The 288358-nt window shown below is 40.4% G+C and overlaps 3 protein-coding genes, 2 non-coding genes and 1 pseudogene across 19 annotated transcripts in view; 1 reads left to right on the top strand and 5 right to left on the bottom strand.

Annotated features, from left to right (window-relative positions):
- BIRC3 (baculoviral IAP repeat containing 3) overlaps positions 1 to 9349 on the bottom strand; it is a 19973-nt gene extending 10624 nt beyond the window's left edge. Inside the window, exons 1-3 of one of the 2 annotated variants that reach the window (XM_030917247.1) lie at positions 9176 to 9349; positions 1204 to 4742; positions 1002 to 1101 (exon numbers count right to left, since the gene is read on the bottom strand). In XM_030917247.1, coding sequence (XP_030773107.1) covers positions 1002 to 1101; positions 1204 to 2056 — 953 coding nt within the window. In that variant the 5' untranslated portion in view covers positions 2057 to 4742; positions 9176 to 9349. Of the gene's footprint in view, positions 1 to 1001; positions 1102 to 1203; positions 4743 to 6655; positions 6716 to 9175 lie in introns of those variants that run through there. The other variant, XM_010379051.2, reaches the window with a different exon arrangement.
- Positions 9350 to 12900: 3551 nt separating this feature from the next.
- Positions 12901 to 13008, bottom strand: LOC115893709. Its single transcript, XR_004053771.1, has one exon. It is a non-coding gene; the product is annotated as a U6 spliceosomal RNA (small nuclear RNA).
- A 20863-nt stretch (positions 13009 to 33871) lies between these two features.
- On the bottom strand, positions 33872 to 34629 carry LOC115893650 (annotated as a pseudogene).
- A 58018-nt stretch (positions 34630 to 92647) lies between these two features.
- YAP1 (Yes associated protein 1) lies at positions 92648 to 219296 on the bottom strand. Of its 12 annotated transcripts, none has more exons than XM_010379037.2 (9): positions 218479 to 219296; positions 214970 to 215220; positions 164000 to 164115; positions 140715 to 140834; positions 120592 to 120785; positions 117129 to 117176; positions 102332 to 102462; positions 98486 to 98598; positions 92648 to 96367 (listed from the first exon to the last, which is right to left on the bottom strand). In XM_010379037.2, exons 1-9 carry the CDS (start codon positions 218797 to 218799, stop codon positions 96129 to 96131), a joined length of 1533 nt encoding a protein of 510 aa, XP_010377339.1. In that variant the 5' UTR covers positions 218800 to 219296; the 3' UTR covers positions 92648 to 96128. The 12 variants fall into 12 exon arrangements, with proteins under 12 accessions (XP_010377339.1, XP_010377342.1, XP_010377340.1 ...); XM_010379040.2 differs by having other exon boundaries at positions 95609 to 96367; positions 120604 to 120785; positions 140721 to 140834; positions 218479 to 219113; XM_010379038.2 differs by having other exon boundaries at positions 95628 to 96367; positions 140721 to 140834; positions 218479 to 218799.
- A 25293-nt stretch (positions 219297 to 244589) lies between these two features.
- CFAP300 (cilia and flagella associated protein 300) lies at positions 244590 to 281606 on the bottom strand. Of its 3 annotated transcripts, XM_010379034.2 has the most exons (7): positions 281469 to 281606; positions 281152 to 281233; positions 270045 to 270120; positions 262279 to 262445; positions 252922 to 253094; positions 246765 to 246831; positions 244590 to 246088 (listed from the first exon to the last, which is right to left on the bottom strand). In XM_010379034.2, the coding sequence occupies exons 1-7, from the start codon at positions 281576 to 281578 to the stop codon at positions 245960 to 245962; spliced, it is 804 nt and encodes a 267-aa protein (XP_010377336.1). In that variant the 5' UTR covers positions 281579 to 281606; the 3' UTR covers positions 244590 to 245959. The 3 variants fall into 3 exon arrangements, with proteins under 3 accessions (XP_010377336.1, XP_030774113.1, XP_010377337.1); XM_030918253.1 differs by lacking the exon at positions 246765 to 246831 and having other exon boundaries at positions 252927 to 253094; positions 281469 to 281605; XM_010379035.2 differs by lacking the exons at positions 244590 to 246088; positions 246765 to 246831; positions 262279 to 262445 and having other exon boundaries at positions 252856 to 253094.
- On the top strand, positions 270589 to 270692 carry LOC115893788. The gene has a single exon (XR_004053841.1). It is a non-coding gene; the product is annotated as a small nucleolar RNA U13 (small nucleolar RNA).
- Positions 281607 to 288358: the final 6752 nt, after the last annotated feature.

The following is a 288358-nucleotide window of genomic DNA, read 5'->3' as shown; positions in this document are numbered from 1 at the left end:
TATTGATTGTACTTATTTTCCAACATGCTCTATAACTTATTCAAGTTTTTATTAATTATCTGTTCTCTCCTGCTATAATACAAACTTAGGCGACCAAGGGTCTTTGTTTTGTTCAACTGATTTTATGCACCCAGAACAATGCCTGGCAATAGGTGATCAATTGTTATTGAATACTGAATGAATGGAAATATATCCAAGACATATGTTGACTGAAAAAACTTCAAAACTAAATAGAATATTTATGTAAAATTGTGTACATTTATTTCTATATGTATATTTATTTATTTCTATATGTATATGTATTGTATACATTTATTTCTATATGTCTGGAGCGATGTTCACTAAAATGGTAACCATGTTCATCCTTAGGTGGTAAGATTTCTGGACATTTTAATTTTCTTTCTCTGTACTTTTCTACAATGTGTGACTTTGTTTTTATAATGAGCATGTATTATTTAAATATATATATTCTTTAAAAGTTAAACAAAAATCCCCAAATATATTTCTTCATTAAGTCCATCAAAACTTTTTTTTTTTTTTTTTTTTTTTTTTGAGGCGGAGTCTCGCTCTGTCGCCCGGACTGGAGTGCAGTGGCCAGATCTCAGCTCACTGCAAGCTCCGCCTCCCGGGTTTACGCCATTCTCCTGCCTCAGCCTCCCGAGTAGCTGGGACTACAGGCGCCCGCCACCTCGCCCGGCTAGTTTTTGTATTTTTAGTAGAGACGGGGTTTCACCGTGTTAGCCAGGATGGTCTCGATCTCCTGACCTCGTGATCCGCCCGTCTCGGCCTCCCAAAGTGCTGGGATTACAGGCTTGAGCCACCGCGCCCGGCCAAGTCCATCAAAACTTTTTAAGTAAGTATTTTGCTAAGTAATCCATCCTAAAGTTATTCACAAATATATATTTGGGACGGAGTAAAGTAACAGCTGATTTAAGGTAAACACATATAAGCAATCTCATGATAATCACAAGAATTTGCAAAGAGAATTTCAAAACAATTACCTTGGAAACCACTTGGCATGTTCCACCCATGGATCATCTCCAGATTCCCAACACCTGAGTCCACCATCACAGCAAAAGCATTTGACATCATCACTGTTACCTAAAATTAATTTTGGACCAAAACATGAATACACATAATTTGCCCACTGAAATGTATAAAATGAAATGTATTTTTTTTTAATTAGCAGATTCAGTTTCTTACCCACATAATAAAAACCTGCACTTGCAAGCTGCTCAGTATTAACTAGAACACTAGAGGGCCAGTTAAAGAATGTTTTAAAGCGGGCTGCATGTGTCTGCATGCTCAGATTAGAAACTGTGTATCTCGAAGTGTCTTGAAGCTGATTTTCGATAAATGGGCATTTGGGAAAATGTCTCAGGTGTTCTGACATTGCATTATCCTTCGGTTCCCAATTGCTCAGTTTTCCACCACAGGCAAAGCAAGCCACTCTGTCTCCAGGTCCAACGTAGTAAAAGCCTGCTTTTGCCAGATCTGTTGGCGACAGAAAAGTCAATGGCCACGTCTGAAAAGTAAGTAATCTGGCTTTTTCATTATTCATTGCACAGTGGTAGGAACTTCTCATCAAGGCAGAAAAATCTTGATTTGCTCTGGAGTTTACAGGATTTGATGGAAAGCTTGAATAAGAGCCACTGAAATATCCACTGTTTTCTGTACCCGGAAGTAATGAATGTGTGGAACTTGTTACTGAAGAAGGAAAAGTAGGCTGAGAGGTAGCTTCTGAGTTGTTAACTGAATTTAGACTCTGAACGAATCTGCAGCTAGGATACAACTTTTTATGCTTTTCAACAGGACTGTCTCCTCTTTTCCAGTTATCTAGCATCAGGCCGCAACAGAAGCATTTGACCTTGTCATTCACACCAGTGTAATAGAAACCAGCGCGAGCAAGACTCCTTTCTGAGACAGGAACCCCAGCAGGAAAAGTGGAATACGTAGACATTCGGTACAGTTCACATGACAAGTCGTATTTCAGTTCAAACGTGTTGGCACTTTTCATCAAATTTGATAAGAATATGCTATTTTCTACTATGTTCATAATGAAATGAATGGTGAAGAAAAGGGACTAGCCTTTCTCTGGGGAGGTAGTTTTGTGCATGGCTTTGCTTTTATTAGTTTTAATACTAGGTTGAAAAGCCAAAATGAAAAATTTTTTTATTATTTTTATTTCTATGCATTTAGAGTTTCAACATGGAAAGATTCTAAATCCTATACTGATACATTTTAAGGAAGAAATACACAATTGCACCTTTGTATAATCTTTATACATACAATGTAAACATGATGCTACAGAGTAAGCTGTGCTGAAGATTAAAACCCTTCACAGAAGAGTAAAGTGTATTAGGCCATCAGGATGCCAGTTAATGGCAGTCATCTCCACAGACAGGTCAACTTCTCCAGGCTACTAGAATGTTTCAGTGGCATTCAATCAACCCGAAGATGTAATGTGTGACTCATGAAGCTTCTTTACATGATGGAAAGCTCTGCTCTCAAGTGTTTCACAGTAAAAATATTCAGAATATGTTTATTTTGCTTTTTGGAAATTGTGAAATTTAGTAGCCAGGAAAAAAAGCATAACACCTATCTCAAAGGAAGAAAAGAATACATTACCATATTTCACTGATTCTAAGATGGCTATTTTAAAACTTCTGTTATCAAGAAGTGCATTATAATTAATGGCATATCATATTTTAATTAGCAGCACTTTTATTTCTTAGAGGTACATACAATAATGGTATGATTTACAATTGAAGACATTTTGAATTCAATGAAATATGGTATATCCCAAATTTTTCTCCAATTAGTCATATTTTTCTTTCTACAGTCCTTCTAATAAGGAGAACAAAACAATCTAAAATTTCTCTCCAAATAAAGAGCTTTACTAATAACAAGACTGGCTAACACATCTGAAAATCTGGTTTCAATATTTATTAAATAATAGTTATTTCCCATAGATCATCAGGAATATAATTGCTTAAGCATAATGATACTATTAGATCTTATGCAATTAAATATTCTATTTAAAATAAATCATCAGAGATTAATGTGTTTGTTCATTTGGTCTTTTGGACTCAGCTTCATGCTGTTGAAGTAACTTAATGTTAACATTTTTTTATTCTCAGAGTATACTTGGCTAGAACACCAAAATGTCCTCTGTAATTATGGTAGACAACAGGTGCTGCAAAAAGAGACTCTACCGAAACTACCAATAACAAAACTGAACTTCATTGCTCTATTCAGGTTACTTTTGGAAAAACAGAATCATGATATATATTTCATTCCCTTGGTTAAAAAATTTCTTAAGATAATTTAGATATGGCTGTAAAATAAGACCTTTCAAAGATTTTTTAAAAAAAATTTTGTCTCCCTCCAAGAACTAACACTGTAGAGTTATTCAACTTATCACCTACTGAAAACATTTTTGAACTTTTGTTTTTCTCTATGTTTCTGAAGCCAACATCAAATCTACTCTGATAATAGTGGATTTATTTTTTAAAACAGTCAAAAGTTACCAAATGCCATCTATAGGCTAAGATGGATAAACAAATGGCATCAATGTAGTTTTGGTCAGAAATTATTTCATGGATAGCATACCTTGAACCAGAATTTATTGTGACAAAAAATAAATAAATAAATTTACCATTTCAACAGCGAGACCTTGTCAAAATTCAGAATTTCTCAATTATGACTTACTAGCCATTAGTAAAGAGGTTCTGAGTCAATAATACTAGCAATGACCAATAAGAAAGTCATTGTGGCTTTTTTTTTTTTTTTCCACCAGTGATTTGCAAGCATGGTTTCCTGGATCTCAGAGATGTTGGACTTTTTGACTGCAGACTTCAATGCTTTGTTTCCAGGTGGCAGGAGAACCATCACATCTCATTACTGATAATTATTTCCCTCAAAGGTAAGTAATTATATCTAACTTCAATATTCCTTTCCCTGGCCAAAAATTTTACACATTGTCATAAAAATCTTCTTTGTATTCATCACTGTCTTTATATCATTTTTCTTTCTAAATTTCTTCATTTCCTAAGATGTAGCCTTCAACCATCACTCTCATCCTCATCATTCTCAGAGATAACAGCCCACTTAAACACACTTTTGGACTTTTAAAATATCAATGGCCTTGTAAATAACTGGATAATTTCTTGACCAATCATCACATTTATCTTTTTACTTCCCCTAAATTTGTTGCACCTGTCAAAAAGCTTTGTTCTTGATTTTTCTTTGTCACTGTAGAAGTATTTTAATGTGTCAAAGCTTTCATCTGCATATTTCTTTGGTTTGCAGAGGATTTATTATTAGCTTTTTGTTCAACGTAACTGTCACTCATTTTAAAATCTTTCCCAAACACAAGTACTATTTCTATTCTCCATAATGGGAGAATATGCCAGTAGGAGATTGCCTGCCCAACTCTGAAAATAATGCTTTAACAATATGCCCCAGCTAGAATCACTTCTCCTTTACTTCCACAAATCAAATTCAAAACCAAACTCATTATAGTTATACCTTATATAACTTGATCATGTTTATAAAATTAGCATTCTTTGTATAGGAAAACACCAGTTAACTACTTAATTCGTTTACCCATGCACAAAACTACCTCCCGAGATTAGACTAAGTCCCTTTAAGGATTTTAGGTCTCCATTTTGAGATGTTTTGATTTATAGAAGAAACTGAAAAAAAAAATCTAGAAGAAGTTGTTTTCCTCCTTTGTAAACCTGTTCAGAAACAAACAAACAAAAAGACAGTTTTAAAAGTCAAACAATTCATAGATGGAACACAATGACTTTTTAAAAAAACATTTTCTCCAAAATAGAGCACTCGTAATTACTGATCGTTTACCATGTATCAGGTGCTTTACTAGTCACTGTAGAGGCCAAAAAGAGATAAAAAAAACAGAGGTCTCTGCCTGGTGCAGTGGCTCACGCCTGTAATCCCAGCACTTTGGGAGGCCAAGGCAGGTGGATCACTTGTGGTCAGGAGTTCGAAACCAGCCTAGCCAACATGGTGAAACCCCATCTCTACTAAAAATACAAAAATTAGCTGGGTGTGGTGGTGCATGCCTGTAATCCCAGCTACTCAGGAGGTTGAGGCAGGAGAATCGTTTGAGCCTGGAAGGTGGAGGTGGCAGTGGGCCGAAATAGCACCACTGCACTCCAGCCTGGGTGACACAGCAAGACTCTGTCTCAAAAATAAAATAAAATAAAATAAAATAAAATAAAATAAAATAAAATAAAATAAAATAAAATAAAATAAAACCCAGAGGTTTCAAACTGGAAGACATACTATGTTTGGCTTACATAGAATTGCATTGTAGTACTTTACTAATTTTTTATTTTTATTTTGAAATTTATTTATACTTAGAGAAAACTTACCAAAATGACACAGTTTCTGCATACTCTGCACTTAGCTTCCCCAAAGCTAACATCTTACCTAATTACAGTGCAATTAAAGAAACCAGAAAATTCACATTGTACCATGCTGTGGATTAATCTGCATGCCTCATTTGAATTTAATCCAGTTTCCAAATCCATTTTCTTCTTGGACCACAGTATTTTTAAATCTTACCGTTAATTGCTAACATTTTTAAATGTAAGAGACTTCCCATCACATTCTAGATTCCAAGATTCTCTTGGAAAATCAAAAGATCTAGCAACACTGGGTCTATAGTCCTGCAGGGCAGCAATCAGCTAGAGCTGAGCAGCAGCTGTGCCCTTTAGAGAGGGAACGTGTTCTCTTTGATTCCCTGATACTGGGACTGACTGTTCTGGTAGTCTCTGCTAACAATAACAGTCTAGCAATAACAGACTGTTGCCATTTGTCATTGAACGCACACTATTGTTTTTCTTACAGCAGAATTATGAGGAAAGTGAAATCAGTGTAACACGTGTCTATCAAAAGTAACAAAAATGAAAAGTAGAAGAAGGACATATGTTTTCAGGAAAATAGGAGAACTTTTGTCTTTGTGGAAAGGAAGGATATTCCTTCATATCAAATATGCAAACAGAGTATGCTTTCATTTAAAAGAAACATCCCACAAATTCTCATGCCATGGCTCACACGGGCAATTCCAGCACTTTGGGAGGCCGAGGTAGACGGATTGCTTGAGCCCAGGAGTTTGAGACCAGCCTTAAACTGGGTGACTTGGCAAAACCCCATCTCTACAAAAATACCTCAAAAATTAGCCAGACATGGTGGCACATGCCTGTGGTCCCAGCTACTTGGGAGGCTGAGACTGGAGGTTCACTTGAGCCCATGAGGCAGGGGTTGCAGTGTGAGACTGCATCACTGCACTCCAGCCTGGGTGACAGAGCAAAACCCTGTCTCAAAAAATAAAAATAAAAATAAAGGAAAGAAAGAAAGAAAAAAGAAAAGAAAAAGAGAGAGAGGGACTCAGAGTTTTTCTCATTTATATCACCTCCATTTGAGTTTGCAAACCCCTTACACAAATCTTATAGTAAAGAAGCTTTAGGTCAGGCATGGTGGCTCACGCCTGTAATCCCAGCACTTTGGGAGGCCAGGGCAAGCAGATGACTTGAGATCAGGAGTTCGAGACCAGGCTGGCCAACATGGTGAAACCCTGTCTCTACTAAAAATACAAAAAAAATTCATCAGGCCTGGTGGCACGCACCTGTAGTTCCAGCTACTCAGGAGACTGAGGTAGGAGAATCACTTGAACCCAGAAGGTGGAAGCTGCAGTGAGCCAAGATCACGCCACTGCACTCCAGCAAGGTATATATTTCTGGAAATTTAGGCAACAAATATACAATAAATATACAAAAATACACCAAGATGTCAACCCCAGATCACTTCAGCCTCTGTCCTAACCATTTCCAACACCTAGATGCAACCCTGCAGACTGGGACCAGCATCACTTAAGACTCCTTTGCCACCCCTTAGCAATTCCTTTTCGCCCCGCTTAGCCCCCTAGCCCACTGCCCTTTGCACCCTTCTAAACCCTCAACACCTTCCTCAGATTTCTCCACTGCACTCCATCTCATTTTCAGTCCATTGCTTTGCCTTCTATTTCTCAAAGAAAAGAAATATCATTGAGCAGGAACCCTCTCACATTCTCATATCCAAGCCTTTTTGGCTCACAACCTACTTGCTGCCTCAGTTAAAGACTTGCCCCCTTATGGGATCCTAAACTCTCCTAGTGCCTTAGAAACCTTATTCTTAATCCCATTTCCCTCATTGCTTCAACTCTCATTCCTCTCACTCTCAACTGGCCCTTTTCCTTCCACATAACAACCATGCTTAAATCTATCGCAACTTTCAAATGAAAGAAATTTTTAAAATTCTCTTTCGGCCAGGTGCAGTGGCTCATGCCTGTAATCCCAGCACTTCAGGAGGCTGAGGCGGATGGATCACAAGGTCAGGAGATCTCAAGGCCATCCTGGCTAACATGGTGAAACCCCATCTCTACTAAAAAGAAATACAAAAAATTAACCAGGCGTGGTGGCATGCACCTTTAGTACCAGCTACTTGGGAGGCTGAGGAAGGAGAATCGCTTGAACCCAGGAGGCAGAGGTTGCAGTGAGCTGAGACTGCGCAACTGTACTCCAGCCTGGGTGACACAGTGAGACTCTGTCTAAAAAACAAAAAAAATCCCCTTTCCCACTTTCCACTCTAGCAACTACCCTATATCGCCCCTTCCCTTCATAGCCAAGCAAACTGGACATGTGTGTACAGTTAATGTCTCCATTTTCCCTCTCCCATTTACTCATTAAGTCAGCATCACTTAAAACTGCTCTCAGTATTAATAACACCAATGTTTTTTTTGCCAAAACAAATGGAAATGTTTGCATCTGACATTGGGGCACACTTCCTCTTAGAAATGTCCCATTCCCTGGGCTTCTCTGATGCCAAGCTCTTGGGATTCTTCTTTCATTTCTAGTGGTTCCTTCTCAGATTGGCTTAGTCCCGAACCTCTCCTCTTCTGACTCTTTCATTTAACCTACCAAGAAGGCAACCTCCCCAATCCCAGGGCTGTTGGGCATCCCTACCCTTTGGGCACGCAGCACATCCATTTCTATGACACTGGAGGGCAAGTGTGCCTTTTCTTTCTGCCTCCCCCTAGACAGTAAGCTATTTTAGAACCGCAGCTATTAATATGTTTCATCTCTGTACCTGCCCTCCCACTCATAGCATCTGCAGAGCTTGGCATATAGGGTAGACACGAAGACTTCCCGTTGAAGAAATAAATGTTAGCAAATGTGACTGAGCCCCGAGTGACCACAGTACTTCTATCAATTTTATATTAATGACCACAGAGTCTGCTCAGTGATTGATTAGGATCAGGCTTTTGGAGTCAGACATCTGGGGTGCTCAGTACCAAGCAGCTCGGTAACCAGAAGCATGACCTTGCGCAAGTAAATCTCCAAGAGCCTCAGTTTCCACATTGTCAAATGGAGACAATTATGGTAACTGTTCCTTAAGATTATGATAATTAAACTTGAAAAATACATGTAAATTCGTCAGAGAGAAACCTAGCATATAGCAGGTAGCAGTACTTAGTGTTAGCAATAAATAATAGCAAATAAAGTCAATAGTTAATATTATTGTTATGTTAGCATCAGGTACATGCCTTCGACAATGTATTGATCAGAGTAAGAGCACTACTGGGTTTCCATGCTGATCACCAGGAAGACAACCAAGAACTGCTGTCTTCCTACCACTGCTTGGAAACATGCCTCCATTTGCTCATTAAACATTTTACTTCTTTCCTGTGCCAGAGCTCTGTGTTAGGCTCTGTCCTGAAATTTATTTGGCACCTGCAAAGGCCCAGTGATAACTCTTGGCAACTGAATCAAAATGACACAGCTGCACAATTCCACTGGCTCACTCCAAACGGAAACTAGAAATTGAGCACCTGAAACCTATCTAGAGCCTGCCTTTGGGCCCTGGTGTTTGATAACTGCGCCCCACCCACTGACTCTCAACCTTTGCAGCGCCCCGGGCTCTAGCCCTGAGCGCCCCTCGGCCACCCGCTGGTACACCTCTTACCCCAGGGGAGGCGCGCGCGCGCACACACACACACACACACAAACACACACGCACACACACACACACGCACACTGCAGCCTTCCTCGCCCACCTGCTGCCCGCACACACACACACACACACGCACACACCAGCCTTCCTCGCCCACCTGCTGCCCAGAGGCCGACGACGCATGCACCAGCAAGGACAAGCCCAGTCTTTTCAAGCGACACCTGTTGCCCGGCCTGTTCCGTGCGGAGGGCGCGAGTCTCACGCTGTCTTTTAAATGCGTCACCCAAATCCCCACCCCTACCCGTAGCGGGCGTTCCGCACTCCTCCCAGTGGTTTGCATGTGCACTGGTGCTTTCCTTTTAGGACTTAGGGGAACTCCAGGGGTAATAACCACACACACTTCCTCTTAATCAGTGGCCTGGCAAACCCGCTCGGGGATTTCCATAACCCAAAAGCATGACTCTTAACCGTGGCCTATCTGCGCGGCATTTACTGAAAGACATTTGCTTCATTGCTCGTGGGCCAGAGGAAATCTTGATAACCTATACAGAGAGGACGGTCATTGCTCAGCCTGCCTGGAAAAGGTCAATATGCCCTGTTCACCCCCCATCCGCCATACACTTTACACGTAAAAAGGTTCGGTTTTTCAATCTTTTACTGTAGCTGCAGAAGTCCAGCATTTAAAAAAAAATCGAAACTTTGTGAAATCTTTGTTTATTTTTACTTTTTGTTCTGATCAAGAAAGTAAGAGGTGAAAGGAAATGTAGGGGTATGTGAAAAAAACATGCAGTTCTCCTTTGCAGTTTATTTTTACCATTTTAAAGATTAAAATTGCTTTATTAATTTTCTGTATTGAAATACTTTTTGTTTGGTTTGGTGAGTTTTGGGTTTTTTTTTTTTTTTTTTTTAATAAGTAGGGTGGAGTTGGCTACTTAAAAAAATCCCTCCTTTATAGCCTTTGATTTCACAGGGCAGGTTTCTGAGTTGCAGTGCCATTCTCAGGCAAACCTGACATCTTTGAGTCTAACTGCACTGCCATATTTTCCTGAACGTTCTCTAAGTAGTAACTTTAAGCAACTTTATCTGAGAGCCATCCGTACCAGGGTAAGAGATGGATTTGGGAGAGCTCATCTGATTTTCTATCTTCCAGTAGATCAAAGACAATTACCAACCAGAGGCAGAGCCCATAAAGATTATTCATCATTCTGTGGAAACAGCATCCAGTGCATTCTGCACACAATGGACTGAGCTGAGGCATCTTCTGGTTTAGGTGGACTTGGCTGTCCATAGCAGCTGAAGTTCCAGTTGGAATTACTTCAGAAAGACTAAGTGTATTTATCATATGGAGACTTTAATCCACATTTGAGTCTGCTTCCATCAAGACTTTCTAAGCCATTTTCAACTCACTCCTGAGATTATGGAAAATAATTTGTGGCCTTACACGTTTTTGATTATGTACTCACGAGAAGAATTTCGAAAAGCTCTGCATTCCCTTGCCCATTTTTAACTTAACGTTAAAACATAAAGCTCTTGTACATGTCAATAATCTACAAAATGTAAACATAGATATTTTTGGAAAAAATTGATAGAGCACTCTTTTAAATGTATTTGATGGATCCTAATACCATAGTAATTTGACATACATGATCATCCATGAAGCAATTATCAAGTCATCTTTAATAATTGAAAATATTTTATCATTGCCTTTTGTCATTGAACATTCCAACTCCCCTACAGAATGTTAATACATGTTTATACTGAACATCTTTTATGATCTGTCTGTCACATATCTCTGAAACAAATACATATTATAAATTGAAATACATTTTTTTCTCTGGGATCATAAGGATCTAAGTGTTAAAAAAAAAAAAATTCCTCTTTGGCCAGGCATGGTGGCTTACGCCTGTAATACCAGCACTTTGGGAGGCAAAGGTGGGTGGATCATCTAAGGTCAGGAGTTCAAGACCAGCCTGGCCAACATGGTGAAACCCGTCTCTCCCAAAAATACAAAAATGAGCCAGGTGTAGTGGTGCACACCTGTAGTCCCAGCTACTTGAGAGGGTGAGGCATAAGAATCACTTGAACAGGGGAGGCAGTGGTTGCAGTGAGTCAAGATAGTGCCACTGCACTCCAGCCTGAGACAGAGTGAGACTTCATCTCAGAAAAAAAAAAAGACAAATCCTCTTTGATTACATTATCATTGATATTGTTTTCATTACTTTTAAAACATAATTGGTCAAGACAACATAAAAATATTGTAAATGTTAATAACTATTACAAATACAATTTAAGGGGGTTGCAGCTTGTATTTTAAGCAAGTTTTTCAAGTGTGCAGTCATGAATATTACCTATAGCTATAATATGTTAGGGTTCAGCATAGATTCTGTTCCTTTTTTTCATTTCTACAGATTATAAACGTTGTAAACCCTATTTCACAGAAATAAGTAGATAAGTAGATAGGTCCAGAAGAAACATTATTATGGCAATTTTTTCACAATTTAAAAAATATGTTTTATATTTCAAACGTCATTTAGTGATCTCTAATCGAAATATGTAATTACTTATCAGTAGACAACTCAATTTTGTTGAAATTGGTGGTTTAGAAACCACTGAACTTTTGGTACCCAGGTAGGGTTGACAGAGTTAGCAAATTAAAACAGAGAACACCTAGTTAAATTTTGATTTAATATAAATAATGAATGCATTTCTAGTATATGAATGTATTGTGCAATATTTGGTACCTATCTATACTAATAAATTATTCATTAGTTATCTGAAATTTAGATTCAATTTGGTGTTCTGTATTTTACCTGGCAACCCTATACCCAGATATTAGAGTCGTTCATTTTCTCAACACTCATGCCGATCAATTATTTCAAATCATCCAGGAGGCTTCGACACCCAGAGAAATATACCATTTTAAAACTCATGGTAGGTGAGAGGTAAGCCTGTCTTTTAAGGGAAGACAGAGAACCATTGTGAAAGGGGAGATGAGAAGACAAAACAACCGTGGCAACCTTCACAGTTCTTGTTTTCAAGCAGATCAGTTTTAGGAGAAACTACATATGAAAGTTGAGAGTCAGGCTATTAATTCCTTAAAACTATTTGAGCTCCCACCTCCCTGTTGGTAAGTCTTTGTAAAAACCCAGGGGCACACTTACCCCAATTTAAAGACTGTGGCTGGCCAGGCACATTGGCTCACACCTGTAATCCCAGCACTGTAGGAGGCCAAGGTGTGTGGATCACCGGAGGTCAGGAGTTCAAGACCAGCCTGGTCAACATGGCGAAAACTCGTCTCTACTAAAAGTACAAAGATTAGCGGGGCATGGTGGCGGGTGCCTATAATCCCAGCTACTTGAGAGGCTGAGGTAGGAGAATTGCTTGAACCCGGGAAGCAGAGATTACAGTGAGCTGAGATCTCACTGCTGCATTCCAGCCTGGGAGACAGAGCAAGACTCCATTGCCAAAAAAGTAAATAAATAAAAACAAATAAAGACCATGGCTTAAGAAATCCTTGAATTGACTGAGTGCCACGTTTTTCAAACTGATCATGAGAGCTAGGGTCAGGCCTACTAGGTTGGAAGCAAATTAACATGTCTCCTTTGCAACATTTTGCACAATTAAAAAAAATAGTTTCTCTAGATAAATGTGTCTGGGCAAGCACTGTACGTATCTGTTCACTGCGTTATTCTAGTACTAGTAGAGTGTCTTCTCAAAGGTGCTCAGTAAACCTTTGTTTACTGACTAACAAAAATGGAGCCAATCTAACCAAACTATCCACTTAGGCTTTCTCTATTCTAAACCTGCATCCGTATCTTTAATGGTGTAACATACCTTGCATTTTCTTTCTAACTCTTTGTATATCTCACATACTTTATAACAAAAGCTCCTCTTTTCCTTTCAGCATCTAGCTGTTATCCTTGCGCAGGGGCCATGCTAATCTTCTCCATGTGGTTCCAATTTTAGTATATGTGCTGCCAAAGCAAGCACAGCCTAAATATATTTTCTCTCCAAATACTCTTTTATTTTCTTCTAAGCCAGTGAATTCCAAGCTCCAAATACTCTTTTCATGACAGAAATACACAAGGAAACCTTTGAGGAAAGCGACAAGTTAGACACATACTGGATAGCCATTACTATCTTCAGTTTTCTAGGTTTGTTTGTTTGTGGTTTTGTTTTTTGTTTTGTTTTTTCATTTTTATTTTTTTGAGACAGAGCCTTGTTCTGTCACCCAGGCTGAAATGCAGTGGCACAATCTCAGCTCACTATAACCTCAACCTACTGGGCTCAATCCATCCTCTCACCTCAGCCTCCTGAATAGCTGTGACTACAGTCATGGGCTACCATGCTTGGCTAATTTTTGTATATTTTATAGAGACAGAGCCTTGCCGTGTTGCTCCAGCTGGTCTTAAACTCCTGGGCTCAAGTGATCTATCTGCGTTGACCTCCCAAAGTACTGGGATTACAGACATGAGCCACCACACTTGGCCTCTCAGTTTTCTAGTTTTTTTCCTACTGTCAGTGTATGAGCAAGGTGTGAATGACAGAGTTTTTCACCCCATTCCTGGCTTGGAACTCTGACAATCCCTGAGAGTGATGTGCTTTCAGTATCCTATTATTAAATAATTAATTTAAAAGTATGTTTCCCGGCCGGGCGCGGTGGCTCAAGCCTGTAATCCCAGCACTTTGGGAGGCCGAGACGGGCGGATCACAAGGTCAGGAGATCGAGACCATCCTGGCTAATACGGTGAAACCCCGTCTCTACTAAAAAATACAAAAAACTAGCCGGGCGACGAGGCGGGCGCCTGTAGTCCCAGCTACTGGGGAGGCTGAGACAGGAGAATGGCGTGAACCCGGGAGGCGGAGCTTGCAGTGAGCTGAGAGCTGGCCACTGCACTCCAGCCTGGGCGGCAGAGCAAGACTCCGTCTCAAAAAAAAAAAAAAAAGTATGTTTCCCTTGAGGGGAATTATTATTAAAAATATTTCTTCTCTGAAGGGAATTTCACATAATGTTGTAACAACTTTAGTTGTAGCCTAATGCTTTTTCACTGTAAGTTTTTAGATTTTTATGTATAAAGAAACCCAGGAATCTAGAACTGAAAGTGAAAGTGAAATCTAACAGGGAACATGCTGTTCTGATTCCAAAGTAAATCTGAGAGTCCTTGTAAATGTTGAGAATTTCCTGGTCTGTTGATAACTTTATAACATCTTGCAAATAAAATACAATTAGACCAGCCTTGAATGAGTGCTAAAGACCAAATTTACAAAGAAACCTCCTCTAATGTAAAGCTGTAGTCAAGATGATGCAGTTTACCCCTCACAAATGGTGGCTTACTTTATTTTATACTGATAGTACTCTAATAAAATATAATTGATATCATGTAAAGTACACAGATATTAAAAGTGTGTAGCTTTATGATTTTGACAAATGAATGTACTCAGTTAATAACCATCAACCAGATCAAGATCAAGAACACCTTCCATTACCTCAGAAAATACTTTCATGCCCTTTTCCAGTCAGTACCAAGCTATAATGCCCCCACCACCCCTCCCTCTCCCACAATCACTATTATGATTTATCACCCTAGATCTCATTTGTCTGTCCTTGAACTTCATACAAATGAAATCATATGATGTGTACTCATACTGGCTTCGTTTACTCAACATGTTTCTTAGTTTCATCAATATTGTAATGTATATCAGTGATTCATTCTTTTTATTGCATAGTAGTATTCCACTGTATAAATATATCATAGTTTCTTTTTTTTTTTTTTTTTTTGAGATGGAATTTTGCTCTTGTTGCCCAGGTTGGGGTGCAGTGGCACGATCTCAGCTCACTGCAACCTCTGCCTCCCGGGTTCAAGCGATTCTCCTGCCTCAGCCTCTTGAGTAGCTGGGATTACAGGTGTGCACCACCACGCCCAGCTAATTTTTTGTATTTTTAATAGAAACGTGGTTTCATCATGTTGGCCAAGCTAGTCTCGAAGTCATGACCCCAGGTGATCCACCAGCCTTGGCCTCCCAAAGTGCAGGGATTACAGGTATGAGCCACTGCGCCTGGCCTACTATAGTTTATTTTTCCATTTTCCTGCTAAGGTACATTTGTGTTGTTACCTGACTCAATCCCTTGTGAAAAGAACCTATAAACTTTTTTTTTTTTTTTTTTTTGAGACAGAGTCTCACTTTTTTGCGCAGGATGGAGTGCAGTGTTGCCATCTCAGCTCACTGCAACCTCCACCTCCCAGGTTCAAGTGATTCTCATGCCTCAGCCTCCTGTGTAGCTGGGACTACAGACACTTGCCACCACACCCAGCTAATTTTTTGTACTTTTAGTAGAGATGGTGTTTCACCATGTTGCCCAGGCTGGTCTTAAAGTCCTGAGCTCAGGTAACCCACCCGCCTTGGCCTCCCAAAGTGCTAGGATTACAGGCATAAGCCACTGTGCCCAGCCCAGAACCTAGAAACATTTTAGATTTTTTGTTTGTTTGTTTTTCTTTAATAATATAGATGAGGTCTCACTATGTTGTCCAGGCTGGTCTCAAACTTCTGAGCTCAAGCTCAAGGGATCTGCCAACCTCAGCCTCCCAAAGTGCTGGGATTACGGGTGTGAGCCATTGTGCCTGGCCCATGTTAGTTTTTCTTTTGGTGAACCTATGAATTCTTCCTGTTGGCTAAATACCTGGATACGGAATTGCCATTGGGTAGATGTATATTTTATTTTTATTAGAAATGGCCGAAAGTTTTACAAAGTCTTTGCACCATTTTACACTCCCACCAGCAGTGTATAAGAGTTCTAGTTGCTACACATCTTTCCCAAGACTTAGTATTGTGAGCCTTTTTAAGTTTAGCTCTTCTTTTGGGTATGTGGTGGCATCCAATTATGCTTTTAGTTTTTCTATCCCTGTTAATTAATGATGCTGACTATATTTTCATGTGCTTCTCAACACTTTAGATATCATCTTTTGTGAGGTACCTATTCAAATCTTCCTCCAATTTTTAAATTGAATTGATTGACTTAAGGGAATTCCTTATCTTCCCTGGGTTGAGTCCTGTCATTGACATGTGCATTGTGAACAGTTTCTCCCCATTTGTGGCTTGTCTCTACCCTTTATTAATACTTTCTTTTGATAAGTAGAATATTTTAATTCTGTGAAGTCCAACTTACAATATTTTTATATTTGGTGTGTTTTATATCCTGTTTAAGAAAATTTGGCCTATCCCAAGATTATGAAGACTTTCTTTTAGAAGCTTTGTGATACTCACTTTTATGTTTAGGACTATTGAAATGTAAAAAGGGCCGGGTGTGGAGGTTCATGCTTGTAATCCCAGCACTTTGGGAGGCCAAGGCGGGTGGATCACGAGGTTAGGAATTCGAGACCAGCCTGGCCAATATGGTGAAACCCCATCTCTACTAAAAATACAGAAATTAGCCAGACGTGGTCGCGCGCACCTGTAGTCCCAGCTACTCCGTGGGCTGAGGCAGAAGAATCGTTTGAACCTGGGAAGTGGAGGTTGCAGTGAGCCAAGATCGCCCCACTGCACTCCATCCTGGGTGACAGAGCAAGATTCTGTCTCAAAAAAGAAAAAAAGTGGAAAAAGTTCCCTTGTCCCCCTCTCAGGGCTTGAAACAGGGACAATGGCTCACTTCTTCAGTGCCCCGCTGCTCAAACCTCTAGGGGGAGCATGCAGACGGGCAGGCTATGGGGCCCTGACCCGACGGCAGTGTCTAGGGGTGAATGTTTATAGCTGAAGACCTAGTGGGCATGTGTTACAGGGTGCTCTTTTAGTTTAGCCATCCGTAGGCAGCTTATGTTAGCTCAATTAGACCCTTGCCTTATCGCAAAGACAGCTTTCTGTATCTCAGGGTTCTTTCTTTGCTGTTCTAGAAGAATAGGATCACACATGGGGTTGGAGAATGAGTGCAAGCGTTTATTGAGTGGAAGTAGTTCTCAGCAGATAGGGGAGCCAGGAGCCAGAAGAGAAATGGTTTTCCCCTGGAGTCAGGCAGCTCAGCGGACTTGGGCTCTCCTCTGACTGTCCCAGACGAACTTTGTGTGGTTCAGCGGTCAATGGCCTGCCAGCCTGCTGGTGTGCTCCTATACCAGTGCTTTCCTCTTGACGTCCAGCCGCCTGTGTGTCTGCCTGCTCGGGTCTTGGACAAACATTGGAAAACAACACAAGATCATTCAAGTCAGTGTCTTCTACTTCTTTCCACAATTCCGATCTAAAGTATTTGCATATATGTATTGCACACCTTTCATAACTGTATCCGCTATGCTTTCCATGAGCCTGATTCAGAACACTGAGCACAAATGTTTTCAGTATGTATTTATGATGGATGGATAAGGAAGGAAGGAAGGAAGGAAGGAAGGAAGGAAGGAAGGAAGGAAGGAAGGAAGGAAGGATGGAAAGAAGGAAGGAAGGAAGACATCAATCTCTTGTTTTAAAATTTCATAAATTCATAACTAGCTGAAATTCTTCTTTGACAATATTAAATATTAAAGTTTCAAATATTTCTATACCATGAGTTTGACCTTTTAGTTTACTAGTTGGCAACATTTCATAAATTTGGAAGTTCTTTGAGATGAAATATACCCAAAGTATTAATTGGGCATGACTTATCTAAAGGTAAAGGAAAACACTTGTAGTTTTTCAAAATTTTAATCAATTAACTTGATATTCTTAAAAGGGGCTTGTAGGCTATGGGCAATTGTTTAGTAGCATAATTTAAAATATCTTACTTTTTGTGAAATATCATTTTTACTCTTTTCCTAATAATTTTCTAACAATTTCCATGACTATAATAATAATGTATTTTACCATGTCCCCATGGTTTTCTTTTGTATGCCAGAATCCAAGCCATTTAATCACCGCCTAAAGTTACAAGCCCAGATCCTGTTAAGCATAATTTTTAAAAAAAATCTGGGGGAGTTGGGCACAGTGGCTCATGCTTGTAATCCCAGCACTTTGGGAGGCCAAGGCAGATGGATCACCTGAGGTCAGGAGATGACGACCATCCTGGCCAACGTGGTGAAACCCCATCTCTACTAAAAATACAAAAATTAGTCAGGCATGGTGGTGCGTGCCTGTAATCCCAGCTACTCAGGAGGCTGAGGCAGAATTACTTAAACCCAGGAGGTGGAGGTTGCAGTGAGCGGAGATCGCCCCACTGCACTCAAGCCTGGGTGATGGAGTGAGACTCTGTCTCAGGAGGAAAAAAAAAAATTGAAACAAGGGTATGTGAAGTTAAGTTGCACCAGACCAGCAACTACAGTTGCCGCTGTTCTAGCTTCAGTTTTGCGATGTTTCTCTTGGCCAAAAACGCACTAAATCATTTTTGAGTTTGAAGCATTTAGCAAATAACAACAAAGCACAGCCACCAGAAACACACACCTGATTGCTATGCCAAATATGGTAATGCTGTGTTAGCTAGTGGAGCTAATTTCTGTATCACTGTGTGGACATAACAGCAACATAAATTGGAAGATAGTGGACCCTGCCCCCCTGTTGGTAGAATCTTACTCCAAATGAATGGAAAGAAAAGTAATCATCCCAGCTGGTATAATACTGAATTGTTTCAAAACCAACCCATAATTGATGCCAAGTAAAAGTACTGTGAACCCATTAAAATATGGCAGTATTGAAAAAATAAAGTACATTTAAAACCTTCAAAAATATATTTTGTTAGAGATTTATTTCAGATTTCAGGTGACTAACTTAATCTATTCTTTTCAATTATTTTTGACTGTTGAGAGGAAACATCAAACTTGTTATATAGTGTCTGAAAATATCTCCAATATTGTTTAATATCTTGTAAAAGTTTGTACACAACAAGCAAACAGCTTTTTTGTTTTGCTCTGCCACAACAAATTGCAATTCCCATTCATTGCAAACTTCAAGACATACTTTCTTCCAGTCTTTTACTTTCTTTACTGTTCTGGTTGTAGTACTGGTAGGCTCTGCATTGCCATTTGATTCTACATCACTAGTATGTCTTAGCTTTAAACTTAAATGTTTTCCCACACTTGCTTTTAAAATTAGAACAAAATATAATTCTGTTATAATAATAAGCATTTTTATTTAATTACCAATTACAATTTATATAGGTATCAATTTAACTTGTGCAACCTGTATAAAACACTCAAATAATCATGTTACAATGTTACATGGGTGCATAGGAAAAATCACTTAAATGATTTTGTGGACACCAACTAGACTGGTGTTTATATGACATGACACACATGTGCACAGTGCACAGAACAATGTCACAATGACATTTTACATGATGCAACAGTAAAAGTGAAATGTAGCCCTATGAAACCAATGGAGTTGTATTAATGCACAAATATCTTACATTGGTTCAATTTTAATTTAAATATAAATAAAAATTAAACTGAAATTTAAAAATTTATTTTCTCAGTGGTGCTAGCCCCATTTCAAGTGCTCAAACAGCCATGTGGCTAGTAGCATCATTTTTAACACAACTGCTTTGTGCCATACATGATTGGTCCTGGCTTGCTTTTGAATCCTGACTTTGATCTTCTCATTGTTTGCTGTGCGTTGGACTCTCGACCCTTCTGGTGGATGTTAGCTCAGACTCATTGCCCCTCACTGTTCTCAATTAAATCAGACCATCGTGTTCTAGTTTCAGCTTTTCTGGTCCCTTCCTCTAGCAGCAGCTACTTGGTTAGTGCTTCTCCTAGACCAGCGTGACTTCTCTGCAAGGTTGGTGGAGTAGGATGGGGCAAACATTAGTAAGCAGGAAACAGAGGTCAGGATTAAGGAGGAGGCTATTACAAAGCAAATGGAAGTTCTAAATAATTCTTTCTTGTCTTGGACAAAGACTTTCAAAAACATTGCAGAAGGTATTACTTAAGCACAGACGTAATTATTTTTGAAAATCGCACAAAATAGTGGAAGAACTGAAAATGAGCCAATATTCTAATTTTCAAAAAGGAGAAGAAAGAAGATTCTGCAGACAATTTAGACTGAAGGCATTTAATAACCATCTTAAGCAAGATCCTAGTATGAATTTGTCAAAGAGTGCCATGTGAACTTTTAGATAGCGAAGTAGTGATTGCCAGGTGATAACTTGCATTCATATGAAACAATTTGGGCCCAACACACCCACTTCCTGTTTTGATAAGCTGATGAGACTGGTGGTAAGGCTGCAGATGTTTGGATTTCATTAAAACACTTGGCAAGTCTCTCACAATATTTTTGCGGTAAAATAGACACAAACAGGTTGAATGATAGTATCACATTGCATCTGATGTTCAATCCAACTTGATATTTGTTAAACTGGCTCTTTTCTCCCTGTAGAAGATTTGGGCAATGTCTCTGGACAGGGTCTGATATCAAATCTCTCCTTAATATTTAGTGAATATGATTAAGAGTAGATTGGCTGAGGACACTGGGCATCCTTTTTATAGGTAGCAGAAATCTCTGGCTTGATAGCCAGTACATTGGATAATAGTCTCAGAATTCAAGCAGATCCCAATAGTTCAGATTTGTGGTTTAAATGTATCTCATCAGGGCATCAAATAGGCTCAAGAAGGGAATTGCAGAGATGTGATTCGTAGTATAATTTGTGTTTACCTGAAGTCATACCAGCTCGGGGTGGGGCAGGGTACGGGGAGTATGTGCAGTTCCATTACTGGCCATCTACCTCTTCCCCTCCCTCCCTCCATTCCCCCTCCCCCCTGCCCCCACAGCACACTGAGTGGCTCTCAGTGAACAGTTTGAGTTGGTTTTGAAACAATTGTTTCAGCATTCAAACAATTCAGTATTATACCAGCTGGGATGATTACTAATCTCACCATTCATTTGGGGTGGGACTCAGCCAACACGGGGCAGGTTCCATCCTCTTTCAACTTCTGTTGCTGTTTATGTTCACACAGTCATACAGAAATTAGCTCCAGCAGCTAATACAGCATTACAATATTTGTCACGGCAATCAGGTGTATGTTTCTGGTCTCATCTGCTGCTAGCACTGACCTGGCATTGCTGCCTTGTAGCCTCTGCCCTGCCAGTGGATGCAGGTTGTTGCTGTTGCTACCACTTCTACCTGGGCAAGCTCCAGCAGATCCTTGGTCCCACTGCCACTTTATCACACTTAAGTTGTAAGAAAGAAGTGCTTAACTGATCCCACCACAGTTAAGAAGGGCTCAATTTCCACTATGCAATGCGGAATGATGATCTTCAAAGGTAAAAACTGATTTTTTGCTGAAGAAGCATTTCTATTCTAGAGGACAGAAATGGAAGTTGGAATTTGCAGCTGTCTGGCTGCTTTTCTAGTCCCCCCACATTGCCCCGAATATTGATAGTGGAGTGCCTTGGGGCTTTTCTCATCGCCATTTATGCTCATCATCTGAAGAAAATTATAAGCTGTACGCTTATAAATTTATATCTATAGTCCATATTTCTACACTGAGATTTATTTATTTTCCTTTTAATTATTTGCTGGTATAGTATACCTAAGTGTGTTTCAGTGTAACCATCTGGCATCATAGTCATCTTTTTTTTTTTTTTTTTTTTCTGTTTTTTGGGGTTTTTTTTGAGAGGCAGTCTCGCTCTGTGGCCCAGGTTGGAGTGCAGTGGCCGGATCTCAGCTCACTGCAAGCTCCGCCTCCCGGGTTTACACCATTCTCCTGCCTCAGCCTCCCGAGTAGCTGGGACTACAGGCGCCCGCCACCTCGCCCGGCTAGTTTTTTGTATTTTTTAGTAGAGACGGGGTTTCACCGGGTTAGCCAGGATGGTCTCGATCTCCTGACCTCGTGATCTGCCTGTCTCGGCCTCCCAAAGTGCTGGGATTACAGGCTTGAGCCACCGCGCCTGGCCCACAGTTATCTTTTATTCATCTAGAATTTGTACCCACTAGAAGATAAGTCTGATGAGAGCAAGGACTTTGTATCCTCAGAACATAAAGTAGTGCCTGCCACTTAGTAGACACTTAATACATATTTAATGAAAAGTTTAGTTCAATATTAAGAACTTCTTAACCACAGAAGTGTTCACAAATGGAAAGGACTTTCCCCCAATGGCATTGAGTTTCCTATGACTGCATGTTACTTGCCAGGGATATTGAGCAATACATGCAACTACTAACCAGAAACAGGGAGGAAACTAAAAGAGATTCTATATTTTATTTGCATGAAATGTGACTATTATAGGATTAAAGGTACAAATTTAGTTGAATTTTTCATAAGCATAACCAGTTTCTCTCTCCATCCTCCAATTCTTTTTCTTCCCCATATATGTTCTCTCTTACACACACACACACATACACACCACACACATTTTTACATAACCTGGATGCTGCTACTTGGAAACCATCCTGCCCCTTGAGATCTTGGTTGCCTTGAGCTCAAGTTGCATGACGTGGCATGCCAAGATTTCTATGAATTACTGAAAATTTCTGTGGTCCATAATCCCCTGAGCCTCAAGAATCTTCATCTATGCTATCACTGACCAACCAGCACCAACATAGATGTGAAACCCAGCCTTTGCATAATTTTCCACCAGCCAAAGTATGTAGATTCTACAGAATCAGTGGGGTCGATCATATCACTTACTGCCCACAATGACTTGCACATTTCTAGGAAGTCCTTTGTAGACTCTTTTCCTCCAGTGTTCCATCCAACTTCTTTCTTCTTCCTCTTCCCCCTCTCCCTTCTCACCTCCTCCACTGTCCCCTTTTGTCCCCCCTCCTCCTCTTTTATCCTCTTATCTTTTCCTCCCCTTCCCTTACTTCAACTCTCTCCTTTTCTCATCTTTAAATCACACTGAAGAACACTAATTTTTTTTAATTTTAATTTTACCAGCATTGCTAAAAAAAAGATACCTGAAAATGTGAAATTGGCTTTGCAACTGAGTAAGAAACAGAGGCTGAAAGAGTTTGGAGGAGTCAGAAGAAGACAGGAAGATGAGGGAAAGTTTGAATGGTTGTGACCAAAATGCTGATAGAAATATGGAAAGTGAGAGCAAGGCTGACAAGGTCTCAGATGGAAATGAGGAAGTTATTGGGAACTGGAGCAAAGGCCACCCTTGTGACACCCTAGCAAAAAAGCTTGGCTGTATTGTGTCCCTGCTCTAGGAAATTGCAGACATTTGAACTTAAGAATGATGACTTAAGGTATCTGGCAGAAGAAATTTCGAAGCAGCAAATTATTCAAGATGTAGTATGCCTGCTTCTAACAGCCTATTTCAGATGCAGGAACAAAGAAATGACTTAAATATAAGTTGGAACTTATATTTAAAAGGGAAGCAGAGCATAAAAATTTGGAAAATGTTCACCCTAGCTCTGTGGTAGAGAAATAATCCAAGCAGGCTGTGGACCAACCACTTGCTAAAGAGACTGGCATAACTAAGAGAGCCAGGTGCTAATATCCATGACAATGGGAAGAAGGCCTTAAAGACATTTCAGAAATCTTTGAGGCAGCCCCTCTCATTACAGGCCAGAGACCTAGGAGGAAAGAATTATTTCAGGGGCCAGGCACAGGGCATTGCTGCCCTGCTCAGCCTTAGGACACTGCTCTCTGCATCCTAGTGACTTCAGCTCCACCCATGGCTCACAGGGCCATAGATACAGCTCAAGCTGCCACTTTGGAAAGTGCAAACCACTGTAAGCCTTGGCAGCTTCCACATAGTGTTAAGTTTGCAGGTGTAGAAAATGCAAGAGTAAAGGAGGCTTGGCAACTCCCACCTAGATTCCAGAGGATATATGGGAAAGCCTCAGTGCCCAGGCAGAAGCCTGCAGTAGGGACAGAGTCCCTACAGGGCAGTGATGAGAGGAAATGTGGGTTTTCAGACCCTACAGAGTCCCCAGCAGGACACTGCCTAGTGGAGCTGTAGGAAGAGGGCTACTACCCTCCAGACCTGAGAATGGTAAAGCCACCAGCAACTTGCAAGCTGAGCATGAAAAAGCCACAGGAACTTAACTCCAGCCCATTAGAGCAGCCACGAATTGCATTCTGTAAAGCCATAAGGGCAAAGAGGCCCAAGGCTTTGGGAACCCACATCTTGTACCAGTATGCCCAGGATACAGGACTTGGAGGCAAGGGAAATTATTTTGGAATTTAAAGTTTAATGCCTACCCTGCTGGATTTCAGACTTGCATGGGGCCAACTGCCTCTTTCTTTTGGCTGATTTCTCACTTTTGGAATAGAATGTCTACCCAATGCCCGTACCACCATTGTATCTTGGGTATAAATAACTTGTTTTGATATCATAGGCTTGTAGGTAAAAGGAACTCAACTTGAGTCTCAGATGTGACTTTGGACTTTTGATTGAATTATTGCTGGAATGAGGTAAGGCTTTGGGGGACTGTTGGAAGGGATTATTGTATTTTACAATGTGAGAAGGACATGAGATTTGAGGGGCCAGAAGGAGAAGAATATGGTTTGGGTGTTAGACTCCTCCTAATCTCATGTTGAAATGTAATTCTCAATCTTGGAGGTGGGGCCGAGTGGGATATATTGGATCATGGGGGCAGATCTTTCATGAATGGCTCAGCACCATCACCTTCATGATGAGTCGGTTCTCACTCTGTTAGTTCACCTGAGATCTGGTTATTTTTAAAAGGGCATGGCATTTCCTCCCTCTCTCTCTTGCTCCTGTTCTTTCCATGTGAAATGCTAGATCCCAATTGCCTTCCAACATGATTTTAACCTTCCTGAGGCCTCACCAGAAGCAGATGCCAGCACTACGCTTCCTTAAAGCCTGCCGAACCATGAGACAATTAAATCTCTTTTCTTTATAAATCACTCAGCCTCGGGTGTTTCTTTATAGCAACACAAGAATAGACTACTGCATATGTTAAGTGAATTCTTATTTAGAATAGTTATAAAAAATTAGACATTAAAACCATCTGACTGAGACTTGTTTTCCAAGACAGCCGAATAGGAACAGCTCCGGTCTGCAGCTCCCAGTGTGATCAATGCAGAAGACAGGTGATTTTTGCATTTCCAACTGAGGTACTTGGTTCAACTCATTGGGACTGGTTGGACAGTGGGTGCAACCCATGGAGGGTGAACCAAAGCAGGGTGGGGCATTGCCTCACTGGGGAAGCACAAGGGGTCAGGGGATTTCCCTTTCCTAGCTAAGGGAAGCCAGGACAGACTGTGCCTGGAAAAACGGGACACTCTCACCCAAATACTGCACTGTTCCCAAGGTCTTAGCAACCGGCAGACAAGAAGATTCTCTCCTGTGCCTGGCTCAGTGGGTCTCACACCCACAGAGCCTTGCTCACTGCTAGCGCAGCAGACTGAGATCAAACTGCGAGGTGGCAGCCTGGCTGGGGGAGGGGCATCTACCATTGATGAGGCTTGAGTAGGTAAAAAAAAGTGCCTGGGAAGCTCCAACTGGGCGGAGCCCACCACAACTCAGCAAGGCCTACTGCCTCAATGAACTCCACCTCTGTGGGCAGGACATAGCTGAACACATCTTCTGCAGACTTAAACATCCCTGTCTGACAGTTCTGGTGAGAGCAGTGGTTCTCCCAGGATGGCGTTTGAGCTCTGAGAACGGACAGATTGCCACCTTAAGTGGGTCACTGAACCCTATGTAGCCTAACTGGGGGACACCTCCTAGTAGGGCCCAATAGACACCTCATATAGGCAGGTGCTCCTCTGGGACGAAGCTTACAGAGGAAGGATCAGGCAGCAATATTTGCTGTTCTGCAATATTTGCTGTTCTGCAACTTCCACTGCTGATACCCAGGCAAACGGGGTATGGAGTGGACCTCCAGCAAACTCCAACAGACCTGCAGCTGAGGGACCTGACTGTTACAAGGAAAACTAACAAACAGAAAGGAATTGCACCAACATCAACAAAAAGGACATCTACACCAAAACCCCATCTGTTGGTGACCAAAATCAAAGACAAAAGGTAAAGGGATGGAAGAAGATCTACTAGGCAATAGGGAAAAAAAAAAAAAAAATCAGGGGTTGCAATCCTAGTCTCTGACAAAACAGACTTTAAACCAACAAAGATCAAAAAGAGACAAAGAAGGCCATTACATAATGGTAAAGGGATCAATTCAACAAGAAGAGCTAACAATCCTAAATATATATGCACCCAACACAGGAGCACCTAGATTCATAAAGCAAGTCCTCAGAGACCTACAAAGAGACTTAGACTCCCCCACAATAATAATGGGAGACATTAACAACCCACTGTCAACATTAGACAGATTAACGAGACAGAAGGTTAACAAGGATATTCAGGACTTGAACTCAGCTCTGCACCAAGCAGACTTAATTGACATCTACAGAACTCTCCACCCCAAATCAACAGAATACACATTGTTCTCAGCATCACATTGCACTTCTTCCAAAACTGACCACATAGTTGGAAGTAAGGCACTCCTCAGCAAATGTAAAGGAACAGAAATTATAATAAACTGTCTCTCAGACCACAGTGCAATCAAACTAGAACTCAGGATTAAGAAACTCAAAACCACTCAACTATATGGAAACTGAACAACCTGCTTTTAAATGACTACTGGGTACATAATGAAATGAAGGCAGAAATAAAGATGTTCTTTGAAACCAATGAGAACAAAAACACAACATACAGAATCTCTGGGACACATTTAAAGCAGTGTGTAGAGGGAAATTTGTAGCACTAAATACCCACAAGAGAAAGCAGAAAAGATCTAAAAATTGACACCCTAACATCACAATTAAAAGAACTAGATAAGCAAGAGCAAACACATTCAAAAACTAGCAGAAGGCAAGAAATAACTAAGATCAGAGCAGAACTGAAGGAGATAAAGACACAAAAATCCCTTCAAAAAATCAATGAATCCAGGAGCTGGTTTTTTGAAAAGATCAACAAAAATGATAGACCGCTAGCAAGACTAAGAAAGAAGAAAAGAGAAAACAATCAAATAGACACCATAAAAAATGATAAAGGGGATATCACCACCGACCCCACAGAAATACAAACTACCATCAGAGAATACTAAAAACACCTCTACGCAAATAAACCAGAAAATCTAGAAGAAGTGGATAAATTTCCTCCCTGGTTTAGTCTTGGGAGAGACATACACCCTCCCAAGACTAAACTAGGGAGAAGTTGAATCCCCAAATAGGCCAATATCAGGCTCTGAAATTGAGGCAATAATTAATAGCCTACCAACCAAAAAATGTCCAGGACCAGACAGATTCACAGCCGAATTCTACAAGAGGTACAAAGAGGAGCTGTTACCACTCCTTCTGAAACTATTCCAATCAATAGAAGAAGAGGGAATGCTCCTCACTCATTTTATCAGGCCAAAATCATCCTGATACCAAAGCCTGGCAGAGACACGACAAAAAAAAAAAAAGAATTTTAGACCAATATCCCTGATGAACATCGCTGCAAAAATCCTGAATAAAATGCTGGCAAACTGAATCCAGCATCACATCAAAAAGCTTATCCACCACGATTGAGTTGGCTTCATTCCTGGGATGCAAGACTGATTCAACATATGCAAATCAATAAACGTAATCCATCATATAAACAGAACCAAAGACAAAAACCACATGATTATCTGAATAGATGCAGAAAAGGCCTTTGACAAAATTCAACAGCCCTTCGTGCTAAAAACTATCAATAAACTAGGTATTGATGGGACATATCTCAAAATAATAAAAGCTATTTATGACAAACCCACAGCCAATATCTAACTGAATGGCCAAAAACTGGAAGCATTCCTTTGAAAACTGGCACAAGACAAGGATGCCCTCTCTCACCACTCCTATTCAACATAGTGTTGGAAGTTCTGGCCAGGGCAATCAGGCAGGAGAAAGAAATAAAGGGTATTCAATTAGGAAAAGAGGAAGTCAAATTGTCCCTGTTTGCAGATGACATGATTGTATATTTAGAAAACCCCATTGTCGACCGGGCGCAGTGGCTCACACCTGTAATCCCAGCACTTTGGGAGGCCGAGATGGGTGGATCACAAGGTCAGGAGATCGAGACCACCCTGGCTAACACGGTGAAACCCCGTCTCTACTAAAAATACAAAAATTAGCCAGGCACAGTGGCGGGCACCTGTAGTCCCAGCTACACGGGAGGCTGAGGCAGGAGAATGGCGTGAACCCGGGAGGTGGAGCTTGCAGTGAGTGGAGATCACACCACTGCACTCCAGCCTGGGCAACAGAGCAAGACTCTGTCTCAAAAAAAAAAAAAAAAAAAAACAAAAAACAAAAACAAAAAAAAAACAGAAAACCCCATTGTCTCAGCCCAGCATCTCCTTAAGATGTTAAGCAACTTCAGCAAAGTCTCAGGATACAACATCAATGTGCAAAAATCACAGGCATTCCTATACACCAATAAAAGACAAACAGAGAGCCAAATCATGACTGAACTCCCATTCACAATTGCTTCAATGAGAATAAAATACCTAGGAATCCAACTTACAAGGGATGTGAAGGACCTCTTCAAGGAGAACTACAAACCACTGCTCAACGAAATAAAAGAGGACACAAACAAATGGAAGAACATTCCATGTTCATGGACAGGAAAAACAAATATCATGAAAATGGCCATACTGCCCAAGGTAATTTATAGATTCAAAGCCATCACCATCAAGCTACTAATGACTTTCTTTACAGAATTGGAAAAAACTACTTTCAAGTTCATATGGAATCAAAAAAGAGCCTGCATTGCCAAGTCAATCCTAAGCCAAAAGAACAAAGCTGGAGGCATCACGCTACCTGACTTCAAACTGTATTACAAGGCTACAGTAACCAAAACAGCATGGTACTAGTACCAAAACAGAGATATAGGCCAATGGAACAGAACAGAGCCCTCAGAAATAATACCACACATCTACAACCATCTGATCTTTGACAAACTTGACAAAAACAAGAAATGGGGAAAGGATTCCCTATTTAAAAAATGGTGCTGGGAAAACTGGCTAGCCATATGTAGAAAGCTGAAACTGGATCCCTTCCTTACACCTTATACAAAAATTAATTTAAGGTGGATTAAAGACTTAAATGTTAGACCTAAAACCGTAAAAACCCTAGAAGAAAACCTAGGCAATACCCTTCGGGACATAGGCATGGGCAAGGACTTCATGACTAAAACAGCAAAAGCAATGGCAACAGAAGCCAAAATTGACAAATGGTATCTAATTAAACTAAAGAACTTCTGCACAGCATAAGAAACTACCATCAGAGTGAACAGGCAACCTATGGAAGGGGAGAAAATTTTTACAATCTACCCATCTAGCAAAGGGCTAATATCCAGAATCTACAAAGAACTTAAACAAATTTACAAGAAAAAATCAAACAAACCCATCAAAAAGTAGGCAAAGGATATGAACAGACACTTCTCAAAAGAAGACATTTATGCGACCAACAGACACATGAAAAAATGCTCATCATCACTGGCCATCAGAGAAATGCAAATCAAAACCCCAATGAGATACCATCTCACACCAGTTAGAATGGCAATCATTAAAAAGTCAGGAAACAACAGGTGCTGGAGAGGATGTGGAGAAATAGGAATGCTTTTATACTGTTGGTGGGACTGTAAACTAGTTCAACCATTGTGGAAGGTAGTGTGGCAATTCCTAAAGGATCTAGAACTAGAAATACCATTTGACCCAGCCATCCCATTACTGGATATATACCCAAAGGATTACAAATCATGCTGCTATAAAGACACATGCACATGTATGTTTATTGCAGCACTATTCACAATAGCAAAGACTTGGAACCAACCCAAATGTCCATCAATGATGGACTGGATTAAGAAAATGTGGCACATATATACCATGGAATACTGTGTAGCCATATAAAAGGATGAGTTAATGTCCTTTGTAGGGACATGGATAAAGCTGGAAACCATCATTCTCAGCAAACTATCGCAAGGACAGAAAACCAAACACTGCATGTTCTCACTCATAGGTGGGAATTGAACAATGAGAACACTTAGACATAGGGTGAGGGACATCACACACAGGGGCCTGTCATGGGGTGGGGGGATGGGGGAGGGATAGCATTAGGAGATACACCTAATGTAAATGATGAGTTAACGGGTGCAGCACACTAACATGGCACATGTATCCATATGTAACAAACCTGCAAGTTGTGCACATGTACCCTAGAACTCAAAGTATGATAGTAAAAGAAAAAGACCAAAGGTAAATAAAACCACAAAGATGGGAAGAAACCAGAGCAGAAAAGCTGAAAATTCTAAAAACCAGAGCACCTCTTCTCCCCCAAAGGATTACAGCTCCCTGTCAGCAATGGAAGAAAGCTGGACGGGAATGACTTTGACAAACTGATAGAAGTAGGCTTCAGAAGGTCGGTAATAAACTTCTCTGAGCTAAAGCAGCATGTTCAAACCCATCACAAGGAAGCTAAAAACCTTGAAAAAAGATTAGATGAATGGTCAACTAGAATAAATAGTGTAGAGAAGACCTTAAATGACCTGATGGAGCTGAAAACCATGGCACGAGAACTTCGTGACGCATGCACAAGCTTCAATAGCCAATTTGATCAAGTGGAAGAAAGGATATCAGGGATTGAAGATCAAATTAATGAAATAAAGTGAGAAGACAAGTTTAAAGAAAAAGAGTAAAAAGAAACAAACAAAGCCTGCAAGAAATATGGGACTATGTGAAAAGACCAAATCTATGTTTGATTGGTGTACCCGAAAGTGATGGGGAAATGGAATCAAGTTGGAACACACACTTCAGGATATTAACCAGGAGAACTTCCCCAACCTAGCAAGGCAGGCCAGCATTCAAATTCAGGAAATACAGAGAACACCACAAAAATACTCCTCGAGAAGAGCAACCCCAAGACACATAATTGTCAGATTCACCAAAGTTGAAATGCAGGAAAAAATGTTAAGGGCAGCCAGAGAGAAAGGTCGGGTTACCCACAAAGGGAAGCCCATCAGACTAACAGTGGATCTCTTGGCAGAAATCCTACAAGCCAGAAGAGAGTGGGGTCTATTATTCAACATTCTTAAAGAAAAGAATTTTCAACCCAGAATTTCATATCCAGCCAATTTCATAACCAGAAGTGAAGGAGAAATAAAATCCTTTACAGACAAGCAAATGCTGAGAGATTTTGTCACCACCAGACCTGCCCTACAAGAGCTCCTGAAGGAAGCACTAAACATGGAAAGAAACAACCACTACCAGCTACTCCAAAAATATGCCAAACTGTAAAGACCATCGATGCTAGGAAGAAACTGCATCAACTAACGGGCAAAATAACCAGCTAACATCATAATGGCAGAATCAAATTCACATATAACAATGTTAACTTTAAATGTAAATGGGTTAAATGCCCCAGTTAAAAGACACAGGTTGGCAAACTGGATAAAGAGTCAAGACCATCAGGGTGCTGTATTCAGCAGACCCATCTCATGTGCAGATACGCACGTAGACTCAAAGGGATGGAGGAAGATCTACCAAGCAAACGGAAAGAAAAAAAAAGCAGGGGCTGCAATTCTAGTCTCTGATAAAACAGACTTTAAACCATCAAAGATCAAAAGAGGCAAAGAAAGCCATTACATAATGGTAAAGGGATCAATTCAACAAGAAGAGCTAACTATCCTAAATATATATCCACCCAATATGTGAGCACGCAGATTCATAAAGCAAGTCCTTAGAGACTTACAAAGAGACTTAGACTCCCACACAATAATAATGGGAGACTTCAACACTCCACTGTCAACATTAGACAGATCAACGAGACAAAAGGTTAACAAGGATATCTAGGACTTGAACTCAGTTCTGCACCAAGCAGACCTGATAGACATCTACAGAACTCTCCACCCCAAATCAACAGAATATACATTCTTCTCAGCACCACATCACACTTATTCTAAAATTGACCACATAATTGGAAGTAAAGCACTCCTCAGCATTAAAATAACAGAAATCACAAGAAACAGTCTCTCAGACCACAGGGCAATCAAATTAGAACTCACATGAAAAAATGCTTACCATCATTAATCATCAGAGAAATGCAAATCGAAACCACAGTCAGATACCATCTCATGCCAATTAGAATGGCGATCATTAAAAAGTCAGGAAATGACAGATACTGGAAAGGATGTGGACAAATAGGAATGCTTTTATACTGTTGGTGGGAGTGTAAATTAGTTCAACCACTGTGGAAGACAGTGTGGCAATTCCTCAAGGATCTAGAACTAGAAATACCATTTGACCCAGTGATCCCATTAGTAGGTATATACCGAAAGGACTGTAAATCGTGCTACTATAAAGACACATGCACACGTATGTTTATTGTGACACTATTCACAATAGCAAAGACTTGGAACCATCCCAAATGTCCATCAATGATAGACTGGATTAAGAAAATGTGGCACATATACACCATGGAATACTATGCAGCCATAGAAAAGGATGAGTTAATGTCCTTTGTAGGGACATGGATGAAGCTAGAAACCATCATTCTCAGCAAACTACCACAAAGACAGAAAACCAAACACCACATGTTCTCATTCATAGATGGGAATTGAATGAGATCACTTGGACACAGGGTGGGGAACATCACACACAGGGGCCTGTCAGGGGGTTGGGGGCTGGGGGAGGGATAGCATTAGGAGAAATACCTAATGTAAATGATGAGTTGATGGGTGCAGCAAACCAACATGGCATACGTATACCTATAATAAAGTATAATAAAAAGTATAATAATAATTTTTTTTTTTTTTTTTTGAGACGGAGTCTCGCTCTGTCACCCAGGCTGGAGTGCGGTGGCGCTATCTCGGCTCACTGCAAGCTCCGCCTCCCGGGTTTACGCCATTCTCCTGCCTCAGCCTCCCGAGTAGCTGGGACTACAGGCGCCCGCCACCTCGCCCGGCTAGTTTTTTGTATTTTTTTAGTAGAGACGGGGTTTCACCGTGTTCGCCAGGATGGTCTCGATCTCCTGACCCTGTGATCCGCCCGTCTCGGCCTCCCAAAGTGCTGGGATTACAGGCTTGAGCCACCGCGCCCGGCCAATAATAATTTTTTAAAAAAGCGTCTGACCATTTTAACTTTTGGGGTAAATGGAAATTAAGTGACTTACTTTTTTTTTTTTTTTTTTTTTTAGGCAGAGTCTTGCTCTGTCACCAGACTGGAGTGCAGTGGCATGATCTCGCTCACTGCAACCTCTGCCTCCTGGGTTCAAGCAATTTTCCTGCCTCAGCCTCGCATGTAGCTGGGATTACAGTTGTCCGCCACCACGCCTGGCTACTTTTTGTATTTTTAGTAGAGACAGGGTTTCTCCATGTTGGCCAGGCTGGTCTTGAACTCCTGACCTCAGGTGATCCGCCCACCTTGGCCTCCCAAAGTGCTGGGATTACAGGCGTGAGCCACCACGCCCGGCCACTATTCGTATGGATAGGAATGAATTTAATTCCCTCCTCCTCTGTGAGAGCTATCTTTTAGAAAAAAGTAGTTTATTGTCTTTACTGGTTATAAAATTAACACATACACAATCATAAGATTAGAAAATATGGACAATTAGGATAATGAGTATGATAGCTAATAGTTTTTTAGTATGCATGATGTGTTCAGCACTCTTTTAAATGCTTTACATATATAAATATGTTGAATTCCTCATGTTACCCATGAGGTAGGAAATATTATTGCCACCATTTTGCTGATGATGAAACTGAGAGGTATGGAAGGGCTAAGTATTTTTCTCAAGGTTACACAACCAGATAATAAGGATCACAAATAATCACATTATCTAGAGACAATCATCATTTCAGTGAATATCTTCCATGCTTTTCTGCATCATATCTTTATTTAAATGAAATATTAAACGACAATTTTGTAACCTGCATTTTTTTTAGTCTGTCTTATTCATTTGTTACTCAAAAAATCTTATTTTTGACTAGATTCAGACTTGGAAGTAGAAGCTTGCAGAGAGGACAGTCTGCGTCTCTTGTCAATCTGTTCTTCATGCTTCCTTCTCTTTAGCCTCCTTCATTCTCCTGGCCAAAAGTTTAGCATATTCTGCAGCCACTTCCTTATTTTTCTTAATTCTCTGTTTCTTCAGAGCAATATGCCACCGTTTGTGCTGCAGTACACGTGGGGTAAGTAACAAGATACTGAATCTTGGGTGCTTTAGTCCTAGATTTCTTACCTTCTTTGTTTAAGGGCTATCTTACAACACACTGGTGGACATCATCACATTTAGAGAGACTGAAAAGTTTGCAGATTCTGCTAGCTCTTTTGGGCCCAAGGCGACAAGGCACCATAGTATCAGTCAGTCGGGGAATATCCTTCTCTCCTTTTTTCACAATAACCAAGTTGAGAATGCTCAGATTGGCATCCACAATGCAACCACAAGCAGATTTTCACTTCCTTTTTCCAGTTCTCCTTGGTCTGTAACAGGAATGCCTTTTATTCAGTAGCAGGTGGACATGGCCATTGGTCAAGACACCCTGATTCATAGGGAAACCTTGTTTGTTGTTCCCACCGCTGATTCAGACCCCATAACCCTTCCAGTCTTTACCCAGAGCATCAGCAGCAACTTCTGTTGCCACACGCTTCTCATAAAAAGTATGAAGTTTGTGTTCATTGTCCACTTCAATGAGTTTCTGGCAGCCAGTGGCCGGGAAGGAGATGTTCAGCTTCATCTTGAAGCAGCTGATCGCTTTCAGGACACCATGAAAAAGAGCTGTAGCCTGCATTTTTAACTTAATAATATTACATCAGCCGGACATGGTAGCACATGCCTATAGTCTCAGCTACTCAGGAGGCTGAGGCGGGAGGATTGCTTGAGCCTAGGAGTTTGAGACCAGACTGGGCAATATAGTGAGACCCTGTCACTGAACAGTTTTTGTAATTATCAGGGCATGGTGGAGGATGCCTGTAGTCCCAGCTACTCGGGAGGCTGAGGTGGGGGGATTGCTTGAGCCCAGGAGTTAAAGGTTGTAGTGAGCTGTGATCACACCACTGTGCTCCAGCCTGGGCAACAGAGCAATATCGCATCTCTATTTAAAATAATAACAACAATAATATTGCATGGATAGCTTTCCATGGCAATAAACGCAATCTTCACCACCATGTTTATGGCCACAGTGTTCCACTATATGAAGTTATGTAACGTAGCCATGATATAGTACTTTAAACAATGTTGAGATGAACATCTTATCCATTCATTTTTTGTTCACCTGTCTGATATTTTATCTTGGTACAAATTTCGAGAAGCATTGTCACTAAATCCAAGAGAATACATCAGTTTATTTTATATACTTGAGTCTAGAGATAATTGTATTTTTTGTGTATTATTTTCATCACTTTTCTAGATTGAATATTAACAATAAAATGGATAATTAGGTGCCTTCCCATTAGAGAGGAAACAGATTGTTGTATGTTATTTTTTCACGTCAAACTACTATCAGTAAATTTGGCAAAAATAAACAGATGAATATATTTCCTCATGAGCTCACTGGGCTTCTTCTCATAGTCTGTCACACTGAAAACATTTAATGGAGTTGTTAGCACCTTCTAGTGGTAAGAAAGCAAAATCTGACCATGATGGCTCAGGTTTGTATGGGTTGTTTTAAAGTAAAAAATCCAAACAGGAACAGAAAACCAAACACCACATGTTCTCACTCATAAGTGGGAGTTGAAAAATGAGAACACATGGACGCAGGGAGGGGAACGTCATATACTGGGGCCTGTCAGGGGCTGGGGGACAAGGGGAGGGAGAGCGTTAGGACAAATACCTAATGCATGCAGGGCTTAAAACCTAGATGATCGGTGCAACAAACCACCATGGCACATGTATACCTATGTAACAAACCTGCACATTCTGCATATGTATCCCGGAACTTGAAGTAAAATTTTAAAAAATAAAATTAAAAGAAGAATGCAAAAAATAAAAATAAAAAAATAATCTATAGCTTCATGGTATTTTTACTTTTTACTTTTCTTTCGTTTTGTTAATATGACTGCAAAGACTAGGAAAGTCCAAAAAATAAATCAGATATTTTGATGTTAATGAGCATAATTTCATCTTAAGTATGAAACCATGTATTGTAGTTCAGCTCTAAAGGTCAAGATATTTCAGGGAATGTTAGGTGTTTTTTTTTAAAAAGGTCAGCTTTTCCCACTATCTCAGACTTGTAAACACCTACTTAAACTGTAATTGTCTTTGTGGTTAATTACTTTTTTTTTTTTTTGGAGACGGAGTTTCACTCTGTCACCCAGACTGGAGTGCAGTGGCCTGATCTCGGCTCACTGCAACATCCACCTCCCAGCAACCTCCACCTCCCAGTTTCAAGCAATTCTCCTGCCTCAGCCTCCCAAGTAGCTGGGATTGCAGGTGCCCACCACGCCCAGCTAATGTTTGTGGTTTTAGTAGATATGGGGTTTCACCATGTTGGCCACTGGTCTCAAACTCCTGAACTCAGATGATCCACCCACCTTGGCCTCCTAAAGTGCTGGGATTACAGGTATGAGACACTGTGTCCTCCCAAAGTGCTGAGATTACAGGCGTGAGTCACCACACCTGGCCTGTGGTCAATTACTTTCTATTTAACCTCCAGCTCAGCATAATACCACTGACTCATATTGACCTAGAAATGCTAACAGGATAGTATTGTGCTAAATCACATTCATCTGGCAACAAGAATAGATGTGACATTGTACATTTAGTAACAAAAGAAAGAAAATGCGGCCCTATTCAGACGAGAAAGTACTGAAGAAGAATTATCCTCCTGTTTTTTCCAATTGCATTCCCTGCACTGGACGGTACAGCAGATCTCTGTCCTCGTCTTATGGTGAGAAAATTTAAAACGCCACTATGAAGATTATCTATTTGACATGATTCAGAACTGTGAACATCATTAATTTGGCTCTTCCCTTATATGACAAGTCTTCCTAAGGTTTTCTTAGTTTCTTAGGACATTAAGAATGTCCTAAGAGTGTTTCATAGTTCTGAGACTTAGACCTCAGACTATAATAGGGTTATGACCAAGAGGGGATTTGAGTATAAGATCAGTTGTAACTCCTAGTTGTGTCCTTCTGTTTCCAGAATATTCCTCCCCACCAGAAGCTCAGGTAGCCTGAGCTTCTGTTGGCACCACAGAAGCTGCTGTTGGCACCACACCTTCTGTAAAAATAACAAGGTGGCATGCTGAGGAGGCAGTGAGATACCACAGGACACATGAGAAATTCATCCAAGTTGGGCTCAAAATAAGCCCTTCCTGGCCGGGCGCGGTGGCTCACACCTGTAATCTCAGCATTTTGGAAGGCTGAGGCGGGGTGGATCACCTAAGGTCAGGAGTTTAAGACCAGCCTGGTCAACATGACGAAACCCCGTCTCTACTAAAAAATACAAAAATTAGCCAGGTGTGGTAGGTGCCTGTAATCCCAGCCACTCATGAGGCTGAGGCAGGAGAATCGCTTGAGCCCAGGAGACGGAGGTTACAGTGAGCTGAGATCATGCCACTGCGCTCCAGCCTGGGTGACAGAGCGAGGCTCTATCTCAAATAAAATAAAATTTAAATTTAAATTTAAATAATAAAAAAAAAGCCCTTCCTAGCAGAGAAGATGGTAGCAGCATTTACTGGAGAAAACTGGACAATCTAACCCTTCCTTTCTGAAAGCAGCTTTTTAGAGGGTGGACAGTTGTTGCTGCACAGAGGTTGCTCATCCTTATTACTGCTGCTGTGTACCTTTCTCTGTGTTCTGGAACTCTTCACTCAACAGTCTTTACCAGAGGCCCTATTCTTGGGGCTGGGGATGCCATGAATAAGACAGGCAAAGTCCTGCCCTCAGTAAGCAGACATTGTAGCTGGGGAGACAGTGCACAAGTGAATAGTGGCTATGATCCAAAAGAAAAGACAGTGGGATAGGAAGGAGACAGCAGTGATGATTCTAGAGAGATGCTCAGAAAAGCCCATCTGGGGAGATTTCATATTTGAGCTGAGATCTGAAATAAGTGAGCCATGTGGGAAGGTCTAGGGGTAGAGAGAACAGCAAGTGTGGAGCCCTGAAGGGGACTGAGCCTAGTGCTTGTGAGGAACAAGAGGACTGCCAGGGTAGCCAGGGGGAGTACAGGAGGTGGGTGGGCAGGCAAGCAAGAAAGGCCATCGAAATAATGAAGTGTTCTCCACGGCAAGGAAATGTTATAAGACAGTCTCTGAAAAAAATGCTGATGGCAAAAAATTTGGACAATCGGTAATAAAATTAATGACAAGTGCCACACTGTAACTAAACTGCAATGAAATTTACCTCTAAATGCATCTGGGATTTAGCTTCCCCAAACCAAGGCATAATAACATATGGAAAATGTTATTAATTCACTCAAGTATGTTTTCAGCACATAGAATATGCTTAGCACCTACTAGTGGATGAAGATACAGTGTGACGTTCATAGCATAGCAAGAAAGAAGCACAACAAAGTTCAAATAAATCTGGATTTGTGGATCATGGTGAGTGTCATGGAGAAAGACATCAGGGGGATGGGAGCGAAGAGAACAGGAGAGGTTGGGAGGAACATGCCTTGAACATGTTGTCAACCTCCTGTCTGGGGAAGTTGCATCTGAGCTGAGACCTGAGTGAGCATGAGAGGACCGGTGGGAAGACAAGCTTGTAGAGAGTGGGAACATGTGTCGAGGCCTGCGCTGAGCAAGCGCGGCTGGAGAGGAGTGAATGAGGAGAGAGAAGCAGTTTGAGAGGAGGGAGCCGGGTTTCTCAGCCTTAGCACTGCTGATATTTTGGGCTGGACAATTCTTTTTTGAGGGCTGTCCTGTGCATTGCAGGATGTTAAGCAGCATCCCTGGTCTGTACCGCTAGATGCCAGTAACACTTTCCTCTGCTCCACCCCAAGCTGAGACTACCAAAAGAGGCCCCAAACATTGCCAAGTGTCCCCTGGGGGGCAAGAGAAGCACTGGGCTAGAGGCTCAGGCAAGGCCAGGTCAAGCGGAGCTTTGAAGGCCATGATAAGGCACTTTATTCTGAGTCCGATGGTGTTAGAGGAATGTTATGCTCCCCAAAATTCATATGTTGAAGGCCTAACCACCACTGTGATGGTATTAGGAGGTGGGCCTTTGGGATGTGATTAGGTCTTGAGGGTAGACCCCTCATGAATGGGAATTAGTGGCCTTACAGGAAAAGACAGGAGAGAGCTTGCTTCCTCTCTTTCTGCTTTCTGCCATGTGAGGATATAGTCAGATAGACATCTGTAAACCAGGAAGCTGGCCCTCACCAAGTTCCAGACCTGCCAGCGCCTCCATCTTGGACTTCCCAGCCTGCAAAGCTGTGAGAAACAGGTGTTTGTTGTTTAAGCCACCAAGTCTATGACAATTTGTTAGAGCAGCCTGACATGACTAAGACAAATGGAAAGTCATGGAAAATTCCAAGTAAGGGAAATACGTGATCCCAATTACACCATAGGTAATTGAACCATGTATTATTATCTTTGAAAGTTCTCTTTCAAGAGTATTGAACCATCGTAGTCACTACTATTTTGACTAGAACCTGCCAGTTCCAGTTTACCCTCAGCTTGTATCTGCCTGCATCCAAATCTTGTGTTAGGTTCACTCCCTGGAGTAACTTCTGCTGGTTCAGACAACCACCACGCTGTTTTAAGCAGGCAACTGGGGAAGAGTATGGACTGAAACACACTTTGCCTATCTGAAACATGGGGATCTTATACATCTCAAAGAGCTGTTGCAAGAATAAATGAAAAAAGTGCCTGGCACAGCATCTGGACATACTGACACTCTATAAGTCTTAGAAGGAAGTAGAACAAAATACTGTGGCAGACACAGAGGTGTGCCCCTCAGATCTCCTTTCAAGAAAAATTTTGCTGCTCAACTGCCAAGAATGCAGTGAGCTGACAGCCTCCACTGTTACCACCTCCAGAATCTGCCACTTTTTAGCTAAGGTCATCTTCTTCCTGGAGGGGCACCAGGGCCTGGATATTTCTGCAAAGTGCAGGACTCCTCTAACAGGCAACATGGCTCCAGAGCTCTCTGTTGGGTGGGTGGAGGCTCAGATCTGCAACGTTGTCTGAGCTTTTCCACCCAATACCGCTTCTCCAGTCTCTTTCATTTTTCATAGGCATTACTTCCCACTAAGCCTCTTGCACTAACTCTGTCTCAGATCTGCTTCCCAGAGGACCCAGCTGATGCATCTGTCTATTTACTTTGACTCCTGCCTGCAACTTTCTTCTTTTTCTGTGCTTCCAGATTGCAGTTTTCGGGAAACTCTTACAAGCTTCCTCCTCTGTGTTTCCACAAACTTTTGTTTATATCTTTATTATAGAGGAGGAAAAGGGAATAGTACTTATTGAACACCTGTTGTAGGCCAAGAGCTGTACTGAGGAAATTTTATGTTTGTGTATCCACATTCACTCCGAGTTTTCATACTAGCCTGGTAGGTAGAGCTTAGCATTCTTATATTGTAGACAAAAACTCAGAGTTGCAGTGGTCTGTATTCCTGAATAGTATTTCATTTCAGTCTGCTATTTATTTTCATTATACTACTAAGCATTTAATGTACTTGATTGTACTTTATCTGATTGCATGTCTACTTTGGGGGAGTGGAAATGCTTATTTGTTTTTATAAACAATGACAGAACCCGGTTCTATGTAATATGCATGTAGTAAATGCTTACTGAATGAGTGAATGAATTATGGCTAGATTGGACTTGGACTTACTCTTGTTCTATGTGAAAAGGTGCATTTTGAATAATTGCTAAAATGCATGATAATGAGACTACCACAGGCCTGGATATAGCAGAGCTGCCCAGTTGCTGTTAAATGCTGGGATTAGATAAAATTAAAACCACCGGATTCTATGGAGGCAATAATGGGATTTGCAGCTAGGATGTTTCAGATTTTAAAAACCTGTCACTTATGATGAGGAAAACAAGGCCAGGTCAGCTGGGCCTGAGGCCAAATGGAGAACGAGGCCAGGTTTAAGGATGAAAATGGCAGACCTAGTCGATTTGCAGAAAGCAAGGGATCCTTACAGCTTCTCGGGAAGACAAACGTAAATATTAGATGTAAGTCTAGGGAAGGACCTTCTGGGTCTGCTACAACAGATGGAGGTCGGGGGAGGTTGGGGGGTGGGGGCATGGTAACTGCAGGAGCTGGGTCATGGTGGGCACAGGATGCAGGTGTTAAGTCTGCTGCAGGAAATTCTTGTTTTTTGGTTTTTATTTTTTTCTGAATGAACAAATAGCTCAGCATATTATCGTTATTTTTGGCTCCTAAGTTTGAGACATCTGAAAAATCAATTGCTGACAGCTACACTCCCACTGCAGTGCTTCACGGCCTGCCCCCCATTTTGTTGACCTGAAAATTTGGAGAGTTGCAATAGAATAGATAATATCTGAGATTATTTCCAAGGAGAAAATTTCATGATTCTCAGCTCCCTAGAGGGCTGGCGGGGGATGAAGGAACAGCCATAAAGGGGCAGGATCAGGGGAGTTCAGACATAACATGACTCACTTGATCCCGACGAATAGCCACCACCTTCCCCCGGACTTGTGAAAATTTGCAACACAGATCCAGATAAACAGTGCCATCTAGTGGCAACTCTCTTGAACTCATCCATCCATTTATCCACCAGCCATCCATTTAATATTTGTAACATGTCTACTATGTGCCCGCTACTATTTAACAGTAACAAGAAAGATTCTGAAGGCTCCTCTCTAGTGAAACATTCTAACCAGGGACAGACAAGTCCCAAGTCCCATAGTGGTAGTGTAGACCTCATTAATTGACAGTTCAGATGTTTCCAACTTGGAGGTCAAAATTAAATATAATACACTAAGCTACTTGTTCCCTTTTATAAGTGAAAATTATCTTTTAATGTAGAAAAGATGAATCCAGGAGTTCCAAAATTAGCCTGGGCAACATAGTGAGACTCCATTTCAAAGAAAGAGAAAAAAAGTAAACAGGAGGTTTTTAAACTCTTTTATTATCATAGTCTGACTCCATTTTTGATGTTTGCTGACAGTTTTCAAGCCCCCCGCCCCCCAACTTCCTTGTCCTTGCCCCACCTCTGGGCAAGGTGGTGAGAAAGTGCTTACCTGAGTGCTTCCTCCTTTGGCACTGAAAGTGTGTTAAAACCATGCAAGCCTTGGCCAAATAAGAACCCTACCCTCTAATCACAGTAAAAGCACAGTCTGTCTCCTTTCCCTGCTCTCTCAAGCCATGCTTGGACCTGCTTGGGAGCCACCCTGTTCTCCCCAGAAAGCCTCCATCCATCATGTGATTAATAAAATTAATAATTTTTTTTTTTTTTTGAGACAGAGTCTCACTCTGTCACCCAGACAGGAGTGCAATGGCACGATCTTGGCTCACTGTAACTTCTGCCTCCCGGGTTCAAGCAATTCTCCTGCCTCAGCCTCCCAAGTAGCTGGGATTACAGGTGCCCACCACCATCTCAGCTAATTTTTTATATTTTTAGTAGAGATGGGGTTTCACTATGTTGGCCAGGCTAGTCTCCAACTCCTGATCTCAGGTGATCCACCGGTCTTGGCCTCCCAAAGTGGTGGGATTACAGGCGTAAGCCATCATGCCCAGCCCATAATTCCTATTCTTATATATGATAATGGAGGTAGTCCTATCTGTTCGTATGTCATTTCCAAGTTCTTTGTCTCACCCATCATAAGGGTCATGGCCAAAACTCCTATAACAAAAGACAGATTAGTAAGAGAAAAGCATAACAAATATATTTAATCAAAGTATTTTGTGATGACACAGGAGCCTTCAGAAATGAAGACCCAAAGTCCCAGAAAAAACGTTCTATTTTTATTCTTAGGTTTGATAAAGAATGGACAGCCATGTAGAAATGTGATTGGACAGAAGTCAGAGACTAGGGAGGGAAACCCAGCAAGGCCTGTCCGTTCAGATTCTTCTTGGCCTCTCTGTGTAGCATTCTTTCCTCCCTGGTATGAGGCAGGACCCCTCAGGAATGAAGGTCTTCAAGGGAGAAGGGAGAGAGTAACCTTTCTAGATATTATGGCTCGCTTTGCAGGGAGAGGGATTCTAATTTGTATGACCCAAAGTGGGGAAGAGGAATTATGGTTTCTATGACTCACTTCAGGGAAGAAAGGTGGGTGGGAAACAGGCAGGTGGGAGAAGGTCAGAGAAAGACTTTGCTTCTTTGTTTTGGGGGGTTTTTTGTTTGTTTTTGAGACAGGGTCTTGCTCTGTCTCCCAGGCTGGAGCTCAGTGGTGAGATGAGGGCTTACTGCAGCCTCAACCTCCCGGACTCAAGTGATCCTTGTGTCTCAGCCTCCCAAGTAGCTGGGACTACAGGTATGTGCCACCCCATTCAGCTATTTTCAAAATTTTTTGTAGAGATGTGGTCTCTCTATGTTGTTCAGTCTGGTCTTGAACTCCTAGGCTCAAGCGATCCTTCTGCCTCGGCCTCCCAAAGTGCTGGGATTACAGGCGTGAGCCACTGCCTGAGACTTTGCTTCTTAAACTGCCTCTGAGGCTTTCTAATCTCCTTTAGTTCAAAGTACTCAGAATATAAAAATTAGCCGGGCGTAGTGGTGGGCACCTGTAATGCCAGCTACTCGGGAGGCCAAGGCAGGAGAATCACTTGAACCTGGGAGGTGGAGGTTACAGTGAGCTGAGATCACACCACTGCACTTCAGCCTGGTCGACAGAGTGAGACTCCATCTCAAAAAACAAACAAGCAAAAAAAAAATCAAAGTACTCAGCAGGCCAAAGTGCCATATTTGGGGTATTGTTTCCTGAGCCCCAAGAGATGCATTCTCAAGAACACTAGAAGGTGAAAGAGAACTCCCATTCCTCATCTCTCCCCATGCCAGAATTTTCTCAGATCATCTTTCCCTCATTCCACTCTTTGAGATACCAGAACAACAAGTTGCCAAAATACAAACTGCCTTTAATTCTATTTTACTAAAAATACACCAACAAATATCATATTCAACAATTTGAATAAGTCAAAATGCAGTGACAAATATTTTAAATACATATGTTCAGAAAAAAATACCTTGTGTGGCTTTTTCTTCTTTAATTTACTTTTCTCTATTTCCAAATAGAGAAAGTGTCAACCCATCCCCTTGGAATAGATTTTTTACTATAAAAACTGGCCATCTTAGCTTCCATTCTGTTTTGTTTTTCTTATAGTCTGGGCCCTAGATTTTTCAAGCCAAATAATAGTAAAGGAAAATGTAGAACTGAATAGAAATCCTAACAGCTGTGCCAGCTTCATTGGCACCTTTCTGGCTATTTAGCTCCATATTCCTGGAGTTCAGAACAACCAAAGTTTTGCTATTTAAAGGTCCGTTGACCCTCTTAGGAAGATTTGGTCCCATTGGCACTTTATTTGTTTATTTATTTATGTTTTGAGACAGAGTCTGGCTGTGTCACTCAATCTGGAGTAGTGATACAATCTCAGCTCATTGCAACCTCCACCTCCTGGGTTTAAGTGATTCTCCTGCCTCAGCCTCCCGAGTAGCTGGGACTATAGGCCTGCACCACCATGCCTGGCTAATTTTTGTATTTTTAGTAGAGATGGGATTTCACCATGTTGGCCAGGCTGGTCTCGGACTCCTGACCTCAAATGATCCGCCTGCCTCAGCCTCCCAAAGTGCTGGGATTACAAGAGTGAGCCACCACATCCAGTCTCCTACTGGCACATTTTAATGTGCTAATGTTTATCCATAAAATGAAAGCTTGCTTTAAAATCAGGTTTGTGCCATTAGTCAACAATTTCAAGATCAAAAAAATTAAATAGCTTATTTAAATAGAAAACATATGAAAGTAGATATCTCTGTTTACTATTCTTTGCATGTTGGGTTTACTATCCTGTAACTTCGGTATTTTACTAATTAAGGCTCTCTGAGTTGCAAAAAATGACCTGTGCCAGCTTCAGCAAACCCCAAAGCACAAATTAATCAGAATGATGTAGGTTTCCCTTAGAGTAAGCAGGAAGCAGAAACAGGAGGCTGCATCAAATAGCCTCAGGCCCTGTAACCCCCTATTTACATCTGTAGTTCAAAATTCCAGGCTCTTTTAAAAAAATGATCTGTAGGCCAGGATCAGGATTCATCCATAGACCAATCACCCATAGCCTCTGGGCAGTCTGCTAGGAATGTCCCAGCTGTTGGCAGTTCCTGGAAAGGGAGGAATGATTCTGAGCAGGGTGTGCAACCCAAGATGCACCTGCCGCATGCACTTCGACTCATTTTCATAACATTCCTCCTCACAGTACAGACGAATGATGTTGCTCAAGTCCAACACCTACTTTTCTGCAAATGTAATCCTCAGGCTTAACTCAGTTAATGGAACTAAATGCCTAAAGATCTATTTTCCTGATATGAGAGACTATGCCGTACTTTATACCCAGAATATTTGATTATCATAATAACTCTGTGTAGTACACTGAATAGTATCCCAGAAAAAGTCACATCTACCTGGAATCACAGGATATGACTGTGTTTGGAAATAGGGTTATTGCAGATGCGATTAAAGTAAGAATGGAGAGAACATACTGGAGGGGGTGGGCCTCAACTCCAGGGAAATCGTCACTATAAGAGACAGAAGAACACACACAGACACAGAGAAGATGAGGCAGATTGGAACGAAGGGCCTACAAGCTAAGGAAGGCCAAGGACTGCCAGAAACCGCTACAGACCCAGAGAGGCCTGGAGTGATTTCTGTCTCAGAGCCTCTGGCAAGGAAGCAACGATGCTGATTCCTTGATTTTGGATTTCTGGCCTCCTGAACTGTGAGAGAATACATTTCTATTATTTTAAACTACCCAATTTGTAGTAATTTGCTATGGCAGCCCTGGAAATCCAATACAACCCACAAGGTACATATCATTAAGTAATTTGCCCAGGTTAGGCAGCTACTATGTCAGTGACTACTAGTCGTCTACCAATTACTACCCTTTCCTGTTTTCTTACCAACAGAGAAAAGTTTTCTTTGGGTTGGCAATATGCCCATCCTAATTACTACTTTTTCCAGCCTACTCATAGTCACTGAGAGAGAAGCAGAAGTCATTGGGAAGACTAAATAGAGGAAACTGAGTTTTTTCTCTCAACCCAACACAGACATCATGACTGAGCTCCCATAGCCAGGAAAAAACTTGAGAATGGAAATCATATTCTATTTTTTTCATACAGGGTCTCACTGTCATCCAGGCTGGAGTGCAGTGGCATGATCACAGCTCACTGCAGCTTTGACCTCCTGAACTCAAGCAATCCCCGACCTGAGCCTTCCGAGCTCCGAATACCTAGGACTGGAGGCTTGCGTCATCACTCCTGGCTAATTTTTTTATTTTTTCAGACGGAGTTTCATTCTTGCTGCCCAAGAGTTTCACTCTTGAGCAATGGCACGATCTTGGCTTACTGCAATCTCTGCCTCCCAGGTTCAAACGATTATCCTGCCTCAGCCTCCCAAGTAGCTGGGATTACAGGTGCCCATCACCAAGCCCAGCTAATTTTTTGTATTTTTGGTAGAGACAGGTTTTCACCATGTTGACCACGCTGGTCTTGAACTCCTGACCTCAGGTGATCCACCCACCTCGGCCTCCCAAAGTGTTGGGATTACAGGTGTGAGCCACTGTACCTGGCCTAATTTTTTTTTTTTTTTTTAATTTTTGATACGGAGTCTCGCTCTGTTGCCCAGGCTGGAGTGCAATGGTGTGATCTCGGCTACCACAGTCTCCGCCTCCCGGGTTCAAGCTATTCTCCTGCCTCAACCTCCCGAGTAGCTGGGACTACAGCCATGTGCCACCATGCCTGGCTAATTTTTGTATTTTTATCAGAGATATAGTTTCAATATGTTGGCCAGGCTGGTCTCAAACTTCTGACATTGTGATTCACCCTCCTCAGCCTCTCAAAGTGCTGGGATTACAGGCATGAGCCACTGCACACTGCTTTGCTAATTTTTTGTATTTTTAGTAGAGACAGGATTTTGCCATGTTGGCCAAGCTGGTCTTGAACTTCTGACCTCAGGTGATCCACCCGCCTCGGCCTCCCGAAGTAGTGGGATTACAGGTGTGAACCACCACACCCAGCCCCTGAAATTTGAATTTAAGACAATTTTTATAATGTCATAAAATGTTATTCTTTTGATTTTTTTTTCAGCCATTTAAAAATGTATCAACATTCTAGTCAAAACAAAACAAAACAAAACAAAACAAACAAACAAAAAAATAGGCAGTAGACTGGATTTGACCTGCAGGCTGTATTCTGCTAACCCCTGCTTTAGACAGATGTACATTTATTCTATTTTTTTCTTAACTTGGTACATTTTTTTAAATGCATACTAATGACGAACTTCTTAAAGTCACAGTGCTGGTTGGCATCTCGACCCACCAAAAAAAAGTGATTGCAAATCATAGATCCAAAATGTATTTGAGGTAGAAGATTGTTCAGAATAAAAATCACTGAAAAGATACATTTTTAGACATAACTCCTTTACAATTACTTCTTGATACACAATGGAATTTAACTCTGCACTTATATTCTAATTCTACTTTGACAACGGAACTATTGGAAAAATTTTGGCATATATTTCTCTAGTTTTGGTTTTATATTTTCTCTATAACTTAAAAAATCTAATTATCATTCTTTTTCAAGAAGGCACTCAATAAATGCTTTTAGAATGAATGATCCAGTCTATTAAAACTGAAACATTTGCATTCACCCTGCCTTAGGCAAAATTGTAATGAAAGTTATCTTGAACAGCCACAGCCCGTATTTTTCTCTCTACATGGTATGTCTTCTGTTAATATTGTTTTTAAACCAACCTTTTCCCTTTCCTTCTCTTGCTGAGATCTCAATACCCTTGTGATCCCTTCCACTTTTTATTAAAACCTGTGCTCAGGGTGAATAAGAGCGTTACTCTTGCTATATTGTAAATAACTTCTAGCAGCAAACTGTTTTACTACTCTGTTGGGGTCATTTGCATTTTAACAGAATGAATGAAGCTTTGTATCTGGCATGTTAATACTCAGGGAACCAACAGGTGGGAAAAGCATTTCTTCCAGGAACCTCAGGTAAACTTCTGCTTCAGAAATCATGTCCCATAGGAAGTCACCTCCTTCGCCTATGAGGAAAGACGACCACGCTGTCACTGGGCGGAATGGTCACAGCTGGCCTGTGGTGGAATCATGCATTGTAACAGGCAAAGGTTCCAATCAAGCCTGTCCTCTACCCTAGATCTGGGGCTGATAGCATTCTGCGAGAAGAGCCATAAAATAAGAACAGGAATCATCTGCATTTTGGAAACACCAACGCAGAGACCTATTTTGGAAAAAAACAGTGTCTGAAACGGAAAGCTTAGGGGAGACACTTCAAAGAACTCCCTGCTGAAATTTTAAAGCCCCACCACATAAAGAAAAAAGCTTGAAGTGTTTGACTAGCAACTGACAATTTATGTAGAATATCAACTTTCATATCACTAATATTTATATTGCCTAACTTTTATAAGGAACATAAAATATACACATGACTATTCAACCTGCCAAAAAATGATAGCTCGGTACACTGTCATTGGCCTTGGATCATCGCTTGCATTGAGCAACATAATAATTCAGAGCACAGAGTCTCAGACTCACGGGGAATATAAAATTCTTATCCAAGGACAGTGTAACCCGCTTGCAAATATAACAGTGCACGTGCAATTTGTCGCGTCTCTCCGCTTTTGTTCATTTGCTCTCCACTAGGGGATGTGATCTCTGAAACTTTGCTCTTTATGCAGATGGTTTGCAGGGGACTGAGTGAGAGCGGGAGCTGAAAGAGAAACAAGACCTTCGAGTTCTCACATTACATTATACTTTCCAACCGTTTGAAGTTAGTGTAACCCTTTGCTAAGTACTTGGCAAACTTTAAACTATACATCTGTGAAGCTGGGTTATTTTTTTTTTTCCTTCACATTACCTTTCACCTACTTTAAAATAAACCACTCATTGTTTAAGAGGGGAAAATCAAATTCGTTTTTCCAAAGCAATCTATAATGGAGTAAAACATTGTTAGAAGGTTTGCAATTAACTAATTTACTGTGCAATAAATCTCAGAGGGAATATAAGTTAATGAGGAAATCATTTTTGACCTTCGATATTTAGGCTTCTTTTATTATTAACAAAACACAAACTTTTTTAAATTGGAAAAGTATATGAACTTGATTTTTAAAATGTTTGCACCATGGAGAAACATAAAATTAAAGTGAAAAATTAATAGTTTGTTTTCTTGTATATGTGGGTTGGTGTGGGTATTAAAATAATGAAAGCAAACATATGGAAATAAGAAATTTGTTTGCAAATTTATTAGTTTAACTTTAGTTTTAACTCTATTTTCCCAAATTTTATCACTTAGAGATGACAAAAACCATTTTAAATCAGTTTAGAAGGTGTAAAGCGAAGGCCTACTGTGTTCCAGGCATGATGTTAGATACCAGAGGTGATATGAAGATGGAATGACCTGGAATCCTTAACTCTATAATAGACATTTGTATAAAATAAAATGGAAACTTCATACCTTGGCTGGTAAGGCCTTTAATGATCTGCTTTACCTGGTTTCCACTGCTTTTATCATACACACCTTGTCCTGCAAATACAGTTGTCTCTTGGTATCCGTCGGGGTTTCAGGACACTCCGCAGATACCAAAATCCAAGGATGCTCAAATCCCTGATATAAAATGGTGTAATATTTGCATATAACTTACATACATCCTCTTGTACACTTTCGTTTGTTTTTTTCTGAGACAGGGTCTCACACTGTCATGCAGGCATGATCTCGGCTCACTGCAACCTCTGCTCCTGGGTTCAAGTGATTCTTGTGCCTCAGCCTTCCAAGTAGCTGTGACTACAGATGTGCATCACCATGACTGCTTGCCTCAGCCTCCCAAAGTGCTGAGATTACAGGTGTGAGCCACCATGCCTGGTCTCTCTTGTATACTTTAAACCATTTCTAGATTACTTATAATACATACTACAATCTAAATACTATATAAGTTGCTGCTATACTATTGTTTAAAAAATAATAAAAAGAAAGTCCAGGCACAGTGGTTTACGCCAGTAAACCCAACACTTTGGGAGGCTGAGGCGGGTGGATGACCTGAGGTCAAGAGTTCAAGACCAGCCTGGCCAACATGGTGAAACCCCGTCTCTACTAAAAATATAAAAATTAGGCTGGGCGTGGTGGCTCACGCTTGTAATCCCAGCACTTTGGGAGGCCGAGATGGGCGGATCATGAGGTCAGGAGATCGAGACCATCCTGGCTAACATGGTAAAACCCCGTCTCTACTAAAAAAATACAAAAAAACTAGCCAGGCAAGGTGGCGGGTGCCTGTAGTCCCAGCTACTCGGGAGGCTGAGGCAGGAGAATGGCGTGAACCCGGGAGGCAGAGGTTGCAGTGAGCAGGGATCATGCCACTGCACTCCACCCTGGGTGACAGAGCAAGACTCCGCCTCAGAAAAAAAGAAAAAAAAAAATACAAAAATTAGCCAGGCGTGGTAGCACATGCCTATAATCCCAACTACTCAGGAGGCTGAGGCAAGAGAATCGCTTGAACCCAGGAGGCGAACTGCACTCCAGCCTGGGCAACAGAGCAAGGCTCTGTCAAAAAAAAAAAAAAAAAAAAAAAAAAAAGGAAGAAAGAAGGAAAGAAAGAAAGAGAGAGAGAGAGAGAAAGAGAGAGAGAGAGAGAAAGGGAGAGAGAGAGAGAGAAGAAAGAAAGAAAGAAAGAAAGAAAGAAAGAAAGAAAGAAAGAAAGAAAGAAAGAAAGAAAGAAAGAAAGGAAGGAAAGAAAGAAAAGAAAGAAAGAGAAAAAAGTCTGTACATGTTCAGTACAGATACGATTTTTCTCCCCAAATATTTTCCATATGCAGGTGGTTGAATTCACAGACGCAGAACCCATGGATGTGGAGAGCTGACTACTCATCTCTCTACTTATAAGGCCCTTTCCCTTGGAATTCTCCATGAAGCTCTAGCCATCTTTCACATATCAACTCAAATCACCACTACCTCTTTAATGACTGCCAGGTCCCTTAGGTAAGTAAAAGTCCTTGGGTCTGCCACACTCAAGACATGCCTATGTAACATATTTCTCACAATGGTTTCTTTTCCTTTTTCTTTTCTTTTCTTTTCTTTTTTTTTTTTTTTAGACAGAGGCTCACTCTGTCACCCAGGCTGGAGTGCAGTGGCGCGATCTTGGCTCACTGCAACCTCCGCCTCCCAGTGCTTCAAGCGCTTCTCCTGCCTCAGCCTCCAGAGTAGCTGAGATTACAGGCACCCACCACCATGCCCTGCTAACTTTTTATATTTTTAGTAGACACAGGGTTTCGCCATGTTGGCCAGGCTGGTCTTGAACTCTTGACCTCAAGTGATCTGCCTGCCTCAACCTCCCAAAGTGCCAGGATTACAGGTGTGAGCCACCTCGCCCAGCCCTCACAGTGGTTTCTAATTAGTGATTTCTTTTTCTGTCTATGGTGAGCTCCTTAAGAGCAGGGGGTGGGAATTTGTCACCTTGATATTCCCATTGATTATCCATCGCACCTAGCACATGGTGGGCAATATTGAGAGTGCCGTGGAAGCAGCCAGGAATGAGTGACTTCCTCTTTCTGGCTGTAGGGAAAGACTTCCCAGAGAAGCTGACACGTGGCTTTGATCAGGAATTTCTCAAGAAATACCAAGTAAAGAAAATACAATCTGCCAAAGTATGTGAGTTGGTGTAGAAGCAAATGAGGCTCTAAAGTGGGTTGTGACTGGACTGAGAGGTCATTCCTGAGAAGTTCCAGAGTTTGGCAGCAGCATGATGGACACATTGGAAGATGATGTGATTAGACATAGGGAGAACTGTTAGGAGACTATTCTCATAGTCTAGGTAAGAATAGATCATGGCCTATGTTAAGATGACAGCAAGGAGAATGGAGAAAAGCAGTAAGATTAGAGAAGTGTTTAGGGCATAGAATTGAGAATTGATTTGATGTAGGGTTCTGGGATACGTTTTAAGCACTGAGTCATATGATGAGGCTTATACTTTAGAAAGATCACTGGCGGCGTCTGCGTGGAGGGCAGATGGGATTAGAGGTGCAGGCAGAGGAGGAGGCCATGTAGAATACTACTCCCACCAGCTCAATTTCAGCCATGTTGTGTGCTAAATAGACTTTGGGGAACCAGCCAGTTGACTGGACTTTTACTTATTACATTGTTTCCATGGAAAAAGTGATTTGAGTCTTAAACTGATTTTCAACCCCGTTTTTGGAACGTAGCCCATTTGTAGTTTGAAACTGGCTGTACTGAGGGATGTGGTATGGTGAGTCAGGGCTTAAAGCAATGTGGGTGCCAGTCTCAGTTAACGTCACAATAAGGACAAACAAGTGATGTTGTATATGTGAAGAAATTACCACTTTTCTGCATCAAATACAATTTGTACTTTTCCACTCCTATTAAGTGATTACTACCAAATTGCTAGTTAGTAGCAACAGAGATCAACTTTCACAATGTTTTCCTTGCCTGCCAGTAAGTCCACAAGCTATCCATTTCTCGTAAATAATAAAAAGTATATGATGACAGGAAACATTCATACATGCAACATTCGTATTGTGAGAACAAATGCATGATGATATGGGAAATGAAAATCAGGTAGAAACAGGTAAAAGCAGAGGTAACCACTTGAAAGAAAAGTCTTCCATTGCCTTTAGGTTTACAACAGGAAAAAAATGTCATCAGTGCACAAAACAGTCTCAGGACAGGGAACTTTAATTATATACACTGTTTATAGTTTAAAACTTCAGTTTTCTCTGCAAGATAGATCTTGGCTCAATCATATGGAAATTAATAGTTAGGGATTTTTACATACTGCAAAATACCCTGTCCCACCACAAGATACGTCCCCACAGAACCTGCTGGCCCCAAGGCTAATAACTAGGTTAAGTCACAATATAACCCAGATGGGGTCATGCTGGGTCTGATAAGGAAGGAAAGGAACTGGTACAAAGAGGCTGCAGGTCCCAGCCAGCAAGTACTGGCAGCAGCCAGGAGACTATGCGTGGAATTAGACTAAGAAGAGTGAAACATGAAAGGATAAGGGAAAGGATAGTGGATAAGGGAAAGTGAGAGTTTATCAACTCAGAGCAGAATATAGCATTTAACACCTGGAAAAGACCCCCAGAAGTGTCACAGATAGGCTACTAGGATGACCCCTAGAAGCAGGGAAAAGTGAAGCCCACACTAAGTGAGGTGGACATGCTGGAAAGCAGAAGGTATTAAACGGCTAAGAGAGGCCTGGTGCAGTGGCTCATACCTGTAATTCCAGCACTTTGGGAGGCAGAGGAAGGCAGATCACTGGAGGCTAGGAGTTTGAGACCAGCCTGGCCAAGATGGTGAAACCCTGTCTGTACCAAAAATACAAAAATTAGCCAGGTATGGTGGTGCGCACCTGTAGTTCCAGCTACTCAGGAGGCTGAGGCACGAGAATCACTTGAACCCAGGAGGCAGAGGCTGCAGTGAGCTGAGATTGCACCACTGTGCTTCTGCCTGGGTGACACAGCAAGACTCTGTCTCAAAAAAACAAACAAACAAAAAAAAAAAAAAAAAAAAAACACACATACACACACAAAACACCATCAGAGGACTATGTTCCATGGCAGGGCCATTTACCCAATAGATATATCAATTTCCAAAGCAACAGAGAAGGTGCTGATGAGAGTGGCACCAGTATCACTGCCATGGTTTGAATGTGTCCCCTCCAGAATTCTAGTGTTGCCAATGTGATAGTGTTAAGCAGCGAGGCCTTTAAGAGGTGATGAGGCCATGAGGGCTCCTCCCTCGTGAATGGGATTAAGTCTTTTATGAAAGAGGCTTCACACAGCATTATCTTAGGTTGCTCTTCGGTTCTGCCATGTGAGGTCACAGTGTTCTGCCCCTCTAGAGGATGCAGCCTCACCAGACACCAAATCTGTTGGCACCTTGATCTTGGACTTCCCAGCCTCCAGAACTGTGAGAAATAAATGTCTGTTTTTTATAAATTATCCAGTCTCAGATATTTTTTTGTAGCAGCAAAAATGGACTAAGACAATCACCAATAAGTTCAGTAGGGGCTTTTCTCTCTAGGCCAGGGCTGCTATCAGGAGGCATCATTACAGAATAGGGGTCATTAACAGCCACAGGGTTTTAGGACCCTAAAGCAGAGGCCAGGTGGAAGAGCTTAGCTATTAAAAGGTGGGTATATGCAATTATCATAATAAATGGCATGATCAGAGGGGCAGCCAGGGATGACTGACCTAAAGAGTTATAGAGATGGTTAACAGAACTCAGCCTCCACACAGGCAGCCAGCAAGGGGGAACTCAAGCTATACAATCCAAAGAAATCAAAGATGGATAAACAGGAGGCTGAGAGCAGTTAGTTCAATTAAAAAGTCATAATGCTTTTCCAAGTTTCTGAACCTTTTTTTTTTTTCTTCCTGAGATGGAGTCTCGCTCTGTTTCCCAGGCTGGAGTGCAGTGGTATGATCTCAATTCACTGCAACCTCCACCTCCCAGGTTCAAGTGATTCTCCTGCCTCAGCCCCCTGAGTAGCTGGGATTACAGGTGCGTGCCACCATGCCTGGCTAATTTTTGTATTTTTAGGAGAGACAGGGTTTCACCATGTTGGCCAGGCTGGTCTTGAACTCCTGACCTCAGGTCATCCACCTGCCTCAGCCTCCCAAAGTGCTGGGATTACAGACGTGAGCCACCATGCCCGGCCCCATTTCTGAACCTTGAGCCAGTTTTTCAACTTTGGAACCCACTAACTAAAAGAGAGGGTATGTCTCCAAGAGGAAGGACCCTGCAACACCATGGCAAGTTTATATGGTAAAGATTCTCCCAGCCCAAGAGACCAGTGGCCATGTGCTCAAATAGTTGCACACTGGAGAAGGGGCATTTCAAGAACCACTGGATGCCAATCTGATTTGAAATTGATACTCAGAGACTCAAAGCAATATCATGAGTCTCCTTGTAGAGTGAAGCATATGACAATAAAATAATAAATGGAGTTTAACTTAATTCATAAATGGAATGGCTGTGCATTCCAGTGGACATTCCAATGTCCATTTCCCTACTCCTTAAATGTGTTACTAGAATAGACGTATTCAGCAGAAACCCACGCTGAATCCTTAGCCAGTGAGGTAAGAACTATCCACTAACGTGGTAGCCTAAGGGAAGTTCCTGAAACTACCCTTCCCTCCTCCCTAGCCAAGATACTAAATCAAAAATAGTATCTCATCCACAGAGAAATGGCATACATTCATGACACTCTTTATGGAAGATGGAAAGGAATGCTATGGAGAAGAATAAATCGGGGAAGGGTGACAGACAGTGCTTGTAGGAAGAGAGTTGCCATTTAAAATACAGCAAACAGGGCTGGGCTTGGTGGCTCACACCTGTAATCCCAGAACTTTGGGAGGCCGAAGTGGGCAGATCATATGAGGTCAGGAGTTCGAGACCAGCCTGGCCAACATGGTGAAACCCCATCTCTATTAAAAATACAAAAATTAGCCAGGTGTAGTGGCATGTGCCTGTAGTCCCAGCTACTCAGGAAGCTGAGGCAGGAGAATCGCTTGAACCTGGGAGGCAGAGGTCACAGTAAGCCAAGATCACACCACTGCCCTCCAGCTTCAGCGACACAGCGAGACTCCATGTCAAAAAAATAAAAAAAATAAAATAAATTTAAAAAGTACAGCAGACAGGAGGGACTCACTGAGAAGATGACATTTGAGCAAATACTTGAATGTGAGGGCTGGACGTAAAATGAAGAACTTCAAGATCAACTCCAAGGTTTTTGGCTTCAGAATCTAGGAAAGATGGCGTTATCATTACTGAGATGTAAAGAAGAGAAGACAAGGCTTTGTTGAGCAGCTAGATACACAAGTCTGTAGTTCAAGGGGGAGTTTTAGGCTGAAGATGAAAAAGGAGATATTAGTATATACTGGCAAGCAGGGTTTAGAGCCATGAGAGTGGGCGATATCAGGAAGAGACTAAGTGTACAAGAGACAAGAGGACTGAAAGTTGAGCCTTGGCAATAAGGGAAATCAGGCTGTAACCAAGGGAGAAGAGGATCAACAAGGAATTTTACAATGCTAGAAATAAGATGTTTGCGATGGAAATGTTCCTGTAAAGAAAGGAAATTTGATCATGCAGAAGAGAAAGTGGAAACTGATAGAGTGACATCCTTAGGCATTTGAAGGGATGGGATCTAGAATACAAGTGGGGGTGTTGATTTTAGGAGTGTAAACAGTGCATGCCTAAAAGCACAAGGAAAAGCAGAGCATATGGGCAAAAAATGCAGGAAGGTGGGTACTTGTGGTATCAGGAGGATATGCACATTCTCTTCTGATTGCTTCTATTCATTCAGTGAAATAGGAAGAAATGTTACCAGCCAAGAGGGCAAAGATGTTTAGGCTTTATACTCTGTGGGATAGAGAACCACTGAAGTATTTTGAGCAGGGCTATAATGTGATCAGATATGGGTCTAATGATCTAGGACTCAAGGTAGTGAAGGGCGTGAGATAGTTAGAGCCATTCAGACAGAGGATGATGAAGTGCCTTACTAATGTCAGTGGAATGGGAAGACGTGGTATGGAGGCTTTTAGGAGATTAAATTAACAGATATGGTCAGGTTTCCTAAAATAGCCCCCCACACTTCATCTCTTTATCTTTATTTATTTTCTGTATAGCACTTACCAATATCGGACAATACAATCTACACTTGTTTGTAGGTTGACTGTGTCCCTCACTAGAATGAGGGAGAATGTGAGTTGTGTTAGGGCGAAGACTTTGTCTGGTTCACCCTTCTATCCTTCCACATACAGAAACAGTGATTGGCACTTACTGGAGCCTTAATAAATACATACAGAAACAATGATTGGATGGAAGGGACAAGGTAGAGGTAAGAGTCAAGGATAACTTGAGAGTTCTGGCTGGGGTCATTGGGAAAATGTTGGTTAGAAAACACCCAAGTAGCTGCGATTACAGGCACTGGCCACCATACCAGGCCTAAATATGCTAGTTTCATCATTACTGTGAAAGATACATCTGTGAGTCACTGATAAAGGAAAATAGGAAATATATCTAGACGAAAAAAGATAGATGAAAGAAAAACATTTGCTGGTGGCCAGGCGTGGTGGATCACGCCTGTAATCCCAGCACTTTGGGAGGCCAAGGAGGGTGGATCACCTGAGGTCAGGAGTTTGAGACCAGCCTGGCCAACATGGCGAAACCATGTCTCTACTAAAAATACAAAAGTTAGCCAGGCATGGTGGCAGGTGCCTGTAATCCCAGCTACTCAGGAGGCTGAAGGAGGAGAATCGTTTGAACTCAGGAGACGGAGCCAAGATCACACCATTGCACTACAGCCTGGGTGACAAGAGCAAAACTCCACCTCCAAAGAAGAAGAAAAAAAAATGCCAATTAATAAGCAAAATATATTTTTAAAATTAGAACCATGAGAGGTATTAAAAAATGGCTTTCTTTGGCAACAGAGTTTAGAATATACTGGTATTCAACACAGAATGTTGGACCTCTTAAATCCCTTTTGAAACAAGATTGAAGATTAATAAATGCAGGAAATAGTGATATCCCAAAAAGCCATTTAAAATGGACACTAAAGGGAAACCAAAATTTCATAGAAAAAAGTTTGGATTTCATTTTGAAAAAGAATGAAATTATGAAACAAGTATATATTTATAATTCCAATAAATCCAGTATTTACTATTTTATTGACATCCCTTTTCAGGTATTTTTCACTATGTTTGACGTATCATTTTTATAAAAATGTAAATAGGCTTTGTCAATTTTGTTCCAAATGTCTCTATTAATCCTTTGCTAATCTAATCATTCTCTTTGGAAGTACTTACCTTGTCATCATTCTTGTTGATTTTTTTTCTTCAGCTTTTAGGTAATTTCCCTAGCAAGATTCCTGTTTGTGCAAAGAACTTGCTATCTCCATTATTACTTTCATCAGCTTAATGTAATCCTGTATATTTGACAAGATTTGCAATTTCATTTAGAAATCAATTTGCAATGACAAAGAGACTGCTTGCCAGGCAAAGATGTAGACCCAGAGGAGTGTTTGAGGATAATTCTTTATAGTTTCATGCTATGCCTCTAAATGTAGGGATTTGATATTAACTACTCTGATGGCCAGGAGCCTCCCAGAGCTGGAAGGAAACTTCCAGCATTTTATCAAACTCTTGTTTTATAACTAAGCCTCAAAGAATGGAAAGAGCAATTCCAGATCACTGAAAAAATTAGGAGCAACTCAGGGCAAAATTTCAGACCTACATTCTGCCTCATATAACCACACAAAAGAAAGGATTTGGTGCTGACAAGATTCACTCTTTTCAACTTGCCCACCTGGAGGAACTCTGAGGAGGAGCCAATTAACTCATCCCCACACCAGCTCAGTCACCCATCCCATGCAATGATAGGGCTAGACAGAGAGAACCTGAAGCCTGCGCTGAGCACATCTGAGATTAAATCACTGTTCACTGGGTTTAAATAGGGATGACAGCACGGTTATTCGCTAATCCTGCAAACTGCTGTTTCAAAAGCAATGTTTAGGGGTGAATCATTAAAATAAAAACATAACCAGCTTACATATCACCTAACAGGAAATGATGGGAGAGGAACAACCCAACTAACTTGTTTAGGCTTTTAATCCCCCAAACCAGCCTGCAAGCCTGAGCCTGAAGCCTCAGCCCTGCCCAGCTCCACCTGATTAAGCTCTGCCTCCAGAACATCTTCAAGGAGGGGCTGGTCTTAATGCAAGTCTGATAACACTTTTAACTGCCTCCTGGCTTCTTGATCCCAGAAGCTAGGCACGTGGAGGCGAGTGAGAAAGCAAGTTTACAAAGCGGCAGTTGATTAATGTAGGTATAAACGTTTTATTTTTCCAACTGAATAATAAAATTTGGTTTGAAATCAAGCCTGGTTTACAGGAGGGATATTAAAACCCAACTCAATTTCAGTTATAAAGAACTAACCGATCCTTCTAGTCATTTTTGAGAATTCAGAATTACATGGCCTGACCTGAAAAATTCCAAATACTTTAGACTCTAGGGGAATTCTTTGTGTGACTCTCAAATGAAGCTGCTAATAATGAGCTTAGGAGCTAAACTGTGCCTTGCATCGATGTGATCTCTACCCAGAGGAATCTTTCTAAAATCCAAATCACATCATATTCTCTTGCTTAAGATACTTCCATGTTTCCTCTCTGCTTCAAGATAAAAATCTATGGCCACTAGAATTTATAATTTAGGAATTCTTTCATGATCTGGCCCCATGATCCAGCTTCACCTTTCCAGAGGTGAAGCTTTCCAGAGGTGAAACTTTCAGCTTCTCCCTGTCCTTCCTCTCATCCTACCTCTCTAACTAGCTGTAACGTGCTCTTCCTCCACAGCCCCCTCTACCTGTCCAACACCCAGCAATTCCACCCTCACAGCACTTCCCACTGCCCGTTTACCTGTTGGTCTTCTCCAGTAGACAATAAGCTTCTTGAGGGTTATTTTGCCATTAAATCCCCAGTGTCTGGAAACAGGAAGACCCCCGGTAGCTATTTGCTGAATCAGACTGAATTTGGAAAGAAAAAGGAAAGAAACGAGCACTAATGAATACCTGTCAGAGCTTGGCACATAAACAATACAGATACATCATACTTTTAATCCTCAAACAACTGTGAAATGTAACGATCATCAACCCCGTTTTCTGAATAAGGAAACTGAATCTCGAGAGTCCAGTCACTTGAGCAAGGTATATACAGGAGGTAGTACAAAATTGTCGCTAAGTCGGGCAATGCCCTCTGCAGCAGCCGAGCGGCGCTGCCTCCTGACTACCGGAGATGCCTGGGGCTGCCAGAGCTCGCTGAGCAGAGATCCAAGCTCCGGGCCCAAGTACAGGCAGGTGTTGGTGCAGAGGCCCCACCCACCCTGGCTGGAGCCCCGCCCCACCCGCATGCCCCGCCTACTCCGAGCGCTGCCCCGGTGGAGAAAGCAGCGAGGCCGCGGGGCGTGCAGGATTGACAGGGCATGCCCTGGCATTCCGGAAATGCCGTGGAAAACAGCGAAACTTCAGCTCCAGGTGGCCTAGAGGCGTAGCAAACGAGAATGTGGAGGAGGTGTTCACTGCAGAAGGGTCGTCCCAAATTTGGGACCCAGGGTTCCCCGCAGCCCCGCAGAAGCCAGTCAGGCCGTGGTGCTGGAAGCTTCTCAGACTTGCCTCTCATTAAAGTCCTAGGGTGGTTATAAACTCCAACTGTCACGGCAAGTTGTGTTTTTGGAGACTCTTCCAACTCCGCCAGGCTGTAAACAACGACTTTGCCTTAGAAGTTGCAGTTGAATAGGAAGAGCTTGGAAGAGCCCTTTGAGTTGTATTGCCAAGTCGGAGCTTTTGAAGCTTCTCCGAAGTTTACTTGAATTGCAGCCCGAACTACATCTTTTCCACAAGGGCTGGACATATTTCAGGAATCTAGTGTTTCCTTGGGGAATGTTTTCCTCCCCCTGCGCTGGAAGCTGCTCTCCATGTTTTCCCCCTCTTTCATTCCCATGGGCTGAAAACTGACCCGCCCTGTGTGGAGCAAGTCCTCTGTAGGACTCTGGAGATCCCACCAGGACATCCACCAGGGCATTTTGGACCCCAACACCTTGCTTCTGTGTCTGATCTGCATTTGCCTTTCTGGACACCCTCTTCTGTGCTCCAAGACACCCTATACTTTTCTATCTTTACAGGGAACTTGACATCTTTAAACTTACCTATTTATTTGTCCGTCTCCTCCATGAGATTATGAATTCCTTAGGTGAGAGACATTCTATCCTTATGTCAGTACCTGACACATTTGAACCATGGTTGTGGAGAGAATAAGTTCCCTTAGCCATTATGAAGGGAAACCTCCCCAGCTTGTAAACTGTCTCCTTGACTTATAGAGGACTGTTCCAAAATGAGTCAGAGGGGAAGATCCATCCAGATAAGTCGGAAGCACTGGAAACAAGCAGGTAAAACTTTCTTCATTTGATCTTTTATACGTTGGAGCTACTCACGCAGATAGATTTTTGAAGCAAATAACTGCATTTTGCATCTACCATCCCTTTTCCCCCACATTTAACCCACACATATGTAGATAAAATTTACTTGGGGAATTCTGGAACTGTTAAATTGTTTATATTCAATTAAGAGATTGTTATCTTTATTAATCTCCTCCTCCTCCGCATATTTTCATGCAAAATAATTATTGGGTAGTATAAGGGCCTTTGGGATCGTTTTAATGATCAAAATGCCTGAGTATGATTTTTCATTTTTTGAAGGAAGGAATTTGTGCTTAACTCTGATGTTCATTTGGTTACTGATGGTTTTTAAATTTTAACTTGTATATTCAAGTGAGTATTGTCTTTTCTTGTTATGTTTATTTAACAATGCCATCATTTCTCAAAGCATTTTATTTTACTTACTTTAGGCCATAAGAAAAGCAAGGTGGGCATGGTGACTCACAACTGTAATCCCAGCACTTTGGGAGGCTGAGGTGGGTGGATTGCTTGAGCCCAGGAGTTTGGGACCAGCCTGGGCAACAAAGTGAGATCTCCAGTCTGTCTCTCTCTCTTTTTTTTTTTCTTAAATAAGAAGTTGAAAGAAAGAAAAGAAAAGCATACCTGTGGTAGGACGCAGTGGCTCACACCTGTAGTCCCAGCATTTTGGGAGGCTAAGGTGGGAGGATCTCTTGAGCCCAGGAGTTCGAGACCAGTTGGGGCAACACAGGGAACCCCTATCTTTTTTTTTTTTTTTTTTTTGAGATGGAGTCTCACTCTGTTGCCCAGGCTGGAGTACAGTGGCGCGATCTCGTCTCACTGCAAGCTCCGCCTTCCGGGTTCACGCCATTCTCCTGCCTCAGCCTCCCGAGTAGCTGGGACTACAGGCAGCCACCACCATGCCCGGCTAATTTTTTGTATTTTTTAGTAGAGACGGGGTTTCACCGTGTTAGCCAGGATGGTCTCAATCTCCTGACCTTGTGATCCACCCGACTCGGCCTCCCAAAGTGCTGGGATTACAGGCGTGAGCCACCGTGCCCGGCGGAGCCCCTATCTCTAAAAAATAAAATAAAATAAGATGTATATATTTTTAAAGCAGACTTGTATCTTTATATAATACCTCATATACCCCAGAATTCTGAAGATAAGACGGTCAGGCCAAGTGCAGACTTAGGGCCGCACTCCCCCTCCACGTTTTTTAGGGCCACATAACCCCTTCATGTTTTTTAAATTCACAGTGTTCTTTCAACATGAATAGACTAAAATATCTCAGTTTTCTGAAACAAAAAGGAACATGATTTATTGACCTTATTTAACCAGAGGAAACATATGGTGTCATTTAACACTAAGTCTAGATTTGGATCAAATTTTTAGAATGAGCAATGCCTCTGATTTAACTAAGCATCTCCTGCAGGAAAGGAGTGATGCAAAGCTTCATCTGCTCAACTGAGAACAGAACAAGCCAAAGTTTAACTTTATATTCCCTGGGATTCTTCAGGTTATTAAAATATTTGGCTAAATGATTGAATACACTTTACGAAAGTCACAATATTTTCATATACAACATTTGGAAATGAGCTAATTGCTGCTCATGTGCTTCTCAAATGACAGACAGTACAACCGCCTCAGAGATTCCCATAGCAATGGCCTATAGACTTTGCAAAATCATAGACTAACAGGGATGCAGTTTTTTTGGAGGATCAATTTTGCTGAATGGTGATTAGCCTAAAATATTTTATATTAAAAACCAAACAGAATGCAACATTTGTATGAATTTTTAAGATCAAACAGGAAATTCTAAAGAAGTTTTTGTTTGCAGTGTCAGCATCATCTCTCCAACAGCCCTCTCACCCTCAGGATATATATTCATTTTCTTTTATTCAGGATTGTTTGGCAGAAGTTTAAGATATTCTGTAACCAAATATGTTGACATTAGTCAGAGCTCACTGACCTTGAGGAAAACTAACTAACCTGACTTGTGTTGTGGTCTTTATCATTCTGGTTCTTCCCTCCACCCACCATCTGTCTCCTAGGTAGGCTAACTCTAAAACAGGCACAACCAAGGCTTACTTACCTTCACTTTTTTTTTTTTTTCTGAGACAGAGTCTCACTCTGTCACCCAGGCTGGAGTGCAGTGGTGCCCTCTCAGCTCACTGCAACTTCCACCTCCCAGGTTCAAGCTATTCTCGTGCCTCAGCCTCCCGAGTAGCAGGGACTACAGGTGCACACCACCACACCTGGCTAATTGTTGTATTTTCAGTAGAGATGGGGTTTCGCCGTGTTGGCCAGGCTGGTCTCGAACTCCTAAAGTGATTTGCCCACCTCGGCCTCTCAAAGTGCTGGGAGGACAGGCGTGAGCCACTGCGCCCGGCCTACATTCCCTTTTAAAGGTTGCCTTTCTTCCTAGGCTGCACTTCGGTACTGCAAGAAGAGGGCTAAACCCTTATGAACTTTTTCTTTCTTTTAAAAAAAAGTTTGTCGGCCGGGCGCGGTGGCTCAAGCCTGTAATCCCAGCACTTTGGGAGGCCGAGACGGGTGGATCATGAGGTCAGGAGATCGAGACCATCCTGGCTAACACGGTGAAACCCCGTCTCTACTAAAAAATACAAAAAACTAGCCGGGCAAGGTGGCGGGCGCCTGTAGTCCCAGCTACTCGGGAGGCTGAGGCAGGAGAATGGCTTGAACCCGGAAGGCGGAGCTTGCAGTGAGCTGAGATCCGGCCACTGCACTGCAGCCCGGGCGACAGAGCGAGACTCCGTCTAAAAAAAAAAAAAAAAAGTTTGTCTAGACATACCTAAGTATTGTTCACAAGGCCCATGGTTTTAGACCATGCTGGTTTTCTCATATTGCATGTCCCTTTTCTGAGGTTGCTAATCCATGGACACACATGCACACTGGTCTCTCCCATCCTGCACCCGTACCCCTGACTCACCTGTTCACATGGCTCCATTTCCTCTCTAGCACCTGCAGTTACTTCTTCCAGTTTCTTTCCATGAATACAGACCTACTTCTCCTGCTGTACTGTAAAGACAAGAGGCAAAGGCAGGAGCCATTTTCTGTTAAAATCTGCTAATGCTGATATGGCATTTCCCACATTGGCTAAAGTTAAACATAGTTGATGATGCTATTTTAAATACTTTTTTTTTTTTTTTTTTTTTTTTTTTTTTTTTTTTAGACAGAGTCTCGCTCTGTTGCCCAGGCTGGAATACAGTGGTATGATCTTGACTCACTGCAACCTCCACCTCCCGGGTTCAAGTGATTCTCCTGCCTCAGCCTCCGGAGTAGCTGGGACTACAGGCACACACCACCACACCTAGATAATTTTTGTGTTTTTAGTAGAGACAGGGTTTTGCCATGTTGGCTAGGCTGGTCTCGAACTCCTGACCTCAAGTGATCCACCTGCCTCAGCCTCCCCAAGGGCTGGGATTACAGGCGTGAGCCACTGCACCCAGCTTATTTTATATAATTGTAAAGCTTTGTGTCTTCTTTACTTTTTTCCCCATTATTTCAGCTCCTCCAGTTTTTACACAACACTTGATAAAATCTCTAAAATAAAACATTCTATAATCAAAAAACAGGACCGTGCTCTAAAAAGCCTGGAATATGAATAGAAATGATATTCTAAATGATGGTTGTATGTTAGAGATATTGTCAAAAACCTAACAACCTCCACTCTCTTCCATAACACAGAATAAGGCAGGACAGAAATGACTATAGGCCACTGAGAGAGAAGATACTTACTTTCCAACGTCTCATTATCCTCTAGGGAATTAAAAGGCAGTGTCCAGGAAGAGACCAGAACAGGGTGTCCCACCTCTGGACAGATTTACAGTCCCCTCATCCACTGAAAATGTTATTTATGAGGAGCATGCAGTCAGGCTGGTGGAGAGAATAGAGAATGTATGACTATGGACTTGACTCTAAACCCCATCATTAACTACCACACAAATCATGTTTCCCATTCAAGCACACAGTAACTTAATGCTGGTTCTTGAGAGGTGTGCAATTAACTCATACCAGCACTGGGCAGAAGTTTTAAATTAAACAGATGTGATGTATATTAATGGCCTAATGGGACATCAAAGGAGTAGTTTGGAATTATTTTCTTTTTTTCTCTAAATGGGCTTTGATCTGGCTCTCTTGCTCTCATATAGCCAGGATTAGTGTGATGGCTGGAGGCTCTGAGTTAGAAATGGACTGCCACTTAAGGACTGTGTGTGGCTGCAGCGGCCCCTCACTGAACCCAGTTTCCTGCGAAGAGATGGGACCATCATTAGTTCTATTTAAAGCAAAACAAAACAAACCCAGGAGGGTTTAGTATATTGTACCAACAAATATTAAGAATCAAACTTTTTTTAAGAGGCTGTTTTTATTATTCTCTTTGATGACTCTACTATTTTTCAAACATTTTTAATATTAAGACATATACTTTTGGATTTAATATGTATAAAATCTAATACTTGAAAATACAATAGGTTTAGCATATCAGTAGAGTACAAGGACAAAACAAGATATTATAATTCTCATTTTTTTTTTTTTCTCCTTTTTTTTTTTGGAGACAGTAGTCTTGCTCTGTCACCCAGGCTACAGTGCAATGGTATGATCTTGGCTCACTGCAACCTCCACCTCCTGGATTCAAGTGATTTCTTGTGTCTCAGCCTCCCAAGCACCTGGGACTACAGGCATGCACCATCACCCCCAGCTAATTTTTGTATTTTTAGTAGAGACGGGGTTTCGCCATGTTGTCCGGGCTGGTCTTGAACTCCTGGCCTCCAGTGATCTGCCCACCTCAGTCTCCCAAAGGTGTTGGGATTATAGGCATGAGCCTATATCTTTTTTTCATTGTTGTTTTGAGGAGTCTCACCCTGTCCCCTAGGCTGGAGCGCAGTGGCCTAATCTCGGTTCACTGCAACCTCCGCATCGTGGGTTCAAGCAATTCTCCTGCCTCAGCCTCCTGAGTAACTGGTATTACAGGTTCGTGCCACCACGCCCAACTAATTTTTGTTTTTTTAGTACAGACGGGTTTTCACCATGTTGGTCAGGCTAGTCTCAAACTCCTGACCTCAAGTGATCCATCTATCTCACCTCCCAAAGAGATGGGGTTTCACCATGTTGGCCAGGCTGGTCTCAATCTCCTGACCTCAAGTGATCCACCTTCCTTGGCCTCCCAAAGTGCTGGGATTACAGGTATGAGCCACCATTCCCAGCCCAATATAAAGATCTTGAATGTCCCCTTTTTAATGATGAGGAGTTTGAGAGATAAATATACTCTTTTGGTGAGTGTCAAGTTATATGACCCTAAGAGGCCATTTGTCATTCTTTTTGGTTTCTCAGCTTTTAAACATTGTTTCCTGTATTTGGAGAGACCCACACCTCCACTACAGAAGCTGAAAATGCTGGGTATTTGCTTTCCCAAACTACTTTGCAATCTGGAATGAAGACATTGACATGAAGTTTCCATTCATCAGATGAACCTCTAATTGAACTGGAAGCAAGTGATTCAAACAAGCAGAAACCATACTGACTCTGTTTTGGCACAGGCAGCCTCGCTCCTACAGCCACTTCCCAGAGGAAGCAGGAACAGACAGTTCATGTCCCTGTCCAAGACTGATGATGTTAGAGGTGCAAGTGGCTGTGTGTGTCTGCCCAGCGGACTCACTCTGTAGCGTGAGTTTGGGCACGTGTGATGGATAATGTTGGGTGTCAGCTGAACTAGATTGAGGAGAGCCTAGATGGGACTAATGAGGCAATTACAAAGTCAGACTAAGGGGAGAGTTTTTGCTACTTTATATTAGGAGAAAAAAATAGACTACCTAAGAATTATTCTGAGGGTGCCAGATTAAGTAGGAAAGATGAAAACTTTAGGCTGAAATCATCAATGTGAATGAAATTATCAGAGAGGCCGGGCGCGGTGGCTCAAGCCTGTAATCCCAGCACTTTGGGAGGCCGAGACGGGCGGATCACGAGGTCAGGAGATCGAGACCATCTTGGCTAACACAGTGAAACCCCGTCTCTACTAAAAATACAAAAACTAGCCGGGCGAGGTGGCGGGCGCCTGTAGTCCCAGCTACTCGGGAGGCTGAGTCGGGAGAATGGCGCAAACCCGGGAGGCGGAGCTTGCAGTGAGCTGAGATCCGGCCACTGCACTCCAGTCCGCGCGACAGAGCGAGACTCCGCCTCAAAAAAAAAAAAAAAAAAAAAAAAAAGCTGGCCTATTGGCCAGGCGTGGTGATTCACATCTGCAATCCCAGCACCAGCACTTTGGGAGGCTGAGGTGGGTGGACCACTTGAGGTCAGGAGTTCGAGACCAGCCTGGCCAACATGGTAAAAACCTGTCTCTACTAAAAATACAAAAATTAGCCAGGCATGGTGGCACAGACCTGGAATCTCAGCTATTTTGGAGGCTAAGACACGAGAATTATTTGAACCTGAGAGCTGGAGGCTGCAGTGAGCCCAGGTGGCGCCACCGCACTCCAGCCTGGGCGACAGAGTGAGACTGTGTCTCAAAACAACCACCACAACAACAAAACAGCTGGCCCACTGTGGCAAGCTATTGCCCAGACCTGCAACGACAAAGCCTCAAGCAGGTCTGAGGATGCAGAAAGGCATAAAAACAGCAGGAACCAGATTATGTCCCTGCAGTGAGACAAGAAGTTTTCTTTTTTATTTTCTGGAAATAGGTGGGACCCTTGAATAATGGACAGCCTAAAGTGGTGTCAAAGGCAGTCATGTTTCTCAACTCCATTTACCTGATGAATTCATCACTCCGGGAGGGCTGTTGAGACCACCACCTGAGGGTACACCTCTGTAATTAACGATGGGGATCCTGCCGGGCAGGATGGCTCAAGTCTGTAATCCCAGATACTCCAGAGGCTGAGGCAGGAGTACCGCTTGAACCCAGGAGGGCAGAGGTTGCAGTGAGCCAAGATCATGCCACTGCATTCCAGCCTGGGTGACAGAGCGAGACTCTTATCTCCAAAAAAATAAAGTGGGGGATCCCAGCCGGGCACAGTGGTTCACGTGTATAATCCCAGCACTTTGGGACACTAAGGTGGGTGGATCATTTGAGGTCGGAAGTTGGAGACCAGCCTGGCCAACATGGTGAGACCCCATCTCTACTTAAAAAAATATGGGCCAGGCACGGTGGCTCAAGCCTGTAATCCCAGCACTTTGGGAGGCCGAGACGGGTGGATCACGAGGTCAGGAGATCGAGACCATCCTGGCTAACACGGTGAAACCCCGTCTCTACTAAAAAATACAAAAAACTAGCCGGGCGAGGTGGCGGGCGCCTGTAGTCCCAGCTACTCGGGAGGCTGAGGCAGGAGAATGGCCTAAACCCAGGAGGCGGAGCTTGCAGTGAGCTGAGATCTGGCCACTGCAGTTCAGCCTGGGAGACAGAGCGAGACTCCGTCTCAAAAAAAAAAAATGAAAATTATCCGGGCATGGTGGCGGGTGCCTGTAATCCCAGCTACTCGAGAGGCTGAGGCAGGAGAATCGCTTGAACCCAGGGGTCAGAGGTTGCAGTGAGCCGAGAATGTGCCACTGTACTCCAGCCTGGGCAACAGAGTGAGACTTCATCTCAAAAAATAATAATAATAAATAAATAATTTAAAAAAGGAGATCCTGAGACCCTCGTTTGCTCACACCAACATGTATTCTTAATCACGCGTGAAGGTTTTGAAGCAATTGTAAAGTCAAGTGAGAGAAGCCTTAGCTAAGTCTGAGCTGTCATTCTCACCAATGCACAAACCTTGGTTGCCTTTGTGGTCTGCCCTAGCTTACCCATGCTAACTGAAGTTGAGGTGCCAGAAATTCCTTAGTATAATACAAAGGAAGTAATTCAAAGGCTTAGGAAAACAGGAATGCTGGAGTGGATTTTTAATGGATGAACTGCTCACTCCTCACCTAAATATGTCCCTTAAAGAACTCGAAGACAGTGTTACCAATACTTCTTTTTTTTTTTTTTTTTTTTAAGATGGAGTCTTGCTCTTGTCACCCAGTCTGGGGTGCAATGGTGCGATCTCGGCTCACGGCAACCTCCACCTCCCGGGTTCAAACAATTCTCCTGCCTCAGCCTCCCGAGTAGCTGGGATTACAGGCGCCTGCCACCACTCCTGGCTAATTTTTTTTCGTATTTTTAATAGAGACGGGGTTTCAACATGTTGGCCAGGCTGGTCTTGAACTCGTGACCTCAGGTGATCCACCTGCCTCAGCCTCCCAAAGTGTTGGGATTACAGGTGTGAACCACCATGCCCGGCCAGTGTGCACCAAGACTTTGAGAAACATTGGAAAGGGAAGCACCAGCATCTTTGAATATTGCTATCCTGGCCATCAGAAAATGTCTACATTGAAATGAGCTTCCTGATTTCTATGGGGAGAAAAACCATGATCCAGGGTGGCGGAGGTTAGGCAAAGGCATGGTGGATGTTCTTAGAAAAACAGGCAGCATGGTCGGGGGAGTTTTCAGAATGGTCTGATCTCATTACCTGGCAGTAGCTAATTGATTATGGGTCCCCTATGAACAGATTATAGGGCAGCTGATGCAGGTTCTGCCTGATCTGTATAATAATTAAAAAACAAGAAAGTCTCTAGCATACGGTGAACAGAAGCCTGACTTGAACCACCCTGCTGGTGATTTAAAGATTCACAACTGCAGGACATAGCGGATGACCAAGATGGCTTAGTAAGACACTCACCTGCATTCCAGGAGGGAAGATAAATCCCACAAAAACACAAGATCCCAACACCACATCATGTTTCTTAGGGTCTAGAGGTCTGGAGCAGATTGAGAGATTTTCTCCTAAGTAAAGGTTAAAAGGACTCATAAGCGCAACCATTAAAAAGATTTCCATCAACATAACATCCCAAGCAAAGTCAAAACATTAGTGACAAGCTGGCAAACTTTTCTACAACTTCTAATCTCTTATAAAGAACTCCTTTAAATTCGAGAAAAATCTAACAACCCAACAGTAAAATGAGAAAAAGACCTGAAGGGACAATTCTGAGTAAAAGAAATACAGACTGGTGTCCGGGCGTGGTGGCTCACACCTGTAACCCCAGCACTTTGGGAGGCTGAGGCAGGTGGATCACTGAGGTCAGAAGTTCGAGACCAGCCTGGCCAACATGGTGAAACCCCATCTCTACTAAAAATAAAAAAATTAGCCAGGCACGGTGGCACGTGCCTGTAAATCCAGCTACTCGGAAGGCTGAAGCTGGAAAATTGCCTGGACCCGTGAGGTGAAGGTTGCAGTGAGTGAGACTCCATCTCAAAAAATAAAAAATATAAATAAATAAATAAATACAGAGTGGCCTTAAATATATGAAAGATGCTCAACTTGATTCATCATAAGTTACATACAAATTAAAACTTCAGAGATACTGGCTGGGTACGGTGGCTCACGCCTGTAATCCCAGCACTTTGGGAGGCCGAGGCAGGCGGATTACCTGAGGTCAGGAGTTCAAGACCAGCCTGGGCAGCATGGCGAAACCACGTCTCTACTAAAAATACAAAAAAATTAGCTGGGCGTGAAGGCGGGCACCTGTAGCCCCAGCGACTCAGGAGGCTGAGGCAGGAGAATAGCATGAACCCACGAGGTGGAGTTTGCAGTGAGCCGAGATCACGCCACTGCACTGTTGCCTGGGCAACAGAGCGAGACTCCGTATCAAGCAAAACAAAGCAAAACAAAACAAAACGGAAAACTACTGAGATACCATTTGTTACCAATCAAATTGGCAACATTCCAAAAGTAAGATGTCACACTCTATCGGTAAGATTGTAGGGAAACTGAGACTCTCATAAATTCCTGACAGGAATACAAAAATAGAACAAACTATATGTTCTAACATTTATCTGTATGCATCAGATTATAAATGCACACATCCTTTAATTCAGTTCTTGCCTCTGGGACTGTATCCTACAAATATAGGTATTCTTGCACATGTACAAAATGATATGTGTGCCATGGTTGCAGCATTGTTTGAAATGGCAGAAGACTGGAAATAATACATGTTTCTCAATAAGCTATCAAATAACATACGGTACAGCTGCACAACACTGTGCAGTTGTGAACTTTTTTTATGTACTGATATAGAAAATACATATTGTGAAGTGAAAAAGTAAGGTACTGAAAAGTGCATATATGTTATGTGTTTAAGAAAGATAAAAAGGAGGACTGGGCATGGTGGCCCCAGCACTTCGGAAGGCCAAGGGGAGGTGGATCACTTGAGGTCAGGAGTTTAAGACCAGCCTGACCAACATGGTGCAGCCCTGTCTCTACTACAAATATAAAAATTAGCTGAGCGTGGTGGCATGTCTGTAATCCCGTCTACTTGGGAGGCTGAGGCAGGAGAATTGCAAGAACGCAGGAGGCAGAGGTTGTAGTAAGCCGAGATCATGCCACTGCACTCCAGCCTGGGTGACAGAGCAAGACTCTGACTCAAAAGGAAAAAAAAAGGATAAAAAGGATATTTTTTTATATTTGATCGTATTTCTATAAAGGAACTTCAGAAAGATGCTGAAGATGCCTATATGTGGAGAAGGAACTGTATTAGAGGAGGACATAAAAAAGACAAAGAATGAGAGTTATGGGAAGTGGGGACAAAGCTTAGTGGCCCTTTAGCTATTGGAGGTAACACATATTAAATGTGTGATTTGTTCTCCAGTCCATTTGTATTGAATGTTTAGTTATTGGTTTGGCTGCAAAACAGATGACACTGAAATTGTCAATGCCTTAAACAAGACAGAAATGTATTTGCCTCTCACAAGACAGTCTTGAGGTAAGTGGCCCAAGCCTGGTAGAACAGCTGTGCTCCATAGAACATCCAGGGACCCGAAGTCCTTCAGTTATGTGGCTCTGCTGTGCCTGGGGGGTGTTGTACTTTTTCACATGCTTCATTTAGCATGATAGACTGGGCAGTCATCGCCCAGCTAAAATTCTATTTTAAATTTTAACTTCAGATTTAAAACATAATGGGAAAAAGGGAGAATGGACATTTTGGGTCAACCCACATCAATATCTGACACGCTGAGTGACCTGAAAAGGCTGTCAACTCTAACGCAGCCCAGAGCATCAGAAGAATCTCCAGGTGGTTCGGGTTGGAGTACAAGATAGCTCTGCCACTTGGCCCTTGTGAGCCGGTGGATTTGATGGTGTGCAAAGTGTCTGTGGTCCTTCAGGAAGCTGTGATGTCTTTATTGGAGAATCACAGTGAAGATCCCTAACAAAGACATACTTTTTAAAGCAAATTACTATTCTTTCTTTTTTCTTTTTCTTTTTCTTTTTTTCTTTTTTTTTTTTTTTTTTTTTTTTGAGATGGAGTCTTGCTTTGTTGCCTAGGCTGGAGTGCGGTGGTGCATTTTCAGCTCACTGCAACCTCCACCTCCCAGGTTCAAGCAATTCTCCTGCCTCAGCCTCCTGAGTAGCTGGGATTACAGACACCTGCCACCACACCCAACTAATTTTTGTATTTTTAGTAGAGGCAAGGTTTCACCATGTTGGCCAGACTGGACTCAAACTCCTGACTTCAGGTGATCTGCCCACCTCGGCCTTCCAAAGTGCTGGGATTACAGGTGTGAGCCACTGCGCCCAGCCCAAAGTACTATTCTTTTGAGAAACAGACCTTGTTTTATTACTGGGTGCTTGTAGCAAATAAATGCCTTATCACAGGACACTAGGAGCATAAGCAATCTGAGCTGTCTTTCATCAAGTTGATGCTCTCTGACCCTCTAAGCTATATGATCAGGCATGTCCAGGAAGATTCTATCATTAAGATGAAGTAGTCTGTACAAGATCAGACATGAGCAGGTCCTGAAGGCACGAGCAAGTTATGTGGGCAGGTGAGTCACACTCCCACCATTCCCGCCCCTGCACAGTTCCTCCCTCAACACGCAGTAGAAGACAGACTAGACAGACACAAAATGAACAAATAGATCTGAAAGGCTGGGAAAGGTGCCTGTAAAAGGGAAATTCACATGCTTTCCTTTCTAAACTGCTGTTAAAGAGAACATCAGGCTGAGCACAGTGGCTCAGTCCGTGGTATTCTGCTATAGCAACACAAAATGGACTAAGACAGGCCCCCTGAAAACTGCAAACTATTTCTTTTTCATTCCAGGGTGGCTGGGTACCAGGCAGATTGAGGCTGCATAACATTTGTTGATCTTGCTTGAATTCAAAGAAAATGACCAAAAAAGGAGGCAATATACATTGTTTTTGCATAAATGAATAAAAATGGCATTTATATTTTAAATCTCTATTTCCCTGGAAATTAGGAAAGACCCTTTTGAAGTTAGCAGGAGCCACCAAGAACTTCCAGACAACTTCCGCTTAACAGCTCATCTTATTTCTGACATCCCCGGATGATGGTCAGGAGTCAGAAGTAAACAATTCAGTGGCATTCAGTAGAGAAGTAAGAAGGCTGGAAGGTGAAAACAACAGCTGAGTCAGGGTACAAAAGTAAAAACCATTTCCTCCCCCTCCTGTATACAGAGGCAGACAGTGGTTGTGTTTTATTCCTCAGATTTCTCGCTTTCCATTCACTATTCAACCCACTGCAATCTGGCACCCACCCACACTGAAACTGCTTTTGACAACATTTTCAGTGACTTCCTAGCTGCAAAATGCAATGGACAGTTTTCGGCCTTCATGTTACTGGACCTTTTTGCCTTATTTGAAAGTCTTGATTTGCTGTCCTCTTTGTCCACATCTTTGACATAAGTTTCTCTTGGTTCTTTTCCTGCCTAGCGACTGCTCCTTCTTAGCCTGCTTCATTCACGTAAGGTCCTATGCTAGGTGCTGGATATAGCAGTAAGCACAACAGACACAGTGTCTTCCCTTACAGGGAAAAGCAGACATTAAATCAATAATTATACATCAATTTTTTTTTTTTTTTTGAGACAGAGTCTCGCTCTGTTGCTAGGTTGGAGTGCCGTGGCGCATTCTCAGCTCACTGCAACCTCCGCCTCCTGGGTTCAAATGATTCTCCTGCCTCAGCCTCCGAGTAGCTGAGACTAGAGGCAGTGCGCCACCACGGCCAGCTAATTTTTGTATTTTTAGTAGAGATGGGATTTCCCCATGTTGTCCAGGATGGTCTCGATCTCTTGACATTGTGATCTGCCCACCTTGGCCTCCCAAAGTGTTGGGATTACAGGTGTAAGCCACTCACCTGGCTAATACATCAATTTTTTACTTAGGATTATGAAAAGTACAACAAAGAAGAGTACAAGGGGCTTTGAGAGCACATGCCAGGGGTCTAGTTTGTACCAGGGGCTCAGTGAAGTCTTCCCTGAAGAAATGATATTTAAGCTAAGACCTGAAGGATGAATGGGGAATTGGGAGAACTGTCCTCCAGGCAGACGGAACAGAATGAGGAAAGACTGTGAGACAGAAAGGAGTTTGCAGGTTTCAGAAACAGAGAAGCCAGCATGGCTAGAGAAGAGGGAGTGAAGCACAGAATTGGGAGGGACAAGATTTTACAAGGCCCTGCAATCATGTAGCGTTTGGGACTAAATCTTAAAAGTAATGACAAGCCACTCAAGTGTATAAGGTAGGAAAGTGATATGATTAGATCTGTGTTCTAAAAAGATCTCACCAAGTCTAAATCTGAATTTACCATATCCCCGAATCTGTTTCTCCTCCTGTCTCCCTTATGTGGCACCACTATCCATTAGAAACCCAGAATCATCCTAGATGACTTCATCTCCCTTAGCTTCCACTTCCAATCAATTACAAGTTTGTGAATTTATCTACTAATTATTTCTAGATTCAAGCCCTTTTGCCATCTCTACTACCAGGGACCCACTTAGGTCCTTATTATCACTCTCTTGGCCTCTGCAACAGCCTCTTAACTAATCTTCCAGGCTTGTCCTTCCTTCAAGCCATCCTCCACACTGTAACCTGTGTGCCTTTGCCTATCTCCAGCCACTGCTGCTTCCAGTCTCTCACTGGACAGCCTGGGAAAACCCATACTGTTTCACTGTATCAGTCTTTGCTTATATTTCCTTTTTTTTTTTTTTTTTTTTTTTTTTTTTTTTTTTGGAGACAGGGTCTCAGTCTGCTGCCCAGGCTGGAATGCAGTGGGTGATCATGGATCACTGCAGCCTCAACCTCCCAGGCTCAAGTGATCCTCTCGCCTCAGCTTCTAGAGTAGCCGGGACTACAAGCGTGTGATACAATACCTGGCTAATTTTTGTACTTTTTGGTAGAGACGGGGTTTCACCATGTTGCCCAGGCTGGTCTCAAACTCCTGAGCTCAAGCAATCCACCTACCTCAGCCTCCCAAAGTGCTGGGATTACAGGTGTGAGCCACTGCACCTGGCCTTATATTTCTTCTGCCTAGAATCCCCTTTCAATTTTTCTTTCAGTGGCTATCTCTTACTCATCCTTTAAAACTTAACACAGGTGGCCGGGCGTGGTGGCTCACGCCTGTCATCTCAGCACCTTGGGAGGCCAAGGTGGGCAGATCATGAGGTCAGGAGATCGAGACCATCCTGGCTAACACGATGAAACCTTGTCTCTACTAAGAATACAAAAAATTAGCCGGGTGTGGTGGCACGTGCCTGTAATCCCAGCTACTAGGGAGGCTGAGGGAGGAGAATGGGGTAAACCCCGGAGGCTGAGCTTGCAGTGACTGGAGATCATGCCACTGCATTCCAGCCTGGACGACAGAGCAAGACTCCATCTCAAAAAACAAAAACAACAAAAACAAACAAAACTCAACACAGGTATTAGCCCATCCCTCAGTGGTTTTGGGTCCTCCCGAATGGTTAACAACTGGAAATTTTGAGAAGCCCCAGACACAGGTCTGTCATGCTTCTGAAGCTAGAGAATATCCACAGGCCAAGAGAATATAAATGGAAGTCTGGGTAGGCCAAGGGGGGTATCGACAATGCATCAACAGTACAGTTTCCACTGGAAGTGACACACATCCCTTCTGCTCACATTCCACAGGCCAAAGCAAGTCACATGGCTTCCAGACGGGCATAGAAGTCACCCCTACCATGTGCTAAAAAAGCAAAGAGCTGAAAGTATTTTATGCTTAGCACGAATGATCACCACCAAACAATGTCAAAATTAGTAAGTGATAGGAAGTAAAATATTGGACCAAAACCAATTTTCATCTATATAGTTATTTACTAGCCAATTTGGGGGCACTTTCTATGTGTCATGCAGTGTATTAGGCTTATAATATTCAGCTTATATGTTAACCAAGAAGACCAGAATGATTGATTAAGTATTGAAATATTATTGTATCAATTGGTAAACAGTATAACTTCAGTAAGTTATAAAATGAAATAATAGTATAAATTCTAATGCAAACCATTTGTTGAAGCTAATTATTTAGAAAGTTGCAATAATAAATCAGTGAGCTCCTGTCCTTGAAACCTCTGAAGAACTCAAGCACTTTACTTTGGAGTTCAGCCTGTGTCAAGGTGGGCACGATGGCTGCAGCTGCACATTCCTCTACAAGGCTCTCCGGGTGCTGGTGGGCTCACCAGTTTATAACTATCCTCAAGTGACATGGTTGTTGTTATTTCTTTTTTTTCGTTTGTTTGAGATGGAGTCTTGCTCTGTCGCCCAGCCCAGAGTGCAATGGCGCGATCTCGGCTCACTACAACCTCCCACTCTGGGTTCAAGCGATTATCCTGCCTCAGCCTACCAAGTAGCTGGGATTACAGGCACCCGCCACTGCACCTAGCTAATTTTTGAATTTTTAGTGGAGACGAGGTTTTACCATCTTGGCCAGGCTGGTCTCGAACTCCTGACCTTGTGATCCACCCACTTTGGCCTCCCAAAGGACTAAGATTACAGGCATGAGCCACCTCACCTGGCCTCTTTTTTTTTTTTTTTTGAGACAGGGTCTTACTCTCTCATCCAGACTGGAGTGCAGTGGCGTGATCTTGGCTCACTGCAACCTCTACCTCCTAGGCTCTAGTGATTCTCCTGCTTCAGCCTCCCAAGTAGCTGGGATTACTGGTGCATACCACTACTGCCCGGCTAATTTTTGTATTTTAAATGCAGATGAGACTTCACCATGTTGGCCAGACTGGTCTTGAACTCCTGACCTCAAGTGATCCAGCTGCCTTGGCCTCCCAAAGTGCTGGAATTACAGGCGTGAGCCACACGTCCAGCCTGCTACTTAATAGTGTAGGTTTTGTTCTGGTTTTATTAAGTTGTGATTCTGGTATAAATAATAAGTATGTTGATAAGTAGGATTTTGAGGATTTATAATAAAATGTTAAAAAAACAGTATCAAGAGAAATGACAAAACGTGGAGAAGTTTTTTTATGTCTATTTTAAATGTCACACACACGAATCTTCTGAATCTGTGTAAGAACAAAACAGAAATGATACTAAAATGAATTATACCTTGAGCTGGCTCTTCAAAGAGGGAGGCAACTTTGGGACCACTGAGAGGCTCCTTGGCAAAGGGGTTCCTGCATAACAGCAGGGGCTGTGATTCCCGTGGCTCTCGGGGCAATTGTTGTGGCAATGTAGAAGGCAAGAGAAAGGCAGATGTGGGGACTGGGTGTGGTGACTCACGCCTGTAACCCCTGCACTTTGGGAGGCCGAGGTGGGAGGATCACTTGAGCCCAGGAATTCAAGACCAGCCTGGGCAAGATGTTGAGACCTCGTCTTTATAAGAAACATTTACAAATGAGCCAGATGCAGTGGTATGCATCCATGCTCCCAGCTACTTGCGAGGCTGAGGCGGGAGGAGCGCTTGAACCTAGGAATTGAAGGCAGCACTGAGCCGTGATCCCGCCACTGCATTCCAGCCTCGGTGACAAAGTGAGACCCTGTCTCTAATAAAAAATATAGAAAAATAAGAAAGAAAAATGACCAACACCGGATAAGGAAAATAAAAACTACATATCATTCTGCCAGTAAGAGATAACCTCTGTGATTAGTGCATGTTATTCCCTTTTAGAAATGTATTAACGTATTTTTCAACACAAATGGGGATATATTGTCAGGGTGCAGTGGCTCATGCCTAAGTGCCAGCACTCTGGGAGGCCGAGGTGGGTGGATCACTTGAGGCCAGGAGTTTAAGACCAGCCTGGGCAACACGGCGAAACCCCGTCTCTACTAAAAATACAAAAAAAAAAAAAAAAAAAAAAAAAATTAGCTGGGTGTGGTGGTGCATGCCTGTAATCCCAGCTATTGGGGAAGCTGAGGCACGTCTCACCCAGGAGGCAGAGGTTGCAGTGAGACAAGATCGTGGCACTGCACTCCACACTCCAGCCTGAGTGACAGAGCAAGACTTGGTCTCAAAAAAAAAAGGGATATATATAATAATTATTTTGCTACTTAATAAAGAGTATTTATTTTGTGTTATGCATGAGGTTTTTCCCTAGGAACATGATTTTGTACCCTGCCTTTTCATAAAATAATATACAATATTATAAACATCTTTCCATGCAAATCAACATGCTTTTTTGTTTTTTTTTTTTTTTTTTTGAGATGAGGTCTTTCTCTGTCACCCAGGCTGGAATGCAGTGGCATGATCTTAACTCACTACCCTCTGCCTCCCGGGCTCAAGCCATTCCCAGGCCTCGCCTCCCAAGTAGCTGGGATTACAGGTGTGCACCACCATGCCTGGCTAATTTTTTTATTTTTAATAGAGATTGAGTTTCATCATGTTGGCCAGACTGTTCTTGAACTCCTGACTTCAAGTGATCCGCCCATCTCAGCCTCCCAAAGTTCTGGTATTACAGGCATTAGCCATCATGACCAGCCTCAATATGCATTTTTAACTTTTTTTTTTTTTTTTTTTTCGAGACAGAGTTTTGCTATTGTTGCCCAGGCTGGAGTGCAGTGGCACAATTTTGGCTCACTGCAAACTCCGTCTCCTGGGTTCAAGCGATTCTCCTGGCTCAGTAGCTGGGATTACAGATGTCTGCCATCATGCCTGGCTAATTTTTGTATTTTTAGTAGAGACGAAGTTTCACCATGTTGGTCAGGCTGGTTTTGAACTCTTGACCTCAGGCGATCCACCTGCCTTGGCCTCCCAGTGTGTTGTGATTTCAGGCATGAGCCACCGTGCCTGACCTTAACGTTGTTTTTGATAGTTGCATAGTATTTCATTTTGTGGATAGAACATAATTAATCCAATCAGTTTCCTTTTTTTTTTTTTTTTTAAATCTAGGTTATTCTCAGATATTTTTTTTCTATTTTGCTAAATCTTTGTACACACCCTGAATTCTTTTCTTAGGATAATGTTCCAGAAGTGGAACCCACTGGCAACCTTGTTAGATGACTTCAGATTGGGTGCACCATTGCTTTCCCCTGTAGATACTGGGGCATCGAGCTCCCTTGCAGTGCTGCAGCGAAAGGGCCTGCTAAGCTCTGACCTCTGTCTCGGAGGTCTGTGGATCCTACATTCTGTACCTCCAGGACTACAGACCACCTCTAGTAAGGCCAAGGGGTCCCATTCACTGTACTTGTGTGTAGTTTGCTTTCAAAATATGCTAAATATATTAAGGAAAAGAAAGCTGGAAAAATTAATGTTTTAGTCCATTTGCAAAATGTTTTCAAGTAAATTTTTAATCTAGCACCCCCTCTCCCATTTTATTGCATATGTTAAATAATTTTGTAGTATGACACATTGAGGTACTTAGGTCAATTACAGGTTTTAAAATTAATACGTTTTGTACTCACTTTCTTGATCAGGTCCGATTATTACCTTGGATTATAATGTATAGTATACAGATGTGTTTTCCATCATTGGATTATACTCTAAGAATTTATTGCCAGTTGGCTGTTTGGAATCTGAATGAATTTAACCATGATAAGCAATGTTATAAATAGTTCCCAATCTTGGCCGGGCGCGGTGGCTCACACTTGTAATCTCAGCACTTTGGGAGGTCAAGGCAGGTGGATCACCTGAGGTCAGGAGTTTGAGACCAGCCTGGTCAACATGGTGAAACCCTGTTTCTACTAAAAATATAAAAATTAGCTGGGTATGGTAGCGGGTACCTGTAGTCCCAGCTATTTGGGAGGCTGAGGCAGGAGAATCGCTTGAACCCAGGAGGTGGCGGTTGCAGTGAGCCAAGATTGTGCCACTGCACTCTAGTGTGGGCGACAGAGTGAGACTCCATCTCAAAAACAAACAAACAAACAAACAAACGAACAAAAGAAAACTGAGCCAGGTGTGGCAGCAAGTGCCTGTGATCCTAGCTACTTGGGAGGCTAAGGCAGGATAATCATTTGAACCCAGGAGGCAGAGGTTGCAGTGAGCTGAGATCACACCACCTCACTCTAGCCTGGGCAACAAGAGCGAAACTCCATCTAAAAAAAAAAAAAAAAAAAAAAAAAATCCCAGTCTCTAAAGTAGCACATAAAATTCATTTGCTGTATAGTGCACTTGCAATACTAATCAGGGGTCCTGTGGCCAAGACCCCAACCTTTGACCTAAGGATTATACAGAATTATGGAGGCTTATGTCAAGAAGGGGAAGTTTTTCAAACAAGCCAGTTGCCTTCTCCCTGATGTCCAGCCCTGGTGAGTCAGTTGCCCTGGGGGACAGAGGCTCCCTGGTTGAACCTCAAACCCAGTCAGAGAACAAGCATCTGCTGCTGGGTGTGGAAACCAATGCCTGGCTTCACGGGGGGACTTTTTACCATCAGGAATGCTAGTTTGACTTTAATTGGCTCAGGGTCCTTAAAACTAAACGTTTCAGCTGGGACAGGGCCAGGTGGGTAGATGTGAGCCAAAGAAGCGTGGTGGGAACAGAGACTCCCTTACAACATGCCTAGCGTGACCCTCCCTCACTTCCTCCTCTAGAGCATCTTCCTGACCCTCAGGGTCTGGGTCAGGTGTCTGACGTATGGGCTCCCTTAGCACAGAGGGGTGACTCAGACTGAGGTACCCTCAGGTGTCACTGCCGCTCAACATGTCTGTCTCCTTTATTCTGGCCCGGTGGTTCTCAGTCCTGGCTGCACACAAAAGTGGTCAGGAGAGCTTTGCAAAAACCCTGACGCTCAGACTCCCTCGATCCCTTGTCCAATTAAAGCCAAATCTCTGGGAGGTGGAGCCTACACACTAAGGTGTTTAAAAAGCTTTCCAAGAGATTCTAATATTCAGCCAGGATTTAGAACCACTTCCCTTGACAACGAGCATTTTGAAAGCAAGGAACATGCTTATTCATCATTGGTATTAAATGAGTTACCAAAGGTCTTAGAATAGTGCCTGACATACATTAAGCTCTTAATAGCTTGGCTGCTAGTAGTAGGTTTTTTTTTTTTTTTTTTTTTTTTTTTTGAGATGGAGTCTTACTCTGTCATCCACTCTGGAGTGCAGTGGCGCAATCTCGGCTTACTGCAATCTCTGCCTCCCGGGTTTAAGCGATTCTCCTGCCTCAGCCTCCCAAGTAGCTGGGACTACAGGTGGGCACCACCATGCCTGGCTGATTTTTGTATTTTTTAGTAGAGATGGGGTTTCACCATGTTGACCAGGCTGGTCTCAAACCTGGCCTCAAATGATCTGCCTGCCTCGGCCTCCCAAAGTGCTGTGATTACACGTGTGAGCCACCGTGACCGGCCATTATTAGTGGTATTAACTCCCCATTGTCCATTCCGTTTCCTGACATACAGCAAGCACCTCATCGCCCATTCAACGTACATAAATTAAACCATGTATTCTAGAGAAAGCAGAGAGAGCAAGAGAGAAATAATGTTTCAAAAGCCTAGGCGATTCCACTGACCTTTCCACTCAATAAGCACAGGCTTCAGAGTGAGCCTGAAATGGGCAATCTGGACCTGCTGTTCTTCCATTGCTGTTAGTCCTCTAAGTGCCTTTCAGAGTGTGAGCCTTTGGCCCACCTGTATTACAGGCAAGGTCGTGGGGGTTTGAGAGCAATTTTGACTCTGTGGTTTTTACCAGTATAGCTACAGGAGAAATTCATTGGGAGTGAAAAGTCTAAGGCTGTGTCCCCTGTTAGTTATATGGCTTTGAGCAAGTCACTTTGTCCTTCTGGGCCTCGTTTTTCTCCCTAGAGTTCTGCAATTCTCTTTTCTTTCTTTCTTTCCCTCTTTCTCTCTCTTTCTTTTCTTTTTTCTCTCTTCCTTCCTTCTTTCTCTCTTTTCTTCTTTTTCTTTCTCTCTCTCTCTTCCTTCCCTTCCTTCTCTTCTTTCTCTCCCTTCCCTTCCCTCCTGCCTTCCCTCCTCCCTTCCCCTTCTTTCCCTTCCCTCCTCCCTTCCCTTCCCTCTTTCCTCTTCCCTCTTCTCTCTTCTACCTTCCACCTTCCCTTCCCTCTTTCTTTTTTTCTTTCTTTTTTTTTTTTTTTTATTGAGATAGAGTCTTAGTCTGTCACCCAGGCCGTACTGCAGTGGCGCAATCTTGGCTCATGCAACCTCTGCCTCCCGAGTTCAAGCAATTCTCCTGCCTTAGCCTCCAGAGTAGCTGGGATTATAGGCGCCCGCCACCAAACCCAGCTAATTTTTTTGTATTTTTCATAGAGATGGGGTTTCACCATGTTGGCCAGGCTGCTCTTGAACTTCTGGTCTCAAGTGATCTGCCCACCTTGGCCTCCCAAAGTGCTGGAATCACAGGCGTGAGCCACGGCACCTGGTCTACAATTCTCTCATTTCAAGACCTGGCTGAACTCTGCCTCACACCTCCTTGTCTGCTTCTGTGATCCTGAGGGATCTGGCTCCCGAGTCCTGACTGTATGGGGTCACTCCCGACCACCCTACTCAGGCTACCCTGGGCAGGGTGTCAAGGGTCTTGACCTACAAATATCATGAAGCACCTGTAAGCCTCCCCACGCCTGGGATGGTTCAGGGGAGGCTATCGGTACCAGCCCAGTGGTTCAGTAGCTATGTGAATAAGTGGTTTTGGAAACCAGTTGCCATTTATACCTTAGCTCAGAGGGAAAACACTTCACAGTAGCCAAAGAAAAAGAGGGTAGGGCTGTAGAAATTCTCCTCTTTCATAGATGCTGGTTCTGGGGAATAAAGAGCTCTAGGAGTCTATCTCAGGCTTTGGGACATCTCTCCCCACATCCCACCAAAAATGAAAAAGACCATCTGAACTTTCCTTTTTGTTTTTGTTTTTTGAGACAGTATCACTGTCACCCAGGCTGGAGTGCAGCGGCACCATCTTGGCTCACTGCAACCTCTGCCTTCCAGGCTCAAGCAATCTTCCTGGCTCAGCCTCCTGAGTAGCTGGGACTATAGGCATGCGCCACCACGCCTGGCTACATTTTTTGTTTTTTTGCAGAGATGAGGTCTCACTGTATTGCCCAGGCTGGTCTTGAACTCTTGGGCTCAAGCGATCCACCCACCTCCACCTCCCAAAGTGCTGGGATTACAGACATGAGCCACCAGGCCTAGCCTCAGCTGACTTTTCAGTCAGCCTGGCCTTTGTTCCAGTTGTCCCAATCCAGGGAGATTTCACAGCCTGGCAACTCATCAGGAACAGCTGGACAGATGCCAACAACAGATAGTTCCTCTAGCAAATTGTAAACAAAGTGTGAGGTGCTAATCAAACACACACGTGGCATTTTGGTCAGTTTTTCAAAACACAAAGCCAATTGGAGAAATGAGGTCAATTTGTGCTAGAGATGAAATAACAGAACTGCCAACATTCTCTTATTGTGCTTATTGGGCAGGGATTTGTATTTTATCCACAGATAGATAGGTTCTAATGGGATTCGTCCTGCATTTAAAAATAGTGACATGACCAACCATTCAAATCCATGTTTTGTATTTGGGACGGCTGCATGTTTTGTTTTGGTTTCTTTCATTTTGCTAGATTTTTTTTTTTTTTTTTTTTTTTGAAATGGAGTCTCGCTCTGTCACCCAGGCTGGAGTGCAGTGGCATTATCTTGGCTCACTGCAAGCTCTGCCTCCTGGGTACAAGTGATTCTCGTGCCTCAGCCTCCCGAGTAGCTGGGATTACAGGTGCACGCCACCATGCCTGGCTATTTTTTGTATTTTTAGTAGAGATGGGGCTTCACCATGTTGGTCAGGCTGGTCTCGAACTCCTGACCTTGTGATCCACCCGCCTCGACCTCCCAAAGTGCTAGGATTACAGGCGTGAGCCACCGGCCTTGCTCTTGATTTGAAAGGGGTTGTGGACTGGTCTTGTTATTTTGGGGGTTTCCTGTGTGTTGTGTTAGAGTTTAATAAGATCAAACACACTCTAGAGTTGCCCATTAAGTTCACCATCTAAATCAATTGTCCTTTATGGTAACACAGGATTCACAGAGCAGCAACCTCTTTTTGGATCAGGCAGCAACCTTTATTTGTGCTATGCACTTCACCAACATGTTTTTGTCTGGGATATTTCCCCAATCCCACTCTTCTGTTGTTTTACAGTACTTCTTGTCCTTCTCTCCCACACCTAGGCAGTTCCAAGCCTGAGCCTTTTCTCTCCCACCGCCACAACCACCATCTCCTCACCCCTGCACTGCCACTGTAGTTTCCACTTGGCCCCACCATGCTCGCCCCTTCCCTCTAGTTCACGTCACACAGCAGCTAGACACATCTTTCGAACATACTCATGTGACCACATCATTTCCCTCCTTAACACTCTTCAAGGACTGCCCTTGCTGGTACAGGTGACTCAGCAACACTCCATGCCACTGAGTTCCTGTGCCCATTGCACCTCCTCCTGCAGGCAGGGAGTCTTGGAGATATTCTAGAACAACGCATCTTGACATGGCAGCTGCCCTCTTCGACAGCAGAATGCTACTGGTGAGCCTGGTCTTTCTGCTGCCACTGGTAGATCTAGTAACCACACCAGAGCAGGGTTTGACTGAAGAAGTGTCGCTTGCTCACACTGGCTCATGATGTCTGCACACCAACTGCACATCACTCCCGTGCAAACAACCCACCTCTACTCCTGGGCAGTGAAGGGTTGAGTGAATCTTTGCATTAGCACATATGGGATCCTACTAATAATCCGTGTTGGCATGGCTACCCAAAACACGTTTTGGACTCTGTGAACTTATGCTTTTATTTTCTGACCACTGGAATGTGCATTTTCCCCCAATGATCATGATACTTTTAATTGCTTGAGGTCTGTTTTCCCACTAGACCATAAGATCACACTTTTTTGGCATTGCATTTCCAGGCCTAGCCCAATGCTTGACATGTAGTGGGTGCTCAAGTATTTATTGAAAGCACCTAGCAAACAGTGACAAATATGACTAAACAGAAAATCTAGACTGGCCAAAGCATTTCCCTTTTCTGACTTCAGTTTTGTTCAGGCCTTTTAGTTGATCCATTCCTATTCAATGACCCCTAAATGGGTTTGCCATCTTTGGCTTTTGAGTAGCTGCTCGATAACCTCATGAATTTAGATCTTCCATAGTTTTTCTTTAGGTAAGTTTCACAAGTCAGGAATCTGCTCAGACGGCAGCTTCCCTAATTTTTATCTCTGTACAATAAATTGCACAAAATTATTTCCATTCTGCCAGATGTGGTGGTTCATGCCTGTAATCCCTGCACTTTGGGAGGCCGAGGTGAGTGGATAGCTTGGGCCCAGGAATTTGAGACCAGCCTGGGCAATGTGGTGAGACCCCATCTCTAAAAAAAAAAAAAAAAAAAAAAAAAAAAAAAATTAGCCAGGTGTGGTGGCACATGCCTTTAGTCCCATCTACTCGGAGACTGATGCAGGAGGATCAATTGAGCCTGGGAGATTGAGGCTGCAGTGAGCCGTGACAATGCCACTGCACTCCAGCCCGGGCAACAGCAAGAGACTGTTTTAAAAATGAAAACAAAGTTATTTCCATTCTATAGAACCTACCACATGGGTAGATGAATTATACTATTGAGGAAACTGATTCAGTCATCTTTGAAATCACCTCTCCTCCTGTCTTCCATTTGCCAGTTAGAAAAACCCAAAACAGATCCACAGTATGATGGGAGCAAATCATAGGTACTCTGAGTTCACTGTTAATGTCTGGAAAGGTATATGCAGCTATCTGTGTTTTTTCTCTATTGGTGTGTTCAGCCCATTTTTGTTACCCTTTGGGTAAGTTCAATCATAATTTCCTCAAACTGTGATGTAATAGCCTGGACTTGAAATAATTTTTGCTATTATTATCCTCTAGTTTGACAGACCTTCAAAGGCCTTCATTCTCATTGGATATTCAGAGTTCTCACTCTGTAATTCAAGCAATAGGCAGCACATGGTGGTAATAGGTCAGATTCTGGAGCCAGATTCTTGAAACCCCCTACTCAGATATGTGACCTCTATGTGAGTTTTTAAAAAATGTGTATTATCTTTTAACCAGCAAAACTAGGATACTACCAACCTTATTGTTGTGGGGATTAAATGAGTCAATAAAAAAGTGCTTGGGAAAGTGCCTGGCATATAATGGGCACTTGAGACATTAATTATCATTACCTGGTTCTGGTCTGCCAAGAATGTAAACCCCACGAGGGCAGGAATTTTTGTCTGTTTTGTTGCTTACTGTATTCCCAGGGCCTAGAATAGTTCCTGACACATATTAGATACTCAAATTATTTGTTGAATGAGTTAATCCATTATATATTTATTTATAGCTCAGCCAAACTATAATACTCCCTGATATGGTTTGGCTCTGTGTCCCCACCCAAATCTCATCTTGAATTGTAATCCCTATGTGTTGAAGGAGGGACCTGGTGGGAGGTGTTTAAATCATGGGGGCAATTTCCCCCATGCTGTTCTCATGATAGTGAGGGAGTTCTCATGAGACCTGATGGTTTTAAAAGTGGCAGTTTCCCCTGCACTCTGTCTCTCTCTTGCTGCCATGTAAGATGTACCTTGCTTCCCCTTCACCTTCTGCCATAATTGTAAGTTTCCAATTCCAGAGGCCTCCCCAGTCATGCAGAACTGTGAGTCAATTAAACCTCTTTTGCTTGTGAATTACCGGTCTCAGGTAGTATCTGTATAGCAGTGTGAAAATGGATTAATACACTCCTCCTTCCTCCAAATATTCTTAGTTTTCCTTACCTAGTGCTTTCTCTGCCACTGACCACTTCTGTTGGGTTAGTCATAACCACTCAATGCCCAGCTTAAATAGAACCCGTACAAGTTCTTTCCCTGATCATCCTAGGAGGAAGTAATCTTCCCACAGACTGTGCTCTCTCAGTACATTGTGTGAACTAACTTCAGCACTTAACAGTATTACCTTTACTCTCGGTAAGCTCCCTGAGTAAGTTACCATGCCACTTACGACTCAAGCTGGAATATTTTCCAAGTGTGCTTGTTGAGCAAATGTACATGATTTTTTAAAATGGATGGAAGATCTAACCTATTAGAGCATTGTCTTATTGTTGTGGCAATTTTCCCAGGATTCCCTCTGTGTGGAGAGCAAAGTCCTACCTGCAGTGGGGCCAGAGGTAGGGAAGCTCATAACTGAGAAGACAATTTTGAGCCCCAGGGAATACGGTTAGCCTTGAATACAGAAAGTATTTTCCAGTTATGGGCTACCCCCTCAACTTCTAGTCATCTCACAGCCATAATGTGGGATGTGAACCTAGGTTTGAGGCACACAATTAGGTTGTAATAATTACGTCTTATTTGATCTTGGTATGATCAAACAAGGAGGTCATATGTGGCAGCATCTCAATAATAACAGAATATTAAAACACTGAAAAATAGCATAGATATAAAATTGAAGAGGGTGTGCATCCTAATGACAGAACAAGACAGAGCCTTATGTACTTGTGCAGATGCCCTGGGTAGACCTACTCAAGTTTGAAAGACTATTTTGAATTATTCACTAATACTATGTCTTTAAACAAGATGATATTGAGAGAAGGTCATAGTGATTTTAAAATACAGTATCACTTTTAATGAATGTTAATAGTTTATCAGTTGCTCTTGTAACACTTTAATCTTCTTTATCAGTGTCTGAGATAGTGTAAATTGTAATACGTTCACTTTACCCATGATGGAGAAAAAGTCTGAGAGATTATTGCTAATCCCACAGTAAGTGATGGCAGTGGGACATCAACTTAATTGGAATAATCTGCCTTTCAAATATGTCATGTTGACCAGGATAGAACAGAACTATGAGAACACTGGAGATGTTCAGGTATTGAGAATTTTTCTTCAGTGACTTTGGAAGACTGATAGGGATTTGGTCAAAGTTTTAGCTCCAATCAGTGTAAAATGTCCTCAACAACATCCTGAATTTGGGGTCGGGTTTGCCACGGCATTCCAGATAAAGATGTGGCCTCGAAGGTGAGCTGTGAGTTGGCTGTTAAGCACCCCTCACCCCCATCCCCGCCTGCTGCCCCTCAATGAAGCATCAGCTGTTTTCTGAATGAACACTAAATGGGCTTATGCTGGTTTTCTGAAACTCCCATAGCAGAATTCCCTTGGCCTAGAATATAGAAAAGCTATGCTCTTTCAATGGTTTGGACTGTAAAAGAACAAATAAATCTCAAATCCACATTCTCCGCTGGGTAGTCCCATTTGGGATTATTTTACAGGGCTCAAGAGACTTACTAGTGCTGAGAGACAAAACACCTCAGCTAATGGCCTCCCTTTGGAAGATAATGCACATGTGGTTTTTGTGGTGTGACTTCAAATTACCTAATAGTCTGGTTGCCCCTGAATATGACTTATTGTATCTCTCATAAAATCTAAGGTCTTAGTTCATGGTCATTTAAGTGATCAGTCTTACCTAGTTGTGATCCTAGATTCACTTACATTCCGCTGGGCTACAGCCCATGAGGTAGATGCCTCTGCTGAACTCTGGCTGCAGATGTGCTTACCTCCTCTTCCTTTTTTTTTTCCTGAGAGTCTTGCTCTGTTGCCCAGGCTGGAACGCAGTGGTGCGATCTCAGCTCCCCGCAACCTCCGCCTCCTGGTTTCAAGCAATTCTCCCTGCCTCAGTTGCTGGGATTACAGATGCCCGCCACTGCGGCCAGCTAATTTTTGTATTTTTAATAGATATGGGGTTTCACCACGTTGGCCAGGCTGGTCTTGAACTCCTGACCTCAGGTAATCTCCCTGCCTTGGCCTCCCAAAGTGCTGGGATTACAGGCGTCAGCCACCACGCCCGGCCTTATCTCTTATTCAGTAGAAAAAAGTGCCAAATACAAGTTTCTGGGAGGTTCCCTGAAGGAGGAGAAAGTGTCTTTAGCTAGGTTTCCCAACGGCTGCATCACTACTGAAGCTGAGTTTTGAGTAGCTGGCTTCAGTAGCTCTTGGAGATAGCATTGAAACACAGGAGATTTTCCCTTGGATTCTGCCATTTAATCCAGATCCTTGAGAAAATTAGTTTCTCTTTAATTTGCCACATAATGCCATCATTTTAATTGTGTAAATTCACTGTAACACAAAAACCTGATTTGAAACAGAACAAATGCTTTAAAAGGAACTGAGATGCGGGACCCGGCATGGTGGCCCAGGCCTCTAATCCCAGCAGGAGATTGGAAGGCCGAGGTGGGCGGATTACTTGAGCTCAGGAGTTCCACACCAGCCTGGATAACATGGTGAAATCCCGTGTCTCTACAAAAAATACAAATTTTAGCTGGGTGGGTGGCACAAGCTACTTGGGAGGCTGAGGCATGGGAAGTGCTTGAGCCCAGAAGGTGGAGGTTGCTGTGAGCTGAGATTGCACCATTGCACTCCAGCCTGGGTGACAGAGCGAGACCCCATCTCAAAAAAAAAAAAAATAAAAATAAAAATAAATAAAAAATAAAATAAAACAAAAATAAAAGGGAACTGAGATGTGGCTTCTAATAATATCCCAAATAAAATTACACCCAAAAGGTGAAGTTTAACTCATATTTTATATAGATTCTTTGAAGGTCATGGAAACTACAATTTCACAAAAAAAATATACCTGGGACAAGACCTAAGGAAACATGGGGAAAGGTATGTCACAACCCTAAGGTTTTTTTTTAAAGTTCCTTTTACAAAAAAATCAAGCCTCATCCACCAACTTGAGTGCAAACCAATACCAATTGCACAAAGTTACAGTACCTTTAGTTCTTGTTTCTTTTTTTTATTTTAACAGTTAAACAGGCCAGGCGCGGTGGCTCAAGCCTGTAATCCCAGCACTTTGGGAGGCCGAGACGGGTGGATCACGAGGTCAGGAGATCGAGACCATCCTGGCTAACATGGTGAAACCCCATCTCTACTAAAAATACAAAAAACTAGCTGGGCAAGGTGGTGGGCGCCTGTAGTCCCAGCTACCCGGGAGGCTGAGGCAGGAGAATGGCGTGAACCTGGGAGGCGGAGCTTGCAGTGAGCTGAGATCTGGCTACTGCACTCCAGCCTGGGCAACAGAGCGAGACTCCGACTCAAAAACCAAAAAAAAAAAAAAACAAAAACAAACAAACAAACAAACAAAAACCAAAAAAAAAAAAAACCAGTTAAACAGTTGCTTCTAAGTTAGACTAGGTGTTCAAAAATTTTATAGAAGTAGATTCTTTTCTAAGAGGTCTCCAAATAATTGCTTTCAGTGGCAAAGATACTAGGTTTTTTGTTTCTAACAGGATCATAGCAGCTTATAAGTCAGGTCACTTTGGGGGTTTTGTTTTTTGTTAAAAGATGGCAGATTTTAATTCAGAATACCTTTTCAATATCATTTTGTTTTGCTAATGTCCTGTGCAAATGTTTTCATTTGTGGCAGTATTAAGGCTATGTTTATGGTTAATAAATTATCCATTTTACCTGTGTCAGAGCTTTTTGTATTCAGTGTAGCAAAACATATTCCATGTGTGACTTGGAAAAACTATAGTATTAAATGTCACAGACTTCTCATCTGAATTTTAATTTAGCAGTTAAGATTTAAATCAGAAAAGATTGTTTATCACAAGGTTGTCATGGCTAAAAAAGACTAAGTGCCAACAGTTTAAAGTGGAATAGGGATGACATGGCAGACATCCTGCCAGAGCTACTGTTGATTCCAACAGCATTAGCACATGTGGAAACCCAGAGCCAGGAATTTACCCGCAATAAAGCCAGGTTTTCAGTCAGTAAAACTGATGATTGCAGAAGCAGAGAGAGTCTGGCTGCCATTAGAGAAGGTAAGAAAACATCATCGGCTCCTTGGGGCTGCCTTTCTTTTGTAACCTCAGCTGTCCAGAAATGGAAATCTGGGTTGGGGAATTAAACAAAACCCACCAGTCTACCGATCACTTCTGCAGTAGTCACCTAGGTTTCCTTTTATTACTAGTTATTGCTCTTTTTCTCCCTCCCTCTGGAAGACTATTTTCTTGCTTATTGCAGCTGAGCAATTCACTTACTGAGCTGCTGAACTTTAACTTGGGGTCTAAGAAAAACATTATGTAAATCAGGTTTTAAGTATGACTATTATACTTCTCAAGTATCTGGAATGTTCCTCCTCGTTCTCGTTAGAGGCTATTTCCAAATCTAAATACATTCTTCTGAGTATTCTGTTAGACTCAGAGTTAACTAAAGACAATTCTGGTTCAGAGATCCAAAATGAAGGCAGATTCACATTACTGGGCTTCACACCATCTGACAAAAAGTCAGAGCAACAAGCACAATGCCTACAGACACAAGGTATGGTTTCGAGCCAAGATGTACCACCACTGTATCTGAACTACAACAAGGAAATAATTTCAAGCTACACAAAATTAGTGTTCTAACATAAAGAAATTATATATTGTAAAATATGAAGCATTTTCAGATTTGCCTCACCAAAATAGATGTGTCAATAACCGAAGCTATTATACACACAAACACAGGTATCTTTTTTTTTTGTTTTTTTGAGATGGAGTCTCGCTGTGTCACCCAGGCTGGAGTGCAGTGGCGTGATCTTGGCTTACTGCAGCCCCTGCCTCATGGGTTCAAGTGATCCTCCCGCCTCAGTCTCTCAAGTAGCTGGGATTGCAAGCGTGCATCACCATGCCCAGCTAATTTTTGTATTTTTAGTACAGATGGGGTTTCCCCATGTTGACCAGGCTGGTGTCGAACTCCTGACCTCAAGTGATCCGCCCGCCTCAGCCTCTCACAATTCTGAAACTACAGGCGTGAGCAACCACGCCCAGCCATCTTTAAAGATATTCAAATCTACTTCTTACTGAAAGGTCAAGACCTACCACTTCAATTTGTAAATGTTTTTATTTATAAGCCAATAAGTAATGCTTTTTACTAATATATATATTCTCTCATGACCTCCAAAATAGAACAGAATATATATATATATGTACTCAGCCTCCTGAGTAGCTGGGTTTATAGACATGTGGCACCACGCCTGGCTAATTTTGTATTTTTAGTAGAGATGGGGTTTCTCCATGTTGGTCAGGACAGTCTTGAACTCCCAACCTCAGGTGATCTGCCTGCCTGGCCTGAGAGAATATATTAAATAAGTAAAACCAAAGGCCATTCTGAAAGACAGTGCTGTCTTCTTATGTTTTCAGTTTCCCCTGTGCTGTCACATGTAGTGAAATCATTTAAGAATGAAGCAGACACAATTCTGCTTAGACACTACCATTGATGAGGATGGTGTATGTGAAGAACACAAAGTTAAAAAAATTGTATATATCCATACTTCAAAAGCTCCAAATGCCAAGCCTAACTTAAAGCAAAACGAACCTTAAGTTTTACCTGTCTTCCCCAATCACCTTTTATTTCCAGTTCTTGTTCTATTCGAAGACCATTAAGAAGCCAAAAAAAAAAAAAAAAAAAAAAAAGTTTTAAATATCAATTGTTAAAAACAACGAAGAAGAGTTTAAGGAAAGAATATATTTGAACCACATAAACAAATAAAAAGGTATTACATAAGAAAAAATAATGTAACAATTTATGTAAGTACCTAACATATGAGCATGCTCTTACATCTAAAACAAAAAATAAACAGGTAACATTGGTACTATATATATATATTTGACAAGTGTGCATTAAAGAATTCTCTAATATAAAACATTTAAAATGTGGAGAATACTTTTTCAAGATACAGAAAACAATTGTTATGATAGGCACACCCACAATTCTTATAAAAACATGCTTGCAAGGATAAAATCCACCTGAATACTCATTTCTCAGATGTACCAACGCTATAAAATTGTTAAGCACTGAATATTGCCACCCACTTTTGCAATGTTTGAGTTTCAACACTGATTGATATGAATTCTGAATTACACAATTACTGTTATTTTTCAGTCTTTCTCCCATGTTCCATATAGAAGGCATGTATTTAATATGAATACTTAAAACAGCAACATTATTTGTAGCAAAGTCACTTCCCTGTGTTCATTTTTCCTTTAAAGGCACTATATTTAGAAAATAGTTATTACAACATATAGTGCTTTGGAAGATCTGAAACTCCAAATCAATGTGCTCCATCAACCATAAGTAGATCTAAGAAGCCCTGACTGAAAAGAACACAAATGTAAAAAGCTGATAAATTTAAAGATTATAAAATTGGTTTATTGTAAAAGCAGTTCAAGAATACCCAGTTAAAATCTTATCCCAATGCTACCCAATACAACCAAGAAGCAGTTAAGCACTTTTACATTAGGAACAAGAACATAAAACAAGAGACCACATCAAGACTATGATTCAAACTCAAAAAGGGAAAGGACTCTTAGGTCTCCTTCAGGTCAGTACAGAGGGCATCATAAGATCAAAGCACTGTGCCAGGTATCACAGTACTGCTCCAACACTGAGGTATAACTGGGCAAATTAAAGTCGAGGGGAAATGAAGACCTCCATATTATTGTGTTGTGGGTGTACTTAAGTGATTGAAATTCTAGGAACAGCTGCCTTTAATGGCAGTAAGGTGTAAGACAAGTCTTTATTAAAGAGAAAGAAGTTTATCAAGTTCTCTATCAAGGTCCCCCTAAATCTTCACAACCCCGCAAAGTTTCCCACCCTCCCCCTAAGCTAAAGCTACTCTGCTGATATATAAGATATAATCTTAATTTGTGGCTACTGGCAAATTATAGGCACTCCTTCCAAGTAGCTTTGATCTTCTGCACATTAAAAAAAATCCCAACAACATGCTATATAATTCATATACCCAATTTTGCATTCTAGGTAGAATTTCATTACTACTCTAAAACTCCATCTGCAGTCGCCATTTCCCCCCAGACTTAATGCAAGATTTAATCTTTCTGCTGTTTTCTTAATAAAAGCCTTAGAGTCAATTATTCAGTGATCAACCTATGAACTATTATATACAACACAGTGATTGCATTTTTTTTGAGCACTGAAAGTACTTAAAATAAAACTTCTTACTTCCAACTTTTACACTCCTCCAAATTGAAGGGCCAAAATACTTAGATTTTGTAATTGGGGGGAAAAAATCTATCTTCCCAAGCTGAGGCTTTTCATAGCAGCTTTTGCCAGGAGAAGAGATTTTATGCCTGTTATAAACCCTTGAAAATAAGGGCTTATTCTAGAAACATTGAAAGACCCTTAAAACATAGAGGTGCTAGCTGGTGCCACTTTAATTCACAACCAACTATTACTTCATAGCTTATACTGAAGAGTTAATTCATGCTCATTTTGTTCCTTTAAAAAATACTCTTTGGAAACCATTATTACTCCTGTAGACACATACTCTAGTTACATCATCTCTTCCTGTAAAAATAAAGGTATAATCATGATTATCTCTATTTCTTTGCTAAATTCAACTACCAATATACATTTATTAATCTGATCACTTTTCCAGCTAACTCATGACCTTATAATTCTATCCAGGGTCAATTTTCAGCATAGAAGTAGGAGCAAGTCTTATAAGTAAGAACAATCTTGAAGGCAATATTTTAATCTAGTCGTTAATGTGTTCATTACAAATGAGAACTACAAACTAGAATTTACTTCCAAAACTAAGGTAAAGGTAAACTTCCAAAGCTAAATGAAGGTAAACCACTATAAAGCTTATTTGTCAAGCACATTATGAACCTACTCAGTGATTTCCAACCGAGACTTAAAAATTAGTCCAAGGGAGTCAATTAGTCCAAGGGAGTCCAAGGGATAAAATAAAGCCATTTCTGGTTTGCTCCTTTCCAATTCATCAGATAATATCTATCGTATGCCCAGAGGGCGTGGAGCACTCCCCTAGAACTATCCATAGTAATAACTCTTTCTAGAACACTAAACTACTTCAAACATCTGCAGACTGCCCCAACCAGATTTAAACTACCAGTGAAATATAAACTACTAGTCACGTATTCTAAATGCATACAAAGCGCTACCATTTTAAAAATTAACTGGAAAGTAGGGAAACCTAAAAAAAGGATACATTCCACTACCACACTATTATAAATGTTACGTTTGGGTGTGTCTATGTATATAAAAGAGAGAGCAGATAATCAAGATTTAAATAAGGTGGTAAAAAAAACCAGGAAATGAAGATTTTACCAAAACAACTATAATAACCGTCCCCAGCTACAACTATGAACAGATTCACTAATATGGTCATTTGCCTAGGTTCCGACAAAACCAACCAATCAACACTCCCCACCGCCCCGCCAAAAAAAAACCCCAACAAAACAAAATGCACACCCACAAAATTATCCACCAAAATCTATACTAGAGTATGTGGCAATAATTAATATATTTCTATGGAAATTGTCTCATGCCTTATAAGCTCCTAAAATAAAATCAAGGTCACTATGTGACTAATGATAGCACTAGGAGGAAAGGAAAATACTGAAAGTAAAACAGTCTTCAGCCTTGGTTTCAGCTATCTCTTCAAATCAGCATTAAGTATTTAATATCAGATAGAACATTTTTGGCTTGTCAGACCAGTAAATCATGTTTTTCCACTGGCCAAAGGCAGCTGAAGAAACAAATGGTGAGCAAACTAAATGCTGTGACATAAAGCATCTGACTTCTAAGTCTGAGTATTTAGTTAAAATGACTGGTGAACATTTAACTGGGCAAAAGGAATGGCATCCATCATCCAAACAGGCTCACTTCCCCCAGCCCCCAAAATGAACAGTAGTTATAATAGCAAAAGAAACAAAAAGTTTTTTTCTTTTTTTTGATTCTTTAGAGCCAACTGTGAAAGAGGTCAGCAATATATTAACAGCAGCAATGGACAAGGAAGAGCAAAATAGAGGATTAAAGTATCTTGCTGGACGTTTGTTCATCTTTTTCTGTATTAGCCAGAAAACTGCAACTGGCTTATGGAAATTTCAGGTGCATATGTCTCGTTAGATCCTTCACAGATTTAGAATTCAGTCTGCCTGAGGGCTCTATAACCATGTAAGAAAGCTTTCTTTATCTAGCTTGGTGGCAGCCAAAACAGACTCCATGTCATTAAGGATGTCAGAACTCAAAGCTTCCTGCAGACTTGGCATCAACTCCTCTCCTTCTATGTTCATTCCATCTCCTTCCAGTGTTCCAAGGTCCACATTTGTCCCAGGAATGGCTTCAAGGTAGTCTGGGAAACGGTTCTGCTGTGAGGGCAGGGTGCTTTGGTTGATAGTATCACCTGGTGGAAACACACACAGAGAGATAACGAAGTCCTTTTTGAAAAGCTAACATCAGGGCTGTATCCTATGAGCATACAGAAATGCACAGGGAAAGAAAAGCGCTCCTGACTGACCTAAACTGATACCTAGAATTTGTATCAGATCAAACAACTCACAGATAACAAAATAACAATGCCGAGTTTACTTTTGCTTCAACATTTGTTCAGATATCCAATAACAGCTCGATTGCTATTATGTGCTGAGCACTAAAGGGAGTCATTAAAAAAATAAAAAAGTCCTTGAAAAATTATATGCAGCAGGGAGAGAGAGAACAAGAACACAACACAACAGCATCACTACCCTGTCTTCCAGATAAGCACCACCATAATAAGACTAAACATAAAAACGAGTGGTATAGAACTTCCTGGGTCTTAAAAACACTTTGGGAAACATTAAAATAAAAGGACTGCATGAATACTTTATTCCACCATTAGGAAATGCACCTTCATAACAGCAAAACAAGCTTCCCAGAGGGCTTTGAAGAAATACATCTTCTTAGCCTTGCTTCTAGGTTTCCCAAACTTACTCGGCCACAAAGCCTTTTTTGCATATGACAACATTAACATTCCTCAGAGCTTCAATAGAACATACTTTCAGAAAAACTAATATAAACCACTAAGTGCTATAGGGGTCTAGAGAAGAGAGAAATACAGATTAGAGGAGTAAGTAAAGGTGTTGTGTGTGAAATGGGTTTGAAGTGGCTCCTAAGGATGATTTAAAATCTAGGTAAGCAGAGAGGAGGGGGTAGTGCGGATTCTAGAAAGCATCAAAGCCAGGAGCTGGATGAGTACAGCCACAAAAGCCTTGCTAAACACTTTCAGAAGAGAAGTAGTCAGCGAAAGAGTTGGTAGCTAAAGAACAGCTTCATTTCCCTGCCAATTCATGCAGTCTGGCAGTTGTCAAGTTTAAGGCAATTGTTGCCAGGTAAGCCACAGGAGAAATGCTTCCTTAATAACCCCTGTGAGGCAGGTATTTCTTAGCTCCTGCAAGACCCCTGTAATTATTCCTTTTTTTTTTTGAGACAAAGTCTTGCTCCATCACCCAGGCTGGAGTACAGTGGTGTGATCTTGGCTCACTGCAACCTCCGCCTCCTGGGTTCAAATGATTCTCCTGCCTCAGTCTCCTGAGTAGCTGGGATTACAGGCGCACACCACCACACATGGCTAATTTATGTATTTTTAGTAGAGACAGGGTTTCACCATGTTGGACAGACTGGTCTTAAACTCCTGACCTCAGGTGATCTGGCCACCTTGGCCTCCCAAAGTGCTGGGATTACAGGTGTAAGTCACCGCACCTGGCCTTCTGCAACTATTCTAATAAAGTAAGTGGGCCCCACCTCCTAGTCTTTCCCATCTGGTTTCCTGAGCCCCGTAACACCTAAGGTGAACCAAAAACTCTTAGAGAAAAGATGAAGACAAACACTGAATTACATGTAGACATTTCTCAAAATTAAGGACACAAATCTATAATAAGGAGAGAGATGTTCTAACAGGCTCTTCAGTTTGTCTTGCCAATTAAGATCAACATGCTAACTAACATAAGTCATGTTGCCAGAGTTTTATTCAAATAGAGCTGATATATCCAATTTATGATTTTTTTTTTTTTTTTTTTTGAGAAGGGGTCTCATTCTGTCACCCAAACTGGAGTGCAGTGGTGTGATCACCGGGGCTCAATCCATCCTCCCCCACCTCAGCCTCCTGAGTAGCTGGGACTACAGGCACGTACTACAACACTGGGCTTATTTTTGTATTTTTTTGTAGAGATGGGGTTTCACCATGTTGCCCAGACTGGTCTTGAACTCCTGGGCTCAAGCAATACGCCTACTTTGGCCTCCCAAAATGCTGGCGTTACAGGCATGAGTCACTGCACCCGGCCAATTCATGATATATTTTTTTTTAAACTAGGAAAATACCAGTTACAAATCACCATATAGAGACAAAGCAGGCTCAATTTAATTCGAATTTACAGGATTTTAATTGGTTTTCTTCTGAATAATCTTGCTTACAATACCTTATTAGACCTGCTGATAACATATCCGACTGTAAGTCAGGTTACTAAGAGGAATAAAGAATACCAACCTGTATCCATCTCATCAACGCTGTTCAGGAAGTCATCTGGGGTGCGAGGGACACTGTAGCTGCTCATGCTTAGTCCACTGTCTGTACTCTCATCTCGAGAGTGATAGGTGCCACTACAAAAACATGACAGTTAAAGACCAACACAAAAAATTTTAAAAATCAATTCAAGGTAAAAATAAACACCTGCTGAGTACCAACATAATTCTCAAAGAGGATTAGTGAAAATTCCTGCTCTGCAATGTCTGAAACAAGCCCCTCCCTCAGGGCCGTACACAGGGCTTGTGCTATGAAGTGAAATAGACAAGTTAATCCTAATTGAAGCTGGCAGCCCTAAGGAGCCAAGATTTCTCCTAAGGTTCTGTGCTTGGTGACAATAAGGGACAAAAAAAGATACCCTCAGTTAGTTTTCCTGGCTGGCAGACAATTCTCTGCATGAGTATTCTCCTCTCTGTAATACCATTTGAATCTGGAGGTGGGGAGGAACCCACACAACTTACTTGTCCCAAGGTCTCAATTCTCCAGGTGGTGGTGGCACAGACAGAGAGGTCAAAACACAAACTCCAGGTGGGCGAGGAGACAGGTCTGCACTAGATTCAAGTTAAATTCCTAGCTCTTGTGCAGAAAACATAAGCCAAGGAAAAATCAACCCCAAATAAACCACCAGAATTCCTTTTAGGACTGAGCCAAAATAGATGAGTCACTGCTGATAAGATAAGAATACTCATGGCTTCATCTCCTTGCTTCTGTGTTTGGGCAGGGGAGGAAAAAGCCTCAAACACTTCAGTACGAAAGGAAACAGGAGATCATATAGCTCCAGTTAAAGGAAAGAGCAAAACAGAAAACTGCAAGGCACATCCCTTGAAAATAAAATGACCCGACACAGATTTTCACTTTAGACTAAGTTAAGGTTTCCCAGATTTACATTCGAGTATGGTAAATATCCATTACTCTGATAAATAGAACACTCTCCTAAGCTAGTAGCATCTAGACATCAGCAGGCATTCACTGAGTTCTACTAACTCTGGAAAATTCTCAGTTCTACTAACTCTAGAAAATCTTGGAGAAAAGCATAAAATCAAGGCAGCTGCTATTCTTCAATGGTCTGTGTACATGAGTGTGAACTTTAACTTTCTCTACAGCTTGTACATTTAATAAGCAGTTATTTAACTTACATAAAAGTTAAAAAATAAAAACAAGTTTAACAACTGCTCAAGGCTACAAGCTCAGTCAGTACCCCAACTGCCTTCCCTAAATGATGCAATGCATTTGCCTTGTTCTCTCTCTCCCCTCATTCTATATACTGCAATCACTGGTTTACTCTATTGCTTCTGCCAGATTTTGCCAATGCTCAAAAGCTTCACACAGATCCAAGAAAACACATATTTGCCTCTGAGACCATTGATATACAATGCAGCCACGGATGAGAAGGCCTCAGGATGTGGTTTGTTTGTATTTTGCCTGCCCTGATCTGGGACAAGAGCCTGGTCCTAGTCATCACTCTATTCGGCTGCTAAGCATGGTACACACATCAGACATTTTAGTCTATTACTGAATAGCTGAACTTACAGAGTTGTGCAGAGTTCATTCCAAACCACAGGGGAAGCACATGGGCATTCCTGAGGACAGAGTTTACAGGGCCATTTTCCTGGCAAAGAACTGCTCCCTGCAGAACCTCACCTCCTACAGGCTCCACTCATTCAATAAACATTCACTGAGCATCTGCTACTACATGACAGGCATTAGACTAGGCTTTGAGGATAATGAGGTTAACAACCACCACCACCTACAAACAATGTTTTGTGAGAGACTTACAACTTCAAGGAGGGAAATGAACAAATATACTACTGAATCATATACGGGGCTATATGAACTATGTAAGCACAGTACTTTCAGAACAAACAGGGAGCTTGAAAGTAAAGGGTAAAGGTTTCATGGAGGGGGACATCTGAGTGAGCTTTGAGGGATCTCAAAAGTAAAAGGGAGATAAGGGAAGTTTGCATTACTACTAAGAGTCAATGCTATGGCAAGTTGGGGGAAAAAGTATTTAGAGCTTAAGGAATATATATAAATCAAATAGTAAACAAGAGAAAAACCATCAAGAGGTTTTTTTTTGTTTGTCTTTTTGTTTTTCAGACGAAGTTTCACTCTTGTTGCCCAGGCTGGAGTGCAATGGCATGATCTTGGCTCACCACAACCTCCGCTTCCTGGGTTCAAGTGATTCTCCTGCCTCAGCCTCTCGAGTAGCTGGGATGATGGGCATGCGTGACCACGCCCAGCTAATTTTGTATTTAGTAAAGACGGGGTTTCACCATGTTGGTCAGGCTGGTCTTGAACTCCTTAACCCAGGTGGTGGTCCACCCGCCTCGGCTCCCAAAGTGCTGGGATTACAGGCACCATAGCCAAGAGTTTTTTTTTTTTTTTTTTTTTTAAAGAACAAAAAAAAGTCAAAGTCAGATGTACGTTATTATTAGAAACTGGGGGTACTGCAGATAATGCATATATAATTCTGCCCTTAGATTAGTAACGCTGATTGTCTGCCACTCTGATCTTCCCAGAAAATAGAATCTCAAATTGTAGCCCAGCTCTCATCAAAAGTTTTAAGAAAAAAAACTTCATAAGTGACTTTCAGAAGGATATGCAGCCTATCCATTTTTAAAATGGTCTAATTTTTATCTCTGGGATTAATATAGGTCCTTCAATAAGACAGGAGATGAAATTTTCCTTGTTGGAAAAAAAGTTTTGAGGCTATGCCTCTCTTAATTAGCCTCAGTTTAAGTCTAGAACTATAATCTTATATAAATACACTTACTTTTAGACAGAACTGTCAGAAGAGTAAATACAAACTTAAAATACATTTTAGGTGGCCTTCAAAATCAAACCTTCCAACTAGGCCACCAGCACTAACCTTAAAAACTGAGTAAATGGTGAATTCTATTGCACTAAATATTTTTAGCAGGGTAAGATATTTTCTCTTGGAATTACTAAGTTTCCAATTTAATTGGTGAGAACTGAAAAGGTGATGTAATAGTTTTCCTAGCGCAAAATACCTTTAGGTGTTTAAGAAAGTGTGTTATTTAAATCGATTAGAAAAGGAATCCAAAGTGCAAAGTATTCCCATATTTTAAAAAGTTTGAAACTCCACAGATATTTTACAACCTAGAAGAATTAATTTTAGTTAAATCTTAATCTTAAACGACTTCCTAGGCAAAGAATATGACCTGTTTCAGCTTACAGACTTCAAAATGGCAGTTTATATAATATTGCAATCTGTCTGAAACCCAGGATTTGTGGTAACTCACTAAGAAGCATTCCTAAGCTATGTTATTTTCAAATACTGCCGTTAATCTTAATGCATTTTTGAAAGAGGCACAACCTTACACTTTATCTCCTTGGACTATAGCCCGTAAGAACATGAGGCCTTACAGTGCTGCTGGGTAAAACATTTTAGGTTGAATAGCTATGTGGAAAATTCCTTCCAGTGATCCTTACAATGCAATCCTAAATAGGTTTAACATGCAATTCATTTGCTTTCACAGAAAGGCATTCACATGTTCCTTCATGATTCTGTAATTTTAAGTAACTGTTAGTCAACAGTATAGGCAGAAGCAAACACGTTGTGACTTTGAGTAAGTATCCCTTGTACAAGTCTGAACAACTCACTTCCTCTCACAGGAGACAACTTTTAATCCTCACCTCTGCATGTACTTGCCATTTACAGAGAGATTCATTTACAGCTATGGTTTTTGGCCCACACAGATGTTCCAAATAACTATTACAAGCACTAAGCAGAATGATTTTAAAGCAATGATCCTTTTCAGACATTCATCAGTAGCAACTTTCACTAACCTGTTAAGGAAAGGATCTGAGCTATTGGTCGTCATTGTTCTCAATTCCTGAGACATCCCGGGAGAAGACACTGGATTTTGAGTCCCACCATCCTGCTCCAGTGTTGGTAACTGGCTACGCAGTGCTAATTCCTAATTAAAAATAAAGCAAAGCCAAAGAGAATCAATCTACTGATTAACATATTTAATGTTAGGTTTAAAGAAATAAAACGTTCATCAGAGTAACCGTGCAGACAGATTAAAAACAGATTAAAAGCATCTAGTTTAAAGTTAATACATTCCCCAATCAAAATGACCTAATTCTTCTATCCATTTCAAATGACTAAAAATTAAGTTACATATATTTAAAGTCTGTCTAGTTATATTAATCCCCCCACTCCCCTATATACATTTTGCTACTTTGTTTTCATTTTGTTATTTTCCTTACTGTGGCAAGACACTCCCAAATCCTCCTTTGGGTTATTATAGAATGGCAAGTCTGGCCTTTAAAATGTAATTCTTAAAGTTTGTTTTTACTCACCAACTCTCATATGGTTTTGTGTTTGGAACCCACAGGAGAAAAAAAAAAAAAAAAAAGTAGGAAGAATAGCATCTGATGATTTTACTAGAAGATATCAATCCTTCCCCAATCCCCAACACTATTTCACACTTTGCTATTAAATGTCTCATTCTGACTTCAGGTTTTTCTATCCTGAGCTGGATAGAATATGTTCTATTCTCTAGCAGGGAGAGAGGAGGAAAATGAAAAAAAGACATCAGAAGTAAAAACACAAGCCCAAGGCTTCTCCACCACAAACATTTAAAATGGGGTAAAATGTCTTCAGGGACATCCAACAATTTCTCAGCAGGATTCTCCCTGGAAGCCTGAGCAAAGGCTGTGGGCTGCTACTCTGATGGTTCCAGAAGGCCTGCCTTCATGGGTTTCCAAACATCCCAGGTTTCAGCCTGTATTTGCCTAGGACCTCAAAAACGGTTCATCTCACTGTGACCCATCTCACTGTAGCACCCTCATTACTACTCTTGTCTTTTTTCTCTATCTGTTCACTGTTTCTTACCCTCCTAAGAATCACCTATCGTAAACAACATCTTACTATCAGCTTCCTTTCCTTCTACTTTTTGGGTTTGATTTGGAATACATACAGTTTCTTATCACAAAGGATACTGGCCTAACTCCCTCATCCTTCCACACAGCTTTCTGAGTCAAGTCTGCTCACTGAGGCACAGCCCCACCATCTCCAGCCCTCCCCTCCACAATAGCCATGGGGTCCTGAAGTATGGAAAGCTTCTCCTAGCTCTACGCTGCCACTGCTCAGCTACAATTCTCCTGCATGCAAATACCACTTATTTTTCTTTAGGTTTATGCCTTCTGGATATACCATCCTTTAAACCAGAGTTGCTTAACCAGTGGACCATAACAGAATTCAGTCTCTGAAGTGGGGTAAAATTGGATGGGGTTAAAAAAAAGAATTATACATTAATTTTTGCTAACTTTATCAACATTTTCTCCAATGTAGTATGTACCATTAGTATTCACTGTACCTAACTTTTCACCAATAGAACATAAAGATGTTTTCGTATCACATCATAGTTGCTGCAAATATTTAAAAATACCATTTATGATCAGTGCTATTTCAATGTTACAGTGGTTATGTTATAAGATGTGCTTCTAGATTTTTTTTTTCCAATCTTTTTGAGACAGGGTCTCACTCTGTCACCCAATCTGGAATGCAGTGGTGCAATCATAGCTCACTGCAGCCTTGACCTTCCAGGCTCAAGTAATCCTCCTGCCTCAGCCTCATGAGTAGCTACAGCCACAGGGGCACACCACCATACCAAGCTAATTTTTTGTATTTTTGTAGAGACAGGGTTTTGGCTTGTTGCCCAGCTGGTCTCAACCTCCCAGGCTCAGATGATCTACCTGCCTCAGCTGCCCAAAGCGCTGGGATTACAAGTGTAAGTAAGCCACTGCACCTAGCTTTAGATCTTGTTATTTATACATTAAAAAGAAGCACATTATATCACAAATTTCTATTTAATATTTTGTTAACAGTATCAATAAAATTCCTTTTCTTTTCAATCCTATACATTAAAAAAACAATCCCCAATGTCCTGAGAGGGGACCTAGGGTCTTGGCCAAATGCCAAAATTGTTTGCCCATCTTCCCTGCAAGGCAAACAGCTTCTTGCACTCAAATGTACTGATCTCTTCGTTACTCCATCTTATATACGGGAGAATTCTGGAGCCTGGTCAAAGTCTCTTGCCACTCCAAGTATTCTCTATGCCTCAACATGCTTCAGTATTAAATGGACAATTCACTTAAACCTGACAGCTTCCTGAATGTTCTGGATTCCAGTGACCTTCATCTCCACCCCACTCAATCACCCATTGCACAGCCACTAAGATCCTGTTATTTGAAACCAAACCAATTCTAAAATCTTAAGTCATGTTCTGAGACGACGATCAGCGTTTCACTTCATTCCAACTGCATTTATCACATGGGAATTATGACATCCACACATAAAACCCATATAATAACCCATTGTTGAAATGCCGGGATCGCCTTTACACTGAAATGATACTGACCACTTCATCACTGTATTTCAATCATTAATTCTGTCAGTCATACCCTGGAACTGGCTTAGAAACTTCTCTCCCAAAAATCTTACATGCACTTATCCTACTTTCTCACCACATTTTTTCTAACCAGTTCCTGCATAAACTCATGTCCACTCTACCCGCCCTCCAACCTCAGAGACTCCAGACCCATCTCTCCTTACTATTCTAGTCTATTGGCTCTCTTTTGGTATCTTATTTTTTTTTCCTCCTTCCCTACAAGCTTGAATTCAGGACTGATCATTCAAAACAGCATAAGCACCTTTTAGATTCCTGATGTACATATAATTTTAACTCAGCCCAGCAAATCCTAACCCCAAAGCAATTCCAAAGTGTGTTTGTTCCGTTTTTATACTGAGATTGCTGAGAAATGCTAAGGGAAAAGGAAAAAAAAAAAAAACAAAAAACAAAACCCACACAACTATCCAGAATGTTATTATTACAAATTAATGGTCTTTGGTTTTGGATGGACCCTTAGTATGTATCATTTATTGGTTTTTTGTTTTGTTTCGTTCCTGGTCAGTTCTTTCTCACATCCTCATGGTCACTACTCCAAATATGGCATACTCTCTCAAGCCCCTATTCAGGGAAGTCCATTTCTTTTCTTTTTTCTTCTTCAAAACTTTTTGTAGAGACAAGGTCTCACATTATATGTTGCTCACGTTGGTCTTGAACACCTGAGCTCAAGTGATTGGCCTCCCAAAGTGTTAGGATTACAGGCATGAGCCACCATGCCCAGTCAGTGAAGTCCATGTCTATTTCTTTTCCATCTACATTAGAACACTGAGGCCATCGGCCAGGTGCGGTGGCTCATGCCTGTAAACCCAGCATTTTGGGAGGCCGAGGCGGGCGCATCATTTGAGGTCAGGAGTTGGAGACCAGCCTGACCAACGTGGTGAAACCCCGTCTCTACGAAAAATACAAAAAAATTAGCTGCGCATGGTGGCATATGCCTGTAGTCCCAGCTACTCAGGAGGCTGAGGTTGCAGTGAGCCGAGATCGCGCCACTGCACTCCAGCCTCGGTGACAGAGCGAGACTCTGTCTCAAAACAAGCAAGCAAGCAAAAAAACCCCAAAACAACAACAACAACAAAACAGGCCATCAGGTATAATCTTTGATTTTTCTGGCCCCTCTTGCCACCTCTTCCTGCTCCCCTCAAAAGTAACTTCATTTACAGTCACCATCTTTTTAACTTTTCTTGCAGTCTTATGGGGGTCCCTCTTATTTCTTTTCTATCTTCTACTTTTGACACCTCCCCATGCTCTTCTTATAAAGTGAGAAGTGACTTTAAAAACAATGATACTACACTCATTGTAGTCTGTCTGTGGGAGGACACATCCTCTCAATACCATGCCTTTCTTCTATATTATTTAAGACCTGGTGAAGGCACTATCTTCTTGAAGAAACTCTCCGTGGTGATCCCATCTCAATCTTGAGATTGGATTAGACACAAAGATGTCATGTCTTTAACACCCTGAACACAGCACTTATCACAAAATATTGTAATTATTTTTTCTGTGCCCCCTAAGGGCAGAGTGAATGGATTAATTTGGAGCATAAAACAACTTATAATTCCTTGAAGAATCTATATTGCTCTTAAAATATGAGGATGTATTTAACAATAAACTTTAAAATGAATACAATTATAGGCTCCAGATGAGGTGATGGCTAGGGTTCTGTGACAAAACATGGGAGTATTTGAGAATATCCTAAAGACTTTCATTTGCTTTTGATCAGAGAAGGTATGCTCATGTTTGTAGCACAACAAATATATAACACTAACCTGTAAGTCATAACTAAAATAACTGAATTGGCTATAATTTTCATATTATTTTTATAACTTTTTATTTTAGCCTTTAAATAAAATTTTGACTTTTTATTAGGTTAAAACTAGTATCCTGTGTAGACTAGACTCTCCATGTTTTTGATGCTTTGAATTTGGCCACTATGTTTGTTAAAAGCCATGAAATTTTTACTTTTTACTTCATTTAACAACTGAATTTCTATGTCAGCACACACTGCAGAACCAACTATGCAGATTTATAAAGAAAGATAATTTAGAGATGTCAGTAAGCAGGGAAATCATTCCATGTTACCTAAGGAGATATCTGACCCTTTGAAGGGCTATGGAAACACTCTTCTCATTAAACCTATATTTGAGCCATGACTAAGAGTAACTAACCTAAGGATTCACCTAAATTAGACTTGAAAGAATCAATTTAAAAAAGACACTTTACTTACTGGTGGCAGGAGAGTGTATTATTAATCAAAGAGGGAAGAATTTGGCATGAAAACAAATATAGTCACCCTTTTATATCCATGGGGTCAACCAAGTATGGATCAAAATATTCGAGAAGAAAAATGGAAGGCTGTGTCTGTACTTAACATACACAGACTATTCTTCTTGCCATTATTCCCAATACAGAATAACAATACAGTTATAACAGTATAACAGCTTTTACACACCATTTCCATTGTATTATTGTAAGTAATCTAGAAATGATTTAAGGTATACAGGAGGATGTATGTAGGTTATAAGCAAATAGTATCCGTTTTATACAAGGGACTTGAGCATCTGAGGATTCTGGTATTCGTGAGGATTCCTGGAACCAATCCCCTAGGGGATGACTCTATAATGTAACAAGGCCAGTGATACAAATAACATATATGCAGATTATGGCTAGCATACTAAAGGTATAAATACTTAGCTGAGTTTTGAAACTTTCAGTTACAGGTGATTAGATATTCCAAGTAAATTTTGAAAAGTTTTATTGATAGATAACTGATGTACAATAAATTTTAAAGTGCATGAATTGATGAGTTTTGAAATGTGTATACACCTGTGAAGCTGCCACTACAATCAAGATAATCATCCTCAGCCAGGTGCAGTGACTCACACCTGTAATCCCAGTACTTTGGGAGGCTGAGGTGGGCAGATCACCTGAGGTTGGGAGTTCAAGACCAGCCTGACTAACATGCAGAAACCCTGTCTCTACTAAAAATACAAAAAATTAGCTGGGTGTGGTGGTGGGCGCCTGTAATTCAAGCTCGGGAGGCTGAGGCAGGAGAATCACTTGAACCTGGGAGGCAGAGGTTGTGGTAGCCGAGACTGCGCCATTGCACTCCAGCCTGGACAATAAAAACGAAACTCGGTCTCAAAAAAAAGAAAGAAAGAAAGAAAAATTATCCTTAAAATTTTCTCCCACTACTTCTCACCTCCCCTACTTCAACCTTCAGAAACTAATGATCTGCTTTTTGTCATTATAGATTAGTTGGTATTTTCTAGAATTTTCTAAAATAAAATCTTATAGCATGTACTTTTTCACTTAGTGTGATAACTTTGGGATTCATTCATGTTATATCCACACAGCTCATTCCTTTTTATTGCTAACTAGTATTCCACTGTGGGAATATATTACATTTGTTTATCTATTCATCTGGGTGGTTTCTACATTTGGGTTGTTTCTACATTTTGGCTTTGTGTAGACACACGCTTTCGTTTCTCTTGGATACGCTAAAAAATTTTAAAAACCCTAAAAATATTCTAAGTGTTTCCAGACTACTGACTACTTTTACTGCCTTTCTCATTATTTTTCTAAATGATGTGGATCCAGGCATCAATTTTATGTAAGGCCAAAATACCTTAACTACCAAAAATACATGATCTTAGCATCTTTTTTGCCTTCTGGGAAATTATATTGCTACTTACATGAGAGGAGGGAAATGTAAGAAGAGTCAATGGCTTATGGCTAGGTCTTGGTTCCATAAAAGTCCACTAAATAAAGCAGGCAAACTCTTGTTTTCTTTTATGAACCACCCTGCAAAGTTTCCTCCAGAACAAACTGGGACCCTTAGTTTTACTTATAGCACAGATAGCTCTGACTCCAAATGTGTCCCAGATAAGCTAAGATTTACAAGCTCAACGGGAAAAGCTACCACATTTTTCTATTATTACAGAAGAAAATGGCTAAAAATACTTGCTTCAGTTAGAAAAAACTATTTGACCTTTGAAATACAGAACAGAAGCATGATTATGTTTTGGCTGAATTTCCTGTAACTTATTTCCGAAGTTTTGAAAGTTTGTCAAACTATTTATCCTAGTTACCTTTGGCAAAACAGAAGTTTAACTAACTTGTATTTTTAGTCCAGTATTCTAATTTTAGGCATTGTGTTCAGGATAAAATAATCCAAAAACTTCTTAGAGATAGAGGTAACTTTCAACATGAAATGTTTGAACTAAAATCAGTTTTGTAGACAATCCAATTATGTCCCAAGGCTTATGGCTCAGGATATAACTGGATTGTCTACAAAAGAGCTATGCCAGATTTACCCAATTATGAAACAATGTTGATATTCACTGAAAATGTGTTTTGATAAAATTACTCTATTGAAATATAACTGGCATTCTTTTACACAGGTGTAAGATATATACAGGCTTATTTTTAAATGCAATAAAATGGAGAATTTATATAAAATATTTTTGATTAAAAATTCAGATTAATTTGACTTCATGCTTATCCATATTATTTTTTAAAAGTACCTAGCAAAATGTCTAGATAACCCTGAAACAAATTTTCACTGTTTTACATCTAAAATTCTTAAGTTTCCTATGGTAACTTCCCTTTGACATTTACAGTCCTTTGCTAAGAATACAAGGAATTATAACACTTACTCAGGATGGAAACACATGATTTAACTGTTTCTCCCTAGAAGCAGGACACCTTATAGGAGAAAATTCTTTCTCAATTGTCTAACTTTTTTTTTTTTTTTTTTTTTTTTTGAGATGGAGTCTCGCTCTGCCGCCCAGGCTGCAGTGCTGTGGCCAGATCTCAGCTCACTGCAAGCTCTGCCTCCCGGGTTCACGCCATTCTCCTGCCTCAGCCTCCCGAGTAGCTGGGACTACAGGCGCCCGCCACCTCGCCCGGCTAATTTTTTTGTATTTTTTAGTAGAGACGGGGTTTCACCGTGTTAGCCAGGATGGTCTCAATCTCCTGACCTCGTGATCCGCCCGTCTCGGCCTCCCAAAGTGCTGGGATTACAGGCTTGAGCCACCGCGCCCGGCCTCAATTGTCTAACTTCATGGTCATTCTCCTTCATAATCTGACTAGGTAAAACATGGAGTAGGATACATTCCGAAACTTCCATTTCACTTCTAAGATCTGTCTCCTGAAACCTTCGTTATCTGAGTGTGTGCACACTCATGCACGCGTGACTGTGTGGGAGGTAGAGGTTGTTTTTTTTGGCAAGACTGAACTACAAAGACATATTGTTAAGAAGGGGAGAAAAAGGATGGCCTATTTTCTTATATAAATATATGCAATTTCCCTACCCCATGTCTAGCAATTTCCTTAAATATCAACACTATTTTATTTTCCTTATTGAACCCAATGAAACATATTATATTCATTGCATATAAAAATATTAACATAGGCCAGGAGCAGTGATTCATGCCTGTAATCCCAACACTTTGGGAGGCCAAGGCGGGTGGATCACCTGAGGTCAGGAGTTCGAGACCAGCCTAACCAACATGGTGAAACCCTGTCTCTACTAAAAAAACAAAAAAATTAGCTGGGCGTGGTGGTGTGCGCCTGTAATCCCAACTACTTGGGAGGCTGAGGCAGGGGAATCACTTGAACCCACGAGGTGGAGGTTACAGTGAGCCGAGATCATGCCATTGCGCTCCAGCCTGGGTGATTTCATTTCAAAAAAATAAATAAATAAATAAAATAAGAATTAATGACTTGGGGAGCTACCTAGTCAATGTTACTTTCTTAAAGCTATTCTGTCTTTAGCAAATACTGCATTACACAAAGAGTGTATCCGTTTCTGGATGATATATGGCATGGTTAGGGCTTTTGCAGGGAGGGTGGTAATCAATTTGTTTAAGGAAGACTCACTTAGTGAACTAAAAATCCAAATTTAGAAATGGAGAATAACTCTAAAAACATATGCCTTGTAAATAGTCTGCCTTAGTGATAGCAGTTTATGTCAACAATTCTAAAAATAGAAAAAAATGTCATTTCTTCCAACTGTTTAAGATAGAGGTCTTGCCATACCTCATTTTCCAACACAGCTTTAAACTATAATAGAACATTTTATTATTTCTAAAGTCATTAAAACACTGAGCCAATGCTTTATGTTTTTTTAACGTTTATGCCATTTACCAAAGAAGCTTTAACTTCAGAACAACTTTTTTGATTAAAAAAAGTATACACATGGATTTGGGGACAGTTATGAGAACTATATGATAATCTTAAACTCTGAAAAGTCATATCCAAAACAGGATGGCAGTTTGGTGTTCCCTAGCATTATCCTAGGATTCTACACTCTTTCTCACAGACTTCTGGAATTAGGCCTTTTGTAATCTGTATTACTTAATCATGGTCTCAAAGTTACTACGGCACTGTTCAAATAACAAGGGGCAAGTGAAATAACAAATGAAAAAGCAAATGAAAAAACAAGTGAAAAAATAAATGAAATAGCCAGTTAAAAGGGTGCAGGGTGTGAGGCTAAATCTTCCCTCTTATACAAAGTTTTCAACATACCCATTAAAAATAAAACATAGGGCCGGGCGCGGTGGCTCAAGCCTGTAATCCCAGCACTTTGGGAGGCCGAGACGGGCGGATCACGAGGTCAGGAGATCGAGACCATCCTGGCTAACACGGTGAAACCCCGTCTCTACTAAAAACTACAAAAAACTAGCCGGGCGAGGTGGCAGGTGCCTGTAGTCCCAGCTACTTGGGAGGCTGAGGCAGGAGAATGGCGTGAACCCGGGAGGTGGAGCTTGCAGTGAGCTGAGATCTGGCCACTGCACTCCAGCCTGGGCAACAGAGCGAGACTCCATCTCAAAAAAAAAAAAAAAATATATCTATATCTATATCTATATCTATATCTATCTATCTATCTATATAATATATCCATTGGAAAACATTCAAAAAATCCATGATTTATTTAATATTAGAAGAGAAAGATAGTATCTTTCAAAGAGAAGGATAATGTTAGAAAAAGTGTTAACAGGATTTTGAAAAGCTAACATGAAAGACAGTTTGAAGGGAAAAACGCCAAATATTTTACTTTTACTAAATTCAGGAAAAACAATGGTTGTTGGCAATTGTTTTCATAAAGGTCAGAACAATGATATTATTCTGTTCTCATTAACTACAACTGTAAACATCTGAACCTCTTCACTACTGAGAGGTAATGGTGTAGTACAGTATCCTCAACAGCAATACTGTGGGCTTTATCATTCATTAAACCAGTGACTGACCCTGGTGTCTATTCATTACCACCCATAAGGAAAGGCAATTACATATTATTCAATAGTTGCAAAATATTTATACTGTAATTTCTATACAGACTGAAGCAATTACTTGCCCAAATACAAAAGTAATCCCATATCACACTTTTGACCACCTAAATTGGAATTACACTGGCTACTGAGTTAAGATGTCTTTACACAGCAGTATTGTTCTTATTTCTGAGTAGTTTCAAGAATTCTCTAATTTTCTTTTTTTGAGGCACTCTCACTCTGTCACCCAGGCTGGATGGAGTGTAGTGGCACGATCTCAGCTCACTGAACTTCCCAGACTCAGGCCATCCTCCCACCACAGCCTCCTGAGTAGCTGGGACTATAGGTGCATGCCACCAAGCCCAGCTAATTATTCTATTTTTAGTGGAGACAGAGTTTCACCATATTGGCCAGGCTGGTCTCGAACTTCTGATCTCAGGTGATTTGCCTGCCTCAGCCTCTCAAAGTGCTGGGATTACAGGTGTGAGCCACTGTGCCCTGCCTCAAGAATTCTCATAAGGGCACTTGGGAATTAATCTCACCCAAAGCCTTAAAAGAGAAATGAAGGGGGGGGGGATAGCATTAGGAGATATACCTAATGTAAACGACGAGTTGATGGGTGCAGCACACCAACATGGCACATGTATACATATGTAACAAACCTGCATGTTGTGCACATGTACCCTAGAACTTAAAGTATAATAAAAAAGAAAAAAAAAGGTAAAAAAAAAGAGAAATGAAGAATCTTTACTGGTAACAAAGGGTATAAGCAAGGTTCTTACTACGGGGAAAAGCTTGTGAGCAGAATAACAGCAACAAGGTAGCAGAGTGCACCTAGCTAATGGAAGAGTTACTGGCTTAACTGAAATCAGTGAGTGAGAAGGCTACTGACCACAGATCATGAGCCAGTTGCAGAGTTTAAACTTGATCTCATAGGTACTAGGGAACCCCAGATACTAAGAACCAAATTCTCTCTCTCTCTTTTTTTTTTTTTTTTTAAAGATGGAGTTTTGCTCTTTTCGCCCAGGCCAGAATGCAATGCCACGATCTGGACTCACTGCAACCTCTGCCTCCCGGGTTCAGGCGATTCTCCTGCCTCAGTCTCCTGAGCATCTGGGATTACAGGCGCCTGTCACAACACCCAGCTAATTTTTGTATTTTTAGTAGAAACAGGGTTTCACCATGTTGACCAGGCTGGTCTCAAACTCCTGACTTCACGTGATCCATCCGCTTCGGCCTCCCAAAGTGCTGGGATTACAGGCGTGAGCCACTGCCCCCAGTCCAAGAACCATATTCTTAAGCACAAGAGAAGGTAGAAGTGTTTGCACTCAAGGGGGACTATCTTTACTCAAAGTGCTTCTCTCAAAGACCTTGAAACAGAAGCTAGAGTGCATTCCTAAACCCACTCGCTCTAAAGGTCTCTCCAATTTACAAGTGCGCACTGATGTGTGACAGAGATATGACTAGAAAATAGCATTAACTGCTCAATCTCACAAAGCAAAGATGTTTACAGTTTCAAAAAGTTTCTTCTGAGAACGGAAATTGCTTTTGAAACATAAAAATTGTAAGTAATCAAAATAAAATTAAAATGTTAAGCTCTTTGGTCGGGCGCGGTAGCTCACGCCTGTAATCCCAGCACTTTGGGAGGCTGAGGCGGGCAGATCACCTGAGGTTGGGAGTTCAAGACCAGCCTGAACCAACATGGAGCAACCCCATCTCTATCAAAAATACAAAATTAGCTGGGCATGGTGGTGAATGCCTGTAATCCCAGCTACTTGGGAGGCGGAGGCAGGAGAATCACTTGAACCTGGGAGGCAGAGGTTGCGGTGAGCAAAGATCACCCACGCCATTGCACTCCAACCTGGGCAACAAGGGCAAAACTCCATCTCAAAATAAAAATAAAAAGTTAAGTTCTGTAAGGATGAATTTTTCCCAAATTCTGCCAACATAGTGTAATAAATTAAGGTGATAATTTCCGTATTTAACTAAGAAGATACATAAATGCCTTTAAAGTTTTTTCAAAATTTTACATTTCAGTATCACTTGGGCCATGGATCTTGGAATTTTTCATTAACCTCACCCATACTGACGTTAGCACCCTACAACAGCCACGTGATTTGTTAATCCTGCTGGAAGTACTTAAAGACAGCTTTCGAAGTAATTCATAAGCATTTTGAAGTTTGGTGGCTTTTCACATCCCACAGCATATGAGGTATATGATGTGTCATTAGACAAGGACACTGCTCTCACTATTCCTTGCTAACTCAGTTGCATTAATATCTATTAGAAAAGTATAACCTAAAAAACTGGTAACTTTGAACAACAGTGTCTGGTGTTCAGATATTGAATGATGTCTTTATACCCTCTGTTCTTTGGGACTGGAAAACCCTTTCTAGCTTTCTTGATTATTCTGAGAAACACTATTTAAAGCCATCTTCACTTAAGATATGACTCTTCTAGCCAGACATGGTGGGTCACGCCTATAATCCCAGCACTTTGGGAGGCCGAAGCAGGCAGATCACGAGGTCAGGAGATGCCACCCTGGATAACATGGTGAAACCCCGTCTCTACTAAAAATACAAAATATTAGCTGGGCGTGGTGGCAGGTGACTGTAATCACAGCTACTCAGGAGGGTGAGGCAGGAGAATCGCTTGAACCCGGGAGGCGGAGGTTGCAGTGAGCCAAGATTACGCCACTGCACTCAAGCCTGGGCAACAGAGCAAGGCTCTGTCTCAAAAAAAAGAAGAAAAAAGAAAAAGATATGACTCTTCTTTGTGATCTATTTCCTGACAACCACCTTATGGTTATTTAGAAAATAATAGGATGAGAAAAATATACACATGCTTTCTTGATACAAATACCTCCAGATTTCTTGATCTGAGCTATTTCAAATATAACCCTATACTTGATTTTCATACATTTAACTGTTAATTTTCCACAATTATGTCAGGTAAATATTATACATTGACAACTAAAGCATATATAACAAACCAATATTTTAATCTCCAGCATATGCAAAGATTTTAAAAAACCTCTTTCAAGTTTTTTGCTGTGGTCGGTAAATCTAAGTAATTACCTCTAATCTTCACATCTTAGAAACTTTACTACTAATAAGCCTCATCTTTTCTGAAGCTTTACTATTTTAAAAAAGTCTAAGAATTCCTGATAATTTTAATAACAGTAAGGATTTACTTTTCTATTCAAGTATGAAACAAAGATCAAGAAGAATTTGACTATTTACCAGATTTAGGGTGTAAGACCCTGGGAAAAAAGGAAACAAGTTCATCATTTTTATGGCATGGAGGACTTTTTACCTGAATCCAAATCTCCTTTGAGTTAATTTCTGCTCCTATATTAGTTTCTATTTCATTTATCATGAATAAAAGTCTTCTTTCAGAAACACTTTAGGCCGGGTGTGGTGGCTCACGCCTGTAATCCCAGCACTTTGGGAGGCTGAGGCAGGCGGATCATGAGGTCAGGAGATCGAGACCATCCTGGCTAACCCGGTGAAACCCCGTCTCTACTAAAAAATACAAAAAAAATTAGCTGGGTGTGGTGGCGGGCGCCTGTAGTCCCAGCTACTCGGGAGCCTGAGGCAGGAGAATGGCATGAACCCAGAAGGTGGAGATTGCAGTGAGCTGAGATCACGCCACTGCACTCCAGCCCGGGCGACAGAGCGAGACTGTCTCAAAAATGAAAAAAGACAAAACAAAACAAACAAACAAACAAAACAAAACAAAAAAAACACTTCAGAGAAACGGCAAAGAAAAAATGGCTTCATGTTATAAAGACCCAATGCTATGCTACACTTCACAGTCAAATGGGGATATTAGTGCCCCCTCATCATAAGAATGTCTATGCTTGACTTTGGTGAAGATGGGTTATTATGAGTTATTCCTTGCTTGGTCTTTTGATGAATGGGGGCATTTATGAGACAGATAAAGAAGAATAGAGATTTTCCCTCTCACAAAATTAACTGGTCTCTATGAAGACTGTATCTGACTTTTATCATCATGGTGCTCCAATGGACAACTTAACAGTATCCAAAATGAGCAGAATTTTGCCAACTCCCACTTCTACAGCAGATTCTAAAACAATGTACTTATTTAGCCTAGTGCAGAATAAGCTACATAGAATGTGAGGCATTTTATGGTTGCTTTTGCCCCAAGAGAAGTGGAATGATCCTCTGGCTCCAAATTTCTTCGAATCTTGCAGATCCCAAACACCTAAAATCTTTTTGGTTTTAAGAATGAGATTCTTCCCACAAGTCAGACAAGTGCCTGTGTTAGAAGAAAAAATGGCCACAATCTTTCCTTCTAAATAAGATGCCTTCACAACCAGGGCTCCCTGGGGTTCATCAGAGAATGCTGATAAAAGCCAACAAGAAAACCTGAAATACTATCCAGGCAGATCCTCTCCTGATAATTTTGATGTTTTTCCTTTAGAATGTTCACTAGAAAGAATTTTTCTCTTCCACATAGTATCATGACTAAAATTTCCTATACTAGCCTACCCAAGTAAGTACTGCTTTTGTTACTGTTCAATTTATTAATTCCTTTAAATCATTACACATACTATTTAAGCTATTCAAATAAAAATTAGGCATACCTAGAAGCTGATAGGATGTACAACTGAGACACAATACATTTAAATATAGAATAAAAAAGACCTCCATGGAATCAAAATAAACAGAAACTCCCTAGGAGGAGCAGGGAGGGAGCAGACTGTGTAGACTTTCTTGGAAGGGCGATGTTAACCTCAGTATCAAAGATGGCTCAAAGTTATACTCTGGGCTAATGTCCAATAAGGATAGGACCCTGGAATGTAAGTTTATCTTTCCTAATTTAATATCTTTTTTTTTTTTTCCAGTGCTAAAACATCAGATAAGAGCCTACCTGACATTTTGGAGAATTTGCTGTGCTGGGATTGATATTCCGCATTGCCTAAGAGTAAAAAATAAGATGGATAAAAATTACTTTAAGCCACATGGTCTGGCTGTGTAGGCTGACTTACAAATTGTATCCAGACGTATCACCATAGCACAGAATTCCCAAGCTACCCAAGAAGAAGCAGACTAAGGAAGACAGGAGCCAATGGAGTCACCACATAACAAAACTGGAACCTCAGAAGTTTTTAACAGCATTGAGGATAGGACAGCAAGACTTTAGGTGTCAGAACTAAAAAAAATTTGATATTGGTCACGTAGGTTCTTTGCTTCTGAGTATTAGATAAAGCAGATACAATATATTTGATGTTTCAGTGGTAAGATAAACTATCAATGGAAGAAGTTCACAGGAAGCCAAAAGACTTAAGATACACTGAATTCATTGTGATTACTTAAAAAAAATCCAAAAAATAGTCTATTAGTATGAGAATAGAGCAGGTCTGTCAACTTTAACATAAGAAAAGACGACACAGTAGGTAGTAAAGATGAAACAAAGAAGTTACCTTTAAAGGAAGTGAAGCTATTCTATCCAGGACCCATCACCCAGAGTAAGACTGAGAATTAAGATTTAGGGAAATTCTTTGAAAGTAGAGTTTTACAAATAGCAGCGTTTGCCCACCAAAAAACCCCAGGATGATCTACGGCATAAAACAAAATGGCGAATGGCCCCATTTCTAGACTTTACAAATCATCTTAAAAACAGTGTGATTTTAACATTAGTAATTAAATAACTTTTTTTTAGTTTTTTGATTTTGACAGTTTTTATTCATAGTGAAATTGAGACCTGTATTTACTCAGAACAACTACTACTCGGTAACAACAAAATGAAAAACAATGAAAATAGGTTACATAAAACATTTTTAAATTGCTTTATTTTTTTCTATTAGCCACATAATTATATTTTTGATGGTTCTACCGTGTTCTAACAATAGCAGGTGAAAAATCTTCTTTATGGTAATTTGTTAGAAAGTCAGAGGTACAATAATGCTTCTTTTCTCCATCTTTTTTATGTCAGATAAACATTTCTTTCAGGATCACTTTATAGGGGCCAAAAGGAAAACTTCCCCTCTGCCCTCTAAAGGTTCGCTGAAAATGAATAGACAAATTAATTGGAGAAAAGGGCATACAAATTTATTTAAGGTACCCAAGCATGGGGGAAATTGCAAGAGAATGATTACCCAATAACCGAGTAAGTTCCAGATACTACATAATACCCTTCTTCACAGGGGAAGGGAACATGAGGGAAATGAGGCCATTTTGAAGGGCAGTAAATGATTTTTAGACAGAATGAATGGGCCTAGTGCTCAGACAATGGTTAGTAAATAATTATCTTTGGAAACTGAATGGGATCTGAGAACAGACAATAGTCTGGGCAAAGTTCCTCTGAGCTTTCTAGGTGTGATATTTAATTTTTAGTCTTTTCCTTTGTCATACAAGTTTCAGTCTTCTCTGGTTAATGAAATTTTGGGGAGGGGATCAACAGCAATTGTATTCCTTTTTGGGGGGTCTGGTTTCTAGGTAGATAAAGGAACTTCAAAGAACAACCTCATCCTGTGCTTTGGGAGAGAACTTGAGGCTGCTTCCTTAGTTTAGTCTGTCAAAGAACCATATTTTGTAGCATATTTTCTGAGCCCCAAAAAGTTCCTGACATCATATGTTGGCACGTACTATCTTACTCCTTCTATCAGGGTTTACCTTTGATGTCAATCACACTAGAGTTGTATGGACAGATTACCGACAAAGCACAGTTTAAAGGTGAGCCTGTCTCAGAAGCCATGGCTTAATTTAACTCCTTAAATACCAGTTCCTCAAACCCCAAATCAGAGTTCAGGTAGTACTGAGTTCATATATTTTCACTGACACTCAAGAGATACTTTTAAAATATAGCCCTTAAAAAAAAAACCAGACCTTTAAGTGCTTACTTCCTGGTAACAGAAATGTAGAGGGTTTTTTTTTTTTTTTTAAGAGACAGGGTCTCACACCATGTTGCCCAGGCTGGTTTCAAACTCCTGGGCTCAAGCAAGCCTCCTGCCTCAGTCTCCCAAAGTGTTGGGATTAGAGGCATGGGCCATGAGACACCATGCCTGGCTGAGTATGATGATTTTTAAATGTCTATACTTAGCATGCTGTGATTTAGGTGGGGGAAAAAACAGCATAGATACATGTATTTTATGTATGTAAACAGAATATCTCTGGAAAAATGAACAAAAAACAAAAAACCTAAGAAACTCATAGTTACTTAGGCCCCATAGGAGAGAACCAGAAAAACAGGGAAAAGCTCTTATTTTGAGTGTACTTTCACCTTTTGTACATTTATCACTATTATACCATGTTTCTATTATCTATTCAAAAAAATTTTATATAGAAATTTAAAAAATATCTACACTGTTTAACAAAAGACCTTATCCCCAATATCTGAACTTAGATTTAACCACTCTGAAATAAGTCAAAATTAATGTTGACATTAATTATATATATTAGGAACATAAAGACCAACAGTACCTTCTAGAAGAAAGCTGATGGAAATGGTGATTAAAGGGCTTCAAGCTCTCTACTGCTATGTCCTACTTTTCCCAACATAAAAAAACATCCATAAGCAGGTCATTTTAAAGCACACTGGCATCTTCTAAACTTGAAGATAACTTTTTGTTTTTTGAGACAGAGTCTCGCTCTGTCACCCAGGCTCGAGCGCAGTGGCACAATCTTGGCTCACTGAACCTCTGCCTCTGAGGCTCAAGTGATTCTTGTGCCTCAGCCTCCCAAGTAGCTGGGATTACAGGTGTGCGCCACCACGCTTGGCTAATTTTTGTATTTTTAGTAGAGACGGGGTTTCGCTAAGTTGTCCAGGCTGGTCTTGAACTCCTGGCCTCCAGTAATCTGCCCACTCTGGCCTCCTAAAGTGCGAGGATTACAGGCGTGAGCTACCGCACCTGGCCAAAGGTAATGTTTATTTTGTTTTAAATGAAAATTCTTAGATTCGGTAATACTGAAGTATATTTGTCATTCGAGAAATGTCATATTGGTGTATCCCACCACGTAAGTTATTAATAAAGGATATTTTCTCCCAAGTGATGTTCTAGAATTTCCCCTTTAGTGAAATCCTCAGAAAAACAGCAATCCACAATTCCATGTAGGTTAGAGAAAGCATCCTTGCTTCCTTCACTTTTTGCTCAATTGCAATGACCATGACCAAAACAGCTCTTCATGATACAGGTTTCCAAGTCACATCCCTTGTAACTTGATCAAAGGCCATTCACAGTCACGAAACTAAGACAAGGACAGGGCTGGAAAGAATGCTTCTGTGTTGCTCAGTTTTACAAAGACAACAATCTTCTGTAACTAATAAATGTTAAAATGCAATCTGCCCAACTTTAAGAGAACAAACCCCAAAAAGTGGAAGGCTGGTTTCTAACCTGTGGCCTCACCTGCCGAAGCAGTTCTTGTTGTTTCAGCCGCAGTCTCTCCTTCTCCATCTGTAGTTGCTGCAGTCGCATCTGTTGCTGCTGGTTGGAGTTGCTGCCACCCATGACGCCTCCCTGTGGGCTCTGGGGAGCCAGGGGTGGTGGCTGTTTCACTGGAGCACTCTGACTGATTCTCTGGTTCATGGCTGAAATGAAAAGAAAAAAAAAATCTGTCCTAAAAAACTAGCGAAGGAAGAGAAAATGATAATTTAATTATTCGAAAGCAATTTGGGATATTCAATGTAGCTTTTTTGGGCAGGAAGACTGGAAATAACCTAAAAATCCATCAATATTACAATGACTACATTAATTTATTATTACTGTTGTCATAAGATACAAGAAACTCATAAGAGAAAAGAAACAAGAGGTAGTTTTAACATGCAATGATGATAAGGAATAGTTTCTAAGGACTTACTAAATTAAAAGCAAGGTAAAGTGTTAAAAAAAAAGGGGGGGAGAGAGTGGGAGTGAATATATATTGCATATTCAGAGGATATAAAAATTGATGAAGAGCTAAGAAGCAACTAACATCTTTTGGTTCCAGAGATGGGAAAGTAGGTGACTAAAGGACAAAGTTGGAGAACCTTTTTTATAACTTCTGAAGTGTGAATGATGTAAATTCATTACTTCTTATGAAATATAAAAATGTAATTAAAAATTCATCCACAAAAACTAAGACAAAACATTCCAAGCAGCAAAGCCCATGAAAATAATGAGCCCTTAATATATCCACATACACATCCCAATAAAGCAAGTAGATTAAAATGATATGATGCTTGCTCGTATCCAGTTGAGGTCACAAGTATTTGGATGACACAGATTTGTCTCATTGGACACCATGGTACCCACAGCATAAAGTCTAGATAGCAAAAAAAAAAATTTTTGAAGCTGTAATACACTATTTGGTGGTCAGAAACGGACTGGGTTTTCATACTAGTGAATTTCTGTCACTGATACAACACTGATCAAACTGTGGATTAACCTCAGTGGGCAGAGGGAAGTTTTATGTGAAAATGTTAGTAAAAATAATAAACCTTTTCAGATACATATTTAACTTAAGTTGAAATTTTGGGTCACTGTTTCTACTAAATGTTTAGTACACAATGACTAAAGAAAACCCCAGGTCCCAATGGCTTTGTAGTCATTCAAGGAAGAAATAACACCAATCTTACACAATCTCTTCCAGAGCATAACAAGGATGGAATATTTTCCAACACTTGTAAGGCCAGCATAACCTTGATACCATACAAGGATATTAAAAGAAAGGAAAATTACAGGCCAATCTCTCATATAAACCTTGCTACAAAAATCCTAAATAACATACACTGACAGCTCTTATAACTTAATGGTCTCCCAGTCACACAGCAAACTCCTCGTGATTTTTAATGTGTCCCATTATAACAGACTGGCTGCTTGGTAAACGCCATTTCTTCTTGGAAACTACTTGAGCAAAAACCTCACAAGGCTGAATCCATCCTATACATTAAAAATTTTCTTCTCTCAAGGAATTGCCTGGGAATGTTTCCATATTGTCTACTGATGTTTCCTGCCTGATTCTAATTTTTGTTTACAAATTTATATGCTCCCTCAGACTGAGTGCCAGAGTATGGGCCATATCCTAGTCATCTATGTGTCCTCAATACCTGGCACAGCATCTGGCACCAAGTGTGTGCTGAAAAAATACTGAGCCATTTCTACATAAATTGAGTAGTTACTCACTGAGGCAGATACTATTTAAGACAATAGAGAAGTCCTACTATTAATTTCTCTTTAGATTACCACACTTTTTTTTTTTTTTCCTTTTCTGTCTTACTATGTTGCCCAGACTGGTCTCAAACACCTGGCTTCAAACAATCCTACTGTCTGTCTCTCAAGTAGCTGAGACTGCAGGCAAGCACCATACCTGGCTCAGGACTGCCCAATTCTTCTATCAGGCTAGGATAGCACCGAGACAGAACCAAGGATATTACAGAGAGGAAAATTACAGACCAGTCTCTCAGAATAATGCCTTGATTCAATCCAATCTTCTCAGCTACCTGTTAATATAAGATGACTGCATTATTAACTTATTTCCATTTTTTCTGCTCTTATTTTTTTCCCTCCAGCTTTTCTGTATTTCATTTTCTAACTTTTGAGTTGAACTTAATTCATTTCAATCTTTTTTTGGAAGACTTAAATCAATAAATTTACCCTTAAGTCCTGCTTTACCTGCATCCCACATGTTTTGAAATAGTGTAATTCATGACTGTTCTATTCCAAAAATGTGTAATTTCTATGGTGACTTACATTTAAGTCATGAGCTATTTAGGAATATATTTTTATGTTTCCAAACATATATTTTACATTTTGAAGGTAATTTCCATAAACATAGAAAAGTAGAAAAATTAATACAGATAATGAATCCTTGTGTACTCATCACTTGCGTTCTTCCCAATTGTCAAAACCTGGCCCCAATCTTTTTTTACCTCTATCCTCAACTACTTTTCAGCAGCCAATTATGTTCAAGTGAACAATATAGCATTTCACCCATAATTTCAACATGTATTTCTAAAAAGATGGGGTCTTCTTTAAAAAAAGAAAAATATAATTACAATACCATGATTACACTATCAAAATTTACCAATTCCTTAATAGTATCAAAAGTCCATCCCATGCCTACACTTCCCTATTATCAAGGGAATTATTATTATTTTTACAATTGGCTTGTTCAAAACAATCCAAACAAGGTCCATACACTGTATTTGACTCATAATCCAAGACTTTAATAACATGGTTCTGCGGTTTCTGTATCATCAGGAGGAAGAGTACCTAGCAACGTTTTAGAAATGCAAATTCACGGGCCCTGACCCAGGGCTAATGAATGAGAAACTATGGGATGAAGCCAGCAATCTGTGTTTTGACAAGCCCTCCCAGTGACTTTTGATTCATGCCAGCACTCTGAGGACCACTGTTTTAATACACAGGTTCCCCCTTTGTTTTTTCCTTGTCATTTATTTGTCAAAGAAACTGTCATTTGCCTCATAGACTTTTCTACAGCCTGGACTTTGCTGATTGCATCCCCATATTACTATGTAGCATGCTTTTCCATTTCTTGATTTATGTAAACAAGTTCGAATATAGAGGCCTGATCACAATTTTTGGCAATACCTCACTGGTGGCACTACATGAGGACAGAAGGCACAAGATGACTGTCTTCATGATAAGGATGGATCAGTGGTGCAGATGTGGCAAACCTATTATATCCACTTTAGGTTATTTTCACCCAATGGTTTTTAGCAACCACTGATTTTTTAAAACCTAAACCTATTATTTCATTAGAGGTTACAAAATGATGGTATCATTCCTTCCCATGTATTATTTGAAGTTCCATAAATAAGAATTTTTCCATATTAAGCATTTCGTTACCCTGAAACATAATTTGTACAGGTAAGGTACAGAATAAATGTTTGATTCATTCCCTTTTTGTGTATATTTTCAGGATGATGAGTTGGTCCCAGAGTCCTCCCAAAGGTAGCCAATAAGGGTTTAAAAAAAAAACCTTCCATATTAAGCATCTTGTTACCCTGAAACATAATTTGTACAGGTAAGGTACAGAATAAATGTTTGATTCATTCCCTTTTTGTGTGTATTTTCAGGATGACGAGTTGGTCCCAGAGTCCTCCCAAAGGTAGCCAATAAGGGTTTAAAAAAAAAAACATCGGCCGGGCACGGTGGCTCATGCCTGTAATCCCAGCATTTTGGGAAGCCGAGACGGGCCGATCACGAGGTCAGGAGATCATGACCACCTTGGCTAATACGGTGAAACCCCGTTTCTACTTAAAAAAAAAAAAGAAAGAAAGAGAAAGAAAAATTAGCCTGGCATGGTGGCGGGTGACCGTAGTACCAGCTACTCAGGTTGCTGAGGCAGGAGAATGGTGTGAACCTGGGAGGCAGAGGTTGCAGTGAGCCAAGATCACACCACTGCACTCCAGCATGGGCGAAAAAGCGAGACTCTGTCTCAAAAAAAAAAAAAAAAAAAAAAAAAAAAAAATTCTGATACTCTGCTACCTAGAGCAAAAGGAATACAATCATTATGAAATCACAGATTTTAAAATATGTTTATGATGGGTTTTAATCCAGCACAGTTATTCTGATCAATGCTCAAAGTGTGCCATATTTGACCAAGGTAAGCCCTTCAAGCTGGATCTTTGTGCTATGGCTACAGTGGGCTTGGTCTACTTCCTTGTTTGCTTTTAGGCATAAAAAGATGTTCCAAGGTCATCCAGTATATTCCCTGCCCCAAATTTTAGTCAGCCTTTTTTGAAGAAGCCCTGATTTCTTTGAGTGGGAAATGGTATTTAAGAGACATTAATCTGGGTATAGGGAGTACCAATTATTATGTTGTCGCTTTTTTGTAACTATTTCTAGGTGGTACTCTCCTTCAGAAAATGCATATTTCCAATTCAGATTTAGGATGCATGGTTTTCACTTTGATTTCATAACAACTATTTTTTCTCATGCTGAAAAATTGGGTTCTAACAATATTAATATGTATTGTCCTCTATACATATGCAATCATCTAAAAACAACATACTATGATCATTAAATGATTCAAGTTTCAGATTTCTTTGCAATTTTATCTCCTTAAGATATTCCATTAAATACATAAAGTAAAATCACTGTGCTTTAAAGTCACCTGAAATTGTTCTTCTATAATTAGCCAACTACCTGAAATACAGGTGTACTTGTGACATTCTGCTTTTGAATTTCAGAGATGGGCTTTATTTCCCACCTACTTCCTCCTACCTCCAATAGGTAACAGGTAAACTGTATCAGTGTTTCCTTTACTCTACTCTTAAAAATGTAAGCAAACACAAACACATCCCTTCTTCTTTGATATATGGTAGCATACTGTGGATACTTCCTTCCACTTTGCTTTTGTCTTTCTAACAATACAACCTGAGATAACTCTAAAGCAGTATATAGAGATTTTCCCTCATTTTCCTAGTGACACAGCTGGTTAATATTCTATTCAACCAATTTCCTATCAGGTTTCCATTATTAGTAAAGAGTACTGTACAGAATATACTCACACATAATTCTGTATTTCTGCTACTATATCTTTGGGTAGATTTCTATATGGGAGATTGCTTTGGTGAATGTTAAAAGCATAAATAATTTTGCTAGATATCGCCAAATTTGCACCACTGCCCCACCCCAGGAGTTGTACTTTGATGTATCCTCACTAGTAATGTAAGAGAGTGCTTTGTTTGCCCCCAAAGCCTTGCCAATTTTGGGTTTCTGCCAATCTGAAAGATGAGTAGTATCTCAGCATGATTTTTATTTTTGCTATGTCTTATTATACAATCTATACACCAAGGATAAGGAATCTATGTCTGCGATGTAAGTAACAAATAGTTTTCCTCAGTTTATCATCTTTTTTCTTGTTTTTCGTAAGAACTTGGTCTTAGCCCGGCGTGGTGGCTCACGCCTGTAATCCCAGCCCTCTGGGAGGCTGAGGCAGACGGATTACCAGAGGTCAGAAGTTCGAGATCAGCCTGGCAAAAATGGTGAAACCCCATCTCTACTAAAAACATAAAAATTAGCTGGGCATGGTGGCAGGCACCTATAATCCCAGCTACTCTGGAGGCTGAGGCTGGATAATCACTTGAATCAGGGAGGCGGAGGTTGCAGTGCGCTGAGATTGCGCCACACTGCACTCCAGCCAGGGCGAGAAGTGCAAGACTCTGTCCCCAAAAAAAAAAAAAAAAAAAAAAAAAAAAAAAAGCTTATTTAGTCAAATTTATCAATCTTTTTAAAAATTTGAATTATGTTTTCTCACTTTCAAACTAAAGAGAAATTCACCCATTTTAATTAAAAAACTATAGTTCTCATTTACTTGGCAACTCAATCTGATCCACTGCAATTTATTCTGGTGAATGGCGTGAACGGATCTAATTTTATCTTCTTCCATATGGCTAACCATTAGTCCCAACACCACTTGTGTTACAGTGTATCTTCCCCCTCATCTTCTTTATCATAGACTAAATTTTGACATTTTGTTATTTCCAGATTTTTTATTTTATTAATCTAACTATTCTTATACTAGTACCACAGTACTGCCTTTATGTTTATACTATATAAACATGTAAGTTATATATATGTATATAAACATATACATTATTTAGTACATACAGTATATACAACAGTACAACCTTAGTAATATGTTTAATAGTTGGTAGGGCAAGAAATGTTTTTTGAAACAATTTTTTAATTATGAGTTTAAATTTAATTGCATTGAGGTTTACAAAAAATAGTCTATACAATATTGATTCTAGACAATTTGTGACTCTGTGACTTGACATGTTGTCAATCCTTGTAAATGTTTGTCCTAGGCCAGGGCCAGGTCAGCTGCACACCTGACTTTTCCCATTGAGCCTGTTATGTGTGTCCTCTTCCTTATTAACACTTTTATTAACAGTTCTTCTCAGGAGCCAAATGGCCCCTAAACCTGGCAGCCCTCTAGCACTACCCTCAGTGCTTTATGTGGTTTTATTTTCTGCCCTATAGAGATTTTTTTTTTTTTAATTCATACTCTAGTTGTGTTTTTGGTTATCTTGTTTTAATATTTTGTCTGAAGAGAGAAAGGATGTCAAAACATGACATATGGCTCCAGCTTGTTCAAAGCCTTATTAATCGCATATGGAAAAAAAATCGTACTTACTAACTCATGAAGACTTAGGAAATGGCTTTGTAAGAAAGTAAATGGCTAAAAATTTCATCCTTATAGGTTACAGTTTAGTATTTTATAGGGCAATGGATAGGGGAAAAGCCAACAGTTTTTGGGACCTAAGATTTGCCAGGCATCAACAACTTCATTTAATAAAATTGCTCTTTTCTGTTACCAACATATTTACATAACTGACAGGTATCATAGTATATATTAAAAAACATAGTCTTTAGAGTCAAATGAACTTGGATTAGAGTTGGGCATACTAATTCAGTAATTCACTTAATCCTCGGTTTTCTCATCTGTACCAAGGATACTGACATCTCCATTTGAGTTATTATGAGGACTGATTATTCTATCACACACCTGGAATAGTGGGTGCTCCATAAACCTTAGTCTCTCCTCTCTTCTCCAGAACTTCTTTCAAGACTCTGACTCCTACAGACTAATTCCATATTTTGATGATTCCTATACCTCTCTCCTCCTCCTCCACAAACACGCACAGACATATACATACATTCTCTTTCTCCCTCTTCCTATTTTATCATACCATTTACTGTTTCCAAATATTCCTATGATTCACAAAGACATGCATGTTTATCTTTCCTACAAGGTCTAAATAGAAAAAAGATGGGTAGTGGAGATTGAGCTAAGGGCATAAGGGGATCCTTCTCTTTTGGTGAAACATCTTCTTGGTGTTTCAATATAACACTCAACATATTTCCACACAGAGACATTTTAAAAATGTGCTGTGCCAGGTTTGATAGCATGAGTTAAATATGAATTGGGCAACTGAACTGAGATTCATCACATACAATGAACATGTCGTAAATTGAGGCCCAAGGCAAACAACTATAGGGGAAAAATGTTTTTGGTTCCAAGCCATAAAAAAGCAAAACCCCAAAAACCTGCTATAAAACAGCCCATCAGTAAGCTGAGGAGTGTTGGAATTATAAAACATTATTGATTTCAAAACAGATTCTAGAGCTAAACATTGTTAAATATTTCATCCATTAAGAAACATTTGGATAAGCTTTTGAGCTTTCCACACTGTATTTTCATTACGTAACATAACATTATTTATGAAGTAACATACATTCTTGGTAAAAAAATAAAAAACTGAATAGTAATAAATTTGCACAAAAATAAAGTGGTAAATATCCTTTGCTTCTCACCAGTTTCCCAGAATTAGATACCATAAGCAGTAATCATTAATGACAATAGCCAATGCTGATGGCAAACTGAATTGGTTGGAAAGGCCTTTTTCAAATCTAAGCTTATCTGACTATTCAAAACCACGGAACAGGAAAAATAGGATATCAAAAGATGAAGGAAGAACCAGTCCACAGAATTAAACAGAAACTTGCACAAAATTATGTAAGAGAAATACTCTGATGACTATTGTCAGCACTTTTGGCTGTGTTTACCTAAATGTTGTTACCTATGGATACCAGCAGCACTACAAGGTTTCCATATAAAGAACTCACTTAAATGACCAATTCAAACAACCTTGTTTATCTACTGAAGCTGGGATTTATTCCTCTCCAGAAGCATCCTGTTCTTTACCTTCTGAGTATCTTAAGCCTTTCAACAAAGCACAGAGCGGTGCACCCACATGGGGTGCAGCAGAGACCTCACAAGCAGGCAAGAAACAAAACCGGCTTTGTTTCCTGGGGAAAGGGGGCAGGGCAGCAAGAAAAGAAAAGAATAGCATTACCAACTTCTTCCTCTGGCTATCAACTATTGAAATCCTGATGTTTCCAGTTTAAAAAAAAATTCTAAAAGGTAAAAACAAAACAAAAACTTCACAAAATGTCAAAATTTTTAAAATTGTAATATGCTATGTTTTAAAATTTAGAGTCCGTGCTTCTTGTACTACGAATAGTAACTGTTTCAAGTCTTGCTTAACAAATCAACCCTGACAGCTTTATGGTAGAAAACCAATGACTGAGCAATTACTGAAAAATAAGGGACTACTTTCTCGAAAATAAATGAAAGGGGTCATCACCATAGGTTTTTTCCCCAAGTTTCATTCTAAACATGTGAATTTCCAAACTTCAAACAATTTTTAGATTTACATGATTTGTAACCTCAAAACTTGGATTATAACAATGTACTACAGATCTGTTAGTCATAAACTTTGGAATAATAAATTTAATTCTAGTAATCTTATTGGGTATACATTTAAAATAAGAAACAATTCTTAAACTATTAAAACATTATATCAAATCTCCCACAACAAAAGCTTTTGTCTAGTATTTTTTTCAAATCTCAGACACTGCATATTTCCGTATTAGCACAGCTATATTAATTGGTTCAAAACATTTAGAAACAAAATTTGGGTTTTCATCATACCTATGAGTATACTCAAAACTACAAAACAGTAGACTTGTTAAAAGAAATTAAGGTTCTTCTAAAAACACAAACTAATAGGCCATCTGTGGGTCTTAAAGCAATAAAAACAAAACACAAAACACCTATTCCTGGCTCTTAGTGTTTACTGCATGACCTAAGGGAACTGAATCATCTACAGAGAGTTGCTATAAAGTGGCGTAATCTACTTCAACATAAATACTTAAAACATAATCTACTTAAACATAAAATGTAGTTTTTCAGTAAAAAATTGCTTACTTAATTCACACTGAAAAGCTGTCTTTTACAAAAAAAGGAAAGACGGGAGACCTAACCTAATGACTGAATACATCTTTTTATGATCAATATACAAAAGATATTTCCCAACTAAGCTATATACCTAAATGACATCATGCCTAGAAATAAATTTTTTCTCTTTACTGAGATAATTCACGCTTGTTACATGTACTGTCTGATAGTCCTTACATATTCACAGAATTGTACACCCATTGCCACTAATTTCAGAACATTTTCATCACTTCAAAAAAAGTCACAAAAACAAAAACAAACCAAAAAACCCTATATCCATTAGCAGTTCACTACCTACTGCCCTTCCCCGCAGTCCCTGGCAACCACTAATCTACTTCTGCCTCTATGAATTTTCCCATTCTGGACATTTCCAAAAATGGAATTAAGCAATATATGGCCTTTTGGGCCTGGCTAGTCTCATTTATAATGTTTTCAAGGTTTATCTATGTTTTAGTATGTATCAAGCACTGCATTCCCTTTAAGTGCCAAATAATATTCCATTATATGAATATACCACATTTTGTTAGTCCATTCATCAACTAATGGGCATTTGGGTTATTTTCACTTTCTGGCTATTTATTATAAAATAATACTGCTGTAAACCCAGATACAGGTTTTTGTGTAGACATATGTTCCCAATTCTTCAGCCTCTATACCGAGGAATAAAGGAATTGCTCAGTCATATGGGAATGTTATAGTTAATGTTTTGAGGAACTGCCAGTCTATTTTCCAAAGTGGTTACATCATTTTTCAATCCCAACAGCAATGTATGAGGATTCCAATTTCTCCACATTCTGGCCAACATTTGTTATCTTTTCAAAAAAAAACTTTAGCCGTCATAATGGGAGTTAACTGTTATCTCATTGTGGTTTTGGTTTGCATTTCCCTAATGATTAATATGTGGGGACAGTTCACCTGCTCTAACATCCTACTCTAGGTTTTGTCACAGGCTAAGTAACCTCTCCATCCCACACTCTGCACTTCTTTCCCCACTTCTGGTACCAATTTACTCTATTAGTTTGTTCTAGTTTGCTGTTAATAAAAACATACCCAAGACTGGGTAATTTATAAAGAAAAGAAGTTTAATAGATTCACAGTTCAGCATGGGGAGGTCTCAGAAACTTATGATCATTGCAAAAGGGGAAGCAAACATGTCCTCCTTCTCATGGCGGCAGGAGAGAGAAGAATAAGTGCTCAGCGAAGGGGGAAGCCCCTTATAAAACCGTAACATCTTGTAACAACTCACTCACTATCTGAGATGAGAACAGGATGGGGGAAACTGCCCCCCATGATTCAATTATCTCCACCTGGTCCCTCGCACGGCATGTGGGGATAATGGGAACTACAATTCAAGATGAGATTTGGGTGGGGACACAGCCAAACCATTTCCCCAGTACCAACTCCCAGCCTCCCCAAACTGGATTAAAGTTTTCACATCTTTATCTGTTCAAAAATACTGTTAACAAATATCAATACTTTCGTCAATTCAACTTCCCCCTCCTTCAACCATAAAAATTCATTATAATGTTATTTTTCAAACAATACAATCATGAATGCAGCTTAAAGAAAACAAAAAGAAATCCAGCAGAACATTTTCTCTTCATCATCTCATCAAGCAGTTTAGGGCAGGACACAGGGGTTGGTAAATGAGGTGAGGCAGAAAAGGGAGAATGTGTTCTCATTAGCTTTCAGCTCTCTTTGTCCCCAGAACACAACTAGACGTTTCCCCCACTACAAAAACAAAGCTTAAGGTCTAGTTAGGAAAGAAAGTTCAGATAATGAGACTGTAGAGAAGCAGCCAGACATGGTGACTTGCACCTGTAATACCAGCTACTCGGGAGGCGGAGGCAGGAGGATTTCTTCAGGACAGGAGTTCAAGACCAGATTGAGCAACACAGAGACACACCGTCTCTAAAAAACTAAAATTGAAAAAAATAAAGAGAAGGGGCATTATCTTTTAAAATATACTTGTCACTATGAATTCATGTTAGATTAAGGAATAAACAGTTCAATTATAACACTTTATTTCTAATTTTATTTATTACTAGTAAAGCTCTTTCACAGAGGGGAATTTCTAACGTAGAAGTGATGCATACCTCAGAGTTTTTACTGAAAAGCACAAAAACTGCTCTGAAATTTGATTGGTGGCTTCCTATGTGTCTTTTTGAAAAACCCCCCTTGACCACCCAGGTGCAAGCAGGTTCCCACCACCCTAGTTCCTGTCACCCCACGTTGTTTAGCACCCTTTACCGTACTTAAGACATTTGTAATGATTTATTTACTTGTTTAGTAGCATGTTCCTCCCCACCCATGGCTAGCATAGTACCTGGCACGTAAATGGCACCCAAACTTTTGTAGCATAAATAAATAAATCCTAAAATAGTTTCTCTCCCTAGTTAGGAGGATGCTATTAGTAATGCACAGGAGAATCTCCAAGTTGAAGCCAGTCCAGAACGAGTTCTAAAATGACCTTAGCAACTAGGGTAGCAGAACAAAATGAGTATAAAACAAAAAACAGAATCTGAACCACTCTCCTTCTAAATCACTCCAATTACTTTTCAACAGAAATTTGACCTTTCCAATAATTCTATAATCTCTTTTTTTTTCTTATATCTGAATCTTTGGGTTGGTACAAAAAGGAGCAAGCAACACCAAACACCTCTTCTTTTCCGGCATATAAGATGCTTGCTGTTAATACAGAGTTACTACAACTATAACTTGAAAAACAGTTTTCTTTTAAAAAATATGTAAGGGGTTGGGCACGGTGGCTCATGCCTGTAATTCCAGCACTTCGGGAGGCAGAGGCGGGCGGATCACAAGGTCAGGAGATCGAGACCATCCTGGCTAACACGGTGAAACCCCATCTCTACTAAAAATACAAAAAGTTAGCCGGGTGTGGTGGCGGGCGCCTGTAGTCCCAGCTACTCGGGAGGCTGAGGCAGGAGAATGGCATGAACTCGGGAGGCGGAGGTTGCAGTGAGCCGAGATTGCACCACTGCACTCCAGCCTGGACAACAGAGCGAGACTCTGTCTCAAAAAACAAACACAAAACTATTTAAGGTCTTTTTGAGTGTGTTTGATAGGGACTTTAATAACACGAATAAAGCACTAGTTTAAACTATCATCTCAGTGACGTTGGTGGTCTTCAACTTTCATGTTTAAAAAATCTGGTATGAACAATGTACTCATTATGTAAACAAAGACAAAAACATTTCTTCATTGTATAATTAACTAATGGCATCAATGAAATATTAATCAAGTAGAAACTACCTATTAGTTTATCCTCCTTAACATACGTCTACTCAGCCTCAGTTAGTACAGGAGAGATTGCTTACCGTAACTGATAAACTATTTTGGCATTATCTTACTGGATCTTTTCCCTAGCTAACCAAAGTATTTATTTTTAGATAAAAAACAAAACATTTTGAAAAGGAACAGCGAAATTTTACAAAACATACTTGAGACATACTGGACAGACGAATACACCTAAAATTGTTTCCTTTTTAGAATATATCCTATTGAATTTAACATAAAATTTTAAAACAAAACTGCAGAGCTCAAGTGTGCAACTAATTTTGAAATATATTCTATAATCTTTTGTATTAAAGTATGCATTTCAGCAAATGCTTGCTTTTGAAGGAAAAACAAAATGTAGTGAGGGCAATAATTAGTAACAATCTCTATTAGTATGTCTTAAATCAGGTTTTGCTAAGCACATGGCCTGGAACTAGGCTTCAAATCTGCTTACATTAGACTTTCTGTCATAGCGACTTTATGGGAGTTTTAAACTTTGGAAACAAAGTGTACCAACAAGGCATCATCTTTAAGGCAATAAAGCTGAACTTTGCTAACATGAACATGTTTAAACTCCCATATGCTTCCAAGAGTTTGAGAGTGTGGACAAAGCTTAACTATTCAGCTCAGCACTTCCCACACCCCCCATCAGATTTGTTTGCCTGGACATACTCACCATGTGATAAGGCTTATCTTTAGATTAAAGGTTGAAAGATTTCCCTGTCTCCTCTTCAAAAGTAATTCCACACTGTGACCAGAGGACCAAAGTTAAACTTAAATGGTGCAATAAATAGTTCAAAAGTATCTCTGAAACCTCAATGCACTCAAATCAAAAAGGCTATTGAGAAGTAACCTTAAGCAAGGGTCCAAAGCGGTTTCTGAGCATATTGCATTCAGTTAAAAACTGAAAATATTCTTAAAAGCATCCAGTCTAATCCAGTCACATTTTACAGATGAGTCAAATTAAGTCAAAGAGAACTTAGGTATCTTTCTGATCCAGCTGGTTACATTGTGATAGCAGAACTTGGGTCTCTTGATTTCCAACTGAGAACGTAATTTTTTCTACATCCCAATTTAATTCAGTTGAATCAAGTACATTGTTGTAACTACCATGTGGAAAAGAGATGCTAGCCTCTACTGCAGATTGAAAAAAGATTTCTGGTGGGCACTGAAAATGACAGGTCAGAGCAATGCCATAACTATTTTTCTCACAGGATAATGTACATACGAAACATTACAGAATATAACACATAAAGAAGCACTAGCAAAATGAAGGACATCCAGAGGAAGTGAGTAAACTGATAAAGAACAGAGAACTCTGAACACATGAAAAACCAGAAAAACCACAGTTAGAAGACAACACTGCTGGGATTAGAGCTGTATTCACACATGTGAAAGGAAGTAAATTTCTGGGTAATCAAGAAACATAAACTTTGTGGTCATTAGAATTTTCCTTAAGTAGAATGTGTGTGCTACACTATAATGAAGTAAACTAGTAAAGGGAAAGGCCAAAGCTGAGATTGGTGAGGCATGAATTGGGTAAATAATTCAACTAGATGCCTTTCAAGTCTGTTCCAATCAGAGATCTTAAATTCTCTTATGTAATTAGAAACCTGGCCAGGCCCTGTGGCTCACGCCTGTAACTCCAGCACTTTGGGAGGTACAGGCAGGCAGACTGCTTGAGCCCCAGGGGTTTGAGACCAGCCTGGGCAATATGACAAAACCCCATCTCTACTAAAAACACAAAAAAATTAGCAGGGCATGGTGGCACATGCCTGTAGTCCGAGCTACACAGGAAGCTGGGGTGGGAGGCTTGTTTGAGCCCAGGAATTGAGGCTGCAGTGAACTGAGATTGAGCCATGCTGCAGTCCAGCCTGGGCAATGAAAGTGAGACCCTGACTCCAAGAAAGAAAGAAAGAATGAAGAAAGAAAAGAAAAACTCATATCTTTGGGTAATTTATTTAAGATGAGTCACAATGCAAAGAAGCAAGTGCATTACCCACTATTTTTCTTCCTCTCAAATTTTCATGTATCAGCATTAGTAGGTATTTCTGAAAGATTAACTGCATTCAATCTAAATTTCTTATAAATTCTAGGTATCAAAAGATAAATTCAAATTTCAGTTTTGTCACTTAACTATATAACCTTGGGTATAATTTCCCTGGATCTCAGAGGAGCTCAGACTTTAGACAATATTCTGTAACTCTCCTAGCATTAAAAAAAAAAAACAAAAAAGCAGTGTTGGTGGTCCGAGGAATCACAATGGCTGTGTGGATGTTCTGCAGTGCTCAGAAGAGCAGCATTCTCCCCACTGAAAAAATGATTAGAGGAATCATTATGAGGGCCAAATTTTGTGAGGTTTATCGGTTAATACATATATTTTTTTGAGATGGAGTCTCGCTCTGTTGCCCAGGCTGGAGTGCAGTGGTGCAAGATCTTGGCTCACTGCAACCTCTGCCTCCCAGACTCAAGCGATTCTCCTGCCTCAGCCTCCTGAGTGGTTGGGACTACAGGCGAGTGCCACCAGCCCAGCTAATTTCTGTATTTTTAGTAGAGACGGGGTTTCACCACGTTGGCCAGGATGGTCTTGATCTCCTAACCTTATGGTCCATCTGCCTCAGCTTTTGACATGGAATTTCGCTCTGTCTCCCAGGCTAGAGTGCAGTGCACGATCTTAGCTCACTGCTGGGTTCAAGCGATTTTCAGGGTCTCAGCCTCCCAAGCAGCGGGGATTATAGGCTACCACACTTGGCTAATTTTTGCATTTTTAGTAGAGATGGGGTTTCACCATGTTGGCCAGGCTGGTCTCGAACTCCTTACCTAAAGTGATCTGCCTGCCACGGCCTCCCAAAGTGGTGGGATTACAGGCGTGAGCCACTGCATCCGGCCTGTTACTAATTTTTATTTTTGTTCTTAATTTTTTGAGACAGCATCTCACTGTGTTGCCCAAGCTGGAGTAGAGTGGCACAATATCCACTCACTACAACCTCTGCCTCCTGGATTCAAGTGATTCTCATGCCTCAGCCTCCTGAGTAGCTGGGGCGACAAGCGTGCCCCACCACTCCCAGCTATTTTTTTCTATTTTTAGTAGAGATGGGGTTTCACTATGTTGGCCAGGCTGGTCTGGAACTCCAGGCCTCAAGTGATCCATCCACCTTGGCCTCCCAAAGTGCTGGGATTACAGGCATGAGCCACCGCACCTGGCCATCTGTTAATAATTTTTAGTTAGCAATAGCTCTTTCTACCTAAAACACACATCTTTTCCTCTGTACGCTAAGTAATTAATATAGTCCATAACCAAATACTGACAGCCCAGGATAACCAGGAAAGACTTAAAAGAGCTGATAAGGGGGAAATAAAGCCCCAAACCTCAAAACAAAACAAAACAAAAAACAAAAACACCTATTTTTAGCATATGGCTATCAAGAGACTTGCTTTGATAAAACTGAAATAATTAGATGCTGACATTCTCTTTACTCAAGACTCCATAAATGAAGTTACAAATTTGGTTTCTAGAGACTTCAGTAGTTTTCCCTCAACACTAATAGGATGGATTCTTAGTTACTGAGTTGGTTGTTAGGTGCATTTTCATCAAAAGGAAAACATTATTTTTAACAACTGAAATATTCGGCTTAAAAAAGAAAAAACGTTAATGAATGTCTCAAAATTTTTATAGATATTTAATTATTAATGCCAAATATTTAACTCTGATGAGAAAAACGTGAACAACTTTCGGCTTTAGTCTTAGTTTAATAAACTGCATATAGGTATTTGTATTTTACTTATCCTTTTTATTTATTTCAAGACATTATATTAACACATACACATACGTGTATGCATATGCACAGATAGCAAGTTTTAGGAAACTGAAACAAAGGACCTAAAAGCAACATATGAGGCTTAATACTGCTGACATTTCTACACATAGAATTTCTGTGCACAGAACTGTAGTTAGGAATTAAATATTCTGTTTTTGTCACTCTAGACTGTTTATCACTTGCTTTAAAACTCAAAGGTACAATTTTTCCCCCAAATCTCTGGCTCCAATATTTTCCCCAAATCTCTGTCTCCAATATTTTGTTTACACCAAATATTTTTATCCCAGTGGTGCCATCAGTACTTATTTTCTAAAACACAGATTGATAACAATATTTTGATACATCTTTTTATAATATAAACAATAGGGAAAATAACATTACATAAAAGATAGTTTATCAACTGTTAGTGTTTTAAAGATCTTTTTTTCATTCTGAACAGCAATTACAATTTCATTGTGTTTTCATTAGGCCTTTTACTGGAAAATGTCCGTGATTATATTATATAAAATAGCAGATCTACAACATACAAGGTGATGTTTAAACCTGATGTTTGCCAGTACAAAATCTCCAGGAAAAAAAATCATCTCCTATGTGTTTATATGAAATAATTTAATGGCTTGCATAATACTCAAGGATCCATTTTCTTGAACAAAGAGTAAAAACATTCCTAATATGACTCAAAAAAACAAAGCCCTATTTTTCTTAAAACTCAATAAACATCAGTGCATCCTTATTGCCATTTGATGTCACTTCATGATTTACTATAAATTACTAATGAATTCTCTAAAATTAAAATATTAAATAGCTTTTAAATGTTAAAGAAAATGAATCAGATAAAAAACTCAATCTACAACAAATTACTCTTTGATTCCCTAAAATTACATAGATAACTTATTAATTTCATGTAAGATGTGAAGGACTGATACTATAAATATAGTCATGTGACACTTAACCAGGATACGCTTTATGAAATGGATCATGAGGCAATTCTGTCATTGTGCAAACATCTTAGAGAGTACTTACACAAACCTAGATGGTAGAGTCTACTACATGCCTAGGCTGTAAGGTATAGCCTATTGCCCCTAAGCTATAAAACTGTATAGTCTGCTACTGTGCTGAACACTGTAGGCAACTGTAGCACAACGGTATTTGTGTATCTAAACATAAAAAAGGTACAGTAAAAACACAGGATTAGAATCATATAGGACCACGATTATATATGTGGTCTGCCGCTCACTGAAACGTTATTATGCAGCACATGAAGTGTAATTACTAAATACGGATAATCTTAAAGCAAATCACTGTATTCTAAATATAATTAACCTGGAAGCATCTGATAAATAAAAATATAAAAGGGGTTGATGTTTGAAGGAGGTAAAATTAAGCTTCTCTAGAGGCTTAGTTACCATTCTAGGACGCCAAAAGACACACATCTACTTAATTTAAGCTAAGAATTGACAAATATTTCAATATAGATTTGAAGAATACAGAAAAGCAAACTCCACAACCATGAAAGCAATATTCTACACCATTTGTTTGTGTTTGCATGGCTCAAAGGGTCAGAAATAAGGGGATAGTTTATATATCTTTGGCAGAGATAAAACATAATCCACTATGCAGAACTCTTGATTTCAAGGAAAACTTCAAATCCAGCAGCTAACAGCTTGTCTCTATTTGCTGTCACTCTAGATCAGAGAAACCCACACGTTTTTTTCTTTCCTGCCCCCCTTCAGTTACACTTGAGCTCTCTGAGTGAAAAGGTCTGGAACAGATTAAAAGTCGGGCCACAAAATAAAAAGCTTTGGCATATTGTCAAGCCTGTCTGGAATACACACACGGTGGGCCCAAAAAGGGAAACTAAATGCAATAAGAGAATTTTATGAAATTTTTTCTGGGCACATCTAATTGTACGCCTATGTGTACATAACATGCTGGAGGGTGGGAGTGTTTTTTTTTTTGAGTACCTCCTCCACTTAAAACAGAAGACCAAGCTGTTTATGTAATCAATAGATCTACTTAAGCTTACAGAAAAGTTGTTTTATTTCACTGTTTTAAAGGAAAAACTTTTTTTCTTTAAAAAGCTTTGTTCTAATTCCTCATCTCTGCAGTTGGTAAAGTGTTCATCATCATCTTTCATAACCTTATGTCAGGGAAAAAATTCTGCAACACCATTCTTTAGAATTCCAAAATGTGGAGAAATGGAATTCATTTCATTAGAGATAATTTAAGGAAAGATGGCTGTTATTGTTTCAGTCCATACAAATGGCCGTATTTATTAAATTCTCTATCTTACTTGGTTTCCTGTTCCAACCACAAGGGCTAATTCAAATAGTAAAAAGGAACTGAAGTTGCAAATTATTAACATACTGCATTACTTTCTTAACACCCAAACAGGTCTCGAAGCTTAAAACGCTAGTATTTAAGCCAAAACGGTTATCTGTCAAAATGACATCACTGCCCTGACCCTACGATTGACTTAGCTTGAATGGGGGGGTTCAGTCAGTTTGGGGCAAACTTGAATTTTTTTTTTAAAGGTATATATAAGACAAAAAATAACTGCTCATAATGTTCCTGATGGTGAAGTTATTTTATCCAACCAACTCCAGATAGAGTTTTTTTCTTTCCGCCCCGCCCCAGGGTTGTGTTTTGATGGCATTCACAGAGTTAACTCCTCTTTCCCATAAGGGCCCCGCAGTTGGTGTTAGGTCAAACCCTGTAAAGCTTCAAAGGTTCCGAGTCCCCTCAGTCTGACCTATTCAGTGATCTGCACATTGTTTTCATTTAGCTGCATCTAGTCCAAGATGAAGCTTCAAAACCACAATTATCCGCTCTTTTTTAGATGCATATTCCACGGCCTTGGAAAAATATCTCAGAAACCCAAAAGAAGAACTGAAAACACTTTAACACACACACACACTTTTTAAAAAAGCACTGAAGAACTGGTATACTCTTATAAAAATGTACACATTTGGAAGGGGAGGGGTTCCTTTGTGCAAATGTGATTTATTCATGAAATCTGGAGGGGAACATGGCTTTTTGTTTTCTGAATGAAGAAAAAAAGAACATTTATTTTTTGAGAGAGACAGAAGAGGTGGCAAAATGCTTTCACTGGGCCATTTCTGGGGTGCCATTTTCCCCCTTAGGATGGGAAACACTATAACACCCAGGCATGGGATGGTACTCATCACTCTCAGAAGCTAAGCACAAGCAGACATCAGGTCACTGACAAAAGCTGGTATTCCTGGTCTGAGGTGCTGCATGACAGCCTGATTATTATTGCAGCTAAAAAAAATCATTTTAAATATGATCACTGTGTTTCTCCCAAAATGTGAAAGGAACAAGTGATTTCTGGTTAGTTGGCCATTATGACATTTCCCAACCCCAACCTGAGGAGCCCCAAAAATCTGATTAAGATCTAAACTTCTCAAGTTTCCAATGAGAAGGATAAAAATTCTACTGGTAAACATTGGGTGGGCAGGGTCATTTTTTAATACTATAAAGCAATGCAATTGTATTTAAATGTGCTTTCCCAAGTATATATATAAAAAAAAAAATTAGTAACCAAAAGCATCTAAAAAGGTTTTGAGATGAACCTTTACCAAAACGAGGGTCAAGCCTTGGGTCTAGCCAAGAGGTGGTCTTGTTCTTATGGTTTATATAGTAAATTTCTCCATCCTGAGTCATGGCTTGTTCCCATCCATCAGGAAGAGGACCTATAATACAGAAAAAAAAAAAAAAATCACGGTTTTTATTTGGTGTACCTAAAAAAAGTGGGAGGGGGTACTAATTTAAAAGGAAAACACATCTTAACATAAAACAATTCATTGAAACATATTTAAGGCTGCGTTCAGAGAAGAAAGGTAAACCTATATACCTGCTTCTTCTCCACTAAAAAGAAACCACCAAATAATAAAATGAACATTCCTCAACACAGAGATGAAGAAAAAAAAATTTTCTCCAAAAAATCCTTTTGGAAGTCATGGCCCAAATAATTATTATTACTGTTAAGACAGGACACGAAGAATTTGCAGCTCAGAAACTACCACCCAATCCAATCAGTTCTGTAGACAATACCTTCCTAGGAACGCCAAGGCTCATTAATAAGAAATATATGCAAGTATTTTTAGAACACTGAAAATCTCATAAACATTCTATTTAATATAAAGCACACTTTAGCTAAGACAGCCAAGCTCCATTTATTTCCATGTTTTATGTGACTGGCTGACACCAAGAAAACTTTAAGACAGAAAACTACAGTCCAAACAAAGCTTATTTTTAAAGCAGACCAGAAATTGCTAATGGTGGGGGTTGCAGTTTGAAGTCTAAGCTTGTTGGAGGATTGTGAGGAGGCAAGATAAGTGCTAAAGTTGTTGGAAGGCAAACATTAAGGAATCATCAGTTGAGAGATAGGACTAAAGAATACGGTTAACTCTAAAAGGACTTTTCTATCTTTATAGGAATAGAGAAGTTAAGACAATTGCTCTTGGGAGGTAACAGCAATGGAAAGAGAGGCCCAGAATAAATTACTAAAGTATTCAAACATAATTCTTCCTTATTTCCCTGTCCTTCCCAACTCCCCCAGTTCCCATTTCCAAAAGGTATCAAAAGAGGCAGGGCAGGAGATACAAACTGGGATAGTCAGTACATGGCTAAAATTTTTTCTTCTGTGGACTAACTCGAGTTGAATACTATCTTGTGCTAGTCACTGTTCTTATATATTATGTACATTAATTCATTTAATCCTTACAGTAACAAATGACATAAGCAGTAGTACTACATATTCTAATGAGGAAATTGAGGCACAAAGGGCCAGGGTGATCAGTCTGGCACAAGATCACAAAGCTAGTTAGTATCAGGAATGATAAACCCAGGCAGTGTGATTCCTAACCCACTGACTGCTCTTCACAACTATACTTCTTTTCATTCATCTCCCACAGATGACCAGAACCTAAGTATGCCTCCTATGCACAAACAGAACAATTCCCTTCTTCCTGTATTGGCAGTCCATACCAGTCTCGTGGGTGATGTTGAGTAAGTAACTTTGGTTAAACTGACCACTCACACAAGGCCCATGGGACCCAAAATCCGAATTTTAGGCTAGTTTCATTTGTATTAGGAACAGATCAATTTGCAGCTGCATTTTCAAAGGTCTACTTTGATGGGGTAAAATCCCGTTAGGAAATGCAGACGTGTGGAATTAGTTTTCTTTTTGCCTAGAATCCTTAAAAGGAAGGCTCTCCTTCAGTCCTGGCTGTGTAGTATACACTGCTAACCAAGTCCAGAGGTAGAATTTGCTGTACACATCCCAAGTTTACTAGAGGGTGAATGACAAGCAAACCTGTTTAACACATGTATATCAAACCTTTTCCCACCAGTTTTCACTGTCATTTTGGGCTCTATTTCCTTCCCAGAGAGACAGAACTCCAAAACTGAATATTAATGGTTTGCTACTATCTTTAACTATAAAATGGCTGAATTATAAAATGCTTTTGCAAAACAACTAACTGTATTTCAAATTTTTAGGTACTGAAAATACCATGTGACTATATCTGGTGATGAACAAGTCAACAGCAGTCACTGAATGCTTTTGGGAGCCTCAACTCAACAACCCCCAAGAGATCTCATCGTAGCTTTCAAAAGTGCTTGAATACATGGATTTCCTATGTGTGGTTTAAACACACACACAGGAAAACACACACCCAGACACACACACACACCAGCATTATTCTCCACCTTAGCTGTCTGAATGAGAGCCACAAGAGATATCTTGGATACAAACCAACCTTCCCTACCTGCTCCACTCACTTCATTTTGTAAATTCCACTTATATTCTTTGTGATGGGTCTGTCCCAGTCCATCTCAGAGACCTTAGCCATCAATACTTACCAGCTCTCTTTTCTGACCACTTCCTCAGTAACTGGATTCTCATCTCTTCTCACTCCAGAGTCCTCTATCAAACAGTCACCAGGGGTTTCTCTTCTTAAAATATTTTCGAATCAAATTTTTATACATGTCATTCATTCTGACTAAAACAGATTCCCATTGCTCTCCATCAAGAGGAAAATGCCTAAATTCTTTACTAGCTGGACTCATTTCTGAAGTCTTCTTCAGATACCCAGTTTTCCCACCAACTTTCCACAAAATCATGCCATCTTCTTGTATATGCCGTTCCCATTATCACACATACTCTGTACCTCCTAAACTCTTAGTCATCCTGCAAGAGACAGCTCAGATGTCACTTCTTTAATTCAGCCTTTCCGGCTGAATTAAAGCTGGATTACCTCAGACAGAAATCACTTTTCTCTTCTATTCTCCATGAACATTTAACAGGTAGAGTTGTAATTACTTGTTTACATATGTATTCTCCTGGCAATGATCAAGTCATTCATCTTTACAAGCTTGTAGGCTAATACCTGAATAGCTGCTCAATAAATGTTTGATGGAAAAATGAATGTCCTGCCTTCTAAGTAATACTTTGAACTTTCTGTAAGCTTAAAATCATGTAGAACATATACTATTTGCAATTAACATTTATACCAACATATATATACCAAATATAAAATAATGCTTTATATTCATTTTATCATTCATTTAGTACTCTCTGGGTAAAAATATAATGTTATGTGGAAAGAAATGGCCCAAAATAGGATACTTTCTTTATACTGAAAAAAAGCTGCTCACCAAAAGCAAGTAAGAGACTAGAAGAGATTACCTTTAAGTAACTTTTCACCACACTATCTTTGTTATAGAATTAAGATAGAGAAAACTGAAAAGAAACAAATCCTCCAGTGTTAATGAAACAATACAGATCCAGGCTTTATTCACAAAAACAGAATTTTTAGTCAAGTGGTTCTTAGAAGAAATTCAGTGACTTGATTCTTAATGCAGGATTCCAAGTCATTCTAAACTAAGCTAACTGTTGAATAACCATGAAAAGAAGAGAAAGCAAAAAGTGGTATGTTTTCTGAAAGTGAAACAAGTCACACTTAGTGAAAATGTGTTTCAATCATCTGTTTGGGCTAGGGTTAGGATGCAGTAAGGTTAAGTCCAAGGGGCGAAATGTAGGATTCCCACAAAAATAAATGCAAGAGGAGACCACAGGGGCTTGATCAAAATAAATTCAGGATGCCTTTATGTTCAATTTATATTCTGATTGTAATGTGCTATAAATATTCATCAGAATCACCTGGGGGGGTTATTAACATGCATGTTGCTGAGCCCTACCCCTATACTTTCTGATTCAGCAGGCCAGGGGCTGGACCTGAAAATTTCCAGGTGATGCTGATGCTGGTCTAAGGAACACACTTTGAGAACCACTGATTTAAAACCACGACTTAGGGCCGGGCACGGTGGCTTACGCCTGTAATCCCAGCACTTTGGGAGGCCGAGGCAGGGGATCACAAGGTCATGAGTCTGAGATCAGCCTGACCAACATGGTGAAACCCCGTCTCTACTAAAAAATACAAAACAATTAGCCAGGTGTGGTGGTAAGGGCCTGTAATCCCAGCTACTCAGGAGACTGAGGCAGGAGAATCACTTGAATCTGGGAGGTGGAGGTTTCAGTGAGCTGAGATCGCGCCACTGCACTCTATCCAGTCTGGGCGACAGGGTGAGACTCTGTCTCAAAAACTAACAACAAAAACAAACAAAACATAACCACTTAGAATTCTTCAGCTTGTACAGAAGTATTTCTTAAATTTATCTGAGTTATACACAACCACATCTATTCATTTTAGGCAGTTTGGAGATAAATCTATGAAGCCCTGCAGGTCTGGGAATAGCACACAGCCACATCTGCTAGAATTAGGCAAATCTACCATGCCAAAACAGGCACCAAAAGGGCAGTACTTTTTTTTTTTTTTTTTAATTCCCATGGGAGTTATTATTATTTTACTTTTTTTGAGACAGGGTCTCATTGTCACCCAGGATGGAGTGCAGTGGTGCAAACTTGGCTCACTGCAGCCTCGAACTCCTGGGGTCAAGCGACCTCCTGCCTCAGCTTCCTGGGGAGTTAGGACTACAGGTGTGCACCACCACACTCAGCTATTTTTTAAATTTTTCTGTAGAGATGGGGTCTCATTATGTTGCCCAGGCTAGTCTCGAACTCCTGAGCTCAAGAGATCCTCCCACCTCGACCTCCCAAAGTGGTGGGATTACAGGTGCGAGCTACCACGCCTGGCCGAGAATTATTACTGGCCATTTTGCTTCAAACAATTTTTAGTTGAGAACTTTTCACTTCCTCAATACAGATGAAGAGTTCCTTCTCTGTGCTAGTAAAAAATTTTGTTTATATCTATGTCATAGCATTTATCATTCAGTATTTTCATTATGCATGTTTTCTTCCTGGCTAGACTGTGAAATTCTTGAACACAGGAGTATATATTTTGCATTTTCCATTTTTGTCCAGCATGGGACCTACTAATTAGAAATACACTAGGAGGCTGAGGCAGGAGGATCATGAGGTTAGGAGTTCAAGACCAGCCTGCCAACATGGTGACATGGTGACACCCCATCTCTACTAAAACTACAAAATCAGCCAGGTGTGGTGGCGCACACCTGTAGTTTCAGCTACTTGGGAGGCTGAGGCAGGAGAATCTCTTGTATCCGGGAGGTGGAGGTTGCAGTGAGCTGAGATTGTGCCACTGCACTCCAGACCGGGCGATAGACGCAAGACTCCATTTCAAAAAGAAAAAAAAAAATAGAATAAATGTTGGCTGAAATGAATGTAATCAAAATGAAATTCAATTAAAATCCTTTGTTTATGCTTGTAAAACAAAATACTCTGTTTCATTCTTTCTATGTAAGCTCAATTTCTACATTATTTTAATGTGTCATGTGAACTGAAGGGACAGGGATATAGCGAATACTTCTATTCAACAAGTATTTATTGAGTTCCTACTATATTCAGGCCCTAGAGATGGAGCAATAACAAACCTAGCCCCTATCTGATGGAATTTATGTTCTAGACAGAAGACAGTACAATGCTGGCTAATGAAAAGGGCAGCAAAAATAAAGCAGCATGCATGAAAGAAAGAAAAATGAAAAATGGGAAAGAAAAAGATAAATGGGAAACAGATTTTTAGAAAAGCAGATCAAGAAGGGCAGGAAGTGACCTGTAAGCTTTGACCTAAATGCATTCCTAGCCAAACATGTGACATTCTGGGCATGGGCATTCCAGGCAGGGGAAAGCATGAAGAAGCTACTACGTGTGGATAGGGCAGAATAAACAGTTCACTTTGTTTTTAGGGTTAAGAATCTACCAGAAAAACTTTCATCATTTCAACCAGTAAAGGGTCAAATAGGTAATACTTAAAGGGGATTACCATTACTGAACAGTAATTCCAATCCCCCAAACTCATGACAACCACTACATTGGTCAGAATGGGTAATACACATTTTCACCCCAATTAACTTTTACACACTCGAAAGCTGGGCCCTTAGACGCGAAAAAGATGTGGAAGCTTTAAGGCTGGGCTATCATGCCTGACCACCACACCAAAGCCTTCTTTAGAAGGAAAGATTAAAAGTAGGCCCTATAGCAAAAAGGAAAAGAGAAACAGGCCAGCATTTCAATGAGACGTAAAGAGCATGATATAGTTTGGATGTTTGTCCCCTCCAAATTTCATAGTGAAATGGGATTCCCAAAGTTGGAGGTGGGGTCCCTCATGAATGGCTTCCCACCATCCCCTTGGTCATAAAATGAGTTCTCATTCAGTTCACCTGAGATCTGGTTGTTTAAAAACCTGGGACTTCTCTCGCTCACTTTCTTCCACCCTCTCTCACTGTGTATCACACTGGTTCCCACTTGCCTTTTGCTAGGACTGTAAGCTTCCTGAAGTCCTCACCAGAAGCAGACGCTGGCACCATGCTTCCTATACAGCCTGCACTAACTGTGAGCTAAATTAAACCTCTTTTCTTTATAAATTACTCAGTTTCAGTTATTCCTTCATAGCTACACAAAACTAGATTGACACAGGGAGAGAAATTTGAATCAGGATAAGCAAAAACAGAGTAGTAGGCAATATATAAAATAATTCATAAATCAGAATTACTTAAACTTGAGAGAAGCAAGTTTTTATGTAAGACTTCCTACTAGTATTACTTGATTGACAACTTAGCTACTACAGCAAAAACCAACTCCCTGTGATATTTTAAAAACAAATACTCCATGTCATAATACTGAAGGTGACTCACCATCAACTTCCTGCTCTTGCCTAAGGACCTTCTTGCATTAGTAATGACTAACTAAAACCATCTGCCACGTCTATTCAAACAGGAAAGTCTTGATTAACTACACCACGAGTTAGACGACCAACCTTCCCTTGTCACCTGCCCCACAATTTGGGAATAAAGAAGTCACCCAGGACAGTGAAGTTTATACTAAACACACCCTGATGAGTGGTACAAAGTACAGGATTATCGAGTAGTTTCCTTAAAAAGTAACAAGAGTAGCTGGAAAAGTAGATTCAATGACCTTTTAAAAGAACTGAATTCTAACACTTTGCCTGATGCTTGTTTTGAAATTCTGATCTCATGTATTTATGATTCACAAACTGTTCTTACTATATACCAGGCACTTTTCCTAAGTTCTTTGCAAGCAAATATTAACTCACTTAACAACCCTATGATGGAGGTACCATTATTATACCCACTCTACAAATGAGGAATCTAAGGCAAAGAAAAGTTAGCTTGTACGGGATCATTCAGCCCAACCTGGTAAGTGGCAGAGTGAGATTCAAACCTTGACAGTTGGGCTCTCCAGAAATCATGCTCTTGAATACTGTGCCACAAGTATGACAAACAGTAATCATATGCTGTATTTTTTTTTAATCCTCTTTTCTTGGAATTTTCATGAAATCCCATGGCTTGTCATATTCATGTAAATGACTTCCATATCTTTAATGCCTCTCACAGGGTCAATACTAGTTTTTCACTTCCAACTGGACATTTGACACCTCACATGTATTCCCATATTTTGAGTGGGGTTTACTTTAAAATGTCATTTCCATTTGTCCCTCAAATAAAACTTTCACATAATTTTTTTTTTTTTGAGACCTAGTCTCACTCTGTCGCCAGGCTAGAGTGCCATGGCACAATCTTGGTTCACTGCAACCTCTGCCTGCCGGGTTCCAGCGATTCTCCTGCCTCAGCCTCCCGAGTAGCTGGGACTACAGGCGCCTAACATCACGGCTGGTTAATTTTTGTCTTTTTAGTAAAGGTGGTGATTCACCATGTTGGCCAGGCTGGTCTCAATCTCTTGACCTTGAAACTTCCACATTTCCATGACGAAGTTTTAGCAGTAACTTCCAAATTGATCTTATTCAACTCCAACACTAAACTCTGTATATACCACAGCCACATGATCATCTTACCTCACCTCCTCTAAGGAGGAAGTCCTCTGACTCAAGGCTCAGCTCCCTAAAGGAAAATTCGCAAATTTTTAGCAGGGTATCCTCTACAGTCAGGCATTATATAGCACTGCTTCAGTACTGAAAGCATCCAACATACCAGGCTCTATCTATTCCTCCACAATTATTTCACATCCCTCCTCATTCAATCTTCTTTCAGTTCCTCAAACATCTCCTCTCCCACCTCCAGGACCTTCACAAGTGCAGCTGCTCCCTTCAGGAACTCTTCTCTCCACCTTCGTTGCTTAGCTAACTCCCTCTCATCCCTTCCCACTCTAAATGTCACTTCTTCCTAATAACTTGCCTACATACAGTTTCTTCTCCTACTTCATCAGCTGCTTTCTCTCTGGTAAGATGATTCTATCACTTTAGTAATTCATTCAGTCTTCCCAGCTGCAAGGCTTGTTCACTCCTGTCTTTCCAGTATCTAGCAGTGTAATGCACTTTCCACCTCCATACATTCTCAGTATGTCCACCCCAAAGCCTGTGTCTTCCTAGCCTCCACTGTTTTCAACCCAATGAAATTCTACTCACTCTCTTTTTGAGACAGAGTCTTACTCTGTTGCCCAGGCTGTAGTGCAACGGTGTGATCTCAGCTCAATGCAACCTCCGCCTCCTGGGTTCAAGTGATTCTCCTGCCTCAGCCTCCTGAGTAGCTGGGATTACAGGAATGCACCACCACATCTGGCTAACTTTTGTTATTTTTAGTAGAGACGGGGTTTCACCATGTTGGCCAGGCTGTTCTCAAACTCCTGACCTCGTAATCTGCCCACATCGGCCTCCAAAAGTGCTGGGACTACAGGTGTGAGCCACTGTGCCCGACCCAATTCTACTCTATTCTTATGCCGTATCTTTGTGAAGCTTTTCTCCAATTCGTCCCACTAGTAAAACTCTTCCCCACCTATAAATTGAAATTGCACCTGTTCTGATTTCTTGAATACAGTACGTACTGTCTTGTGTTCATCACTCTTCTACACTGAGTTTAACTATAAGCTACATGGAATTATGAGAAGAAAAACTTATCACTCTGTCCTAGAATATCAGGAAAAAGTTCTCCATTTTTTATGATTGGGAATGTACAACTCTGCAAGGTTGCTCAGGACAAAGACAGCAGCATTGATTAGAAACTACTGGCTTGTTAGTAGTTTGTGATACTTTGGTCTGCAATTTGTGCCGACTTTTGGCTTTCAATATAAATAGGAACTAAAATGTATCACCTCTGATTCTTCTTTAGTGTTCTTTACAAAGGAGTCTTCCATAAACATAAATATCTGAAATTCATTCTTGACGATATATGCCTTAAACAATCCCTAATCAAGTTCTGCCCACACTACTAAGATTTTTAGGCAGACGCAATGGAAAAAGTTATATACAAATTTGCTGCATAATGATATTTCAGTCAATGATGGATCACAGGTAGAATGGTGATCCCAGAAACTTATAATAGAGCTGAAAAATTCCTGTCACCTAGAGACATTGTGGCTGTCATAAGGTAATGCCATAGTGCATTACCTCTTCTATGTTTAGACATATTTAGATACACATATACTTACCATTGTGTTACAATTGCCTACAGTCTTCAGTATGGTAACATGCTGTCCAGGTTTGTAGCCTAGGAGCAATAAGCTATATCATAGAGTCTAGGTGTATAACAGGCTATACCATCTAGGTTTGTGTAAGCATACTCTATGATGTTTATACAATGATAACATCACCCAGCAACCCATTTCTCAGAACTTACCCCAGTCATTAAGCAACACATGACTGTATTATTATCACTAACTTATTTTGTGGTTTCGATAAGCCGAATATGGGAAAATAAATACATTCACTGAAGAAAAGGCAGTCTACACATCAAGTTTTGGTGAAAGAAGTTTTTTTTGACACGAGGTCTTGCTCTGTCACCCAGGCTGGAGTGCAGTGGCGCGACCTCGGCTCACTGCAGCCTCCACCTCCCAGGTTCAAGCAATTGTCCCACCTCAGCCTCCCAAGTAGCTGGGGATTACAGGGGCGTACCACCATGCCCAGCAAATTTTTATATTTTAGTAGAGACAGGGTTTCACTATGTTGGTCAGGCTGGTCTCAAACTCCTGACCTCGGGTGATTCACTCACCTTGGCCTCCCAAACTAACGATACTATAAACATACTGATGAAAATAAGCTTTGGGTAAACAAATGTTAAGAGTGTGGTGGCTAACCCATCCTGCCCACCCTGTCCTGAGTTCAGGTTCACCTGTGTCCTATAGGTAGCTAGAAGACTCTTCTGCCAAACTACTAGAACACACTGATGAATCCAAGCCCCTTCTGGATTACAATGGGCAGTGTAGTAGAATAAGATGAAACTCTGGACCATACATATGAAGGCTTAGATTGGAATTCTGGCACTACTACTTACAACCACTATGCTCATGTCCCCTTTATAGCAGATGCCTCTCTGATATTAAAAGTGGAAGAAAGAAAAATAGGCAAGTTATGGTCAGAGTTATTGACTGGGGATGGAGGGAGATGACAGCTTAGATTACCTTCTCCAGTGCGGGTCTCTGTAATTGACGTCTTTTGAGCAGAGATCTGAATGAACTGAGAGTGAGAGCCATGTGAATATCTGGGGAAGGGGGAGAATGCTCTTCACCCCAATCATTTGCCTGCATCCTTCTGTTCTCAACAGACTCTAAGCTCTCGAAGTAGAGACAATGACTTTTTTGTCTTTGTATCCCTAGGACTTAGCACTGCTACCAAATACAACCAAAGTTTGCTGAGCTGACATGATTAAGAGTCTATCTGTGGAAAAGTATGATTGGTCTTTGTCAAGTTGCAATCTCTCAGAAACTTAATTTGTGACTTTATAAATAACAGATTTTTTTTTTTTTTTTTTTTTTTTTTTTGAGACGGAGTCTTGCTCTGTCACCAGGCTGGAGTGCAGTGGCGCAATCTCGGCTTACTGCAACTTCTGCCTACCGGGTTCAAGCAATTCTCCTGTCAGCCTCCCGAGTAGCTGGGACTACAGACACGCACCACCATGCCCAGCTAATTTTTGTATTTTTAGTAGAGACAGGGTTTCACCATGTTGTCCAGGCCAGTCTCAATCTCTTGACCTCGTGATCTGCCCGCCCTGGCCTCCCAAAGTGCTGGGATTACAGGCGTGATCAGCCACCACACCCGGCCTGTAAATAATAGATTTAAGAAAAGTAGATAGCATTTATTTTGCAGGGTTTTTATATTAAATAAAAGCTCATGAAATGATGGAACCACTCATTTGTATTTAGGTACTCAGTAAAGGTTTTATTCCAGCCTAAAATAAGAATGATAAAACGATCTCTAATGACATTTCTATGGATTTAAGTTTAAACCATACAACAGTATTCTATTTGTGTACTCCTTTAACCAGCAGTATCAGTATCACCTGGAAACTTGTTAGAAATGCAGAATCTCAGGTCCCAATCCTACTAAATCAGACCCACTGAATAAGAACTGCATTTGAACAAATCCTGAGGTAATTCCTTGACACAGTTACAAATTAAGAAGCACTACTCTAGAATACCAAAGACTAACAAGGACCGCTTGTTGGATTAAACCTTTTCTAGAGTTACCATTAACTCAAACTTTAACAATACAGCAAAAGTACTACTCATTGGGTTACTTGATTTAAAAAATCTTTGATACATTATAAGTAAAATTTATATGACTTTAGTTTCATACTCAACTCTAGAAAGACAGTATAGTTTAGAGACTATAAAGGGTTTAGATTCAGACAGACCTGGGCTCAAATCTTGGATCCAGTACTTACTAGCCTTCTAACCTTGCTTAACCTGCTTGATGCTCACTTTCTTTATCTATAAAACAGAGATGAACACTCAATGGATCGTTGAGAGAATTAAAGAACGTGTGTGACACAGGTCACGGTTCACAGCAGGTGCTTAAATGTCAGTTCCCTACTCTTTCTTAGAACAGTTCTACCATTTTGTTCCAATAATATATTAAACTTTTTCATGTATACTATACCTAAGAAAGTAGCTTTAAATATAAGAAAATGAGATATTTGGATTTCAAAATTCAAATGAGCAGGTAATAAAAATAGGGAAAAAACCATAGAGGAAGACCCCTAAAGAAGATTTTTAATGGTATCCCAACATTTTCAGGACAAGACTCAAACTTCTTAGCTTATGACAAAAAGCCATTCTGAGGTGGTCTTCAGTCTCATCGCTCACCATCTTACCACTAGCGATATGGTATTAGAGGTTCCAGGGCTTAGTAATTGCCCATCTACTAGCTACTTTTATCTTCCCTTTTCTTCTAACTTAACTTCCCACTCGTCCACTAATACTCAAGTCCTGAACCCAATCACTTTTATCACCACCACTTCGGTCATCCTCTCCCTGGGTTACTTACTGCAACTGCCCTCCAAGAAATCTCCCCATTTTTTAGAAAGTTACTGATACCATGTCACTCCTCTGTTCAAAACCTACAAGCACCTCTGTAATGAAGCCCCATTCTGCCTTTCACAGACTCTGTTTGTGGTGCAGTGGCCTTTTTGCTGTTCCCCAAACATGTCTCAGGGCCTTTGAACTGGTTGTTGTGTTATGCATGGAACATTCTCCCCCTTCCCCAGATATTCACATGGCTCTCACTCTCCGTTCATTCAGATCTCTGCTCAAAAGATGTCAATTACAGGGGCCCACACTAGAGAAGGTAATCTAAGCTATCATCTCCCTCCATCCCCAATCACTCTGACCATAACTTGCCTATTTTTCTTTCTTCCACTTTTAATATCTGACTCATTGTATATCCATTCTCATAACTTAGAACCATGCCTGGCACATAGCATATATTCAATATTGGATAAAGAAATCAATGAACCTCCTTAAAGAAGTCTTAGCAGAGTGCGGTGGCTCACACATGTAATCCCCAGAAAAGCTGCCAAAAAGCTGGGACTATAGGCATACACCACCATGCCCCACCGTTTTTTTTGTCTCTACCAAAAAAAAAAAAAAAAACCCATTGGGCATGGTGGTGTATGCCTGTAGCCCCAGCTACTTGGGACGCTGAGGCATGAGAATCACTTGAGCCCAAGAAGGTGAAGCTGTAGTGAGCTGTGATCGTGTCACTGCTCTCCAGCCTGGGTGATGGAGCAACACCTTGTGTCCCCCCTCCCCCCACCACAAAAAAAAATTCTTTACTGTTCTCCCTTTCCACTACTGACTCACTTTGTTCCTCTCTCTCTCTACTTTCTCAGCACTCAGTACCATATATCTGCCATAACATTCTTCTTTTTTTTTTTTTTTTTTTTTGTTTGAGAAGTTGTTTTGCTCTTGTCACCCAGGCTGGGGTGCAGTGGCACAATCTCAGTTCACTGCAACCTCTGTCTCCCAGGTTCAAGTAATTCTCCTGTCTCAGCCTCCCAAGCAGCTGGGATTACGGGCGAATGCCACCACACCCAGGTAATTTTTTGTATTTTTAGTAGAGATGGGGTTTCACCATGTTGGCCAAGTTGGTCTCGAACTCCTAACCTCAGGTGATCCACCTGCCTCGGCCTCCCAAAGTGCTGGGAATACAAGTGTGAGCCACCACGCCCAGCCCTGCCATAACATTTTTAATGATAATACACAAAAAGTCTGTCTTCGCTTGATTCTGCAATCACAATGCATAGCATAAAGCAGGACATTTGATATTTGTTGAATGAATGATTTAAGAAGGGAAAAATACAATTGTCTCAAAGTAAAACTATGAAACTGTTTAAAAAATCATTTTCCTGTTTGTCAGGTTATAGCTGTTAAGACCTTTCTAGAAGAAAATGTCAAGTGTAAGCTTAGTGAGCCCACTAATATGCAACTCTTCAGACTTTCTTCAGTGCCACTTAAGTCTTTTAGATTTTAACTCAATGAAATGGCTTAAAGTTTATTTATGAAAGACTAGCTTTCTGTAAAGATTTACTGAAGGAAAAACAAACAGCACATTTAGACTTCAGACTGCTCAAATAAATACCTGTCACTAAGATTTTAACCTAAAATAAGTTTTACCACTTCCTTACCTTACTAACATCAAAAGAAAACCTTATCTTGGAAAACTGTGACTATTGTTGCAAGATTTATTCTATTTCACTTATGCTGCCTATATATGGTAGTCTATGAATATCATTTTTAAAGAATTAGCATCTTAATCTTTCACACAAATATTCCTCCTATGAGTCATAAAATTATTGTAGCAATAGAGTAACCAGAAGGATTTAGAAATCAGTGGGAAAGACAAAAATAATATTCCAACACTTATCAAGAGAATAAAACAGGCATTTGAGCTGGTTCTTAAATGGAAATAATCTAATCTCTTTCTCGTTCTCTCGACTCCAAAACTGAGCAAAGTTTCCAAAAATCTACAAACAATCACTGAAGAAAAGTTGAACACAAATACTTCTATTTTTATGCCCCAATATGTAATAAGTCATTTTATTAAGAGAGATGGTGGAAATGATACTCATGGATCTAAAATTTTTTTCTTTTTTTGATATGCAGTCTGGCTGTCTCCCAGGCTGAAGTGCAGTGGTACAATCTCAGCTCACCTCTGTCTCCTGGTTTCAAACGATTCTCCTGTCTCAGCCTCCTGAGTAGCTGGGACTACAGGCACCCACCACCATGCCTAGCTAATTTTTGTACTTTTAGTAGAGACAGAGTTTCACCATGTTGGTCAGGCTGGTCTCAAACTCCTGACCTCAGGTGATCTGCCCACCTCGGCCTCCCAAAGTGCTGGGAACACTTTGGGAGGTGTGAGCCACCGCACCTGGCCTACCTGAAAATCTTAATAACACTCAAAATGTAAATGAACTTTACTATCCCAAATGATTACTTCAAAGGTTTCTAGTAAATTTTTAAAAATATTTGACATGTGTGCTCTAAGATCAAGCCAAGAGCACTCAACAGTCTTGAGTTTCTATATGTTTCCCCCTTTTTAGAAGATAATCTCTAAAGTAAAGCAAAGAGGACAGGAAAGAACTACCTTATCTGGAATAATCAAGCATGTAACTAAGTATACAAAACACAGTACTCCTCCACACATTTGAGATTTCGATAGTTATTATAGATAATCATGATTCTCAAATTGAAATAATCTTTTAAAAATACGTGGCATCGGCCGGGCGCGGTGGCTCAAGCCTGTAATCCCAGCACTTTGGGAGGCCGAGATGGGCGGATCACAAGGTCAGGAGATCGAGACCATCCTGGCTAACACGGTGAAACCCTGTCTCTACTAAAAAATACAAAAAACTAGCCGGGCGAGGTGGCGGGCGCCTGTAGTCCCAGCTACTCAGGAGGCTGAGCCAGGAGAATGGCAGGAACCCGGGAGGCAGAGCTTGCAGTGAGCTGAGATCCGGCCACTGCACTCCAGCCTGGGCAACAGAGCGAGACTCCGTCTCAGAAAGAAAAAAAAATATATATATGTGGCATTATTAGAAAAAAATATTGATCTGCAGCTACTGAAAAGCAAAGTAACTATATACCCACATCTCAGCATAATGAATGTGGGTTTCTTTAAAAAAAAGAAAGAAGAAATTAATACTTTAAAAATCATGACTGGAATTAAACAACATGAGAGTGATTCCCAGTGGAGAGGAAGGGAAAGGCTCTCACCATCAGAGTCAAATCAAAGCCATTAGTTGCCCTGACATGAGTAGCATCTTCATTATGCAGCTAAGTCAAGAGCAATGATTAAAAAGTGCCATTTATCAGCCATCACTGGGTTTAACAAAGACTTCAGAAGAACTCCCATACTAGAGTAGATACAATAATTACAAGCTAATGCCATCTGCAACTTTGGTATTATAATTGAATTACTTTTTCTATTTCAAAAAGAAAAATTTTAAGTCTTCATATTCCATATTGGCATCTTTTATTAAAATGAAATGGATAGGCCATAGTTTTAAGTAAGAAAAATGGTGGTTGTTTCTATATTATCATTTTTTAGGAACTAAATCATCAAATAGATCAAGCCACAAGCTATATAAAACAAACCAAGCTTCTTAAGGATTGGTTATATTGATTCTGGATTATTATGCTTTTCCTTGTGCTATTTCTCCATTTCATAGGGCCATTTCTCTTAATTTACCTGAATTTCTTTTTTTTTTTTTTTTTTTTTTTTTTTTTTTGAGACGGAGTCTCGCTCTGTCACCCAGGCTGGAGTGCTGTGGCCGGATCTCAGCTCACTGCAAGCTCCGCCTCCTGGGTTCACGCCATTCTCCTGCCTCAGCCTCCCGGGTAGCTGGGACTACAGGCGCCGCCACCTCGCCCGGCTAGTTTTTTGTAGTTTTTAGTAGAGACGGGGTTTCACCGTGTTAGCCAGGATGGTCTCGATCTCCTGTCCTCGTGATCCGCCCGTCTCGGCCTCCCAAAGTGCTGGGATTACAGGCTTGAGCCACCGCGCCCGGCCAATTTACCTGAATTTCTACATGGGAAAAAGAAAGCAGCAATTTTGTTTAAAAAAAAAAAAAGTGTTTTTATTTAAAAAGTTTTTAAAAAGATATTTGGAATACAAGCCTGAGAGTAACTAGTCAAATACACTGTCTCTGTCTCTTCGTTGCTCTGACTTTGGGCTTTATTTGTTGTAGTTCATTGCTAATAGGTTTCCAGTTAGTATAGTCTTTTCCCATATACTGTGACTTCAGACTGACAATTTCCATCTTATAATAATCCAGAACTGTTAGAAGAATCAGGAACCAACTACTTGGATAAGAGCCAATGGCCTCAATTTGATGATAAAAAGCTTAGAGATAAACATAACTTCAAAGACAGTGTGGTAACAGATTTTTAACAAAGTAACAGTGGCTACCAGGTATTACAAACTCATTAAATTGTAAAATATCAGATCACATTTATTTACCTATTATATATGCAAGACACTATACCAGGCACTATATACTATTAATAATACATTTTAACTATGTGATATGGATTCTGTCTTTTAATGCTCGCAACAGCCCTATGAGTTATTATCTCATTTTTCCAAGTGAAGGATACAGGTAGATACAGTAACTTGTCCAAGATTTCATGGACAATAAAGGATGCCTGGGATTCAAACCAGGTCCATGGGATTTCAAGAGCCCTTGGTCTTAAACCTTACTGTAAACTGTCTCTCAGTTTCAAAGGTGAAAAGTAGAACTTTAAATGAACTACAGCACATAAAGTAGGAGTTACCAAAACCTCAACCCTGTCGGCTCTGCAACTTCTCACACATCTTTACCCTCTCTGTGCTGTTTAAAGTTAAAGCCTAAATCAATAATTTACCCATCATTTTTATATTTCACATCTATTTTCCAGCTCTGTCATTTTTCTTGGTAACAATCTCTCATTTGATCTTCGGTGCTGAGAGATATTACACAGGCAGGAGAACACAAGAGGCAAACCTTAAGGCAGCTCTATGCTACTCACTGTGCTTGCTTCTGAACATTTTTCCCCACTTCAAGGAAGGTGCTTAGCACATTCCTCTAACATGTATCACCTTTCATGATCAAGAGAGCATTTTCTCCACCCATCTTGAGGTATTTCCTAGGAATTCCTCACAGTTTGTCATAATAGAGAAATCTGAGTGCTACACTGGTAGAGTTGGAAATTGTCAAATAAATCCCAATAATTTCTAACTTTAAAGCATACAAATAATGAATTCTCTAGAATGTACCTGTAATAAGACATTTGGGCTCTGGATTGTTATCAAATGTACATTTCTCAAAAGCAGATAAATGGGTTGATTCTGCTTAATATAAATCTAAAGACATAACTTTTAATGATCCTAAATAGTCATTTGGCACACAGTTATTTCTGGATTATCACAGAATATACTTTGACTTTACTGTCCCTTTAAGATTCAGTAATCTTGTGGATCAGTGTTAACAAGTATACTATTAAAAAATTTAGTAACACTCGGACTCGGGAAGGGGAACATCACACACCAGGGCCTATCATGGGGAGGGGGGAGGGGGGAGGGAGTGCATTGGGAGTTATACCCGATGTAAATGACAAGTTGATGGGTGCTGACGAGTTGATGGGTGCAGCACACCAACATGGCACAAGTATACATATGTAACAAACCTGAACGTTATGCACATGTACCCTAGAACTTAAAGTATAACAAAAAAAAATTAATATATATCATACACATAGAGCTAAGGAAGTATCACTTTTCAGTCCCCAGGGCTTTCTTTTCTAATGTTGAACACAAAAAACATGAAATGTTTACCTGACTCTCAATATGTGGAGAAAAACTACAGATCCTAAGCAGGCATCAAAACGCTATTATAAATATATATTTAATAACTAATTTATATTATAACTTTTTCTTCTTTTTTTTTTGAGACAGGGTTTCACTCTGTTGTCCGGGCTGGAATGTAGTGGTACAAACATGGCTCAATGCAGCCTTGACCTCATGGGCTCAAGCTATCCTCCCAATCTCAGTCACCCAAGTTGCTGGCACCACAGCAGTGTGGCCACCATGCCTGGCTAATTTTTATTTTTAATAGAGATGGGGTCTCCCTATGTTGCCCAGGCTGGTCTTGAATTCCTAGGCTCAAGCAATCCTCCCACCACCTTGGCCTCTCAAAGCGCTCGGACTATATGAATGAATCACCACACCCAGCCTTATAAATAATAACTTTTTTTTTTTTTTTTTTTTTTTTTTTTTGAGATGGAGTCTCGCTCTGTCACCAGGCTGGAGTGCAGTGGTGCAATCTCAGGTCACTGCAACCTCTGCATCCTGGGTTCAAGTGATTCTCCTGCCTCAGCCACCAGAGTAGCTGGGACTACAGGTGCGTGCCACCACGCCCAGCTAATTTTTGTATTTTTAGTAGAGACAGGGTTTTACCATGTTGGCCAGGGTGGTCTCAATCTCTTGACCTCGTGATCTACCCGCCTTGCCCTCCCAAAGTGCTGGGATTACAGGTGTTAGCTATTGCGCCCAGCTATAAATTTTAACTTTCAAAGGACAATCACCTCAAGTAATTTAACAGACTAGACTTTATATATACATATACTTATACACTGAACATTTTAATATAGAATAAAGTAAAATAAAACCATTATCTTAATAAATTATTGCATTTCCTCTTGTTTTTCTATTTTCCTCTTCCTCACCTTTCAAATTCTTTCACAAAGTTCACTGTCATTTACCCTGCAACTTAAGTGGCATAGTTAAAGAATATAAATTAATCTTCTTTTAAGGGTGTACTGAGTGTTGCCTCTAGAACATTTTCCAGGTGCACCTTTGTTTTGGGTGATTCTCAGTTATAGATATTTGGATATTTGCTCAATCATAAACCACTGGTCTCTAGTCTATACATAAAATCCACCATTTCAACCTCATATTTTGAAAAAGGACTTATAAAAGCATAATCTGATCATTTTTGCTAAAGCAAATTAGAAAACAAAATAGGGTTTCATAAAATCTTAAGAATTGGAAAGAATCTTAAAAGATCTTTCAGCCTAGTCAACCACGAAAATTTGAAGCAAACAGGTTTGGGGAAAATGACAGTATCTTAAGGAAAGCAGTCGGATGAGGAACAAGAAGTCAGAGCAGAACAAGAAGCTGGACTCAATTATGAATGACAAGAATTCTTTTTCAAAAAAAAAGCAAAGGGAGAAAGTCCTTATTAAATAATGAGTAAAAAAAAATGTAAACCAAGTTGCATTTAGCATGATTAACCCAGGAGAGTGCTTCAAAAGCATGGTGTAGCTTTCTCCTTTTATGTGAAGGCTTCAGGTCAGCAGATTCAGAAGACATTCCCTTCAGGGTGAAACTTTTCTGTAGACAGCCTGCTTCAATGCAAGCCATTTTCTGCTTTGTTGCATTAAACGCCCTCAAAATTTACTAAATGTTCTCACAGTTGTCCTTGTTCCCTGTAAGATTTTTAAAACTCCGTAAAAGATCATTTTGCCAAGTAGAGAAGAGCATCCTTTTGCTTATTGAAACTTTATTAACATGCTAACATGACGTTATAGTTATTTCATGTGAACATGAGGTATATGAAGATTACAGTGACATTCATTCCAAAGCATGTCAAAACCACGGGCTTCCACTGAAATGGAAGAAAAGACAACAAACAAGTGCATGTAATTTAGAGGAAAAAGAGGCATGTGCTGCAAAGATATTATCAATACCCTCAGCACTGGACCAGCAGGCCTCCATATGACCCAATTCAGAATAATCCAGAAATAAACTTGTCTTGATTCTGGGAATTCATATATATTTAAGATAACACTTCACTCTAATTTTGAAAGTTATGACTGACTCCTAGTATCAGTGTTGCTGTTGATGTTTTAAAAAGCCTTTGGTTTTGGACCCATCAGCTAGTCTCTTCCTTTCCCCATCATACTGTCTGACCATCCCCATAAAAGGCAATGACCTCAAGTGTTCTCTTTGAATATTCTCTTGAGGGAACAATATTTTATTTGAAACAAGACCTCCTTAAGCAGACATCATCTCCATACCCACCACCTTCTGAAGAAGCAGTTACCCTATATTATCTACTATTAATAGTATTTAAAAACAGCGCCTCCAGGATGTTCGTTAGTGGTTCCTTGTCGTTTCTGCCTTCTCTGAGGCTTCACTCTGTCAGTTATCCTATCTTTGGTTAACATACAGTGAAGAACATGGGATCTTAAATGAGACAGTGCAAAATGGACCTTCACTGAATGCCTGGCATACAAATAAGAATTATTATTATACTATTATTATTGTTAAATACCTTCTAGCACCATGTACACATACTCAAGCCTCTTCAGAGGTGACTCTTCCCATTTCAGTTCCTCCTTCCAACTCTCTCCTCACAACCCTCTCCTTTATGCCTTCTCCCCCTCACTCCTAACCCTCCAGTCATGCTTTTTGCCACTCCACTGAAACTGTGTCAAAGTCACCTCTTTACTACATACAGCTCTATTATTTAGACATGCATATGCATACTAATTTTTATGTACTATATTAAAACATTTTGTATTTTAGAAACAAGACAAAAAAATTTTTTGTTGTTGTTAAGACAGGGACAGGGTCCCACTCGAGCCAGGAGTATGGTGGTATAATCACAAGTCACTGTAGTCTCAATTTCCCAGGCTCAAGCCATCCTCCCACCTCAGCCTCCTGAGAGCTGGGTGAGACTTCACTTATGCACCACCATGACAGACTAATTTTTTTTTGTAGAGACAAGGTTTCACCATGTTTCCCAGGCTGGTCTCAAACTCCTGGGCTCAAGTGATCCTCTCACCTGGGTCTCCCAAAGGCTGAAATTATAGGTGTGAGCCACTGTACCTGCCCAGGACATCCAGCTGAAATAAAACATCCACAATTCTTTTCAAACCCACTAAAAACGGCTGGGCACGGTGGCTCATGCCTGTAATCCCAGCACTTTGGGAGGCGGAAGACAGGCGGATCACCTGAGGTTGGGAGTTCAAGACCAGCCTGACCAACATGGAGAAACCCTGTCTCTACTAAAAATACAAAATTAGCCGTGCGTGGTGGCACATGCCTATAATCCCAGCTATTCGGGAGGCTGAGGCAGGAGAATTGCTTGAACCGGGAAGGCAGAGGTTGTGGTGAGCTGAGATCATGCCATTGCACTCTAGCCTGGGCTACAAGAGCAAAACTCCATTTCAAAAACAAAAACAAAAACAAAGAAACCCCACTAAAACCAAGTTGATATATACCTTTGATTTAAAGCATAAATTTCAGCCAAAATACTCTCTCTCATTTCTCTAGACCATGACCATCAGAAAATGTAATGGGACACAACCAAACCAACGTTCTAAAAGAATTACAGTCAACCTTGTTAGATGCAAAATACTTAACTCTTCCAAAATAAAGTTTAAATTAATGTTATTTGTCATTAACTGCCTAGATAATTTTTAGATGGAGCATGACAAAATGAATAATGTGAATCATCTTGTTTAACCATAAACACAGGGCAGATTTCACAACTTTATTTGAAAATTTGGTAATTAAAAAACATAGTAATAGTTGCCAAGTAAAAATACTTTGTTTACATTAAATATTTACACTAAATGTCACATGTAAAACAGATTCTGAGAATGTATTCATATTATAATGAGTTAAGGATTTAAGGAGTTAATTTTTCTTCAGAATTTAAAGTCTATGTCAAGAAAAGCCCAATCACAAATGTTGCCCTTTTTTTTGTTTTCCACTCTTAACTCTTTAGAACTCAAATGTTCAACCCACCAAAAGCAAGAGCAGAGGTATGTAACAACAGAAACATTCCAGCATGCTGGCATCATCTTCAGGGGCAGAAGGACGTTTCAAGTTCTGTGAATTCGCCTAGTCAAGGAACCCTCCTGTCAACTAATTGTACCACCCTTTCCACCCAACCACAACAGTCCCTTGCCAAAGACTGCTGTTTAAGAAATCTACTGTGTAGCTACTGAATATTATGTTGGTCAGCTTGTTGGCTGGGGAAAATGCCTGGGTGGTGGAGTAAGCCATCAAGTCTACTAGAGCTGCCACATACTATTGTTAATATCTATGTCCTGAACCTGGGCACTCAGCAGTGGAGTAATGTGTGGGGGCCAGGGGAGTGGTCAGAAATCCAGCCCAAATGCTTCAATCTCATATGCCAGGCATACTGTTACATCTTCCCAGAGGAAGGGTACCTTTTCCTAGCATGTACAAAGGTACATAATGGGCTAACTGTGGCCTTCAACCCACCTAACGAAGGAGAAAGAGGCCAGACAGTATCTGATAGGGAAGATGAAGGAGCTAAACTTTCACTTAGTACCTACTCTGTAATTACTAGAAGCTTCATATGAATTTTATTATTTCCTTTCATATCCTTCTTTCTATCATAAGGGGCACTGTTACTCCCCATTACATAGATAAGAAAAACTGCAGATTCAAGTAAATTGCCAAATAAGAGGTAGAAAAAAAAGATTTATACTCTTCTGTAAAAAAGATGAAGATATGTTTAATAATCCATGGTCGCCCTGGGAATAAGAAATATTCTTTTGGGTTTACAAAAGTTACTGCCTTCTAAATATTTTCAGGGTAGAATGAATAACCACATTAAAAGTTGGGTTAAGAACACCATAGCAAATAAATAGATAAATAAATAAACAAGAACACCACAGCTTGGCTTTCCATCCAAACCACAAAGGGAAGAGGGTAACTTCAACTCAAATACCTGAGACCCAAGAAAGTAGCAGAACAAAACCAAATAGGTCAAAATTAACAGAACTTAAAATCTGAGATACTCGCTTCAGAATCAGATCTTAAAGAACCATTGGCTTTCAGTTATTGGTCCCCTTATGCATTAACGACTATACAAGGCAATAATATAGCTTATGTTATTTTTAAAAAAACTATGTCTTCCGTATGAAACTGGAGAGACAATAAACATCACCCATGCCCCAGTTTCTGTAAACGAGTAATGACTGTTTTCCACATCAACTTTTACCAATGCATAAGCATTATTTCATGTGCTGTAATTACAGTGTCTCACTCACCTGAGGCCGAGTTCATCATATTCTGCTGCACTGGTGGACTAGTGGGGGCCGTAACGTTCATCTGGGACAGCATGGCCTTCCTGGGGTCCTGCCATGTTGTTGTCTGATCGATGTGACTAAGACAAAACAAACCACTGCATTAGGAAACAAATACCAGGTTCCAAAAACAATTCTTATCTTGTGGGTTCATAATCAAAGGGTGTCAAGAGAGCTCTGTAAAAGCATTAAGTCACGGAATCTCACTGCTCCCACCAGCCTCCCTCTGCAACAGACATTTTTCACCCTTAAATCATTCAACTTTCACCTCTTAGATCTTACAAGTGCAACATCTGAAAAAGTTATGCCTGGAATTTTAAGTGAAAGGAAATCATCTTCAATTAGTAAGATAAATATTACCCACTTCTAATGCAAAGATACAATGCAGTTTGTAAACTAAAAGAGTAACCATATGACTAAAACCCAAGATTCGTAAGAAAATCATACACTTTCCCCCTAGAGATAAGAATGCCAAATAACATAATTTTTAGGCCTAAAACCCCTTTTTAAGGTAAAACACCACAGAACCCCAAAACTCGTCTTCTTATATACTCCAAAGCCGAAGCAGAATTTAAAACTTCATCTGTAAGTTTTCATTTTCTCCTGTGGCTGCTGAATAACATGTTCTTACACAAAGCCCTATGATATTTGCTGAACATTTTCTATATAATTGTTAACTTACTGAGAAATACATGTATACATATAGATTTCTTAATCTATAAAGTTGGGAATTAAAACAGCCAAAGACTATAAAATGTAAGACTGCAAGGTATCTAGCACATTATCTGATAAATAAACTTCCATTAAGTACTAAGTTTTCTTGTAGCAAAGTTTCACTGTTTCAATGAAAGAAAAACTAGATACATTATACAAATAAAACTACCTGAAAAAGTATCCTGCATTAATAGCAGAAGTAATCAAAACTTTATATATAAACATCTCTTCAGTATCATTTATTACAGCAAACATTTGAAGCCAGTTAACATTTAATGATAGATAGGGAATTGGTTAAATAAACATGGATATATATGACGGACTGTATGCAGCTGCTGAATATGTTTTAGAAGAACATATAATATGAAAAAATATTAATAATACAGTTTTTAAAAATATGTTATAAAACAGTACTGGATAAGGCTAATTGTTTAAAGTGTGTGTGGGGGGGGGTGTGTGTGTGTAGTGAAAGTATATAGAAAGAATTAACATCAAAATGTTTTAACAGTGTTTATTTCTGGATGGTCAAATCACTGTTTTGTTTTGTTTTTTGCAGCTGTTTAAGTTTCAAATCTGAGTTCTCTCTTCTTTAATCATCCTATTGATAACTATGTAAATGGCAAAGAAATGACGCTTTGTGCCATTAGCTATTCGGAAATGGATCCAGACTGCTATCTCATCAATAATTCTATCTTACCACTAATACACTAAGAAAGAATCACAGGCTTTAGCTAGAATGGGACTTAAATAAATATTATTTATTGGAGATGAGAGAAGAATTCTTTCTTTGTGTGTTTTTTGAGATAGCCTCACTCCGTCACCCAGGCTGGAATGCAGTGGTGTGATCTCAGCCTTCCAAGTAGCTGGGATTATAGGTGTGTGCCACCACACTGGCTAACTTTTTTGTATTTTTAGTAGAGATGGAGTTTTACCATGTTGGCCAGGCTGGTCTTGAACTCCTTGACCTAAACGGATCTGCCCACCTCGACCTCCCAAAGTGCTGGAATTACAGGTGTAAACCACTGTGCCTGGCCTGGGAGAAAAAAAGAACTATGTCTCTTTAAGGAATAAAGATGCTATTACCTACATTTCCAACTATAAATACATGCACCCAGCCAGGCACGGTGGCTCACGCCTGTAATCCCAGCACTTCGGGAGGCCGAGGTGGATGAAACACGAGGTCAGGAGTTTGAGACCAGTCTGGCCAACGTGGTGAAACCCCGTCTCCACTAAAAATACAAAAATTACCCAAGCATGGTGGTGCGTGCCTGTAATCCCAGCTTCTCAGGAGGCTGAAGCAGGAGAATTGCTTGATCACGGGAGGCAGAGGTTGCAGTGAGTCAAGATCACGCCACTGCACTCCAGCCTGGATGACAGAGTGAGACTGTCTCGGAAAAAAAAACAAAAAACAAACATGCACCCATTTAGATGCCAAAGAAAATGTCGAATAAAATTAACTTTAGAATATTTTGTTTTCATTTATTCTATAGATTAAACTATGATAAAGAAATAATGTTTTATCAATTTGCAACAGTATACAGTTGGCCCATGAACAATGCAAGAGTTAGGGGCACCAACCCTCCCATGCAGTCGAAAATCCACATTAACTTTTGATTCCCAAAAACTTAATTACTGACAGCCTACTGTTGACAGTCCATTATGCTGTATTTATATATTATATTCTTACAATAAAGTAAATTAAAGAAAAGAAAATGTTATTAAGAAAACCACAAAAGGCCAGGCATGGTGGCTCACACCTGTAATTCCAGCACATTGGGAGGCCGAGGCAGGTGAATCGCTTGAGCTCAGGAGTTCAAGATCAGCCTGGACAACACAGCAAAACCCATTTCTACACAAAATATAAAAAATTAGCCAGGCATATGGTGCACACCTGTGGTCCCAGATACTTGGGAGGCTGAGGTGGGAAGACTGCTTGAGCCTAGAAGGTGGAAGTTACACAGTGGACTGAGATCGTGCCACTCCAGCCTGGGCAACATAGTGAGACCCTGTCTCAGAAGAGAACAGAACAGAACACCATGAAGAGAAAATGCATTTATAGTACTGTATTGTATCTGTCAATACCAATACCATTAAGTTTATATCCTTTGTTTATAAGATGAATCGTTTGTCTGAAATGGTGACAATCACAGCTACCTATCAAGGAATTCAACTTTTTCCTCTAATGCCATGACTCTTCTCTGGTTCACAGGGGTGTGTAAAAGTTTTGATAAATTTTAACTTCTGTAATAAATTTATATATATTTTATGGTAGGAAATGATAAAACAGACTACTGTCTATATATATTTTATGCAGTCATGAGACACCTAGATTTTCCTTAATTTTTTTGATTATTTCCAGGGTATGAAGTTCATGTGAATTTTTCCAAATTGTCACCAATCTACAAAAAAATTCCAATATATTTATTGAAAAAAATCCACATATAAGTAGACCCATACAGGCCATATCAATATTGTTCAAGGGTCAACTGTACACACACACAAAATCCTTCTTTTTAATCACAAAGATTCTACAAAAACATCGCATATCACAAACGAACTATTTTTGCTAAGACCAAACGAATTGCTTGCCAGGTTCACTCGTCCCAGATACCTGCAATGGTGCCTTCTCTTACCTCCCTGTCTTTGCTCAAATGTCATGTTCTCGGTAAGGCCTTTGCTGGCCATATCATCTAAAATTCACCATATCCAAACTCCTAACTCCCTCTGCTTGACTTTATTTTTGCTTGATAATATTTTACTTATTTTGTTTGCCTGTTTTCCCCAATGAGAACATAAACTCTAGAAAAATAGGAACTTTGTCCATTTTATCTAGCACTATATGGTCAATGACTTGAAAAGCGCTCAATAAATATTTATCAAATAAATTAATAAAAATAAAGCTATTTTCTTTTGCCATCACAAACTTTCTCTAAACATCTTTGTAGCCTTACTGACTTTAGCAACACCTACCTTTTCCAAAAATGAAATCACAAATAAGGATTGCAGACCTACTAGGATTAGCAATACAGAAATTATTGGTGACACTGGACAACAGCCATTTCAGTGGGACAGTGAGAGTACAGTGAGTAGGAAGTAAAGAAGCAGACAAATTCAGTTGTGCACAGGAAATCAATAAAAAGCTAACTAGATGGTTATGAGTTTTCGTTTTTTGAAGAGGAAGGGACACAAGTATTTAAATGTGAACACAAAGTAGCTGAAGATGTGCGAAGGGATTATTGATGGGGCACAGTCATCCTTCAGAGAGTGGGAAGGAAGAGGATACAAAGCATTGCTTCCACTGTAACAGGAGGTAAGAAAGCAAGCAAATAACTTCATTGGCTGGTGAAAGTTAAGCAAGTTCTCGTGTTACTGGCAACTGCAATGCCAGTTATGTGGTATCACCAGGATTAAAAACACGTCTTTTAGCTTCTGGCTCAGGAGTTCTTGTCACTCCATCTCACTGGTCTCAAAGTGGAAAAGGGTTTTTCTAAAATGATAGTTTGCTGCTAGCCGAGTAGAATTTTTACAGAGAATAATCAGTCAGTAAAACCAGAATCCTTTTAAATGCTTTCTTTTTCAAATCATCTATTAAGACAAATCCAGAACTAGCACATAAACTCTGCTGTCAGAACAGAAAGCTACATATACTATACCTAATACGCAATATTCATGATTTGCTAACTGATAGCACTGGTAAAGAGAGAAATTGGTTATGGCGGTATTATGCTTACTATTTCTACGTGGTTAAGTTGGTGGTTTGAAGCTTTAAAAAAATATGCTGGGCTGAGTGTGGTGACTCAGGCCTGTAATTCCCCCTCTTTGGGAGGCCAAGGTGGGCGGATCACCTCAAATCGGGAGTTCAAGACCAGCCTGACCCACATGGAAGAACCCCGTCTTTACTAAAAACATAGAATTAGCCGGGCATGGTGGCGCATGCCTATAATCCTAGCTACTCGGGAGGCTGAGGCAGGAGAATCGCTTAAACCCAGGAGGCAGAGGTTGCGGTGAGCCAAGATCACGCCATTGCACTCCAGCCTGGGCAACAAGAGCAAAATTCTGTCTCCAAAAAAAAAAAAAATCCTTTATGTAAATCAAGTGCTGTCTTCTATACAAACTTAATATAGATTTTTGATTTTTTTTTTTTTTTTTTTTTTTTTTTTGAGACGGAGTCTCACTCTGTCACCCAGGCTGGATGGAGTGCTGTGGCCGGATCTCAGCTCACTGCAAGCTCCGCCTCCCTGGTTCACGCCATTCTCCTGCCTCAGCCTCCCAAGTAGCTGGGACTACAGGCGCCGCCACCTCGCCCGGCTAGTTTTTTGTAGTTTTTAGTAGAGACGGGGTTTCACCGTGTTAGGCAGGATGGTCTCGATCTCCTGACCTTGTGATCCGCCCGTCTCGGCCTCCCAAAGTGCTGGGATTATAGGCTTGAGCCACCGCGCCCAGCCAGATTTTTGATTCTTTTGAAATATCTGCTACATTTCTTGAGGCTACTCTTCCTCCAGAGGTAATGTTTTCCCCAGCTGCCCACAAAGCATCTAATTTCTATCCAGCCTTTTAAAGACCTAGAAACCTGCTCCTTTTAGAAGCCTCCTCTGTAGAAGAGTAAGGCAGACATATATTACAATCCCAGCTCTGCCAGTGACAATCTGGATTGTGTGGGCAATTTTTATCAATCTGCTCCACCTTTAATAAAGTGGGGTTGATTTATTTACTTACTTTCCAGGGTTGAGGTAATTAAATTCAGCAACATATATAAAAGCAACCAGGACTGTGACTTCTGGTACACAAAAAGCCCTCAAATATTTCATTCCATTGCTACCCCAATATTTAAAATAGGAAAAACTTCATGGTGAATGGGCCAAGAATATGTTTTGTTAAAAATGAGATAAGAGTTCACTTAAGTGAAGATGACGGGCCTAGTTTAAGAGCTTTAAAAGGAGTTTGGTTTTCACCGGTAAGTAATGAAGAGATGCAGTAGGTAGACGCTACAAGTTTGAAGGCAAGGAATAGAAATGATAAAAATGTTTCTGGACCATTACTTCAACCTGCAGAGAGCTATCAGCTTAGAGAAAGAATGAACTAGAAGCCTGGACATGTGAACGGAGACCCTCCTGCCACAGGCCGAGCACTGCGCCCTGGGTACCTGCTGGCTGGCTGGGCTCTGAGAACCTGTGTGGCACTGCGACCTGTCAATAAATACCTCACCAGCAAAAAAAAAAAAAAAAAAAAAACCACAGAGAGAGAATGAACTAGAAAAGGAACTCAGCAAGTGTAGACATACTGGCTCCTAGGGGAAGAGAAGCAATATAATAATTTGGAAATAAAATAAAAATCTCATTCCTATAACCAAATGCCACAAAATATTAGTTGCTAAAAACTTTTCCATACAATTTTTACTTAAGCCATAAGACAGTCAGATCTGTCAATATAAACCAAAGCAAAGAATAAACAATATTTCTTAAGTATTAGTCAAAGCTCATCCTAATAAATTCTAAGACACACTTCAAATTCTTGGTTGTGTGTTTTATTTTCAAATGCTGAATTTATAACCCTTATTTAAGGAACACTGAATCAAAACGGGTTTTATAGTAATGAAAACACTGATGACTTTCTTGCATCTATCTTCAAAATTTAGGATTATAATTTTATAATGCTAATTTGTGAAAGCACTAGTAGGAGGTTAGTACTCGTGTAGGTTAGTAAAATAAATTACTAAAAATAATATACTAAGAAAGAGATTAACATTGATACTGTGATAAGGTTTGGAAACTTCAAAGAATAGATACTATCAATTCTTTCATATACCTGCTACTCAAGTGTGGGCCTTGGGCCAGCAGCACTGACCACACCCAGGAGCTAGTTAAAACTGCAGAACCTCAGGCTCCACCCAACCCACTGATGAAGAATCTACAGCTTAATGAGATCCTCTGTATTTTCGTTAACGTTTGAGAAGCACTGCCTTAGATACTACTTTGAGATTTGACCATCTACATTGTTTTAAGAATGACATATGAGTTAAGCATCCTCTGCAACTCTGTTTGTAAAATGATTCCATCTTCGTTAAAATCTAGAACTAGTATCAGTAGAATGAAGCTGTTTTTAAACTTAAACCTAACTATATTGTATCTTTTGTCCTCTTTTCATAATCTGTTTTTGAAAATACGTTTTTTCTAAACTAAAAAACTTGTAAAATCGATTTTTCACAAAATCCCAACAGTGTAATCAGATCGTTTGTACCTGTGCATAGCTACCTAACAAACTGGTTCCTTCCAAATCTGCTAAGATTTCGTGATGTCAGATGGCACAAATTAGGCGTTAGGAATTTAACATAATCTACAAACGATAAATAGAAGCTTTTTATGGACACTGCTAATATCATAATTAGAAACTTTTAAAAAAAATGCAGCTGTCAAGTGTTTAAGCCCTTAACACACCTTTAAGACCATCTTTGGCCGGGTGCGGTTGCTCACACCTGTAATCCAGCACTTTGGGAGGCCAAGGCAGGTGGATCACAAGGTCGGGAGATCGAGACCATCCTGGCTAACAGGGTGAAACCCTGTCTCTACTAAAAATGCAAAAAATTAGCTGGGCGTGGCGGCGGGCGCCTGTAGTCCCAGCTACTTGGGAGGCTGAGGCAGGAGAATGGCATGAACCCGGGAGGCGGAGCTTGCAGTGGGCCGAGATCGCGCCACTGCACTCCAGCCTGGGCAACTGAAAGAGACGCCGTCTAAAAAAAAAACGACCATCTTCATTGTGTTGTAAGGGGAAAAGAGAACGCGCTTTTGATGATAGTGACCTGCTCAGACACTGAATTTTTTCTGATAAAGGTGAACAAAGATAACATGACAAAAATGTGCTTTATGAGCCCAAAAGAGACATCTGGGCAACCAAGTCACCCATTTCCCTGAAGAAAAGTGAGAAAATTTAACTTAAATATATTTAAAACCCCAAAGCCTAATATTTAATGAGAAATCAAGTGACCAACTAGTTTCTTTTTTTATTAAGAAAAATTGCTTTTAGGAAACAGTAAGATTAAAACTGGAAAACCAGGAATAACATAAAATGCTGTGAAGAATGTTTTAAGCTTCTAATATTGTCAGACCCTCAAAATACTACGATGGCTGTAGTGGGAGTGGGCAGTCAGCCCAGATTTACTGCTCACTTATCAAGCCCATGTTTGCTGTGCAAGTGTTACTGAGTCACATGCTAGAGGCTGTTCCCAAACTAGCTAAACCTACACGCTGAATTGATTCTAGGAACAATGATACATTGTTCAATCTAATCCTTCCATGAGCCACAGTTCCTAAACCACAACTATATGCTTTTTATATTTGTATATGCCCACGGTGGACTATTTCTAGAACCTCAAAAATTCAGTGATTATGCAAATACTATATTTCCTTGATATGCATGACAAGACTTATACATTTTGCCTCTATGGTAATACGGTTTCTGCATTACAGGAAATCAGAATCTTAAATTGAAATTTAAATAATTAAGCTATCACTGCTGTTAATGAGTTAAAATTATGAACAAGTGTGAGCAGAAATTCATAAAATCAAAGATGACCATTTATTGTAAGTCTACAAACTGCACACCACACTATAATCTGACCCTATAGCTTTAGGTTTGATAAAATTAACATTTGCCCGCAAGCATGAAACCAATTTAAACACAACTTAACCATGCTGACAAATAAAAAAAGTGACATGCTGACATGTTTACATATAATACATCTCCCCTGAGAAATGATTACTCCCTAAGGAAGGGATGAGGATGGACCAGCCATGAGAATAATGCCAAAGCTCAAGTGAAGGCTTCCTGAAGCAAACACAGTTCTCTCAATCTTGATTCCAAATGGCGTTTATCTGAAGTTATGTTCAGCAAAATTGAACATCTTTTCCTAATGCCATAGTGACTGAGAATATTCCTCCCAAAAGTTCAACAATTGTATTTGTCCTGATTTCACGATATAGAAAATCATAGATATCATTAAAGTATGAACTGAAAACAAAGACTAGAATTCCAATTACAAGGTCCACCTAGCTCTCTTCGTAATAATCACCTTACCGGGAAAAGGGAAGAAAACAGAAATGGCAGAACTAAAAATAAAAGAAATTTAAAAACAGCCCTGAGAAATTTTAGTTACAGAAAGTCTACTGTGAATGTTTTTCAAAATGTGATTCCCAAACAACCTGCATCAAAATTAGCAGGGGAGACTTATTAGCACACCTGGGTATCTTTACAAATAACAGTTATTTTAGGAAAATAATTGACCTAGCAGTTTTACATGTTCTTTCATAATCTCGGATCCTTACATACAATATGACACTTATTTACCCAAATGAGCCAAATTAGGAATTCAACTTCTTCAAAAGATAGTTAGTGGTTTTCTCATGTTCTACTGTTTTGCTTAAACTGACATTCCTGAGCAAATACTATTTTAAATGGAACTACTACATGTCAGATGTCAAAAAGAAGTGAACTTTCTTATACAGGTTAGAGACACTGGCAGTATTACCTTTTCATTTTATAACTGTCAGTCTAGGTACAGAACAAAAACAAAAAGTGTGAAGATGAGACAAATGGATGGGTACCAACTCTGACCTCATTTGTCACGACAAAAACTTAGGAGTAATGCTCTCAACCAAGGACCAGTAAGGAAGACAGGTTGAGGCAGTCAAACAACGTTATAATCAGTGTTCTGTGGCCACATCAGACACCAGTGGCTTCCAAATAAGGATCTGTTCAGTCGGCTGGCTCATACGACTACAGTGAGGGAATCTAGTTACAAATCTGGAACCACATTCATTGTATATTTATGGTTACATTCAAATTTTCAACTGTTAACAACATAACAGGGCTTCAGCCACCCAAAATATTAATATAACACAAGTCTAACAGCCAGGGAAACATTTCCCAAAGGGTAATCACCAGGAAGAGAGTCAGGAAAATCCACACTAAACACTTCTTAGCTAAGTGGGCAAATGGTCTTCATCAAAATAAAGTGTATATGGAACTTGTAACATAAACTGCTGACACAACCCACTCCTCCTCCAGCCATTTTGATGAAAATAATACAAACAGAAAAGGAACCTTCTGTATTCTTTACCACTTACTTTTAACAAGTTTGGTTAACACTACAGAATGTCTTCAATCATCTAAAAAGATTCATATTGTTAGTAAAATAACTTGCGGAGGGACCCCAAAACATAAAACAATTTAACTTTTACATATTCTATACATAATGTATGTCAAATAATGACATGGTTTCTATACAAATAGATACTAAGCACAGTCTTAACTACTCAATAAATGATACAAAACATCTATTTTAATGATGTTTCATTATTTGTTAGATGTCATTTTAGGAAATGTTATTTAGATAACTTTGAAACTTTGCTAATGCTTTCAGGGCTTCCATCATCAGAAGAGAGGGCAGCACAGTGGTGGAAAGGCATTAGATTTATTTAAGTTGGGAGCTAGGTTACCCAATCTCAGTGAAGTAATTTGACTTTTCTGAACCTCTACTTAGCAGCTGTGATATACAATAGGCCACCATTAAACAGGAACAAATACTTCACCTATTGATTGCCTACTGTGCTGTGCAAAACTAAGCATGTTATCCATATAACCATTTTTAAAGTAAATAAAATAATACCTGATGTCAACACTGTTCAGTCTTTTGGCTCACATGTGTGCTGTGAGGGAATCATATTTAGCTACAAACCTAAAACCATATTCACTGCATATTTATGGCAACATTCAAGTTTTCAAATGTTAGTAACACACTGGGGGTTAAATTACCAATAAGTAACAAATTACTTTAAAGTAAGTAAAGGAACCCTTGGCTAAATAAAGGTTACTGGTGATAATAATAAATTAATGAATAAATTTTACATGTAGGACTATGACAGATATTAAGGCGGTTTACCAGATCTGTGGATTTCATATGTGGCAAAAGAGTGATGGGATTCTTTTAATCATGGCCAAAAATTCTTGCAATAGTCACCCATCATTCTTCCATTAATATCTCTTTGTATGAGTATAACATGCTGTGTTTTCTCTGTATATATGCATATACACACATACATATATACACACACACGCATGTATAATTCTTTTAAAAGAAAATAAATGCTAGACACTCATACAAATCAAGCTTACAGGACTGGCTTACTTAGAAGAGTCAGTAGTCTTTCAATACCAAATTATAAATACAGATTAAATGTCTCCTTTCTGTCTCCTCTGGATTTAACATGTTTACAGAGAGACAGTAAGAGAACACAGCGTGGTATAATCATACAAAGATACTTTAAATTCCCTAGGTCACCAGAATCAGAACATTTGTTCAGGCTGAAAACTAGGATTCAACTTGCTTTCTGTTAAGTTGCAGTGAAAAGTGATCCTGTCAGTGAAAATACAGCTTTCTTCTTTGAATCTCTCAAGTTAAATGACTATGAAATTCCATTATACTATGAAATATATTATCACCTTTTTGAGGGGAATTTTTATGGATATTGGTAGAAAATGTTACTAATAGTCACAGTCATGGTCATTAAAAAGAAATTATTAAAAAGGTTATACTGTAAATATTAAATAACATGATCACTTAGAGACTGCCTCAATCTATGAGACCCACGCTAGCAGGTTGGATCTTTAGTGTTACTTACATGAGGATTACACAGAGCGTGTGTTCACAGGTTTCTAGGTCTTATGGACTTTTTTTTCCTTTTTTTAAGAGTTCCTCTGTATGGAGAGGAATATTCTTCTAGTCTCTCATTAAGATGTCAGATGTCAAATGCCTAGCAGCTCACTAAGAATAAATTCAAGCTCTGGGAATCTAAAAAGTTAGTAAAAAGGCTGTTTACTAAATTGGAAGAAAGATAATTGAGTACAGCAAATATATTAGGAGTTTCATTGAAATTCTTTTCAAAATTCTTCCAATAGCTAAAAAGATTAATAATTACTGAGAAAGGTTCCTGAAGCAGAAACTCAATTTGGTTATCCACAGAACTCACTTCATTGAATTTCTAATTCACGTATAATAAATGCATAGAAAATAACTGATACTTTAATGCTGTATCAGAAAACACTCTTGGATTTTAAGGTGCGAAGACTGACATAGCTAAGAAATATAAAAGAAAGATGACTTCTCTACTATCTTTTTTAAAAAGAAGACAAAGTTCTATACACGTAAGAGCTTTCATAAAATGTTTTGTCCACTACAACTGTGGTGGGGAGGAGCAGTGGCAGAGTGGGCAGTGACTTTAACCATCTGTGGATCACTCATATCTGTGATACTGTGGAAAATTTTGGTCACTATTGCTCAAGACTGACATGTAACTGCTACACAAAAGATGAACTATGAAAATGGCTTAAGGGATGGAACAAAGAGTAGGCCTAATCGGACTTGGAACACCTCAGTCTATAAAGATGAAGTCCACGTGGAGATGTGACTAAAATCTAAGAGAAAAGGAAAACTGGAAAGTTCTCAAAATATAAAAAACACTTCACATCGGAAAGGAAACTTCACCCACAGATCACTATGTCATGTCTCCATGCCCTTGTTCACATAGTACCTCCGCCTTCAATTCCTTTCCCATCCCCACTCCTCTCCTGTCAAGTCTTTGAGGCCAGCTCAAACGTCCACTCTTAGGAAGGTTTCCCTGAGCTCTCTCAGCCTCCACACAGCAGCTAACAGATCCGATGCTCCCCTCCTGTATTTCTGAGGAAAAACCCAGAACACATATATTTCCAAGAAAGGCTGTTAAGTTTCCCTTTAATTGCCCAAAGACAGCCCAACTTACTTCTACTAATTGAAGCAAACACTAAAATATATTCAGATTACTCCGTTATGTTCCAGGCATAATCTGAATCTTTTGAAACACTCAATAGTTTAACCTTTTGAATGGCTTCATCTGGTGATTAAGCAAACAAAAATAGAATTGCTGAAATCGAAGGGCAAACTTACACAGAAGAATACAATGTTGGAAGGAAACTTGGAGACCACTGACCAACTGTTTCATTTTATACAAAAAGAAATGGACATTTAATTAAGGGCCCACAATGAGACTAAAACACATATTTTCACACTCACAGAGTAGCCTGGCTTTCCCTAGACAAAACCCAGACTTACCTCTCAAATCAATGAGGCTAATCTACAGAGGCCAGAGTGAAAGGCACATGGCTACCGCCTTACTTGTCACCTCCCCAACAACTGCTAACATCGGGGTCACTGGTAGAAGCAGCATCTATGACTACTTTCAGGTCAATGACTGAGAGGCTGAAAACTCACTACAAAGCTGTTTCCTCAGCATCTTACAGCTAGCTTTTCATTAGCCAGGTGAGAAATGGTTACTGAAGACTATATATGAACCAGATTGAATACAATAATAGTTCACTTATCCAGGCCATCAATAAAGACAGTATAGGCCCAAAGTTCCTTCACAGATAAGTGAAAGGACCTCTTCATTTGGACTCCCAGGTGCTTGGCATTTCCTATTAACTACTGTTTCTAATCTGTTGTCTTAAGTTATGGGGAAAATATCTGGTGGTTACACCGAAGCCTGTTTATTCCTGGACACACAGCTGTGCTCAATAATGTTGTCTGGCCTCAGTTAAGTGAGCTGTGATACACAGCTTATGGGATGACTGCTCCTCTTAACTTTGTAGCCCAATCCTCCCTCACTCTGTACATAATTAAAGCTTACAATGGTCGCTCAACCATGCCTGAGGTGATGGCACTAATGCAGGCAGAACTAGAATTCAAGTCTCCTGTCAATCAGCTTCTCTCCACAATCCCAACCCTCTCCATACCACCAAAGAAAACCACACGAAACCTAAGCCAAACAATATTATCTGAGCTACGGTTTGTCTAAAGCACTTACTGAACACCTACTAAGTGCCAAGTATTGCTGACATCAAAATGAATAACACATAGTCCTTGAACTGGAGGAGCTTATCTTCTAGTGGGAAAAATCCATAAAGATAAAACTTGAATACAAAATGATAGAGGTTAGAAAGGAATATAAAATGATCTATGAATGAATATAAAATGACAGAGGATAGAAAAAGGTTTAGGGTGTTTATGGAAAGGTTCTTGGTACAACCTAGCGATACAGAGGAGGACACATAAAGGTGATAGCCTCTGAAGGGAGTGCTGAAAAATCTATAAAATTAGCCAGCTAGAGAGACTGGAGAAGCATTCTTGAAAGACAGGCAAGGGGAAACCATGGGCTAAATTACAGAGATGTGATTTCTGTACCACTTAAATGAGAGAACCCAAGTACATTTCAACTAAACCCCTCTGGCTGAAAAAAGGCTTAACATGATTCTAGCAACCAAATGTATCTCCAGACATAGCCAAATGTACCCAGGAAGAAAAGGGACAAAATCATCCCTTGTTGAGAAGTACTGTTCTAGTCTTAAGAATAAAGACCATGTTCAGCTGGGCACTGTGGCTGAAGCCTGTATTCCCAGCACTTTGGGAGGCCAAGGCGGGTGAATGATGAGGTCAGGCATTCGAGACCAGCCTGGCCAACACAGTGAAACCCCGTCTTTACTAAAAATACAAAAATTAGTTCAGCATGGTGGTGCACACCTGTAATCCCAGCTACCCAGGAAGACAAGGCAGGAGAATCACTTGAACCTAGGAGGCGCAGACTGCAATGAGCCAAGATCGTGCCAATGCAATCCAGTAAGAGTGAAAGAGCAAGACTCTGTCTCCAAAAAAAATACTATTTGGATGTGTGTGTTTTCACTGAAAAAAGATTTGCATGTGTAAAAAATTTTTGACAAGGTTCTATTAATATTCTTAATATGTCTTAATATATTTTTTAATGTTTGAAGGTTTAAAGCATAAATTAAGCCAATACACGTATTTTTAAATTACTGCAAGCCATACACAATTCTATAGACATGTGGGGGCTAAAAAATGAGTAGTAGAAGACAGAATCCCTGCACTCGAGGATGTCATTTAAAGGGAGAAAAAGAGGGTGAAACCATTAGACAATCAAATACATTATATAATGCAGGCTTAACTTGGTAACTAAACTATTTGAGAATAGATTTTATATCTCGACAATTTGCTGTGTAAGATAACTAAGCACTATGTCATCACTTTAAAATCTCCCAAGACACTGACTGGCAATACTTTACTTGGCCAAAGATCAAAACATTCTGAAACTTCTTGGTTGGCAGACAAAAGACAAGAGACACTAAAACGATACCTCTAATTTCTGTGTAAAGTAGTAAGCAGGCCGGATGCAGTGGCTCACGCCTGTAATCCCAGCACTTTGGGAGGCCGAGGCAGGAGGATCACCTCAGGTCAGGAGTTCAAGACCAGCCTGGCCAACATGGTGAAACCTCGTCTCTAGTAAAAATACAAAATTAGCCAGGCATGGTGGCGCATGCCTGTAATCCCAGCTACTAAGGAGGCTGAGGCAAAAGAATCGCTTGAACCCAGGAGACAGAGGTTGCAATGAGCTGAGATAGCCTCATTGCACTCCAGCCTGGGCCACAGAGCAAGACTCTGTCTCAAAAACAAAACAAAAAAAACAAAAAAACAAAAAAAAAACACCACTCAAAATCTCTTTTTTAGCAAATATCAGTAGAGGAGTGAAAAGATATGCTCCAGTAATCTGTATTTCTTCATATATGCAATTAGTTAATGAATGTTCCTGAGCAACAACTATGGGCAAAGTCATCATGCCAGGTGATGTGAGGTACAGAATAACGGAGATCCAGTCTCTAACTGGAGTCCAAAGTTGCAACAGAACAAGGAAGAGGAGGAAAATAAATTTAATCTTTTATGTGACTGAAAACAAAGGTATTCATCGTTCCTTTCCCAAATTCTTCCTACTTTTCCATGATCACAAAAGCAATATTAAGTTACTTACATATCATTTCTGTTTTTACTTTCTATACTCAGCAATAACAAGTTTGGCCAATCATTCAGATACACCTTACTTAAAGTGTACTCCCTGCTGCACAAGCCACATCTTCAACACAATTCATGTTAGTCTTTCCCCTCCCTTGACAACAAACCTGCCTTCCCTCTTTCATCCATCTCCTGGCTTAACATTCATTTTGAAACCATTATCTCACCAGCTTCTTTTCTCTCTTGAAGGTGTCCTATCAATTTCTAATCCAGTATACATATCATATCCATTGTATTCCATCTCCCTGTACAAACCATGCCTCTTTCTTCTCTTATCCTACAGCTCCTTCAAAGCCTGGCTCTAAAATATGTCTGTTCAGGAAGTTGTAGGTTGACCCCAATGGCTGGTGATCTCCTATCTAAATGCGCTCAGGTTACATAGCATTAATATACCTTCAATTTGTTGCTTTATAGGAACAAGATTTCCTCCAAATCCTCCAGTATTGCATTTTGCCCAGAAGGGTCACTTTAATAACCAAAAGGAACTCATATTTCAAACTGTAACTAACAAAAACTACATAGCAACACATGAAGAGGTAAAAGATATCAAAATACCACACAAAGTAGTAAAAATGTAGTATTTTAACAGGCTCTATCATATGCAGCTAGTGGAACAACAAACAGTTATAACTGTACTAGAGAACTGTTTGGCAATATTCAAAGATTATAGTTAAACAGTCTGAAAATATACAGCCAATATGTTAGCAATGGGTTACGAGATCATTTATTTGTTCTTTTGGCTTTTATATATTTTCAAACATTTCCTCCTATATTAAATCTCTACATGTGCAATAAAAGGCATAATTTGTAATATGTTCTTAAAAGTAGATTGATATAATGACCAAGAACAGACAGAAGGTGAGGAAAGGCATTTCAGATACTGATGTCCAGAGAACAGTAAGATCAATACTATCTTAAAAATATATTGAATAAATACCTTATAATGATTCTAGTGCTCTATGGCTACCCTCGAGTTGACACCAATACTGAGTATCATGAACTCTCATGGGTTCCTTAAACCAGACACATTAATGCCATCCAAAAATCATCAGCGTGAAGAACACTTTAAGTACATGGGATTTACTGAACTGAGTGAACCACCAATAAACCATGTAAGTCTTTGTTATAGCTCTTGTTTTTTCAGTTCTTGTCTATTACACAAGATTTCTCAGATAAACTTAATCCAAAGCTTCTCTTTTTGCAAAAACATAAGTGTCATAAATGGACACTTATTTCAGCTCTCAAACTAATGATCTTCTTAGGCTCCCCCAAAGCCTTGAAACCATGTGTTTATAGACAAGTCAGATGTTTACTTGCAGCTTAGAGATCAAAGCTGCAATTTCTTATAAGTCAACTAAGAAACACCAAAGTTTCCCAATTTTAAGCATGCTCTATTAACTTCATATGTTATAAAACTGGCTAGAATTTTAAAACAGAGTAAAACCATTCAAAATTCTTAAGTGTCTAATACAGACTGTACTCTGTTAATTATTCTAAATAACCAAGGATAGCCATAAAGTTAACATAAATCTAGAAAATTCAAAGATGCTTTCAAAAATCCTTTGTAAAACTTTAACTTCCACAATACACTCCAATAATTTCTAAAATCTACATAGTAGACATTTTCTTCTCCTTTTACATGACTATCATTCTAATATCTCTAATATGCCAGTTTTTAAAGCCCGTGGTATAGCTGGCAGAGAAATGGTGTGGTTAACATGAAGTAATATGTACACGTTTACGAAATGTTTAGTAAAAGCTGCTGAATATAATTAAAATACGTAAGCAAAGGACAGCTAATGATCTAGTTTTAAGATAACTTAATGGTGGAATAAAAGAATGGTAGAGAAGAAAGACTTCCTAAAAACCCCAAAAATAAAAATAATGTCACAGAGGCTCTGCCTGTGTAGAAGCCATTCTCAGGGGTGGAGATCCAGTGCTGAAACTGATTCTGCCTGTACTTCTTGTTCAATAACTTGGTCATATTATTTAATCTTTAAACTTCCTCTCCTCATCTGTAAATAGGGATAATGTGCACCTGCCTTAAGCATAAAAGGTGCTCAATGTTAGTTCATTTCCACCAGAGTTTGGATTTCAGCAATTAAATTTAATAATTTCAAAAGGTAGAAAACACTAGAAAGATGATCTTGTTAGCCCTCAAACTCCAGCACGTACATGTAGAAATTTACTATAATATGTTTATCTCTTCATAGTATCAGAATAGAGACTAGAATTTACATCTAAAGATGACTACTGGAGTGCTCTGGCATATTACACTATAAATCCTCATGAGGCTATAATGAGGATTACATTAAAAAAAATGCAGCTAAAGCACAAAGCGCAGACCTGGTTAAATAAACATTCAAATACATTTTAGTATATAATAGTGGTTACATGGGCTTTGGTGCCAGATTAACAGAGCTAGAATCCTAAGTGTGCCACTTCTTAGTTCTATGATTTTGGCTGAACTGTACCCTAGCTTTCTCAAAAATAAAATAGAGATAACAGAGTTACTGTGAAGACTCACTGAGTTGCACCAAAAAAAGGAATTAAAGCAGTGCCTAGCACACAAGAAGAACTCTTTAAATGCTAGTCATTATTGTTATTATTGATAGATTTCAGAACAAATCATGCCCTTGAAATTCCCCTGAATACAGTAAAAGCCAGATACAGTATTTTAAATCCGCTTAACAACATTTGAGCATAATGAGTTGCCGTGCTGGAAGAGGAATTAGAGATATGGACCCAACGAAGAATTCAAGTTCCAGAAGCAAGGCAAGTACAGAATCTCAATTCTGCACCAGAATGGAAGTACCTTGTTTAATCAAAACTAAGACCCCATGAATTACAAGAAGTACCCTAATTTCAGAGGTTAAAATGTAAAAAATAGACATATTAGAGTTGAGGAAATGCTATAGGAATAAAAATGAGTGAAGTAATGCTATGAAAGTTGGGATGAGGGAGGGGTTCAAATGTTATTAGTATGACCTCCAGGAAAAAAACTGTGACACATTTGAGTTAGAACTGAGCCTTAAATGATAAAGTAAAAATGAGGGGTGTGTTAAGACCTTCTCAGGGTAAGTAGCCGAAGTAGTAAGAGCATATATAATGCTCCAATGCATGCATGAATATACAACATGCAGAAGAGGTGCATCTCTTTAGTGCACTTGATTGGTGGTGTCTCACAGGCAGGGAGAGAGGAGTGAGGAGAAGAGGTGGCAGATGGAGATGAGGCTAGAGGCCAGGGCATGGTGGCTCACGCCTGTAACCCTAGCAGTTTGGGAGGCCTAGGTGTGAAGACTGCTCGAGTTCAAGACCAACCTAGCCAACATAGTGAGTTCAAGACCAACCTAGCCAACATAGTGAGACCCTGTCTCTATCTGTTTTTCATTAATTTAAAGAGAGGGAGAGATGAGGCTTCTTAGAAAGGTGATGTGGGGCCAGGCTATGGACCTTAATCTGTAGGTGGTTGTTGCATGACTTGTCCAAGTACATTACTTGTATGTAATTTAAATAACTTAACTAAGTAAACTGATTCCTTGACATACTGACTTAACTAACTTGACCTAACTGAATTTTGATCAAATGATCTGTCTTTACTATCTGGGTCAAGGAAGAGGGTTTCTCTTTCAGTCTCTCTGGCAGATGGCAGTTTCATAGCCACTTATGTCCTGAAAGACTTCAAGACAGTCAGGAATCAAAACACTGCAAATATTGGAAAGTCCAATGAGCAAAATGAGTGAGCAAAGGAGTAAGGAAAGTAGAAATATATATAAGGCATCTTGGATCTGAGAATAGGAATACTGAATTTATGAAGTATTATTAATCCTGTCCATCAGATGGAAACTTGTGAAGCTCACTAAGTTCTGATTTTGAACAGTTCAAACTAATAGGTTAAATAATACAGTCAACATTTTACATTTACTGCCTCACAAATAACCTAATTCTTTACTTGTCCTAATAATGTCTTTTACCTTCCATTTTTTTCTCAGTTCAATATTTATAGTTTATAGAACTTAGGTCTCCAAGTATTAGAGACCTAGATGATACAATTATTATAGGTTTCTTATCAAATTGGTTACATTTAACATTAAAAATGGACACTTCTTTCCACAGTGTCTTTCCACATTTGATAGCAACTTCTATGGGGCAGGAACAGAAGCAGGTCATACATATCAGTGGTATTTCTGATATACCAGAATTCCTTCATGAACTCTTTAAAGAAATTACTCACATTACACCTCCCTTTATCCCTACAAAGTAATACTGCTTGGCCACTCAAAACCCAATTGGTGAGATTCTCACCAATTACTGGAGAACACCAAAAGCACTGAACTGAACTCCAATCATTAGGCAGAGCACTTCTATTCTTAGGAAAAGGAAGGGTATGGTTCAGTTGGCAACAGTCCTGGCCTCTGGATCAAGAGGTCACAGTCTCACATTTCACATACGAACTCCGGTTTACAACTCTTGCTAATACTCCTGCAGAATAATTCAAGAGGCATTAAATGACAGCCCTACCAAAAACCAAGTATCCAGTAAAACTTCAAACCCAGAAATATAATATAGAAACAAATTTGATATACTAATCCTTCTTTTAAACAAAAGACTCTGTGCTCAGAAATAGCCAAGGGCGGAGGGAAGGAGAAGGAGAGAGAGAGAATGAGTGTGTGTGTGTGAGCGTCTGTGTGTGTGTTTTGGCCAAAGGTAGTATAAATGAATTATATTGCATAACTACATCGACACGTTTTTAAACACTAACCTATTCCAAAAAGGGTAAGGCAACATTTGCAATATTAAAAGTAAGCTTCTGGTCTCTTAAACATTTCTATTAAATAATTTAACTTCACGCTAGGCTGGTGGGCTAAAAATACAGAAAAAATTCTTGCAGAAATGAGATGCCATATCAAGTGATTTCATGTGAACAATCTACAAGCACACAACTCAGACAGGGTGGCACCAAGTGATTAACAGCCCTTTACAAAAATAGATAAATAATGTTGCAATACATGAGCTCTCATTTGAAATACTAGGCTGAATTCCTGAAAGCAGAAGCTTATTCGGTTCTTTAAAAATATGCATCCTAATAAAATCAATAAGCCACATTACCAACTCATACAACCGCTGACTTACTTTAAATACCAGAGGTTCTAAAATGGCATAAGGTAAATTTCTTTACATAAATTAATTTTTTTCTCCAATTTAAATAATGCAATTGAATATGTATTTTACTCCTATAGGAATAATTTGGCTCTAAGAGCATGACAAGAACTATATAACCTGAACCAATTCTGTACATAGTTGAGAAAATATTACTGGGATTTCTCTATGTATATAGGTATAAAATAGCGTTTCTACAATGCCAAGAATTTTTACTTTTCATTAAAAATGAGTTTCTCTGGTATCATTACTTTCAGTGCTCAATCAGCTATACTTACGGACTCTTCATCACAGGTCCGGAGTCAGAAAACACCCTGGAGGTCATCCTGTCTCTTCTCAGGCTATACTGCCAAGGTTGGAATGCCCTCTACAAATACCTGTCAGCCTCTACATTTGCTTAATTTTCTTTACACGTCTTTATGATGAAGGCCACTTTATCTAAATCAGGTACTGTGAAAGAAATCATTCCTATTGCTTATCATTCCCAGAAGTGGGACATTCCAAGCAGGACAGTTCCATTAAGGAGGTTACGACAAATGACTGTCAATTTGAATTTGCTACTGCTTTCACAGTTGTCATACAAAAACTGAGCAACACAAGCATAAATGAAATCTTTATCAACTTCTAAGTCAATGTGTAAGTACTAACAAGTAATCTGTTCGATTAAAACACTGGTTTTCAGATAAAACAAGATGGGTATGTATCCTTCCTTTCTTGCCTACACTCTGTGACCCGCTGTTAGCAATAAACAGTCAGGTAATAAAGGGAAATATATATATATGGCCCTTTATAGTTTATGTAGTAGTAGTATCACACATTATCACACATACATAAAATAATCAAGGAAACTTGAGGGTTGGGGCAGAGATGGGGGGTGTGCTGGCTAATGCTGGTGAACATTTCCACATTTTTATAATGAGGGTCCACCCATCTCACGGCCTGATGGATGTATTTGATGATATGAAAACGTACATACAATTGTATCTTGAATCTGAAAATTTTCCAGTTCATTCAACAACTATTTGGTAAGTGGACGGATACATCAGAATCACCTGGTGAGCTTCTGCATCAGTACTTAATTCTTCCTTATTCATGCTACTTCTTTTAAGGAACATAGCAAGCACCCCAGTTTAATTCAACAAGTATTTACTGATCACCAAATGAGTAAGTACGCCATATGAGACACTACAGAAAACACAGTATAGTCTGTATTTCTCTTAACCTATGCCGAAACTTGTTGAAGGACAAAAACAAAAGAAAACAACAACAAAAAAAACTTTTAATGGTCGTAGAGAGGCAGCCATAGGGTCACAGAAACTGTTCCTGCTTTGGAGTGACACAGACCTGGATGGGTGAACCTATTTAAGTTACTTCACCTCTTCAAAGCAGACCTCCAATTTATAAAACAGGTAACTATGAAGAGGATTAAAAGAGATAACACAGGCCGGGCACACGGTAGCTCACGCCTGTAATCCCAGCACTTTGGGACGCCAAGGCAGCGGATCACAAGGTCAGGAGATCGAGACCATCCTGGCTAACACGGTGAAAGCCTGTCTCTAATAAAAATACGAAAAATTAGCCGGGCGTGGTGGCGGGTGCCTGTAGTCCCAGTTACTTGGGAGGCTGAGGCAGAAGAACGGTGTGAACCCGGGAGGCGGAGCTTGCAGTGAGTGGAGATCATGCCACTGCCCTCCAACCTGGGCGACAGAACAAGATCCTGTCTCAAAAAAAAAAAAAAAAAAAAAAAGAGAGATAACACATGATAAGAGACTACACCTAAGTATTTAAGACACAGTTGCTCTCACTTTAAAGCAGTAATATCAAATGCAGGACATAAAACAAATGTTATATGCTCAAAAGGAACCTCCTTTAATATCCAATTACTAAAAAAAAGTTTGAAAATATATTATTAGCAACAAATGGTTCTTTGAAATTAAATCTAAGTATATACATCATTACCCTACTCATAAAATATAAAAATTCTTCCATATACTTGAAGGGATAAAGCAGCTAATCATCAGCAATTTTCATTATTGCCCTGAATAGTTTTTTAAAAAAAATCCTAAGTTTTACTTGACAATCCAAATAATTTAAAACTGAAACTGATTGTAAAGAATAAATTCTGAAAGCTATGGAAAGTGACACACACAAAAATTCTGAGTTGTACTTGACAATCAAAACAGTCTAAAACTAAAACTGACTGTCAAGAATAGATTCTCAAAGCTATGGAAAGTGTCCGGCTATGCCATGGCTCTGACATCAATGAATAGCTCTTCCCTCAGAAGACTGAAAATGGCCCTATTTTGGCTGTCAGGAATGGTGACTGCCTCAGTCTTCATGCTAAGAGAGAAGTACAAATCAGTAACAGCTGCAAGTTAAAATCTCAAACTTCTTTAATTTCTTTTCTACAGTTTGACAGATAATCAACAATTTGTGATGTTGGTATTTTCTCAAACAGGACAGATATTGCTTAAAATCACTTTGCATTCTTACCAAAACTACAACCAAAATCTAATCATTGATTCTTTCTCTAGAAAGGTTGGCCCTCTCTTTTTCAGCCCTAAATATCAACTCACTCTTCATTTCTACCTAAATTCTATAATGTCACTGTTAGAGCTTTTACTCTTCATTTTCCTCCAAAATATCGGTTAAGTCACAGTAAGAAAAATCCTTCTGAAAATACTCTTCCTATTACTAAGTCTTCTGGATTAATGGTAACATTTATATATTAAACTTATTATACTTTATTCTAACTGAAAAACACTGCAAATACAATGTTATCACACCAGAAAATACTTACATATATAGACCTGGGAATTCACAGGAAATTTTTTGTTGAATTTCACAGCATTTTACAGCTGGAAAGGTTCTTACGAATCACATATCCAATCCCCGAATTTTACAAATGAGGAAAACAACGCTCCAGAATTCAGTCAGTAAAGCAGCCGGCACAACACATTCTTAAATATCTATTGCATACCAGACACAATATGCTACATGCGTAAGACATAAGGGTGAGCCCAATGGACCTCACCACATCTAGTGGAGGAGAATAAGCAATCAGGCAGCTAAAATTCAAATGAGAGGGAATTTTTTTAACCAAATGTAGAAATACTAAAATTATGTGTTATAAAACCATCAAAGATAAAGCAAAGTCAACAAAAGGATTCAATATAGAATAAAATCCTATTCTGTCTATTCTTATCCATCATCCAAATACAACCAAAGACCAAACTTCTCCAAGAATTCCAACACAGAAGAAAGTCTCTCTTTTTTCCCCTCCCTGAGTTCCTAAGCTGTATTACTTAGGGCTTACCACGTTGTTTAGCGCCAACTAGATATTTTTTCATGCCACTTCTTACCGTTACACCCATCTTGCCTCCTAAGGACAGGGACTGCATCACTCTCAATCCCTGTCCCATAGCTCTGAGCATGGTGCTGAAGCTTTATGAAGACACCAAAACAGATAAAAATAACTCAATGCTTCTGAAATGACTGGAAATAACATCTAAAAGTGGTTCTCAACTTCTTTTTGGTGAGCATTCATATTGTGCTGTATCACTATGCTAGGCACAAAGGACACAACATCAAGTCTAAAGTGAAAATTCGTATTCCCAATGCGGCCTAGTCATGAAAGGCAAGGAGGGACTCCCAAGGCAGACTTTAGACAGGAAAAATCTAGGAAGACTCCTTAGGGGAATTAACATCTGAGCTGAATCTTAAAGGAATGTGTATTTCATTTAAGTAGTTCCGGAAAAGATGGGGGTGAGGCACAAAAGTGAGGCAACAACATCTAAGGACCAGTTCCCAAAAGCCACCATTTAGTGAAATAGAAATGTCCTCAATTTATGTAACAGAACCAGAAAATTTATCTCAGTTATAACTGCCACAGTTAAGAAACTCACCATTTCACCCAACCTTACTGAAACCCACGTGAATTTAGGGATTAAGATGCCTTTTTTTTTTTTTTAAACGGAGTCTCACTCTAGGCTGGAGTGAAACAGCAGGATCTCAGCTCACTGCAACCTCTGCCTCCCCAGGTTCAAGTGATTCTCCTGCCTCAGCTCCCCCAAGTAGCTGGGATTACAGGTGTGCACCACCACACCTGGCTAATTTTTGTATTTTTAGTAGAGACAGGGTTTCACCATGTTGGACAGGCTGGTCTCAAACTCCTGACCTCGTGATCTGCCCGCTTCAGCCTCCCAAAGTGCTGGGATTATAGGCCTGAGCCACCATGCCGGGCCTAAGATGCCATTTTTAAAAGGCCTAGTAATTTGGGGGACATCCTTCAATGACACTATTCTTTCTCTTTTTAGTGTGTGTTGCTATCATGCGTAGTTGTGTTGGCATGGGCGGGGGTGCTGAAACAGATTAAAGAAATACTTCCCTTTTATAGAATGCCCATATGACTTTTAAATATCCTAGATTATTATATAAAATATGAACACTTTCAAAGAATCTTAATTTAGAGCAGATTTCAATCCTTAAAACATAATTCCTATCAATTGATGCTTTCTTGAAATGAAAATCATAGATACTGCTAAAAACTAATTTTCTAGTAGTTACATAAAATTTTCCCAAAATTGAATTTTTTCCAGAACAATGGAAAAATACAGATTTTTTTTTTAACAGGGACAGAGAATACCATGCAACACCACCCAATTTTTTTACACTGTCAGACTACATACAGAAAACCTACCATGCTTTAAAAGTTTGACACCAAAATGTGAAAATGTAAGATTCACAGGTTAGAAGAGTCCTATTTAGGATAAACCCCTGTTAATATTGTCCTGAGCAGATAAAAGCTCATTGATTTTCAGTTCATCATTTGCTGATACCAAATAAAATTTTCCAGCCAAATTCAGATAAGCCAATTTCATCCTTTGATGATAAAAAACACAATTAGGCCACTTATTTTCATTTTCTGTCACCATTTAAAAAAAAAAAAAGCTCACAAACCCCTACACAGAAATAAATGATGTTTTATAGATAGGCAACAAAGGTATCTAAAATCTAAAATCAAATTCCCCTCATAGATTCCAGGTCTACAGGATATAATTTCTTTGAGAGACAACCCAACTTCTGTTTTTATAAGCGTAAGTAAAACTGCTGGAAAAAGTCTGCATTTTATGGTAAGATGATTTCATTTTAAGTAACTAAAAGGGGATAGGGGATGGGGGAATCATTGTATTCTTAAATGCTGAACAACTTTCCAAAAACCCAAAAACTAGTTTATATCCTATAACTGCTTAATAATCTACCAGTTAACAAAGTAGGTTTAGAATGCCTGAAACTCTCTGCTCTTTAAAAAGTAGGCAACTGATAAACACTGCAGAGGGCAAACTTTGCACAGCAGTAGTTCTGAACTCACTCCACACAGGCTGCAGGATGGGGGCTTGAGTGACTGTTGGCCTGCAATCACGGACTTGCTCAGCAACTTTGCTATAATAGCTTCAAATTGCAGGCCTGAGGAAATGCTCCATAAATAGCTGCTCTTTTTTCTTGCAAAGCCTCTTCATAGACCCAATACAACTCCACTACCAAAAATGGAGGAGTCACCATGGACTTTTTTTTTTTTTTAAGTCAAGAGAACAACTAGGAATATCCTGCTAATCATGTTACTCATTTTGGGAGTATGAATCACAGTGCCGAAATCTGATTCACTGTTTAAATTCAACTTTTGGATAACAAAAAATTACAATGGACTAAATCAGTTTTTATAATCACTCAATTTTATGAAGAGAAAAAAAAACTTGTTTTCATGGGCCTTTAGAAAAAGACATATATGCTTTGTTTTTGAAATTAAATGTTTAAGAATGTGTTAATTACCCTCCAGTGAAGCAGTGCTCCTTAAGTGTTCATTCATAAGAAACCTGAATACGTGTGGTGTAATCACAGAAAACATTTCTGGGAAGCAAGAACCACAGGAATATAACAATCATCCTAAAGCCACTGCAAGTATTCGCCTCCTGCATTACTTTACCTATATTTGTGTATATAAATACCCACATACACGTACGTAACTTGATAACTCAGGTAATTTACTAGTCTGTAAATTAACTGAAATGTTCAATGAAGAGCAAATAAAGTCTAATCCATCAGTAATAACAATGAACACTTTTCTCAACTTAATTGAACTCAGGGAGGGAGAGAAAGCAACAAAATAATTAAATGAAACACAGGTAACAGAAAATCCAGGATCCATTTCTGCTACAGTCTTCCATTTCAGTTCATGCTTAAACTAATCCACAACAGAATGTGGTAGAAGTGAAATTGTACAGTGGCCTCAGGAGGCCTTAAAGCTTCCACCTTCCTCCTCTTGGAATGCTCCCAGCAACATGTAAGGAAGCTTGGACTAAACAGATGAATGATGAGAACATGTGAAAAGAAAGGCCCAGATGAGCTGGCACCAGATATTTGAGTACGAGACCTTCCTAGACCCTCCAGCCCCAATATAGCTGCCAGACACAGATACATGAGTGACTTCAGGCAATATCAGCAGAACTGCTCAGCTGAGCCCAACTCAAATGACCAAATTACTACTTGAAGCCATTAATTTTTTGCACAGTCAGTTAATAAAGCAATAGATAACCAATGTACCAAAGAACTTAGTTCCCTACTAGCTGGGCGCAGTGGCTCATCCCTATAATTCCAGCACTTTGGGAGGCCAAGGCAGGTGGATCACGGGGTCAGGAGTTTGAGACCAGCCTGGCCAACATGGTGAAACTCCGTCTCTACCAAAACACAAAAATTAGCCAGGCATGGTGGTGCATGCCTGTAATCCCTGCTACTCAGGAGGCTGAGGCAGGAGAATTGCTTGACCTTGGGAGGCGGAGGTTGCAGTGAGCTGAGATGGCACCAGTACCCTCCAGCCTGGGAGACAGAGCAAGACTCCATCTCGGAAATTTAAAAGAAGAAAAAAAAAAAAGAACTTAGTTCCCTTTCACCTCTCCAAAAATCAGTTAATTATGAGTTGTGTTGTAAACATTTTAAGAAGATCTTATAAGGTTAATAATATTGAGAAAAGGAACTCCATAACTTTAAAAAAAAAAGAAAAATAACTCAGTGACTCTAACAACATGTGAAAAATATTTAGAACTAAATCAGCCCACAAGAACATGTGTGTGTGCTAATAGTTTCAATAAAACATTTAATCTAAAAAGTCACATTTAACTTGGCTTTACTGTGATTTCACATGCAGCAGGGACAGACAGCAAAGTCTTTTAAACATTCTGTATTTTTCATGTTATTTTTTCTCAAAATTTTATGAAAATTCTTCACACACAGCAAAACTGAAAACTTGCACAGCGAACATTCATATACCCATCACCTAAATTTTACCCATGTTACTTTGATAAATTTGTTAACAAGGATATTAAAAAATTATACGGCACCCAGTTTAAAAATGAATATCCCATAAACTCAGAGGACGACAGAGAGATGTAGTATAATATTAATTCCATTCATTAAGAGATATTTATTATGCACTAGTTTCTACACTCAGGGTTTTAACATGATACCTTATTCTCTTAATAACTCTACTTGGTAGGTATTACCACTTATTTTATAGATAAAATAACTGAAGTTTAGAGAGTTTATGTGACTTGCCTGAGGTCCTAAGGCAATAAGCAGCAGAACTGAGGTTTCAACCCAAAATTGTTAGTTCCATCTTCAGATTATAGAAACATTTACGTTAAGGGGCAAAGGAGGCAGACGCTTATACCATTGTCATAGACTAGAAGACTTAATGTAAAGATGCCAATTCTCCAAATTTTTCTATCAATTCATTGTAATCTCAGAATTTCAAGAGGTCCTTTTCAGAACTTTACAGGCCAATTCTTAAATTTATTTGACTATAACAAAGAACAGCCAAGACAAGACAAAAGGACTTTCTCTATTATCAAGACATATTCTAATGTTCTAGTAAATAAGACAGTGCAACTGACACAGCGATAGAAAGACAACAAACAGGATACCGTAAAAGATCTATGCAACTTTTATGGACAGAGGTGGAATCACTAAACAGTGAGGAGTGAACTTTTCAGTAAATGGTCCTAGGAAAACTGGATACCCATTTGAGAAAAAAACTCCTACACTCATACTATTCATAGTCAATTCCAAGAAGATTAAAGACATACATATGAAACTTTTCGAATATAGAAAAATGAGGCATGCAGTGGCTCACGCCTGTAATCCCAGTACTTTGGGAGGCTGAGGAAGGTGGATCATTTTAGCCCAGAAGTTCGAGACCAGCCTGGGCAACATGGTGAAACTCCATCTCTACCAAAAAAACAAAAACAAAATTACCTAGGCATGGTAGTAGTACCCACCTGTAGCCCCACCTACTTAGGAGGCTGAGGTGAGAGGATCACTTGGGCCTAGGAGATAGAGGCTGCAGTGAGCTGAGATTGTGCCACTGCACTCCAGCCTAGGCGACGGAGACCCTGTCTCAACAAAAAAGGAAAAATGGCTCCACGTCCTAGGCACATGAAAGGATTAAAAGCAAGCAGTTATCATTCAGGAAAAGCGGAAAAAATTCAAAAGAACAGTGGACAAAACATTTGAGCAAGTACTTTAGAAAGTAAAATAAATGGCCAAAATGTATATGAAAATATATCAGATCCACTGGTGATCCAAGCAATGTAAGTTAAAACCACAATGGTATACTAATATAAACACAGAAGACAAGCAAAAATACCATGCACTGGACTGTCATGTTAAGATGCACATACTTATCCTGTGACCCAGCAATTTCACTCTTACACAGCCTAGAAAAATTCTTATATATGTACACAGAGAAATCCTTGCATAGAAAACATACACATGAATGTTCACTGCAACATCATTATATAACACAAATGTTCCTCAATGACAGAATGGATAAACTGTGGTCTAGCCATACAATAGAGCCATACAGCTATGAAAATAACTATACAGCAATAAAAATGAACTACACTAACATTCATGAGTCCCACAAAATTGATCAAAAGATGCAAACTGCAAAAATGTTTGCAGATATTACTTTATATACAATTTTAAAAATTAGAACTATTATAAGAACTGTGGCAAATTAAAAATGACCACCATTTTTTGCTATTCCTCCCACTGAAAAACGAAGTCTAATTCCTTTGGCTTGAATCCATTCTGGTCTTGGTGATCCGCCTGACCAATACAAGGGGACGTCCAAGGTTAGGTTGTAAGAAGCTTGAAACTTCTGCCCAAGCCTCTTGAAGTTGCCTCTCTAGGAAATCTCAGTTGCCATTTAAGAAATCCAACTACCTTCAGACCGCAATGCTAGAAAGGACACGTACACACACTCTGGTAGATAGTTCCAGCTAAGCCCTGCCTTCCAGCCGTCCACACCAAAGTGTAAGCAAGACCTATGAGTGAAGCTGTCTTTGGATCCATCTGCCGGCTGAATGGCACTGAGTGACCTCCATCAATGCTACATGGAAAAGAATCGCCCTGATGTGCCTTGACTGAGTTCGTAATTCACAAATTTGTAAGATACAACAAAATGGCTGTTTCAAGCCATAAGTTTTAGGGTAGTTTGTTATGCAGTAGTAGGTAACTGAAACAAATACACATGTAGATGGTAAAACTAAAAAATAATCCAGCCTAGGCAACATAGCGAGATACCATCCCTACAAAAAATTAAAAATTAAAAATTATGGTCAGGCTATATTCCCAGCACTTTGGGAGGTTACAGTGGGAAGATCACCTGCGGTCAGGAGTTCAAGACCAGCCTGGCCAACATGGTGAAATCCTGACTCCATTAAAAATACAAAATTAGCCGGCGTGTGTCTTTAATCCCAGCTACTCAGGAGGCTGGGGCAGGAGCATCACTTGAACCCAGGAGGTGGAGGCTGCAGTGAGCTGAGGTTATGCCACTGCACTCCAACCTGGGCAAAAATAGTGAAACTCCGTCTCAAAAAAACAAGTTAGCTGGTATGGTGGCATGTACCTGCAGTCCGAGCTACTCAGGAGGCTGAGGCTGGAGGATCGCTTCAGCCCAGGAGGTCAAGGCTGCGGTGAGCAGTGATCAGGCCACTATACTCCAGCCTGGGCAACAGAGTGAGACCTTATCTCTCAAATTTAAAAAAAAGTAAGATAAAGGCCAGAAGTTACCTCTGGATAGAGGGAAAGGGATGTGATCTCTGAGAGGTACATGGAAGGCTTCTAAGGAACTAGCAATATTCTCTTTATTAACCTGGAGAGTGGTTAACCTGGAAGGGTATTTCCATCAAAATCGCTATTTAAAATAAGTGTGTTTTATGCATTCTTATACATATATATTTAATTTTTCATAGATTAAAAAAAACCATACCATAGCATATTAAGACAAAGTACATACCTCTAATATGGAGAACAATACTGAGATGTAAAAAAAAATCCAACTCTCAATCGTGTATCTGCACATAATTCCATGCTGTTTATAGCATCTTGATATTTCTAAATCATAATAACAGATTAAGTATGATAATAAGGTGCTAATCTAGCACCTTGAAATGAGAAAGCGAAAGGTTTCCCTAACAAGTCAATGCCAAATAAAGCGAGAGACCATCACTACCTAAATAGCTGATTTTTTCAAACATAAATGTCCCTAATGCAAACTCTTTTCAGTTAAGACGGTGTTTTGGACTAAATATCTGTGTCCTCCCAAAAGTCATCACTGAAGCGCTAATCCCTCAATGTGCTGACATTTGGAGACAAGGTCTTTGGAGTTAATTATAATTAGATCAGGTCATGAGGGTGGTGGGGTCCTCATGATGAAATCAGTTCCCTTACAAAAAAATGACATGAGAGTGTGTATTTTCTTCCTCTATGTAAAAAAGCAGTCGTCTGAGCAAGCAGAGAGACTGACAGCCACCTACAAACCAAGAGAAGAGACCTCAGGATGAAATCTACTATGCCAAAACAATGAGAAATAAATTTATCCGTTTGGGCCACTCGGTCTATGGTATTTTTAAATGGCTGCCCAAGGTGACTAAGATAACCAGTAACCATAAATGACCTCCATGTGGCTTCCTATAAAACAGCAGAGTTGAAATCTTAACAGCCTAATATGCTATTGTCAACTAAATTTACTTCTTAATTATAAGCATTTGTGAAACTCATAACTTCCTTCCAAAACCATATTAAACTTTGACATTAGATAAAGAATTCTAGGCCAGGCGTGGTGGCATATGCCTGTAATCCCAGCCCTGTGGGAGGCCGAGATAGGCGGATCACTTGGGCCTAGGAGTTTGAAACCAGCCTCGGCAACATGGTGAAACCCCATCTCTACAAGAAATACAAAAATTAGCCGGGCATGGTAGCGCATGCCTGTAGTGCCAGCTACTCGGGAGGCTGAGGCAGAAGAATTGCTTGAACCCAGGAGGTAGAAGCTGCAGTGGGCTGAGATCACCACTGTACTCCATCCCTGGGGTAACAGAATGAGACTCTGTCCTCCCAAAAAAACCAAAAATCCTGTGTGCCACAAAAGTTTTATTAATAAATTTAAAACCCTAGAGTTTAGTAAGAATTATAGTTTAAAAATCTTTTTAACTAAAGTCCTAGTATTTTTTAAATGAATTTATTTATTTATTTTTGAGACAGAGTCTCACTCTGTTGCCAGGCTGGAGTGCAGTGGTGCGATCTTGGCTCACTGCAACCTCCAACTCTCGGTTCAAATGATTCTCCTGCCTCAGCCTCCAGAGTAGCTGGGATTACAGGCACATGCCACCACTCCCAGCTAATTTTTGTATTTTTAGTAGAGACAGAGACAGGGTTTCATTATGTTGGCTAGGCTGGTCTCCATCTCCTGACCTCAGGTGATCTCCTGCCTCGGCCTCCCAAAGCACTGGGATAATAGGCATGAACCACTACGCCTGGCCCCTATGCCAGTAAAAAATAAAAAAAGTAAAAAATAGTAATGTTTTACACATTTTACTATTAATTCAATTTGCAGTGATAATTACTAACTAAAACGGGAGTAACCAATGTGTGTAAAAGGTTTATATTCACTTTGCACAATTTTAATAAGTTTATTGGTAAACAAATGAACATGAAGCTGAATTTACCAAAAAATGAAATGCAAACAATCCCTTTCAACCAGCATTTTCTGACAAACGGGGTCAAAAAGTAGCAAAAAAGGAAAATCTTAAACAGGTGCCAACATCAAAACAAACCTTTAAAAAATGTATACAAGATACAATTATAGTTAACGATGTTCATGTAATGCATGGTCCTCACTTTGAAACAATCTGTCTCAAGCAGTGAATAAAACCAAGTCATTAAATGGCTTTTCAAGTGTTTTGATATCAGAAGAACTGTTTTTCAAAAAATGAAAAAAAACCTCAAAGTCAGAGTGCAAAGTAAACTGAGATTAATTAACAGCATCAAGCGAGGACTCTCTTGAGATGCAATGTCATTCAAAGTGGGGAGGGAAAAGACCTTTGGTTTTACCAGAAAACCTTTTGGCAGCTCTGTCTTTGACTCCTCCAATGTCCGCACAATCACTAGTTGAAAATGCTAACTCCTTTAAGTGTGACTTGAGTACTATCTGACCCATGCTACCACCTCATGACGTTTCTCTCAGCCTCCCAGAGTTGTCTGCTCACTGGTATCACTTTTTTTTTCTTTTTTTTGACACAGGGTCTCGCTCTGTTGCCCAGGCTGGGATGCAGTGGTGAGATCTCAGCTCACTGCAACCTCCACCTTCAAGTGATTCTCCTGCCTCAGCCTCCCGAACAGCTGGGATTACAGGTGTACACTACCATGCCCGCCTAATTTTTATATTTTTAGTAGAGACAGGGTTTCGTCATGTTGGCCAGGCTTGGTATCACTTTGACAACAGAATTTCTTACTCATTTAATCCTAAAGCAATCAGATATTCACTGTCCATGGAACAAAATTTATAACACCATATAATACCATATACTGTTGCTTTATATCCAGAAGACAAAGAGTACCTTTTTTTAATAGTTCCTGTTAAAGCTTAAAAATAACCTCAAACTCATAAAATTAACTTCAGAATACACATAGTAAATACTCTAGTTTGCATATGTAATTTATCATCCATTGTGGGATACTTTCAAGAGTGAAAACGGCAATCAGAATTATGCAGAAACTACAGTCATCAATCAGGAAGACTATCGACCAATGGACTCTGAATAAATGAGCAGTCTATGGCGTGTCATCTGCCAGTAAATGTATCAAGAGCTACACACACAATGCTGAACAAAGATGGCAACATCTCTATTGAACTCATAGCCTCAATCGTGAGGGACAGTTACCATGAAAAGGCAAACAAGACAGACGACTAACAATGAAGTTTTGAGACCTACCCAGTCCATCAAGACTGACATGTTATTAATTTTGTCCCAACTACACAGAGTGGGATCCAGTAAACCCTTAGAACAATGCCTGCTACATAAAACCACTACATAGGTGTTTATAAAATCAAGAGATCAAAAGCACTTATAGCGAATTCATAGAAAAGAATGGCAGGAAGAGCAACATCGACAATGGCCTACTAAAGACCAAGCATTGGCTACTTTTTTGGGCTATAGTTTTAGAAACTATAACTACATCAAAGCAAGTAACCGAACACTTCATCCAGAACTATGTGGGTCTTTTTTGAGAAAACCACCCAGTATTTGAGGGACGAGAGAGAACTGGCTCATTGATAAGCTATGCAAATTCTTATCTGCAGTATGACAGGCACTAACTCAAAGCAGACAGGTATAAAAAGGGCATGGTTTATCCTCAAATACAGAGGACAATGACACTTATATATCATTGTGAAGAAACAGTGACTATTTTCTCGCCCCAAGAAGAGATCCGTACTAGTCCTAACAGGAAAGCCTGCATACCCTCCAGCTGGGAGGGGTCAAAAGTTATCCTATTACATCATTTGGAACCCATCCAAACTACATGATTTTGGAAACATAACCTGTATCAGTCTGAACATGTGTAGAGGAAAAACAGAAATATATGTATTTGGACAACTCTTTACCAGTTTTTTTAAATCTTAAAAAAAAAAAAAAAAAAAAGTAGTTATCCAGGAGAGGCCAGGTGTGGTGGCTCATGCCTGTAATCCCAGCACTTTGGGAGGCTGAAGTGAGCAGACTGCTTGAGTCCAGGAGTTTGATTCCAGCCTGGGCAACATGACAAGACCCCATCTCTACTAAAAACACAAAAATTAGCCAGGTGTGGTGGCACACTCTTGTAATCCCAGCTATTCAGGAGGCTAAGATGGAGAATCACCGAAGTCCAGAGGACTGAGGCTGCAGGGAGCCAAGATCAATCAATCAATCAATCAATCAATTGATCGATATCCAGGAGAGCTCGGGAAATTTTAACTGTGACCCTAACACTGGTAAGAATTGGTTCCAGGCAGCGTCTCAAGAATCTCCATTTATTTAGATCATTTCTAACCTTAGCACTTCGCTATTCGAACACACTTTCTTATTGTACATAAACTAAGGTGTACCAAATTCTGTTCCACTCTTCCTCACACCATTCACTATTTTAATACCTTTTACGACTCAGGAAACCCTCTTCTCTGACAGCCATACAGTGCTCTGGTCTGGTTTTGCTTGCATGCAGTTTTAAAAGGTTTCTGGCCGGGCACAGTGGCTCGCGCCTATAATCCCAGCACTTTGGGAAGCTGAGGCAGGCGGATAACTTGAGGTCAGTAGCTCAAAACCCCATCTCTACAAAAATTAGCCAGGTGTGGTGGTGCATGCCTGTAATCCCAGCTGCTAGGGAGGCTGAGGGAGGAGTATCACTTGAACCCCAGAGGTGGAGGTGGAGGTTGCAGTGAGCTGAGATAGCACCACTGCACCACTCCAGCCTGGGCGACAGAGCAAGATCCCACCTCAAAAAAAAAAAAAAAAAAAGTTTGCTTCCTTTTTACCCAACAGATTTTCCCATGTAACCACTTTTTACCTAAATAAGGATGAGACTGCTGAAAAGGGGAACTGGAGAAATTCAACTTGAGATAAAAAACAATAAAGGGTCCCAACACATCTCAGCCAACATCTATGAGTGAATTTTTTTTTTTTTTTGGAGACAGAGTCTCGCTCTGTCACCCAGGCTGGAATGCAATGGTACAATCTTGGCTTACTGCAACCTCTGCCTCCGAGGTTCAAGAGATTCTCGTGCCTCAGCCTCCCGAGCAGCTGGGATTACAGGCACCCACCATCATGCACAGCTAATTTTTGTGTTTTGGAGAGACGGGGTTTCACGATGTTGGTCAGGCTAGTCTTGAACTCCTGACCTCGTGATCCGCCCACCTCAGCCTCCCAAAGTGCTGGGACTAAAGGTGTGAGCCACCGCATCCGGCCCGGATGAATGTATTTTAACCTAAACCCAGTCTTCATGAAATTCTGACTCATTCTCTAAAAATGCTTACTTGACCATATGATAGTATACAGGAAAAAAAAATATTCGATGACATCAACAATGGTCTATTAAGGACTGAACGCAGGCTCCTCTTTTGAGTTCTCTATTAAATGAACACCACTTGCCAGGGAAAAACTGAGACAAAACCCAGTTAAATACATCTCAGGGTTAACCTATGCAGTATACTGCATATTTACAATTACTGCATCAATTTAGGTATGTATAAACATTTTCCTACCACCATCTATACTGATGAGAGAAAGAAAGAGACAGCATCAGGAGAGTGGGGAGGGGACACAGGGTTTGGGGTGAGGGAAGCAAAGAGTGAGGGAGGGAGGTAAGAAAGGAAGAGAGGGAGAGGCAAAGGAAGAGCGGGAGAAGCCAATAATTCTATAAGGCTGTTCTACTTTAAAGCCCTAATTTTTAAAGCTGTGTATATTAACTAGACAAAGAACTTGGAAATGGCAGACGAACAGACAAGACTACCTCCCTTATCATATATAAGAATAGGAATTATGTCTCCAGTCTCTCTGACCAGAATCCAGACCTTCTAAACAAAATTCTGTCCAATCAATGCTAACTACTCTCGTGTCACAGTCTATAATTCTCCCTTTAAGAAAATCTAACACTCAAAAAGGTAAGCTAGAAAAACTGATACTGATAAGGACAAATATAACTGAAGTAAGCACTTGCTTGTTAAAAGCACTTAAGGATTGTATTAGTTCATTTTCACAGTGCTGATAAAGACATACCTGAGACTCGGAAGAAAAAGAGGTTTAACTGGACTTACAGTTCCACGTGGCTGGGAAGGCCTCAGAATCATGGTGGAAGAAGGTGAGACGCACTTCTTCCATGATGGCGGCCAGGGAGAAATGAAGAAGCAGCAAAAGCGGAAACCCCTGATAAACCCATCAGATCTCGTGAGACTTATTCAATATCATGAGAATAGCACAGGAAAGACCAGCCCCCATGATTAAATTACCTCCCCCTGGGTCTCTCCCACAACACATGGGAATTCTGGGAGATACAACTCAAGTTGAGATTTCAGTGGGGACATAGCCAAATCATATCATGCCACCATTGGCCTCTCCAAATCTCATGTCCTCACATTTCAAAACCAATCATGCCTTCCCAACAGTTCCCCCAAAGTCTTAACTCATTTCAACATTAACCCAAAAGTCTACAGTCCAAAGTCTCACCTGAGACAAGGCAAGTCCCTTCCACCTATGGGCCTGTAAAATCAAAAGCAAGCTAGTTACTTCCTAGATACAATGGGGGTATAGGTATTGGGTAAATACAGCCATTCCAAATGGAAGAAATTGGCCAAAACAAAGGGGTTACAGGGCCCACGTGAGTCTGAAATCCAGTGGGACAGTCACATTTTAAAGCTCCAAAATGATCTCCTGTGACTCCAGGTCTCACTGACACAAGAGATGGATCCCCATAGTCTTGGGTGGCTCCACCCCTGTAGCTTTACAGGGTACAGCCTCCCTCCTGGCTGCTTTCACAGTCTGGCACTGAGTGTCTGCAGCTTTTCCAAGAGCACGATGCGAGATGTCAGTGGATCTAACATTCTGGGGTCTGGAGGATGGTGGCCCTCTTCTCACAGCTCCACTAGGCAGTGCCCCAGTGTGGATTCTGTGTGGGGGCTCCAATCCCACAGTTCCGTTCTGTACTGTCCTAGCAGAGGTTCTCCATCAGGGCCTCACCCCTGTAGCAAACTTTTGCCTGTACATCCAGGCATTTCCATACATCTGAAATCTAGGCAGAGGTTCCCAAACCTGAATTCTTGACTTCTGTGCAACTGCACACTCAACACCAAGTGGAAGCTGCCAAGGCTTGGGGCTTTCACCCTCTGAAGCCACAGCTTGAGCTGTACGTTGGCCCCTTTCCGCCACAGCTGGAGTGGCTGAGACACAGAGCACCAAGTCCCTAGACAGCACACAGCATGGGGACCCTGGCCCAGCCTACAAAACCACTTTTTCCTCCTGGGCCTCCAAGCCTATGATGGGACTGGCTGCCGAAGGTCTCTGACATGGCCTGGAGACATCTTCCCCGTGGTCTTGGGGATTAACATTAGTTTCCTTGCTACTTATGCAAATTTCTGCAACTCTCTTGAATTTCTCCTCAGAAAATGGGTTTTTATTTTCTACTGCATTGTCAGGCTGCAAATTTTCTGAACTTTTATGCTCTGCTTCCTTTATAAAACAAAATGCTTATAACAGCACCCAAGTCACCTTTTGAATGCTTTGCTGCTTAGAAATTTCTTTGGCCAGATACCTAAATTATCTCTCTCAAGTTCAAAGTTCCACAAATCTCTAGGAAAAGGGCAAACTGCCGCCAATCCCCTTGCTAAAATGTAACAAGAGTCACCCCTGCTCCAGTTCCCAACAAGTTCCTCATTTCCATCTGAGACCACCTCAGCCTGGACCTTACTGTTCACATCACTATCAGTACTTTTGTCAGAGCCATTCAACAAGTCTCTAGGAAATTCCCACATTTTCTTGTCTTCTTCTGAGTCTTCCAAACTGTTCCAACCTCTGTTACCCAGTTCCAAAGTCACATCCACATTTTTAGGTATCTTTTCAGCAACACCCCACTCTACTGATACCAATGTACTGTATTAGTTCATTTTCATGCTACTGATAAAGACATACCCAAGACTGGGAAGAAAAAGAGGTTTAAGTGGACTTACAGTTCCACATGGCTGGGGAGGCCTCAGAATCATGAGAGGCAGCGAGAGGCACTTCTTACAAGGTGGGGGCAGGAGAGAAATGAGGAGGAAGCAAAAGCGGAAACCCCTGATAAACCCATTAGATCGCATGAGACTTATTTACTATCACCAGAATAGCATGGGAAACACTGGCTCCCATGATTCAATTACCTCCCCCTGGGTTCCTCCTACAACACGTGGGAATTCTGGGAGATAAAATTCAAGCTGAGATTTCAGTGGGAACACAGCCAAACCATATGAAGGAGTCAGTAAAAAGTGACTTTGTAATGTTTAAATCAAATCATAAAAAATTGCTAATAGTCACTGTTTTGGGTTTAGAAAATTGGCAACTTTCTATAGTCAACCTGTAATTATAAACTGGATTCACAAAAATTCAGCTTACATGCAACTTTTTAAAAACCTACTGCATACCTCTCTGCTCAGCCCAAGGAGGAAACTGATTATTCAGATTTCAGAGAAACAGACCTGGAGACTTTGGATTCAAACACGACATAGCTGAGAGCAGGGATGAGGCCCCACACTGTCAAGCCCAAGAACACTGGTATTCAGTCCTAACCCCCATCACCACTGGTGCTCTCCAGACTGGCAGACTTTTAGCTAGAGATAGTGGCTGCTAAAAGAGGAAATTACTAAGACAGTGGCATTCAGGGGTCCCTGCAACTTCAGGGCCTGGCCCCTGTTGTATTACTCTCCAATGAAGCCCACCTAGACAATGAAGGCATCAGCACAAAATATAAAAAGAAACAGTATAATATCCCAAGGGAGATATTACATTACTACATCCATAAAGTAAGAACAGCATGTTATTAAAAATAACAAACAAACAATGAGCTCACAAAAGACTCACTGGAGATTAAGAATGCTCAACAGCCCAGGCATGATATGGCTGACATCTGTAATCCCAGCACTTTGGGAGGCTGAGGTGGGCAGATCACTTGAGGTCAGGAGTTTGAGACCAGCCTGGCTAACATGGTGAATCCCCATCTCTATTAAAAATATAAAAAAATTAGCCAGGCACAGTGGCAGGCGCCTGTAATCCCAGCTACTCGTGAGGCTGAAGCAGGAGAATCACTTGAACCCAGGAGGCGGAGGCTGTAGTGAGCCGAAATTGTGCCACTGCACTCCAGCCTGGGTAACAGTGCAAGGCTCTGTCTCAAAAAAAATAATGAGAAATAGCTTTTTGGGGAAAAAAGAAAATCAGGCCAGGTGCACTGGCTCACATCTGTAACCCCAGCATTTTGGGAGGCCAAGGTGGGTGGATCATTTGAGCCCAGGAGTTCAACACCAGCCTGGGCAACATGGTAAAACACTGTCTCTATAAAACATACACACACAAAAATTAGCCAGTCCCAGCTACTTGGGGAGGCTGAGGCAGGAGGATCACCTGAGGTTCAGAAGTCGAGGCTGCAGTGAGACCTGAGCGTGCCACTGCATTCCAGCCTGGGCAACAGAGGAAGACCTTGTTTCTAAATCAATAATTAATCAATCAATCAACCAATCAATCAATCTGGCTAGGCACCATAGCTCATCCCTGTAAGCCCAGCACTTTTGAAAAAGGCAGACGCGGGCAGATCACTTGAGCTCAGAAGTCTGAGACCAACCATGGGAAACATGGTGAAACCCCATTTCTACCAAAAACACAAAAACTTGGCCAAGCATGGTGATGTGCATCTGTGGTCCATCTACTTAGGACACTGAGGAGGGAGGACCGCTTGAGCTCAGGGGGCAGAGGTTGCAGTAAGCTGAGATCACACCACTGCACTACAGCCTGGGCAGCAGAGTGAGACTCCCCTCCACGTCATCTCAGAAACAAAACAAAACAAAATCAACAGAAAAATTAAAGGTTAAATTTGAAGGGATCTCCCAGAAAACATAACAAAATGCTATGTGAAAGAAAACAGTGGGATAAGATAAGAAAATTAAAGAGTTATTCTGACTAGCAAGAATTCCAGAAAAAAAAGAAAAGATAAAACAGTCTGGAAGAAATTACCTGGGAACTAACAAAAGAAATGTCTTCCAGGACTGAAAGATCCCATGCCTGAAATTGTACTTTAGGGCAACTGTACTGCAAAATCTTGAGGGGCATCATCCATACTGAAGACCGAGTTTCTTTACATGAACTGATACATGACCAGGCATTGTTTACAATGAATTTTAAAAGAGCATATCAAAGGACATCATAACATTTCAGACCCCCAATATAAAGAACAAAACACTAAAATCCCCAAGGAAAGCAAACACTCAATGGGAGCTAGAAGAAAATGGAGTGCTGGGCGCAGCGGCTCACTCCTGTAATCCCAGCACTTTGGGGGGCCAAGGCGGGCGGATCACTTGAGGTCAGGAGTTCAAGACCAGCCTGGCCAACGTGGTGAAACCCTGTCTCTACCAAAAATACAAAAATTAGCTATGTGTGGTGGCACACGCCAGTAGTCCCAGCTACTCGGGAGGCTAAGGCAGGAGAATCGCTTGAAACTGGGAGGCAGAGGTTGCGGTGAGCTGAGATCGCACCCCTGCGCTCCAGACTGGGCGACAAAGCAAGACTCTGTCTCAAAAAAAACAAAAAACAAAAACAAAAAAAAAGAAAATGGAGTAATGCCATCAAAATTTCAAGAGAAAATAACCTTAAATGCTACAACCAAATTGCCCACTAAATGTTAACAGAGAAAGATCGTTTTAGACACAAGAGATCTCAACACAGCTACCTCCCATGTACCCCTTTCCTCTGCAAATTTCTAGGGGATGAACTCAAAGGGTGAGCAAATAAAGAGAAAAATAGGGTATCCAAGCCATAAGAGTGATCCAGAGACTCCCTAGGATGAAAACCAAGGAACATCCTAATATGACAACTCCGAAGCAACAAGTCTAGCCCAGAGCAGGAAGACAAAGGACTCTGAGGATACCTCCACGGTGGGCAAAAAGCAACAGAAATAAAAACAAAAAATCATGGCAATTAAAAATTGGTCAGGCAAGGAAACACAGAAGTTTCCAGAAAATCATAGTACATTATATGACTCAGCTTTAGGTACAACATGAATTGTCATATTGTAAACACGTTTAACAAAACAATTATAGTCATTATAATAGGAGGATTAAGAAAAGAAGGATTTTGAGGGGTGATGAAAATTCAAGAAATAGTAATGTAACATATTTTATAAATATGGAAATTTTAAAAGTACCTGGGGAAAAAAACACCTAAAAGGAGTGGGAAGGGTTTGCCTCTGAAGAAGGCAAGCCAGAGATGAAGAAAAGAAGGTCACTGCTGTTTTTCTCTTTTTTTTTTGAGCGAAGTCTCACTCTTGTCCCCCAGGCTGGAGTGCAATGGCTTGATCTCGACTCACTGCAACTACCACCTCCCAGGTTCAAATGATTATCCTGCCTCTGCCTCCCAAGTAGCTGGGAATTAAGGCACCTGCCACCAGGCCTGGCTAATTTTTATATTTTTTAGTAGAGATGGGGTTTCATCATGTTGGCCAGGCTGGTCTCGACCTCCTGAACTCAGGTGATCTGCCCGCCTTGGCCTCCCAAAGTGTTGGGATTACAGGCGTGAGCCACTATGCCCAGTCTGCTCTTTTTTCTTTATAAACCTTACAGTATTAAGGGATTTTCTAAATCAATGTACAGGTTACTTCCCTAAAAATTAAATTTCAAAATATATGTTTATACACAGACTATGAAAACAAGGTCCTTCAAACACCTCTCATTGGTAGAATCTGGTGCTTCCTTCTCTTTCTCTTTTTTTTTTTCCCCTTCTCTTTTTTTTGAGACAGAGTCTGGCTCTGTAGCCCAGGCTGGAGTGCAGTGGCGTGATCTTGGCTCATTGCAACCTCTGCCTCCCAGGTTCAAACGATTCTCATGCCTCAGCCTCCCAAAAGGAGCAGCTGGGATTACAGGCATGTGCTACCACGCCCAGCTATTTTTTTTTTTTTCCTTCTATTTTTAGTAGAGACCGGTTTTTACTGTTGGCCAGTCTGGTCTTGAACTCCTGGCCTCAAGTTTTCTGCCCGCCTCAGCCTCCCAAAAGGCTAGGATTACAGGCATGAGCCACCGCACCAGGCTCCCTTTCTCTTTTCCTGAATTTTCTGATTCTCTCTAATAAATGTTAGTTTTATAATAAAAACCATATGCCTGGCCAGGTGCGGTGGTACATGCCTAAGGCTCACTCGAGTCCAGGAGTTTGAGAACAGCCTGGGCAACATGGTGAAACCCTGTCTCTACAAAAAAATTTAAAAATTAGCCAGGCATGGTTGTGGATGCCTATAGTCCCAGCTACTTAGGAGGCTGAGATGGGAGGATTACACAAGCCTGGGAGGTAGAAGCTGCTGTGGGCAGTGACCATGCCACTGCACTCCAGGTCTGAGTGACAGAGTAAGACTCTGTCTCAAAATAAACCAAACAAATACAAAAAAAAAAAAAAAATCATATACCTTATAAAAGAAATGCAAAAAATCAGAGGTAGCAGTCCCTCACTTATCCTCAGGGGAAATGTTCCAAGCCCCACAGTGGATACTTGAAACAGTGGATAGTACTGAACCCTATATCCTATATATATACTACGGTCTTTGGATCTGACAACTGAGGTGGCTACTAAGTGATCAATGGGGTGGTGGGGTGGGAGGTAGCATGGACAGTGTGGATGCATTGGCCAAAGAGAGGATTCACATCCCAGACTGGACAGCACAAGATTGGAGGATTGCATCATGCTATTCAGAACATTGCAATTTAAAGCTTATGGTTTTTTGTTTTTGGCTTTTTTTGAGACAAAGTCTCACTCCCATTGCCCAGGCTGGGCTGAAGTGCAGTGGCACAATCACTGCAGCCGTGACTTCCCAGGCTCAGGTGACTCTTTCACCTCAGCCTCCTGAGTAGGTGAGACTACAGGCAGGTGCCATCATGCTCGGCTAATTTTTTGTATTTTTAGTAGAAACGAGATCTTGCTATGTTGCCCAGGCTGGTCGTGAACTCCTGGGTTCAACTAATGTGCCCACCTCAGCCTCTCAAAGTGCTGGGATTACAGATGTGAGCTACCACACCTGGCCATGAATTATTTCTGGAATTCTCCATTTTAATATTTTTATTCCACTGTTAATGGCAGGTAACTGAAACTCTGGAAAGGAAACTCATGGATGCTGGGGAGGGACTACCGTACATGAAGGAATAAGAGTGAGGGAGGACTGTTTTATAAATATAAAACAAAAGAACCCCCACATCTATTTCCATATACAGGGGAAAAAAAAAATCCACATCTTGTTTCACCTTCTAGGTGGTAAGGTGTGTACTTCTTATCCCAAAAGCCTGCTCCGTATTACAGTCAGTCCAGGATATACGACAAGTTGAATTTCAAGCAACTTTTATATGCTATATTCCATTTTGTCAAAGCACATAGTAGCACTTTAACAAACACATTATCTTTACTCCAAATCCCAAATCAAATCTGCGGCAATTCTCATGCAAATATCAACTCTCTAAACATACTTATTGGCCAAATAAATACCTTACTTTAAAAACAAAAACCCTCCTCCCTTTAGGTTAAGTAAGCAATTGCAAGAAGATAAAGGAAAGAGCTTTTAATAAAATGTCCCCTCCCCAACCCCCAACTGAGAATCCTGCTGAAGAATTTGATAGTCAAGTGACTAACATCCCATAAACAGATAAGAGACACAAATTAAAGTGACAGCAAATGAAGTAATGGCACTCACCACAAATAAAGCATTGAAAACATTTGGTGGAAGAAAACCCAAATAATAGATACTGCCATTTGCATGATTTTATTAATTTGCAACATCATTTAAAGAAACAACAGAATATCACTTGGTGTGTTTAAGAATTATGATTCTTCTCATGCTAGGAGCAAAATGAGGATTAAATACCAACCATTTTCCTTGTCTAGAATATTAAAGGGGGGAGGGGGAAGACTGCTGTGATTTAAACCAAACTTCTTTGTTTGCATTTAGAAGGGGTCAAGCCCTACGTAAATAAAAGTGCTTCCACGGTGGCAGTACTTGTTCCCAGGAAACTTGGTGCTACAGCACTTGAGCAACCAGAAGCATGAAGCAATTCTTCTTCATAGAAACGGCAATGTCCCTTTCATGGCTTGAAGTTCTGATTAATCCTAGAATCAGAAGCCCTTTTTGTCAGAAGTGCATCACTTAGTAACCACAGTTATAGAATGACACAGCTCTTTAAGACCTCCCTTTATACAATGCTACTCGGCTATTATTAAAAACTTTCAAGCCACAATTAATGGCTAAATTAGGGTAGCAAATTAAGTCCGAACAATCTTAAATCTTAGCAACTGATTTTTAAAATGACTTCACTTTGATTGGTCCTAAGCCTAAATTTCAATATACATTTTCGCAACAAAAAGGTTTAGCATTTACCTCCCCTCAAAGCCTTAAGGTACAAGGCAATGCAGAGTCATGAGTATTTTAAGCTGCGAATTCCCATTATTTTTCTAACTACAAGGTAAAATATTTCTCTACGTAACTGAAGAGCACTGATCTTAGGGTTGTAAAAACCTGGGTTTTTTTGGGTTTTTTTCCCCCCAAGTTTCAACTATTTAAATGCTACCTAGATGTTTTGGTTTTTATAATGGCTAAGATAAAGCTTTAGGAAAGGGTATTTTTTTAAGTGTGATTTTAAAAAGAAAATTAGCCTACCATCTTGCAGTCAATTGTGTCTGCTACATTTAAACTTCTAGAGATATTTCTTAGTTCATACTAAAAAGATTCCATTACTTTTCCCAGGCAATATGTTAATCTCTATGTTCTATTTACTCTGTCACATCTACTATTTTCCAATTGTTTTTCTTCTGCCACCAGTGAATACGGTTTCTCCAGGGTTTTCTCCCTAAATCACTGTGGCACTGTGTGCCATTCTTCCCCGTGATGCCCACCCACTGAGCAGAAGTAAGCTTTCCCCCACCCCCCAGAGCTGAGGGCGTACTTTCATCTTCTCTCTCCACTCAGCCTCAATACCAAGACAAACACCCAGAGACTGGCCTTCCCTCAAATAGGGAAATACTTTGTGATTGCAATTTGAACTCGTTTTTTGTTTGTGTATACATGTGCACGTGTGCAACTTAACATTTAATGGCAAAATTACAAGCTTTTCAGTTTTAAAGGGAAACTGGGTTATACTTGATACAGAAAGAAAGAGCATGGCCTTATTCTTCATGAAACTTCCTTTTTAAAACATCTAATCTTTATTACGAAGATACATTCTATATGTTCTGAATACACTGTATACATATCAGGTACACTGTATACGATAACAACATACACTGTATATGTTCATAGTTTTTTTTTTTTTTTTTAGACACAGTCTGGCTCTATTGCCCAGGCTGGTGTGGAGTGACTCAATCTCAACTCACTGCAGCCTCCACCTGCCAGATTCAAGCAATTCTCCTGCCTCAGCCTCCTGAGTAGCTGGGACTACAGGTGTGCGCCAACACGCCTGGCTAATTTTTGTGTTTTTAGTAGAGACGGGACAGGGGAATCACTTGAACCCAGGAGGCAGAAGTTGCAGTGAGTCAAGATCGCGCCACTGCACTCCAGCCTGGGCGACAGAGCAAGACTGTCTCCAAAAAGAAAAACAAAAAAAGAAACAAAGAAAGAATCAGCCTATAGACAGCGATCAATTATATCTACAGGGCAAATTAATATTGGAATATGGGTAAGCTGTATGCCACACAATGTCAAAAATCTCTGAAAAACAAATCTTTTTTAAATTGTATACCAAGACGCTCAATATAACTTAATCAAATCACAGCCACAAAAAACCCTGAATCTTCACAGACTAAAAACATTATGGCCAGCTATTCAGAAAATGATAAACAATGGAAATGAAACAAAACTATCCTTTAAAAATTATTAGAACATTATTAAAACAATGCAAATGTACAAACTTTTAAAATCACTGATCCAGATTCCTTAAATCAAATTATAAGGTCCTACATGGTATATTATATATACGAACACGTCTTTGAACATGGTAATAGTTACAAGGCATCAGAGTCAATACAATAAACTTGCAAGTAAAAACACTCCTTGAAACCAGAGATATTATAGAATACTGATTCAGGAAGTTATTCAGCAGCTTATAAAGAAATAGGAAGTTGTTGACCAACTACTTGAAGAACTATTTCCTGTAGGAAAACCATAAGACAGCTGAAGAAGGTAATAACTCTCAGAGTCATAAAGACAATGAATTCTTTTAAAATGAAAGCTCAATGCAATGGTAAAGAAATTGGTTTTGAATAGTAAATGCCAAGAGAACAAATATTATATGGCTAAGCCTTGTTTACATACTTCACGTTTATCCCAGAGCTTGAAAACAAGCCACTGATAAATGTAGCTAGCACCATACTTCCACCATATCACTTGCCAAAATAAGATATGAGTCTTCTCCACAAGATCTCACTGACCTAAGAAGGGCTTTAAAATGACCAATGATTGCCTGCTTATAATCTTTCAGTAAATCATGCTGCCTGGAAACTAGATGACAGGCCAACTAACTTCAAAAACTCAATCATCTATGGTCACAAGGCAACAACTGGGTAGTTTCTTTTTTTTTTTTTTTTTTTTTTGAGACGGAGTCTCGCTCTGTCGCCCAGGCTGGAGTGCAGTGGCCGGATCTCAGCTCACTGCAAGCTCCGCCTCCCGGGTTTACGCCATTCTCCTGCCTCAGCCTCCCGAGTAGCTGGAACTACAGGCGCCGGCCATCTCGCCCGGCTAGTTTTTTTGTGTGTTTTTTTTTTAGTAGAGACGGGGTTTCACTGTGTTAGCCAGGATGGTCTCGATCTCCTGACCTCGTGATCCGCCCGTCTCGGCCTCCCAAAGTGCTGGGATTACAGGCTTGAGCCACCGCGCCCGGCCCGGGTAGTTTCTTAAGTTAACATTTCTAAGTTTTTTCTCAAATTACATTGCCTTGCCTGTCTGGACCATTTATAGTCAGGTTCTTCATGCCAAATATAAATCTCAGTAAGTTATAGACCTTGTAACTTAAAAGTCAGTTCCAACGAATATCTAAAAAGATGCATTAAAATAAAATGTTTCACTGTGGAAGTAAGTGTAAAATATGCAACTAATTTAAATCTTCATTCTACATCTGGTTGACAACAACAAACTTCTTTAGATACAAGAGGAAAGTATATAAATATTGATTACAAATACAGCCCTATTTTAAAACATCAAAACTAGGATAAAAATGAACTTTGACAATAGAAACTTGGCACCAAAAGCCAATACCATCATCTTTGACTAATGGTTAGGATATTAACCTTTTATGTGTTCAGTACACAAAAGGAAGTTATAACAACTACACATCCCATAACATCATGGAAGTAGCTAACTAGAGAAGGTGAAATAATCTTATTTCAAAACATTTCTCCAAATTGCTTATTTTTCATAAAGCAGATACTCTTTATAATACAAAATTTTATAAGCCCACAGCATTCATCTTCCACATCCAAGGTTTAGGGGCCTGCACAGAATCCCTGACAGACACCAAGTAACCATGATTTTACCTACATTTATTGAGCAAGATTTACCTGTCCAGGAAAACTCTTCCAGTTCTGAAAAGTTTTATATAAGAAAATTCTTCCAAGGAATCAAAATTCCTCACATTTCTTATATAGTAAGACTAATCTTACTCTCACATGAAAGTTCCCCAGAAACACTGAAACAACAATCATGTCTTATCTCTCCTCCTCCAGTTTTTTCTTTTCCAGGTAAATATCTCTCTACCCTTGCAACCTTTTCTCATATGACATAATTTGAGATTTATTTGTTTTGGCCTGGTTTATCTTCCTTACAGGCCCACAGGTGACAGGTGTGAACTGAGGTGACTGGGGCTGGAAGGTATATACCCTTCATTAATCCATCTACATATATCAATACCTTTAAGACAAACATTTCTTCACAAAGGAAGAATCACTGGAAACGCTGAAAAATGAATAGTCATTTCTTAGCATCTGTGGTCAAGGATTGGTTCCAGGACCTCCTACATGTACTAAAATCCAGACACTCTGGTCTTTCACATAAAGTGGCATAATACTTGCATATAACCTATACATATTCTCCCATATACTTTATATCATCTCTAGATTACTTATAATACTTAATACAATGTAAATGCTATATAAATAGTTGTTACATTATTCAGGAAGTAATGGTAAGGAAAAAAGTTTGTACATTAGTCAACACAGATGTAATTTCTTTTCTGAATATTTTCAATCAGAGGTTGGTTGAATCCACGAATGCCGAATCCACAGATATGGAAGGCCAACTGTATCTAGAATACTGATTTCAGCTCAAAAAAAAAGATCATTCATTCAAAATAATGAAACTGTAGGCAGATATCACCTACAAGCAATTATTACAAGATACAAAGAACTAACAAGAAGAGCATAAATGTTGCTCTTTAACCTTATACTTTTAGCCACAGCATCCACCAAACAAAGAAGGCAAGCAGGCTATTAAGCTGTTTAAAAATCTCCCCAGGTCAGCATGTGACCCAGCAGGGAGAGGTTCAAAAAAGTGCAGCCTTTCTTTTTCTTCCTAACAACCTGGTTTGTTTCCACTCCCTTCCCCTTCAAGACACATCCTTCACAGCTAGCAGCTCTTTCAATCATTTACTTTGGATGTCTGCTTGAGAACAAATGATCTTGCTCATGCAGATGAGTTTGCCAGACTTGTGTGTACTTTCCAGTCTCAGGCCCTTTACTGTTCTGGTTGAAACCTGATCCTTTGAAATGGATACCAGGACACCAGAAAATGAATTTAAAAACAAAAAGAAGAAGAAAAACAAAAAGTTGCAGGAAAGGGGGCAAAAAAAAAAAAAAAAAAAAAAAAACTACGAACTTTTCACGATCAAACCTTTTCCTCTGCTCTTCTGTAAGTCTGTCACAAAATTTTCTATCTTACATTATAAAGTAGCAACCCACCCTGGAAGACAATCAATATAAAACACATATTAGGATTCACACAACAAAACATCCTTAATGGTATTATCTGATATGATAAATAAACGTTACACTTGCCTTAGGAGTAGACTGTCAAGACAGATCTGAATAAAACTTACACTGTTTTTCACTTTATTATCTCAACCTGATTAAACACTATTAAGTGAGCGTTTTTAAAGACATCAATTTCGGTCTATAATAATTAGTTTTAGTCAACACTTTATATATACTTGATCCAAACAAGCCAGAAAAAAACTGAGGTCCTATCTGTAATTTCAAAATTAGAGGAGAGAAACTATTTAGATCTTTTCAGCCTAGAGCAATTTTGCCATTTTGTTAAACACAAAAAGACTGACAAAAAAAATAAACAACCCAACGGTCATGTTTTTGTTTTCCCAGAGAGGAGAGTTTCTATTGTGAAGATCTACTAGCTTGAAAGAAGTTTGCCACTGAGAGACTGCATATGAAACCTAAAAATTTATATTTCCCTTTACATTTTGGGGGGAAATATTGGTAAGTCACATCAAGCTTCAGTTGTAGTGCTTGTCATTTCACAATTTAAAATACTGTAAAATTAGACTCCCCAAAAAGCCCTACTTATTTTGTAGTTCTCCACCAATAAAATATTTATTTAAAAAGATACAAGTAGCACCATACGTACTTCATTAAGATGCTGCTAGCCCTAATATTCTCAGAATTTGAAAATTTTCACGGTATTCTTTCTGTTTTGTGCTAGGGCTAATTAACAGGTTTGGCACAAGCTCAAAATGAGAATAACCAAACTTCCACAAAAGAAAAGATTATAAAGAGGCTCAGAACCAAGACTCAGTAAAGCTCTCAAAATATTACCCATGCTAACAAAGGTATTTAGGTCATACCAAACTTAAACATATACATGGGAGATATAACAGAGCTCCAGAGCTTAACATAAATATTAAAAAAAAAAATGATATTCTGTATCTTGACACCACTTTACTGTGTTTTCCAATACATATTTTTCTTAGATAACTGTCTCCCACCATTATTTTCACTTACTTTAAGAAGTATCTCTGACCAGAAGATGTCTTTGCCATCTCCCAACCTGCTGGCAGAGGTACATCATCAGGTATCTCAAAAGAAGACTGTCGAAGATGCTGAGCTGTGGGTGTAGCTGCTGGACCAGAGACTACTCCAGTGGGGGTCAGTGTCCCAGGAGAAACAGCTCCCAACTGCAGAGAAGCTGGAGAGGAATGAGCTCGAACATGCTGTGGAGTCAGGGCTCCTGCAGTGCCTGCATCAGTACTGGCCTATTAGGAATATTAAGATGAAAAATTAAAAAAGAAACACAACTTTTTAGAGAGTCCCTTTAAATTTCCCAGTCAGTGCTTAATTGCAGCCGAATATCTAAGTGCCAAACGAAAATTTCAACATTTAATATTCGACACTGGAGAACACAGGTTTTCAAACGGACTACTTTTTATATTGTATAATTTTAATATAAATTTTATATTTGTAATTTTATTGATGAGCAGTCCATCTAATGAATTTCCACCTACTACACACTAGACATGTAAGGGCAACTAGTACTGAATGAATAAAACATTCCAAAAATAATAGTGAATTTTAAAACCTAATTTTTAAAAAGTCAGTGCAGTTATGGGTGCTTTTCCAAGTTCTAAAATGTTCTAAGCATAAACACAACGCAAAGAATATGCATTTTTTACTAGGTTTTAAGTAATTAATTTTTGTCTAGGTCAAGTCCAAGAAAAAACAAGCCCTTGTCATTTATTCCCACCAAGATAAAACGCCATCAATAAAGAAATCATAACAAATTACACAATTTTTAATGAAAGCAACAAATTTGAACTGCCCAAATGTTCTTAAAAGCCATCTACAATGAACAGGATGAAAAAAACTCAACTGTATCTTTGTATGTAGAAGATAATAAGGTTATCAGTCCAATTATAACTTAAGAACTCACAGACATCCACAACTCTACACAAGCAGAAAAAATTCTGCATTCAGACCCCAAAGATCTGAGTTCCAGTCCAAGCTGGCTAGTGTGACACTGAACAAGTATGTTAACTTCCATATGCCTGTTTTCTCGTTTGTAACATAGTTTTCAAGATAGAAAAATGGATGTATATAAAACAACTTATAGTCACCAGTTTGTGTTGAGAACAACAGTATTCACAACCTACATTTTACTATTCATAATCTTGCATAGTTTTTTAAAAGTTTTTAATTAGAATTAGAGTTTGATTATCAAAAAGTTAGAATTTCCTAGATTCACAAAGGTTAAGGAAACCGGAAGGACTCAGTAGAGTCATTAATGCCTTAAAGTGATATACCTTTCTGAGTTTCCCATCAGAATAAGTATGATTTAGAAAATCACTAGCAGAAATAAAAGTCCAATTTACAGATGAGCAACACTTAGTTAAAAACTTATTAAAAAACAAAACTATAATAGCTTATGAATTTTAGAACTGCTGGATATAAATTCTTGTAAAAATTATTTACTAAGGCCGGGCGAGGTGGCTCAAGCCTGTAATCCCAGCACTTTGGGAGGCCGAGATGGGCGGATCACGAGGTCAGGAGATGGAGACCATCCTGGCTAACATGGTGAAACCCCGTCTCTACTAAAAAAATACCAAAAAAACTAGCTGGGCGAGGTGGCGGGCGCCTGTAGTCCCAGCTACTCGGGAGGCTGAGGCAGGAGAATGGCGTGAACCCGGGAGGCAGAGCTTGCAGTGAGCTGAGATCCAGCCACTGCACTCCAGCCTGGGCAACAGAGCGAGACTCCGTCTCAAAAAAAAAAAAAAAATTATTTACTAGAAGAAAAAGTACACTTTCCAGTTGTGACTCTTTGTCATTTGTCACAAAATGGGGGATCCAATCTATGTGTATTATACTTTGAAAAAATACCGTGTAGTCTGTAGGGTGCATGCCAACATACATTTACCTACAATGAGTCCATAAACCCACTTCCAGGGGTAAGAAAAAAAGCATAGCTAAGTCTACTTCTGACAAATTGATGTGTTTAGGCAAGCAGCTAAATTGTTTTTCCTTCCTTCCTCCTCCTTAACCGGGGTTTTTGTCATCAGGTTAAGTGAGTTTTTCTGAGTTCCAAAACCTGTGGTCTCTGACATAAGAATATACAACAGGCCTGCAAATAGGAGAGGGAATGGGAGTGGGGGCGGTAACTCTTCTTTCCACTCAAGTTACAGCCAGAGTGGGCTAACTACATTGCAGTATTTGGAAAACCTATTAACTTTTGGGCAAAGTTTCTATGCTGAAGTTTAGCCTGAAGCAAGTTCTTTAAAAAAAAGAAGAAAAAGAAAAAAGAAAAGAAGGAAAAAGAGAGAACCCTATACTAAACAAATCCACTGGGACCTATCGGAATGTTAACACTGTCATTATAAATAGTTTCACTTCTATGCTGAATCAAGCTGGCAAAATAATCGAACGTTGTGTATGTGGAAAAGCAGCCATGTTCATATCCGCAATAAGAATTAAAAAGCAATGGCGATCCTAGAATTAGTCATCGCTTCCCAAACATTAACTTTTAATCACAGTTGAACTAGGCAGGACTTGGCCTATGAGTCAACCCTCAGTGTATTATCAAAGGCTTGTGTTAAAACCTCGGTACTGTAAAGCGCAACTGAGTTCCTGCGCAACGTACAGATGTGGCTAATTCAAAAGCTTTTCAGCCGACTGTAAATAATAGCCTGCAATCGGGAAACCAACACGCAACCTACTAAGTTTGATAAGAGCGAGCAGACCCAAGTTCCAAGACACAAGGGAAGCTCAGGGGTGAAAGAACTCCATAAACAACTTCCAGGAAAGTCTGGGCAGGGGAAGCCCGAAACCTGTATTCAGAAATCGCCTGAGCCGCGAGGAAAATAAATGCTTACGGGAGGGGGAGGGGAAACGGGTGGGGGAGAGGGAAAGAAAGAGCAAAAAACTAAATGGACCGGTTCTACCCCCACCTCTAATCAACACTAGAAAACAAGAGAACAATTATTTGACTCCCCCAGGAGACTGAAGTGGACCGAGAGGCCGCAAAGGAAAGGGGCCCAGGGCTCAACTTCACAAACTCGGCCGCCGCTGGCAACTCACCCACACACAAATGCCAGAGGCCCCCCTCCCCCTTTCCCGGCCCGGCCCCGGCGGGAGCGAAGGTGCGGAGCGCGCGGAGGCGCGCGCATTGTGCAAGCCCACCGCGGCCCAGGCTCGGCTCTCCCCACCCCCTTCCTTCCTCCCCACCCCTCCTCCACTCCCGCCAACCTCCCGGGAACCCCGGGAAGAAAGAAAGGAAGGAGGGAAAGCACGCCCCCCCGGGGCTTGCAACCGCAGAGAGAAACTCCGAAGGGAAAAACAAATCTCAGCCCCGGACTCTGGGAGGAGTGGGGAGCTGGTCACCGCGGCCGAGCGGACGACTCCAGTTCCTCCACTTCGCCGCGGGACCCCCTCCCCTGGCCAGAGCTGGCGGCCGCGGCTCCCGAGCGCCCCCCCGGTCTGAGGCCCGCCCGACGGGGAAGCGGGGAGAGGGGCGACGAGGTTACCTGTCGGGAGTGGGATTTGGGCTCCGGCGGCTTGAAGAAGGAGTCGGGCAGCTTCCGGAGCCTCATAGGCACGGTCTGGGGCACGTTAGCCGTCTTGGGGTTCATGACGGCGTTGAAGAGCGCCTCCAGGTCGGTCTCCGAGTCCCCGCGGACGTGCACGATCTGATGCCCGGCGGGGGGTGCCTGCGGCGCCGCCTGGGTCGCCGCGGGTGCTGGCTGCCCGGGTCCGGACGGCTGGCCCTGCCCCTGGGGGGGCTGCGCAGGCGGCTGCCCTTGGCCCTGGGGGGCCGGTTGAGGCGGCGGCTGCTGCCCGGGATCCATGGCTTCTGCCTCTCCCGACGCGCACCCCCTAAACCAGGCGAGCGAGGGCTCCGCCCGGACGCCCCGGCTCCACAGGCCGAGGTGGAGAAGCGGCGACGGCTGCGGGCCGGGCGGTGCTGGGCGGCGGGAGCGGCGCTCTCCTCGCTCTCAGGGCCGGGGGGCTGCGCCGCGGCCCCGCATCCCCCGCCCCGGCGCCTCCGCCCCCGCCCTGCGCCCCGGCTCCACTGGTCTGGCGGCTGCGCCTCGGGAGGGGGGCTGCGAGGGACTCGGACCTGCGGCGCCTGAGAACTTTTTCCCTCCAACTCCCTTGACGGAGGCCGGACAGCTCGTTGCCTTTCCCCTCCTCCCCCTTTCTCTTTTATTTCCTTTTCTTGTTCCTTCCTTCCTCCCTTTCTTTTCCCTGGCGGCGGCTGCGCCCGACTGAGACAGAAACTCGCCTCAGACGCCAAAACTAAAGTTGTGAGAAGCGCCCGCCCGCGCCGCCGCGGCCCCGCCTCCTCTCGGCTCTTCCTTCCTCTGCGCGCCCGCCCGCACCGCGGCCCGGCCGGCAGCGCAGGGAAACTTTTCGCTGCAAGTTGCTACATTCCTGCACACTCCCAGCCTGCGGCGCCTCTCCTGGTTGCACGTGACCCGCTCGCCCTGGTCCGGTCCGGTCCGCCCTTCGCCCGCGCTCAGCCGGGCAGGGGCCCGGAGCGTGCCCCGTGTTCTACGCCGCGAACCACAAACGCTGGTTCCATTCCGGGGCCAAGCTGTGCTCTCCGCAGAGAACGCGGCCGCCCTTGGCCGCAGGAAGTCCTTCCGCCCCGCTCGGCCCCTTTTCCCCGCCCGTGCTCGGAAAAGGCGCTTCCAGCTCGCCTGGACCTGCGAAAGGGCCAAGGCCCAAAGAAGTGGAGAGAGGATGTGCGAACCCACCTCCTCTTCCCCGCGTTACCCCGGCTTGACCGAGCGGAGCGCCAGTGCGGGCTTAAAGCCGCCAGGATAGATGGGAGTTAAAATATATACGGTGAGACGGCACTGTTAATAAAGGTCCATTGTTTTCAGCATTAACTTTATTTTGTAATTCTGTTTCACTTATCTGTTATTATGCGAAAACTCACTTGAAAGGGGTAAACGGTTACTGTAATTGAAGCTTTGAGACCAGGTCTGTGAGTCAGTGTAACTTATTAAAAGAAACAAAAACACTACATTTTCTAAACAGTGAAATCACATCAACTGTTTTAGTACTCGAGTTTGCAACATAGTCACTGGAAGCCTCAACCCAAAATATCAGTGCTTTTTCAGGTACAAGCATTCATTCCTCTGTACCTGCCTTTCATCCTCAGGGAGCTGGGTGCCTACCCCTGCTATCCCTGTGCCTGGCCCAAGGGTAGACTCCGTTAATGTGGACTGAATAAGAAATGAATGGGCAAGTAGGTCACCCCAGGCACCTGATGTACAAGGAGCCCATTGGAAGCCACTCAAAAAGAATGGAAATATGTTGTTTAAGTCACACTCTGGTTTTTTTTTTTTTAAGCATCCTTGTTGAGATGTAATTCATATACCATACAGTTTTTGTAATATTTGTACATATTTGTATATTTAAGCAATTCAGTGGGGTTTTTTTTTTTTTTGGTTTTTTTTTTTTTAGTATATTCATAGGATTGTGCAACGTCAGTCTAATTTTAAATGCACTAGCCCATTCTAAGGAAATCTGGCTTTCTTGTTTTAATGATTTTGTCTACAATGCTAGTGAAACAGAGGTATAAATAGGATTAAGCAAGGAAAAAGTCCGGGAGCAAAAAGATAATCTCTTCCTCCAGCCAGAACATGCCCAGGAGAATTCTGAAGGATCTGTATCACTTGGTGTGGTAGGGCTCGGCCAAAGGAGCAGCCTTCGGACACTCAGAATTCTAACAGAAGATTCCAATCAACTAGTCTGAACCCCCCGTTTCCTGTCTGAAGAAAAGGATCAGAGTAAATGACACCCATGACTAGTTCTTGGATTTGTTCCCACTCCTAAATGTCAAGTGCATTTAACTACAAACTTGTAGGTTCTGGAGTTACAGAGTTTTGAGTTCAGGTCCCAGTTCTGCCATTTACTAGCTGTGAGATTTTGGACAAGTTATTTATTTCCTGTTCTTTAATATTAGCATCAGAGGTAATAACACCTACCTCATAGTTGCTGGGGCATTAAATGAGTCAATGGATATAATGCACTTAGCCTAGTTTAGGACGTGCAATGAGTTGCGCATCAATGTCAGTTGTCATTGTTGTCCCATATTCACAGATGACTTCACAGGTAGTAACATAGCCTCTCCTTGCAGCAACCCTCTCTTTCTAAGCACAGCCTTAGGGACACTGTTGGTAATCCCTTCCTCTCCTATCCAATAATCCATGCAAACAAAATCTTTGGGCAGAAACTGTGCATTAAAAACTTTACTTGAAAGAAAACTTTAGGAACCAAAGTGGGCTGGGCGTGGTGGTTCATGCCTGTAGTACCAGCACTTTGGGAGGCTAATGCAGGGGAATCACTTGAAGTCAGAAGTTCGAGACCAGTCTGGCCAAAATGGTGAAACCCTGTCTCTACAAAAAATACAAAAATTAGCCAGGTGTGGTGGCATGTGCCTGTAGTCCCAGCTACTCAGGTGGCTGAGGCATGAGAATCACTTGAACCCAGGAGGTGGAGGTTGCAGTGAGCTGAGATCAAACCACTGCACTCCAGCCTAGGCAACACAGTGAGACTCTGTCTCAAAAAAAGAACCAAAGTGATTGAAAACCTGGGATTGGAATGGAAGCTGTCCTTTTACTAGAGCATTTACTACTATGAACACTAGCTAAAGGGCTTAAGGTACAGCAGAGGCTGCTTTGTTCAATATTGTTTCGCCTGCCATTAAAATGAGGACAAAATTACTTTGATAACTGGAGTGAAAGGGTCTTTGGAGTGACTATGTTCTGTAAGCACTTCTGTATCATGAACCAAGATTTTGGAACTTACTATTCCTCGTTTATACAATTTCAGCCACAGTGTAGTAGGGGATAAAGATAACATATTCAATCCTTTGTCTACTCCCTTCCTCTTCTGCCCATTTTGTGGGGCAAATATCTGTTGACAACATCTTAAAATAGGGAGTCACCTTCTTCATACAAAGATTCACGCTTATCCTGAATCATTTTCAATGTCCAGGGAGATCGCTCCAGGTAGATCAAAATACTCATCTCCCAATTACTTACCTCTCAACTACAATGGACCCTCACCTCTACTTCACTTTAGCCACCTACCTGTTTGTCTGTACTCTGTCATCATCAGAAATACTCCAGTAATGAAGTCAGACTATGGTATACCATATTCTTAATAATCATCTGGTTCTCTTATTTCATTTCTCGCACCTCATTTATCCTTCACCTCTCCCTTTTCTGCAACCTATCACTCCCTTCCCTTTTCATTTCTGTTATGGTTTGGATGTTTGTGTCTCTCCAGAATTCATGTTGAAACGTCTCCAATGCATCGGTATTAAAGAGGTGGGGCCTTTGGGAGATGATTAGGTCATGAAAGTTCCTCCCTTCTAAATGGGATTAAGAACTTTATGCAAGAGGCTTCACACAGCATTCAGCTGTTTTGACCTTTCATCTGTCTGCTGTGTGAGGACACAGCTTTCATCCCTTTAAGAGGATGTAGCAACAAGGCACCATCTTGGAAGCAGAAAGCAGCTGTCACCAGACAGCAAACCTGCTGCTGCCTTGATCTTGGACTTCCCAGCCTCCAGAACTGTGAGAAATAAAATTCTAGTTTGTATAAATTATCCAGTCTGTGGTATTTTGTTATAGCAGCACAAACAGCCTAAGATAACATCCTTGCCAATTCTGTTTGGAAATCATAATTCATTGTTTAAACTTCCCATGCTGGGCATGGTGGCTTATGCCTATAATCCCAGCACTTTGGGAGGCTGAGGTGGGTGGATCATCTCAGGTCAGGAGTTCAAGACTAGCCTGGCCAACATGGCAAAACTCTGTCTCTACTAAAAATACAAAAATTAGCCAGGCATGGTGGCACAATGTCTGTAATTGTGTCTATAATTACAGGTGGCCTGTAATCCCAGCTATTTGGTAGGCTGAGGCAGGAGAATCACTTGAATCCAGGAGGCGGAGGTCGCAGTAAGCTAAGATCGTGCCACTGCACTCTAGTCTGGGCAAAAGAGCGAAACTCCATCTCAAAAAACAATAATAATAATAATTAATAAACGTCTCACAATTATCTAAGTCTTCAATCCCATTCTCATGGATTTTAATGAACTGAATCTGTTAAACTGTTTTAATCTGGTTTTCTGTGTTTTATTCCAACACCTAAGCTTATGGGGCCCTAGCCCCACATTCATGAGAAGCTTCAATGAAAACTTTTGACATTTTGTCCAAATCAGGTATACCTTCCCAAAGATATGCCTACACTATACAATTATAAGGAGGCACTCTTTGTAGAACTTCAAACTTTGTCTCATTACCAAATGACCCTATCTATAACACATTATGAATTAATAGTTTAAGTAGGTTGAGTGTGGTGGCACACGCCTGTGGTCCCACCACTTTGGGATGCCGAGAAGGATGTATCACCTGAAGTCAGGAGTTTGCAACAAGCCTGACTAATACGGTAAAACCCCGTCTCTACTAAGTACAAAAACATTAGACAGGCTTGGTGGCACATGCCTGTAATCTGAGCTATTTGGGAGGCTGAGACAGGAGAATCACTTGTACCTGGAAGGTGGAGGTTGCAGCGAGCCAAGATCGCGCCATTGCACTCCAGCCTGGGCAACGAGAGCGAAACACCATATCAAAAAAAAAAAAAAAAAAAAAAAAAAAAAAAAAAAAAAAAAAAAGGCCGGCACTGTGGCTCACGCCTGTAATCCCAGCACTTTGGGAGACCGAGGCAGGTGGATCACTTGAGGTCAGGAGTTTGACACCAGCCTGGCCAACATGGTGAAACCCTGTCTCTATTAAAAATACAAAACTTAGCAGGGTGTGGTGGCGCATGCCTGTAATCCCAGCTACTCCAGAGGCTGAGGCAGGAGAATCACTTGAACACAGGAGGCAGAAGTTGCAGTGAGCCGGGATTGCGCCACTGCACTCCAGCCTGGGTGACAGAGGGAGACTCCATCTCAAAAAAAAAAAAAAAAAAAAAAAAAAAAAAAATAGTTTAAGTAAATTCTATAACTATCTGGTGAATATCACAATTTTTTTCTTTGTAATTATCCCATGTTAAAAGTATTAACTTGTTAAACGTTAACGTTTGAAACATACTCATGTTTTAGAACCTTCTCTTGGCATTCTGGCATGCTACACTGGGAACTTGAAAGAAGTGGTCAGCTGTCTTCCAGACTCCAAGAAGCCTGGCTAACACCTTGGTTTCTGGGGCCAACAGAAGGGAATCTCACAGGTGAATGGATTAGTGTCCTTCCACATTTATAGTCTCTAACCAAACCATGTTTCCTTGCATCTGTAATTAGCCTTTTCTCGTATGATATAGCTATTCTAAACTTGGTCACACAACTCATCACATTTATTCATTATCCCCCTGCCCTGCAGAAAATGACATCTTCTCCAATTGCTCAGAGATATGGAGGACACCATATACAAAAGTCTTGAAAGTCTTTCCCTGGCCGGTCGTGGCGGCTCACGCCTGTAATCCCAGCACTTTGAGAGGCTAGGGCGGGTGGATCACCTGAGGTCGGGAGTTCAAACCAGCCTGACCAACATTGGGAAACCCCGTCTGTACTAAAAATACAAAAATTAGCCGGGTATGATGGCACATGCCTGTAATCCCAGCTACTCAGGAGGCTGAGGCAGGAGAATCACTTGAATCCAGGAGGCGGAGGTTGTGGTGAGTCGAGATCGCACCATTGCACTCCAACCTGGGCAACAAGAGCGAAACTCCATCTCAAAAAAAAAAATTCATTCCCTGACCTACATAAATATGTCTACATCCTCACAAGTTCTTCCCTTCACAGGTACATTTTTGGAAAGAGCAATCCACATGCCTGTTTACTTCACTTTTTGTTCATTTACCTTTGACTCAATACATCTAAAAGTGAACTCTTGGCCAGGTGTGGTGGCTCATGCCTGTAATCCCAACACTTTGGGAGACCAAGGCAGGCAGATCACTTGAGGTCAAGAGTTCGAGACTGGCCTGGCCCACAGAGTGAAACCCTGTCTCTACTAAAAATACAAAAATTAGCTGGGCCTGGTGGCACACACCTGTGGTCCCAGCTACTTGGGAAGTAGAGGCACTGAGAATCACTTGAACATGAGAGGTAGGGGTTGTAGTGAGCTGCGATTACACCATTGCACTCCAGCCTGGGCGACAGAGTGAGACTCTGTCTCAAGAAATTAATTAATTAATTAATTAAAAGTGAACTCTTTACCTCTACCCTCCTCCGTCACCAGCCATGTACACAACCTCACAAGCCACATCCTTCTTCTGATTCACCAGCTCAGTTAATGGCATCATGGTCCAGATGCTTGTTTAAGCCAGAAAACTGGGCGTCCCCTTAATCACCTTCTTCTCACCATCACTTACAACTTACTTATTACTCATTTGTGTTAACTTTGTTTCAGATATTTGAAAGTCTACCACCCAACCACGTGCCCATTTTCACTTCTGTAATACTTCACTTCTCATCTTTTTTTTTTTTTTTGGCAGAACCACCAAAATCATGCTCCTGGTTCTAGTTCTGTTTTTTGTTTTTTGTTTTTTTTTTGAGGTAGAGTGTCACTCTGTCACCCAGGCTGGAGTGCAGTGGCACAATCTTGGCTCACTGCAACCTCCGCCTCCCAGGTTCAAGCGATTCTCCTGCCTCAGCCTCCCGAGTAGCTGGGACTACAGGCGCATGCCACCACACCCAGCTAATTTTTGTATTTTTAGTAGAGACGGGGTTTCACCATGTTGGTCATGCTGGTCTCCAACTCCTGACCTTAGGTGATCCACCCACCTCGGCCTCCCAAAGTGCTGGGATTACAGACATGAGCCACTGCTCCCGGCCTCCTGCTTCCAGTTTTACCTGGCTCCATCAGATTTCTATTTTGATGTCAGAGTGAGCTTCCCAACATGTAAGTCTGATCAAGGTGTGATACCATTCAGGACAAATTCAGTCCCCTTAGAATGGCATATGAGGCTTTTAACCATTCTGGTCCTTGCTGCTCACCTCAACCTATCTTTTGCCACTCCTCTTCTATGTCTGCTTTGTTTTCCAGACATATTGAACCACTTTTGGTTTCTTGAGTGAGCCATTTTTCCTCTCATCCTTTTGCCACTGCAGATGTTTTTACTGCTGCTTGGAACTCACTTGCCACCTTTTCACATAGTTTCCCCTGAAACTCAACCTTGAAGACTTAACCTCTAACAGACAGCCCTCATGGTTCTCCCCTGCTCATCGGTCCCCACCCCAGAGTAGGCAAGGGGCTTCACCTCTGGGCTCTCAAAGAATCTAACTTTTGTCTCCATCATGGCATTTACCATAGTTTGTTGTAACAGTTTACATACATGTTTGTGTCCCCAGCACTCCTCTGAGTGCTTCTGCAACAGTATCTCCCATCTCTATACCCCCATGACAGCAATGCTCAACAAATAACAGGTGTTCAATAAATGTGCAAAAGAGGGAGGGGAGAGAGGTAAGGAGAGAGATGTTGGAGGCCAAAAATGAAGATACGGTTGAATCTCAAACAACTAACTTGCTGCCATGATTCTAATTTTGAAAATTCAGCCTCCACAGACCAGACAGATGTTTCTATACCATATATCTCCAAGACATCACAACATGGACTAAATGCTACTGCATTTGTCTGTAAGCTCAAATGTTTTTGATGGAATAAAAGTAACAGTTGGCCAGGCATGATGGCTCACGCCTGTAATCCCAGCACTTTGGGAGGCAGAGGCAGTAGGATCACGAGGCCAAAAGTTTGAGACCAACCTGGCCAACATAGTGAAACCACATCTCTACTAAAGATAGAAAAAAATAGCTGGGCATGGTGGCACGCACGTGTAATCCCAGCTACTTGGGAGGCTGGGGCAGGAGAATCACTTGAACCCAGGAGGCGGAGGTTGCAGTGAGCCAAGATTGCACCACTGCACTTCAGCCTGGGTGACAGGGAGAGACTCTGCCTCAAAAAAAAAAAAAAAAAAAAAGAAGCCAACATTTAACTGGCTTCTCTGACACTGGTTTGTATATTGAGCTAATTTGTTCAATACTTTTTATTTGTTTGTTTGGTATGTTGGAGATGTCAGGCCTCTTCCAGAAAGGCTTACTCCTTTCAAATATATGTCATTTTCATATTATTCCAACTATAGATGCATTTTGGTTAATCGGCTTCTTTTTTTAAAATATAAAGTCATATGTGCTACAGTAAAAATTAATTTCCAATTAGATTTATTTTTCTTCTAAAATCTAGCTAAAGTTATCCTTATGAGAGAAATTAAAGTAGGGCCGAATAGCCGGGTGTGAAGAATTTTGGAGTATGAGGCCCTTCATGCTTAGGGCAGAACTGGGTGTGGCATGCACCAAATAGGCCCCTCAAATAGTCTCTCAAATGCTATATACAATACCAGTTATCAGATTCAGGCTTGTACTTTTCCATCCCGGCTTGAAAATAAAGGCTACCAGATCTCATTATTTACTATACTTTACTAAATTATACTAAAAAATGTAAAGATGTCTTCTAAATATATTAAATATTCCATGATTATCTATCAATGATTCTCACAGTGTGGTCCCTAAACCAGCAGCATCAGCATCACTAATCTCTGGCCATAACCCAGACCAATGAAATCAGGGACTCTGGAGGTGCACACAGCAATCTGGGTTTTTTTGGAGTTTATTTTTATTTATTTTTTTGAGACAAAGTTTCGCTCTTATTGCCTAGACTGGAGTATAATGGCGCGATCTCGGCTCACTGCAACCTCCACTTTCTGGGTTCAAGCAATTCTCCTGCCTCACCCTCCCAAGTAGCTGGGATTACAGGCGTGTGCCACCAAACCCAGCTAATTTTGTATTTTTAGTGGAGATGGGGTTTCTCCATGTTGGTCAGGCTGGTCTTGAACTCCTGACCTCAGGTGATCCAACTACCTCAGCCTCCCAAAGTGCTGGAATAACAGGCATGAGCCACTGTGCCCAGCATAATCTGCGTTTTAACCAGCCCTCTAAGTGGTTCTGGTGCATGCTGACGTTTGAGATCCACTGCTTTATATTATCTTCTACATTGTTTTTGTTCTATTAATATTAATCATCTTTTGTAAACATTATGCATCAAAGTAAATGTCTTCATTTTATAGGCAAATCCTTTAATCTCATTTTCCCCACAAATATCTATATCTAGCATATAATATGTATTTAATTGATAATTGAAAATATCTATCTGATTCATAATATATTCATGTTGTAAAGGATCTTACAAACTGAGGTCTTGAATCCTACCTGAAAGCTGACAATTAATCCTATTTTAAAACATCTCTTAAGCAGTGATTCCAATTTGTTGGTAGTTTTTTTTTTTTTTAACATGGAGACTCTGTCACCCAGGCTGAAGTGCAGTGGCGCGATCTCAGCTCACTGCAACCTCCGCATCCTGGGTTCAAGGGATTCTTCTGCCTTAGCCTCCTGAGTAGCTGGGACTACAGGCGTGTGTCATCATGCCCGACTAATTTTTCTATTTTTGTAGAGACAAGATTTCACCATGTTAGCCAGGCTGGTCTTGAACTCCTGAGCTCAAGTGATCCACCCGCCTCGGCCTCCCAAAGTGCTGGCATTACAGGCGTGAGCCACTACACCCAGCCATGTTTATAGTTTTAAAATTTTGTGACTGCTGCTTCGTCATACACGTATCTTCAACATAACGTAGCACAATTTTTTTTTTTTTTTTTTTTTTGAGACATCGTCTTGCTCTGTTGCCCAAGCTGGAGTGCAGTGGTGCGATCTTGGCTCATCACAACCTCTGCCTCCCAGGTTCAAGAGATTATCCTGCCTCAGCCTCCCGAGTAGCTGGGACTACAGGTGCATGCCACCATGCCCAGCTAATTTCTGTATTTTTAGTAGAGATAGGGTTTCACCATGTTGGCCAGGCTGGTCTCAAACTCCTGACCTCATGATCTGCGTGCCTGGGCCTCCCAAAGTGCTGGGATTGCAAGCGTAAGCCACCGTGCCGGCCGCACAATTACGTTTTAAAAACCGTCAAGTAGGCCGGTGCAGTGGCTCAGGCCTGTAATCTCAGCATTTTGGGAGGCTGTGGCCAGTGGATCGCTTGAGCTTAGGGGTTCGAGACCAGCCTGGCCAACATGGCAAAACCGCATCTCTACAAAAAAATATAAAAATTAGCCAAGCATGGTGGAGCATGCCTGTGGTCTCAACTACTTGGGAGGCTGAGGTGGGAGGATCACTTGAGCCCAGGGGACGGAGGTTGCAGTGAGTCGATATCGTGCCACTGCACTCCAGCCTGGGCAACAGAGAGAGACCTTATATCAAAAAAGCAAAACAAAAAAACTATTAAGTAGAAAACACTAGGCTGGGCGCAGTGGCTAATGCCTGTAATCCCAGTACCTCGGGAGGCCAAGGAGGACGGATCACCTGAGGTTAGTAGTTCAGGACCAGCCTGGCCAACATGGTGAAACCCTGTCTCTACTAAAAATACAAAAATTAGCTGGGTTTGGTGGTGGGCACCTGTAATCCCAGCTACTTGGGAGGCTGAGGCAGGAGAATCGCTTGAACTTGGGAGGTGGAGGTTGCAGTGAGCCGAGATCATGCCACTGCACTCCAGCCAGGGTGACAGAGCAAGACTCCATCTCAAAAATAAATAAATAAATAAAAATAAAAAAAATAAAGAAAAATACTAAATTTCTTTTGATAATTTAATACATCAACTCTCAACTCTCTGAAAGTGCCTTCTAATATCCACTTATTTCCTTTTTAACCTAAGTTCCTAGTGTTTTGTCTAATAAGTGGAGAACAGCTGGATACCATTTCTGTCTAATAACCCTTCATATACTTGAATGTAATCATTATTCCCTCAATCTTTTTTCTAAACAATCTGGGTCCCTTAACCTTTACTCAGTCTGTTTCTCAACTCTTTAATCATCTCACAGCCCTCCGAAGCCTCTCCAAGCAGTCCACGTTCTTATTTATTTTTTGAGACGGAGTTTCACTCTTGTTGCCCAGGCTGGAGTGCAATGGCGCGATCTCGGCTCACCCCAACCTCTGCCTCCTGGGTTCAAGCGATTCTTCTGCTTCAGCCTCCCGAGTACTTGGGATTACAGGCATGCGCCATGCCACCACGCCCAGCTAATTTTGTATTTTCAGCAGAGATAGGGTTTCTCCATGTTGGTCAGGCTGGTCTTGAACTCCCTACCTCAGGTGATCTGCGCGCGTTGACCTAACCAAAGTGCTGGGATTACAGGCGTGAGCCACCTCACCCGGCCTCTTCTCTATTTATTAATGTCATGATATATGCTACGGACAGTCCAAAACATCATTTGTGTATATACAATTGATTAAAATGTATCAAGATTTTCTATATATAAAAGTGTATAATTTAACATTCTTTAAAAATATTTTTTTGTTAGGAAATAAAAATGTAAGCTCTTATCTTGTGCCCATGTATTTATTGTGCTGAATTCAGAAAAGAACATTTTAGAACTAAAAGGCAAAGGAGATCACTTAACTTCCTCATTTTACAGAACTCAAGGACTTGGGAGGTTAATCTGCATCATCCAATATGGCAGCCGCTAGTCATATTTTAACAAAAAATTCAGTTCTTTAGTCACATTAGCCACTTTTCAAGTGCTCAGTAGCCACACATGTGGCTAGCAGCTGTGGTAGATAGCACAGATATAGATAATCGTCTCTTCATCACAGAAATTTCTCTTGGACAGTGCTGGTTTAAATGATTCGCCCAAAGCAAATCATTAACCAGTGGCAGAGCCAGAACTTCCAGTTCCTAGTCTAGAGATATCTCACCATACTATCTACTACCTTTTAAAATAAGATGAAATATGAGCGATTACATCTCTAATATACAAGCATTTATTACGTTTATGCAGAAAGCATTGTGGTAGGCATGGATCCTGACCCCAAAAAGGTTGTTTTTGCTTTGTTTTGAGATGGAGTCTTGCTCTGTCGCCCAGGCTGGAGTGCAGTGGCGTGATCTCGGCTCACTGCAAGCTCCGCCTCCCAGGTTCACGCCATTCTCCTGCGGCAGCCCCCCGAGTAGCTGGGACTACAGGCGCCCGCCACCACGCCTGGCTAATTTTTTTGTATTTTTGGTAGAGACGGGGTTTCACAGTATCAGCAAGGATGGTCTCAATCTCCTGACCTCGTGATCCGCCCACCTTGGCCTCCCAAAGTGTTGGGATTACAGGTGTGAGCCACCAGGCCCAGCCTTTCCTTTTTGTTTTATAGACAGGGTCTCATTATGTTGCCCAGGCTAGAGTGCAGTGGACATTCACAGGCATGATCATAGTGCAGTGAAGCCTCAGACTCCTGGGGGGTCAAGCGATCTTCCTGCCTCAGCCTCCCCAGTAGCTGATAGCACAGGCACAAGCCACTTGCCTTGCTCCAAAAAGGTTTTAAAAAGAAAATTACTTTAGATCAGGCACAGCGGCTCAAGCCTGTAATCCCAGAAATTTGGGCGGCTGAGGTGGGCAGAGCACTTGAGGCCAGGAGTACGAGACTAGCCTGGCCAACATGTTGAAACCTCGTCTCTACTAAAAATACAAAAATTAGCCAGCCATGGTGACGTGCACATATAACCCCAGCTACTCAGGAGGCTGAGGCAGGAAAATCGCTTGAACCCAGGAGGCAGAGGTTGCAGTGAGCCAAGATCATGCCACTGTACTCTAGCCTGGAACAACAGGGTGAAACTCTGTCTCACAAAATTAAAAAAAAAAAAAAAAAAAGCCAGGTGCAGTGGTTCACGCCTGTAATCCCAGCACTTTGGAAGGCCTAGGTGGGGGGATCACAGGGTCAGGAGTTTCAGACCAGCCTGAGCAACACGGTGAAACCTTGTCTCTACCAAAAATACAAAAATTAGCCGGCCGTGGTGGCAGGCACCTGTAATCCCAGCTACTCAGGAGGCTGAGGCAGGAGAATCGCTTGAACCCAGGAGGCGGAGGTTGCAGTGAGCTGAGATCGTGCCACTGCACTCCAGCCTGGGCAAAAGTGGGACTCTGTCTCAAAAAAAAAAAAAAAAGAAAGAAAGAAAGAAAATCACTCTAAATAGGATTACTGCCTATACAGAAAATGACATACAGTTTGGTCACATTTTTCCTTTTGGCCTCTAGCTATTTAATGTATTTATGTATATAAATGTGTATATGTTTTACTGAAATATCTCCAATCTCTTTGACCTTCCCTGGGACATCAGATACTTCTCAGCTCATACCTCAATTTCTGCAGCCAATTCCTGGCTGGTTTCCCAGGCTCCATACGGCCTTTCCTGTTTCTATCAATCTTCTTCAGTTCTACAGCCATTTCCCTCAAGTACCATTTTCACCCTTGTTCACCCACTCAAAACTGTGTTTGATCACTATAGTGTATCATACACTAAAAACAATCATGATGAAGTTAACAACAATGACTTATATTTGTGTGACACACTTTTCTCAAGGCTTCCACACATCATCCTGTTTCATTTGATTCCTGTCCTTCTCTCTGGATTTCAAAGCCTTCAATCAACTGTTGCTCTTTTTTTTCACAAGATTGTTTCTTATTAAATATTTCAAGTAGATCAAAGCTGGATGCAGTGGCTCATGCCTGAAATCCTAGTGCTTTGGGAGACCAAGGCGGGAGGATCACTTGAGGTCAGGAATTTGAATCACCCTGGCCAACATGGTGAAACCCCATCTGTACTAAAAATACAAAAATTAGACGGATGTGGTGGTGGACACCTGTAATTCCAGCTACTCGGGAGACTGAGGCATGAGAATTGCTTGAATCCGGGAGGTAGAGGTTGCAATGAGCTGAGATAGTGCCACTGCCCTCCAGCCTGGGTGACAGAGCCAGACTCTGTCTCACAAAAAAAACAAAAAAAGTCGGGTAGATCTATTATAAAAGTTCTATAACTAGGAGGCTGAGAGTCTCCTTGACTTTCCTAGTTCAATCCATCAGCAAGTAATATTGGTTTCAGGTCCAAAAGTACATCTGGATATACCTACTTCCTTCCATGTATATTAGTTTGCTTTAGACTGTCATAACTAAGTACCACAGATTTGGTGGCTTAAACAATAGAAAGTTATTTTCTCACACTCCTGGAGGCTAGAAGTCCAAGATCAAGGTTCCAGCAGGATTGCTTATTCTAAGACTTTTCTCCTTGGCCTGTAGAGGACCATCTTCTTCCGGTTTCTTCACATGATTGTCCTTCTGTGCTGTGTTCTTCTTCCTCTTGTAAGGACAGCAGGCAGATTTAATTAGGGCCCACCCAAATGACCTCATTTTGCCTTCGTTACCTCTTCAAAGGACCTATCTCCAAGTACAGTCCCATTCAAAGGTACTGAGGATTAGGATTTCAACACATGAATATGGGGGATAGGGGCACACAGTTCAGCTCATGACACTCTATCGTCACCAAAACCATCCTTGTCCAAGCTGCCCTCATTTGTCGTTAGACCGCGATGCTAGTTTCCTTACTTCTGCATGTCCTCTTGAATCTACCTACCACATAACTGCCACAGTGATCTTTCGAGCTTTCAAAAATGTATAGCACTCTCTTGCTTAAAATCTTGTACTGGTTTCCCATTGCACTTAAGCTAAATTTCAAACTCCCCTCACTGGCTTACAAGAGGTATGTGATCTAGCTTTCTAACTTTCCAACTTCAACTCATGCCACTTTCTTTCTTGTCGACTTGTTCCATTCACAATGACTTCTGTCAGGTCCTAGAACATAACAAATTCATTCCATCTTGGAGCCCTTGCATATGCTATCATTGTTTTCGAGAACATTAACATGCTTAAGTCTCAATTTAAATGTTAACCTCCTCAGAAGAATCTTCTCAGACTTACCACTATTATTTCCTAGTATAATCATAATTTATAATTACTTTATATATTTTACTATATTTTTCGGTCACTAGATGGTAAGTTTCTTCGAGCCATGATAATGTGTTTTGTTCACCACTGTTTCTCCAAGCTTAGAATTGTGTCTGGCACCCAATAAACATTCTTTGAACAATCTACTCTTTTGGCAGATCTCTTGCTCTATTCAAGAAAGTTTGTAATTGCACATTTATTTCCTACCTCTGCACCATAGCATGGAACATTCTTTCTACCTAGAATTCTTTCCCCCTCTAAGCCAATCCATGGCTATCATTTCTTTTAAAATAAACCTCAATTCCCTTCCCAAGGAAGCCTTTGACTATGGATCATCCTTGACTGTCATCTCTCTCTCTTGGTTCCCTTAGAACTTCACTGATATGTCTAAATTTATATTTATTAAGTACTTAAAAACACAGTTTTTTCTTTTTCTTTGTTCTTTTTTTTTTTTTTTTTGAGATGGAGTCTGGCTCTGTCACTCAGGCTGCAGTGCAGTAGTGCTATCACGGCTCACTGCAACTTTCACCTTCCAGGTTCAAGTGATTCTCTTGCCTCAATCTCCCGAGTAGCTGGGATTATAGGCACCCATCACCATGCTCAGCTAATTTGTGTATTTTTAGTAGAGAGAGGTTACACCATGTTGGCCAGGCTGGTCCCGAACTCCTGACGTCAGGTGATCCACCCGCCTAGGCCTCCCAAAGTGCTGGGATTACAGGCGTGAGCCACCACGCCTGGCCAGTTTTTTCTACAAAATGTTTTATTTTACAATATATTAAAGGAATAAAGGGTGCTAGTTGATTTAAAAACTTGGCTAAGTATGGCCGGGCGCAGTGGCTCAAGCCTGTAATCCCAGCACTTTGGGAGGCCGAGACGGGCGGATCATGAGGTCAGGAGATCGAGACCATCCTGGCTAACAAGGTGAAACCCCGTCTCTACTAAAACATACAAAAAAACTAGCCGGGCGAGGTGGCGGGCGCCTGTAGTCCCAGCTACTCGGGAGGCTGAGGCAGGAGAATGGCGTGAACCCGGGAGGCGGAGCTTGCAGTGAGCTGAGATCCGGCCACAGCACTCCAGCCTGGGCGGCAGAGCGAGACTCCGCCTCAAAAAAAAAAAAAAAAAAAAAAAAAAAACTTGGCTAAGTAAAAGTTAATTTAAAAGTTAACTTATACTATCATACATGATTTTACATTAATTTCACCCTCATACCTTTCTAATAGCAAAGCCGATAAAGAATATAATTTATAGGCCGGGCACGGTGGCTCATGCCTGTAATCCCAGCAATTTGGGAGGCTGAGGCGGGCAAATCACAAGGTCATATCAAGACCATCCTGGCTAACACAGTGAAACCCCGTCTCTACTGAAAATACAAAAAAAAAAAAAAAAAAAAAAAAAAAAAAAAAAAAAAAAAAAAAAAAAAAAAATTTAGCTGGGCAGGTGCCTGTAGTCCCAGGTACTCGGGAGGCTGAGGCAGGAGAATGGCATGAACCCGGGGTTGGAGCTTGCAATGAGCAGAGATTGCGCCACTGCACTCCAGCCTGGGTGACAGAGTGAGACTCCGTCTCAAAAAAAAAAAAAAAGGAATATAATTTATAGATCCATAGTGTTTGTTAAAGCCCCATGAGGTTACTTTTTTCTCTTTGCCAAAAAAAAAAAAAAAAAAAAAAAGGGAGCGAGAGAGAGAAAGCATGAGGAAAGAAACATAAGCAGGAATGGTATTGCTTTTCAGCCTTTTGGCTAATATCAAGTGTAGTAGGAATGGTAAGTTTCAACCTTACTTAAACCAAGTTTAGCCTGCTTATTCCAACGAACTTGGCACGTGTACCAAGTCAGGAGATTGAAGACTTACCTTAGAGGATATCAGCTACTAGAGTTTACCAATTGGGACACTGCTAAATGTGGCACTAAACGTAGCTTTTAGTGTTAATGAACGCAGCTTTCACTGTAAAAGAATACTTCCCTGTCTTTTATTCTTTCCTTTGTTGTTTTGTTTTTCTCTATTCTTTTCTTTCTTTTTCTCTCTGGTTTTTTAAACTAGAGGAGTAGAGAGTGGAGTAGTCATTCCAAACCCTGGAGCTGCCAACCAGAATGAATACACATTTTAAAGGCAATATACAAAATAAAGCTCTCTCTCATAAACAAGTTAGACCAATTAAAATAATACCATTTTGGCCTGGTGCGGTGGCTCACACCTGTAATCCTAGCACTTTGGGAGGCTGAGGCAGGTGGATCGCCTGAGGTGAGGAGTTTGAAACCAGCCTGACCAACATGGAGAAGCCTCATCTCTACTAAAAATACAAAATTAGCCAGGTGTGGTAATGCATGCCTGTAATCCCAGCTACTGGGGACGCTGAGGCGGGAGAATTGCTTGAATCCGGGAGGCGGAGGTTGTAGTGAGCTGAGATCATGCCATTGCACTGCAGCCTGGGCAACAAGAGAGAAACTCTGTCTCAAAAAAAAAAACAAAAAACAAAAAAAAATTTCAGACTGGGCACAATGGCTCTCACCTGTAATCCCAGCACTTTGGGAGGCTGAGGCAGGCGGATCGCTTGAGCTCAGGAGTTTGATATCAGCCTGGGCAACATGGTAAAACCCCGTCTCTACCAAAAATATAAAAAATTAGCTGGGAATGGTGGTGTGTGTCTGTGGTCTACTCAAGAGGCTGAGATGGGAGGATTGATTGAGCCCTGGAGTTCAAGGCTGTCGTGAGCCAAGATCATGCCACTGCACTCCAGCTTGGGTGACAGAGTGAGACCGTGTCTAAAAATGAAAATAAAAATAAAAACACCACCATTTCACATTCATCATATTGAAAAAAAATACAGATTTGACATATACTAAGTGTTATCTAGAAAGTTGTAAAATGGGAGTTCTTACATCAGTAGTGGGAGCATAAATTTGTGCAATCATTTTGAAGAGCAACTTGTCAATATCTAGTAAGGCTGAATATATACTACTAACCATCAATTCTATCAGATAGAAGCCTAGAGATCCAGGAGCTCAAGCCCAGCCTGAGCAACACAGACAGATCTCATCTGTAAAAAAAGAATAAAGGCTTAGAGAACACTTCAGAGGAAGACATGCCCAAGGATATTCATTCCAGCATTATTCATGCAACCACCATGTCTAATAATAGGGAGATGGATAGATATGGTAAGGCCATCCAGTTAAAATGGATAAACAGGCTGGGAACTGTGATTCATGCCTGTAATCCCAGCACTTCGGGAGGCTGAGGCGGGCGGATCACCTGAGGTTGAGAGTTTGAGACCAGCCTGACCAACATGGAGAAACTCCATCTCTGCTAAAAATACAAAATTAGCCAGGGTGTGGTGGCAGGTGCCTGTAATCCCAGCTACTCGGAGGCTGAGGCAGGAGAATCACTTGAACGCAGGAGGCGGAGGTTGCAGTGAGCCGAGATTATGCCATTGCACTCCAGCCTGGATGACAAGAGCAAAACTCCGTCTCAAAAAAAAAGGATAAACAGGAGTTATTTGTATCAACACAGGTAAAATTTGAAAAAATGCTGAGTAATAAAAGTTTGCAAAAATTTTAAAGCAGTATAATATATAATATATATAACAGTATATAATGTTAATAGAAACATATGTAGTAAAAGTATAAAACATACAGAAGGGCTGGGTGTAGTGACTCATACCTATAACCCCAGTACTTTGGGAGGCTGACGCAGGAGAATCTCTTGAGGCCAGGAGTTCAAGACTAGCCTGGGCAATATAGGAAGACGTCACTCTTTAAAAAATTTTAAAAGGCCAGGTGTGGTGGCTCATGCCTGTAATCCCAGCACTTTGGGAGGCCGAGGCAGGTGGATCAGGAGGTCGGGAATTCAAGACCAGCTTGGCCAAGATGGTGAAACCTCATCTCTACTAAAAACACGAAAATTAGCCGGGCAGGTGCCTGTAATCCCAGCTACTCCGGAGACTGAGGCAGGAGAATCGTTTAAACCCAGGGGCAGAGGTTGCAGTGAGCCGGGATCCCGCGATAGAGTGACACTCCATCTCAAAACAAACAAACAAACAAACAAACAAAACAAAACAAAACAAAACAAAAAAATTAGCCAGGTGGTCCCAGCTACTTGGGAGGTTGAAATAGGAGGATTATTTGAGACTGGGAGTTTGAGACTGCAGTGAGCAGTGTCCGCACCACTGCACTTCAGCCCGGGTGACAGAGTGAGACCCTGTCTCAAATAAATAAATAAACAGATAAATAAAAAAAGTATACAAATAACAAATATCAGATATATAGTAAGGCCAGGAGCAAGGTCACTGTGGTTATAACAAGGTAATATGAGATATCATTGTGTTGTTGGAATTGTTCATTATCTTTTTATTTTCATTTATTTATTTATATTTCATTTATTTATTTATTTGAGACGGAGTCTCATTCCATTGCCCAGGCTGGAGTGCAGTGGTGCCATCTCAGCTCCCTGAATTCTCCGCCTCCTGGGTTCAAGTGATTCTCCTGCTTCAGCCTCCCTAGTAGCTGGGATTACAGGCACCCACTACCATACCTGACTAATTTTTATACTTTTAGTAGAAATAGGGTTTCACCATGTTGGCCAGGCTGGTCTCAAACTCCTGACCTTAAGTGATCCACCCACCTCTGCCTCCCAAAGTGCTGGGATTACAGGCACGGGCCACTGCACCCGGCCTTTTAAAAAAGTTTTTTTATTTATTTTGGAGACAGGGTCTCACTCTATTGCCCAGGCTGAGTGCAGTGTCATGAAGAAGGCTAACTGCAGCCTCAACCTCCTGGGCTCAAGGGATACTCCTACCTCAGCCTCCTAAGGAGTTGGGACTAGAGGCACACACCACCATGCCTGGCAAAATGTTAATTTTTGTAAAGGCGAGATCTTTCTATGTTGCCCAGGCTGGTATTGAACTACTGGGCTTGAGTGATCCTCCCGCCTTGGCCTCCCATAGCCACTGTGCCCAACCTCTGTTCGTTATCTTGACTGTTCTAATGAATAGAAAAACTTACACAGGTGATAAAACTGAATAGAACTTAATATACATACCACACACACACACACACACGCACAAATGAGTACAAATAAAACTGGATAAATCTGAATAAGTATCAATGTAAGTATTCTAGTTATGATATTACACTACAGTTTTGTACAATGTCACCATTAAGGGGGAAACTGGGCAAAGTATACAAAGGATCTCTGTATTACTTCATACAATTGCATGTGAATCTACATTTGTCTCAAGAATTTTAATTTAAAAATGTTAAATATGGTAAAATGTTAACTGTCAAATCTGGGTGGAGGGTATGTTATGTATTCCCTGCACTTTTTTCATATTTAAAAGAAAAAAGCAATGTCTGGAACCCACTACAGAACTGATTCAATCACCAGAAGCAGAAGTAGAGATCAGTCATCTATACAGTCCCTAACTTACGATGGTTCAACTTGAGATTTTTCGACTACAATCGTGCAAAAGTGATACACATTCCATAGGGACTGTATTTCAAGTACCCATGCAACCATCATTTTTCACTTTTAGTACAGTTTTCAATAAATTACATGAGATATTCAACACTTTATTGTAAAATAGGCTTTGTGTCAGATGATTTTGCCCAGCTGTAGGCTAATATAAGTATGCTAAGCACATTTAAGGCAGGCTAGGTTAAACTATGATGTTTGGTATGTTAGGTGTCTTAAATGCATTTTTGACTTCTGATATTTTCAGTTTACAATGCATTTATTCGGACATAACCCTCTCATAAGTTTGGGAGCATTTGAATTTGTAAAAAGTTTCCCTCATTATTCTCAAGCAAAGCCAGGATTGTAAATCATCTGTTACTTTGGAGTGAGACCAAATTGGGTTCAAATCCTGGACCCAGCAATCACTTGTCCTGCGACCTATGGCAAATTACTTAACCTCTTTAAGTTTTAGCCTACTCATATAAAGTGGAAATGTAATAGAACCTTGGTAATTCACTTTTTGGGACATATAACATATCTTCTGCTTCCATACGTATAAGCACATCCTTGACTGATGCAGGAAGCTAGCTTACTCCTTTTCCTAATGTCAGGCAATGCTGCTCATATACAGTGCTGCTCCTCTTATTCTAGTAACTGCTCCTCCCCATTTTGAGCTTAGCGTTCTCACTACTCCTTCCATCTGGTTGTCATGTTGTTGATTCCACCTCTGGCTGAGTAGTATGTATCTCAGATCTGGCCAATCTGAAGCTAGCATTTCTAAGGCTGCAGGGATTAGTTAACAGATGGTCAAACTACCCCACTTGAGCCAATGTGACAAGATGGGATTTTTGTTGAGATTCTTGGGAATCTTGAGATAGATGTTATTTTCCCACTGGTTTTTTAAAACTGACAGGATGTATGTTAGGTATACTAACATTTTTATATGTGGAAAGACACAAACTAAGAATGGAGTCAACAGAGAGAATATGAACTGAGAGAGAAAACGGGTCTTGCATTAAATCAGACCAAAAAGCAAGCCAAACTACTATGGGACTCTTCAGTTATGTGGGCTAATGAATTCACTTTTTGCTTAAGACAATTTGGATCAAATTTTATTTCACTTATAACACCAAAGATTCTACTGACTTAACCTACTTTGAAAGGGTAGTTGAGAAGATTAAATAAAGTAAGACATGTCAAGCACTAACTTTGACTAGAAACAAATACAACAACAGGCTGGGTGCGGTGGCTCACATCTGTAATCCCAGCACTTTGGGAGGCCGAGGTGGGCGGATCATGAGGTCAGGAGTTCGAGACCAGCTTGACCAACATGGTGAAACCCTGTCTCTACTAAAAAATTAGTTGGGCATGGTGGCAGACGCCTGTAATTCTAGCTACTAGGGAGGCTGAGGCAGAATAATCACTTGAATCCAGGAGGCGAAGGTTGCAGTGAGCCGAGATCTTGTCATTGCACTCCAGCCTGAGTGACAAGGTGAGACTCCGTCTCAAAATAAATAAATACATACATACATACATAACATAAATAACAACAATAATACTGTCTTTCTACTTCCAGAGCTATACCCTTTGACTTATAAGGGATGCTAGTTTGTTCCAGTTATTAATGTCAGACAATGCTGCTAGTATAAAATAGAAATAAATAGGTAATCTGATTTGTTGCCAACTAATATTTTAACCATTCAGTTAATACAAGGGAGAAAGATAAGGAAATCCCTACAAAACTTTAAGTTTCTTTGGAAATATACTCCTGCCTGTGGAACAGTTTAATCTTTCTTGACTTTTGCCTTTCTTCAAGGTACCTTTCCCCATTCTTTGTTTCTTCAAAAACATTACCTAATAGGACTCCTAGATCCATTTTGAAGAATTCCCTGACTACTTCACAGGCATGATTTCTTCTGAAGTTTTTTTGCAATTACGGTCTTTGCTAGACATCTGATACTTACGTGCTGTTTTATACTATTAGTAATACTAACATGTATGATTGCCTTATGTCTCCAACAAGACCAACTTTCTTGAGTAATTGAGTCTTTCTCTTTCTCATTGCACCTAACACAGTTATGGGCACTAGAATGTAAGCTCCCTAATTTAGAAATTTTTGTTCATTGGAGTATTTGCAGTGCCTAGAAAGCGGCCAGAACATAACAGGTAATCAATAAGCATCTGTGGGGCCGGGCATGGTGGCTCACACCTGTAATCCCAGCAATTTGGGAGGCCGAGGTGGGCAGATCACTTGAGGTCAGGAGTTCAAGACCAGCCTGGCCAACATTGTGAAACTCCATCTCTACTAAAAATACAAAAATTAGCCAGGTGTGGTAGCACGTGGGTATAGCCCCAGCTACTTGGGAGGCTGAGGCCCGAGAATGGGTTGAGCCCAGGAGGCGAAGGTTGCAGTGAGCTGAGATCGCGCCACTGCACTCCGGTCTGGGCGATGGAGCAAGACTCCGACTTAAAAAAAAAAACACCTGTAGGACTCATGAGAATGAACGGTAGTTCTTTAAAAATTCTTGTTGATTAACTGGATGACTGAGAAGCCTTCAGGGTAGATAGTTTTCCTTAAGAAGCCTCCAGTCTGTTTCTAGAACCTTCAGATCAGTTTTCAAAGTTTTAAGGACCAACGCTGGTTAGAGATGAGTTGGAACAAGGATGACAGACCAGTGAATCTGAATACAAGGAGAGCTCAGGACAAGGGAGCTTTCCTCTCTGACCACAGCTTCCTATCACAGTTCCCACTTTCCAGTTCTTAATATGTCAAACACCAACATTTAATAATTCACACAGTCTGCTACCCTTTTTTGGGCCATATTTGATTTTTTTTTTTCTATTGAGCATTCTGTTGTCCCATACTTCATGATGCCTTGAGATGTTACCATTGCTATGAGCTCAATTCAGTTAATTCTGTGCTTTGACAGCTACTATGTACCTCTATTTGATCTTTGGACTTTTTTCACCCCAATTTATCACTGCCTGACTGATCTTTCTAGAGTATCACTTTCATGATGCTACTACCCCTATTCAAAAGTCCTTAATGATTGCTGTACATCACCTACTTAAAAGATTTCAATTTCTTAGCTTTGTGCCCACAGCCCTCAGTGACCAAGTCCCCGGTAATCTACCTTCCCTGTTATTATCCAGAACTCCAGAACAGAACTTACTAGTTTTAACTACTCAAATGTACTCATGTCCCCCCAAATCACCTTGTTTTTGTATCTTTGAATTTATTTTTGCTCATGTGACCTAAATATCCCAACTTCTCTAAGTTCCTCTTTTTAATGTGCAAATTACAATTCTGCAAGACTCCTCTCTTTAAGTAGCTTTTGGAATTTTTGAAGAATGTTCTCAGAAAGTCTCAGAAAACCATTCTGTGGTCACTTGTCACCATGGCCAGTTGTCTCACTCCAGACAACCCCTCTTCTCTCACTTGATCACAGTTTGCTTTTACAAAGCTGGCTTCTACAGGCTGTGGCTGCTGCTCTCGAGGGACAATCTTTGCCACAGGCATATTCCTGGGCTGCATATCTAATCCCATGCTGGGTAGCTAAATCCAGACTACGGTATGAATCCAGACTATAATAGTTTGCAAAATTTAACAAAAGGTTGAAGTATAACTAGAGGGATGACTGTACAGTAAATTTAAGGTGGGCATCTAGGTATGAAGGCTGCTAGAGTCCGCCAGCTCAGTCCCCGCAGAGGAGGCTTTCATGCTGATGATCTATGACCTTCAGCACCAACCTTTCCCCCCCTCACTTTCCACACTCTGCACAGTTGCACTTCAAAGGCCAATTTCTCTCTACCAACAGTACTGTGTCTGTCAGAGAATGGATATTTATTGTCTTTCAAGTTCTAGACGTTGTGGACACAAAGGTAAACAAAATAGACACAGTACCGGTTTTCATGAAAGATATTAAACAAATTATGACAAGTAGCTGAGCAAATAGTTCCAAGTGTACAAATGCTGCCAAAGAAATACCTGGAGTCCATGCTCAGGACCTCTACATTCTCTGGGGCCTCCAAAGAAGAAGAACCAATTTTCCCATCTCTTATACTCTATCTAGTCAAATTAATAATAATCTGTACAAAAGCAACTCTGGCCCCAAGAAGACAGCTTTTTACATTATTATGCAGACAGTTAACTGTTTCTCTTTTTTTTCTTATTTCCGCAGTAGAGAATGAATGCAGCCAAAATTCATGAGCAGTTAAACTATGTGCCTGGCATCATTCAAAGCCCAACATATGTATTAAATTATATAATTTTCCAAAAAACTTATGAGGTAGTCCTATTATTATTATTATTTTTTATTTTTATGTTTTTTTTTGAGATGGAGTCTCGCCCTGTCGCCCAGGCTGGAGTGTAGTGGCGCGATCTCGGCTCACTGCAACCTCCACCTCCTGAGTTCAAGCCATTCTCCTGCCTCAGCCTCCAGAGTAGCTAGGACTACAGGCACCCGCCACTACGCCTGGCTCATTTTTTTTTTTTTTTTTTTTGTATTTTTTTGTAGAGATGGGGTTTCTTTGTATTAGCCAGGATGATCTCGATCTCCTGACCTCGTGATCCATCCGCCTCGGCCTCCCAAAGTGCTGGGATTACAGGCGTGAGCCACTGCGCCCTGCAAAGCAGTCCTATTATTTTTTTCCATTTTATAGAAAAGACAATCAAGGTGCAGAGAGTTAAGCAACTAGCTCAAGGTCACACAAGTAATGGCAAATTTAAAAATCCAGGCAACCTGACAGCCCAGCCCAAACTCTTTATCACTATTCTATTATGCCTTACAATATAGATAATTTACATAAACACAAATGAATCATCAAACGATTTTTCCAAAGCAATGGAGCAATCTTTCCTCAAAGGTCCTATCTACCTCCACCTTTAGAGCTGAGAAAAAATAGTGGCAATTCCTCAGGATCACTTTCCCATCTGTTGCCTCTGAACTTTCATCTGAAGGCCAGGCCCAGAGTACTCTGCCACATCATGCACTCCCTTCAACTGCTGTTCTCTTCCGTTGTTGAAATCCCACCAGTCTTTCCATAGAAGCCAGACTAAGCCTATCTTAGTTCAGAGTGATCTCTTCTATCTCTGAATTCGTGTAACAATCACTATTGGTAGTCACACTCTTAAAGAGTACCTTCCTAAATAGGTTTATAGGGAGTGTATGTTTCCCCAAAGTAAACTGCCCAGTGCCTTGCATAGATTTGGTGTTCAAAAATAATTATTGACTGGCCGCTTGATTGATCAAAAGGGTCTCCAGGTCATAGGGAACTGTGAGGTAAGCAGCAAAGCTGGTAGCAAACAGACATTTCAGTTCTTGATTTTATGTTTTTATGTAATTAAAAAAATCTATGGGTATTATGAGCATATCTGGAAAGTAGTTATTCATTCAATAAACATTTAATATGCTAAGGCATTGTGCTAGGTATTAGAAGTAAAACATACTCTTTCTCCTGAGCTCTATACCCAAATTGCCAGCTGCATTCCAGATTCAAATCCAGGTTCAAGTCCAAGATTATCATCTTTATCCCACAACACAGAAGCACATCTTTCAAACTTGCTCCTCCTCAAAACCTCAACATTTCTTACAGGCTTCCCATGACCCATGGGATATATGTCAATGATTTTTGCCATCAAAAAAAAAAAAAAAAAAAATCTAGGTTATACATTCATTCTATGAATGAAATAAGGAACAGTACTAAGATAACCTGCTTCTCACTGTTTGAACAGCCTACTAATACCATCAGGCCAACTTTCTCTGTTTACATGTAGCTCTTGTATTAGCTGTGGGACGGCTGCAGCCTTAATTTATTATGTGATAAAAGAGTTTACGACTACTTTCAGAACCTTTTTTTTTTTTTTCGAGATGGAGTCTTGTTCTGTTGCCGGGCTAGAGTGCAGTGGCACAACCTTGGCTCAGTGCAACCTCCGCTTCCCAGGTTCAAGTGATTCTCTTGCCTCAGCCTCCTGAGTATTTGGGACTACAGACACGCACCACCACACCCAGATAATTTTTGTACTTTTGGTAGAGACGGAGTTTCACCATGTTGGCCGGGATTGTCTTGATCTCTTGACCTCGTAATCCGCCCGCCTTGACCTCCCAAAGTGCTGAGATTACAGGCGTGAGCCACCGTGCCAAGGCCCAGAACACTATCTTTTTATTGAGGCTTTTAAGTGGAACATATAAAGCAAAAGAATTGTTATGCTTTTCCTAGCTTTAGAGATGTAAATGCTTGTGCAATGAAGAAATGAAATTAAATGAAACAAGTTAAATAAACTAACAATTTATATTAATGATCAGTAGTAGAAATGTTTAGTTTTCTGCTACATTTGCAATCCAGAATTAGTTAGCTTATAAATTAAAATACATGGAAAATCGAGGATTCACTTGAATCACAATGCAAATTAGAACTAGATTTCTAGTTACAAGGAATTCCTTGTAACTTTTTGTAAAAATTCCACAATTTTTTTGGTATAGATTTTATTAGGGATGAAATTTGATCCCCAGTTAGTATTCCACACAAATTTTTAAAAAGGCATCTTGGTGTTTGCTTTCTTCTGCTCTAAGTAGGTTCCTTACATTTTTCTTGAATTAATTTGCAAAGTAAATGTTTATCTATTAGTGTTAAAAGAGAAAAATGATAAACAAAAAATAGTAGAGGTACATAATTTGAAAGAGCGTTAAGACATGTCTCCCACACCATAACAGTGGTATAAAACATGAAGATGGCGCCTGATAGGATCCACAATAAAGTAAGAAAATGTCTGTTCATGATTCTTAGATGAAGGATAGCACATACCAGCAGAATCCTGAAAAAGACAAACCTAAATTATTATTATTATTTTTTAAATTTTATTTATTTATTTATTTTGAGACGGAGTCTTGCTCTGTCACCTAGGTTGGAGTGCAGTGGCGCCATCTCAGCTCACTGCAACCTCTGCTGCCTGGGTTCAAGCGATTCTCCTGCCTCAGCCTCCCAAGTAGCTGGGATTACAGGTGTGTGCTGCCACAGCTCGGCTAATTTTTTGTATTTTTAGTAGAGACGGGGTTTCACCATGCTAGCCAGGATCTTCTCAATCTCCTGACCTCCTGTTCCACCCGCCTTGGCCTCCCAAAGTGCTGGGATCACAGGAGTGAGCCACCGTGCCCGTCAACATTTAGGGCATTCTTATTTATCTGCCCTGTAAATGATGGTTTGACAGACTAAGAGAACTGTGTTCTACTCCATCTGAGTCACAGATTTAGCTCTAAAATAAGCAGGCAATGTTATTAGATACAGATGACAGAAAGGAAGCCAGGGAAGAAAGTTCAAACTGTTCTCCAAACAAAAGCATACTCTATCAACTTTTAATTTTAACAAAATTCTAAATAACATTGTCTTTTCTCCTAGGCATAACATTGTCCTAATTGTTAACTCCAGTTGTAACAACTGTATTAACAAAAAGTAATTAAATTCTTTGTTTGCAAAAGTTCTCTCACACTTACGTAGGCTGAAACTTTAAAGACAGAAGAGGTAATTTGTATTTTCTTGGTTTGAGGATTCTTTCGAACACTAAAAAAGGAAGAAAAGGTGCTTTTAACATATAATAGGCATTGATATATACATTTAAGTAATGATCACTTTTAGTATTTACATATTCTTATTCATATAGAACATGGAAATACATACTATCCAACTAAGTGGTTTAAAAAATGGCATCTGAGGCTTCAACCAAGAATGGGCAAGGTCAACTGAATTGAAATAGCAGAAAATTGAATCTTACAGGTAGAAGGTTTAAAGTCAGTCTGAGACTCAGATGATGCAATTACCTTCACAGGCTACAGAGACAATTATTGGACAAATAGGGATTGGTAAAAATCAGACTGAAGTGTAGACAACCATATGGGGGTAGATAAAAGCATGCTAGACTGAAGACTTAAACAATGTAAATACAAATGCTAGTTCTGCCACTGACCTGTTCTTTCACTTTAAGTAAGATTAACCTTTCTGAGCCTCAATTTTCTCATATGTATATTGGGAATAATATGTTCCTTTTAGTATATGAAAATCAAATGAGATAATGTATACAAAAACTATTTGTTGGCCCGTCACGGTGGCTCAAGCCTGTAATCTCAGCACTTTGGGAGGCCTAGGCGGGCGGATCACCTGAGGTTGGGAGTTCGAGACCAGCCTGACCAACATGGAAAAACCCTATCTCTACTAAAAATACAAAAACTTAGCCTGTAATCCCAGGTACTCGGGAGGCTGAAGCAGGAGAATCGCTTGAAGCCGGGAGGCAGAGGTTGCGGTGAGCCAAGATTGCACCATTGCACTCCAGTGTGGGCAACAAGAGCGAAACTCCATCTCAAAACAAAAACAAAAACAAAAACCCAAACAACTATTTGTTAAATTATATATTGCTAAGTTATATCATATTAAAAATAATTTTTTCTCAGTAGCTTTCTTTCAGTTACTCTCCTCACAAAAGATTTCCTGTGGCAGTATGTAGTGAGAAAGCAAACTAAGGATTGAGAAAATAAGCTACAGATATATATTTAAAATTTGTTACATATATAAATAAATATACACACATTTTCTAATGCTTTACAGCTTGTAAAACATTTTTTACACAATTTTTTAACTTTTTATTATTTTTTATTTTTGTAGAGACAAAGTCTTGCTATATTGCCCAAGCTGGTCTTGAAACTCTGGCCTCAAGAGATCCTTCTGCCTTGGCTTCCCAAAGTGCTGGGATTACAGGTGACGGCCACTGCACCCAGCCTCCAAAATACCTTTATATACATTACCTCATTTAAAGATCACACAACTCATTGAGGTAGGCATTATTTTGCCAATTTTATGGACAATATAACTAAAGAAGCTAAATGATATAATTAAGATAAACTAAATAAAAGTGGTATTTCTGGGAATAGAATACAGGTGACTCAGAGTCCAATCATCTTTCTGCTACACCTCAGCTGCTTATCCCAGACCTATACACTCTATAAATATTTAACACATATGTATAAAGGGTATTATTATTATTATTTTTTTTTTTGAAACGGAGTCTCGCTCTGTCACCCAGGCTGGAGTGCAGTGGCCGGATCTCAGCTCACTGCCAGCTCCGCCTCCCGGGTTTACGCCATTCTCCTGCCTCAGCCTCCCGAGTAGCTGGGATTACAGGCGCCCGCCAGCTTGCCCGGCTAGTTTTTTGTATTTTTTTAGTAGAGACGGGGTTTCACCGTGTTCGCCAGGATGGTCTCGATCTCCTGACCTTGTGATCTGCCCGTCTCGGCCTCCCAAAGTGCTGGGATTACAGGCTTGAGCCACCGCGCCCGGCCCAAGGGTATTATTAATGTGTGACATGTATAGGTAAAATTTGAAGGAAGATACCCTCTTCTCTACTTCTTTAGGTGAAAGTACTGCTTCTCCCTCTACTACACATGTAAAAGTAATTGAGAGAGGGAGAGAAGAAGGAGGAGGAGGAGGAAAAAGGAAGACTCAGTTTGAGCGGTGTGTGTGTATGTATGTATGTATGAGCTTGTGTACCTTTTGGGGATGACCAGCCATAGCCATTTCAGGGTTTAAGATTCTTAGGTGGTTTTCATCTCTACTAGATATTTCATTTAGACTTCAACCCAGGATTAAATTGATTTCCAAATATTTCTATGACATAGGTCAAGTTCATTTTCTTTTGATTTCTCTATTGCTTAACATACTGCTTAAAAGTTGAATACTACTTTTAAGTTTTTGTGCTTACCCAAGGGATGACTATAACCACTATATATAAAATCCTTGCATACACCTATATAATCACCTAGATCAATATAAAGAACGTATCTATGGTTATATCTAATTATAAACATTTATTTGTGGGTGGTTACATGGTATAAACATACATATTCACCAAATTTTATGTATATTTATGATTTGTTCATTTTACTATACATAAATTATTTCCAGTTTGAAAATCTGAGGAAAGAAAAAACTTTGTAAAAGTGCTTATCAAATCAGTTTAGGGGAAAATTTAGTATTTGATACTAGAACAATTACTTAACACGTATAAACATGCACCACAAGTATATCGGCCGGATGTGGTGGCTCACACCTGTAATCCTAGCACTTTGGGTGGCCAAGGTGGGTAGATCGCCTGAGGTTAGGAGTATCAGACCAGCCTGGCCAACATGGTGAAACCTTGTCTCCACTAAAAATACAAAAATTAGCTGGGCCGTGGTGGCATGCGCCTGTAGTCTACTGGGGAAGCTGAGGCACGAGAATCTCTTGAACTCGGTAGGCAGAGGTTGCAGTGAGCCGAGATTGCACCACTGCATTCCAGCCTGGGCAATAGAGTGAGACTCCATCTCAAAAAAACAAAAACAAAAACAAAAATAAGTATATTGTTTTAGAAAGAAACTACCATTTGTACATTATTAGAAGTCAGTTACTAATAGAAAGAAATCATATTATTCCATTACCTCTGATCCTACATTAGTATTACTTTAAAATATCTCTAAAATAATTTGTCTAATTTTTTATAGGCCTAGCAAGAAAGTACAGTTATCATCTGTCCTATATCTCTTAAGAAAAAAGGAAAAGGAAATATAAAGTGATATTGATTAGTGCTCTATGGTGTTCTACTAATAATTGCATTATATCAGATCTTTATCCATCACTAACTCCATCCTCTGATAACCATGGTTTTAAGGATACTGGAATATAATTTCTATATAGTCTTTTTAAAAGTGTAATTATATTAATGGTTTGGACATAATATAGTTGTTTCTTGTCAACATTATTTGCGATTATTTCTGAGGATCAGTCCCATATTGACTCTAAACTCCAGGGTGTCCAGACTATTCTAAGTAACTGCACATTTTAAAAAACAAGGACCTGGCTGGACACAGTGGCTCACACCTGTAATCCCAGCACTTTGGGAGGTTGAGGCAGGTGGATCACCTGAGTCCAGAAGTTCAAGATCAGCCTGGGTAATATGGTGAAACCCCATCTGTACAAAAAATACGAAAAACTTAGCCAGGTGTAGTGGTGCGTGCTTGTGATCTCAGCTATTGGGGAGGCTAAGGTGGGAGGATTACGTGAGCCCAGGAGGCAGGGGTTTCAGTGAGTTGAGATTGTGCCACTGTACTCCAGCCTGGGCAACAGAGTGAGACCCTGTCTCAAAAAAAAACAAAACGATAAAAAATAAATAAAACAGGCCGGGCACGGTGGCTCATGCCTATAATCCCAGCACTTTGGGAGGCCGAGGCAGGCATATCACAAGGTCAGAAGATCGAGACCGTCCTGGCTAACATGGTGAAACCCTGTCTCTACTAAAAATACAAAAAATTAGCCGGGTGTGGTGGCGGGTGCCTGTAGTCCCAGCTACTTGGGAGGCTGAGGCAGGAGAATGGCATGAACCCAGGAGGCAGAAGTTGCCCTGAGCTGAGATCACGCCACTGCACTCCAGCCTGGGTGACAAGCAAGACTCCATCTCAAAAAAATAAATAATAAATAAATAAATAAAATAGAAAAAAAACAAGGACCTACTGCTTAACTAGTATCTGAAGGGCGTAATCTAAGCTTCTCGGTTCAAATAATAAAATTTCACATCTGGGGTGGATACATGGCTTGGGGGAACTCTCCTGAAACTTTGACAAGAGCATGTGTCTAATGTCTAAAGCAGAAAAGACACAGGCACCATTATTAACTACGTACATTTCTGCATATACATTTTTGAAACGTAATAAAACAATTGATCATTTACTCTTTAACAAAATGGGTGGTTCTAAAGTATTGCTTATTTGGTTTAAAGAAATCTCAATCTTTTTAAGGAAAACATTTTTAAAAACATTAAAAAGGTATATTTTGGCCAGGTGCGGTGGCTCACGCCTGTGATCCCAGCACTTTGGGAGGCCAAGGTGGGAAGATCACCCGAGGTCGGGTGTTTGAGACCAGCCTGGCCAACAAGGTGAAACCCCATCTCTATGAAAAATAAATAAATTAGCCAGGCATGGTGGCTTAAGCCTGTACTCCCAGCTATTTGGGAGACTGAGGCAGGAGAATCCCTTGAACCCAGGAGGTGGAGGTGGCAGTAAGCCGAGATCATGCCACTGTACTCCAATCCGGCCTGGGTGACAGAGTGCGACTCTGTCTCAAAAATAAATAAATTAAATTAAAAAAATACAAGGTGTGTTTTGTAGGACCTATTATAACGGATGAGGACAAAATATTTTAATAACATTTTTACCCTTTTGTTTGAGTTAGAGACTCCTAAAATCACACTCTGTAGCGTGCTCCTAACATGTACAAACATAAGGGATGGACTGTGCTAGAATGGATTAGCAGTAACGTTTATCTACAAAGGCAGGTTAGAAACTGTAAAGCAGTCATACTTTTTCTTAGCATCTAAAAATGTAGAAGAGAATTGCAGATGAGAATCTGGAGAAGGGAATGTTGGGAAAAATAGCAGTTTCTTCAATGTGTAGGTTCTAAACTTATTTCTACTCCATATATCTCCAACACAATCTCCTCCTCCATAGCACACAGTAGTGAGGAATTCCACAGGTTCATGTGGCTGATGGGGTACAACACGTTGTGGTGGTAGTGGTAGTAGTATGTGTGTGCATGCATGAGTGCATGTGTGTGTGTGTGTGTGTAGCGTGCTAGAAGCAGACTAGCAGGTTTACATGAACTTCAAATAATTAGGACAGTATGTTTGATGTATTAATAGGTATGTACATGCTTTTTCTGAAATTGTTTCTAACATATCTTCGTCCAATAATCTGTATGTGTTGACAATAACTTGTTCATTAAAATCATAGGAAGATTATAGAAACATTTTTCTGTTTTTAAAACCATATAATAAATTAATTGAATAAATAACTAAATTATGCAGTTTGCTGTATAGCTATATGACACAAGGAATGGATGAGAATTAAGGTGTTGAGTATAAGTAAAGTAACAATTATGAGTCCAATGAGAAGCTAATTCTGGTTTTCTCTTATGAAAGTAAAATTATATAACTAACTTTTAAGACCCTTTGCTCTCTGTTGTTTTGCCTATTAAGATGATCCAATATCTTCATAACTGAAAAACCCTACCAAAGAACATTCACTTCAATTAAAAGAAAGGTATAAACAAGAAATTCATAAGGTTTTAATTCTCATTAGATCTTCAAAAAGAAAAATGCTACCAAAATACCTCAAACTGTATAGCACTGGGATTAATTTAAAAAGGTAAATATTACACCTATATGAAAATTCTTCCACTTCTTTGGAGCAAAGGTAATAATTGTTTTTACTATTAATTAAGCAAACTCAAACATCTGGAGGGATCTCTTGCGTTCCCTTCAGATTTAAAAGGAGGCTTGGTAAGAAAAAAAAGAAGGCTTGGAAGATGGCAGTTGGTAACAGGTCTGAATGAGGACAAAAGCAGAAGAGGTAGATGAAGAATGAGAGGACTGAGAACTAAATAAAAGAGAAAGCCAGAAATCTTTCTAGTCTGGACGAGAGGGGAAAAGTTATGAGACGGAGGTGAGGGTAGTGCTTTTTATATGCTTTGGTTGTTAATATGACCACTGAATAATGTTGTGTGATTCCATCATGGTTAAACAAATAATTTATTCTATTAACTAGAGATTTACATATTGTGATCTAGCAATATTACCTCACTAGATCCTTATAGATAAGCTTTGCTGTTTCCAGATATGGGCTAATCACATCTTCATATTGACAAAGGGCTCCACCAAGGCAAAGATGTTTGAAAAGACAAAACAGGAACTCTTCTCTATCTGGTTGGCTGAATATTTCATATTTTTCGGAGTCTTCCACTAGCAAAACCTAAGATGATAAAATTCATCTTAATGTAACATAACTCAAGGTTTTAACTTTTATGTTTTCGAAGGTTTCATTTTATATACTTAAAAATAATCTTACACCTATTTTAAGAACCAATCTTGAGTCAACTGAAGAGAGTAATCTGTAATCTGCATTTATTTGCCTCTATTTTATCATTAGGAACTGACAATCAATGAAAAGAATAAATCAAAATTTAAAACACAGTGGCTAAGTCTTCCCTCCTTCCACTTTATGTCTTTATTCTAGTTTATATTTTTAGTAATTGTTTTAGTGTTATGTCACCTCAAATCTTATTTGAAAATAAATAGGAGCATAAATAAATGAGAACACTTCTCCATCCCATAAGGCCTCCTGCCTTGGCTTCTACCCAGAGACTAAATGGTCATGTTCTAAGCTCTCTCCTCTTATGGAGTTTGGATGAGTATTGTTCTTATTCCCACAAGTACTCCTTTTTGAAACTTTCAGGTGCTGGAGCCTCATATCCAGCTCTCGCTTTCCTGCTCTCTAGTAAGATCACTTCACACATCACCTATTGACATTGACTCTTGCCCCTCTGAGGTCTTACCATCTCATACAGAGAGCAGAAAAACTAGATATGATGTAGGGAATTTTCTTATGCCATTAGGAAATACAGACCACTGATTCATTTATTGATTAGTGGGCATAAAAAGGTGACCAATGTAAGAAATGTATTTCTTCCATTGGATTGTTTATATCTTAGCTACTTTGTTTATTTTTTCTTTTTTAAGAGATGGAGTCTCACTATGTTGCCCAGGCTGGTGTCAAACTCCTGGGCTCAAGTGATCTTCTCACCTCAGCCTCCCTATTTTAAAAAAAGAATGTGAAGGCTGGGCACAGTGGTTCATGCCTACAATCCCAGCACTTTGGGAGACCATGGCAGGAGGATCGCTTGAGGCCAGGAGTTTGAGTCTAGCCTGAACAACATAGTGAGACCTCATCTCTAGTAACCCCCACCCTCAAAATAAGCTGGATGTGGTGGTGAATGCCTGTAGCCCTAGTGAATCAGGAGGTTGAGGTGGGAGGATTGCTTGAGCTCAGAAGACGATTGAAGCGGCGGTGAGCCTGGGTGACAGAGCAAAAAAAAAAAAAAAAAAAAAAAAAAAAAAAAAAAAAAAAAAAAAAAAAAGAATGTGAAATAGCTAAAAATAAAACATAGATATAATAAGACCCAAATAATAAAGGACAAAAAACTGGTCAAGAAATAAAATGAAAAAAATAAATACATATAAACAACTTTAGATAGGAGGGATGTCAAAATGGTTGACTAGAGGCATCTGGCACTCACGTTCTGAACAAAGTAGAACCAAAATAGCAAGTAGATAATCACACTTCAAAGAGGGAGTCTAAGAGAGAACACTGGAATTCAACAGAGAGGTGACAGGAAATACACAGGCACAGAAGGAGATGGGATTGGCTGGGAGTCTGGAGAGGCTTCCCAATGCAGGGAAATGGTAAGTGAAAGACCCCTAGCAGTCCACATTTCTACTGTGGTACCTCTGCAATCCTCACCATGGGAGAGCTCCTCAACCCTCATGGGCCCTGAGACTAGTAATAGGGTGCTGCCTGGAGACCACATAATGGCACTGCTCCAGAGAGGAGCTCATGCTGGCTCCCACAACCCCTCCCCCACCTCCAAGTCCTAAGGAGCTGCAGGATGGCACCATTTTGAGAGTCCAACTCCTACCAGACTGCATCCTTCCTTGGGGCCCAACAGTCCCTGCATTTCCACATCCCTAGATCCCCAATGACATCCCCAAATGTCCACCTGGACTCTGTATGGTGTCTTTTACCCCAGGGAATGAGTAATGCAATACACTGAGGAGGCTGCCCTTGAGACAAAGGGAAACAAAATGTGTGCTCCCCAGAACCTGAAACCCACTTACCTGGGGCTGCTGTTACTGATAGCAACCTTGCCACCACCAGCAGCAGGTCTACCATGCACTTACATGCTCCCTGAAGATGGAGTCTCCCACCCATAGCTGAGGGGCGGAAGCATACACCACTGGCAGCAACCTTGTACTCCCCATTCCCTCGGTAGCAGGGCCACTACACACTTGCATGTGCCCTGAAGACTGGCTCTCCCTGCTGTTGCTGCCATTACTGCCATGGCCACTATTACTGGAGGCTAAAATGTATGTTCTCCAGAACCCAAGAGCCACCTGCCAGTGGCTGTAGCCACTGACAGTAACCCCACCCCAAGCCCTGCAGCAGGGCCACAGCTCCCTCGCGCATGCCTTCAGGATGAGCTCTCTACACTCATTGCCACTGCTGCTGCCATCTGAGCACTTTGCTAGGGGGCTTGAGGATCACCCTGCCCAACTCACAAGAGGCTGCATCTGTATGCACCACTGGGGGACCTGAGGACAGCCCCTCTGGCCTGGCACTGTCCCCCATCCAGTGCCCAAGCACACCCAGGACTCTGGGGTTTGCCCTGTCCCATCCACCACTGCTGATATTTGTGCACTCCTCTCGGGGACCTGAGCACAGGCCCATTCAACTGGCCACCACCATAGCATACTTGCTCCCTGGGGGCCTGGGGACTGGCCTGCCTAGCATGTCACAGCCACTGCTAATATAAGTGTGCACTGCTTGGGAATTCAAAGGTTGTCCCACCACTGCTACAGCCATCATCCATTTAATGCACACTGCCTGGGGACCCAAACACACATCCACATACCCAGCCCACCACTAACACTGCTGGCACATGAGCAAGCTGCCTGGAGGCCCAAGAGTCAGCCTGCTTGGACCTGCAAACACCACTGCCTGCCTACACTGCTCAGGGGCCCAAGGACAGGTGTGCTTTGGCCAGCTGCCGCCACTACTGGGACCCAAGAACTGGCCTACCTGTCCCCAGCAAAACTTCACCCCAGCCTCTACTAACAATTGCAACCTAAGCCACCGAGGAAACCACAGACACCAGTGATGCTGAGTACACCTGAATAAATCATATGGAGACTACACTACTGCTTGCACCCAGAATCAGAACCAAAGTGCTCTACCCAACCAACATTATAAGTACATTTTCAGGAAAAAGTTTTCTCCAAAAAAACCCAATCCAATAAATTCAAAGAAGTGACTGTTAAACTAGATGCACAGATATTAATACAAGGACACAAGAAATATGAAAAAGCAAGAAAGATGACACCTCCAAAGGAACACAATAATTCTCTAGCAACAGATTTAATCAAAAATAAATTTATGAGCTATAAGAAAAAAATTCAAAATAATGACTTGGCCGGGCATGGTGTCTCACACCTGCAATCCCAAAACTTTGGGAGGCTGAGGTGGGTGGATCACTTGAGCCCAAGAGTTTAAGACCAGCCTGGGCAACATGGTGAAACCCTGTCTCTAGTCCTGAAAAAAAAATTATCTCAAAAAATTAATGATATTAAAGAAGCTCAGTGAGATACAAGAAAGCACAGAAAAAGGATACAAAGAAATCAGAAAAACAATTCAGGATATGAATGAGAAATTCACCAAAAAGATAGATATCATTAAAAAGCACCAAACAGAAATCCTAGAACTGAATAATTCAATGAATGAAATAAAAGATTCAATTGAGAATTTCAACAGTAGACTACATAAAGCCAAAGAAAGTGTTTCAGAACTTGAAGACGGGTCTTTTGAAGCAACCCAGTCAGACAAAAAAAAGAGAAAAAGAACGAACAAAGCCTACATTACATATAGGATACCACAAAGCAAACACAGTTTTGAATTATTTGGGTGTTCCAGAAGGTGGAGAGAAGCCCAAAGGCATAAAAAAAAATCTATTTAACAAAATAATAGCTGAAAACTTTTCAATTCTAACAAGAGATTTAGACAACCAGATACAGGAACCTTAAAGATCCCCAAATAAGTACAACCCAAAAATGTCTTCTTGAAGGCACATTATCATCAGACCATCAAAAGTTAAAGAAAAGGAATTCTAAAAACAGCAAGAGAAAAGTGTCTAGTCACATATAAGGAAACCCTCAATAGACTCACAATGGATATTTCAGAAGAAATCTTACAGGCCAGTAGAGGATGGGATGATTCAAAGTGCTGAGAGAGAAAACAAAGAAAAAAAAAAAAAAGGCAGCCAAAAATACTATACCCAGCAAAATTATCCTTCATAAATGAAAAGGAAAGTATTTCCTAGACAAGTAAAAATGGAGGGAATTTATCATCACTAGGCCTGCCCTGTAAGAAATGGTTAAGGGAGACCTATAACTGAAAGCAAAATTTGAAAACACAGAAAGGATTCAAATATTACCACTGCAGAAAACCACCAAACCACAAAGATAAACAAAAAGAGAAAAAGGAACAAAAGATATCCAAAATAACCAAAAAAATTAACAAAATGACGGAAGTATGTCCTCACATATCAATAATAACCTTGAATATAAACAGACTAAATTTTTCACTTAAAATGTGTAAACTGGCTGAGTGGATCTAAAAAACAAAAAGCATGATCCAACTAACTATGTTACCCATAACAAACTCACTTGACCTGTAAATAAAACAGTAAAAAGGGACAAAGAAAGTCATTATATAATGCTAATGGGGTCAATTCAGTCAGAGGATATACTATTCTTAATATATATGCATCCAACACCAGCAGACATAAATATATAAAGCAAATATTATTAGAGCTAACAGAAGAGATAGAATCTAATACAGTAATAGTTGGGAAATTCAACACCCCACTCTCCACATTAGACCGATCATCTAGACAGAAAATTCATAAAGAAACACTGGATTTAAGCTGCACTGTAGACCAAATAGACATCTACAGAACATTTTATCTAACAGCTGCAGAATATCTATTCGCATCAGCACATGGAACATTCTTCAGGATAGACCATATGTTGAGTCACAAAACAAGTCTCAACACACTTAAAAAATTGAAAACATACCAAGTATCTTCTCATATCACAATGGAGTAAAATGAGAAATCAATAACAAAAGGAATTTTGGAAATTATACAAATACATGAGAAGCAACAACACACTCCTGAATGACCAGTCAATGAACAAATTCAGAAGAAAAATTTAAACTTTCTTGAACAAATAAAAATAGAAATATAATATACCCATGCCTATGGAATATAGCAAAAGCGTGCTAAAAGAGAATTTTACAGCAATAAATGCCTACATAAAAAAAGTACTAACACTTCAAATAATCTAATGATGCACCTCAAGAAACTAAAAAAGCAAGAACAAACCTAAAGTTAGTATAAGGAAATAATAAATATCAGAGCACAGATAAACAAAATAGAGACAAAAATAAATAAACAAACAGAAAGGAACTCTAGATGGAGAAAGGCTATCAAAATTCTACCTTACGCTTAACACTACCACACAAGGGAAAAAAGAAAATACAATGAATTATACAATGATCAGTGTCTAGTAGAAAGTGCACTTAATTATGAAAATTGATTAAGCTCATTTACAGTTTCTACAGAAAATTTACCACAGGTCATTGCATATAAGAAGTATTTAAAAAACTCAACTCTATGGTGTTGTCCATACACAGTTTATTTATAATGCCTTGATGAAAACCAAGGTTGGGTATGTCTAGGAAAATATAGGTAAGGGAAAGCAGTCCATATACTTAATTGCTCTCTGGGTGTGCCACAGGTAACACTTACACATCTCCACTTCCTTCCTTCCTCTCTCCTTCCCTCCCTCCCTCTGTAAGAAAATAATGTGTTATTGTGGCCCATGTTTGCAACTATCTGAAGATCTGACTTAAGAGAAAGGTGAATAAAGTACTTAGGAATGAATAGTTAACACATTTCTCACATGAATACTCTCATACATTGAACTGATTAGGCTGTGCAATTTTTGGGGGGGTGGAGGAGACAGGGTCCCACTCTGTCACTCAGGCTGGAGTGCAATGGTGCCAACTTGGCTCACTGCAGCCTCAACTTCCTGAGTTCAAGCAATCCTCCCACCTCAGCCTCCCAAGTAGCTGAGACTACAGGTATATGACATCATTACCAGCTAATTTTTTTTCTTTCTCAGAGTCTCGCTCTGTCACCCAGGCTGGAATGCAGTGGTGCAATCTCAGCTTACTGCAACCTCTGCCTCCTAGGTTCAAGCAATTCTCTTGCCTCAGCCTCCCTAGTAGTTGGGATTACAGGCATGTGCCACCTTGCCTGGCTAATTTTTGTATTTTTAATAGAGATGGGTTTTCACCATGTCAGCCAGGCTAGTCTTATACTCCTGGTCTCAGGTGATCCACCCGCCTCTGCCTCCCAAAGTGCTGGGATTACAAGCATGAGCCACCATGCCCGGCTCGGCTGTGTAATTTAAAAAAACATAATTAAAAAAATTTTTGGAATGAATGTGAAAACATAATATTCTATGGCTTTTCTCCATCTCCATTCACATACAGATCTCTTCACCAATGTAGCTCTTAGACAGTAGGTCAAACTTCTGAGCCACAGTCAGGAAAGTGGTTGTTAATTAGTACTTACATTACAGTGAGCCAATAGAATCTGTAGTGCTGCACAATGGGGGACGCTTTTTAGTTCAGGCTGAAGCTGGATGTTAGTTTTTTTTTTATTAGCCAGAAAGCAACCAAGTTAAAAGCCTTTCCTCCCTGTTGCCACAGAGTAGCAATGAACCCAAGAGCAAGTCATACAGGCAACTAGTAGAAAAACACTGAGCTCCAGCATTTCATGAATAGAGGTGCCATTCATGGCAATAAATAAGATAGACAGCAAGCAGTTTTGCAGAGTATTCTGTTGGAAAACTAATCCTTCTTTTTTAAAAAAATGTCCACTGATGATGCTCTTTCTGTAGAAGTGACAGTGAATTATCTAAAATTAGAGGTAAGGGTCTTTAGACCCTTATGCCAGAGAAGAAGTGTGAGAGACAAGAGTTGACAGTGGTATCCAAAAGGAGGGAAACCCAGACCAAACATTTCCTAAATAGTAATTTCCAATCCTTGGTAAGAAGAAGTAGAAATTAATATCAGATCCCTACTGTATAGTATTTTTTGTTTTGTTTTGTTTAATTTTTTCTTTTGAGACAAAGTCTTGCTCTTTCACCCAGGCTGGAGTGCAGTGGCGTGATCTCGGCTCACCGCAACCTCTGCTTCCTGGGGTCAATGAATTCTTGTGCCTCAGCCTCTCGAGTAGCTGGGATTACAGATGCCCACCACCACACCTGGCTAATTTTTGTATTTTTAGTAGAGACAGGGTTTCGCCGTATTGGCTAGACTGGTCTTGAACTCCTGACCTCAGGTGATCTACCCACCTTGGCTTACCAAAGTGTTGGGATTACAGGCGTGAGCCACCACGCACGGCCATGTATATTATTTATATTATCTCATGTTAGATATACTTCATTTACCTAAGAGCAAACTATATGTAGTCTCATTCAATTGTGTGTGTTTGGATATTCTCAGCAAGTTAATTTTATTTTCTTCTTTAACTAAGTTAATGAGTGCTTTTAGGTATTGCCTTAGGTATTGCCTGGTTGGATGTCTCCCTTTCTCCTACAGACAAGATTCCTGTGTCTGGAATGATGGATCAGTAGCTTCCCTAGTTCATTGCTACCTGGATTTGCAATACATCTGACTTGTATGTCTCCCTTCTCTCTTAATTGAGGACAATAATAACAGTAGTAATTAATAGAAGTTGTTAATATTAGGGAAAACTTACTAAGCACCAGCCATTGTGCTAAGCAGAGTAAGTGCATTATCTCACATAAATCTCACATTATGCCTGCTTTATAGATGAAGAAACTGAGGCTTAGAGAGGTTAAGCATCAGTTATTAAGTGACAAAGGCAGGATTTGAACATATGGCTATTTGACATGAAAACCCTCATTTTTAACTATTTTAATACTCTCAATAATTGTAACAATGATAATATCAATAATACATTTCTGTTTTCTGTTTTTTAGAGACAAGGTCTCACTCTGTTGCCCAAACTGGGGTGCAGTGGCACAATCATAGCTCACAGCAGTCTCAAACTCCTGGGCTCAAACAATCCTCCCACCTCAGCTTCCCAAGTAGCTGGAACTACAGGTGCACTCCACTGCACCTGGCTTATTTCTTCGTATTTTTGTAGAGATGGGAGTCTTGCTCTGTTGCCCAAGCTGACATTCCATTTTAACAGCATTCAATATTTCTAAAAGGTACATTTAAATGCTTCCTCAATTAATTTTCTCAATGATTTTAGGAAGAAGGTAGAATGCGCACTTTCATCTTCATGTTGTATAGATAAGATCTTGAGGCTCAAAAGATGGAGAAATTTGCCTAAGATTATTATCTTCTAAATAATAAATCAGGAATCAGGTAAGTAATCTATATATTTTCATTCCAAGTTCAGTATACCTCTCACTAAAACAAAATTGAATTTAGTTAATCCAATGGCTTTGTTGATACTAGCAATGAGATAAAAAAGATTCTTTTACTCCTGGGATGTTTTTATTTATTTATCTAAGTTTATTTTTCAGACAAAGTCTTGCTCTGTCGCCCAGGTTGGAGTGCAGTGGCATGATCACAGCTCATTGCAGCCTTGACTTCCAAGCCTCAAGCAATCTTCTCACTTCAGCCTTCTGAGCAGCTGGGAATACAGGTATGAGCCACCAGTCCCAGCTAATTTTTGTAGTTTTTGTGGAGAGGGTTTTGTCATGTTGCCCAGGCTGGTCTTGAACTCCTGGGCTCAAACCATCCACCCACCTCAGCCTCCCAAAGTGCTGGAATTACAAGCGTGAGCTACTATGCCCAACCTCGGGATGCTTTTTGGGACTTTTTAAATATTAATTTGATAAGTTAAAAGGCCCACATTGAACAAAAATGACCTTACTAAATAGGCCAGGATTTCCCTGCTTCAGCACTATAGACATTTTGCGCCAGAAAACTTTGTTGTGACTGTCCTGTGAGTTATATGACGTTTAGCAGCATCTCTACCTATCAGATGTTAGTAGCACCTATTTGAGAATTACTGAAATACACAAATAATTAAGTTGACTGTTAAAGTGCCATCTAAGTAGAAATCTACCAATGTTAGGATTATTACTGATCATTATTTATAAATAAGAGGTACTTTATGAGAAGGTATTTTATGCTTTAAGCAGGCAAAGTTTTTGACATTTTTGCACTTCCTGAAATAAAATTCCATTGTGAAATTTTAAAATTCTGTACTTACTCTTCGTAACTCATCAGAAATGAGAAATGGATCACAAAAAGAATCTAAACATTTAACAATATGTCCACTGTCTCGTACAATATCTTCATCATATAACCGATGAAAAAATGACATTGAAAGCTGTGTGCAGGGAACATTTGTAGCTTCAATTTTTTTCACTTCAGTTCCTGAAAAAAGATATTTTATAAAGAATGGAGATAGAAAAATTAATTTAGCATTCTCAACTATTTCCAAAATAAATTGCTATGCAGAAATTCTAAGAAGTTAACAAATATGACATTTTTGGTGTATTTAAAATATTTATTAGTTTATGAATTTTATTAAATTCTTATTTTGTAGCTTCTTCATTTGTGTTAATCATTAAGAGTTTATAACAAGGCCAGGCATGGTGGCTCATGCCCGTAATGCCAGCATTTTTGGAGGCTAAGGAGGGCGGATGACTTGAGGTCAGGAGTTCAAGACTAGCTTGGCTAACATGGCGAAACCCTGTCTCTACTAAAAATACAAAAATTAGCCGGGTGTGGTAGCACATGCCTGTAATCCCAGCTACTAGGGAGGCTGAGGCAGGAGAACTGCTTGAACGTGGGGGGGCAGAGGTTGCAGTGAGCCAAGATTGTGACACTGTACTGCAGCCTAGGCAACAGAGTGAGACTGTCTCAAAAAAAAAAAAAAAAAAAAAAAAGTTTATAAGAAAAATCTCATCATTTCAGGACTAGATGAATATGAATTAGAGGATACTTAAAAATGAAATACATTTTTAAAAAATGTAGTAGAGGATTCTTAACGCATATATTATCAGAATTGCCTATAAAAGCATAGGAATTGCTTCATATGATTTTTGATTCCTATTACGCTTAATGCTTTATAACTCACATTCTTTTTTTTTTTTTTTTTTTTTGAGATGGAGTTTCGCTCGTTTCCCAGGCTGGAAGTGCAATGGCACAATCTTGGCTCACCGCAACGTCTGCCTTCCTGGTTCAAGCGATTCTCCTGCCTCAGCCTCCCGAGTATCTGGGATTACAGGCATGTGCCACCATGCCTGACTAACTTTGTATTTTTTAGTAGAGACGGGGTTTCTCCATGTTGGTCAGGCTGGTCTTGAACTCCTGACCTTAGGTGATCTGCCCACCTTGGCCTCCCGAAGTGCTGGGATTATAGGCATGAGCAACTGCACCTGGCCACAAAAATTTTAATTGATGAGCATTTGTAAAGTCCGTGAGTGTATCTTGAAAACCTTTTCTCTTCATTTAAAAATTTCTTAGCTGGTGTGGTGGGTCACACCTGTAATTCCAGCACTATGGACGGGTGAGGCAGGTGGATCACTCGAGGTCAGGAATTCAAGATCAGCCAGGTCAGGAGTTCGAGACCAGCCTGGCTAACACGGTGAAACGCCGTCTCTACTAAAAATACAAAAATTAGCTGCTTGTGGTGGTGGGCTCCTATAATCCCAGCCACCTGGGAGGCCGAGGCAGGAGAATCAGTTGAACCTGGGAAGCGGAGTTTGCAGTGAGCTGAGATGGTACCACTGCACTCCAGCCTGGATGACCAACTGAGACTCTATCTCAAACAAACAAACAAACAAACAAAAAATTTCTCCTTTGTGATTTCATTTGTAGTATTTACTACAAAAAACGGTTTTCTAAGTGAAGGTAAATTTCAAATCAGGCACTAATCAAATTATCACAAATTCAGAATTACAGAAAACTGAAATAACAGCATTTTGTCTATTTTTCTCTTGTAGACTTAGTTTTGCCCCTATCCTCCATCCCCTATCCCACGCTTATTTCCTGAATTTATCATTCAGGAATGGATTTTCTGCTACTAGAGGTCCCATTAAATTACAGAAAGTCACAAAGATTAAAATGAATATTTTTATTATTACCTCCATCGATCACTGAAATAGTCTCTCTCAATGTACACACATATACACACACACTCATTCGGATAGAAGGGGGTGGTGTTCTTTTGTTCAAAGTTCTAAGATTGTAGACCTAGGTGTGGTGGCCCTCAGTGTATCCCTACCCTGGATACATTTGCTGGATCTCTGACCTAAGAAGCAGCTTGTGCTTAAGAAGAGTAAGTAATGCTGGTGAATGTTTATGTTAGCTATTTTTGCTGTCCACTTGAGAGTCATGCTAGGACCTGTTATTCTATGTCCGATGCTGGGCTCATGTGGAGGCATGAAGGATGCCTGGAGCCAGGAACTGTGTCTGCCTCAGTAATTGCAAAAGCTATGCTGCTAAGAAGCTTCCTTTGTTTAGAGGTAAGATCCTCTGAAGGATTAGATAAAGAAAAAAGGAGACCATAGGAAATGATAAGAGGAGTTCTAGGCGATGTCGAAAGACCAAAAAAACAAGAGCAGAGGAGAGTCTGATAGTTTCTGAAGACTGGTCAGTGGACACAGGAGGAGGGACTGACATTGGGCATGCCATTTTAATTAGTCTACCCTAGCTCTGATTTGGGGAGTAGAAGGAGGGTTTGGATGGTGAAAAAATGTGATTAAATTCAAACCACTTAATAAGAGACATGAAAATAGCATTTGCTATGGACTGAATTCTGTCCTTTCAAAATTCATATATTGAGAGATAAAAATTGCATTTTCTATGGACTGAACTGTATGGCCAAATATTCATATATTGAAACTCTAACCCTCAACATGATGGTAGTAGGAGATGGGGCCTTTGGGAAATAATTGGGTTTCAATGAGGTAGAGGGAGGGATCGGTCATGGGACTTCAAAATATGAATTAAGGAGGACATAGTTCAGACACTGAGTCTATAACATGTAACCACTAGGACCCCAAATTCATGTTCTTCTGACATGCAATATACATTCATTCCATTCCAACAGCCCCACAAACTTTTTTTTGTTTTCTTAAACAAGGTCTCACTCTGTCACCCAGGCTGGAGTGCGGTGATGTGATCATGGCTCATTGTGGCCTCAACTTCCTGGGCTCAAGAGATTCTTTTGCCTCAGCCTTCTGAATAGCTGGGACTACAGGTGTGTGCCACCACGGCCAGATAATTTTTTTTTAGAGATAGGGTCTTGCTGCGTTGCCCAGGCTAGTCTCAAATGCCTGGGCTCAAGTGATCCTCCCACCTTGGCCTTTCAAAGTGTTGGGATTACAGGCGTGAGCCACTTGTCCTGCTCCCAAAATTTTCACTCATTCCAGTATCAACTCTAAAGTCCAAAGTCTCTTCTAAATATCATAAAAATTGGATAAGGGTAGACTTGAGGTATGATTCATCCTAAGGCAAAATTCCTCTCCAGCTGTAAACCTGTGAAGAAGGACAAGGTATGTGTTTCCAAAATACATAGGTGGGACAGACATAGGCTAGTCATTTCCATTCCAAAAGGGAGAAACAGGAAATAAGAAATGGGTGACAGGTGTCAAGCAAGCCCTTAACTTAGAAAGGCAAATTCCTTTAGATCTTAAATGCTCAGGGATAATCTTCTTTGGTTTGATACTCTGCCTCTGGACCCACTGGGGTGGCAGTCTTGCTTTTACCCTGGTGGCGGTAGAGCCCTGAAGGCTCTGGGTGGCCCAACCTCCAAGGTTCCACAGGGCCAACTTAGCCCGTATGCTCTGCAGAGTGGCCCTGCCTCCAAGGCTTTGGTTGGAGGCCATCTGCCCTGTTTAATGGAGGCAGTGGCCCTGATGGCTCTGAAGATCTCTGAATTGCTTCGGGGTCTTTCTAATCTTTTCTGAAGAATAAAGCATGTTCACAGCCCAATAGCTCTATGGTCCAGTCTTGTAGGATCTAAGAAGTCCAACAGCCTTCCTTCATCTCATCTCATTGTTCAAACTAGCAGAGTCTTTGCTGCTGATATAATTCCACCTCTATTCCTGACTCTGTTGAAATGGCTGATTAAGTCCATGAGTCATACCCATGATCTCTTTATCAAATGGCTATTCAGTGTTCTGAACAGTGTTCTCTTCAGAACAAACTTCCTCATTTTTTACAATAAGGATAGGTTGAAAACTTTCCAAATCTTCAAATGTTGATTCATTTCTGGTAAACAATTCTTTCTGCAATTCATCTCTCTTCTTTCATACTTTACTATAAGCAAGACATTGCTTTAAGACTTTACTTAGAAATCTCTTCAGCTAAATCTCCAGTTTCATCACTTATAAGTTCTGCCTTCCATAAAACAATAGAAAACAGTTCATCCAAGTTATTTGCCACTTTTTAACAAAGATCACCTTTATCACAGTTTCCAATAACATATCCCTTATTTCCTTGGGAGCTATCACCAGAATTGCCCATAATGTCCGTATACATGCACCTCAAGCTTCCATCCAGTATTCAGTTCCAAAGCCACTTCCACATTCTTAGGTATTTGCTACAGCAGCACCTCACTTCTCAGTACCAAGATCCGTCTTAGTCAGCTTGGGTTGCTATAACAAAATGCCATAGTCTGGGTGGCTTAAACAATCGACGTGTTTTTCTCAAAGTTTTGTAGGCTAGAAAGTCCAAGGTCAAGGTCCAGATGATTCAGTTGCTGGTGAAGGCACTCTTCTTGGCTTGCAGAAAACTGCCTTCTTTCTGTGTACTTAGATGGCTCTAGTGTTTTTACTTCTTATTATAAAGGCACTAATCCCATCATGAGGGCCCCAACCTTGTGCCCTCATCTAAACCTAATTTATTTTCCAAAGGCCCCATCTCCAAAAACCATCACATTGAAGGGTTAGGGATTAAACATGTGAATTTGGTGGTGGGGACACAACTCACTCCAAAGCAAATGCTATTTTTTTATGTAGGAATTTCATTATGTCCCCAGCATTTATAAGATATGTAATGCATCACAGTGATCACATACAGAAAGAATACAGTTTTTCCCCTAATACTAGCATTATAAAACACTGGGTGCTTCCTTATCATTTGGTGTCTTAAGTTAGTACTTTTCTGGCAACCCCATCAATGTGGAAGTGACAGAGGCAGGACAGTGAAGTGGTCAACGTCTTGAATTCTGGAGCCTCGATCTGAATCTCAAATCTGCTCACTCAGCCATGTAAAACTGCACACATTACTTAGCTTATGCCTCTGACTATTCATTTGTAAAATAGTGATATATAATACTACCTTTCTTGCATTGTTTCATGATTGAAAGGAGATAATGTGCATGATGCCCTTAGCTGAGCACATAGGAAGTATCCATTATATGTTATTAAAAAAAGACAAAGTGTATCTAAACATAGGAGCTATGGCGGCTGGCTGAGAGGATAAAACAGCACCGAAAACTGGTAATCTCCAGGGAGTGCAGCACAGTGAACGAGGTTCCATCATCACTTTCTTTAGAACTGGTTCACTTGCCAAAAGAATGTCTCTTCACCTATTTTAAAAAGCGGCTTCTTTTGCTTTAAAAGGGCCCCAGAGGAAAATAAGAGGGGGGTATATCAGAAAAAGAAATATAGCAGAAAAAGAAAAAAGAGATAGAAATGAGTTAATGGAAGAGTACTAACAATCCACTAGAACTTCTACTTCTGAAATAGAGTGCTATCATTCTTCTGTACTATTTTTCAGAGTATTTATAATTCATCAAGTCAGGCACATGTGGTATTTGATAACCTCTTTTTGCAATGATTTTTTCAAAAATTAGTAAAAAGTTAATGCTATTTTGTGTATGTACTAACGTGGGAGAGGGTTGAATACTTATTTCAGTGAACCTTATTTTTTCAAATAGATTGACTGAAGTTACCGTAAACATGCTTTATAAGCACTGTGAAACATGGCTCTGATTATTTCCTTTTGAAAATTTTGAGTTGGGTAAATGTATTCTCTCAGATACTCAGTTTAATTTTGTAAGTGGTCTGTACCAGCTTTTTGCTCTATAAATTTTGCAGTAGTCTTTAGCCAAAAGCAATAAAATCTGACCTACTAAGTCTAACATCACGAACTGTTTGTAATCTTGTTCTTGACTAATACTTTGTTACTTTTGTGTAAGGCTACTAGGCTTCCACAAGAATATAATGCAGTAATTTACCAAAATACATTCCCAAACAAAAAAAAAAATCTAATTTAAAATGCATTTTATTGAGTATAAATCCTTATCACCAATCAGATTCTCCTTCTAAATGGAATGTTGCTTTTATTCATTCTGTTGCTAAGATACCTCAACCTAAAATTTAAAACATAGTTTTCATATTTTTTTTCCAAAATAATCTTATATTAACTCTCTGCGTTCTTCCTTGACCCATGAGTTATTGAAGGCATTTAAGTGACTGTTATTAAGTGTTTAAGTGTTTGGGTAATTTTCTTTAAAAAAATTTCTGGCTCTTTCAATGTATTATGAAACAATACATTATGAAAATATAATCTAGCTGGGCACGGTGGCTCACACCCATAATCCCAGCACTTTGGGAGGCCAAGGTGGGTGGATCACTTGAGGTTAGGAGTTCGAGACCAGCCTGGCCAACATGGCGAAACCCTATCACTACTAAAAAAAAAAAAAAAAAAAAAACTTAGGCTGAGCATGATGGTTCACACCTGTAATCTCAGCACTTTGGGAGGCCAAGGCTGGCAGATTTACTTGTGGTCAGGAGTTCAAGACCAGCCTAGCCAACATGGTGAAACCCTGTCTCTACTAAAAACACAAAAATTAGCTGGGTGTGGTGGCGCACTCCTGTAATCCCAGTTACTTGGGAGACTGAGGCAGGAGAATCGCTTGAACCTGGGAGATGAAGGTTGCAGTGAGCTGAGATCACGCCACTGCATTCCAGCCTAGGTGACAGTGAGACTCTGTCTCAAAAAACAAACAAGCAAAAAAACAAAAATTAGCCGGGAATTAGCCAGGTGTGGTGGCCCACGCCTGTAATCCCAGCTACTAAGGAGGCCGAGGCATGAGAATTGCTTGAACCCAGGAGGCGCCACTGCACTCCAGCCTGGGAGACAGAGTGAGACCTTGTCTAAAAAAAAAAAAAAAAAAAAAAAATCCTGTGGTTGGCCGATTCCTCTGTGAGAAATCCATGTACCCATGTACTCATCTCAATTGAGATTTTGCCCAAATATCCCCATATCAGTGGAATCTTTCCTGATCTTTTCCCTCTGGGCAAAACTGACCACTCTTGTCCACTTTCTAACTTTTTTTATTTTTTGAGGCAGTCTTGCTCTGTCACCCAGGGTGGAGTGCAGTGACACAATCTCAGCTCACGGCAACCCTCTATGTCCCAGGTCCAGCTGATTCTCCTTCCTCAGCCACCAAGTAGCTGGTATTACAGGTGCTCACCACAACGCCTGGCTAATTTTTGTATTTTTAGTAGAGAAGGGGTTCCACCATGTTGGCCAGGCGGGTCTTGAACTCCTGTACTCAAGTGATCCGCCCACCTCAGCCTCCCAAAGTGCTGCAATTACAGACGTGAGCCACCACGCCTGGCTCTTGGCTACACTTCTATGGTAACACCTTTGACACATTAGTACACACACACACACACACACACACATTTTAACATATCAAGTTCCTTTAGTACAGGTTTTCTTATTTACCTTAATGTTCCCATATCTAGCAGAGTACATGGAAAACACACAATAAATACTTTTATATGAATAAAAAGAGAGAAAAATTGCTCTTATGTGTTAAGCCAGGATAGTAGCAGTAGACTCCCAGAAAAGAGATGCAGAGCAGGCCTGGCACAGCTGGTCATACCTGATCATGATGTATCAAACAGATGAGGCATTCACAATTTATATTTTAATGATGAAAATTTCTGAGGCAAAATTTTGTTATAATAGTAAAAGAGTATTTGAAAAGATGAAAATTTTGTTTACCTAATGTAATCCATTGTCCAGAAGAATCTGAAAGTAACTTCAAATTGGGAATAACATTTGGGTCTTTGAAAAAAGCCTAAAATACAAATTTGAGGGGAATAAGTTAGATATTTTATTATAAATGATAGTAAAAATTAACATAAAATAACTATAATCTTCTTTAATTCAAATGGAAAGGACAATTTTAAATTGGTAAAATGTCTTGAGTACTAGTTTATAAATAAATGAAGTTTTATTACATTCAAGTTGGAACAGTATGAACATTGTGTGTCCAAGTACAGATGTCTTTGGAACTTAATTTAGAAAATAATGATATACAATAAACATTAGGAGGTTATATAATATTTGAAAACTTTGTTTTCCTTCAGTCTTGCTTACTGAATTGCCTTAGTAACAACTCATACACTAGATCTAAATCCAAAAGTAACTGTCAATTTAATTCTTTCCAAGAGGCATTTAAAAAAGTGAAAAATCTAACTTCCTAAAAATGAAACATTTTCTGTAGGACAAAAGACAACAAAGCAGGTAAGAGTTTTAGTTCCAGATCCTTTTGTAGTTTATGAGTATGATGACTAGGTGTTCGCAGGTATGTGTGAGATGTGCCACCCTGGAACCTTGTTATGATGTCGGCATATTGTTAGTCTGACATGAAAAAATAAAAAAATATATAAAATAAAAAAGAGCTGTAGTTCTAAGCACCAGCAGCTGACTGAAGCTGAAAAGGCAGAAGAAAATTTACTGGAAGCATCTCAGGGAGTCCACAAAATGTTCCGGAGGTGGAGGGCATCAGGTTGATGGCTGGACCCAGGAACGATGCAAAATCATATGCAGAACTGCCCTCATGAGGAAACTGTCACCCCTGCTGCAGCCCCATCAAGCACTACAGTTGATACAGTTGATCGTAGCCAAAAGGCCGAGAAGTGATAGCCCCATCAAGCACTAGAGGAAGCCACCACCACCCCTTTCTCCTACTCAAGTACTAACCAGGCTCAACCCTACTTAGCTTTCAATATCAGGTACACTCAGGTTGATATGGCCATGAACATCAAGTACTAACCAGGCCCAATCCTGCTTAGCTTCCAACATTCAGGGTGGTATGGTCATAGACATCAGCATCACTTCCTTCTAACCTAGGCCATTGCTGTGCCAGGTCTGTCTGGCCTGAAAGTGGTCTCTGCCACTGCCTTTGCCAATGAAATGAATTCTGTGTGTGCCTCCTTCCTTAAGCTGCTCGCTTCAAAATTCCAGTCTTGTACTGATAAGTCTGTTTGTAAACCTAGGTCCCACGCTTACGATCTGGATGCAAGGGAGTTCCTTGCATTTTGGGAGGTTTCACTTGCATTTCCCAAAGTTACCCCCAAATTGCATGGTTGTTCACAAGGTGTTGGACAGCCAGAAAACAATGTCTGTGAAGAGCAATAAATAAAAGAAAAATAATAGACTGAGAGAAAATATTGCAACACATATGTTAAAACAGAGAAACTGACATCCTAGTGGTTAAAAAAAACCCAAAATGTAATAAAAACTGACAAACCTAAATTTTCTTCTGCCTTTTCAGCTTGAGTCAGCTGCTGGTGATCGGAACTAAAGATTTTTTTGTTTGTTTTTTTTTTTTTTTTGAGATGGAATTTCACTCTTGTTGCCCAGGCTGGAGTGCTGTGGCGTGATGCCGGCTCACTGCAACCTCTGCCTCTCGGGTACAAGCGATTTTTCTGTCTCAGGCTCCTGAGTATCTGGAATTACAGGTGTGTGTCACCATGCCCGGCTAATTTTTTGTATTTTTAGCAGACACAGGGTTTTACCATGTTGGCCAGGCTGGTCTCGAACTCCTGACCTCAGGTGATCTGACTGCCTTGGCCTCCCAAAGTGCTGGGATTACAGGCGTGAGCCACCGCATCCAGCCTAGCTCTTTTTTATTTTATAATTTTTTTTCTTTCTTCATGTTAGAAGGTAATAGGCCAATGTCATCACAAGGTTTGAGGGTGGCACATGTCACCAAAGGATAAAAATAGGCATATAAAAAATAAAAATAGGGCCAGGTGTGGTGGCTCACGCCTGTAATCCCAGGACTTTGGGAGGCCAAGGTGGGTGGATCACTTGAGGCTAGGAGTTCAAGATCAGCCTGGCTAACATGGCAAAACCCCGTCTGTACTGAAAAAATACAAAAATTAGCTGGGCATGGTGGCACATTCCTGTAATTACAGCTACCCGGAGGCTGAGGCATGAGAATTACTTGAACCTGGGAGGTGGAGGTTGTTGTGAGCTGAGACTGTGTCACCGCACTCCAGCCTGGGTAACAGAGTGAGACTATCTAAACAAACAAACAAAAAACCAAAAACCAAAAACCAAACAAACAAAAAAACCCCACAAATAGCCAATAAACTTTAGGAAAAGATGCTCAATTTCAAAAGCAGTGAAAGAAATGAAAATAAAATCCAGAAGATACCACTTTTATCTGTTACAATGCTAAGATTTAAAGACTGGTAACTTTTGGTGAGAGCACCAGAAGACATGCACTTCCACAAGCTGCTGGCAGAAGTGTGAATCTTTATAACCCATTGGGAAAGTAATTTGCTATTATCTTGAACAATAAAAACATGCATACCTCATCCAATAAACTCTGCTTCTGGGTTCTGAAACCACCAGTGCATAAGATTTAGGTATAAGGAGTTTTTTGTTTTAATACAGTATTGTTTGTAGTGTCAAAACTTGGAAACAATTTCAATATCTATCAGTAGAAAAACAGTTGAATAAAATAGAGTCCATCTATATCAGACAGAATGCAGCTATTGAAAAGAAAGTATTAGAATAGAATATAAACTCCCTAAGAGTAGGGGTCCTGTTTTTCTTATTCACTGCTATATCCCAGGACTTAGAACAGGGCCTAACATATAGCGCTTACTAAATAACCATCCCCTGAACAGACCATGTATTGATTTTGAGGAAAAACCATAAATACTTTCAGTTAAAAAAACGTAGTTTAGGGCCGGGTGCGGTGGCTCACGCCTGTAATCCTAGCACTTTGAGAAGCCTAGGCGGGCAGATCACGAAGTCAGGAGATCAAGACCATCCTCGCTAACGCGGTGAAACCCTGCCTCTACTAAAAACACAAAAAATTAGCCAGGTGTGGTGGCGGGCGCCTGTAGTCCCAGCTACTCTGGAGGCTGAGGCAGGAGAATGGCGTGAACTTGAGAGGTGGAGCTTGCAGTGAGCCAAGATAGTGCCACTGCACTCCAGCCTGGGCAACACAGCAAGACTCCGTCTCACAAAAAAAAAAAAAAAAAAAAAAAAAAAAAGGATAGTTTAAGAGTATGTATATGTTCAGGTGCGGTGCCTCACGCCTATGGTACCAGCACTTTGGGAGGCTGAGGCAGATCACTTGAGCACAGGAGTTCGAGACCAGCCTGAGCAACATGGTGAAACCCCATCTCTACTAAAAATACAAAAAATTAGCTGGGCACAGTGGTGTGCACTTGTGGCCCCAGCTACTCGGGAGGCTGAATTGGGCGGACTGCTAAAGCCCAGGGTAGTGGAAGTTGCAGTGAGCTGAGATTGCACCATTGCACTCCAGCCTGGGTGACAGAGTGAGACCCCATCTCAAAAAAAACAAAAGAGTAATGCATGTGATAAAACAAAATAAAACCTCTATACATTTATATGAGTATAAAGAAAAGTATGTAAGAATATGTATCATAGGCCGAGTGCGGTGGCTTACACCTGTAATCCCAGCACTTTGGGATGCCGAGGCAGGTGGATCACGAGGTCAGGAGTTCAAGACCAGCCTGACCAACATGGAGAAACCCTGTCTGTACTAAAAATACAAAAATTAGCCAGGCGTGGTGGCACATGCCTGTAATCCCAGCTACTCAGGTGGCAAAGGCAGGTGAATTGCTTGAACCTGGGAGGCAGAGGTCGCACCACTGCACTCCAGCCTGGGTGACAGAGCAAGACTCCGTCTCGAAAAAAAAAAAAAAAAAAAGAATATCAAACTTCAGAAGTGGTGGTTACAGACTTACAGACTCCTGGCAAGAGGAGGGTCGAGAGGGTAGGGAGTAGGAGTAGATGGGGTAAGACTGACTTTTTCTATGAATTATTCTTTGTTGTTAAAATTGTTGTAATAAATATTTTAATTTTTTGAACATTCCCTTCAAGTGATCACTCACTTTTCCTAAATACCTTCTTGAGAGATGAATCTAAACTGTCTCACTTTTTTTTCTTTCTTTTTTTTTTTTTTTTTGAGACCAAGTCTTGCTCTGTAATCCAGGCTGGAGTGCAGTGGTATGATCTCAGCTCACTGCAGCCTCCATCTCCTGGGTTCTATAGATTCTCCTGCCTCAGCCTCCCAAGTAGCTAGGACTACAGAAGTGCACCAACACGCCCAGCTAATGTTTGTATTTTTAGTAGAGACAGCATTTTGCCATGTTGGCCAGGCCGGTCTCGAACTCCTGACCTCAGGTGATCCAGCCATCTCAGGCTCCCAAAGTGCTGGGATTACAGGCGTGAGCCACCAAGCCTGGCCTCACTTCTCTTATCTACTTCTCATTCCTCTCTATCTGGCTCCTGCTCCTATCACTTAATGAATAGTACCCTTGACTTCCTAATACTAAAATCCAATGGACAGTGCTTGCCTTCATGGGCAGGCAGATAGTAAGAGAGAAGATAGTTACATGACACGTATACTACAAAAAAGTGCAGGTGCTATCAAAGTACAAAATGGGCAGACATAATCTAATGGTATTGGGAAGAAATGTTAATATAGAAAGAACATTTAGGTTTAGTTCAGAAAGCTGAATAAGAGTTAGCTGGGCAACGGGGTATACTGGCAAGTATTTAACAACTGGCCACCCTTCCTCCCCCAAAAAGCCTTGATTGTAGCATTTGCCTGTTTCCATGGTGAATTTCAAGTTGCCAACAGTATAACAACCAACAAACAAAGATTCCTGAAAGTCTAGCAATCAGGCTCTCCTAAACTGGTTCCAGTATGCCACTGGAATTACCATTTTTTAAGAGAGAGAAAATGGCAAGTTTGAAAGCTGTAAGGTGAGAAAGGATGGCACATTCCATTAAAGGAAAGTGAAGAGGTTTGGTGTGACCCAGAAGGCGCAGTGGTCAGATAAGGCTGGGGAGTTAAATTGACCTTGCAGTCAAGTGAAGAATTTTAATCTTGATCTAAAATCGATCTAGGTCTTGATCAGTATTTTGATCTAAGGGCAGTGGGAAAACACTGAAGTTCTTTTTCTTTTTTCTTTTATAATTTCATAATACAGACAGGGTCTCACTTTGTTGCCCAAGCTGGTCTCAAACTCCTGGCTTCAAGTGATCCTCTTGCCTTGGCTTCCCAAAAAGCTGGGATTACAGGCATAAGCCACGGCACCAGCCACACTGAAGGTTTTTTTTTTTTTTGACGGAGTTTCGTTCTTGTTGCCCAGGCTGGAGTGCAATGGCGTGATCTCTGCTCACCGCAGCCTCTGCGTCCCAGGTTCAAGAGATTCTCCTGCCTCAGCTTCCCAAGTAGCTGGGATTACAGGCGCCCACCACCACGCCCAGCTAATTTTGTATTTTTAGTAGAGATGGGGTTTCTCCATGTTTGTCAGGCTGGTCTTGAACTCCTGACCTCAGGTGATCTGCCCGCCTCAGCCTCCCAAAGTGCTGGGATTACAGGTGTGAGAGCCACCATGCCCAGCCTTTTTTAAAATTTTATTTTTAAATTAATTATTATTATTATTTTTTGAGGAGTTTCACTCTGTCGCTCAGGCTGGAGGGCAATGGCGTGATCTCAGCTCACTGCAACCTCCACCTCCCAGGTTCAAGCTATTCTCCTGCCTCAGCCTCCTGAGCAGCTGTGATTATAGACACCTGCCACCCATGCCCAGCTAATTTTTATATTTTTTAGTCAAGGCGGGGTTTCACCATGTTGGTCAGGCTGGTCTTGAACTCCTGACCTCAGGTGATCCACCCGCCTCGGGCTCCCCATGGGCTGGGATTACAGGCTTGAGCCACTGCGCCTGGCCAGACAGAAGGTTTTTAAGCAGAGGAAACAGTTATCAGAATCATCTATTTTTCTTTAAAGTTCATTCTGGATGCAGTGTGGAGAATGAATTGAAGGGCTGGAAAAAGACTGGTTAGGAGGAAGGTTACTGTTGTAATTATGGAAGAGCTGATGTTCCCACCAGTCAAGGAGATACCAAGTGGGGAGGAAGAGAAGTAGATGGATTTAATGTTATTTAGGAGGAAGAAACAAATGAAGAAGGAAGAATTGAAGATGACTCCTGGGATTTCTCTTCATGAAAAACCATTTAATAAATGCTATTTAACAAGAAAGAGAACAGAGAAGAGATGTGAGCTGAGGATTATTTACAAATGTCTACATTATGCCAAGCAAGACACACTCCCTGTTCTTACGGCATTTACATTCTAGTGGTGAAGAATTGAAGGTAAACACATTTTTTTCAAATAGGTGTCATACATGCTTAATTATAAAAAGATAAATTTTCCCCGAAGTTATTTTTAGACAAAAAGCAAGTTGCCTTATGACTCTTCAGGCTTTCAAATAAAAGAATATTTATGCAAGTATTTTAATTTATATACTGGTACATTTTGAAAAAGATACATGCATAAACTGGAATTAACCTCAATTAATATTGGTTTTGAATGCATTTTAGGCCTTCTGAATCTCTTAAAAAAAAGAAAATTTAATTCGGATTTAGTAATTATTCCTGGTGGTTATTAACTTAACAGTTACATGTTAGATGTCATTATAAATGGAGCAGCAGGTCAACTAGCCTGCAGTGAATTGACCTAGAACCAAAGGAAATGAGTCTTTATAAGGGACCCTCGAATAAGGCAATGCAAAGTACATTATTGAGATTACGATTATATGTCTAATAAGTGAATTTAAAAAAAAAGTCTTAATACATGCAAATTGCATTCTGGAATGGAATTTCCAGCAAGGCATTAGAAGAGATTTTCTGTATCTCAACTTTAGGAAAGCTGATTGTGCTTTGGAAAAATATAAGATGATTCCTAAACTAGTTACAGTAATAACAAAGATACTGATGTCAAAATGCATGTGAAAATGTTAAATAAACTTGTTTCATAAAATGTGAAAGTGGGCTGGGTGTGATAACTCACACCTGTAATCCCAGCACTTTGGGAGGCTGAGGCAGGAGAATTGCTTGAGCCTGGGAGTTTGAGACCAGCCTGGGCAACATAGTGAGACCCTGTCTCTATTAAAAATAAACAAATAATAAATAGAAATCTGAAAGTGGAAAAAGATAAGTTTCTCTATTTTTAATTTCTTATTAATTTAATTTTTACATCCAGAATACATACTGGAGAGACAATATTTCTAATTTATTTAAGTATATATTTGAATATATCATCTATCTGGCAGACTGATGGTTCCTAATCCAATATCAATTCTTTCTTCCTTAAGGAATCTCATTTTTATTTGGGACAGCAATATGCTCAGCTTAGTTTGCATTTCCAGCCTCCCTGGGATGTGGGAGGCCTAAATTCTGGTCACGTGCCTAAGTTCTGGTAATGAGATGGAAGCAGAAGTGTTGTGCAGGCTTCCAGGAAAGCTCTGTAAATTAAGGCACTTCCTTGCAGTTGTTTATGTGGAAAATTCTCCTTATCATCCCTAGTCCCATTGTGAAGATGTCAACACTGTATACTGAGCCCAGAGCTCTCTTGAAATCCAAAGTTAAATGTTATATTCAACTATCTAGAATACTGCCACTTGTATGTACCTCAAATTCAGCATGCCTAGAACTGAACTCATTTTCCTTGTAATTCTGTGTTTTCTACACATGTAATGGCATCATCAGCCACTCGAGTCAACCAAGCCAGAAACTTGGGAGTCATCCTACATGTCCCCCTCTCCTTTACTCTCAATATCTTACCATTCCTTAAGCCTTTCTCCTAAATCTGGGCCACACTGGTACTCGACATCAACATGTAACTGTCTAGAGGACAACAGTTTCCAATTTGGTGTCACTACTTCCTAACTCAGTCCTAACAACCCACTCTCCACACTTTTGGCAAGGTGATCTCAATATTTTAAAATTTAAAGTCTTTCTTAAAACCTTCTCCTTCTTAGCCCAAATGTCTTTGCATGGCACAAAAGATCTTCTAAAATATTATCCCACCCATCTCTCAAATATTATCCTTGCCAATTCATCGACCTGATGAATTCCTACTCATCTTTCAGGCCCCACCTTAAGAGTCTTGTCTTGTTAAATGCTCTTCTGACCACCTCAGCCAAAAATGATCACTTTCTCTTTTGTGCCACCCAAGTACCTTATGCCTCTGCTATGTATTATATCACTTCTCTCTCTGCAATGCAGTTTTGGTTATTTCCCTTGCTTTAATTGTGTCTATGCATCTATATAGACCTAGGAACTAAAGAAATGTTTGCCAGATAAATGTTTCCTCCCATTCATTTATCATCTCACAAATACACTTTTGGAACAAGATTTGTTTTTAAATTGAAAGGGAAAATTCAAAATCTGGAATTCTAGTTTAAACAATACCCTCTGTTCAGTAATGAGTTTTTGTAGTAGAAACAGCATGGTATCTAGAGTCAAAATGCCTGGGTTCTGCCCTTTGCTGAATGTTTTTGCATAAATTACTTACCTTTCTGAATTTTAAGCTATAAAATGGGAGTCAGAACACCACCAAACTTAGCAGATTATTGTAAAGATTAATGATAAATGTAATATAAAAGTTGCCGAAAGCTAAATCTGCACACACTGGAGTCACTACTGCTATAGAATAATACTTTGTAAAGTAATATAGAATTTTTTTTTTTTGAGACAGGGTCTTACTTTGTCACCCAGGATAGGGTGCAGTGGCACGATCACAGCTCAAGCAATCCTCTCACCTCAGCCCTCAAGTAGCTAGGACTACAGGTGTGTGCCACCACACCTAGCTAATTAAAATTTTTTAAAAAAATAGCCACAGGGTCTCACTCTGTTGCCCAGGCTGGTCTCAAACTCCTGGGCTCAAGTGATCCTCCTGCCTCAGCCTCCCAAAGAGCTGGGATTACAGTTGTGAGCCACCATGCCCTGCCTCAGACTTTTTTTTTTCTTAACATTTCTAGCTCCCCAAACTATACATGCCTTGTAAGCTGGGATCAGGTCTCTTCATCTTTTTAATGCCCTCTAGAGGGACACAGTAAATATTCAACAAATATTTATTGAATTACATTAAAATTTTTACAGTATTCTAAAATTCAGTGACCTCAAATCCTGATCTTTAAAAAAAAAATTATAGACAGCCAGTACTAGTATAAATAAAAAATATAAAAAACTACATAATAATCTAACCATGAGTATTTGAGAAATGTTATTAATGCCATTATCAGTAGCATTCTAATATAATGGCACTATCACACTATCTTAGAGAAAGGGAGATAGACATTTAACCAATTTACTCTCTGTTATGGGTTGATAGTGTCCCCCAAAATTTACATCCTTCCTGAAATATCAGAAAGTGACCTTAGTTGGAATTAGGGTTGTTGCTGATCTAATTAATTAAGATTAGGTTATGCTGGGCCCTTAATTCAATATGATCGTTGTCTCTATAAGAAGAAAAGAGATGCAGACACATGAAGAGAAAGGCTATGGGACTGACAGGCAGAGAAGAAAGTGCTGCAGCTGCAAGCTAAAGGATGTCAAGGGTGGGTGGCAACCGCCAGAAGCCAGGAAGAGGCAAGGACGGATTCTCCCCTACAGGTTTCAGAGGAATGATGGCCCTGCCAACACCTTGATTTAAGACTTCTAGCCTCCAGAACTATGACACAATCCTACCTAATGTTCTCCTTTCTCCATTTCCTCCTCTTTTCTTTACTGCCCTTATCACTATATGAAATAATCAGATTTTTAAAAAAATTTATTGTAGTCTTGCCAAGGCTTGTACAATCTTTAACAGCTGGGTTCTTGTCTTGTTCCTCCTCTTATCCCCAGCACTGGAAGGAATTCCTAGCACATGACAGGCCCTCAGGAAGTGTTTATTATGCCAAACTATAAACTACAGTGAATGCATGAAGGACATGAATGGCAGAGAATGAAGATAATGTCATAAACCATAATAGCGTTTTCCATTTGATTGAGGAGAGAAAAAAAACAAAAACAAAACAGGATTGAAAATAATGGACTAAATTTTAACAAACACACCAAAACTTAAACTTTCAAGTGAGTTTTACCTTTCTCAAAGTAGTCATCTCTAGCAGTCAAAAGACATTCAAATCACGATGCTACGGCTTCAAACTTTTTTGGGGGAATTCTCATTTGGAACTGCTAGTAGAGCCTGAAGCCCAGTTCTCAGAATGGGTGTGATGTTGAGAAAAAACTCAAAAGTAATTTGGAGCTAGTAAATAAAGCGGTGATAAAGCTGTGTGATAATATTCAAATTTTTTTAAATGAGGTGTGCCTATCTAAAAAGAGAGGCTGGGGGTGGATCCCAGCACTTTGGGAGGCCGGGGTGAGCGAATTACTTGAGCCCGGGGATTCAAGACTAGCCTGGGCAACCTAGTGAGGCTCTGCCTCAAAAAATTTGTTGTTGTTGTTTTTTTTTTTTTTTTTTTTTTTTTTTTTTTTAAATTAGCTTGACGTGGTGGCCTGCACCTGTAGTCCCAGCTACTCAGGAGGCTGAGGTGGGAGGATCACTTGAGCCCCAGAGGTCGAGGCTGCAGTGAGCTGAGATTGTCCTGCTGCAATTCATTCAGCCTGGTTGACAGAGAAAGACCCTGTTTCAAAAAATAAGTAAATAAAATAAAATAAAACAAAATAAAATGAAACAAAAATTAGAAAAGGGAGAAACTAATCTTCCAGAGAGCAGGCGATCTTCCAGAACTGCAAAGTTCCCTGAGGCAAGATACAAGATGCTGAAAGTAGAGAAAGAATGAACTAAATGACAAATTTATGATGGGTGATTCGAAACGTAAAAGTTCCTTTAAAAAAATCATTTGCACCTTTCATTACTCCCAAACGCCAAGAAAACGACGACATTAGGGAATGGCGTGTTCACAAGAATTCATGGCAACGTTGGGGGGAAGTTTAAAAATCGGCAGAGACCCAAGGAACTCTCCGACCCCCATACTAACCATGACGAAATCATCCTTCCGATAAGCCTGAAAGGTCTGGTCAAAGCCGAACGCCTGTGCCTTGATTCTGCCCAGCATGGACCTGGGGCAGAGAAGGAAAAAGACATCATCTGGGGGCTGGCACCCTCTCAGAGCGCACCGATAACCGATCCCACCCACAGCATCCGCCCTGCCCGGGTGGTTCGGGGTTCACTCAGGAAGCCTCGGGGTTCACTCAGAATGGCGCCGACACGCGCTGGCCCCTTCGATGCCCGGCTCGCGCCTCCATAGCCGCGAAGACAAAGGGCCTCTTCTCTCCCTGCGCCTCGGTTCCTCACCACTGGCGGAGCCGGCTAGTGATCTCCTTAGAGCTCAGAGACTGGAAGGTTTTCTGAGGCAAGAACCTGAAGTAGTAGCCGCCCACGTCCCCGAGCTCCCCAGTAGCCATCGTGCTCTCGGCTGCCTGGATGCCTGGGCCGTTTCCATGGAGACGCGGCGGCCGTTGGGTCGAAGCGACGCTGCGGGGGCGGGGCCACGCGTCTCTAGGTACCCAGGGGTCACGGCCTTGCCGCAGCCGGTGCAGGGAGGGAGGTCAGCCAGTCTTTCCCGGGAGCTTGTGCCACTCCACTCCCCCACCCCGGGCTTGGCGGTTAGGGAAACTAAGGGTCGGGGATGGAGACAAATTGCCAATCGATACTTGCTGACGTTCACTTTTAATAATAATTTCTCAGCATAGGTTAATGTCCTAGTCTCAAGAGCTATAACCTCAGATTTAGAGTTATCTACGTTTGATGACTCAAACGTTTCCGAAGAAAATATTATTCTGAATTAGGTTTATCTATTTTGGAAGACAGATGTCTATGTGACTACTTAGGAAACTATTCTGTTTTACCATCTGTGGGTTTTTTTTTTTTTTTCCTTAAAATGTACATTTAAAGGCCAAAAAAAAAGTTTCCATACACAGTACATTACAACATACTGTTTATTTATTTTGTTTTTTAGACCACTTTTGTTCTGGTACAGCATGCTGTTTAATAGAAAACACACTTTTCTTATTTTCTATTGAAAATTGCCTTCGTTTCTACTTTTTTTTTTTTTTTTTTTTTTGAGATGGAGTCTTGCTCTGTTGCTCAGGCTGGAGTGCATTGGCGCGATCTCGGCTTACTGCAACCTCCGCCTCCAGGATTCAAGTGATTCTCCAGCTTCAGCCTCCCGAGTACCTAGGATTACAAGCTAAGTTTTTCTATTTTTAGTAGAGACAGGGTTTCCCCATGTTGGCCAGGCTGGTCTCGAATTCCTGACCTGGAGTGATCCACCCGCCTCAGCCTCCCACGGTATTGGGATTACAGGCTTGACCCACCGCGCCCGACGTGTTTCTACAGTCTTTATTTTTGCCTCATAACAATGCATTTGGACTTCAGAATTGGGGGGATAGTTCTTTTCCATCTCGTTGCTTTCTTTCCTTTTCCCCTAGCCCTTGAGAACTGACCTTGATTATTTTTTAGCAGCATTAGCAGAAGAGACAGGGAACAAGGACAAAAGAGAGAAACGGAGAGAGAGAGAGAGATTATTCCTTTTCATTGATGTTTAGTATTCTGTAACTTGACTATACTACAGTTTATCCTTTTGGGCTGTTTCCTCTTTGAGGTTATTATGAAAGCAGCTATGAACATTCCTGTGTATGCCTTTGGATGGACTGATGCACCATTTCTGTTGGAAATACATCCAGGGTTGGAATTGCTCAGTTACATGGTGTCAGTATGTCTAGTTTCACTACATACTGTCAAAAAGTTTTCTCAAGATCAATTTACAACCCAACCAGCAATGAATGAGATCTCCCGTTGTTCAATATCCTTGCCAACACATAGTATTGCCAGTCTTTTAAAATTTTAGCCATTCTAAGGAGGTTGTGTTAATTTTTTATTGTGATTTCAGTTTGCATTTCCTTGATAGTTAATGTTGCCGAGCAACTTTGTAATATGGTGGGTCATTTGGATATCTTCTTTAGTGAAATGCCCGTTTGTTTTATCCATTAGGAGGAAGAAGGTTGTCAGTCTTTTTCTTACTAATGTTTAGGAAGTTTTTATTTAATATGGATATGAGCCCATTGCCAGATATACATATTACGAACATTCTCTTTGCTTGTAGCTTGCCTGTAGCTTTGATGCTCAGAAATTCTTAATTTTAATGAAGTTGGATTTGTTGATTTTCTTTTTTATGTGTCAGGTTTGATTTCTGCCTAAATGAAGTCATGAAGATAGTCTCACATTTATGTCCATAATCCATCTCAAAATAATTTTTTAAAGCTGAAGATTAGTTCTTTCCCTGTGGTTTTTCAGTAGACCCAGCTCTATATATTGGTAAGACCATTTCTAATCCAGTGAATTGCTGTGGCACTTAAAAAAAAAAAATCAAGTGACTGTTTTTGTTCTTTCTATTCAGTTTATTGGACGGTCCTTACACAAATGTTAATTTGTGTTAATTACTGTAGGATTATATAAATACATAATATCTGATGGTATAAGTTGTGTAACTTTGTTATTCTTTTTCTTCAAGATTGCATAGGCTGTTGCCTTTTCGTTTCTGCATAAATTTTAGATAGGGTTTATCATTTTCCATTAAAGAAACCTGATGGTTTTTTTTTTTTTTTTTTTTTTTTTTTTTTTTTTTTTTTTTTGAGATGAAATTTCACTCTTGTCACCCAGGCTGGAGTGCAATGGCATGATCTTGGCTCATGGCAACCTCCGCCTCCCAGGTTCAAGTGATTCTACTGCCTTAGCCTCCCAAGTAGCTAGGATTACAGGAGCCCACCACCATGTCCGGCTAATTTTTGTATTTTTAGTAGAGATGGGGTTTCACCATGTTTGCCAGGCTTGTCTCGAACTCCTGATCTTAAGTGATCCGCCTGCCTCAGCCTCCCAAAGTGCTGGGATTACAGGCGTGAGCCACCATGCCTAGCCCACCTGATGGGATTTTAATTGGAATTACATTGACTATCTAGATGAATTTAGGGAGAATTAACCTTGTAACAATATTGTCTTCCAAACTATAATAAATATCTATTTATTTAGATCTTTAATTTCTGTCAACTATGTTTTAAGGTATTGAGTGGAAGAGTACTGATATCTTTCATTAGATCAACGATTCTCAGCCACGGTTAATTTTGCTTCCCTTGGGGACATTCGACAATGTCGAGATATTTTTAGTTGTCCCAACTGAGGTGAGGAGTGCTGTTGGCATCTAGTGGGTACAGATCAACTATCCTGCTAAACATCCTGCAATGTACAGTATAGGCCCTCCACAACAAAGACTGATCTGGCTCAAAATGTTGATAGTACCAAGGTTGAAAAACCCTATGGTAGGCCAGAAGTGGTAGCTCATGTCTGTAATCCCAGCACATTGGGAGGCTGAGGCAGGCAGATCACTTGAGGCCAGGAATCAAGACCAGCCTGGGCAACATGGTGAAACCCTGTCTCTACTAGAAATACAGAAACATTAGCTGGGTGTGGTGGCACATGCCTGTAATCCCAGATACTAGGCTGAGGCATGAGAATCACTTGAACCCAGAGGTGGAGGTTCCAGTGAGTCGAGATCACACCACTGCACTCTAGTCTGGGTGACGAGGTGAGACTCTGTCTCAAAAACAAACAAACAAACAAACAAGCAAACAAAATTGCATTTTTTTGGTGCTGTTATAAGTGATACTTTAAAGAGCTTATTTTCTTCCTGTTTGTTGTATTATATAGTTACACAATTTATTTTGTATATTGATCTTGTATCCAGAGACCTTGCTAAATTATCTTTTTATGTTTCATGTATTGTTAGTTTTTTTTGGAGTTTCTATATATATAATTGTGGTATCTGGTTATAAGAAGAGCTTTACTTCATTTTGTTTAATATTTGTGCTGCCCACCCAGCTGCCCCTAATTACTTTAGTGCACTGGCTATGATGTCCAGGATAATGTTAAAAAAGAAGTGGTAGTAGAGGACGTTCTTGCTTTGTTTACAACATCATAGCAAAAAATGTTCGGTTTTGGGTTATTTTTTGATTAAAAAAATTTTTTTAACCATTACATAGGGTAAAAACTGTAGGTGTTTTAGTTGATACCTGTTATCAAATTGAGAAAATTTTCTTCAGGTTTTTTTTGAGATTTAAAATATTGTGTAAAAGCATTAATTTTTTTCCACATTTACCAAATTGACCATATATTTTTTCTTCTTTATTCTGTTAATGTAGTAAACTAATTTGTTTTGTTACTGTTGAGCCAACTTTGCATTTATAGAATAAGCCCCACTTTGTTATATTTTTCTTTTTATAAAGCACATTATTAAATGTGATAAATGTGATAATACCATGTTTAAGATGTTTGATTCTATGTTCATGAGAGATACCGGTTTGTGATTTTCCTTACCGTTATATGCTTGTTAAGTTTACTATTAATGTTTTTCTGACCTCCTAAAATGAATTGAAAAGTTTTGTCTAATTTTCTATTGCTAAACTTTTTTTTTTTTTTAAGATGAAGTCTCGCTCTGTTGCCCAGGCTGGAGTGCAGTGGTGCAATTTTGGCTCACTGCAACCTCCGCCTCCTGGGTTCAAGTGATTCTCCTACCTCAGCCTCCTGAGTAGCCGGGATTATAGGCGTGCGTCACCACGCCTGGCTAATTTTTGTATATTTAGTAGAGACTGGGTTTCTCCCTGTTGGTCAGGCTGGTCTTGGACTCCTGACCTCAAGTGATCCGCCTGCCTCGGCCTCCCAAAGTGCTGGGATTACAGACGTGAACCACTGTGCCCAGCCTAAACTTCCTATAATATTGGTAATATGTATTTCTTAAATGCTTTTTAAAATTGTGCCAAAAAGAAAACTCCATCTATGACTGTTACAGTTTTTAAGGAATTTGAACACCTCATCTAGATTTTCAATTTTATTGGCATAATATTATTTCTTACATTTAAAAACATATCTTTTAAATGTTTGTGGAATCTATAATGGTGCTATTTTTTAGTTTTATTATTGATGATTTATATATTTTCTGTTTGTCTTGACCAGCCTTGCCAGTGGTTTATCGATGTTATTCTTTTTTTTTTTTTTTCAGATGGAGTTTCGCTCTGGTTGCCTAGGCTGGAGTGCAATGGGGCAACCTTGGCTCACCACAACCTCCACCTCCTGGGTTCAAGCGATTCTCCTGCCTCAGCCTCCCGAATAGCTGGGATTACAGGCATGTGCCACCATGCCAGCTAATTTTTGTATTTTTAGTAGACACAGGGTTTCACCATGTTGGTCAGGCTGGTCTCGAACTCCTGGCCCCAGGTGATCCACCCACCTTGACCTCCCAAAGTGCTGGGATAACAGGCATGAGCCACTGTGCCCGGCCGTGGCCTTAATGTTATTCTTGACAACCAACTAACTCTGGCTTTGTTGAATTTCTATATTGCATGTTTACTTTCTACTTAGTTGATTTCAGTTCTTATCTTTACTGTTTTCTTCTGTTGAGTTTAATTTGCTGACCTTTTTCTAGGCCATTAATTTCTAAGCTGGGATCATTGATTGTTGACTTTTTTTTTTTTTTTTTTTGAGACAGTCTCACGCTATTGCCCAGGCTGGCATGCAGTGGTGTGATCTCAGCTTCACTGCAATCTCCGCCTCCTGAGTTCAAGCGCCTCTCCTGCCTCAGCCTCCCAAGTACCTGGGATTACAGGTGTGTGCCACCATGCCTGGCTAATTTTTGTATTTTTAGTAGTGATGAAATTTCACCATGTTGGTCAGGCTGGTCTCGAACTCCTGACCTCAAGTGATCCATCCATCTCGGCCTCCCAAAGTGCTGGGATTACAGGTGTGAGCCACCATGCCTGGCCAATTTGACATTTTAAATGATATATGCTTTAAAAGATGTAAATAGGCTGAGCGAGGTGGCATACACCTGTAATGTCAGCACTTTGAGAGGCCAAGGCAGGTGGATCTCTTGAGCCCAGGAGTTGGAGACCAGCCTGTGTAAAATGGTGAGATCCCGACTCTACTAAAATTTTGAAAAAGTAGCCGGGTGTGCTAGTGCGTACCTGTAGTCCCAGCTACTGGGGAGGCTGAGGTAGGAGGATTGCTTGAGCATGAGAAGTCAAGGCTGCAGTGAGTCGTGATCCTGCCACTGCACTCCAGCCTGGGCAACCAGAGTGAGACCCTGTCTCAAAAAAAAAAAAAAAAAAAAAAAAAAAAAGATATAAATAAATAGCTTACACTATTTTAGTTACATCCTACATGTTCCTGACATGACATATTTTCTTCATCATTCAGTTCAAAATATTTTCTAATTTCCAATAGAATTTCTTATTTGATGAGTTATTTAAAATATGTTTAATCTTAAATATTTAGATATTTCTATTTTTCATTTTGTTGCTTATTGCTTATTTCTAGTTTAATTCTACTGTGGTCAGAAAACATAAAACATACTCTGTATGATTTCAGTTCTTTCAAATGTATTGAGACTTATGGTTTTGCATATGCTTTATTTTGATGACTAGTCTATGTACACTTGAAAAAGATATATATTCTGTAGTTAAATTTGGTGTCACATATACGGTAATTGTTCTGTTCAAATATTTTATATTTTCACAGATACTAAGTTTGCTTTTCTTAACAGTTACTGAGAGAGGAAGTTTAAAATCTGTAGTGGTTGTTGTGGATTTGTGTACTTCACCTTTTTGTTTACAAAAGTTTATAAATAGGCCAGGTGTGAGGCTTACACCTGTAATCCCAGCTGTTTTCGAGGCTGAGGTAAAAGGATCGCTTGAGCTCAGAAGTTGCAGACCACCCTAGGTAACATAGCGAAGCCCTGTCTCTACAAAACATAAAAAATTAGCTGGGCATGCTGGTGCATAACTGTAGTCCTAGCTATTCTGGAGGCTGAGGTGGGAGAATTGCTTGAGCCCAGGAAGTCAAGGCTGCACCGAGTTGCAATCACACCACTACACTCCAGCTTAGGTGTGTCTCCATTAATCAATCAATCGATCAATCAATCAATATGTTAGTCATTTCTTTCTATCGCAATGAACCTTTATCAATATGAAATACCCCTCTTTGTCTATTGTAACAGTTGTGCTTGAAAATCTACCTGTATTAATATAGTTACTATAGCCTTTTTTGGTTAATATTTTTGTGATATGTCCTTCCATCCTTTAACTTTTTCTTCTAAAAGGCACATATTTGGGGCTTATTATTCTTTAGCAAGCATTTGT

The sequence above is a fragment of the Rhinopithecus roxellana genome, chromosome 15 (assembly GCF_007565055.1).
Source record: "Rhinopithecus roxellana isolate Shanxi Qingling chromosome 15, ASM756505v1, whole genome shotgun sequence".
Classification (NCBI taxonomy): Eukaryota; Metazoa; Chordata; class Mammalia; order Primates; family Cercopithecidae; genus Rhinopithecus; species Rhinopithecus roxellana.
This window is presented reverse-complemented; position numbering and strand designations above follow the sequence as displayed.

Bases quoted from the DNA above. Each gene is read 5' to 3' on its own strand.
- YAP1 (XM_010379037.2), bottom strand. From the start codon at position 218,799: ATGGATCCCGGGCAGCAGCCGCCGCCTCAACCGGCCCCCCAGGGCCAA. The intron at 215,221-218,478 runs GTAACCTCGTCG...TATTCCTAATAG, and splicing joins CCAAATCCCACTCCCGACAG to GCCAGTACTGATGCAGGCAC. The intron at 96,368-98,485 runs GTTGGTATTCTT...TGTTTCCACCAG, and splicing joins CGTTGATGAGATGGATACAG to GTGATACTATCAACCAAAGC.
- CFAP300 (XM_010379034.2), bottom strand. From the start codon at position 281,578: ATGGCTACTGGGGAGCTCGGGGACGTGGGCGGCTACTACTTCAGGTTC. The intron at 270,121-281,151 runs GTTAGTATGGGG...TTTGTATTTTAG, and splicing joins GGAAGGATGATTTCGTCATG to GCTTTTTTCAAAGACCCAAA. The intron at 246,089-246,764 runs GTAAGTGTGAGA...TGTCTTTTTCAG, and splicing joins TCTTTAAAGTTTCAGCCTAC to GATTCTGCTGGTATGTGCTA.